Source organism: Schistocerca cancellata, chromosome 3 (genome assembly GCF_023864275.1).
Source record: "Schistocerca cancellata isolate TAMUIC-IGC-003103 chromosome 3, iqSchCanc2.1, whole genome shotgun sequence".
Taxonomy (NCBI): Eukaryota; Metazoa; Arthropoda; class Insecta; order Orthoptera; family Acrididae; genus Schistocerca; species Schistocerca cancellata.
Window position 1 is genome coordinate 210,863,116 of NC_064628.1, and position 233,447 is coordinate 211,096,562.

Consider the following 233,447-nt stretch of genomic DNA (forward strand, 5'->3'; position numbering starts at 1 on the left):
TAAGTTTTCAAGGAACTTTATTAAATAGACTAAAGTCAGAGAACTCTGGTCAGATTAAAAACTTTCTTAGAATGTCATATGCAAGTTTTGAACGACTTTTGTCTGTTGTAGAATCAAATATTTGGAAACAGGATACAAAAAATGCAGCAAACGATTTCACCCAAAGATTGCCTTTTTATCACCCTTCAATTTTTAGTAATAGGTAAGAGAAAAAGCACTTAACTATAAAACATTTGTTTATGGTTACTACACAGCCTACTCATTTATTTATTTTGTATATTTTCAGGAGATTCGTTTCACCCCATCACATATCTTTTTCATGTGCCTTGTGCCTGTGTATACAATGTCACACACTGATCGCAACTGCTGTCAGGCTTTGTATGAATGTTTGAAAAGAGAATATTTAAAAGTTGGTATTTTGCTATTTCATAAGCTCATTCAAATAATTCACTTAAGCAGAACATTTGAAAAATAATCACCTTGTGAATGATCCACTTTGATTAATTCAGATAAAATAACTACTACATTTGATGGAGTGTCCATTGTGGAAACAAAGTTGTATCATCTGATATCTAAACATTATATCAAGCATCATTCTCTGCCAAAATTTTTCAAAATTGCTTTTTGAATTCTGCCTTGTAATTTTTTGTGCTTTCTGCTTGCAACAAAGCTTTAACAAATAAGTTCTGAAGCGACACAACCACCAAACACTTGAATTTCATCGGTGGGTTTCTGCATCATTCCCACATTCCCAAGGCATAATAACATCAGAATCTGACAATGACAATTTCTTCCTTTTGCTAGGAGTCCTTGCGATTTCTGTTTCTGCACAATGTTTCTACAAAATAGTAGGCCTATTTGCGACAAATTAGTTTTCTTTGTTATCTTAGTCTCTTAAGTGAAACAAATACCATAATGTAGTATGTTTCTTACTATTCACTTTCGTAAATTTCAGATATAATTATAGTTATCTATATGTTTAGGTACCATCAAACTTAGAAGAATGGTTACAGATAGCCAGTGTTTTCGAAACAGATGGGACCTTTCAAATTGTTGGTGCTATGGGTGGAAAACTTGTAGTCATAAGGGTTCCCAAGGAAGATAGCGATGTTGTACTTCAATTATAAAGGCATACAACGTATTGTGCTATTAGCACTGGTTGTATGTGTCTGTACAGTTCATTTCTTTGAAATGGGAAGTAATGATGGAATATCTGATGGTGGAATTTTTGATAAGAATGAACTGTCAGACTGTATTGAGCCTAATAATGTGAATTTATTCGTTCCTCGAATTTTTTCCGGGAGAACTGTTCAGACATCATATGTTATTGTTGTTGATAATATAATTGCTTGAAAAAATTATTATTATTTAGTGTTATATTGTATTATTTTAAGGGTCAGTCATAGCAAAAATCGAGTGTTTGATTATTGGCTGTCTAGAGAAAGAAATATGTCTCAAAACTTTTTTCTTATTTATCTCCAAACACCTTTGATTATTACAAACTTCAGTTCTTCTGAACTCAGAAAAATAAAGGAAAATTGTCAAGGCAGTTTGTATTCTCCACGACTTTTAAATGATAAGTAAGAGTAGCAATTCCCTTTATTCAGCACATTTGATGTTCAAGATTCACAAATTCAAGGATAATGGCGTGAAGACAGGTAGATGGAAGCAAATGTACTACTGGATCCCTAAACATGCATAACTGGGCACTGCCAGTCAAGGAAGTGCGAAATGAATTTACAGATTACTTTGTTTCACCAGAAAGGAAGTTGACTGGCAATAAGGACGTCTTTAAATTTTCACTGTGTTTTTCATCTTAGCATATACATGCATTTGTAATGAATGTGGTAAATACTATTTGTAAAATGTAAAATTTGTTTCAGTTACCAAATTGTCCTGTGTATTCTTTGGTGTGTAGGGTTGAAACAAAAATTTTAATGAATCAAAGTGTTCCGACTTGCTTGTGTACAAATAATCTGGACTCTGTCCACTTTTTCATTTGCTCATTTTGATCACTTCTTGACTATATTCCGCATGCTCATTATGAACTTTTATCCTGTTTTGTCGTCTGTTGTACCAAAATCTGTCGCAGTATTTCGAGATCTGGTTTTTCATTCTATTTTTGAAGCCCATGTGATTTGTGTCCCACAGTTTTGGGATGCACTCCGTTTTTGTACTAGTAACTACGGTTTTTCGCAATTCCACACGAATTTTGTCACCGACACTGTTTCCACGTCAAATAGCCTGGATGTAGCTTTTGCAAGCTACTTGCGGAAGTTTACTTACCAGCAGGCACGCATTTTTTGCGGTCAGGCCGTCATGCTTGTTGGACGTAAATGAAAATGAATGCCCATAGCCCATAGTTTTACCTGTCAGGTGTACATGTAGGCTGTCTGGACGCTCTGTCTGTCATACATGTATGCTCCTAGCCGCGAAATGGTTAACGTACTTTTTTCAGATGCTTTGAATGGGCAGAAAAATTTCACGACACACCATAAAGTGTGACATTTAGACGCTCGCTGGTTCTTTGTCCTCAGGGTGTTCATTCACAGAGCTCTCCGATCTTCCTCTTTTGGAAATCTGAAATCGTACAGGAAAAAATATGTACAGTACAGTAATGAAGTAGCGAAGTTTTGTTCACAATACAAATGGCAAGATAACAAGTTAGTGAGACTACTTATACTTTAAATGTTTTTCATTTAGTTTTCGCATCACAATCGGTACTATTTGTGCATCCAAAGACTACGCGTGTCACCATTATAGCACTAAACCTTACCAAAAACTAGAGATAACCCTATGTACACAAGCTTAGAACAACAGTATTTTGGTCAGATCAAGATGGCTCACGACTGAATTTCTTGGCTTCACAGTTCTGACGTCAGGGCCTCACCTTTTATTTTATACCTCCTGAAACTTTTCTCAATAATTTATTTAGTTAAGTCGGTCTTGTTATTTGTAAGACCTCTTAGTCTCATCCATCATCCAGTACTACATGGCAAGAGCAGATAATCGGTGACAGCCACGGTTTCTTGCAAGGGAGGCCGTGCCACAGCGCTATATTTGAAAAGACATATCGATTTGCATCGATAGAGCCAGAGGCGACAAAGAACATCAAGCGACGAAACAGAGCTGCCAATAAAACGAAGGGCTTTTGACAAACAGCTGAAACATGAAATTGCTGTGTAGTGCTTGAAGATAACCATTGTTCATATGGTGTTTTGCTGACAGTTGTATTTAATTTAACATACTATTTATTTTCATACGTTTTTGTCATGTCAGTGAACAGAGAAGAAGTTCTAGCCGATTTTCAGGTTAGTTCCGAACAAAATTTGAGTGTCTTACAAATAATACAGTGCCTCTGTTAGTTTACTTTGGCTGCGCGTATCTGGATAACAATGAATATGTGTTTAATATGCAATTTTTGTGTTGCAGGCGTGTACAGGAATAGATGACGTTGCAGAAGCAATTCTGCATTTGGAAGAAACTAACTGGGATCTTTTGGTAGAGTTCTTTACAGGTTAATTGATACGTCTTTAGGTATTTTTACTTCATTTGTAATTAATCATTACTGAAATGTGTTTCAGGGTGCTATTAATCGTGTGATGCCCCAAGACACACAGACACTGCCGTCAGAAGTGGATCCTGATGTTCAAATGGTGGAAGAAGTGAAACGTCCACGTTCTGTGTCTACAAGAGTTACTCGCGCTAGCAGTTCTAAACTATCGAGTGGTGCTAACAGTTCTCACCGTTTTCGTATGCCAACGAGTATCAGCGCCGATGTCATCTCTCTTCCTTCAACGTCTCATGGTCGTGAAGCCAGATCACTGAATTTTCATGTGTACTTCAGAGAGAGGGATGCTAAACTCACAGTTTCAGATACAGATACTGTTGGTTAGTATGTGACATACACAAAGAGTATGTCAAATGTTGTTTTATGTGTCATATTATTTATTGGGTGTGTTCTGTGTTCTTAATTAATGTTTGTGCTCATCTGTTCACATAATGTGGATAATGTCTCAGGTGTGTAGATTCATGGGTTTATTTTTCCTAATCTAATTAAGTGTTGGAAACATCAAATGCCTGCTTGTTGCTTGGTTGCTTCAGGATTTTAATGCACCTTTATCTTTCTTGTCTTTCATGGTGTGTATTGTTACCATTCTATTAAGGTTTGTATTATCAGAATATTTGTTGTTCAGAAAGAATTGCAGGCGTGCCTGTATCTCAAGCTTCAGTTTTTTTATATCTGTTGAGGCATGGAATCATGTTACCAAAATGATTAGATATTACAATGCCCTCCATCTTAAATACACAGTGACCTTTTTTTCATATTCGATTTCAGTTCATGATTATGTGTGAACTTCCTTGTTTCATTGCTATGAAATGTTTAAGTATGCCTGTTACATACCTCTGCCAATAAGTGGATGTTGTAAACTAGTACACTGTTGTAGAGATGATGCAACATGTTCAATTTGTGTTTGTCTACAATCTCTCTAAACACAAAACCATCTATGAATATAGATGTTCTCTCTTTCTCTGTAGGGAAGGAACAGTACTTCATTATGTCAGGGTCAAAAAGATGGCAGACTTGCCCATTTAGGATTCATTGGTGCAGCAAAGCATCTATGACTTACTGAAGAAAATGTCTATTTGTTCATGGCTTATTTAGAAAAAACTGAATCATAATTTGAACACTGGTCTTGTGAATGTCATATTAAAGACAGGCATTCATGATGAACATTTCAGCCCATTGCCACTGAGTTACAATGATTGTAGATACACAATATGACCAATTTCACACTTATCCTACAAACACATCTATAAGTATGTCTGTGGAATTCATTGTGCCTCTTGGGAATTTCCATTTAACAACACTAACCCTACTGTGTTCCATCCTCATGGGATGTGTGTGGTTAACAACACATTTTGACTGTGCTACACAAATGCATTCAAACAGAACTTAGTCTGCCATCTGAGTAACACGACATATATAAGTTTTTGTACACATAGCGAGATGTGTCGTTATACTAAATGAAAATTGCTAGTTTGCTTTTGTACTACAGTATTATTTTTATTGTTAGCTGGTTTTCAGCTTACAAGGCCTTGTAAGCTGAAAATCGTTTAACACAATAAAAGTAATGCTGTAGAACAAAAGCAAACTAGCACTTTTCATTTATAGCCTAATAATGTTGTTCTACCTAGAACCGACTTAAGACTCAGTTGACATGTATCATTACATTGATTGTTGGTGAGAAATATTAGCATTTTGGGTATATTCACTCCTTGTTGTCTTACACAAAGCTTAATTAGGGAAAAAGTGGCATTGGTCAGTGAAACACGTGCAACAAGCTGCCACCAACTGAACATTGCTGTGGTGTATACAAGAATTTTTAAGTTCTTTTACATCTGTACAGTTGTTTACTGTTTTAACATTACTAATGCCCAACAATAATTACAGCTTCTTTCAAATGATAGAGGCAAATAAAATACAAAAATAATATTTTTTTACACTTCATATTTTTGTAGTGAAAGTAGTCATGCCAGTAATAGTGTATGGGCAGTAGCATTGCTAGTTGGGTAAGAAGTAAGAGGTAGGTGTGGTGGTGGTGGCAAAGCTAATAAGACTTAAATTAAGAAAGAATGAATAACCTACTGTCTGGGCTTCACATCGAGCAAGTTGACGGAATGTTTAAGACACCACATAGAAGAATTTAAATTTGAGCATTCTGATTAAGGTTTCACTTCAAAATCATTTGGGGCATATGCTAGTTTGATCCTTAAAACAATGCCAAGGCAAGAGTCCTTGTTCTGTACATTTCAAATTGAGCGTGTATAGGCCTACAATCTGTGAAGATGTTGAACTACAGGAAGTGCACCAAAAACCAATCCTGACCAAGCGACTGCTCATATCGCCAGTCTATTGTCACCTACTATTTTGAAGCTGTTGCGATTATGTTTTGCGTTGTCAGGATGGTGTGAGAAATCACACCTCATGTGAGTAAATCTCATGAATTTGCCAAACCTAACCACTTGTGTCTTTTGTCTGTGGGACAGTCTAAAAGGGAAAAGTGTATGAAAATAACCAAATAACGTTACAGGACTTGAAAGAAATTCGTTGTAATGAAATCTTGGGAATTGATGCATCAGCATTGTGCAGAATGTATATTAATGTGTTTGGATGCATGAAAAAGCGTGTTGAAGTACAAGGACCTGATGTGTTGTACTCTGGTTTCTTTGTCAGTTGAAGCAAATGCTGGCATGATTGTTTTATGAAAGCCGTAGCTTATTTTGTTCTTAATTCCTGTCCAGTTAAGAAATAGTCTAAAAATCTAATTTTGAGGAATCATTGAATGTGATTTGGAAACTTGTGTGGAGAAATGTTAGAGGTACTCTGAAATTGCACGTCCTGCTGTAATAAAGAACAATAAATCTTATTAGCAGATGTCAGAATGAAGATAATTTTTAGTTAAAATTTGTTACTGAAAGAACATGGTAGCTGGCAGGGTAACAGTTTCTGAGTAATGTGTTCGCTGTGGGTGATAAGGTGAATTACAGAAATAGCTTCTGCCTTTCAAGGCAAAACTGATACTCCAACAGTATTGTAGGTTAACTTTTTTCAAATTCCTTGCATCATTTGCACAATAAATTGTAACTGTGGTATGAGGCATTTTACATTCAAATCACAATTAATTTGTAAATATGATTACTGTACATGCTCAACATGTATAAGGTTTTATTATTATTATTATTGAATATAAGGATGTGAGTTAGTAATTCTGAAACACCATGTTTTGCACATTAAATTAATAAAAATTATTCTGTGGAAAAGGGGCAGTTCACCGAGCGAGGTGGCGCAGTGGTTAGCACACTGGACTCACATTCGGGAGGACGGCGGTTCAATCCCATCTCCAGCCATCCTGATTTAGGTTTTCCATGATTTCCCTAAATCGTTTCAGGCAAATGCCGGGATGGTTCCTTTGAAAGGGCACGGCCGATTTCCTTCCCAATCCCACCCTAACCCGAGCTTGCACTCCGTCTCTAATGACCTCGTCGACGGGACGTTAAACACTAACCACCACCACCAAATGGGGCAGTTCTCAAGGAGAATTTTTTAGTTTTCAGATTTTACTTTATTGTCTTCAGATATTTTATATCACTGATAAGTTATCAGAAATTTTACTTGCATCATTGTGCACCCCTTTTTGTATTAACCCTTAACTACTATCGACCGTTTCTCAGACCGCTACTAATTTTTCTGTCGAGATATTTCTCACACCCCTGCAAAGCCAAATGGACTTTTCCATGTACCTTCCTATTGGATGTCAAGCTACACGTGCCAGCATTTTTGCATTGTTGCTGCTCTTTGTTTCGTAATTATTAGCCTTGAGAGGTCTCACAGACGTACCATAGTGTTTGCGTGCCGCGTTTTTATTTCATGCTACTGTTTCTCCATGGCGGGGAAAGCTGGGCCTTATGTGCAACAAGTGTTATGTGAGACATATGTCTTCACTTGCAAGATGAGCCTCAGACACCGAAAGAAGAATTCGAAAAACGTGCACCTTTTGCCCTCCTCATCTGAAGAGGAAAACAAGGTATCCATGTCAACAGCGTGGTGTTCCGATTTGTTTGGAGTGTTCCAGGAAGGTCTGCGTGAAGTGTTTGCAAGTGGAAATTGACTAAAGTATGATTCAGTGGCACATAAGAAATAGTATTTAGTTTTTACTTGTAATTTTAGAAGTAAAATGGTGGCAAAGTTTCTCCATCCATAGACTTATGGACTGAAATATTCGCTCTACATTGCAAAGTGAGTCGTAAAATGAAAGCTGACTTCACACAATTTATCGTAAGTCATGTCAGATTTTTCCACCTAGTTATATTGCCAATTTGTAATATAATCCGTCTGATGAAAATCTGTGTGTGAGTAGAGAGCTAACTATTTGTTGTTATTTTCCTAACTCATAAAATAAAAATATACTCCAGATTTCGCTTTGTTTTGTCAAAGTGTTTAAAATACGGCAGTGTTTTAAAAAATCAAATTTCTACAAAAAGCCACCTCCAAGATGTGTAATAAATGACTGGAAGTCAAGAAACTATATATATTCAGCAAAATTTTGGTTTGATATATAAAATAGAAAAATGTGGTCTGTGAGACCCCTCCATTAGTAAGTGTTCCTGTGAATAACCATAGTAGTTAAGGGTTAAAGTCAACCTTAGTATGTAGTAATGAATGTCATTTTTCATTCTGGTATTGTAATTGTGTACAGCATGTAATGCAATGGGTCATGTGGGAATAAATACTGTGAAGCAGTGGTCAGAATGTCCAGCTCTTTAAAAAGATGCCTACAAGATGATCATGGATGACCACCACATATTATTCTTACAGCACATTTTTGACAATGAAGACTTCCTTTCTTATAGATGAGCTACCCCCGAACATTATGCCATATGACACTATTGAATGAAAATGTGCAAAATATGTCAACTTACTGATTTGTGTCTTCTCAAGATGAGCAATGATTCTAAATGCAAATGAGGCTGAAATAAGTTGTTTTAGGAGTTCCAAAATGTACTTTTTCTGGTTTAAATTCTCGTCCCTATGGACACCTAAGAATTTTGGTTTCTATCCTATTTGTTATTTTGTCACCATGTCATACACCTATCATTGGTGTAGTACCTGTAGATGTAGAGAACTGAATCTGTTGTGTCTTTCTAAAATTGGTGATGAGACCACTCTCAGAAAACCAATTCATGATGCCTTTAAGGACCTTGTTTACTATATTGCTATACATATGCTTGGATTGATTTAAGAGTGTCATCTGGGGGGGGGGGGGGGGGGGAAGTAATTCTCCTTGTTGTATATTAGATGGACGGTAAGAACAATAGCAGCCTAAGATTGAGGATTGAGCCTTGGGGAACTCCATACATGACATCTCCCAGTCAGGATGTTGTGAAGTAATGCATTGTATCAAACTTTCAGCAATTGCTACCACCAGAATGTATATAAAGTAATAAAAATTGGCAGAAGTTCATGATATTAGGTACAAAAGCAGTACACAAAATCTCAGTTCACAACTAGACAATGGGTGTCATGGCCTGGATGACTTGACATGGAATGACCTGTAAGGAGAGCCACTTTTGAAGTTAAAACAAACTGTGAAGAAAAATCAGTTTTTGATACAAACCATTTTGTTCACCCTCAATATTTATACAATTTTGCACGCATCCAACAAATACTATTGCAAATGAAACTTCCGGGCAGATTAAAACTGTGTGCTGGGCCGAGACTCGTACTTGGAACCAGTGCCATTCGTGGGCTACCCAAGCACAACTTATGACCTGTCCTCACAGCTTCAATTCTGCCAGTACCTTGTCCCCGACCTTCCAAATTTCACAGAAGCTCTTCTGTGAACCTTTCTTCCAGGAGTGTTAGTTCTGCAAGATTTGCAGAAGAGCTTCTGTGAAGTTTGGAAGGTAGGTGATGAGGTTCTAGCAGAATTGAAGCTCTGAGGATGGGTGATAAGTTGTGCTTGGGTAGCTCAGTCAGTAGAGGACTTGCCCGCAAAAGGCACAAATTTGAGTCTTGGTCTGACACACAATTTTAATCTGCCAGGAAGTTTCATATCAGTGCACACACCTGCTGCAGAGTGAAAATTTCATTCTATTCTACTTCTGCAAATATTTTTTCACTCTGATGTTAGACCTTAAATATGTGGTTTAGGCGGCTTCTTAAAGCGATGGATGTCGCTCGCCATACAATATTTGCTTGACATTGGAGAACAGAAAGAAGTCTTCCGACCATAAATTGAGTGCTGTGTGACCATTGTCACGGTGACGAATGATACAGTATCTTCGTTTCTTGACACGATTTCATTGATGAATTGTCGCAAACAAATTTTGTGCCATTCACCATTAACTATTCTGTGATCCTCTAAAACGGTGGGACAGTGTAAGCAACAAAACAAGCAATCGTTTCTTTGGAAGTGCTTCACAGACGAGCCACTTTCACTGGTTTTCAGTTAATTTTTTTACTCTTAATGTCGAAATATCATCTCCTGTTACAGTGTTGTATACAGATTTTGCATTTCCTTATCTGAATTTTTTTTTTAGCACGTCCTTACACAAAAAGACCCACATGTTTTTGAGTTTGTCAAATTGTTCAGAACCTAGTAGGTACATATTTTTTTGTCAGCTAAATGTTCATATAAAATCAAGTGTGCTGCATTGTTAGATTCGTCTGATGATGCTTCCGTCTCATGCTGTCATATGGCAATCCTGATCAATCATCTTGCGCACAGCACAGAATCCATCCATCAATCTCTCTCTCTCTCTCTCTCTCTCTCTCTCTCTCTCTCTCTCTCTCTCTCTCTCTCTCTCTCTCTCTCTAAAAAACAGCCTTTGTTTATAAATGTTCATCTCACATTATTGGTTTCGGCATACTGCTATCATCAGACCTATGTGAAATAGAAAATAGAAAAAAATGGAAAAAATCAGTAATGTGACAGTAACCTAGGAATACATATAAAGATAATGTAATTAGCAGCCATATACACCAGCCAAATGTGCCTTTAAAAGTATTCAGATTCAAATACCATCATCGAATAATGTTACACGTGCGAACATAAAGTGCTGATAATGGTCTGGGGGCATGTTATACTTCTCAAACACAGCTAAGTCAGTAGAGGTCACTAGTGGTGTGTTACATGAGTAAATCAGTATCATAAATTTTGAGTTTAAAATAGAATATGCTTGGTAATTAATTAAAATGATTTCATGTTAAAAACTGTGTGTTGAACAATGAAATACAAAATGTAGAAATAAAATGTGTAGTAAAAATATGAATGAAACATGTAAAAAGTGAGACTATTAATAGAAACTTATTGGCATGACATTGTGAACAACACAAGATTGTTTGAAAGTTATAATAAAAGGTGTGAAAAGTATTACACAGTAGAACTTTTCAACAGAAAACCTGTCAGGATGACAAGGTGAATAAAACACAACTTTATGTGAAGATGAAGATGATCAATGAAACAATAATTGTTTAAAAAGTGCTAATAGTTGATATTATATTTGGAGTAGAATCTAGCTAGCACTGCTCATGGTCTCTCTGCGAGATGTTTTGTTTTCTTGTGGAGTCTGGGGCTTCCTTCTGCAAGCAACTTCATAGGGAAACAGAACAGCTTACAGAAAGGCTGTGAGCAGTGCTAGTAGGATTTTACTCTGAATATACTATCTTGACATTTATTAAATAATTTTTGTTTCATTGACCATCTTCATGTAAGGCTGTGTTTTATTCAACTTGCCATCCTGAAAGCTTTTCTGTTGTGTAATACTTTTCACACCTTTTATTTTAACTTTCCAACAATTTTGTACTTTTTATATTGTCCTACTAGTAGGTTTCTGATAACTGCCCTTCACTATCAAGTTTCGTTCAAATTTTAAGTATGGATTTTATTTTTATATTTTATGTTTCATTGTTAGAAAGAAATCTTGCTGTGTTAAATCATTTTAATTAATGACCTTGCATTTTCTATTTTAAATTACTAAATTTATGATAATGACCACTTGTGTTCCGCAGTGCTAGTGCATCATACTGGCTTAGTTACGTTTGTTAATGATGCCATCAAACAATTGCCAGCATATATACCCATGTGTACAGATGATTTGACAATGATATTTGTGTGTGAACATTTTCATGGGATGTATAACATGTATATGTGACTGCTAGCTATGTTACTTTTCATGTATTCCCAGGTTTTCTGTCACATTACTGTTTTTTCCAGTTGTATTTGGAACAGATCTGATGATTGCAGTAAGCCAAAACTGATGATTGCAGTAAGCCAAAACTGATAATGTGAGCTATAGAAAATATGAGATAAAGATGGACATTTATAAATAAAGTGTCAATCACAATCACAACATAACTTAAATGTCTTAAGCATGTGACAACCTATTTCAGCTGATCTTCACAAAATTGATAGCTGGCATGAGCATGATGAAATTCTACAAACAAGTTGTAAACAGTCCTTTCTGAAGGTGGTTGATTACCAAAAGGTGAATGGAGACATTTGAGGTATTGTTGACGAGTAAGATCTTTATGGAAATTGTAAAGGTGTCTTACAGCAACCTTTGCATGAAATTCAATTTTTTTGTGACAGCCTTTCTTTAAATGCTCCCTGTAAACAAATTACTTAGACAATTTCTGAGCTGTCATTGTTTTAACAGTAACAAATGGAAAAATTTTTAAAACAGTAATTATGTCACACCCTGGTGGTGTCATCTACTCGTGATTTATAAAGTTTTAAGCTTGCTGTTGTAGAATTTCAGTTTGTTTCTGTTTGTGTCTCATGATACTGTTTTGTTACAGGTGAACTAAAAAGCACTATATTTGCACGTTTGGGAGTGCCAGTGTGTCAGCAGACTCTTCAAGGGTGGAAGAATAATCCAAAGTCTGATTCAGTAACATTATCTAGCCTGAATCTTCCAAAAGAAAACACACTTTATGTTATTGTTCCAGACCTTGAAGACGGGTGTACTGCTGCAGAAGAGTAAGTGGTGGTCTTTTGATTGTAGTTAGCCGTTAGAACTTTGCTTGTTTTATGTTTAATCTTGTAATAATTCACGCATGGGACTTATTTTATGGCTGTTTAACATTGCTCAGTGCTTCATGTTGAGCTCAATAAACTGCAGTATTTGGCTAGTTTTCATTGCATTAAATATAGTTTTATTGGTCGCATACAATTGTAGCTATTGTTTATAGCTAAACTTTTAAACTTATCAAGAAAAACATTGAGATGTTTTGTTGCACATTTCTTGAGGACTTAAACATGTGCGTTATGTATCTTCATATCTGAGTCTTCTGTAGCGCAGTTTGTTAACACCCTTTCCAGAGATGAGAGAGATAGGTGTGGATATGCATAAAGAATGAATGGTTTGCTGACTTTATGACAAGCTATGCTGTACAACACCTATTCAATTTGTGATCAGCACTTGCTCTGTAACATGTGTTCAGACTCTTAAACATTGTTCTGTAGCTCCATATTTCAGATATTTCAAGCCTGTTCCATTCAGGTTTTCCCATTGTACAGTTTACTTCAGTGCAATGACATGTCAAAAGTTACAATTACATGATCATTGTTCCCTGAAACTCCAGAGAGATTCATGATGTAACCTCTGTAATGCGTCTCCAAGGGATGGACAGTCGACATAGGAAAGGTTTCAGGGCTTTTTTCGGCGATTTATTTGATAAGATGTTAATGTGAAGGCCGCACAGACAGTCAGTTATGATTCATTCCAATACAGTCCCTGCAAGTTCAGCAATTTTCTCCTATATCTATCAGTGGCATGGGTAAGACAGAAGTTGGTAAAGTCTGTCGAAAGTGATACATTGTTTTTGCTTGTCTTAAGAATTCTCATACCATATTAATTTTCATTATTTTGTATAGATTTATGTTCAATTCTGATGATATTACTGCCATCGGGGCTTGGCTGAGTGGTAAATACATTCATCTACTCAAGTATCTACAAGGATCCTTCTATGACTATTCCTAAGAATGTATCCCCAGAATAGAGAGACATGAAAAAATAGTAGTTACATTAATGATCTGCAGAAGTTCTATCGTGGGCAGGGCAAAGCATGTCATTTCTGCATTACCAGTTCTTTTCATCTGAACCCAAAGGGATATTTTAGCTCAGAAGTGAGAAGAATGCTCTTGAAGAAAACACACTGAAGCATAGTCTGCAATTCGTTTTTTATGGCATGTAATTTTAGGGATGTTATGATAAAAAGTAGTTTGAACTGAGTTAAAGTAAGCTTTTTCCAGTTGGTCATTCACTTAATTTTTTTGACCCATGTTCTGGTGGAATCAGTTGACCTTCAGATATATGCTTCTATGAATGAATATGTGGTATACCAATTTTTATGACTTGCATTTTGTATATTTGCAACGGGATGCTCTTCAGTGCAATGGGAACTTCTGTAGTAGGGACAATTTAATATTAAAAAGGGGACACTTCCCGATATTCTGCAAATATCATCTACTTGGTCACAAATTGGCTTTTTGCTTGTTAGACCACTGTCAGGTTGTAAATGAATGTCAAAACCAGATATGAAATGTCATGCGGGTTACACAAATGTACATTACTATGCTTGTGTCTTGAAACCCAGTACCACCTGCAGGTTGTCTGTGTGACAGCTTCCAAGGGCAACAAAATTTTGATTTTCATTATTTCATTTAATTGTTAACTGAATTTAAAAATCTAAAATGCTATCATAATCTAGTCATTAAGAGGTATAATTTTATATCGAAAGTTTACAGTATGACAGTTAGAAGCTGTATGTTTGTCTTGGTGGCCCACAAATACCTCGAGTTTATTCATCCAGTGTTAGAGAATGAGGGCCCCCGGCAACTTCCAACAAGTTTTAAGCACAATTTCAAACACTTTTTAAATTTTTCTCACTTACACACTTAATGGAAAATATTTAACATGTTAACTCGTTTGTAAAATAATCAGACATATGAAGCTATTTTATGCATGAATGTCTGATTTTTTTTAAAGAATCGAGGATTTACTGGTAGTTACTAATAAGAGATACAGAGTATGAGAAATACCATATGTTTACAAAAGGAAGAATTACCTTTATTGTTACACAGAATTCATTACGTTTTACAAAAAAAAAAATTAAATAAATATATTTTTGACTATAATATTGTAATGGCATTGTTGCTTTGAGTGCCAGAGTTGATAACAATTAAGTGATGAACGATGAGAAACTGAAAATACCAAATTGGTAGTTGGTTGTCGGTAGCCAGTTAGAATTTTACCACATTGTTGAAATTTTTGGCAGAATCATAAATAATGCATGAAGTAGGTTATTGCGATGAAAAGCATGTCTCAAACTATGCTACACATCTGTCTATTACGATCGTAATTTCGTGTTGAGATTTGAATTGACTTCACTATCAACCAAACTCACAATTTCCAACCAGACATAACCCTTGGGCTGTGCTACAGGTCTGTCTATTAGCACATTGGTTATTCTTCCTTTGAAATCGAAGACAAATTTAATCAGTTCACATCTTCAACTGAAAGAAGTCATTAGATTCAACAATTCTCATTGGCTGCCATATACCACTACACAATTGTCTATGACCAGTGTCTGTGAACTGCCAACTTCAGCACACTACACAAGAGCTGCAGACACCTTAAGTGCATTGTAATCCAATGTTTTCTTAACTGATGTTTGGTAACCCATTATGTTCGTGAGAATCAGTGTTACATGCTATGTAATATCTTGATCTTTTGTGCACTTAAGTTTCCATTAATTTAACGAGTGATATATTTTGTATTACTTTCCTTTTTTCACAGTGCTTCGCCTTTGTACAAACTGTTTCAGTTGGACTGAATAAACGTATCTGACATTTCATTGTGTAGTTGTAGAATTAGTTACCCTAATGGGTGTATGTAGATAGTGATGTCATGTTTGTTTTCTTTTTGGTGGTGTGTGGGAAACTTCAGTTTTCATGTTGTTATTCTGCATGTTTGGTGTTTCTTTGCGTCTGCAATAGGCTATAGTTCGGCAGCTTCATTAGGCGCTACTCTCCTGTGTTTAAGTTTGAACACACACTTTGAAACCAGCAAACTTGGTTCAGTTTACAATTGTCCAGACTTCCGTCGGCTGCATTCAGCTCATACTAATTAAAGGTGAACATGGGCAATGTGGTTAACTGTTGTAGATTTCGTAAATCTGAGAACGACAGAACTCTCATTACATGCAAAGGTAAAGCACAGAAGTTCTGATGATGTAAAATTCTGTTGTGATACTTGGAGCTTCAATAGTAACTCCATATTTTTTACAACATGAACTGTGAAACAGAATAGGTGATATCAAGTGCCCATTTTGTGTGGAAAACATACTTACCGTACTCCCATAAATATGTTGGTCGAAGGAAACCACTCACTGGAAAGCAGAAGCATTGAACTATTGATAGGCATACACAAAAAAAGGAAGAATACTTGCTACCTTCAGAGTACTCTTTTTCACGAGCTAGAGTCACCCCCCCCCCCCCCCACACACACACAGACCTGGCTATGAGTGGTCTCCTTTAATCCCAAAGTATTAATTCTACCAGAACTCTCTTGCAACATTTGTACTTTAATATTAATAAATAAAGAAATGAAGTCACAACTGTTGTGACAGAAACTCAGTTTGGACTAGAATAGTGAAATGGATAATAGAAAGATTTGAATTCATGTGGTGATGCTCAAGGTAATGAGATTGAAAATAAATATCAACACAGAAATGATAATTGGGACCCTCGGAACAAAAGTTTCAAATTGAACTTCAAGACAGTTCATCATACAGAAATGTTGGGTAGTGATAAGATGGACATTTGAGGCTCTAATAAAAAGAAAAGTAAAGAAGGATATACTACCTGAGAAAGTAAAGAATCCCACTGAAGAAATATAGAGTAATGTCATTCGTGGGCTCTGAGTGAGTTCAACTGTACAGTTTAAAATAACTTGCTGTGTGATGTAGTTATGAATGTACAGTTATTTTCATGGAGAAAGATGGAGTCAACTGATGATTTAGGTATCTGTGAAGCAAAAGAGATTTCTGCTGTAATCTACAAAATTAAGTTTGTGTTCATCATCATGAATGAAGGACAGTGAGAAATGCTTAGGCAGTAGACGGTAAATACTGCTCAGCATCTTCTACACACATATGGTTTTCGTGGGTAAATCTACATGGGAGACAAAAAACTGGAGAGTAGATGTAGTTATTGATGCAATTGTGACATTTGTGATCAATTTGTATGTATGCCTGAATGTAATATTTTGTAAGGGTATGAAATGGAGCAATCACTCGGACTCTGTCATAGGTAAGGCATGGGGTAGGCTTTAGTTCAGGGCTTAACAACTGGCCGGTTTTGAGCGCGAGTACTCGCGTCTGCTCAGGCACGTGCTCGCGAGCAGGTGCAAGGTCGCGGAGTAGGGAGGGAGGGGAAATGCGCGCGCACGTTTGATGTGATCTCGTGTTCTTACAAGGGAACCTTCCCATCGCACCCCCCTCAGATTTAGTTATAAGTTGGCACAGTGGATAGGCCTTGAAAAACTGAACACAGATCAATCGAGAAATCAGGAAGAAGTTGTGTGGAACTATGAAAAAATAAGCAAAATATACAAACTGAGTAGTCCATGCGCAGGATAAGCAACATCAAGGTTAGTATGAGCTCAGGAGTGCCGTGGTTAGCATAAGCAGCTGTGGAACAAGAGGGCCTTGGTTCAAGGCTTCCCTCCAGTAAAAAGTTTTAATTTTTATTTTCAGACAATTATTAGAGTTCAGGCACTCACATATAATAAATTTCGCTCTCCAGAATTCCAGGACGTGTTCAGATTTGCTTGGGCATATGCAGGATTTGACGGTCTACACAGGGAAAAATTTGAAAACGTTAAAAACATATGTTTTGACAGAGCACAGAGAAAACTGTGCGACTGTGAAACTGTTGCATTCATTTGTTGCAGTTTATGTGATACACTCTTATGTTTTCATCACTTTTTTGGGAGTAATTATCACATCCACAAGAAAACCTAAATCGGGCAAGGTAGAAGAATCTTTTTACCCATTCGCCAAGTGTGCAACTTAGGTGGGTCGACCATATATTCCTGTCATGTGATGCACATGCCGCCGCCAGTGTTATATAAAATATATCAGACGTGTTTTCCTGGATAAAATGTTTCTGGTTCCCATTGGAGAGGCACGTCCTTTCGTCTATTAATCGCACAGTTTTGCGGTGCGGTCGCAAAACACAGGCCTTAAACTTATTACAGTGAATAGAGACGTCAATGAACGAATGGACAGATCATAACTTGCAAAAACAAAGTAAGTAAACTTTTCGCTCAAGGGTAGACTTGAACCAAGGACCTTTCACTCCGCAGCTGCTCACGCTAACCGTGGGACCACGGCGCTCGTGTGCCCAGATATGCCTTGATGTTGCATATGCTGCCCATAGACTACTCAGTTTGTATATTTTGCTTATTTTTTCATAGTTCCACACAACTACTTCCTGTTTTCTCAGCTGATCTGTGTACAGTTTTTCAAGGCCTATACACTGTGCCAAATCATAACTAAATCTGAGGGGGGTGCGATGGGGAGGTTCCCTTGTTAGCAGATTTAACTAGCCATCTGAATGCTTTGAACATTTTACTACAAGGTAAAGATCTGCTAATTACTCATTTCATAGATCGAATACGAGCTTTTAAAATGAAACTGACACTTTGGGTGAGTCAGCTGGAAACAGGAAACCTAGATCATTTTCCTAAATTATCATCCATGCAAGCTGTTCACAAAGACTGTGAACGTTATTCACATAGTTTAGTTCATCAGCACTTTCAAGATCTGACAGCACTAGACAGTGATTTTGATCTGTTCTCTCCATATTCAGCGAATATATAAGAGATTCGTCCTTAGCTGCAGCAAGAAATTATTGACCTGCAGTGTTACAGAGAATACAGAGACCAATTTCAGAACAAGAAAAACATTTTGGAATTCTACAGACACTTCCCTCAGGATAGATTTCCTCGTTTGCACAAACTGGCGGCTACAATAATATCAATGTTCGGTTCCACGTATGTTTGTGAACAACTGTTCTCTGCAATGAAATGTAACAAGACGCGCCTGAGAAACGCATTGTCTGATCGAAATTTAAAGTGCACGCTGCGCCTAAAATGCGCAAGAATAATTACTCTGAACATAGACGCAATTGTAAAGGGCAAAAACTACAAGATAACCGAGAATCCCACACTTCAGTGACACCTTTTATTGTGTAACAGTTCACAAATTAATGCGAATGTAGAGGCATACACTAAGCTAATAAAATTATGTGGCATGTGTACATTTTCCTTTGTTTCATTTGTCGCAGTAATAATTCGTGAGTGATATCCCTGCAGGTGGCCGCGGATTTACATTGACTGGCGGCAGCTGTTGTGTGCCCCACGTGACTTTCCCCACTCTCCGCTCTGGTCCGGTAGTGGGGGTAGCGTGCTCGCGCTGCTCTGTGCTCGCGCCTTGCTGCTCACAGCTTGCTCCGCGAGCACGTATGTTGTGAAGCCCTGCTTTAGTTCATTGGTGGGATATTGGGAAAATGCTGTCATTCTACAAGGGAGACAGCTTATAAAATACTCATGCATCACATCCTTGAGAATTGCTCAATTGTGTGGAACACAAACCAATTAGAACAAACAGGCAGTATTGAATATATGCAAAGAGCACCAGGACAAGTGGTCACAAATTTGTTAAACTCGCTGGAGAGAGTCATGGAATAACTTTAACTGGCTGATGTGTGAAGACTGAAGTCAGCTATCCCCCAAAAGCCTACTTTCACAGTTTCAACGACTAATCTAGAAATATACAGTACCTGGCAACATTATTAGGTGCAGCTTCATTTTTTAACAGAATACAAATTTAGTGGGTGTAGAAAGCTGCAAAGATCATTTTGATCAGTGTAAATGAAATGATATAACTTCTTTAAACATTACATGTTATTAATAATAGACAAATCATGCAGTTTTGATATTAACTGTTGTTAAAAGAAAGTTCCAGTAAGCAGAACTAGACCTAACTTCTTAATACATCATCGTGCTACATTCAGCAGCTATTATTGTTTTGTTTTACCTTGACATACTGTGAATATAGGCTTCTACAGTGTCTTGCATCTGTGGGTGATGATACCAGATTTGAATAATCTTTTCAGTGAGACGAATTTTTGTGATGCTTGTTTCCCTTGCCACTTCCCTTGTCACCAGCTCCGAGACATTTTTATTGGGTTCATGTCTGGCTAATTTCCTGGCCACAGTAACAAATTGCTAGAAAAATGTTTTTATTGATAATGCTGTGTGGTATCTAGCTCTTTCCTGTAGAAACATAAATGGTTCTCCTTTAGTAGGTAGTTGCCTCTTCCTTGAAACTTCCTTGTACTGATCTTGCCTCATTGTTTCTTCAACAGAGTACAGACGTCCAGTGCCCTTGCCACTGATGACAGACCTATCTTGACTTTGCACAATACAGTCGGGATGGTACTTTTCACCATGGTGCCTTTGTACAAACAGAGATTTATTTTTGTACAAATGGAGATTTATTTACCAAAATTTCAAATGTGGCTTCATCACTAAAGCTAACTTGAAACAAAATGAAAAAGCCATTAAGATTTGCTTGGTTTGGTCTAAAACGTTTTCCACTACTGTATGAAGGGAAATACTGTCTTAATTTTATGATACCTGCCAATTTCCAGAAGTCTTAAATTTTGATGCTTGTGCTCCTGTGCCCAAGGAAGAACATATTGACAGAATGGCAGCAGTTAATTTTAGCTTTTGGGCAGGCCTACAAGTAGTGAAGTTCATTTGTGAAAATCTTTATTTTTAACAGATTAACTATAGGGTAAAATAATGGTTATGTGGTAAACACCACTATCTTTTACTTATGGTTTGCTAAGTTATTAAATTTGGGAGTGGACTTCATTATTTACCTTATCATTTGTGAAGAGTGTGTGTTAATGGTATGAAATGATTCTGTTGCAGGTCGAAATTTGTTGAGAGACTGATTCAGACGTACACTCTTAACATTCATGATCAAACAAATAATAAAACTTACAAGCTAAAGTTCTTGGGCTCTAAAACTATTCTTGAAGTGAAGACCGATGTGTATACTCTCACAGATATACCAGTGAGGCATCAGGTGTGGAAAGGTTGGCCACCAAATGTTGTAAATGACAAAACGACATTAGCATGTTCTGGCATAAATTATCCATCCCATGATTTTGTTTTGGAGCGAGCAGCCTCTACAGCCAACAGTGATAAGAGAGTAAGTCACCTTATTCTTGAAAATTGAATATTATTTTCTCTGTTTTAGTTTAAGTGTTTATTCTAGTTGCAGGGGCAGCAGTCTGGACTATTGACAGATCTGGCCTTAAAATATTATCCATCATGGCCGTGCAGTGTTGATACTGTGGCACAGCTGTATGATTTAATGATGATCTATCCTCTTGGCTAAAATATTCCAGAGGTAAAAATAGACCCTCATTCAAATCTTCAGGTGGCGACTAAGCAGAAGAGTGTTGCCATCAGGAAAAAAAAAAAAAAAAAAAAAATTTTGACATTGTACATGTTGGGAATTGGATAGAAGAATTGGATAGCAGAATCCATTAATCAGTTAGTGAAGCTAGGGAATATAAAAAGGAAAATGGGTGGTTGATGTTAGATATAGTGGAAATTATTGACGTATGTTGACAAGGAAAACCAGTATTTTTGGTCGGGTGAGTAGAGGGTTATTAACACACAACATGTAGACCTAATGCAGGAGGAGGACAAATAATGTGTAAGAAAATGAATTGTTGGTGAACAGCACTGTGAGCACATTATCACGTGAAGTGAGACATTACATTTTTAGGATGGCATGTCCCACTTCCAAGCTTCCACGACAATGAAAGATGTTCATGACATTTAGTAGTAAGTGTCAGACATTCCACTGTGGGAGTTGTTATTACGGTATATGCAGATGGATGAACTGCCTGAACACATCACTTCTGCAATGTGAGATGGTGAGTGGAATGTCTCCACCTGCTGTGTGGGGTCATGTGTTCCTTGGTGGCAAGCTTTTGAGGGTGAGGGTGCTTAGAAGACAAGGAGGAAAAAGAGAGAAGGTCATGGCTACAATGAACACCGTGACAGAGACTGTTGAATTGGCTTATATAAAAATATACTTCTCGGCTTGGTCTTATACAGGTTACATATGTCAACCCCCCTTAGTATAAGAGATTCTGTTGTAAAAGACAATGATGATGTAAAAAAAGTGGAATACAGAACATTTAAACTTCAATTATTTACATCATTCCAGCAGCTTGGAAGACAATTAATGCTTTCTTACAGCACCCATCCATGCATAAGGGGAGGAGGGGGGGGGGGGGGGGGGGGACTCTGCGAGGCTGATGGAGCGTGGTTAGGGGGGACTGACTGAAAGAAATTTCATTAAGTAAATCTACTTATATCAAACATAAGTAGGTTGCACACAGGTAATGTAACCCAGTGCCATACTGAAAACCATAATGATTCCATTTCAAACCAAAGTAGATACAAAGCCACACAAAGCCTACTTATTCGTTGCACTCGTATAAAAACGTTTATGGTTCGTGTATTGACAAAAAGAAAGGCACTACAATGAGATATTTTGTAATTTATATTAATATTTGCATGCAAAATACTTCAAAATAATGCTCGAATAAGTTTTCCATTCACATTCAAGAACGGTATTTTTTTGTCCACTGACAGTATGTTCCGTCTGTTAGTCAAGATTTGACCAGTTTTCAACTGCACACGTTTGACCAGAACAAATATTGCTACAGAACACAACTGCCAGAGAACTAAATAGTAAAGGTTGGGATACTGACACTTTCTTTCGAACCACCATTTTAATGGAAGTTAATGTTCATGTCACAGATCTTTCTATTGTTGCAAACATTTCACAAATTTATTTTAATAGCAGTGTCATGGCACTGGTTCATTTTAAAACGTGTCACCTTGCTGTCTCTGTTACCAGTGTGAAAAGCACGGTGCCAGTGCCTTCTTTACAGTGCTACTCCACATGTGATGATGAAAAGAGTGAACAAATATATGACGGAATAAAACAACTTGTTGAATTTATTAAAAGGGATAAAAATTTAATTGTGATGAATAACTGGGTAGACTTTTGCGTAGAGTATAACATAATCTTTGCAGTCATTTGGTTTAAGAATGAATGTTGTATATGTGAGTGATACCAAGATACACCAGAAGGTTTCATACAGACTGTGTGATAGTAAAATCACAATATAGACACCAGATTTCAAACTGCAAAAAATTACCAAGAACAGATGTTAACTCTGACCATAAATTATTGTTTATGAACTGCAGATTAAAACAGAGAAAATTACAAAAGGTAGAAAATTAAGGAGATGAGACTTGCATACGTTTAATGAACCAGATGTTGAGAATTTCAGTGGGGGTATTAGGGAATTGCTGATTGCAATAGGAGTAAGAGGTACAGCAGAAGATGAATGGATAGCTTTGAGAAATGAAATAGGGAAGATAACAAAGGACCAAATGAGCAAAAGGAGAAAGCTCAGTAGAAATCCTTGGATGATACATTAGTATTGAATTTAATTGATCAAAGAAGAAAATATAAAAATGTAGAAAAATGAATTGGGCAAAATAGTTTACTGATGTCTAAAAATGAGATACAGAGGAGATGGAAATGACAAAATCAGGAGTGGCTAAAGAATAAATACAGAAATGTGGAACCATGCATGACTAAGGGAAATATAGATGTCATTTATAGAAAAATTTGAGAAACCGAAGCGGAAAATGAGAATCATCTGTGTTAACATTAATAGCTCAAATGGCAAGTCAGTACCAAGCAAAGAAGGGATGGCTGAAAGATGGAAAAAAAAATATATATAAAGGGAAGAGGAAGTGGGTGAAGATGATATGGGGAAAACAACACTGTGAGAATATTTTGACAGAACACTGAAAGACTGAAAGTACCTAGTTAAAATACAGGCACTTGGAGTAAATGATATCCCCTCAAACTTATTGCGATTCTTGGGAGAGCCATCCATCACAGAACTATTTCACCTCATACACAAAATAAAAGATCCGCTGGATGCTCACAACTCATGAGTGCATGCATGGCAAGCATGCCCCCCCCCCTCCCTCCCTCCAAGCCATTGCAGTACTTCTTCTTTCACTGCGGTTTTATTCTCTCACTATAACTTTTCTCTGACTTATTCCCTAGGATGGATTTCTTACTGACAACTTGTCACTTTATGGAGTTGATTCTGCCTTCTCCAGCTTTGTTCCTTTAATTTACACATAATTCTGTTAATATACGTTCTGTTCCCACATCTGGTTGTGACAACCTTTTTCAAAAAAATTTATGAATTTTGTTCAGGGAAGATCACCCACTACCCAGCATGGTAGCCAGTCCTGTATGATGTTCCCTCATCATGTAGGCATCATACTGTCGATGCCTGAGCTGTCACCTGTCGGTGCATTCCAAGGAGTAGGTTCCCATCTGTGTGAAAACTTTGGGCACTGTCCATCGCACCAGGTGACCTTTGCTCTGGCTGGTACAGTCCATGGTGAGAATCCTCATTCACAGGAGGCACCATCATGACAGATATTTGGCATCATGAAACAACCAAAGTTATCAGTGAGTGACAACGATGTTCCTGTGTCTTTGCAGACAACCACAATTTAGTGCTGATAGCTAGAACATGAAGAACTTTTCCTCCTTGGTTAATCATGGGAGGAAAACAAAACCAAGTGACTTGCAGACAGTTATTCCCCCCAGTTCTCGGTTTGCACCAGAGTAGATTGCAGGTTCTTTCTCTCTAAGCTAGTGTTTCTTGTGAAGAATGTTGAAAATGTGTTTGAACTCTCTACTCTTAGCAAATTGCAAAGTGGTTCAAGATTAATTAAGGTGGCAAATCCTATCCAGTCGCAGTTGTTACTCCCTTGCAAACAACTTGGTGATAAACCCAAAAGAATCTCAACATAGTGTAGGAATTCAATTTTCAGCTGGATCTTTTGTAGTAGACAAAGGACTATATGAATACTTGGAGAGATGGGGGACTCGCTGTGTACATTCTGATAGCCTGACAGGAGATGGGAGATTCACTCGGTACGTTGATGCAGCCCAACAGCAAGATAAGACACTGGTGCATCCATCCTTGCTTTTGAGGGGAATTTGCTTCCAGATAAGATCAAAATCATGTGTTACTGCTGCAAAGTGAGCTGTATTTCCCACCACTGATGTGGTGTTTTAAATGCCAGTGCTTTGAGCATGTCTTCCCAGTGTACACACAACCAAATTTGTGGAGACTGTGGCTGGCTACTTCACAAAAATTCACCTTGTGTGCTACCTCCTGTATGTGTCAGTTGCTGGAAAACCCAATTTCCCTGATCCCCAATGTTTACTACCTTACTCAAGGAATGCAAAATCCAGGAAATGAAGGTCACAGATCGTGTCCCATATTCTTAAGCTCAGAAAAAATATGATTGTTCATATCCAGTCTCGTGTCATACACACCTTTGTCATTGCTGTGGCCAGGTTATCAGCAGTACCCAACATATTTACTCACTTGACAGTGACATCCAGTAGTTGCGTAAACAAGCTTGACCATGGGGGTGATGGACTTCTCCTCTCATGGTTCCTGTGGTGTCATCTGTGGAACCACTACATGCATCTGGCCAGAGAACCAGTGTACTTCTCTGATGTTTAGCAGTGTCAGGGCTTCCTCTTGGCAACTTTTCCCTCAAGAAATCCACAGACAATTGGCCCAACATCAGCCACTGAAGGAACTACAGACTGTTGGTCCCAGGCTGCCCACTCTTCTTCTGTTCGTACACCCACAGTGGATAAGCCCTCATAGGGATCTCAAGTTCAAAAATTTGTGAAGAAGAAGAAATAATCTCAGCAGAAGGTGACTCCAGTGGCACCAGAGATGCCAGATTGCCTCCCCCCCCCCCCCCCCTCAAGACATTGGAGTCAAAACCAATGTTTGTTGATATTCCATCCCACCAGTGACACTGTGATCCTGGGGCATGACCTGTCCTCCTGGAATCTTCGCACCTAACCAGGACATCCTCCACTTGATAATCCATTGAAATTGCAGTGGCTATTACTGCCGCCTGCTGTAACTACAACAAATAATGTCTTCGTGTTCTGCAGTCTGTTGCTCTCCAAGGAATGCATTTCAGTGATGACATCCCCTAACTCCTTGAGGTTAACATACTTTCTGTTTAAATGGTCCCGAGAAAGCATTTGAATGGGTCTGTTCATTGGTTCGTACAGGTGCTGTCAGTGATTGAATTCCCCACCATACTGTGTTGGTAACAATAGCAGTGTGAATGCAAACTACCCCCAGAAATTACCATTTCTAATGTTTGTCTCTCTCCAAGCAGGCTGCGTACTTATCTTGAAATGACCACCTTAAACTAAAAACTCTCCCCCCTTTTTCTCCTATTAGGGGATTTCATTGCACACTATCCCTTGTGGGGAGAACACCTTTGGTAGAGGCCTTCTGATTGACCAGCTTCTTTCCAATCTCAGTGAGTGTCTCGTCAATGACAGTACTCGATTCACTTCAGTGTTGCCCATGGCACCTTTTCAGCTATTAACCTTACAATCTGTTCTACCAGTCATGCGTCTTTGCTACAGCGGTTATTACGTAACGATCTTTGTGGCAGTGACCACTGTCTGGTCATCCTGTCACTTTCTAGCCAGCACCCAATGTATCAATTACCACATTGGACTCTTCAAACAGCCATCTGGCAGTTATATACCTCTGCTGTCATTTCTGTTCTTTCTGTATCAAATTGCATTCATGAAGTTGTGAGAGACGTCTCCCACAGAATCACCTGCTTCATTGGAACTGCTCCTCCCTTTTCTACAGGCCTCTTCCCCGCTGGTTAGTGCCATGGTGGACCAAAGTGATTGCAACAACTATTCATGATCCTCAAAGCACCCTACAGTGTCTCAAATGACACTCTTCACGGATCACCCTCCCCCCCCCCCCCTGCTTTTAAGTGGTTTTGCACTGAGACTCACTACCTAATTAAACACAATAAGAATGAAAGCTGGAAGTACTGGGTCTCCTCCTTGGGAATTTGTGCCCTTTCTTCCCATGTGTGAGCTAAGCTCCTTAGTCTTCTGGTCCACAAAAGCTCAACTGTTACAGGTCACCTCCTTCAGGCTGGTATTTGTACTGATGTGCTGGTTCTTCCTAAATGTCTTAAAACCCACTATGTGACTGTGTTGATGTTCTATTCTTACCAGCTACCTTTTGAGTGTATAAACGACAAATTGTAGTCTCATCCTATCTACCCACCCCCTGACATGACAAATTATGTAATGATCCTTTCACTGACTGGGAACTGCTTCAGGCTGTTTGACTCATCACACGATATGACCCCAGGCCTTGATTCGATTTGTAATCGGTTGATCTATGATCTGAATGTTAATCGAAAACTCCATCTACTCGGATTTTTCAATTGTATTCGGCTAGAAGATGTTTTCCCTTCACAGTGGTAACTGGTATCATTGTCTCAATCCTTATCCAAGCAAAAGCCTAGTGTCCATCGAAAGCTACTGTCAGATTAGCCTCACCAATGTGCTCTTGAAAGGGTGGTAGCCTGATGATTATGTGTGGTTTCCGGGTGAGACAATTTGTGTGGGTAGGTTCTTTTGGTCAACAATTCATTGCAGTCTTCTTCTTCTTCTTCTTCCTCTTCCTTTTTTTTCCCCCTACACAAGGCATACAACATTGCTTGTTGCCATTCAGTTATATTCAGCCTTCATGACTGGGGCTTTCTAGGCTCCCTACTAATTTTTATTCATCAGTTCTTATTGTACAAGGTGTTTCGGGTTGGAGTTGATACATCACTCAGCTTCCCATGGGTCTAAGAGAACGGCTTCCTGCAGGACTCTGTGGTAAATTTTACACCCCTTCTCATTGCCATCAGTGGGCTACTTGTCTTCTTGTCAGGCCAGTGAATACCTCATTGCAGTGGTTATCTCCCGGTCTGTAGCTCCAAGGAGCCATTCAATTGACCACCACCCATGGCTTCCAGTTCTCTTACGTAAAAACACGAGTCATACATTTTTGTGGTTGCACTATGGTCCATTCTGATGCAGAACTCTACTTGGGTACCCAGTGTGTGGACATTTTTGCACAGTACTGAATTTTGGGCCTCTTGTTTGATAAAAAGCAGCCACAACAGCCACATATTCATCAATTAATGACTAGCTGAGTGCAAAAGCTTAACTCTCTCTGCTTCCTTGCCCATACCTCGTAGTGTGCAGATGGCTCTATTCTCCACCATATTTACTATGCCCTGGTTTTATCCCAAGTGGACTGAGGTTGGCTAGTTAATGGCTCAGCAGTACCTTAAGCTTCGAAATTGTTGGATCCTTTCCATCATCACAATGTAAGACTGGCCTCTAGCATCTTCCAGGTGAATCCCTATCAATTTTTATTCATCAGTTCTTATCCCACCTTTTTCAGTTCATGTGCTTGTGTTGAGCAGGCATGTTCCCTCTTCAGTTCTGGTGGCACCAACTCTTGCTCACTTTTGTAGTCACAATTTGTCAGTTTCGTAATCATCCAACTTATCAAATTCATTCTGCATACAAGCGTCATTGACCCCCTGATACCTGCCCTTGGGTGGAATTACCACTTGAATGTGCCTCAAGGTTCTCTGCTGGGACCTCCGCCTAACTTTGTTATAATATATCTAAAAACAAAGATGATGTAACTTACCAAACAAAAGTGTTGGTACGTTGATAGAGACAATAACAAACACAAACACACACACAAAATTCCAGCTTTCGCAACCCACGGTTGCTTCATCAGGGAAGAGGGAAGGAGTGCAAAAGGCGAAAGGATGTGGGTTGTAAGGGAGAGAGTAAGGAGTTATTCCGATCCCAGGAGCGGAAAGACTTACCTTAGGGGGAAAAAAGGACAGGTATACACTCGCACACTCGTTATAAGGTGTTTTCATGCACACCTCCCTTTAGTTAGTGCCTGGACATGAATTAGGACCAAAATATTTTGAGCCCATAAAGTGGTTTGGGTTCGGGACAAATGTAGGCACATGCGAGGCTATACTGACCTTATGACTCACTTAGGAGCAGAAGCATTGAGTTGTTGTTAGGTAGATGTAAAAGAAAGAAAATGTGATGGCTTTCAGAGTTATCCTTTTATGAGATAGAGTAAAACACACACACACACACACACACACACACACACACACACACACACACACACACACAATCTATGCTCCTACATTTTGCCAGCTGTTAGTCCCAGCTTGCAACTTGGAGAGGCAGAGGTGGGAGGGGGGGGGGGGGGGTTATTTTACTCAGTTCATTTAAGGATAACTCTGAAAGCTAGCAACTTTTCTTTCTTTTGTTTGTGACTATCAACAACTCAATTCTTCTGCTTTTCTGTGAGTGGTCTCCTTTAATACAAAAGAATTTACTTAGACTGAAGAAGCAAACTTAAATTTATGGCATTCGCGTATTTGCAGAAAGCTTCCGACAATGCCAATTAGAATACTCTCTTTGGAATTTTAGAGGTATCAGGGATATAATACTGAGAGTGAAGGTAATCTACTACTTGCACAAAAACAGGCTGCAGCTATAAGAGTAAAAGAGCGTGGAAGGGAAGCAGTAGTTAAGAAGGGAGTGAGACATGGTTGCAGCCAATCCCTGGTGTTATACTATACGTACATTGTGCATACAGTAAAGAAAACAAAAAATAAATTTGGAAATAGAATTAAACTTCAGGATTAAGAAATAAAAACTTTTTTCAATTACTTTGTAACTCTATTGTGGTGCCAAAAGAGTTGGCAAAAGATCGTTTCTATGGAATGGATATTGTCTTGGTTAGGCAGTTAAATTAGATAATGAGAGGAACTTTTCTAAAAAGAAGCAAAATGTCAACAAGAAACAGTAAAGACAAGTAGATAATAGAAGTGTTTGCGGAGTGGTGCTACAGGAGAATGCTAAAGGGTAGCTTGTGTAACTAGCAGAGAGACACTGAAGTTAAGTGTGAAGAATAGAGCATTACTGATAGAATAAGTCATAAGTAGCTTACTTTTATGCTGAAATGGATATCAGTGTATCAACAATGATTACTAAAGTATAAAAGACAGAGAAAACAATTAGGGAAATTTAAAGTTCAGTAAGGTAGATAAAGAAGCAATCATGTTGTTTCTTCAAAGGGAACTCGAAATATTTACATGTGGGTAGAAGCATGTTGAAGAACTGTGGCAATAGTTCAGAAAAATAGCGCACAATGTACTGGATAGATAGATACATAGTAGAACAGTTTGTGATGGGAGGGACATGACATCGAAACCAAAGCCCAATCATCCCAATGGAAGCATCCCGGAGAGCCAAGACCAAAAAAAGCGTGCCAAGTTCGATCAAATGTCAAAGTTTTGCTCACTGTTTTCTTTTTCCCAATTACAATGGCGTAGTGCATCATGAATTTTTGCCTCAAGGTTGTACAGTCAGTAAGGAGTATTACCTTTCGTTATGTGTCGTTTGCGAGAAGCAATATGCAAAAAGCATCTGGAATTGTGGAAAAACAATTCATGGCTTTTGCATCACGAGAGTGCACCTGCTCATTCATCGTTGCTTGTGAGGGATTTTTTGGCCAAAAACAACACGACAATCATGCCTCAGCCACCATGTTCACTAGATTTGGCCTTCTGCTACATTTTCCTGTTTCCAAAACTGAAGAGACCTATAAAAGGACGAAGATTTTCAATGATTGAGGAAATAAAAACTGGAAGTACTCAAGACTGTACCAAAAAGTGCTTATGAGAAGTGCTTCGAGGATTGGAAAAAGCGTTGGCACAAGTGTATTGTATCTGACACCTGTCTACAAAAAGAGTAGCATAAACGAGCCTCAAAACTACTATTCAATCACATTGACATCCATATGTTGTAGAATCCTAGAATGTATTATTAGCTAAAACATAGTGAGGTCTCTCAGACAGAATGATCTCCATGGCAAGCAGCATTTATTCGAAAAACATCAGTCATGGTAAACCTAATTGCGTTTTTATCGCATAACATCTTCAAAGCAATGGATTGAAGCAGTCATGTTGCTACAGTATTTGACTTACGAAAAGCATTTGATTTGCTACCACACTGATTATTAACAGTTATACTGTTGCACTGATATTAAATAAAATTTTGACTGAACTGATGGTTTTTTGGTAGGAATGGAGAGTCATTGACAGAAGTAGAAGAAACCTTGGATGTGCCCCAAAAAAGTGTTTTGGGATCCTTGTTGTTGTATGTTAGTGAGCACATAGACTTTTTGCAGATGATACAGTTATCTATGACACAAATAGATATCCAGTCAGGTTATGGTAAGATTTCAAAATAGTGTACCCACAAAACACAGAAAAATAGTATCCTATGACTACGTCATACATAACGTGGTTTTTATTAAGATGTTTGTACAGCTTTAATTTTGTGTAATGTAAGTTTTTTTCTATTTAATCTTTATTTAAGTATATCAGCTGGCTATGATGATATTTTCAGATTGTTGTTGATCTGGTGGAGAGTGACAATAGCTCAGCAGAAGAGTTTGAAGATGCATCAGAAACATTTGCTGTTGAAGACGATATCTTCGTTGATGTTGAAACTAAAAGAATGCAGCCCTTAAGTATGTCACCAATATTTATTAAGTATTTGTAATCTTTACCTGTTTCATTACTTTCACAGCCAGATTATTCTTTTTTCTTCAGTTCCAGATAACGTAGAGGATGAAACTGCTGCCTGCATTCACTTTTGTGACCAGTTTACAAGTCGTTATGGTTCGTCACATCCAGATTTTTTCCCAGGATCTTTGGAAGATGCAATTAAAGAGGCTTGTATGAAACCTGCAAAAGATGTGAGCATTTTACTCCACACTGCAGCACTGGTTTTGTTTGTTTTTTGATTACTGATATTTAGGAAAATAGTTATTTTTCTTTTTTCTTGTCATAATGGCTTTCTTTCGTAGTGTCATAAGACCGCTGGTCCCAGTGTATGATCATGTTGTGTACTCTTGGAACATTTTTTTTCCATCACTGGAGAGCCCACAAACCATTTTTTCTCCAATTGTTTTTATGTGGAACCAAGTTACAAGGTTTGTTACGAATCTCACCACTAGATTTTACAAGCTGCAGCAAAATGAATGTGAATGTTTGAACACTTTGGAACTGCTTGTCATTGTTCAGAGATTTGGGCTCTGCATATTCTATCCTCTCATACATTGAGAGTTGCTCATAAATTATAAGCCCAACACTTTGTCTCAATATCTGCACTGTCACTGGGTAGTAAAATTTTAATCATGTTTAGACCAGTTTCAATAGTGGTTGTTGTTGTTGTTGTGGTGAAACACCTGTCAGGCATTGGTGGATCTTCAGACCCAGTTCTCAACACCAATAATTGTTATACAATTTCTTTGTGTTGTATGGCAGACTTTTGTAGTGTATGCTGTACACTGATAAGTTTTCTGCAGCAACACAGAAAGTTCCTGACATAGTCAATGTTTTTCGTGGATATAGTGTTTCCAAAATCTTCAAATACTCAAATTAGTACTAGAAATAGCACTTCAGTTACATAAAGGACTGTCCTACTAATTATAGAGAATAACATTTTAAAACTATTTTTATCTTAACATTTGCATATAATTCCAGACATACTCCTATCTGTTCCGAAAATTAACGTGTTTTGGGTAAGTCAGCATAAAGAATGTGTGTTTTTTATGTACACACACTGGAACTTGGTAGTGTGTATGGATTACAGAGAGTGGATGTAAGTGATCCTGCCTTGCCTGTAGACTACTTACAGGTCACGCAGTGTACAATACACATATGGCTACATTAATAGCGTTGGGAGCAATCGAATGAAAACAATCGACTCATTCAGTTGTAGCTTTTCGTATCAATTGAACTATCCATTCTTTTGAGTGAAACTGTCTATGGGAGTAAGCGAATGGAAACAAATGAATTAGTTGGTTGTAGCTTTATGTCTCAGGTGGATTATTATACATTCATTTCTTTAGAGTGAAACCAGTCCATGGGAGCAACTGAATGCAAACAGTCAACACAATCTGATGGTGTTTTGCGTACCGACTGAGTTATTCATTCTTTATTTTCAGGTGAAACCAGTCTGTAGTTTTTCTTTTGGTTGAAGCATGTATTCAGTTGTTTGTTCAACTGAATCCACTGTTTAGCGGTTTAGTAGACTGAATTATCCAGTTACTGTTCTGAGTGAGACTAGTCTGTAGTGCTTTCATTAGGTGAAGTAAAGCAGTGATGTACAATACAATCTGGGATACATCTACACCCAGACGGTAGTCCCACTCTAGGTTTATTTGAAGACACCTCAATGGGTACGCCAAAGTTAAAATGTGCGATATGAATACTCTTTTAATTATGTACTACACAAATTATTCTTTTCACTATTTAAAACTGATATATACACTGCTGTGCGTTAAATTGTTCCAGGTGCAGTTAACGCCATGTAAAAATAAAGCTTCGTTGGGAGTAAAAAGTTGAGAAAGCGTAAAAGTTCTTGTAGGGGTATGTGAAGGAGAAAGAATACGTGACAGATTTTTGTGACTGTTTCCATTCCGTTTTGCTGAAAAGATGTGATGATGTCTATGTATTACAAAAAATATAGCCTCCAAGACTCCTGCAGGCTCCATGTCAGGGCAGCAGACAGCAAGAGGAGGACATGACCAGTAGGCACTAACGCAGGTCCTGACAGTACTGCTCTCATGCTGGCCACTGCGCTACCTCTTCGCACTGCATCCCTGGTGCTGGCGGCAGCGGCAGCAGCAGCAGCAGCAGGAGGAGGAGGAGGTTACAGCAGTGGGCGCAGTGCACCTGCCATAATATAATGACCGTCACCACCACCCCCCCTCCCCCCCCCCCCCCCACCCCAATGGAAAAGGGTGAAAAAGTATGGGAGTGAAATTACTCAAACCCAGACACTGAGTGAAAACATTCATATAACTGGTGTCACTAACAGTTAATTGTGTCAGTCATGTGTCTCACATTGAATGAAACCACTCAAACCAGGAAAGTGTGTGAAAACATATGTATAGTGGCCACAGTCGACAGAGACTACTTTCAGTTGATTGTCTCACATTGAGTGAGTCTATTAGCAGGACGGGCTTCACTAGACATGGCCTGCACCTCAACAGGTATGGGAAGGGGAGGTTGGCAAAGCTTATAGGTGACAGTATGGGTGGGGGTGGTGGGATCACTCACGGGAAAATTCCTGCAGTAGTGGGTGTTAGAGCTGCACCTTTTTTAGATTGAAGTCAGCTGATAGGTATTCCTGCTTAAGGGAAGTCTCTCTAACAAAGGAACTGCTTTTGACAAAGCTTAGGTATCCAAGTAATGAGGGAATTAGTATATTTCATCAAAATATACAAGGTATTAGAGATAAAGTTAGTGAACTGCTTATAGGTGTTGACTCTGAAATTATTGGTATATCTGAACACTTCTTAAATAAGGAGATAATTCAGAGGCTTCCTTTACCAGGATACAGGTTGGCTGGCAGCTTTTGTAGGAGCTCTTTGCAGTGTGGGGGAGTAGCTATGTATGTGAAAAATGGCATCCCATTTGAGTCAATTGATGTTTCAAAGTACTGCACTGAAAAGTTGTTTGAATGTTGTGCAGGCGTGGTTAAATTTAGTGGAGCTAAACTTCTAACTGTTGTTGTTTATAGATCCCCAGACTCCGATTTCTCAACATTTTTGCTAAAGCTAGAGAAGGTTCTTGGTTCACTTTATAGGAAATACAAAAAGTTAGTTATATGTGGTGACTTCAATATTAATTGTATAAGTGATTGTGCAAGGAAAAGGATGCTGGTAGACCTCCTTAATTCATATAATCTTATGCAAACCGTATTCTTTCCAACGAGAGTGCAAGGGAACAGTAGAACAACCATAGACAACAATTTTGTTCATTCCTCATTACTAGAAGGGCATTCTGTTAGCAAAAAGGTGAATGGCCTTTCAGATGCACAAATTTTAACTGTAAAAGATTTTTGTGCTGTGACACATGTTAAATATAGTTATCAATTGTTTAGGAAAGCTGATCCAGTTGCTGTAGAGACCTTTGTAAACCTTATCAAGGAACAAGAGTGGCAAGATGTTTATAGTGCTGATACAGTAGACGATAAATATAATGCTTTTCTCAGAATTTTCTCGTGCTCTTTGAAAGTTGCTTTCCGTTAGAACATTCAAAACAGGGTACTAGCACAAACAGGCAGCCTGGGTGGCTGACTAGAGGGATAAGAATATCTTGTAGAACAAAGTGGCAATTATATCAAAACATTAGAAACAGTCAAAATCTAAAGGCAGCAACCCATTACAAACAGTATTGTAAGGTGCCTAAAAATGTTATTAGGAAGGCAAAAAGTATGTGGTATGCAGATAGAATAATATCTCAGGATAAAATGAAAACCATATGGTCAGTCGTAAAGGAAGTGGCTGGTCTGCAGAGACAGGTCGAGGATATAGAATCAGTGCGTAGTGGGAATGTCCGTGTTACTGATAAGTCGCATATATGTACAGTATTTAATAATCACTTTCTGAATATAGCAGGTGAACTAAATAGAAACCTAGTCCCAACAGGGAATCATATAGCGCTCTTAGAAAAAAGTGTTTTGAGACTGTTACCTGGAATGCTCCTCCATGATACTGACAAGAGGGAGATTGAGTTAATAATTAAATCACTAAAGACCAAGAACTCTCATGGATATAATGGGGTATCTAGCAGAATACTGAAGTATTGTTCTATGTATGTTAGCCCAGTACTTAGCCATAACTGTAACTTTTCGTTTAGGAGTGGTCAGTTCCTGACCGATTAAAGTACTTGTTAGTGAAGCTACTTTATAAAAAGGGAGACAGGGATAATGTTGACAATCTTAGACCTATTTCTATGCCATCGGTGTTTGCAAGGTAACGTTGACCACATCACTGTATGGAGAGTGCTACGGGAGAACCAGTTGTTTCTGTACCATGTACAGCGTGTGCCGGCACTATCAGCAGCTGATTGGCCTCCACGGGTACACTTTTGCGAATGGTTCATCCAACAATGTGTCAATTCTCATTTCAGTGCAAATGTTCTCTTTACGGATGAGGATTCATCCCAACGTGATCAAATTGCAAATTTTCACAATCAACATGTGTGGGCTGACGAGAATCTGCACGCAATTGTGGAATCACGTCATCAACACAGATTTTCTGTGAACGTTTGGGCAGGCATTGTGGTGATGCCTTGATTGGGCCCCATGTTCTTCCACCTACGCTCAATGCAGCACGTTATCATGATTTCATACAGGATACTCTACCTGTGCTGCTAGAACATGTGCCTTTACAAGTATGATACAACATGTGGTTCATGCACGATGGAGCTCCTGCACATTTCAGTCGAAGTGTTTGTACGCTTCTCAGCAACAGATTTGGTGACCGATGGATTGGTAGAGGCAGACCAATTCCTTGGCCTCCACGCTCTCCTGACCTCAACCATCTTGACTTTCATTTATGGGGGCATTTGAAAGCTCTTGTCTACGCAACCCCGGTACCAAATGTAGAGACTCTTCATGCTCGTAATGTTTATGGCTGTGATAAAATATGCCATTCTCCAGGGCTGCATCAGGGATTCCATGCGATGGAGGGTGGATGCATGTATCCTCGGTAACGGAGGACATTTTGAACATTTCCTGTAACAAAGTGTTTGAAGTCACGCTGGTACGTTCTGTTGCTGTATGTTTCCATTCCATGATTGAAGAGCAGTAATAAAATGAGCTCTAACATGTAAAGTAAGCATTTCCGAACACATGTCCACATAACATATTTTCTTTCTTTGTGTGTGAGGAATGTTTCCTGAAAGTTTGGCCGTACCTTTTTGTAACACCCTGTATAAATGATATGCCTTTTAGTATTACAGGTGATTCAAAAATATTTCTGTTTGCTGATGACACCAGCTTGGTAGTGAGGGATCTTGTGTGTAATGTTGAAACAGTATCAAGTAATGTAGTTCATGAAATAAGTTCGTGGCTTGTGGAAAATAATTTGATGCTAAATCACAGTAAGACTCAGTTTTTACAGTTTCTAACTCATAATTCAACAAGAACCAATATTTTGATCAGACAGAATGGGTATATTATAAGCGAGACGGAACAGTTCAAGTTCCTAGGCATTTGAATAGATAGTAAGCTGTCGTGGAAAGCCCATGTTCAGGATCTTATTCAGAAACTGAATGTTGCTTTATTTACCATTAGAACAGTATCTGAAATAAGTGACAGTTCAACATGAAAAGTAGTCTACTTCGCATATTTTCATACGCTTATGTCGTGTGGTATTATCTTTTGGGGTAATTCTTCTGATTCAAAAAGGGTATTTTTGGCTCGAATATGGGCTGTTCAAGCTATATGTGGTGTAAGTTCGAGGACCTCTTGTCGACCCCTGTTCAATAGTCTGGGAATTCTGACATTGCCCTCACAGTATATATTTTCTTCAATGTCGTTTGTTGTTAGCAATATTAGCTTATTCCCAAGAGTTAGCAGCTTTCACTCAGTTAATACTAGGCAGAAATCAAATCTGCATGTGGAATGCACTTCCTTGACTCTTGTGCAGAAAGGAGTGCAGTATTCTGCTGCATCCATTTTCAATAAGCTACCACAAGAACTCAAAAATCTTAGCAGTAGCCCAAACCCTTTTAAGTCTAAACTGAAGAGTTTCCTCATGGCTCACTCCTTCTATTCTGCCGAGGAGCTCCTGGAAGAGCTAAAAAATTAAGCAAATTCCAGTGTTACATTGTTGATTTTCTTTATTTAAACTTACAACTTGTCGCCTGAATATGTTTCTTATATTTCATTTTATCTGTTTCTACTATCATGTTATAATTTCATGTATTGACTCGTTCCATGACCATGGAGACTTCTCCTTAATTTGGTCCCACGGAACAATAAATATGTAAATAAAAAACCACTTAAAACTGGCGAGTGAGTGATAACATCCATATAGCTGACGTGACCACAGAGACTAGTTTCATTCAGTTTTTGTTTGACTGAAAAAAACAACTAAAGGAAAAAACAATTGACTGGTCAGTTTATTGTTGAAAAGCAGTTGTCTGACTCATCACTATATTTAAATATTTATATGCAAGTAGAGTTAATGATCACTTAAATTATTTTGTATAATTGAAACTGACCTAGTTTCCTAAAAATACAAAATAATACTATAAATATACTACAGAAAGTTCTGGCAGAATTAAATAATTTAGGAGTAAATGTAAAACCTCACCAAACATTAAAGCTGTTGAGTCATTGACAGGCACATAAAAAAAGGCTGAAAACTTCTCTGCCTTTCAGACGAATTCTTCTTCCAATGTGCCCCTCCCCTCCTCTCTCTCTCTCTCAAAGACACACACACACACACACACACACACACACACACACACACACACACCCTGCGGGTCCGGGGATTAGAATAGGCCCGAGGTATTCCTGCCTGTCGTAAGAGGCGACTAAAAGGAGTCCATCCCCCTCACGGGGGTAGTTAGCGCCTGCGTCCGGAGACGGACGGTTTCACGACCTCTAATCGTGGTCTTTTTGGTTTTTCCCTTCTCGTTTCTTCCTTCCTTTTGTTGGTTCCTTTCTTTGCTCTTCTCCACCTCACTGTCTTCCTTACTCTTTCCTATGACTTCTCCTTGCCTTCTCATTGCCTTTTTCTCCTTGCCTTCTCATTGCCTTTTTCTCCTTGCCTTCTCATTGCCTTTTTCTCCTTGCCTTCTCATTGCCTTTTTCTCCGTGCCTTCTCATTGCCTTTTTCTCCTTGCCTTCTCATTGCCTTTTTCTCCTTGCCTTCTCATTGCCTTCTTCTCCTTGCTTTCTCATTGCCTTCTTCTCCTTGCCTTCTCTGGTCTCCGCCTCGGCGTTTGAGACAGTCTGTCCTCTTTCTCCCTCTCTCTCTTCTTTTTCCTCTTCTTCCTTCCTTCCTGTGCGTGTCTGAAGGCCGACCCACGCGTTCGCACGCGTAGCCGGTGACGGGGTAACGCGTAAGTCCCCGCCCTGGGTAGACATGTAAGGCACGTTCGTACCCCCTGGTAAAGGCCAGGCCCGGGGAGGGGTGATTGCCTGAGCTGATACCTTCTGACCATGCCGATTGGTCCCTCCGTCTGTTTCTCGGGAGGTGTGACCTGAGGTGTAAACATTCACCTAAGGCGGGAGTGCCCTCTGAGAGGGTCCCCACAAGGAAGGAGCGCGCCATCGGAGACGCTGGCAATCATGGGGGATTCCTCCGCAATGGATTCTACTCCATCGCTTTCGACTTCGACCCAAAAACGGAAACGTGACCAGCCAACAGTGACAAAAGTACTACCGCCTGCCCCACAGTTCCTCGTAGTTTCTCGATCTGAGGACGGAAAGGATTTTTCCTCTGTCAACCCTTTCGTTATTCAGAAGGGCGTAGACGCCATAGCCGGATCTGTCAAATCTTGTACCAGGTTGCGTAACGGTACCTTATTACTCGAAACTGAGAGTGCCTTTCAGGCACAAAAACTGCTTCGGGCCACACTCTTGTACACGTTCCCTGTCCGGGTGGAGGCCCACCGAACTTTGAATTCGTCTCGGTGTGTAGTCTATAGTAGCTCCCTCGACGGATTGACTGACGAGGAGCTTCAATCTTTCCTCGCTGAGCAGGGCGTGACGGCTGTCCATAGGGTCATGAAAAAGGTCAACAATGACCTTGTACCGACCCGGACACTTTTCTTGACCTTCGATAGTGTTAAGCTGCCATCGCGCATCAAGGCGGGCTACGAGGTTATTTCTGTTCGCCCCTATGTCCCGACACCTACGCGCTGCTACCAGTGTCAGCGTTTCAATCACACTCGACAGTCTTGCTCCAATGCGGCTAAATGTGTCACTTGTGGCAGGGATGCCCATGAGGGTGACTGTCCACCTCCGTCTCCTCGTTGTGTGAACTGTCAGGGTGACCATGCCGCATCCTCCCGCGACTGTCCTGTCTATAAGGAAGAGCGCTGTATCCAGGAAATACGGGTCAAAGAGAAAGTGTCCACCTCGGCTGCTCGCAAGCTATTGGCTAGTAGGAAGCCCATGCTGCTCCCAGCGGGGAAATACAGCACTGTCCTCGCCTCTCCTCGGACTACCCGGGAGGTAGCAACCCAGACATGCGATCTGACCTTCAGCACCACGGTCGTCCGTTCGGCCAGTGCTAAGATCGCGCGGTCGACGTCTCCTCTTCCTCCCATCACCCTACAGACACCAGCCACTTCCTCAGCTTCTGCTAAGTCGAAGACCCCGAAGTCAGATGCACGGGCCTTCAAGATGGAACCATCCCGTGCAGACTTCCTCCGTCCCTCGACCTCCCAGCCTTCGACCGGTACTTCCACCAAACGTCCTTCTAAAAAGGCGCATAGGAAGCACAGTTCTCCTTCTCCGCCACGGCGCCTTTCTTCTCCTGCGCCACCCAGCGGTTGCCGCCCCAGGCCGTCATCCGTTTCGCCTGGCCGCACCGCTGGTAGCCGAACACCTGGCCGTTCACCGGCGGAGGAAGCTCCCCCTCCCGGCCATCCTCCCGAGATGGCCGATGACCCTATAGACCCCATGGACGATGACTGTCTGCCTACTGATAGCGGCGGCGGTGCTCGCTCGAAGCCAGGCCCTAAGCGGCCTTCGAGGTGACCCCTTCTCTCATCTTCCTTTTCTTACGATGGCACTTATTAACTGGAATATTCGCAGCATTCGCTCCAACCGAGAGGACTTGAAGTTGCTGCTCCGCTTGCACCGTCCGCTCGTCGTAGCCCTCCAGGAAACGAAGCTACGCCCATGCGATCAAATTGCCTTGGCACACTACACCTCTGTGCGTTTTGACCTACCCCCTGTGGTAGGTATCCCAGCTCATGGAGGGGTTATGTTGCTGGTCCGGGATGATATTTACTACGATCCCATCACGTTGCACACCGGCCTGCAGGCAGTTGCCATCCGCATTACTCTCCCCACTTTTACGTTTTCCTTTTGTACCGTTTACACTCCATCGTCATCTGCCGTTACCAGGGCAGACATGATGCAACTTATTGCTCAGCTACCTGCACCATTTTTGTTAACTGGAGACTTCAATGCCCACCATCCCCTTTGGGGCTCTCCAGCATCCTGCCCGAGGGGCTCCTTGTTAGCAGACCTCTTCAACCAGCTCAATCTTGTCTGCCTCAATACTGGCGCCCCTACTTTTCTTTCGGACACATCTCATACCTATTCCCATTTAGACCTCTCTATATGTACTCCCCAACTTGCACGCCGGTTTGAGTGGTATGCACTTGCTGATACATATTCGAGCGACCACTTCCCGTGTGTTATCCATCTCCTGCAGCATACCCCCTCTCCGTGCTCCTCTAGTTGGACCATCTCCAAGGCAGACTGGGGGCTCTTCTCTTCCAGGGCGACCTTTCAGGATCAAACCTTCACAAGCTGCGATCGTCAGGTCGCACACCTCACGGAAGTCATTCTCGCCGCTGCTGAATATTCCATCCCTCACCCTACTTCGTCTCCACGTCGCGTACCGGTCCCCTGGTGGACCGCAGCATGTAGAGACGCTTTACGTGCTCGTCGACGTGCTTTACGCACATTTAAACGCCACCCTACAGTGGCGAATTGTATTAATTATAAACGGTTACGTGCTCAGTGTCGTCGTATTATTAAAGAAAGCAAGAAAGCCAGCTGGGCTGCTTTCACAAGCACCTTCAACAGTTTTACTCCTTCTTCTGTTGTCTGGGGCAGCCTGCGCCGGCTATCTGGCACTAAGGTCCACTCCCCAGTTTCTGGCTTGAAGGTCGCGAATGAAGTCCTTGTGGCCCCTGAGGCTGTCTCCAATGCCTTCGGCCGCTTTTTCGCAGAGGTTTCGAGCTCCGCTCATTACCACCCTGCCTTCCTCCCCCGCAAACAGGCAGAGGAGGCTAGGCCACCTGACTTCCGCTCCTCGAATTGTGAAAGTTATAATGCCCCATTCACCATGCGGGAACTCGAAACCGCACTTGGCCGATCACGGTCCTCCGCTCCAGGGCCTGATTCTATTCATATTCAGATGCTGAAGAACCTTTCTCCTGCGGGTAAAGGTTTTCTTCTTCGTACATACAATCGCATCTGGATTGAGGGACATGTTCCCGCATGCTGGCGCGAGTCTCTTGTTGTCCCGATTCCTAAGCCGGGGAAGGACAAGCACTTGCCTTCCAGTTATCGACCTATCTCGCTTACCAGCTGTGTCTGTAAAGTGATGGAGCGAATGGTTAACTCTCGATTGGTTTGGCTGCTCGAGTCTCGACGCCTACTTACCAATGTACAATGTGGATTTCGAAGGCGCCGCTCTGCTGTTGACCATCTGGTTACCTTATCGACCTTCATTATGAATAACTTCTTGCGGAAGCGCCCGACCGCGGCTGTGTTCTTTGATTTGGAGAAGGCTTACGACACCTGTTGGAGGGCGGGCATTCTCCGCACCATGCATACATGGGGCTTTCGCGGTCGCCTCCCTCTTTTTATTCGTTCCTTTTTAATGGATCGACAGTTCAGGGTACGTGTGGGTTCTGTCCTGTCCGACACCTTTCGCCAGGAGAATGGGGTGCCACAGGGCTCAGTTTTGAGCGTCGCTCTCTTCGCCATCGCAATCAATCCAATAATGGATTGCCTCCCAGCTGATGTATCAGGCTCCCTTTTCGTGGACGATTTTACCATCTATTGCAGCGCGCAGTGTACACGTGTCCTGGAGCGCTGTCTTCAGCGTTCTCTTGACCGTCTTTACTCCTGGAGTGTCGCCAATGGCTTCCGTTTTTCTGCCGAGAAGACGGTCTGTATTAACTTCTGGCGCTACAAAGAGTTTCTCCCACCGTCCTGACGACTCGGTCCCGTTGCTCTCCCAATCGTGGAGACAACCAAATTTTTAGGCCTTACCTTTGACAGGAAACTTAGCTGGTCTCCACATTTGTCATATTTGGCCGTCCGTTGTACCCGTTCTTTAAATGTCCTCCGTGTTCTCAGTGGTATGTCGTGGGGAGCGGATCGAACCGTCCTACTTCGTCTATATCGGTCGATCGTCTGCTCCAAGCTGGATTATGGGAGCTTTGTATACTCCTCTGCACGGCCATCCATCTTACGCCGCCTCAACTCCATACAACATCGGGGTTTACGACTTGCGATCGGAGCATTTTATACCAGTCCCGTAGAGAGTCTTCATGCTGACGCTGGCGAATTGCCACTCACCTACCGGCGCGATATACTGCTTTGTCGGTATGCCTGTCGGCTACTGTCAATGCCCGACCATCCGTCTTATCGTTCCTTTTTTGACGACTCTCTTGACCTTCAATACGGGTTGTATGTCTCTGCCTTGCTACCCCCTGGAGTTCGCTTTCGTCGCCTCCTTCAACACCTTCATTTTTCACTCCCTGCAACCTTTCGAGTGGGCGAGAGCCGCACGCCACCTTGGCTCCAGGCTCAGGTCCGCGTTCACCTTGACCTCAGCACGCTCCCAAAAGAGGTCACCCCAGGTTCGGTCTACCACTCCCGTTTTTTGGAACTTCGTTCGAAGTTCATCAACATGACTTTCATTTATACAGATGGCTCTAAGACCAATGACGGGGTCGGGTGTTCCTTTATTGGCGGGGCACAAAGTTTCCAATACCGGCTCCATGGCCATTGTTCGGTCTTCACAGCTGAGCTCTTTGCCCTCTACCAGGCTGTTCTTTACATCTGCCGCCACCGACATTCTGCATATGTCATCTGCTCAGATTCCCTGAGCGCCATCCAGAGCCTCAGTGATCCGTACCCGGTTCACCCTTTCGTACACCGGATCCAACGCTCTCTTCAGCAGCTGGTGGACGTCGGTACGCCGGTTAGCTTTATGTGGGTTCCTGGCCATGTCGGTATCCCTGGGAACGAAGCTGCAGATGCCGCGGCCAAGGCTGCGGTCCTCCAGCCTCGGACAGCTTCTTGTTGTGTCCCTTCGTCCGATTTTAGCAGGGTCATTTGTCGGCGTGTTGTGTCGCTGTGGCATGCCGATTGGGCTGCACTTACCGACAACAAGCTTCAGGCCTTAAAACCTCTTCCCGTGGCTTGGACGTCCTCCTCACGCCCTTCTCGGCGGGAGGAGGTCGTTTTAGCAAGGTTAAGAATTGGACACTGCCGGTTCAGCCATCGCCATCTGCTGACGGCTGCGCCGGCGCTGTTCTGCCCATGTGGGCACTTGCTGACGGTTAGACACATTTTAATGTCCTGTCCAGATCTTAACACACTGCGCCTCAATCTTAACCTGCCTAATACTTTCGATGCCATTTTAGCGGATGACCCACGAGCAGCTGCTCGTGTTCTTTGTTTTATCAATTTGACAAACCTCGCTAAGAACATTTGATGATGTTTTTTAATCCTATGACTGTCAGTCTGTGTTTTATTGTGTTTTCCCTTTTAGTTGTTGTTGTCAACTTGTGCCTCGCGGTGCATTCTTAGAGTAGTCAGGGCGCTAATGACCATTGAAGTTGTGCGCCCTAAAACCACAAAAAAAAACAAAAAAAAAAAAAAAAACACACACACACACACACACACACACACACACACACACACACACACTTACACCCGCCTTTGAGTTGTTACCTTTACTCTTAAATTATTTACAAAATACTAATTACTGTGTTACCATGAATAGTATTGTGTACTAAGAGTAGTTAGCGCTGACCAGTAACAAGTCAGTCACAGAATTCTGAAGTGCCAAGTTACAGTATGTTGATGTTAAGTTTGTAGTCATAAAAGTATTTGTTTGTCATCTTCTGTGTACTTGTACACTAGTTAAATCATAAAAGGACATGTTAAGGGAAAAGTCCGATGTAAAAGCAATGCAGATGGACATATTTGATAAAAACAGAACAGTGAAACTAATCATTGGGGTGATGTACTTACCATACATGAAAGGCCATTGTCCATCACATCATCTCCCATTAGTTGTCATTCATTAAGGTGAAAGTGTCATGTGGAGTTTGAAAGAGTCAGAGATACTTCGGGAGAATTGCCTGCAGAAGACACAAGTCATAATTATAGAACAAGTCATAATTATAGATCTGTCTCAACACAGTTTTAATCTTTTGAAACTTCATTCATAATGATAGTACATATTTAACGTTAAATTTACATAGTTTCAAACTAAAATAAAATATTATTCTCTTTTCAGCGGCGGCTGTTGGCTATTTATCTCCATCACGATGCAAGTGTCTTGACAAATGTGTTCTGCACACAGCTTCTAGGATATGAATCAGTTCTGCAGTGCCTGAGTAATCACTTTGTTGTGTGGGGCTGGGATCTCACGCACGAATCCAACAAACAAAAGTAAGTGCAAATTTGCTCCATTATTTTACTTGTGTAATTAACAGGTGGAAAAGTCTGAAGGAAGCCTTTGTCCAATGGTGGATGTGGATGTGGATGTGGATGTGTTGGTGATGGTGACGGTGATGGTGACGATGACGATGACATCCTTGCTGTTCATATCACAATTAAAATGCTGTCATCGTATGACAAAACTTTGAAGAATGTTTTTTTGGTGAGGATACTTTAGAAGACTCCTGGAGTGCATTGTCTGTGAAAACTGTCGTAGTGTTAACAATGTACTACTTTCTAAAAATTAAATAAAATCATTCTGATTCGTTGTGGATGGGCATGGGCTTAGCACTCTATGTCTCAATCATTGTTGGCTCTCCCGACCTTGTAGATGTTGTTTCTCATTCAAGTAGCTCCTCAGTTGGGATCATGAGGCTGAGTGGACTCCATTCAAGTCCTCCCACCAAGGGAAAATCACTGTCAGTACTGGGAATAGAACCTGGGTCATCAGCACAACAGCCAGATGTGCTGACCACGCAGCTACAGAGCTGGGCTAATAATTTGCTACTAGCTGAAATTTTGTTTCTCATTATGGAAATTGTCAACATTTATGTTGCACTGTATTTCTGAGAGGTTAGAAAATTTTGTAAACATATGTCTCTGAAAAACATTCTCAAACTTAAAATAACAGATTTACATTAGTGATTCAGCACAGAGAAAGTGTCACACTTATAAATACCAAATGAAGTAGGCCGTCTTGACATTTCCTAAAAGAAGACATTTTCCTGTGTACTGTTCTTTTAGCACTTTGAATCATTGTTAGCAATTAGCTGATTTTGTCCCATGTGGCATTATGAAGCTATATTGTCAGAACAGTAACAAAAGTTAAGAGCAGCTTCAAGTATATAGTGAAGGCGAGTCACACACAAAGCTTCTGTGGCTCACCCCTATTTATTTGGCAAAACGAGACCTGTTACAGAACGCTCCAGGAGTCAATGCAAGCTGTTTTGAGTAAATATTTCAATCAAAGTCCATTTCAAACAGTATCAGATTTCTGCCAATGACAGCTGAGTTGGGATTGTAAACACCATAAACCAAACTAATATGCCATTCAGCATGCACCTCACTGATCACATTATAACTGACACAGATTAAGCGTGGGCCATCTTATATGTAGGATTTGTAGAGGACACTTCTGGTGACTTAAAAGCCATCTTGGTAATGACTCCAAAGTGGTTGAAGAAATTTTACACCAAGTAATCAGTGTCCATAGTGATGTCAGGTGGTATCACTATATCCTCTCCCCCATTTTAGTGGCTGCTGAGGAGAGGGGGCAGGGGGAAGCAGGTGTTGTGTGGCCTGGCTTAGACAGGATGACAAAATGATGTCCGCAGGTGTCACTGCGGAAGGCTGGGGCAGAATGAGGCTCAATGGAAGTTGCACGAACCGCTATGGGATCAGGAGGACCTACTGCCGGATGGGGAAGAATGTGGCTACTGACCAAGATGGCAGAGACGAAGTTGATTTGTATAACATCTCAGAGAGGTGTAGATTGACAACATAGTATACATCATGGATCTATGGTGGTCAGAGGTCATCCCACAGATCTATGTTGGTGTTGTCTGAACCTGCAGGCCCACAATGGAGTGTCCACCCAGAAGGGAGATACATCAGCAGTGATTTTTACCAGTGGTGGAGGCATCATGTCCAAGAGGGTGCAGTGAGGGGAGTCAAGAAGCCACTCTGCTAGGTTGTGGTATTCAATCAGGGTAGCCCTCTGAGTTGTTGAAAACTACAGAGGGCAGCAGATGCTGTGTTGGACATCATTTTCATACAGAGTTGAATCTTGAATGTGCAGATGAAGTGTTTCCCACAATTGTTGGAGAACAGGTGAAAGGGTGTGATATGTGGGTGTTCAGATCTGTTAAAGACACGAAATAGTTCAAAGTCATTGGAGGTGAAAGCCATCTTCCCCAATGCCACAGTAGTATTGACAGAAGTGACCTGGGATATGCAGATCATTAAAGCAGTGCCAAACTTTTCATCTGGGAGATGTGGGCAGCATGCAAGAGATGCAGCACCCATGACTGAAGAGAGGCAGGCTCAGGACATGACAGTGGTCATTCTCAGAGTCCAGCAACAAAACCTCTTGGTTTAGGTGGAGGTGGTTTCACAGTGATCAGTGCAGGCAGAAATCTACCTCGGGAACTGCATCAGGCCATCCGTGTTGCACAAAGTGAGTGAGTCAGTGTAATTTATGATCCTTGTAGATTGTTGCCACAAAGTCATTTGATGATAAAGGGAAAGCTGGAATATCCTAATCAAGGCAGAAATGCATAATTTAGTGTTTGCTAAAAGCTGGATTGGGTCCCACGTGAAATCGGGACGCATTGTCCCAGGAACACGAGAGCTTTATGGACCATGGCCTTGTACCCTGAAAAGTTTACCAATACCAATGTCATCCAGTCATGAAAACCTTCATTCGACTGTAATAAATGGTCTTAACCAGAAACACTTGTAAGTATTTTGTGTTTGCGGGTGGCTGCATGTTGTTGACCAATACACCATTATTTGCTGCTGTTTGTTCAAATTCATTGAACAAGAGTTGAAACCACAAATATATAAGGATGGTTTCATAAAGGAAAAGTTGGCCCAGATTGTATTTTAGTCCTTTTGTTGCGAGCTTAAACAGAAGCCATATTGCATATTTACAGGTAAGCTTGTGTTACTGCATCCAAAAGGGTTTGAAAATATGCCGCTACGAGGTCAGTTTTACTCAGTAAGATGCGGTCATCTAATTTTGTAAATAGTTCATTTGGGATCGGTAGGAGATAATTTTCTTCTGTGTTTATTGATACTTTAAAATCACCACAAAGCCTTAAAGTGGTGGTAGCTGGAATATTATTACCATTGCCCATTGACTATGAGGAATAGGTGTTAACATAGCTTCATGAGTGATTAAGTCTAATTCTGTTTTGTGGACATCCTTTAGAGCCAGGAACACTGAACAATTGCACATTGCCTTAAAAGTGACATGCACTTCGAAATCAGTTGCCTTCCATAACCCAGGTTAGAAAATTCTAGTGTATCTATCACAGAGACTCTTTTATGTCAATGTAAGGCCCTTTGCATTGAATTGCATTGAATGTGCTGTTTCATGAACCATAAATCCAAAAGCATGCAGTCTATCCTAAATACATTTTCTGCTTTGCGGTCAGCTACCATGAGAAAATTTACTTGATAAGCGACTTGGTTGTGAGTGAGTAAAACTGAAAATGTCCGTAAGTCCAAAGATTTGTCTCAGCTCCCTGTGAAAGTAGTGACCCTAAACTTAAGATTGGTTTAGTATGGACACAGAAGCACCAGTGTCCAGGAGTAACGTTACTGTGTTTAGCCTAAGAAAGCATCTAAGAACATTTTCTGGGTTACATTCTGAGAATTCTGCGCTTCGGTACATTATTCAGTCGCTCAGCTCTCTTCTGCAGATTGAGGTGTATTTGCAGCAGAACTGCTGAAACGTGTTTCTGCAAGTGTATCTGTTCGCAGCTCCTGTGCTCCAATGAGGGCATACCCTGCGTGTATGATGATGTAAGAAATGTTATGCCTGGGCGACAATGTTGCCACTAATGTGGCCTGTCGCCATTGGTGTAGTTTATGGGGTTGTCTAAGCCCTGCTGAAGTGGGCATAACGTCTGGCCCCACTGGTGCCGAAGAGCTGACCGTTGCAACATCTTCTGTCATAAGGAAACTTTGGCTTGTGTGGACACATGGGCTGGAGTTATTCACATTTACTTCCATCAGAAAAAAAGATTGAGTTTCTTCAATGTGTGGTTTCTCACTCCTGACTCTGGGATAAGATGTACGGTATTTCTCCTGATTAGAGAATCTGCCCACACAAAAATTTTAAGTTGAAATTTCTTCTTAATTCCTGTAGGTGGGCAGCCCAGTCTGCAGAAGATTGAGTGGTGGCAATAACGTGTTTCTTATTGAAAAATGTTGTTGCAGCAAAGAAAAAATTCTAGAACTCAAATTCTGCCAAATTCATTAATAGCTTTAGTTTCTGGAGTGGATGATACAGTTATGAATTTTGTGACAAGAACATGACCTTCTGTCTTTCTGTGTCAGAGTTTTGGCAAGCCTTAAAATATAACCTCAGTTGTTGATGGTAAGAGTCCCACTTCTCATTTTGTTCGTTAAACAGTGGGCAAGGAAGATTAACCTGTTACACTCACTAACAACTACAGTGTGTGTAATGTTGCTGCTGTTAGCTCGTGATAACCCTCCGTGGCTTGTGTTAGTAGTTGTTTAGTTCCTCCACGGTTGGAAAAACTACACTCCCACCTAATTACAAAAATGTTACAATGTCCAGTTTGCATGCATCACAGGTTACGAGTCATAGCCACAGACATAAAGACAACTTGCACACAATTCTATCAAGGACTTGCCCCAGTTTATTTCCCAAAATGATATTTGTTTCAGAACACTTCTGGAGCAATGCAAACCATTTAATTAAGCATTTCAATCAAGGTCCAGACCTCACAGTATCAGAGTTCCACCAATAGCAACCAGACCAGTAACAAACTGAGTATCCAAAGTAAACACCATAAACCAAACCAGTATGCCAATTAGGACACACTTTACTGATCATATTACAACTAATTCAGATTGGCCCTGAGCCATCATACATGCAGGATTTGTAAAGGACACCGCTTGTGACAAGAACCACTTGGGTAGCAGCATCTCGGCAGTTGACAGAAATGTTGTACTAGCTGATTGGTGTTGACAGTGACATCAGTTGGTGCCACTACAGATTAAAAAAAGAATATATAAAATTAAGGAATTACAGAAAAACATAAACACATTTCCTATTTACTTACACGACACCAATGATCATATTATGCTTTCAATGTGTCATCCAAGCCGCACCGTGACAAGAGTAACATGCAGTGGTGCACCCAATTAAGAATTCAGCATAGCTATAGTAACTAAGGGCTAGGCCTGTAAGTATGTCCACATTTAATATAATTTGCACAAAAAGGAAAAAAGGGAAAAGCTATAAATGTCATTTGGTAATGGATTACTATCAAAAATGTGTCCTATGTGCAGACTGAAAAAATTGCAACGTGTATGCAAAAAATGCAACAAATATACATTGTATCATCTTACCAGCGTACATAACACTGAAATAGCATGGCATAAAAAGACTATGGTTTTAACAGTCAGGAGATGCTCTGTACGAACCACAACTGAATTCTTGCAGTTGCATATGAGGACCTTCTTTTAATAGTGGTACCATTCCAATTTTTAAAAATTAGCGATAATTAGGCTTAAACATAATTGTGTGATAACAATTATCTGGGTGAGATACCCAATATATTGCACTACATCACATGTTCTGAAGGTTTGCTGTTTCAGTAATGGTGGAATAATTGCTAGATAATGGTTTGTTTTGGCAAATACTGGAGAAACACAAAGTGCATTACCATATTTTGCACATTTTTGTGTTACAAGAAGTCATTGCCCTCTAACAGCTCCACTTTCTTAACTACTATCAGTAAAAGACTTAACAGAATATAAAGACATTTCCCTATGACTTAAAACAAGAACCAGTACTGAGCTTCAAAAATATAAAAATTATGTACAAATGGTAGTTCTTGTGTGACACACTTGTGTTTCCATTTCTCCACTGCATCTTTTGATCTTCTCTACACCACATAGCCCTTTGGTTCAACTCCTTCCTTGGGGCCCAAAGAGTTTTTACTATCCTCAATGTGGACAACTATGTTTGTACATCATTCCCCATCATTAGATCTGCTTCCAGGACTTTTTCTTCCTGTCAGTCCCTGACAAAGAGTTCGGTTTCCCTTGTGAAACCAGTCCATTCGTTCTCTAATATTCTTCTTCATGAGATTTATTAAGGATATGGCCTTGTAACAATAACCAAAACGGCCTTGCTGTGCTGGTACTGCGAACGGCTGAAAGCAAGGGGAAACTACGGCCGTTATTTTTCCCGAGGGCATGCAGCTTTACTGTATGACTAAATGATGATGGCGTCCTCTTGGGTAAAATATTCCGGAGGTAAAATAGTCCCCCATTCGGATCTCCGGGCGGGGACTACTCAAGACGATGTCGTTATCAGGAGAAAGAAAACTGGCATTCTACGGATCGGAGCGTGGAATGTCAGATCCCTTAATCGGGCAGGTAGGTTAGAAAATTTAAAAAGGGAAATGGATAGGTTAAAGTTAGATATAGTGGGAATTAGTGAAGTTCGGTGGCAGGAGGAACAAGACTTCTGGTCAGGTGACTACAGGGTTATAAGCACAAAGTCAAATAGGGGTAATGCAGGAGTAGGTTTAATAATGAATAGTAAAATAGGAATGCGGGTAAGCTACTACAAACAGCATAGTGAACGCATTATTGTGGCCAAGATAGATACGAAGCCCACACCTACTACAGTAGTACAAGTTTATATGCCAACTAGCTCTGCAGATGACGAAGAAATTGAAGAAATGTATGATGAAATAAAAGATATTATTCAGATAGTGAAGGGAGACGAAAATTTAATAGTCATGGGTGACTGGAATTCGAGTGTAGGAAAAGGGAGAGAAGGAAACGTAGTAGGTGAATATGGATTAGGGCTAAGAAATGAAAGAGGAAGCCGCGTGGTAGAATTTTGCACAGAGCACAACTTAATCATAGCTAACACTTGGTTTAAGAATCATGATAGAAGGTTGTATACATGGAAGAACCCTGGAGATACTAAAAGGTATCAGATAGATTATATAATGGTAAGACAGAGATTTAGGAACCAGGTTTTAAATTGTAAGACATTTCCAGGGGCAGATGTGGACTCTGACCACAATCTATTGGTTATGACCTGTAGATTAAAACTGAAGAAACTGCAAAAAGGTGGTAATTTAAGCAGATGGGACCTGGATAAACTGAAAGAACCAGAGGTTGTACAGAGTTTCAGGGAGAGCATAAGGGAACAATTGACAGGAATGGGGGAAAGAAATGCAGTAGAAGAAGAATGGGTAGCTTTGAGGGATGAAGTAGTGAAGGCAGCAGAGGATCAAGTAGGTAAAAAGACGAGGGCTAGTAGAAATCCTTGGGTAACAGAAGAAATATTGAATTTAATTGATGAAAGGAGAAAATATAAAAATGCAGTAAATGAAGCAGCCAAAAAAGAATACAAACGTCTCAAAAATGAGATCGACAGGAAGTGCAAAATGGCTAAGCAGGGATGGCTAGAGGACAAATGTAAGGATGTAGAGGCTTATCTCACTAGGGGTAAGATAGATACTGCCTACAGGAAAATTAAAGAGACCTTTGGAGATAAGAGAACCACTTGTATGAACATCAAGAGCTCAGATGGAAACCCAGTTCTAAGCAAAGAAGGGAAAGCAGAAAGGTGGAAGGAGTATATAGAGGGTCTATACAAGGGTGATGCACTTGAGGACAATATTATGGAAATGGAAGAGGATGTAGATGAAGATGAAATGGGAGATACGATACTGCGTGAAGAGTTTGACAGAGCACTGAAAGACCTGAGTCGAAACAAGGCCCCCGGAGTAGACAACATTCCATTGGAACTACTGACGGCCTTGGGAGAGCCAGTCCTGACAAAACTCTACCATCTGGTGAGCAAGATGTATGAAACAGGCGAAATACCCTCAGACTTCAAGAAGAATATAATAATTCCAATCCCAAAGAAAGCAGGTGTTGACAGATGTGAAAATTACCGGACAATCAGCTTAATAAGCCACAGCTGCAAAGTACTAACACGAATTCTTTACAGACAAATGGAAAAACTAGTAGAAGCCAACCTCGGGGAAGATCAGTTTGGATTCCGTAGAAATACTGGAACACGTGAGGCAATACTGACCTTACGACTAATCTTAGAAGAAAGATTAAGGAAAGGCAAACCTACGTTTCTAGCATTTGTAGACTTAGAGAAAGCTTTTGACAATGTTAACTGGAATACTCTCTTTCAAATTCTAAAGGTGGCAGGGGTAAAATACAGGGAGCGAAAGGCTATATACAATTTGTACAGAAACCAGATGGCAGTTATTAGAGTCGAGGGGCATGAAAGGGAAGCAGTGGTTGGGAAGGGAGTAAGACAGGGTTTTAGCCTCTCCCCGATGTTATTCAATCTGTGTATTGAGCAAGCAGTAAAGGAAACAAAAGAAAAATTTGGAGTAGGTATTAAAATCCATGGAGAAGAAATAAAAACTTTGAGGTTTGCCGATGACATTGTAATTCTGTCAGAGACAGCAAAGGACTTGGAAGAGCAGTTGAACGGAATGGATGGTGTCTTGAAGGGAGGATATAAGATGAACATCAACAAAAGCAAAACGAGGATAATGGAATGTAGTCGAATTAAGTCGGGTGATGCTGAGGGAATTAGATTAGAAAATGAGACACTTAAAGTAGTAAAGGAGTTTTGCTGTTTGGGGAGCAAAATAACTGATGATGGTCGAAGTAGAGAGGATATTAAATGTAGACTGGCAATGGCAAGGAAAGCGTTTCTGAAGAAGAGAAATTTGTTAACATCGAGTATAGATTTAAGTGTCAGGAAGTCATTTCTGAAAGTATTTGTATGGAGTGTAGCCATGTATGGAAGTGAAACATGGACGGTAAATAGTTTGGACAAGAAGAGAATAGAAGCTTTTGAAATGTGGTGCTACAGAAGAATGCTGAAGATTAGATGGGTATATCACGTAACTAATGAGGAAGTATTGAATAGGATTGGGGAGAAGAGAAGTTTGTGGCACAACTTGACCAGAAGAAGGGATTGGTTGGTAGGACATGTTCTGAGGCATCAAGGGATCACCAATTTAGTATTGGAGGGCAGCGTGGAGGGTAAAAATCGTAGGGGGAGACCAAGAGATGAATACACTAAGCAGATTCAGAAGGATGTAGGTTGCAGTAGGTACTGGGAGATGAAGAAGCTTGCACAGGATAGAGTAGCATGGAGAGCTGCATCAAACCAGTCTCAGGACTGAAGACCACAACAACAACAACAAATTGCTTCTCAAAATCTTTCTAGTTCCGGAATTCCTTCACATTAAGGACTTCCATTCTCCAGCTTTGGCCTCTTAGATATCCTGTTCCAAATATGATTTACTTTTTGTCATTCCACTGCTGGTGGGAAAGCATCTTCAGATGTTCATGAAAAGACTGTAGGATGTATTTCCCTTTCAGGCTTGAAATGTGGAAACTTAATTGATAGATTACTTCCACTTTCTAGATGAAGCTCTTCCCACCGTTCATTCATATTTCATTTTAATTGTGCTCTGTTTTCAGATTCCTCAAATTTCTCCTTCAGATCAATATTGTGAGTCCTAGAGTCTCCGCCCCCACTATCTTTACTAGCAGTCTATTCAGTACATTTAATATGTGTGTGGTTAGCAATCTCTGCCATGTGCCTAGTAATTTCCTGTAACTTGCTCTCAGTATGTGGCCTTCTGTGTACAAAATATGCTGGTGCTGAATGTAATATCCCATTTCCAGCTGCATTTTGTTGGAATTTTTCTTCCAATTCAGTAATCAGGTTGCTGAAACAGTTCATGTGTTTCTTTAGAGGTCTGAATTCTTGTTAGTTTCCCATAACCCAGTTGCTGCATCAAAGAAACCCTCTTACTGTAATTTTCTGTGCTCGTATATGTTAGCTGACACCTCTGCACAATTTTGACAACCGATACTTCAAAATTGTTGCTGAGCTCCAATTTCAAAATCTGTTGTCTTTAATCAGGTCATTTTCTGATGTTAGTTTTAAAATGTTGAACTGACCATTGATTATATTAATATCTGATTTTATCTGTGTCTTTTTTATTCTCGACTCTGCAATATGACCTTCCAGTCGTTTGTCGTGTTTCATCGTATAACATTAAATTCAGCAAATCTGTTCAATGTACATTGGTTAGAAGCTTCAGAGGCAGCTAACACATTTCACCAAAAAACACCTAATTTTTTTCTCATCTTGCTATTCCTTTCACTGATTAGGTTATTCACCAGTGGTTCAGTTGACCTCCTTCACCCTTACAGCTTATCTTCGTTCAGCAGCTACTTTATTGATGGCATTGATTGCAGCTGTCCACTACTGTACATCGAAAAATTGCTTTCAATTTCACAACAGTATTAGGCAGCAGTGGGACTTCATAACTGCAGCATCAGTGATAGCATCATCCAGTGACTGCCAAGTGGTTGTTGATCATAAAGCTTAGACAAATACAGTGCTATAAATATCAGTCCCCAAAATAAATCAGCTCCAATCATTCCTCTTTAGCGTATTAAGTGGTAATTAGGGGCTATTATTTCCAAAACATTACTTTTCTTGGTTCTGTTTCTGTTCAGTTAAAGTTGGAAACCATTTTTTCCATTTCTGGGAAAAACCATTAAAAATTAAGACCACTCAACAGATTGTCCCAGTCATCACACAGTCTGTGTGATTTGCTGCTCCTATCCAACATTCCCAATCTATCCCTATTTCCTCTTTGTGGGAGGAACTACTAGTTCCGAATCCTAGGATTAGTTTCTTCTCTTCTTAAATGTGCCAGTTGGCAGTACTGAAATTGCACCTCAAAAATGATGGAACTGCCCAGCCATTCTGTCTGTAATTTTGTTCTTCATTAACAAGTAGAGTCAGTGTCGTCGTAACTGACGTCTGCTTCACGTCTACTGTGCAGCGAGCTACCTTAATTTAAGTATTAACTGTATTTTTCTTACTTGTCACTTCTTCTTCCGTGTGTATTTGCTTTTAGGAAGCTTTAATTGTCGGGTGCTATTAATAGTGTTCCATAGATTTCGTGTTTGTTTTGAATACAGTCAGAGAGAGTCCCTTTAGTCAACCATAGTGCCAGTAGTGCTAGTGTTTGTTTTCAATACAGTCCAGAGACAGGTAGTGCTATTTTCATTGTTTTCTACAAGAAGTGGCTAGCAACCACAGTTTAGTGAATAAACAGCCGCCTTTAGTGAATTAGCAGTCTAGTTAAAGGTTGATTAACTCTCTTCAGTAAATTGATTCCTTAGGATGGATAGGATGTGTGACTGCTGTGTACGGACGCAGGAGGAGCTGGCCACTGTTCGCCAACAGCTGAGCGTGTTGATGGCCGCGGTCAGCCGTCTTCAGGCTGCTGCCTCGGAGTGTAGTGGCAGTGGGGAGTCTGGTGCGTCGCAAAGTACACCCCTGGTGTTACATGCTTCACCCACTGTCCCTGCTGTCGAGACATCTTCGCGGGTACTGGGCGCGGTTGGGCCACCCTCTCCCCAAGGGGAGTGGCGGGTTCAGCGGCGTTCGCGGCGCACGAGGCGGAGGGTCAATGTGGAGGCTGGCTGTGTGGCATCGCCCACTCTGCCTGTGGGTGGACAAGTGGCTGCTCCTTCAGCAAGGTCCGAGCAGGCACATGGGGGGAGGGGTTTATTAGTTATTGGGAGCTCCAACATTAGGCGGGTGATGGAGCCCCTTAGGGAAATAGCGGGAAGGTCGGGGAAGAAGGCCAGTGTTCACTCTGTCTGCTTGCCGGGGGGTCTCATCCGAGATGTGGAGGAGGCCCTACCGGCGGCGATAGAGAGCACTGGGTGCACCCGACTGCAAATTGTTGCCCACGTCGGCACCAATGACTCCTGCCATCTGGGTTCAGAGGTCATCCTCAGTTCGTACAGGCGGTTGGCGGAATTGGTGAAGGCGGAAAGCCTCGCTCGCGGGGTGAAATCAGAGCTAACTATTTGTAGTATCGTTCCCAGAACCGATCGCGGTCCTCTGGTTTGGAGCCGAGTGGAAGGCTTAAACCAGAGGCTCAGACGATTCTGCGGAGATCTGGGGTGCAAATTTCTCAACCTCCGCTATCGGGTGGAGAAATGTAGGGTCCCCCTGAATAGGTCAGGCGTGCACTACACGCCGGAAGCGGCTACAAGGGTAGCGGAGTGCGTGTGGAGTGCACATGTGGGTTTTTTAGGTTAGAGAATCCCCTCCCTAGGCCCAACAAGACGCCTCCTGAGACGCGGCAAGGTAGGAGTAGGCAAAATGCAACAGGGAATAACAATATTAATGTGCTAATAGTAAACTGCAGGAGTGTCTATAGAAAGGTCCCGGAACTGCTCTCATTAATAAACGGTCACAATACCCACATAGTAGTAGGGACAGAAAGTTGGCGGAAACCAGACGTAAACAGTAATGAAATCCTAAACTCAGATTGGAATGTATACCACAGAGACAGGCTGGACAGTGAAGGGGGAGTCGTGTCTATAGCAATAAGAAGTTCAATAGTATCGAAGGAAATTGACGGAGATCTGAAATGTGAAATGATTTGGGTGAAGGTCACGGTTAAAGCAGGCTCAGACATGGTAATTGGATGTCTCTATAGGACCCCTGGCTCAGCAGCTGTTGTGGCTGAGCACCTGAAGGATAATTTGGAAAATATTTCGAGTAGATTTCCACACCATGTTATAGTTCTGGGTGGAGATTTTAATTTGCCGGATATAGACTGGGAGACTCAGACGTTCATAACGGGTGGCAGGGACAAAGAATCCAGTGAAATTTTTTTAAGTGCTTTATCTGAAAACTACTTTGAGCAGTTAAACAGAGAACCGACTCGTGGCGATAACATATTAGACCTTCTGGTGACAAACAGACCCGAACTATTTGAAAAAGTTAACGCAGAACAGGGAATCAGCGATCATAAAGCGGTTACGGCATTGATGATTTCAGCCGTAAATAGGAATATTAAAAAGGGTAGGAAGATTTTTCTGTTTAGAAAAAGTGACAAAAAGCAGATTTCAGAGTACCTGTTGGCTCAACACAAAAGTTTTGTCTCAAGCACAGGTAGTGTTGAGGATCAGTGGACAAAGTTCAAAACCGTCGTACATAATGCGTTAGATGAGTATGTGCCAAGCAAGATCGTAAGAGATGGAAAAGAGCCACCGTGGTACAACAACCGAGTTAGAAAACTGCCGCGGAAGCAAAGGCGAACTTCACAGCAAACATAAAGATAGCCAAAGCCTTGCAGACAAACAAAAATTACACGAAGCGAAATGTAGTGTGAGGAGGGCTATGCGAGAGGCGTTCAATGAATTCAAAAGTAAAGTTCTATGTACTGACTTGGCAGAAAATCCTAAGAAATTTTGGTCTTATGTCAAAGCGGTAGGTGGATCAAAACAAAATGTCCAGACACTCTGTGACCAAAATGGTACTGAAACAGAGGATGACAGACTAAGGCCGAAATACTAAATGTCTTTTTCCAAAGTTGTTTCACAGAGGAAGATTGCACTGTAGTTCCTTCTCTAGATTGTCGCACAGATGACAAAATGGTAGATATCGAAATAGACGACAGAGGGATAGAGAAACAATTAAAATCGCTCAAAAGAGGAAAGGCCTCTGGACCTGATGGGATACCAGTTCAATTTTACACAGAGTACGCGAAGGAACTTGCCCCCCTTCTTGCAGCGGTGTACCGTAGGTCTCTAGAAGAGCGTAGCGTTCCAAAGGATTGGAAAAGGGCACAGGTCATCCCCGTTTTCAAGAAGAGACATCGAACAGATGTGCAGAACTGTAGACCTATATCTCTAACGTCGATCAGTTGTAGAATTTTGGAACACGTATTGTGTTGGAGTATAATGACTTTTCTGGAGACTAGAAATTTACTGTGTAGGAATCAGCATGGGTTTCAAAAAAGACGGTCATGTGAAACCCAGCTCGCGCTATTTATCCACGAGACTCAGAGGGCCATAGGCACGGGTTCACAGGTAGATGCCGTGTTTCTTGACTTCCGCAAGGCGTTCGATACAGTTCCCCACAGTCGTTTAAAGAACAAAGTAAGAGCATATGGACTATCAGACCAATTGTGTGATTGGATTGAGGAGTTCCTAGATAACAGGACGCAGCATGTCATTCTCAATGGAGAGAAGTCTTCCGAAGTAAGAGTGATTTCAGGTGTGCCGCAGGGGAGTGTCATAGGACCGTTGCTATTCACAATATACATAAATGACCTGGTGGATGACATCGGAAGTTCACTGAGGCTTTTTGCGGATGATGCTGTGGTGTATCGAGAGGTTGTAACAATGGAAAATTGTACTGGAATGCAGGAGGATCTGCAGCGAATTGACGCATGGTGCAGGGAATGGCAATTGAATCTCAATGTAGACAAGTGTAATGTGCTACGAATACATAGAAAGAAAGATCCTTTATCATTTAGCTACAATATAGCAGGTCAGCAACCGGAAGCAGTTAATACCATAAATTATCTGGGAGTACGCATTAGGAGTGATTTAAAATGGAATGATCATATAGTGTTGATCGTCGGTAAAGCTGATGGCAGACTGAGATTCATTGGAAGAATCCTAAGGAAATACAATCCGAAAACAAAGGAAGTAGGTTACAGTACGCTTGTTCGCCCACTGCTTGAATACTGCTCAGCTGTGTGGGATCTGTACCAGATAGGGTTGATAGAAGATATAGAGAAGATCCAACGGAGAGCAGCGCGCTTCGTTACAGGATAATTTAGTAATCGCGAAAGCGTTACGGAGATGATAGATAAACTCCAGTGGAAGACTCTGCAGGAGAGACGCTCAGTAGCTCGGTACGGGCTTTTGTTAAAGTTTTGAGAACATACCTTCACCGAAGAGTCAAGCAGTATATTGCTCCCTCCTACGTATATCTCGCAAAGAGACCATGAGGATAAAATCAGAGAGATTAGAGCCCACACAGAGGCATACCGACAATCCTTCTTTCCCGAACAATACGAGACTGGAATAGAAGGGAGAACCGATAGAGGTACTACAGGTACCCTACGCCACACACCGTCAGGTGGCTTGCGGAGTATGGATGTAGATGTAGATGTAGATGTAGAAGATTAAAATGTGTACCATATTTTACAGACTATAAGATTCACTTTTTTCATCAAAAAAATTGCTTCCAAAGTTCAGGTGTGTTTTACGCACGAAATTAATATAAAGATGCCCAGTGTTCCATTTAAAATTCCCACCAGTCTTAAAAATGGCCTATATTAGATGCCGCAATAAAGCTCTCTCTATGTAGCAACATCGGATTCAGCTGGTGGCAGTGGCAGTGCATTAATGGGATGAACGTGAGTTGTAGGGATTCACAAGCTTGCTAACACTGTCTTCCTCCCACCCCGTCATCACAAACCCAAATCACTATCTAGCTTATGATGCATCATTGCAGTCTACGGTGACAGTGAACTTCAGTTGAAAGTGATTTGTGTTACGAGTAACAGTACAATATTTTTGTTAGTAGATAGTTTTGTTATGGAAATAAAGGTAATCATATGATGCAAACTATTAATTGAAGGTAAAAGTATATGCAGAACAACATGGAAACAGAGCACCTGAGCAGTATTTTGGCCCTTCACCAAGAGGGGGGGGGGGGGGGGCTTGTAAAAAAAAAAAAAAAAAAAAAAAAAAAAAAAAAAAAAAAAAAAAAAAAAAAAAAAACACACAACCACGAGGAAGACTAAACATGGCCAAGACTAGAATGTGACATTCTGAAATGGATTCAAGGACACCATCAAAATATCAAAATGGCATTGGAATTAATACAAAAACAATTCAAATACATGCTCATAAGCTAGCGCTACCCTGGAACTTAACAGACTTTAAGGGTGGAGTTGGTTCGTGCTACAGGTTTTTGAAGCGTCATGGCCTTAGCATGCAAACCAAAACCGGAATATCGCAGAAAGTGCACAAGAGCATGATGAGAAAATATTATCTTTCCATCACTTTATTATTTTACATCAAAAGAAAACCAAATATCGAGCATGGATGAAACTCCTCTGACATTTGATGTGTATAGTAACAAACTATTGCTATAAAAGGTGCTAAAACTGTAACTATAAAGACAAGTGGACTTGAAAAAATGCACTACACTGTTGTCCTTTCATGTTGTGCTGACAGTGATCAATTTCAAGTGCAAAACAATGCCAAAATCTTCTGAAATACTGCCAGGTGGTGTTTCTCACATATATGACAAGGGTTGGATGAACGAGGCTGGTATGACATTACGCTTTTAACAGTGTGTGGAGAGAAGGAAAGATGATTTATTGAAAAAGAGTTCTCTCCTTATGTTTGATCAGTTTAATAGTCATTTGAAAAATTCTGTGAAAGAGAAATTGAGACAGGGAAATACAGAGCTTGCTGGGTCATTCCATGTCAGTTCAACCAGGAGCTCCAGCTCATAGTCTCAGATTTGACTGAAATTCAGTACACTAATTCTACCATGCGTGGAACACTCGTGTACATAGTATTAGTTTCCCCTGCCAATTAGTTCCAGAATTATGACTTGCGAAAGAAGGTGGCGTGACCCGGAAATTGCACCTTGCATCTGGCAATCTATCTTCAGACCCAACTTCAGGTCTTAATAACTTTGGAACTATTCCACACAGTCCAGTGAAATTTTTACAACCCAGTAACATCCATTTAGAGAACACACTCCATGGATCAAAACACCAACAACATATTTCTGAGGGAAAATAAAAAATTCCAAAATATGATTTAAAAAATGTAATATCTTTAAAGGTACATATTGTAGTTGCCATCTATGCCAAATATAAATCACTCAAAAAGGGTATAATTTTTTTGTGGTAAGCTTAATGTGGCCTAAACACACACATAACTAATCTTGCCCATATCAGTCACACAAAAAGGTTACATGCACACGAAAATACAAAAATTTGAAAAATTACCTGAAAAATGTGGATTTTTGAAGTGTGGTAGCACAAAAGGGACAAGTGATATCTAAGCCAAATTTCAAACACTGCGAAAGTAGACCATAATGATATATATCTCCAAATTTCAGCATGTTATTGCAAGACAATTGTGTACAATGGAAGTTGACAGATGCATTTGGTGATGTGGCCATTGTTCCACAACACAATTTTGTAAAAACATATCGTAAACTGTTCTGCCTCTTCTTATCCTCTCCCACAACTGTTTAATCACTAAGCAACAACATATAGACAGATTAACACAACCTATCATTAATGTTTACTGCATCTTAACTGCTAAAAACCAGTTGATTGTGCTTCGAACAGACGTTCTCCCATACTTTAGCTACTGTACTCCGTACATTGAGTGGCAAATTGTAGTGTCTTCCTGACACTTCGGTAGGAACTGGAACTGTCATAAGAATATGTTCAAAAGGAATCTAACACCTGTCTGCCAAACATGACCAATGAAATGATCTTGCTGGTCCTGCTGGTGCCATGAAGTTCACAAATACACCTTTTGCTTCACAGCACTCTGCAACACCTCCTAAGTACCATTTGTCATCATAAACAGCAATAACGTAGCAACCTGGTTGTATGTTGCTGCTTTCGCTTCTGAATCCTGAGTTAGACACACTGTGGAGAGAGATGTCGTGCATGAACCTATAGTTATAACCGGACAGTCTGCTCATCTGCACATTGTCAGTGTCCGCTGGAGGGAAGTGATGATGGCTCCTTGTGCCTGCAACAGTTTTAACATGTTCTAGTCTGCTTTTTAGCAACTCTTCGACTGATTTCACCTCATCTTTCGAAACATAGAATGATTGTATGCCAGAGATATTTTTCTGTACCCAGGTAAATAATTGAAGAGGTGTTAGAATGTGACCTTCTGTAGGGTGCTGTAGACTAGCTCGTGATGCCATGCACTTAATGTTAGTACCAATACCATCACATACATTTTTACCATGACTTGTAGTGAAAAAATTCCATTCTGCGTGAATCTGAAAATCGTGGTAGGGAATGCATAAATTTTTGAGATTTTTACAGTTATTGTACTGCCCCATCACTGAAGTATTTCACAAAATGTATGTGAGGTAGCTTGTTTTTCACATATGCCATGACAGTGCGAATGTGGGCATGAACTGCAGTGGTATCATGAATTAAACAGTCACTAAAAACGCACAGGTTCATGACACACACATCACCTGATTCACCTCTATAGTAAATCACAAATGGCTGGAGAGTTGCTTGAGTGTTGTCCCAATGATATCCTTGGATGGCATCTGTAAATGCATAATTTTCAGAAAAGTCTGGTGTTAGTATAATTTCATCATGTTTCAAATTATCCTTACAAAGTTGGAGACAAGCCGATTGTGCTGTTGCTGTGAAGCTGTGTGTGGTCAGTTTGTCCATTTTTTGACAACACATTTCAACAAAATCTTCCACTCTACTTTGCTTTGTTTCAAGACGTGTGCGATCCATGTGTGTCCTTTTTTTCTAAGAAACAAGTTCATCGTCATCCATAAGGAGTTCACCATACAGTTTGTTATTCATATGTTCTGCAAGATTTGCCTTACCAGGACACTTTTCATACCTGTGTATCATGCACTGGTAGGAACTGATGTCACACACTAGCAGCTTCATTGCACCTTTGTAATCAAGACCAGAATCCTTAATAGCAGCAAACATCAGCTTAGCATTTTGATGGGTCTCACGTGCACAAACATTGTGTGTGCCCTTTGCACTTAACAGGCACAACCCATTTTGGCCGAAGATTGAAAAAAGATGATAAACCTACTTTGGTATTGGGATACTTTTCCTTGAATTCTACATATAGTTCTGATATGTTGCATAGCAACAGTCTTTTTTGCATCTGTACATGTACATTTCCCGTTTTCACCGTTACATAGTCTTTTTTTTTTCCAGGCATTATTCAGCTGTAGTCATTATTTTCATAAAACTCCGACACTAGCACTTTTATTTCTGAACTCAGTTGCTGACCCTGGGCCTGCTGAAGTTGTGGAAGCACTCCTTGGGTTGCTTTTATTTTCCTAGCTTGCTTTACCATATATGTAGAAACATTGAATTCCTTTGCAGTGTAGTCAATAGACCAGCTGGAAGGTGAAAGGATAAGAATGGCTACTTTTTTCTGGCGTGTGGATATGGCACATTTTTCTTTCAAATCATGCACAATTTTGTCCAAATGAGAGCATTTCTGGCATGATTTCTGTTCCTTTGGAGCATATAGTTCTTCCTCTTCCACCATTAGTGTGTCAGCTATTTTGTGTTTTAATTCCATTTGAGCTTTTTGTAGTTTCCTTCTGCCATAGCTGGGCCTGTCTCTTTTCCCAACTTTGTGTTTCTTCATGGGAGACAAACCAAGAGCAGTCACTGAAGTATTTAATTGCTCATCCGCTGTGGTTGTAGGTGGCTGATACTCTTCATCACTGTCATGTAAATTATCAGAATATTCTTCATTTTTAGCAGTGTTACACACCTGGAACATAACTTTTGTCCTGGTTTCATGTTAAGTCCCATGCACTGATTCACTTTAAATACTGATTTTATATCAATTTCTCCGAGGCTACACTTCACTGTCTTCTTATGAATCCAAAATGGATCAAAACAACTTCTTTGTAGGAAAGAATACTTATCCAGAAACACTTTCATATGATGATAACAAACACTAAAGTTTCATGGAACTGTACTTCTTGTGCCCACAGGGTGTATCCCAGATCTCCATAGCAACAAATCTTGGTCCGATTCATCCAGATCATACAGTACAAAGCGAATGCGACATTTTGTTCCATATGACATTAAGATGCTTGTGCTCTACCAATACTGCAACTTGTTTGAACAAAAGCACCACTCGTACACTCTTCTGCCTCCATACTGACTTTCCACAACAGTACTGACCAGTCTGAACTAGATTCTTAAAAACATGAGTAACCTGTAATTGTTGTTTCTTTCCTTTGTTGTTCCTGCCTAACAATGACTCATTCTGTCCCTGAAAACTACCATTGTTTAACTTTCTGTTGCTTAGTGGTTCCCAACAATTGCTGCAGCTTTATCTGAAACAAGCTTTCTGCATCATCACTATTACTTGATAAATCGTGTTAAAAGAAATGTAACCAAATACATCTGTCATTTTTAATTGTACACAAATGCCTTGCAATAAGTTGAAATTTTGCCACATATTATATTATGGTCTACTTATGCAGTGTTCGAAATTTGGCTTGGATATCACTTGTCCCTTTTGTGCTACCACACTTCGAAAATCCAAGTTTTTCAGGTAATTTTTCAAATTTTTTTATTTTCGTGTGCCTGTAACCTTTTTGCGTGACTGATATGGGCAAGATTAGATATGTGTGTGTTTAGGCCACATTAAGCTTACCACAAAAATATTATACCCTTTTTGAGTGAATTATATTTGGCATAGAGGGCACCTACAGTATGTACCTTTGAACATATTACATTTTTTAATCACATTTTAGAATTTTTTATTTTCCCTCAGAAATATGTTGTTGGTGTTTCGATTCATTGAGTGTGTTCTCTAAGTGGATGTTACTGGGTTGTAAAAATTTCACTGGACTGTGCGGAATAGTTCCAAAGTTATTAAGACCTGAAGTTGGGTCTGAAGATAGATTGCCAGATGCGGGTTGCAATTTCCGGATCACGCCACCTTCTTTCACAAGCCATAATTCTGGAACTAATTGGCAGGGGAACTTAAAATTTTGTACATGAGTGTTCCAGACTTGGTAGCATTGGTGTGCTAAATTTCATCCAAATCTGAGAGTATCAGCTGGAACATTTTCTCAAATTGGTTGAATTGACATGGAATGACTCTGCTGTTATTGCGGGAGAAATTACTTCAAAGTTGCAACCTCTTGATGTCTCGATAAATAAACCATTTAAAGTGTGTATGAGAGAGAGAGATGGAACAAGTGGATAATGGATGAAACCCAATATGAATTTATGTCGAAGGGAGCTTTAAAAGTACTTACAATCAAACAAGTGTGCCAGTGGAAAGAGAGAGGGAGAACATTATTGTTAAATCTTTTCAAGAAGTGCAGCCTAAGTGATGTCCTTGATGGCAGTAAGACCATCTTGTATATAAAGAGGACGATAGCGACGAAGAGGAAGAAGCAGGAGGAGGAGGAGGAGGTTCATATGATGATTTTCAGGGATTTGAAACGTCGGTTCAATTTTGTAAATTAAGAAATTTTTTTGTCTGGCTTTGCAATCTAATAATAACAATGGTAAAAATGTTATTCGTTTTTTAGAAAAAATGTTTAAAAATTAAGGTGTGTCTAGTAGTCTGTAACATCTTATAGTCCATAAAATATGGTATTGTGTAGGTATGCCAATTTTTCAAGTAATATTGGTTATATACTGTCTTTGCCCCCCCATGAACCATGGACCTTGCGTCCATGGGGAGGCTTGCGTGCCTCAGCAATACAGATAGCTGTACCGTAGGTGCAACCACAACGGAGGGGTATCTGTTGAGAGATCAGACAAACGTGTGGTTCCTGAAGAGGGGCAGCAGCCTTTTCAGTAGTTGCAGGCGCAACAGTCTGGATGATTGACTGATCTGGCCTTGTAACACTAACCAAAACGGCCATGCTGGGCTGTTACTGCGAATGCCTGAAAGCAAGGGGAAACTACAGCCATAATTTTTCCCGAGGGCATTCAGCTTTACTGTATCGTTAAATGATGATGGCGTCCTCTTGGGTAAAATATTCTGGATGTAAAATAGACCCCCGTTCGGATCTCTGGGCGGGGAATACTCAGGAGAACGTTGTTATCACGAGAAAGAAAACTGTCGTTTTACGGATCGGAGCGTGGAATGTCAGATCCCGTAATTGGACAGGTGGGTTAGAAAATTTAGAAAGGGAAATGGATAGGCTAAAGTTAGATATAGTGGGAATTTGTGAAGTTCGGTGGCAGGAGGAACAAGACCTCTGGTCAGGTGAATACAGGGTTATTAGTACAAAATCAAATATGGGTAATGCAGGAGTAGGTTTAATAGTGAATAGGAAAGTAGGAATGCAGATAAGCTACTACAAACAGCATAGTGAATGCATTATTCTGGCCAAGATAGATACGAAGCCCACGCCTACTACAGTAGTAAAAGTTTATATGCCAACTAGCTCCGCAGATGACGAAGAGATTGATGAAATGTATGATGAGATAAAAGAAATTATTCAGATAGTAAAGGGAGACGAAAATTTAATAGTCATGGGTGACTGGAACTCGATAGTAGGAAAAAGAAGAGGAGGAAATGTAGTGGGTGAATATGAAACGGGAGTAAGGAATGAAAGAGGAAGCCGCCTGGTAGAATTTTGCACAGAGCATAACTTAATCATAGCTAACACTTGGTTCAAGAATCATAAAAGAAGGTTGTATGCATGGAAGAAGCCTGGAGATACTAGAAGGTATCAGATAGATTATATAATGGCAAGACAGAGATTCAGAAATCGGGTTTTGAATTGTAAGACATTTCCAATCTACCACAATCTATTGGTTATAAACTGTAAATTAAAACTGAAGAAACTGCTAAAAGGTGGGAATTTGAGGAGATGGGACTTGGATAAACTGAAACAACCAGAGGTTGTAGAGAGCTTCAGGGAGAGCATTAGGGAACGACTGACAAGAATGGGGGAAAGAAATACAGTGGAAGAGGAATGGGTAGCTTTGAGAGATGAAACAGTGAAGGCAGCAGTGGATCAAGTAGGTAAAAAGACGAGGGCTAATAGAAATCCTTGGGTAACAGAAGAGATATTGAATTTAATTGATGAAAGGAGAAAATATAAAAATGCAGTAAATGAAGCAGGCAAAAAGGAATACAAGCGTCTCAAAAATGAGATTGTCAGGAAGTGCAAAATGGCTAAGCGGGGATGGCTAGAGGACAAATATAAGGATGTAGAGGCGCACATCACTAGGGGTAAGATAGAAACTGCCTACAGGAAAATTCAAGAGACCTTTGGAGAAAAGAAAACCACTTGTATGAATATCAAGAGCTCATATGCAAATCCAGTTCTAAGCAAAGAAGGGAGAGCAGAAAGGTGGAAGGAGTATATAGAGGGTCTATACAAGGGTGATGTACTTGAGGACAATATTATGGAAATGGAAGAGGATGTAGATGAAGATGAAATGGGAGATATGATACTACATGAAGTGTATGACAGAGCACTGAAAGACCTAAGTCGAAACAAGACCACCAGGAGTAGACAACATTCCATTAGAACTACTGACAGCCTTGGGAGAGCCAGGCCTAACGAAACTCTACCATCTAGTGAGCAAGATGTATGAGACAGGCTAAATACCCTCACACTTCGAGAAGAATATAATAATTCCAATCCCAAAGAAAGCAGGTGTTGACAGATGTGAAAATTACCAAACTATCAGTTTAATAAGTTACGGCTGCAAAATACTAACACGAATTCTTTACAGAGGAATGGAAAAACTGGTAGAAGCCGACCTCGGGGAAGATCAGTTTGGATTCCGTAGAAATGTTTGAACACTTGAGGCAATACTGACCTTATGACTTATCTTAGAAAATAGATTAAGAAAAAGCAAACCTGTGATCCTAGCATTTGTAGACTTAGAGAAAACTTTTGACAATGTTGACTAGAAAACTCTTTTTCAAATTCTGAAGGTGGCAGGGGTAAAATACAGGGAGCGAAAGGCTATTTACAATTTGTACAGAAACCAGATGACAGTTGTAAGAGTCAAGGGTCATGAAAGGGAAGCAGTGATTGGGAAGGGAGTAAGACAGGGTTATAGCCTATCCCCGATGTAATTCAATCTGTGTATTGAGCAAGCAGTAAAGGAAACAAAAGAAAATTCATGGAGAAGAAATAAAAACTTCGAGCTTCACCGATGACATTGTAATTCTGTTAGAGACAGCGAAGGACCTGTAAGAGCAGTTGAATGCAATGGACAGTGTTTTGAAAGGAGGATAAGATGAACATCAACAAAAGCAAAATGAGGATAATGGAATGTAGTCGAATTAAGTCGGGTGATGTTGAGGGTATTAGATTAGGAAATGAGACACTTAAAGTAGTAAATGAGTTTTGGTATTTGGGGAGCAAAACAACTGATGATGGTTGAAGTAGAGAGGATATAAAATGTAGACTGGCAACGACAAGGAAAGCATTTCTGAAGAAGAGAAATTTGTTAACACAGAGTATAGATTTAAATGTCAGGAAGTTGTTTCTGAAAGTATTTGTATGGAGTGTAGCCATGTATTGAAGTGAAACATGGATGATAAATAGTTTAGATAAGAAGAGAATAGAAGCTTTCGAAATGTGGTGAAACAGAAGAATGCTGAAGATTAGATGGGTAGACCACATAACTAATGAGGAATTATTGAATAGAATTGGGGAGAAGAGGAGTTTGTGGCACAACTTGACTAGAAGAAGGGATCAGTTGGTAGGACATGTTCTGAGGCATTAAAGGATCATCAATTTAGTATTGGAGAGCAGCAGGGTAAAAATCATAGAGGTAGACGAAGAGATGAATGCACTAAGCAAATTCAGAAGGATGTAGGCTGCAGTAGGTACTGGGAGATGAAGAAGCTTGCACAGGAGAGAGTAGCATGGGAGCTGCATGAAACCAGTCTCTGGACTGAAGACCACAACAACAACAATTCCATAAGTCGTGAAGGAGCTTCACAACCTTTTTGTGGATGAACTTCTTACTTCACAGCCTTTTCAGGCATGCGTCGTTACCCACATCGCTGCTTCAGTCTGTCAGTACCTATCTCAACTTTCCAAATTCAGTTGGAGTTTTGTGCAAGGTCTTGTGTCCTAACCCAACAGACACTTCTAATCTGTCAGGAGGGCGTGTGACAACTGATAATACTCTGTGGAAAGAAATATGTGTTATGAAGAATAGTTTTTGATGTTATCTCGGCTGCAATATTTGTCTTCAGCCCATCATTTGAATAATGATTTACGTGGTTTGAGACAAAACTTAAAAATGAGATGATAGGAAGTCAATATTGTTAATGCGCAGGTGAAATGCCATTTCCAGCAATGTGTTAAAATGATATGTACTGTAGTTATGGTTTGAATTATTGTCAAAAATTCTTATTTTCTTCTGTACCAACTTTTCAGGTTCGTTGTGTATGATGTTGATTGGGTAAACGTTTGGTATTTGCCAAAAGTTAACTTCAAGTACAAATTTTAAATTTCCTATTCCTGCATCTAATAAAATAAGTGATGACCCTTACATACTAAAGATGAAGTAACATGTTGTTGTTGTTGTTGTTGTGGTCTTCAGTCCTGAGACTGGTTTGATGCAGCTCTCCATGCTACTCTATCCTGTGCAAGCTGCTTCATCTCCCAGTACCTACTGCAACCTACATCCTTCTGAATCTGCTTAGTGTATTCATCTCTTGGTCTCCCTCTACGATTTGTACCCTCCACGCTGCCCTCCAGTGCTAAATTGGTGATCCCTTGATGCCTCAGAACATGTCCTACCAACCGATCCCTTCTTCTTGTCAAGTTGTGCCACAAACTTCTCTTCTCCCCAATCCTATTCAATACCTCCTCATTAGTTATGTGATCTACCCATCTAATCTTCAGCATTCTTCTGTAGCACCACATTTTGAAAGCTTCTATTCTCTTCTTGTCCAAACTATTTATCGTCCATGTTTCACTTCTGTACAAATACTTTCAGAAACGACTTCCTGACACTCAACTCTATACTCGATGTTAACAAATTTCTCTTCTTTAGAAACGCTTTCCTTGCCATTGCCAGTCTACATTTTATATCCTCTCTACTTCGACCATCATCAGTTATTTTGCTCCCCAAATAGCAAAACTCCTTTACTACTTTAAGTGTCTCATTTCCTAATTTAATTTCCTCAGCATCACCCAACTTAATTCGACTACATTCCATTATCCTCATTTTGCTTTTGTTGATGTTCATCTTATATCCTCCCTTCAAGACACCATCCATTCCATTCAACTGCTCTTCCAAGTCCTTTGCTGTCTCTGACAGAATTACAATGTCATCGGTGAACCTCAAAGTTTTTATTTCTTCTCCATGGATTTTAATACCTACTCCGAATTTTTCTTTTGTTTCCTTTACTGCTTGCTCAGTATACAGATTGAATAACATCGGGGAGAGGCTACAACCCTGTCTCACTCCCTTCCCAACCACTGCTTCCCTTTCATGTCCCTCAACTCTTATAACTGCCATCTGGCTTCTGTACAAATTGTAAATAGCCTTTCGCTCCCTGTACCCCTGCCACCTTTAGAATTTGAAAGAGAGTATTCCAGTCAACATTGTCAAAAGCTTTCTCTAAGTCTACAAATGTTAGAAATGTAGGTTTGCCTTTCCTTAATCTTTCTTCTAAGGTAAGTCGTAAGGTCAGCATTGCCTCACGTGTTCCAGTATTTCTACGGAATCCAAACTGATCTTCCCCGAGGTCGGCTTCTACTAGTTTTTCCATTCGTCTGTAAAGAATTCGTGTTAGTACTTTGCAGCTGTGGCTTATTAAGCTGATTGTCCGGTAATTTTCACATCTGTCAACACCTGCTTTCTGTGGGATTGGAATTATTATATTCTTCTTGAAGTCTGAGGGCATTTCGCCTGTTTCATACATCTTGCTCACCAGATGGTAGAGTTTTGTCAGGACTGGCTCTCCCAAGACTGTCAGTAGTTCCAATGGAATGTTGTCTACTCCGGGGGCCTCGTTTTGACTAAGGTCTTTCAGTGCTCTGTCAAACTCTTCACGCAGTATCGTATCTCCCATTTCATCTTCATCTACATCCTCTTCCATTTCCATAATATTGTCCTCAAGTGCATCACCCTTGTATAGACCCTCTATATACTCCTTCCACCTTTCTGCTTTCTCTTCTTTGCTTAGAACTGGGTTTCCATCTGAGCTCTTGATATTCATACAAGTGGCTCTCTTTTCTCCAAAGGTCTCTTTAATTTTCCTGTAGGCAGTATCTGTCTTACCCTTGTGAGATATACCTCTACATCTTTACATTTGTTCTCTAGCCATCCTGCTAAGCCATTTTGCACTTCTTGTTGATCTCATTCTTGAGACATTTGTATTCCTTTTTGCCCGTTTCATTTACTGCATTTTTATATTTTCTCCTTTCATCAATTAAATTCAATATTTCTTCTGTTACCCAAGGATTTCTACTAGCCCTCGTCTTTTTACCTACTTGATCCTCTGCTGCCTTCACTACTTCATCCCTCAAAGCTACCCATTCTTCTTCTACTGTATTTCTTTCCCCCATTCCTGTCAATTGTTCCCTTATGCTCTCCCTGAAACTCTGTACAACCTCTGGTTTAGTCAGTTTATCCAGGTCCCATCTCCTTAAATTCCCACCTTTTTGCAGTTTCTTCAGTTTTAATCTATCTGATACCTTTTAGTATCTCCAGGGTTCTTCCATGTATACAACCTTCTTTCATGATTCTTAAACCAAGTGTTAGCTATGATTAAGTTGTGCTCTGTGCAAAATTCTACGAGGCAGCTTCCTCTTTCATTTCTTACCCCCAATCCTTATTCACCTACTACGTTTCCTTCTCTCCCTTTTCCTACACTCGAATTCCAGTCACCCATGACTATTAAATTTTCGTCTCCCTTCACTATCTGAATAATTTCTTTTATTTCATCATACATTTCTTCAATTTCTTCATCTGCAGAGCTAGTTGGCATATAAACTTGTACTACTGTAGTAGGCGTGGGCTTCGTGTGTATCTTGGCCACAATAATGCGTTCACTATGCTGTTTGTAGTAGCTTACACGCATTCCTATTTTCCTATTCATTATTAAACCTACTCCTGCATTACCCCTACTTGATTTTGTGTTTATAACCCTGTAGTCAACTGACCAGAAGTCTTGTTCCTCCTGCCACCGAACTTCACTAATTCCCACTATATCTAACTTTAACCTATCCAACTCCTTTTTTAAATTTTCTAACCTACCTGCCCGATTAAGGGATCTGACATTCCACGCTCCGATCCGTAGAATGCCAGTTTTCTTTCTCCTGATAACAACATCCTCTTGAGTAGTCCCTGCCCGGAGATCCGAATGGGGGACTATTTTACCTCCGGAATATTTTACCCAAGAGGACGCCATCATCATTTAATCATACAGTAAAGCTGCATGCCCTTGGGAAAAATTACGGCCGTAGTTTCCCCTTGCTTTCAGCCGTTCGCAGTACCAGCACAGCAAGGCCGTTTTGGTTATTGTTACAAGGCCAGATCAGTCAATCATCCAGACTGTTGCCCTTGCAACTACTGAAAAGGCTGCTGCCCCTCTTCAGGAACCACACATTTGTCTGGCCTCTCAACAGATACTCCTCCGTTGTGGTTGTACCTAAGGTACGGCTATCTGTATCGCTGAGGCACACAAGCCTCCCCACCAACGGCTAGGTCCATGGTTCATGGGGGGGGGGGGGGGGGGGGGGGGGGGGGGGGGGGGGGGGGGGGGGGGGGATGAAGTAACATAATGTTACTATTTTTATATGTATGACTTGTCATATTACTTTAGCACTTACATGTAGATGTTCCGCTTGCGTAGTCCTCCAGTCCCAGATGGTAATTTTTGGGACTGCAGCTGAATATAATGCCCGAATCCTTTGACTGCTCATTTTATTCAACAATGTCGTTGTTGTGTTTTTTTTCTCTCAGCTTAAAATTTGTTTGAATTTTACATGAAACGGCTGAAAGTGTCACATAATTTGCTGAAAATTACTGATTTTTCACATATTGTAAAACCTAATGAAAAAGCAGTAATTCTGTTTCGTTTTCATTTAATCGTAAGATTGTCAGCACTTTAGATATAAAAGCAGTTTTGACAAACATCAAATTTGTTATTAATTTTAATCTGATGAATAGTTTTCTGTTCATATTAAATTCTTGCACTGTGACTCAATTTGTATGATGATTTGATGCCATCACGTATGTTTAAAAGGTGTGATTGCATAGAAAATACAAGGTGTACAACTTCTCTTTCCGCTGTTTGCTGACAGGTGGCAACAACGGTAAGTAGCGATCAAAAGAAGCAGATCGCAGGTGTCAGGCAGTTAGCTTGGACCTGGGTCAACATAACCTCATTCAAACATTAGTTGATTTGTGCCTGCATCATAAAGTTGCTCTTGATTGAAAATGTCAGTTTACGAGTGTAATTCTTCGTCATTTGCGGGAGATGTTACTGTTTTGTTTCAATATGAAGAAAACAGCGGCTATGTCTCATCAAATGCTCTCAGGTATGTATGGTAAGGATGCTATTAGTAAAAGTATGTGTCGTGAGTGGTTTCAACGCTTCAAGAATGGTGATTTTAACGTCATAGACCGGCATAGTGGTGGAAGAGAGAATGTTTTTGAAGATTCAGAATTGGTGACATTGCTGAGTGAAGACTCGCGTCAAACTCAAGAAGAATTGGCATGATTAGTGGGAGTGACACAGCAAGCCATTTCAAAATGTGTCAAGGCTATGGGAATGATTCAGAAAGAAGGAACTTGGGTCCCGCGTGAGCTGAAACCAAGAGACGTTGAACGGCGTTTGTGTGTTTGTGAACAGTTGCTTCAGAGGCAAAAACAGAAGGTATTTCTGCATCCCATTGTGACCAGGGACGAAAAATAGGTTCATTACGATAACCCTAAACGCAAAAAATCATGGGGATATCGCGGCCACGATTCCATGTCGACGGCCAAACCCAATATTAACGGCTCCAATGTCATGCTCTGCATTTGGTGGGACCAGCTTGGCATCCTGTACTATGAGGTGTTCAACCAAGTGAAACCACCACAGGTGCTCGTTATCGAATGCAATTAATGTGTTTGAACAGAGCATTAAAAGACAAACGGCCGCAATACAGCGAGAAACACGATAAAGTGATTTTGCAGCATGACAGCGCTTGACCCTACGTTGCAAAAGAGGTCAAAACGTACTCGGAAATGTTAAAATGGGAAGTTCTACCCCACCCGTCATATTCTCCAGATATTGCTCCCTCTGACTATCACCTATTTAGATCAGTGGCGCATGGCCTGGCTGACCAACACTTCTGATTTCGTGAAGAAGCCACAAATTGGATCGATTCGTGGATTGCTTCAAAAGATGAACAATTTTTTTGACACGGGATTCGTACACTGCTCGAAAGATGGGAGAAAGTAGTGTCCAGCGATGGAAAATACTTTGAATGGTAAATGTGTAACCAATTTGTTTCATTAAAGCCTCAAATGTTGTGGAAAAAACGGCAGAAGCAAAGTTGTACACCTTGTATGTTTTATCTTTAAAAGCATTGATGGAAGCTATCGCGTGTTCTTAATATAAACACCTTAAAACTGAAGTGTTCAACATGATGTATGAAGCTTTGGAGTGATAAATTGTAATTACAGGGTGTAGACACTCCAGGACAGCTGGGAAATCCGGGAAAACCCTGGGCATTTTTTTATCTGGGAGAAAACCAGGGAAAACCCGGGAATTTTTAATTGTTTAAGTGTTCAGTTAAATGTTTGTAGTTTGGACTGGTAAGAACTGGTAGAATTTAGCCCACTACTGCAAAATAATACTGCAGCAATAAATCATAAACGAGGAAAAAAAAAACCTCAAGTTGCAAAGGAACCATTTACTACAATAAAACACAGTGCACACACAAACATCTACCAACAGCAAAATGTGTCAAGGGTTTAAGAATGAAGACTATGCAATACTTCATATCAATGAACTGCTGCCGATGGACGTGATGTCCCAACAGTTTATATTAGCTTCATTTGAGTAGTTTCCAGCAGGCTTATGCACATTTGCAGTGGAGTCGTGTATGAGCCGTAGCTTCTAGCGCTTCTGGCTGCTTGAAGTGTGGCTGTTAGCTCTGTCAGCAGTAGCAACAAGCAACCCAAGCTGCCAGATTTGTGCATGCACAGAGCAGTCAGAGTTGTAGTGGGATTAGGGGCAGTCTGCATGAGAACCGCATCTATGTTTAGCGATTTTGCTGTTTCCTCTTGGTTTACAGCTCTCACGTCAAATAAAAATGAAGCGGATTTCTGTGGCTGGGAGCTACAAAGTGAATTAAAATACATTCACATAATTATGGAAGGCTAAATTATGTTATTAGTTTCAGTTTTCTGATTTGATTTTATTTCCAGGTTTGTGGCAGTCGCGCATTAATTGCCTTGCAGAACAATGAATTTATTTTTGTCAATTTGCTAAGAAAATTTAATTAATATTTTCCACAGAGGTAGTCAATTTATTTGAAACACTATTACTAGTGCCAACTGTCTGCGGAATTTCAAGTGCATTTTGTTATCTTGTGGTACGTATGGCATTATGCCATAATAAAGAACTGAACATGAGATAATACAGTACAGGTACTCCAAGAAAATTTGCATCCCGAAAACCACACTGAAAAGTTTCATATCGGGATGGGGCCCACTTCTGTGTGAATCCGGAAATATGAATGTGCCCATTAAGTCAAATTATGCCTTTTCGTATGGTTTATGGAATTCCGATGCTCTTGGAGTATTCTCTGATGTCCTGTTTCATTTGTGACTTAATGTATGGTCTCTGAATGCTATATATGTACGAATATATGGCTACCTATGTCATCGTAGCTGCACAGGCACAGTAACGCCATTTTCTTGCTCTCTGACAACTGGTGAAACGAATTGTAACAGGTCACGGGAAAATATTGCGATTGGTGGTTTGAAAAGCATTATTGGTGGTTTGGAAAGAATTACTTTCAAAGTACATTTCATTTTAGGCAATACATGTTATGTTACATGTGTGAATGTGCTTTGAATTTCTTAAATCAAAGAGTGTTTGATTCTCATTTGAAGCTTAACAGTTTGAGGGCCAGTCACTTAGAAGAATTTCGAGCCCAGAAGACAAGACATTTACGACATTACTTAAAATTTTACTGGCACATTTGTGTAACATATCGAAATGCAACACACAAAAAATGATATATGAAAGCTTAGCTTTTCTTGTAGCTACACTATGTACATTAATTTAAATCATTAACTTTTCCTATTTGTGTGTTTGCACTACTTAACAGTGAAGTTGCTATAGGCTGACTAGGCCTACATCACATGTCCTACGCTCTGAATCACTACATTTACATGCGACACGTCTTCTGAAAGATGAAAACTAAATTTCGGAAACCGTTTTTTGCCGTCGTGTTCACATGTTATTAAAGTCTAAAGCAGGTTTGCTAATCCAGTTAACTACGGTGCCTGGAAAACAGCTGATATAGTTTATGATTTAGCCAGCACAATCACTATTTATCTTCAATTAGATAAGGTGTAAACAGCTTCAGTCTAATATTTCTACTTACCATTCACTGTACAAATAGCCACTCCATTAATAGTAGCCAAAATTTTTAGAAAGCAAGAGGAAACCTGACAGCCCAAGCATGTTTTTATACTGGCTCTGTTTACATGAGAGCAGAAATTGATTGCGGAATTGGAAAACTGGCAACCAGAAATGACCACCCAGAAGTGGTATTGGGAGATCGGTTTATGAAATCCACTTTTGGGAGCCCCATGTAAACGCAGTGAGATCACATGATTTGAGCTATGATTGGCTTACAAAAGCGCATCGCAATCTCGATTTCAATGCTTCGTAAGCTAACGTTCTGTGTTTGGTGGAATTCGACTATGTGCTTTCATAATATGAAAATACGCAGAGTCCATATTGCTGCAAATCAAAGATCTTTCGAAAATGCATTTTTTTCTGGGGTTCACTTCCTAAAGTGGTTTATAAAACCTTAACCGTTCGAAGGATTGATAAATTTTACGATTCCGAGGGAAAGTATACTGGCACTTAACATGGAAAAAGTGTATTTTCATTCAGAAGAAAGTGTATTTTCATCCGAGAGAATGTGTATTTTTTAACCGGGAAATCTGGGAATTTTGCTTCCTTGTCCACGTATACCCTGAATTAAATATTGGTTTTGCCATAAAAACTTCTTTTGAATTATGATTTCATAATATGTCACTGTCATAGCTATTAGATGGAAAAAACTTTTCCACAAGTAAAATTTTCTGTACACACTTTAATTCTTTGCTTTGGTAAGTTTGTGTTCTTAAGGCGACATCATAGACATGCAGATGTGTGTCAACATTTGTTCGGCATTTGAAAGAGCACTGATATTTTTGTAGCATTTTAACTTGAATGTTTAACAATGTAATGTTTGCCCTATGTATTTAAACATTGAATAAAGCAACTAAAAAAGTAAGCTACCAGTAACAAAGAAAAGTTCTTGAACAAAATGTTTGTGTCACAGTTTTTCTGATTTAGTGTCAGCAGTTATGGGATTGCTGATAATTTGAAGTTAATTAACTCATTAATAAAAACAGAAATTTTTCATCTAAAATGGCTTTCATTTACACATCACGCCTGTTTACTTACCATTCAGATCATAAATCCTGTAAAGGAGACAACTTGGTGTTCATTCAAAACTGGAGGGTAGTAACATGTCTAGAAATGCAGAAGTCCTAACATTTTTTGTCAACTTATGTTTTTTCACTTGGGAAAACTTCTAAAATGTCACCTCTTGTTGGAGTTGAAACTGTGTTGCAACCACCAGTTGTCATACACTCTACTCCTGCATACCGCTTCTGTTGTTCCACTTGTTATTATGCCTTCGGTGATTCTGTGGCTTGCCACCATTTCCCCTATATCTTACTGTATCTTTATTGGTGTCTAGTTCTGTCTTCGTGCCTTAGTCCTCATCCTTCAGTCTATAGTGATATTCTGTACACCTGGTCTGCCAGTTTGATGACTGTTATCTGTTAATCAGCTTAAGTTTTGAAAAGGAAGTATCTGCACTACCTTTTCTTTCTTTGAATGGATTTTCTAATTACTGGTTTAGCTTCCTTTTCTTGAAAATGTATGAAAGCACCATTTTCCTGGTGAGTAATATTGTGTCTTCCTGTTTGCTCTGCAACCATTTTGTAAGAAAAGTGCCTTCAAATGCCTACCAAGTGAGGTGGCACATTGTTGGCACGCTAATTTCATGTTCAGGTGGAGCAAGATTCAAATCCATGTCTGGCCATCGAGATTGAGGTTTTTCTGTGAATTCCCTGTATCACTCCAGGCAAATGCTGGGATAGTTCCTGTGAAAGGACACAGTTGATTTCCTTCCCCATCCTCAAAACATTCTGAGCTCGTGCACCACCTCTGATGACCTCAATGTTAACGGGATATTAAACTCTTAACATTTCTTCCTTCTTTCCTTTTTTCCAAACTCCTCATAACGCATCTTGTCCTTTCGTAGCCCTTTCAACAGCTCATGATTTCCTTTTCTAGTTATTAGATAATGGAGCATGTCTTGTGCACTTCAGGCCACAAATCATGCTTGATATTTTTGAAGCTTCTAAAAAATACAACTAGGTGTAGCTGACCCATTGGATTTTATTTATTAAATGAAATGTGTTTTATAAATCCACTTGGAGATTTTATGTCTTTACAAACCATGAACCGTGGACCTTGCTGTTGGTGGGGAGGCCTGCATACCGTAGGTGCAACCACAACAGAGCGGTATCTGTTGAGAGGTCAGACAAATGTGTGGTTCCTGAAGACATGCAGCAGCCTTTTCAGTAGTTGCATTGGCTACAGTCTGGATGATTGACTGATATGGCCTCGTAACATTAACCAAAACGGCATTACTATGCCGGTACTGTGAACAGCAGTAATTTTTCCCGAGGGCGTGCAGCTTTACTGTATGGTTAAATGATGATGGCGTCCTCTTGGAATTCCCGATTCAGATCTCTGAGCGGGGCTACTTAGGAGGATGTCATTATCAGGAGAAAGAAAACTGGCATTCTATGGATCAGAGCATGGAATAACCGGGCATGTAGGTTAGAAAATTTAAAAAGGGAAAGGAATAGGTTAAAGTTAGATAGTGGGAATTAGTGAAGTTTGGTGGCAGGAGGAACAGGACTTCTGGTCAGATGAATACAGGGTTATAAATACAAAATCAAATAGGGGTAATGCAGGAGTAGGTTTAATAAGGAATGAAAAAATAGGAGTGTGAGTAAGCTGCTACGAACAGCACGTTACTGTAGCCAAGATAGACACTAAGTCCATGCCTGTCACAGTAATACAAGTTTATATGGTACCTAGCTCCGCAGCTGATGAAGATATTGAAGAAATCTATGGTGCAATAAAAGAAATTATTCAGGTAGTGAAGAGAGACGAAAACTTAATAGTGATGGAGGACTGGAATTTAACAGTAGGAAAAGGAAGAGAAGTAAAAGTAGTAGGTGAATATGGGATGGGGGTAAGGAGTGAAAGAGGAAGCCACCAGATAGAATTTTGCACAGAGCATAACTTAATCATAGCTAAAACTTAGTTTAAGAATCATGATACAAGGTTGTATACATGGAAGTGGCCTGGAGATACTTGAAGTTTTCAGATAGACAGAGATTTAGGAACCAGGTTTTAAATTATAAGACTTTTCAGGGGCAGACATGGACTCTAACCACAATTTATTGGTTATGAACTGTAGATTAAAACTGAAGAAACTGCAAAAAGGTGGGAATGTGAGGAGATGGGACCTGGATAAGGTGAAAGAACCAGAGGTTGTAGCGAGTTTCAGGGAGAGCATTAAGGATCAATTGACAGGAATGGGGGAAAGAAATACAGTAGAAGAAGAATGGATAGCTTTGAGGGATGAAATATTAAAGGCAGCAGAAGATCAAGTAGGTAAAAAGACGAGGGCTAGTCGAAATCCTTGTGTAACAGAAGATACATTGAATTTAATTGATGAAAGGAGAAAATATAAAAATGCATTAGATGAAGATGGCAAAAAGGAATACAAACGTCTAAAAAATGAGATTGACAGGAAGTGGAAAATGGATGGCTAGAGGACAAATGTAAGTATGTAGAGGCATATCTCACTAGGGGTAAGATAGAAACTGCATACAGGAAAATTCAAGAGACCTTTGGAAACAAAAGAATCACCTCTATGAATATCAAGAAGTCAAATGGAAAACCAGTTCTAAGCAAACAAGGGAAAGCAGAAAGGTGGAAGGACTACACAGAGGGTCTGTACAATGATGGTGTTCTTGAGGGCAGTATTACGGAAATGGAAGAGGACGTAGATGAAGATGAAATAGGAGATATGATACTGCATGAAGAATTGGATAGAGCACTGAAAGACCTAAGTCGAAACAAGGCCCCAGGAGTAGACAACATTCCATTGGAACTACTGATAGACTTGGGAGAGTCAGCCATCTCAAAACTCTACATCTACATCCATACTCCACAAGCCATATGACGGTGTGTGGTGGAGGGTACCTTGAGTACCTCTATGGTTCTCCCTTCTATTCCAGTCTCGTATTGTTCGTGGAAGGGAGGATTGTAGGTATGCTTCTGTGTAGGCTCTAATCTCTCTGATTTTATCCTCATGGTCTCTTTGCGAGATATACGTAGGAGGGAGCAATATACTGCTTGACTGTTCGGTGAAGGTATGTTCTCAAAACTTCAACAAAAGCCCGTACCGAGCTACTGAGCGTCTCTCCTGCAGAGTCTTCCACTGGAGTTTATCTATCATCTCCGTAACGCTTTCGCGATTACTAAATTATCCTGTAACGAAGCGCGCTGCTCTCCATTGGATCTTCTCTATATCTTCTATCAACCCTATCTGGTACGGATCCCACACTGCTGAGCAGTATTCAAGCAGTGGGCGAACAAGCGTACTGTAACGTACTTCCTTTGTTTTAGGATTGTATTTCCTTAGGATTCTTCCAATGAATCTCAGTCTGCCATCTGCTTTACCAACGATCAACTTTATATGATCATTCTATTTTAAATCACCCCTAATGCTTACTCCTAGATAATTTATGGAATTAACTGCTTCCAGTTGCTGACCTGCTATATTGTAGCTAAATGATAAGGGATCTATCTTTCTATGTATTCGTAGCACATTACACTTGGCTACATTGAGATTCAGTTGCCATTCCCTGCACCATGCGTCAATTCGCTGCAGGTCCTCCTGCATTCCAGTACAATTTTCCATTGTTACAACCTCTCGATACACCACAGCATCATCCGCAAAAAGCCTCAGTGAACTTCCGATGTCATCCACCAGGTCATTTATGTATATTGTGAATAGCAACGGTCCTATGACACTCCCCTGCGGCACACCTGAAATCACTCTTACTTCGGAAGACTTCTCTCCATTGAGAATGACATGCTGCGTCCTGTTATCTAGGAACTCCTCAATCCAATCACACAATTGGTCTGATAGTCCATATGCTCTTACTTTGTTCTTTAAACGACTGTGGGGAACTGTATCGAACGCCTTGCGGAAGTCAAGAAACACGGCATCTACCTGTGAACCCGTGTCTATGGCCCTCTGAGTCTCGTGGACAAATAGCGCGAGCTGGGTTTCACATGACCGTCTTTTTTGAAACCCATGCTGATTCCTACACAGTAAATTTCTAGTCTCCAGAAAAGTCATTATACTCCAACACAATACGTGTTCCAAAATTCTACAACTGATCGATGTTAGAGATATTGGTCTATAGTTCTGCACATCTGTTCGACGTCCCTTCTTGAAAACGGGGATGACCTGTGCCCTTTTCCAATCCTTTGGAACGCTACGCTCTTCTAGAGACCTACGGTACACCGCTGCAAGAAGGGGGGCAAGTTCCTTCACGTACTCTGTGTAAAATCGAACTGATACCGCATTAGGTCCAGCGGCCTTCCCTCTTTTGAGCGATTTTAATTGTTTCTCTATCCCTCTGTCGTCTATTTCGATATCTACCATTTTGTCATCTGTGCGACAATCTAGAGAAGGAACTACAGTTCAGTCTTCCTCTGTGAAACAGCTTTGGAAAAAGACATTTAGTATTTCGGCCTTTATTCTGTCATCCTCTGTTTCAGTACCATTATGGTCACAGAGTGTCTGGACATTTTGTTTTGATCCACCTACCGCTTTGACATAAGACCAAAATTTCTTAGGATTTTCTGCCAAGTCAGTACATAGAACTTTACTTTTGAATTCATTGAACGCCTCTCGCATAGCCCTCCTCACACTACATTTCGCTTTGTGTAATTTTTGTTTGTCTGCAAGGCTTTGGCTATGTTTATGTTTGCTGTGAAGTTCGCCTTTGCTTCCGCGGCAGTTTTCTAACTCGGTTGTTGTACCACGGTGGCTCTTTTCCATCTCTTACGATCTTGCTTGGCACATACTCATCAAACGCATTATGTACGACGGTTTTGAACTTTGTCCACTGATCCTCAACACTATCTGTACTTGAGACAAAACTTTTGTGTTGAGCCATCAGGTACTCTGTAATCTGCTTTTTGTCACTTTTGCTCAACAGAAAAATCTTCCTACCTTTCTTAATATCTCTATTTATGACTGAAATCATCGATGCAGTAACCGCTTTATGATCGCTGATTCCCTGTTCTGTGTTAACTGTTTCAAATAGTTCGGTTCTGTTTGTCACCAGGAGGTCTAATATGTTATCACCACGAGTCGGTTCTCTGTTTAACTGCTCAAGGTAGTTTTCAGATAAAGCACTTAAAAAAATTTCACTGGATTCTTTGTCCCTGCCACCCGTTATGAATGTTTGAGTCTCCCAGTCTATATCTGGAAAATTAAAATCTCCACGTAGGACTCTAACATGGTTGGGAAATCTACTCGAAATATTTTCCAAATTATCCGTCAGGTGCTCAGCCACAACAGCTGCTGAGCCAGGGGGCCTACAGAGACATCCAATTATCATGTCTGAGCCTGCTTTAACCGTGACCTTCACCCAAATTATTTCACATTTCGGACCTCCATCAATTTCGTTCGATACTGTTGCACTTCTTATCGCTATAAATACGCCTCCCCCTTCACTGTCCAGCCTGTCTCTTCGGTATACATTCCAATCTGAGTTCAGGATTTCATTACTGTTTACGTCTGGTTTCAGCCAACTTTCTGCCCCTAGTAGCAGTTCTGGGACCTTTCTCTAGACGCCCCTGCAGTTTACTATTAGCACATTAATATTGTTATTCCCTGTTGCATTTTGCCTTCTCCTACCTTGCCGCATCTCAGGAGGCGTCTTGTCGAGCCTAGGGAGGGAATTCTCTAACCTAAAAAACCCACATGTGCACTCCACACGTACTCCGCTACCCTTGTAGCCACTTCCGGCATGTAGTGCACGCCTGACCTATTCAGGGGGACCCTACATTTCTCCACCCGATAGCAGAGGTCGAGAAATTTGTACCCCAGATCTCCGCAGAATCGTCAGAGCCTCTGGTTTAAGCCTTCTACTCGGCTCCAAACCAGATGACCGCGATCGGTTCTGGGAACGATACTACAAATAATTAGCTCAGATTCCACCCCGCGAGCGAGGCTTTCCGCCTTCACCAGTTCCGCTAACCGCCTGTATGAACTGAGGATGACCTCTGAACCCAGACGGCAGGAGTCATTGGTGCCAACGTGAGCAACAATTTGCAGTTGGGTGCACCCAGTGCTCTCTATCGCCGCCGGCAGGGCCTCCTCCACATCTCAGATGAGGCCCCCCGGCAAGCAGACAGAGTGAACACTGGCCTTCTCCCCCGACCTTTCCGCTACTTCCCTAAGGGGCTCCATCACCCGTCTAACGTTGGAGCTCCCAATAACTAATAAACCCTTCCCCCCGTGTGCCTGCTCGGACCTTGCTGAAAGAGCGGCCACGTGTCCACTCACAGGCAGAGCAGGCAACGCCATACGGCCAGCGTCCAGATTGACCCTCCGCCTTGTGTGCCGCGAACGCCGCTGAACCTGCCACTCCCCTTGGGGAGAGGGTTGCCCAACCTCACCCAGTACCCGCAAAGATGTCTTGACAGCAGGGACAGTGGGTGAAGCATGTAACACCAGGGGTGTATCATGCGACTCACCAGACTCCTCACAGCCGCTACACTCCGAGGCAGCAGCCTGAAGACGGCTGACCGCGGCCATCAACACGTTCAGCTGTTCGTGAGCAGTGGCCAGCTCTTTCTGCATCCATACACAGCAGTCACACATCCTATCCATCCTAAGAAATCAATTTACTGTAGAGAGTTAATCAACTCTACCATCCAGGTGTTGACAGATGTGAAAATTACTAAACTATCAATTTAGTAAGTCGCGGCTGCAAAATACCAAAATGGATTCTTTACAGACGAATGGTAAAACTGGTAGAAGCTGACCTTGGGGAAGATCAGTTTGGATTCCGCTGAAATGTTGGAACACATGAGGCAATACTGACCCTACGACTTCTTTTAGAAGAAAGATTAAGGAAAGGCAAACCTACGTTTCTATTATTTGTAGACTTAGAGAAAGATTTTGACAATGTTGACTGGAATACTCTCTTTCAAATCCTGAAAAAAGGTGGCGCAGTGGTTAGCACACTGGACTCGCATTCGGGAGGACGACGGTTCAATCCTGTCTTCGGCCGTCCTGATTTAGGTTTTCCGTGATTTCCCTAAATCGCTTCAGGCAAATGCCGGGATGGTTCCTTTGAAAGTGCAGAAAGTGCACGGCTGATTTCCTTCCCCATCCTTTCCTCACCCGAGCTTGCGCTCCGTCTCTAATGACCTCGTTGTCGACGGGACGTTAAACACTAATCTCCTCCTCCTCCTCCTCAAATTCTGAAGGTGGCAGGGGTAAAGTACAGGGAGCGAAAGGCTATTTACAATTTGTACAGAAACCAGGTGGCAGTTGTAAGAGGCAAGGGGCATGAGAGGGAAGCAGTGGTTGGGAAGGGAGTGAGACAGGGTTGTAGCCTATCCCCAGTGTTTTTCGGTTTGTATATTGATGCAAGCAGTAAAGGAAACAAAAGAAAAATTCGGAGTAGGAATTGAAATCCATGTAGAAGAAATAAAAACTTTGAGGTTTGCTGATGACATTGTAATTCTGGCAGAGACAGCAAAGGACCTGTAAGAGCAGTTGAATGGAATGGACAGTGTCTTGAAAGGAGGATATAAGGTGAACAGCAACAAAAGCAAAATGAAGTAGATGATATTGAGGGAATTAGATTAGGAAATGGGACACTTAAAGTAGTAGATGAGTTTTGCTATTTAGGGAACAAAATAACTGATGATGGTAGAAGTAGAGAGGATATAAAATGTAGACTGGCAATGCCAAGAAAATGATTTCTGAAGAAGAGAAATTTGATAACATCGAGTATTAAGTGTCAGGAGGTCTTTTCTGTGAAAGTATTTGTTTGGATTGTAGCTATGTACGGAAGTGAAACATGGACAATAAACAGTGTAGACAAGAAGAGAATAGAAGCTTTCAAAATGTGGTGCTAGAGAAAAATGCTGAAGATTAGATGGCTAGATCATGTAACTAATAAGGAGGTACTGAATAGAATTGGGGAGAAGAGGAAATTGTGACACAATCTGAGTAGAAGAAGGGACAGGTTAGTAGGACACATTTTTTTAGGCACCAAGCGATCACCAATTTAGTATTGGAGGGAATCAAGGATGGTAAAAATTATAGAGGTAGACCAAGAGATGAATACACTAAGCAAATTCAAAAGGATGTAGGTTGCAGTAGTTACTCAGAGATGAAACAGCTTGCACATGATAGAGGAGCATGGAGAGCTTCATCAAGCCAGTCTCTGGACTGAAGACCACAGCAACAACACAACCCATGTTACTTAGTTCAGGCTTCTCTTTATGGATACCTTCACACACAGTGACTACAATTTTTTCTTCAGTCTTGCTCTGTATAGTTTCAAGTGAAATTACCTGCACAGATGACCCATTTCTATTGTCATAAATTTGATTTCATTCTCCCTTCTAATCTCAGTTCTGTTACCACAACCTGTTTTCCCACGTTGTTTATATAGGCAGTTAATTTTGCTTGCTCCGTACGTCCGCTGTTACCGACATATCCACTTGTGAAATAGTTTGTCTTGCTTTTGAACTTAATCTGCCTTATTCTTCTATAAGGTTTCTTCCTACCAATCCCTCGAACACAATATCTAAATTTTTTGTTAATGTATTTGCCATATCATCTTGAGATAAAGTTAATTTTTCTAGAATTCACATATCTTCTTATCTTGTCCCTTTGATTTTAGTGCATCTTAAACAACACTGCAAGTATCATTTCTGATCCTAATGACATTCTTTTGTTAGTGCTTTCTGTTCCTTTACTTGTCCACTTCCTTCTGTACTTATCCGTGTTCTCAAATGTGTCGTCCCCTGTTTGACTGACGTTTGACACCCAGAGCCTTTAGATTTCGTTTTCATTCCTGCATCCATCTTATATGACTAATTGTCTTCATCATGAAGAGCTGTGCCCTTTAGCTCTGCATTGTCAGCCATATTATTGTTTCACAAAAAAGAAAAAAATGACATGCTTAATACACACCCAAAAGTTAAAGACACTGAAGCACATAAACTAGATGTTCTTAAACTGGTTGCCATCAAAATGGGTTATTTGTAATGCAAGTGTGCCAGACATTCTTCGTTTTAGTGACACAAATTAGAAGGTAGCTTATTGCTCTGTCTCCTTCATTTTGAGCTTCTTTGTTGCTGTACTAAGACGTTTTTTAGCTATACCGTATGCTTCCTGCTGTGCATTTTTTCACAATTTGCTTATTAACTTCACAAGGAGTGTTCTCTATTCCATGACCATTCACCTTTGTTCATGTAACAGTTACACATTGTGGCCTGACATCTGCCACAAACTGTTTTTGGCTAAATGATTTGAGTCAGATACACAATTTATTTCTATTTTTACTGTTCTTCACCAAAGTACTGATTCTTAGTCACAGTAAGCTATGAATAAACTACCAACCCCAGTATGCTCTATATGTCATGGACATTAGCAGACACAAATTTAATTAAAGTTACCCAGAATGACTTATTTGGGGATAAACTTACATATACTAAAGGAAAAGGAAAGTCAAAGTGCTGTGATAGCATGTCTAGTATCCATCCCATGTCCCTGTTTTTGTTAAAGAAGGTTGATTATTATTAATTTCAATTAAAACAGATAATATACCTAAAAACAAAGATGATGTGACTTACGAAATGAAAGTGCTGGCAGGTCGACAGACACACAAACATACACACAAAATTCAAGCTTTCGCAACAAACTGTTGCCTCATCAGGAAAGAGGGAAGGAGAGGGAAAGACGAAAGGATGTGGGTTTTAAGGGAGAGGGTAAGGAGTCATTCCAATCCCGGGAGCGGAAAGACTTACCTTAGGGGGAAAAAAGGACGGGTATACACTCGCACACACACACACATATCCATCCACACGTATACAGACACAAGCAGACATACAAGGTTGTAAAATAGTTCCTGTTTGTTTGACGCACATTTCAAACCTAACCGTTCCAGTTTGCATTTGCTATGCTCTGTGTCATTCTGGATGTGCCTCATGAAAATAACAAAAATTTGATAGAAACATGACTATTATGTATGCGATTGCAGTCTTTCTCGGCGTATTCCACTGATGAATTCTTCTCTGGTTATCAGCCGAGTGGTGGCGTTGTCTTGTCGCAACATTTCGATGAGTTTTGTGCCTATCTTCTGGCGAAGTGACGCCACCACTCGGCTGATAACATGAGAAGAACTCATCAATGACTATTATGGTTTCTTATCTCTCATATGCATTTGTTAACTTTAACCACATGAGCCCTTTAAAATTTAAACACCACTTCTTTAAAAACTCGTATCACCATCTTCTTCTCGGCATTATTAATTAGTATTATTATTATTATCATCATGCTTCCCTCCTTTGCGAATTGTCTACATTAATGCCACATTTTTATATTCATCACTATTCCTCTTAACACTGTCCCTCAAACTTCTGACTGCCTCACTTTAACTCAAACAAGTCACTATTTGTGTATGAAAATGTGTGCTCTAATCAGAAACCTCTTATTGTGAGCACTAAGGAACCCCACTGATTGTCTTCCAAGGTACCAAAGACTTTGTCTCAGTAGATATGCTACAGTTACTGTGTGTGTGTGTGTGTGTGTGTGTGTGTGTGTGTGTGTGGTGTTATGGACTCTGTCTGAAAGCTTAGCAACATTTTCAGTGTGCTTCTTCAGTCTTGTTTATGTGCTTATAAATCACTCATTGTCTCAATGACAAATTATTATGTTTATGCCTTCCATTGTTTATATTCCTTGCACCAAGAACTATCCCTAACTTTCCTCATGATCTGATGAACAACTTTTCCCACTCTATCTACAGCAAGTCCTTTTTGCAGAAACCAACTTAATTTTTATGATCTCACTATTATAGCTGTTGGTTTGTTGAACAGCAAATACTAACAATAGGGAGAATTTTATGCCAATTTTTCCATTTTGGCTTTTCTGTTGTCTTCATGGGTACCTATTATTGCTGTTTTCCCTCTCTTTTTATCTGTAGTTCCTTTACACTTATGAATTTTTCATCCTGTCCTCCATTCTTAATGTCTCTTACCACTTTCAGTGGTGTGCTGTTGTGGTCTCCAGTTCACAGACTGATTTGATGCAACTCTCCACAGTAATCTGTTCTGTGCAAAATACTTCATCTTTGCATATCTATTGCAATCTGCGACCATTGAAACCTGTTCACAGTACTCTCACCATGGTCTCCAGCTACAATTGTTATGCCTCCTCACTTAACGTTTATTACTAAAGTGACATTTCCTAGATATCTAAGGACATGTCTTGTTAATCTATCTTTCTTTTAGGCAAAATATTTCATAGATTTGTTTTCTTTGCAGTTCATTATTTATTCAATCCTTTGTTTTAGTCAATAATCCCTTCTTTTAGTTAGATTTTGCCACAAGATCTTTTTTCCCTAGATCATTTCATTACCTCTCCATCAGTCATTTGGTGTACCCGTCTAATCTTCAGCATTCTGCTGTAGCACCACATTTCAGAAGCTTCTATTCTCTTCTTGTCTGTATTGTTTATTTTCACACATTTCACTCCCATGCAAAGCGACTCCAAACAAATACTTCAGATGATGCTTCTTAAGCCGTACATTTATATGTTTTCAGAAATGCTTTTCTTACTGTAGCCAGCCTACACTTTGCATTCTCTCTGCTTTGGCTGCCTTCATTTTATTGTGCTGCCCACATAGCAAAATTTGTGTACTATTAGGTGCTTATTTCCTAGTCTGAATCCATCAATATTACTTGGTTTAATTTAAATTCATTCCACCATACACTTGTTTTGCATTTGATGGTCTTTATCTTATAACTTCATTTTAAGAAACTATCGATCTGCTCATTTCTTTCATCTGATCTTCCAAGTCCTTTGCTGTCCCCGGCAGAATCACAATGTAACTGTCAGAATTTTTAATTCTTCTCACTCCCCAAATGTGCTCTTGGTATCTATGACTGCTCTATGTGCAAGTTGAATAACATAGGGGATAGGCTAAATCCCTGTGTCACTCTCTCCTCGATTACTGCCTCCCTTTTGTGTCATTTGACCCTGTAACTGCAGTTTTGCTTTTGTGCAAGTTGTTGATAACCTGTCTGTTGCTGTTTTTATCCCTGATAATTTCTGAATTTGAAGGACTATATTGCAGTCAGTGCATGCAAAAGGCATTTATTAAATTTAAAAAAAAATGCTTTAAATGTTGGTTTGCCTTTTTACATACTGTCTTGTTAAGTATGTCGTAGGGTTAGTAATGTCTTATAAGTTCTTCTATTCTAAACCCAAATGTATCATGTCCCAGTCTGGCTTCTATCAGTCTTTCCGTTTTTCTGTTATTTCATTATTTGTTACTTGTATCGCTTGATTGGTAGTGTTAACTTTATTTTCTGTCATTGGTGGTATGTCTTAAGGCTTGCAATAGTTGCAGTCTGCTTTCAACAACTTCACTGGTCGCCCCCCCCCCCCCCCCCCCCCCTCCCCACGCCTCCTCTGTTGTATTCAGTTTTGCAACAGGGTAAAACTAAATTTTGGTCTCTGAAATTTAGTGACGCTTTAGGTTTTTGTAAATTCCAGTACCAAGAAGAATATTTTCACTATTTGACCAAAAGTATCCTGACATCCCCAAACAAACGTTTTTCATATTAGGTGCATTGTGCTGCCACCTACTGCCAGGTGCTCCATATCTGCGACCTCAGTAGTCATTAGACATCATGAGAAAGCAGAATGGGGCACTCCGCGGAACTCACGGACTTCGAACGTGGTCAGGTGATTGGGTGTCACTTGTGTCATAAATCTGCACGAGAGATTTCCACACTCCTAAACATCCCTAGGTCCACTGTTTCCGATGTGATACTGAAGTGGAACACATAAGCGTACAGGCCAACCTCATGTGTTGACTGACAGAGACCACCAACACTTGAAGAAGGACGTAATGTGTAACAGGCAGATGTCTGTCCAGACCATCGCACAGGAATTCCAAATTGCATCACGATCCACTGCAAGAACTATGACAGTTAGGCAGGATGTGAGAAAACTTAGATTTCATGGTCAAGCAACTGCTCATAAGCCACACATCACGCAGGTAAATGCCAAATGATGCCTCACTTGATGTAAGAATTGTGAACATCGGACGACTGAACAGTGGAAAAAGGTTGTGTGGAGTGACGAATCACGGTACACAATGTAGCAGTCCGATGGCAGGATGGTGGGTAAGGCGAATGCCCAGTAAACGTCATCTGTCAGTGTGTACAGTGCCAACAGTAAAATTTGGAGGCGGTGGCGTTACGGTGTGGTCGTGTTTTTCATGGAGGGGTCTTGCACCCTTTGTTGTTTTGCATGGCACTATCACAGCACAGGCCTACATTGATGTTTTAAGCATCTTCTTGCTTCCCACTGTTGAAGAACAATTTGGGGATGGTGATTGCACCTTTCAACATGATCAAGCACCTGTTCATAATGTATGGCCTGTGGTGGAGTGGTTACTCGACAATAACATCCCTGTAATGGACTGGCCTGCACAGAGTCCTGACCTGAATCCTATAGAACGCCTTTGGGGTGTTTTGGAATGCTGACTTCATGTCAGGCCTCACAGACCTACATTCTTACCTCTCCTCAGTGCAGCACTCTTTGAAGAATGGGCTACCATTCCCCAAGGAACCTTCCAGTACCTGATTGAACGTATGCCTGCGAGAGTGGAAGCTGTCATCTAGGCTAAGGGTGGACCAACACCATACTGAATTCCAGCATTACCGATGGAGGGTGCCATGAACTTGTAAGTCATTTTTACTTTCGATCACATAGTTTATGACTTAAAAGGAACACTATACCACAGATTAGATTCAGGAAGAAAGAAGTAAGTGGAATCAGGAATAGATGTTCAAGTCCCCAGCAGTTAGAGCCATTAAATGTCATACATTCAAAGAAATCCTTTATATGCTCTCTGGGAATCTCCCTCCATCCTTTATGAATCTGTAAGGCCTCAAGATAAAGTTCTTGATGAACTACATCTAAGATATTATTGTATTGTGTCTTCAAATATACACAGAAGAGCCAAAGAAACTGGTACACCTGCCTAATATCGTGTAGGCCCCCCTTCGAGCAAGTAGAAGTGCCGTAACACGACGTGGCATGGACGTGACTAATGTGTGAAATAGTGCTGGAGGGAACTGCCACCAGGAATCCTGCAGAGCTATCCATAACAGTACGAGGGGGTGGAGATCTCTTCTGAACTGCAGTTGCAAGGCATCCCAGATATGCTCTGTAATGTTTATGTCTGAGGAGTTTGGTGGTCAGTGGAAGTGTTTAAACTAAGAACAGTGTTCCTGGAGCCACTCTGTAGCAATTCTGGATGTTTGGGATGTCGCATTGTCCTGCTGAAATTGCCCACGTCTGTCGAAATGCCCAATGGACATGAATGGGTGCAGGTGATCAGACAGGATGCTTAAGTAAGTGTCACCTTTCAGAGTCACATGTAGACGTATCAAGGATCCCATATAACTTCAGCTGCACACGCCCCACACCATTACAGAGCCTCCACCAGCTTGAACAGTCGCCTGCTGACATGCAGGGACCATGGATTGGACCATGGATTCACAAGGTTGTCTTCATACCCGTACACATCCATCCGCTTGATTCAATTTGAAACGAGACTCATTTGACCAGGCAACACGTTTACAGTCATCAACAGTCCAATGTTGGTGTTGATGGGCCCAGGCGAGGTATAAAGCTCTGTGTTGTGCAGTCGTGAAGCGTACACGAGTGGGCCTTCGGCTCCGAAAGCCCATATTGATGATGATGCATGGAATGGTTCACACGCTGATACTTGTTGATGGCCCAGCATTGAAATCTGCAGCAATTTGCAGAAGGGTTGCACTTCAGTCATTGAATGGTTCTCTTCAGTCGTCGTTGGTGCCATTCTTGCAGGATCTTTTTCTGGCTGCAGCAATGTCGGAGATTTGATGTTTCATCAGATTCCTGATATTCACAGTACACTTGTGGAATGGTGGTACAGGAAAATCACCACTTCATTGGAGATGATGTGTCCCATCGCTCGTGCATCGACTATAACTCCACGTTCAAACTCATTTAAATCTTGATAACCTGCTGTTGTAGCAGCAGTAACCAATCTAACAAACTGTGCCAGACACTTGTTGTCTTCTATAGGTGTTGCCAACTGCAGCACCGTATCCTGTCTTTTTACATATATCTGTATAGTAGTGCACTTAAAATTATGTACTGTTCATTCACTTTAACATCATAAATTATTTCTAATCATTATCACACCTGTTAGTTTTACTGTATTGTACTTCCATCCTGTGAAAGCTACTTTGTTTCCTTTAACTCTTTTTCCCAGTTTAAGTTTTGCTATTCACTTGCCATACTAATTTTAATTAGTAATTCTTACATTATCGCTTCCTGTTTGAACAGTCCTTCACACACTTCCATCTGTCTGTCTTTATAGTGAACATTTGAGACTTAGAACGAAGCTGGGATCTTCAGTTAGTCATGCCAATCCACATTACAAGAACAAATACTAAATTGCTGATTTCAAAACTTTTTTTTCCCTTCCAGATCTGCCATATAACAGGAAGTTCCTCTATGAAATTCCAAAAGAGGAAGAAAATACGTGACAGTACTATCTACAAAAACATGCACAGCAAAACAAACAAATTGTCATATATTGCAATATTTAAGCCAATTTAGTTTTAAGCTGTCTCCTGTTTTAGGAGGAACTTGATAAATCTGATCTCCTCAGTGTTACAATATTTGTTTATGTTCAATATTTCAGGTTTTTGGCATCAGTTTCTAAGGCACTTGGGTCAGTTGCCGCAATGACAATCCGCAGCATTGATGTGGACACACTTCCTGTTTTGATAATTATAATGCGGATGAGATCTACAACAGACATATATACAGTAGTGCATGGTATGTTGAAGGTTTTATACTTTTATGTATTATAATTTCATTATACTTAGTTTTTTGGAATTCATTTTGGAAGTTGGTTTAAAGTTTAGAATTGGTCAAATTTAATAAGTAAATAAAAGAAAATAAATTAATGACTCTAAAGCATAGAAAAGAGTGAAATTTGTTTTAATGTTGCATAGATCTTAACACACCTCACAAATACCTTGTTAAGATTCCATCTGCCACTTATAACATAGTTAATTTTTTTGTAGCAAATGGTAATTCAATTGATTTATCTTACAAGAAATCTTCCTTAATTAGGAACCATTCCACCAGTGCTGGTTTTGGCATTCAGATAGATGGTCAGGAATATACATCATATGTAAAATGTAAAACCGTTAAGTTCTAGTGAATTCATCGTTTCGATTGTTCTAAAACCACATTAAAGTTGTATTTTTCTTTTAAAATAATAAAAAAAACCTATGCTGTAATTTTTGAGGTTTTTTGTCATTATTGATGTAGGTGTCTTTTGGGTGCCATGGCAGTTGCTTTTTTTTAATTACAACAGGATCCATAGCAGAGAGAAATTTTCTGAATGACAATAATCTCTCATCCTGATTGACCTAAATTACATTAGAATATCCTTTTGTGTTCTGTTTTTCACTGCTGCACAGTTTTGGCTATCTAAGCATTTTTAAGTGTCTGAAATACATGCCAGATTTAACATTGTTAAAATATCAATATAAAACAACCATAAATTGTTTGGTTGGTGGTATAAAAACTACAATAAGATAAAAGAAAACAGAACTTACACTGTATGCATATACACTATGTGATCAAAAGTATCCAGAGGCCCCCAAAAACATACATTTTCAATATTAGGTGCATTGTGCTGTCAGGTACTCCATATCAGCGACAACAGTGGTCATTAGACATTGTGAGAGAGCAGAATGGGGCACTCTGTGAAATTCACGGACTTAGAACGTGGTCAGGTGATTGGGTGTCACTTGTGTCGTATGTCTATACATGAGATTTCCACACCTCTAAACATCCCTAGGTCCACTGTTTCCGATGTGATACTGAAGTGGAACACATAAGAGTACAGGCCAACCTCATGTGTTGACTGACAGAGACCACCAACACTTGAAGAAGGACGTAATGTGTAACAGGCAGATGTCTGTCCAGACCATCGCACAGGAATTCCAAATTGCATCACGATCCACTGCAAGAACTATGACAGTTAGGCAGGATGTGAGAAAACTTAGATTTCATGGTCGAGCAACTGCTCATAAGCCACACATCACGCAGGTAAATGCCAAATGATGCCTCACTTGATGTAAGAATTGTGAACATCGGACGACTGAACAGTGGAAAAAGGTTGTGTGGAGTGACGAATCATGGTACACAATGTAGCAATCCGATGGCAGGATGGTTGGTAAGGCGAATGCCCGGTGAACGTCATCTGTCAGTGTGTACAGTGCCAACAGTAAAATTTGGAGGCAGTGGCGTTACGGTGTGGTCGTGTTTTTCATGGAGGGGTCTTGCACCCTTTGTTGTTTTGCATGGCACTATCACAGCACAGGCCTACATTGATGTTTTAAGCATCTTCTTGCTTCCCACTGTTGAAGAACAATTTGGGGATGGTGATTGCACCTTTCAACTTGATCAAGCACCTGTTCATAATGCATGGCCTGTGGCAGAGTGGTTACTCGACAATAACATCCCTGTAATGGACTGGCCTGCACAGAGTCCTGACCTGAATCCTATAGAACACCTTTGGGATGTTTTGGAACGCCGACTTCATGCCAGGCCTCACCGACTGACATCGACACTTCTCCTCAGTGCAGCAGTCCATGAAGAATGGGCTGCCATTCCCCCAGAAACCTTCCAGTACCTGATTGAACGTATACCTGCAAGAGTGGAAGCTGTCGTCAAGACTAAGGATTGGCCAACACCATACTGAATTCCAGCATTACTGATGAAGGGCTCCACGAACTTGTAAGTCATTTTCAGCCAAATGTCTGGATACTTTTGATCACATAGTATAGCTTATCAAAAGGACGTATTTGCATTTCATTCGAAAACTAGATTGGCCATGCATTGTTAAAATGCAGTTAAGTGGCATGGTATGTGATAAAATGAAAGTAGAAAGAGTGATGATATAATAATGGATAACATTGTATACTAATATATTTTAGTATTTTGCCTGACTTTAAAATAACAGTGTGTCACCAAATGTTCCTTGAATATAACATTTGATTAGATTTTAATTAACAAAGGAGGTGAGACAACAGTGGACTTCAACCCTGATTGCCTCAACAAAACTCAGTTTATTGTGTGGTATCCCTCCCTTCCATTGTAGTAAAGGCAGTCATTACCGTTGAAAAGTAGTAGGGAGAGAAGAACCCTTTACAAGGTCTTTGTTAGATACAATTTGTTCAGGAATTAGTGACACTAACATTTTGTATCTTTTGGCCTCCAACTCTTCACATTGGAAAGTTAAATGAAGTCTACCTTTAGGGGTTTCTTTCTTTATTCCCATCGTGTATAGATGTTTCTTGAAGTTCCTACAATCAGTCATTGAACTTACCATGTGTTTAATCTGACTCCTGTTCAAGCCGAGGATTGCAGAATTCTGCTTTCAACATTGTTTTGGCATCATTAACTTGCCATCTTTCTATTTTGGGTATTAGTCCAAAGTCCTGATCCAGACATGTAGTTTAGATTTTATCATCACAGAAGTGATAGGACAAGTTGTGGTCCGACAAATGGCATAATAGCCCTTGTCCTCGGTAGCCTATCAGCTCCTTTGTTCCTTTACTACCTGAGTTATCAGGGATCCACAGTAGGCTTATCCTATTGCTGTCCCATAGCATCACAAGGAATTCATGGCATTCTTTGATGATCTTTGATCTTTTTTGCAGGAGCTGACAGATTTCAAAGCAGGTTGACTGTGTGAATGAATGTAGATCCTATGATCCTTATAGCATCTGCATAGCTTCTATTCCACACATACCCTGATCTTTGGCTGAAATACCATAGCCCAATTCCTAGTCTAAGCTGTACCCTGTATACCATGGCCCCAGCACCTTTGTCTGATTTCAGCCTCTCAAGAAACCTGTCACCTGAACAGTACCATGGTTCATTCTTGCACTGCTACCTGCTTTCAGTTGTTACATTGAAAGGTGTATTGAAGCAATTGGAAGCAACTGCATAGTCAACCTGCAATTCCAGGACCATTCCTATGTTAACTAGGCAAATGCCGGGATGGTTCCTTTGAAAGGGCACGGCCGATTTCCTTCCCCATCCTTCCCTCACCCGAGCTTGCGCTCCGTCTCTAATGACCTCGTTGTCGACGGGACGTTAAACACTGATCTCCTCCTCCTCCTCCTATGTTAACTCAACATTAATTAACTTTCTGTAATTAACACATTCATTATATTTATGCAGGATTCTAGGATTCTGATTGTTCCAAGGATTCCAGTTCTTCTCCTCCTCCTCCTCCTCTCTCTCTCTCTCTCTCTCTCTCTCTCTCTCTCTCTCTCTCATGACCCTGCCACTGCCTCTATTGTAACTGAAACATGTAATGAGGGCATACCCAGCAGTGTGTGTGCTGCAAGTTCTTGGCTAAGCAGGTCCTTCTGGAATTCCTTAGCAGCCACCTTCCATTCTACTTTATTCCACCACACTGTAGCCACACGAGTTCAAGTTAACGTAGGTCTAATTACAGAGGTGTATATGAAGTACATGCGCAGACTTCAATCCCAGTTTTTTCCACAAACCCTTCTAGAACACATGAAAATATCTTTTACCCTGCAACTTATATTTTTTATATGATGGATCCGTGTTAGTTTTACATCCAGGGTTATCCATAGACACTTCAATATTCCCTCTATTGGCTGAATTTCATTAGAAATTTTATGCTTCCTGTCCATGTCCTGGATATGCTTCCTCATGAGTAGTACAACAACAGCTTTTTTTGCACTGACCGTTCTTACTTTTCCTTAACCAGTTTTGCACATTGTTAAGAATGTATTGTGCTGTTGTTCGAATAGTATTTGCTAATTTTCCAAATATTACTATGACTAAATCGTCTGTTTATTCTTGGCAAAAGTAACTCTAGCATTTAACTTTTTAATGTGTTCATTCAACACTAGTTTCCACAATAGTGGGCACAAAACCCCATCTTGGGAACTCTCTCTCTTGTGATATTGATTACTATTTTTACATCCATTATGGTGCTTCTACCGTTTGCGTACTCGGCATAATCTTAATGCACCTATGTATAGTGATCTTATTGCCATGCTCTTATGCAGCTCTAACCATGGTCTTGAAGGTCTTATTGCTGAAGGCCCCTTTCCTGGAAGTATACAGCTTTTTCTACCTTCCCAACAAGTTCGTAAAGTGCTGTTTTCCATGATGCATCTGGTTGATATGCTTGTTGGTTTTCATGTAGAGGTACCTCAGCTAATATTTTCTCCATAACATACACATTAACCAGTTTTTGTACGGTCTTTAAAAGAAAGGACAGAGGCATATGTGTAATGTCCTTCACCGTGGTGTGATCAGTTCTCTCTTGCTTCAGAATGAAAACAACCCTCACTGTCTGTCAAGCACCAGGAATAATCCTGCTGCTAGACTAACTCCAAACAGTCTGCATAGGAATCTTGTTAATCTCTCTCTTGTTTTTTGCAGTAGCCAGAAAAAATTCCATTTGGGCCCAGTGACTTGAAAGGTGAAATGTTCCTGCTGCCTAATGGATTTTCTTGAAGTCGGCACATTCTTTTCCAGGTTCCCAGTTCTTCCATTGGTTATCTGTAAACCATTATCTCACTGGGATTGGGTCATTGACTGTCTTATCTGCCAGGAAGCGAGTCTAAAGAGGCATATTTAGTGTCTTATATGCTGTCCTCATATACCCGCCATCTTTTCCCTCCTTTGTGTCACTCCTGGATCTTGTCATTCATCACATCAGGATTTTGTGAAGTATGGCACTGACAGCTTTACCTTCCACCTCCTTGCAGAATACCTCTCAGAATGATTTGTTTTTCCTGTTTAATAGCAAGATTGTATTTGGTAAGGGCCTTTGTATATTTTACTCGTTGCCCTCACCTTCATGCAAAATTAAACACTGTTTTTACGTTTATTGCTATGAAGTTTTTCGTGACAGAATCTTCATGTAAAAAGTTCTCAGTTTAGTGGCCAAGTCAAATTTTGATAAATTTCCAGGCTTTCGATAACTTCCTCCATCATCATCATCATCATCATCATCATCATCACCACCACACCATCACCATCATCATTCGCTAAAGGCTGATTGTAGTGAACTGGCAAGGCTCCCACTTTTATACCCACAGGACAGTATCTGGTTGACTATATAATGTCATGATGACAACATGGAAGTGGCATGTATCGAGGTGGTGCCCTCTATGTCCATAGATATTGTTTCGCGTTCGCTATCCTCCACTGCTTGCAGCGCCTTCTCTCACAAGCAGTAAACTGCGAGAAGTCTTCCTCCACACCTTTTCTTTATCAAGTGCACGCTTGCATGCAGTGCTAAGTGCATAGCCTGTGTGTCTGTTAAAATTCATGTTTGTGAATTTCATGGTGAGTGCACAGCTTTCTAAGTCCAAGGTAATGATGACAGACATTACTTCATCTGCCATTTCCTCCAAATCTACTAGGTTTATTAATAAAGTTTTAACTTCAGATGAGTATGAGTTTAGGTATTTCCTATATGTGTCACATCAGTTTTACTAGGGTCCCTGTAGGCCACAGTCTAACACCCATTTCAACACCAAGCTTTATATACACGTGGTCAGATAAGGCTGGCTCCATCAGCACATACTAACAATATGTGTGTTAGTCACACAGACTAACTGTCCATTGAGATGGACCAGATGTTAATTCAGTTACTTCTTCCCTTCTCGTATTCCTGAAGTTGTCCCACTTATCCTTACTCAAGATCTCTAGACTGCTCTTGAAATATGCTCACTATTTTTATATACTGTATTTAGCATATTTCGTGACAGTACCTTTTCCGTAAAATGTTTACAAGACAAATATCGTCTTGGCTTCAGTCGTCTAGTGGAAGTATGATTCCACAATGCAGTTTCGTCGGCTGCAGAAATGACCTGGTTCAATGCGTTTGCCTCATTTTTGGTGCTTCAAATACCATTTCTTCGAATGTGGCTTTTTCTTAAAGTTTATATAAAAAAAGTAGTAACATAATTCATTTTTCCTGTTCACTAGCAAATTATTATGACGGCAACCTGCACATTGTTCCACTGTTAACACACACCAAGAGTTCACTGCGGACTGACTACGGTCAAAGACGACTCCAGCATCAAAGACATTTTACACAACACACAACCTTCCACTTGTAACCAGTCTCTTTGATATTCTTCGTCACATCTACTAATAGTAATCAATATGCTGTCACTCTCAAAAATATAAGTAAATTAACATAAACTAAGGCAAATTACAATTCACAAAATATATATATATATATATATATACTGACAAAAATATAGGAAAACATTTACAACTTCCCTCATTAGATTTGGGATCGACAAATCCAGTAGAAAACAGCACATCTCCCAGATCCATTACAACTGCTCCCCAGGGCTTTTGTTGTTATGAACATATACAACAAAATCCTGACCACACTCAGTAATGGATCTGTATTACACAATTTGTATGTAAATGGTGCAGTCTGATAACCTCTTCCAAATTTGGACTCTTTGAATCTGTGGACTTGTTACTGGCTGTTGTTGCAATGATCCTTCCCCATCAATCTCATACACAAAAAATTCATGTAAAGAAATTATTTAACATGACAAATATACATGGCATAAAACATACATGAGAAATATTCTAAAATACAGCATACAGATTGAAAATAATAGTAAGGTAAAACTCATTTGCTAGAATAAGATATCTACAACCACTTCTTTGGTCACACTGTGCCAACTGATTCTCATAATTAAATTGTTTGTTCCCCATATTAATGTTAATTTCATTTTGCTTACATATTGTACAATAAAAAATGATACTGGAAATATATAGTGTAGTTATTTTTATATATTTGCCTTTTTTTTAAATTTATATTTTCACTTCTGATTTTCTTTTTGAATTTTATATATATATATATATATATATATATATATATATATATATATATATATATATATATATATATATATATATAAAATAGAGGGAAACATTCCACGTGGGAAAAATATATCTAAAAAGAAAGATGATGAGACTTACCAAACAAAAGCGCTGGCAGGTCGATAGACACACAAACAAACACAAACATACACACAAAATTCTAGCTTTCGCAACCAACGGTTGCCTCGTCAGGAAAGAGGGAAGGAGAGGGAAAGACAAAAGGATTTGGGTTTTAAGGGAGAGTGTAAGGAGTCATTCCAATCCCGGGAGCGGAAAGACTTACTTACCTTAGGGGGAAAAAAGGACAGGTATACACTCGCGCACACACACACATATCCATCCGCATATACACAGACACAAGCAGACATTTGTAAAGGCAAAGAGTTTGGGCAGAGATGTCAGTCGGGGCGGAAGTGTAGAGGCAAAGATGATGTTGAAAGACAGGTGAGGTATGAGCGGCGGCAAATTGAAATTAGAAATTAGCGGAGATTGAGGCCTGGCGGATAGCGAGAAGAGAGGATATGCTGAAGGGCAAGTTCCCATCTCTGGAGTTCTGACAGGTTGGTGTTAGTGGGAAGTATCCAGATAGCCCGGACGGTGTAACACTGTGCCAAGATGTGCTGGCCGTGCACCAAGGCATGTTTAGCCACAGGGTGATCCTCATTACCAACAAACACTGTCTGCCTGTGTCCATTCATGCGAATGGACAGTTTGTTGCTGGTCATTCCCACATAGAAAGCTTCACAGTGTAGGCAGGTCAGTTGGTAAATCACGTGGGTGCTTTCACACGTGGCTCTACCTTTGATCATGTACACCCTCCGGGTTACAGGACTGGATTAGGTGGTGGTGGGAGGGTGCATGGGACGGGTTTTACACCGGGGGCGGTTACAGGGGTAGGAGCCGGAGGGTAGGGAAGGTGGTTTGGGGATTTCATAGGGATGAACTAAGAGGTTACGAAGGTTAGGTGGACGGTGGAAAGACACTCTTGGTGGATTGGTCATAATGGAGGTACTGTTGCTTGTTGCTGGGTTTGATGTGGACGGACGTGTGAAGCAGGCCATTGGACAGATGGAGGTCAACGTCAAGGAAAGTGGCATGGGATTTGGAGTAGGACCAGGTGAATCTGATGGAACCAAAGGAGTTGAGGTTGGAGAGGAAATTCTGGAGATCTTCTTCACTGAGAGTCCAGATCATTAAGGTGTCATCAATAAATCTGTACCAAACTTGGGGTTGGCAGGCCTGGGTAACCAAGAAGACTTCCTCTAAGCGACCCATAAATAGGTTGGCGTACGAGGGGGCCATCCTGGTACCCATGGCTGTTCCCTTTAATTGTTGGTATGTCTGGCCTTCGAAAGTGAAGAAGTTGTGAATCAGGATGAAGCTGGCTAAGGTAATGAGGAAAGAGGTTTTAGGTAAGGTGGCAGGTGATCGGTGTGAAAGGAAGTGCTCCATCGCAGTGAGGCCCTGGACGTGCGGAATATTTGTGTATAAGGAAGTTGCATCAATGGTTACAAGGATGGTTTCTGAGGGTAACAGACTGGGTAAGGATTCCAGGCGTTCGAGAAAGTGGTGCTTTGCGCTACATATATTCGACTGCAGAAGTTAGTTGTGGCAGCACCTACCAACATTTTTCAGAACTTCTGCTTACTTTGCACTCGATTCTAAGCTGCAGAAAAGTGCGGCTTAGTAAATACGGTATTTGGATACTTCCCACTAACACCAACCTGTCAGAACTCCGGAGATGGGAACTTGCACTTCAGTATATCCTATCTTCTCGTTACCCACCAGGCCTCAACCTTCGCTAATTTCAAGTTGCCGCCGCTCATACCTCACCTGTCATTCAACATCTTTGCCTCGACTGACATCTCTGCCCAAACTCTTTGCCTTTACAAATGTTTGCTTGTGTGTGTGTGTGTGTGTGTGTGTGTGTGTGTGTGTGTGTGTGCGCGCGCGTGCGCGCGAGTGTATACCTGTCCTTTTTTCCCCCTAAGGTAAGTCTTTCTGCTCCCGGGATTGGAATGACTCCTTACCCTCTCCCTTAAAACCCACATCCTTTCGTCTTTCCCTCTCCTTCCCTCTTACCTGATGAAGCAACCGTTGGTTGCGAAACCTTGAATTTTGTGTGTATGTTTGTGTTTCTTTGTGTGTCTATCGACATGCCAGCGCTTTCGTTTGGTAAGTCACATCATCTTTGTTTTTAGATGTATTTTTCCCACGTGGTATGTTTCCCTCTGCTCCAATTATTTATGTACACTTGCCTCTCTACTACAATATTACTACAAGTCACATTCTTGCGAAGAGAACTTTCGCTCCCCACAACATCAGTATAAAGAACAATAAATTGCTCATATATCATGAGGCTTTATCTAAAATTGGTTTTGAAACTTATACCTTTGCATGTATGTCCTCTCATGCATGCCTTCACCCACAGGGAAGACATAGCTTCCAAAAAATTGAAAAATTCATAAATGAAAATAGGTTACTTAAATTTTGAAATTATGATTTCTGTTTATATAGTTTCAAAGAGACAACATTCCTGAGACCAAATAATTTCTTTGACTTAGGGTATACCAAGCGATAAGCATTAGGGTGTGGATTGTCTATGACTTCAAAAGGCCCAATATAGATACCAAAGAATTTTTTAATTTGTGAAGTTAACATTTTTGATTTTTCTTGAGATTTGACCAGAACAAGATCCCCAATTTTGAAAGTGGTTAATTTTACCCTGTTGTTATGTCTTTTATTCCTCTTTTCCCCTTCTTTCCTCATAGTTTCTCTGTCAATATCTTCTCTCTCTTGCATAGTTAAAGGTGCACAATTAGGAAATTCAGTAAGTTCTGATATAAGATTTGGAGGTCTGATATTAAACATAATCTCATACGGTGAAAATCCTGTGGAACCTTGTTGTAGGCTATTCATAATATCTTCAAAATTTCGAATGTGCTCAAACCAGGTTGGGGCTACAATAGGTTCTACAAAATCTCCCAATTTCCCTCATATATCCTTTTGCAGGATTGGTGGATGGACAATAAACAGATATAAGTATATGCTTCAATTTTGATCTTTCAATAAACTTTTTCCAAATTTTAGAGGTGAACTGTGAACCATTATCTGATAATATAGCTTTTGGTTTACCCACCTGTGCGAAATAATCTCTTTCAATTTTTATTATAATTTCATGGCTAGTAGCTTTTTTCACTGGATATAGTTGAATTAATTTTGAAAATACATCTACCATAACAAATATGTAACAGTGACCACCTTTACTCTTTGGTAACATTCCATATAAGTCAGCAGCGATAAGATCTAAAGGTTTTTCTGGAATAATGTTTTGCATCTCTCCAACACATCTTTGATTGCTCACTTTAACTCTCTGACATTTGTTGCAGGTTGCCAATTCTTTTCTTACCTTCTTTCCAATATTGTAAAAATAAACGTTTTCTTGTTTCTTTTGAATGCACTTCTGTATCCCACAATGACCAAAACTTTCATGTAAGTAAATGATCGGCTTTTCAGCATCTGCCTCTGGCCAACACAGTTTACAACTATCAGAATCTACATCTCATCTCCAAAATAAAATCCCCTTATGTAATTTGTAAAATTTATCAAGTTTCTCATATCCCTTTTGCATAAACATTCTTTGATTAATTTCCAACTTTGATCTAAATTTTGATTTTTTCTAATTTTTTTTACACACAGCTCTAATTGTATTTTTCATCTCCCACCCCTTTCAGGTATCTAATTTCAAATTGCTTTTCCTCTTCTTTTTCAAAAATCTCCCTTTCTCCCCCAATTGGTAACCTTCAAAGTGAATCAGCTACTACATTCTCAGAACCTTTTATGTGTTTGATTTCAAAGTCAAACTGTTGCAGAAATATTGCCCATCTGGTCAATCTACTGTGATATAATTTGCACTCTTGTAAGTAACTCAAAGCTTTGTGATCTGAAAATGCTATGGTTTTATGTCCAATAAGGTAAATTCTAAATTTTGTAAAAGCCCAATGAATTGCCAAAAGTTCCTTCTCTGTGACTGTATAATTTTATTCTTGCTTGAGCAACATTCTGCTTTCAAATGCTATGGTACAATGTATCATAACTCCATTCTCTACTCTTTCTAGAAATAACTCTGCTCCAAGCCCGTAATTACTGCTATCAGTGTTCAAACAAAATGGCAAATTAAAATCAGGTCTGTGTAATAAGTGTTGCTTCCTTAAATCTTGCTTAATTTTATCAAACTCTTCCTGACAACTTTTATCCCAAACTCAAACAGTGTTTTTCTTAAGTAATTGACTTAAACATGGTGCATTCAGACTCTGATCACTTATGTGTTTTCGGTAATAACCGCATAACCCAAAGAACGACTTTAATTGGTTTTTTTTTTTTTTTTTTTTTTTTTTTTTTTTTTTTTTTTTTTTTTTAGGAATTTCTGAAATTGCTTGAATTTTTTCTGGATCTGCCAAAATTCCCTTGTCTGTGACAACATGTCCCAAAAATTTCAATTCAGAAACTGCAAACTTACATTTCTCTAATTTCAATGTCATCCCCCCTTTTCTAAGTTTTTCACAAACTGACTTCAAAATCGAAAAATGTTGCTCCCAATTTTGCCCTGTAACCAAAATGTCATCTACATAAATTACCAGTTTAGATGCAAGTTCTTGCCCCAGTACATGATCCAAAGCTCTTATAAATTTGGAAACAGAAGAATTCAACCCAAATGGCACAACAAAATATTGGTAACTCTTACCATTGTACAAGAAAGCAGTATATTTTCTAGAATTAACCGAAAGTGGTACCTGATGAAAACCCGAAGTTAAATCCAAACTTGACTTATATTTTATATCTGTAAATTTATAGAGTAACTCATCAATATTTTCGGGATGGTCTGTCTGTCTGAACAAAATTTTGTTTAAGTGTCTAGAGTCCAAACCAATCTTACTCCACCATCTTTTTTCGAAACAACTTCTAAAGGATTATTATATGCACTGATACTCCTTTCTATTATATTACATCCTTCCATCTTTTTCAGCTCTTTCTCAACAGCAAGTCTTTTTGATATTGCAATACTGTATGGTTTTATGGAAAATGGTTCATGAGGTTTTACCTGAAGCTCGCACTGATTACCGTTTACCCTACCAGGTATGTCACTGAAAACATCACTGTATTCCCACAGCAGATTTTCTAACTGTTGTTTTTGCTCCCCAGATAAATTTTGTGTTTCTGAAATTTTCAAATTTACTAAATTCCTAAATTCAACTTCATCAGTATCAAATCTATGAATTTCAATATTCTCCAATCTATTTTCTTTTAGTAAATTGATACTGTCAAAATTTCCATTACTCTGATCCCCAAGTGTCTTCACAAATTTTGTCTGAATGTATTCCCTTTCACTAGTTTCTATCAAAAGTTTTCTTCCACCCCAATCAAATGCTGTATTTACTTTTACTATCCAATTCATACCCAAAAGAAAATCCTCATTAAATTCGTGAATTACAAAACATCCATGTGTGAACAACTTGCCTTCAATTAAAAATGTTACTAAAGCCTGGCTTTTTACCAATTTACTGCTCTTCCCAGTAGCACCTTCTATCTTTACCCCAACAACTAGCATTTCAACATAATCTTTCCCCACTTTCAATTTCTTGCTTAACCTTTCAGATATTCCTGAGATCTCACTTCCTGTATCAATTAAACATTTACCAATCCATGACCCAATTTGAACTTTTACATAAGGATTGCAAAATTGATCGCTTTTCTCAAAACCTGTATCCTCATGTAATAAATCACTTTAAATTTCCCCAAACCTATACTTATCAGAATCATATGGTATACCATTATATGTATTATTTGTCACAGTTATAAAATTTGCACAAGATACAAAATTGTCATTAGTACTCTCTATTATCTCAAATAGCCAAGAATTTTCATCCAAATCACACTGTGTACTATTGAAGTACTTATCCTTCAGTTTTTCAAAAATAAAATATCTCATCTTTTTCCACCACTCAGGACATATAGTTTCACGTACATTAATAAGTTTCTTTCTAAAGTTCTTGTCAAAATAAATAGTTTCACTGTTCAGCCATAGATTCATAAGAAATGTGTGTGTGTCATTAGTATCTGTAAAACTTTCACTTAGGCTAGAGGTTATACATATGTCATCATTATTTGTGTAGTCAGATTCTTTACCAACAACATCAAAATTCACACTTTCACATACACCCTGCTTGCGAGCCTTATTCATCCTGGTAACATCCCTGGGAATTTCTATAATATTCTCACTATTTAATCCATTTTCAACCATGTGTATACCCAACTCCCTATTTAAATTAATGAAACACCTTTCCTCAACATAATCATCAATACCATTACCATCATTATCAACTTTATCATCAACATCATTATCATTATACATATTTAGGTCATACACATTCAAATTATCCCCGAAAATATTATTTCCCCTTTCTGAAGTTACCAGATCCCTTTCACCAATACATTCATTCTCACAGCATGCATTCTCTCTTTCATTCACACATGTCTCTGAACTACTACAAATCTGACTACAAATTACATCATCTGACAAAGTGTTGTTCTTTTCTGCCCAATTGTAAAACTCTGTTAAATTAAATGAATCACAATTACTTTTATCTACTGTATGTTCTTGTGTACTGAAAATTTTATCTTTATCAATATCATCATTCTTTTCCTCCTGAAATTTCTCAATAAGTAACAACTAATAACCTCATGTGATAGCTTAGGTTTGGATCTGACATGTTTGGGTTTATGATAATCACATCCATTGGTCCTTTCATCATGCTCAACTTCTACGTCAACCTTGCGGACCTTCAAGGGGGCATCTACTCGTTTTTTAGTTCCTGGATCACAACTGGTTCCTGTTTAAATTGCTGATTGTGGTTTTGCCCATGTCTCTGTTCAACATTTCTGTTCCCATTCCTATGCCAAACATTACCTGGTTGTTGGTAGTTTCTATTGTACTGATCTCTAGCAAAATTTCTGTGATTTTGATTCCTAAAGTGTTCTCTATTTTGTTGATTATTTCCGTGAAAATGTTGTTCTTGTTTTGGATGAAAATTATGGTCCTTCTTTTGAAAATTATTGTTATATCCCCCTGAATTTTGACTGACACCATGATAATTGTTTTGTTCCCTTTTTTGAAAGTTATCGTTTCCCTAATTTTGACGACCGATGACCTCTGCAGTTTGGTCCCTTTAATCCTTCTTCAACCTAATTTTGACCACTACCTTTCTGAGTAAACCCACTGTGTGTTCTTGTTGTTACCCTATCCAACTTTTCAATATAATTGAGAAACTGCTCAACATTACTATCAGGACAATGAACTAAACTCAACTGCATTGCTGATGGCAATCTTCTCTTTAAGGTATCAATTTTGATCAAGTCATCCAAAGGTTTTGTTAAATGAATAAGTGTTTGAAGTTCACTTTTGCAAAAATTGTTTCATGCTCCCATCTGATTCTCTATAGTTTCTCCCATTCAAAAATTCACTTTTGATTCTAGTTTGTTTAAGATCATCCCAAAAATTTTCCAGAATTTTGATTCAAATTCTGAAAAGGTCATCCCCACAGTTACAATCTGGTTTGCCCAAGTCAAAGCTTCCCCTTCCAAGAATTTTTTCACAAATTTAATTTTCATATCATCTGGTGAGTGAGGTTAAAAACAATCCTTACAGTACTGTATAGAATCAACAGGGTGTAAGGGTCCATCTACCGAAAAGTGCTTCACTGGAATATTAGATACAAGATTGCATGTGTTGACATTGTGATTTTTGCTTTGAAATTCAATGTCAAAACTTTCAATTTTTTCGCTAAGTTCTTTGACAGATTTTTTGTTTTCTAAATCATTGCATTCTACTTTTTTTTCTAGAGTAATCAAACAATTGTCAGTTTTTTGTTCTACATTTTTTACTAAAACTTTTGTGTTCTCATCCAAATTTTTAATTTCCCCTTTTATCTCATTAAAATCAATTAAATTTCTTTCCCTATCTGCCAGTAACTCATTTTTTACAGTATTAATTTCATCGCTCAATTTAGCATCAATTTCATTTACTTTTGCTTCCACAGACTCAATTTTTTCCTCAACACTGCCAACTCTGTTCAAAAGATCACCCACTTGGATATTGACTGCTTGAACTTGCAACAAAATGTTATCAATTTTTTCATCCCAGTAAGTCTTATTTTCGTCAACTGATTGTTTAATTTCTTTTGTGAAATTTACAAGAAAACTTTTTAAATCAAATTGATCGGTTCTTTCTGTTTTGTTTGACCTGTCCTGATTTTCGAAGTCTATTAAATTACTATTTTCTACTTTAGGCACAATACTCTCAAAAATCTCATAAGTCATTGTGAAAAAAAAAATTTATACACAACAATGCAAAACAAGATAAAAATATTGTTTTAACTAAATACGAGGGTTTCGTGACTTATCTGGAACTCTCTTCCACTGTTGCAAATCCACGTTTTCCATCCATGTGATTGTCGACCAAAATTCTTGAAATTCTTTCATCTGTCGAAAATTATATTTTTTGCCGAAACATTTCTTTTCCAAAACTTTTACTTCCCGATGAACACTAATACTGTAACACACATTCTGAAAAACTGGTATTAACACACAAAAATTTTCTTCTTCGTAGCACTGTTGAAGATCACGTGAACGCAATATCCCGGCTACAGTCCCCAGTTGAAATATGCTCACTATTTTTATATACTGTATTTAGCATATTTCGTGATAGTACCTTTTCCGTAAAATGTTTACAAGACTAATATCGTCTTAGCTTCAGTCGTCTAGTGGAAGTATGATTCCACAATGCAGTTTCGTCGGCTGCAGAAATGACCTGATTCAATGCGTTTGCCTCATTTTTGGTGCTTCAAATACCATTTCTTCGAATGTGGTTTCTTCTTAAAGCTTATATAAAAAAAGTAGTAACATAATTCATTTTTCCTGTTCACTAGCAAATTATTATGACGGCAACCTGCACATTGTTCCTCTGTCAACACACACCAAGAGTTCACTGCGGACTGACTACGGTCAAAGACGGCTCCAGCGTCAAAGACATTTTACACAACACACAACCTTCCACTTGTAACCAGTCTCTTTGATATTCTTCGTCACATCTACCAATAGTAATCAATATGCTGTCACTCTAAAAAATATAAGTAAATTAGCATAAAATAAGGCAAATTACAATTCACAAAAAAAATATTCTGACAAAAATATAGGAAAACATTTACAACTTCCCTCATTAGATTTGGGATCGACAAATCAAGTAGAAAATAACACATCTCCCAGATCCATTACACTCTCCAATAGGCTTTAAAGTAGGTACGCACCTCTGTGTGGGTGCTGCTGGTTGCTCACACCAGGGTGTGTGCATTGGCAACAGTTGTTCGTTCAGCTGCACGCAGGTGTCGATCAGTCTTCTTACTTCCTGTGAAAGACGGTCTTCATAAAACCGAGGGCATTAAAAATTACCTCATGCTCTCTTTCTCACACTGTTTCATCCTGATGATCATAAAGTCATTGGAACAGAAGTCTGCCATCAGCATGAGTGAAATTCTATTTTTAACATTAATACATATTCTGATGGTTTTTAGATTTCTAGGTAAATCAGGGCTATGTTCACCTGCTGTCTTCCCAGAAAGTGACTCAGGTTTCAGTTTCCTCGTACTGTGTTGCAGATTTATCTGAAACAATTCCAGCCACTAGCTTGCCATCATTGTCACTTCTGATATCCTTATTCTCCCTGACAATAATCCGTAAGAGCCCTAAATACAGGCATTGCCCTCAGGGATTTGTCACAGACTTCCACTACAAGGGTTTGGCCATCAGATGCAACCTCCTAGTTAATTATCTTTACGTCATCTTCAAGAATTTCTAAATTTGCACCCATACCTTCTTGAACAGGGTTTTTGCAGTAACATCCTTAAGTAGCGTAGGTTCTCAGTTTTATATCTTGACCTTGTAGAGTCTCTCTTATGTTGTGACCAGAAACTTCACATTCCCAAATGGAGATGTCATGAGCACCATCTCCCTCAGCCAATCTATTGTTCCCATCCCCACACAGGCAAAGATTAGAGCACTTTGTCCAGACAGACCTCTTAAATTTATGGCTTTGACATACATCTCCCCCAATCTTTACAAAGAGAGCCAGCTGAACTAACTCTTCCTGTTGCTAGATGATGATAACAAGTGGATAATCTTGTTGGATTACTGCCATTGTAAAAACAAAGACTGAAGTATTATAAATCTGTTGCCCTGTTGTCCAGCTATCACAGGAAGAAGTATTAACCCTTTGACTGCTGTTGGTGCTCCCCAGGTGCTGTGGACACATTCAAACATGGCCTCTGCTTTTTCCTTAAGCGCTGTTGATGAGTTTATTCGCCCCATTCCGCCGGCCCTCTCACTGCTGTGGACAAATTTAAGCACACTGATCGTCAGATGCCTGTGTGTTCCAGACATGTCAACCTGCAGAGCTGAATTTCAGCACTGTTCTTCCAGAGATTTTCAGAGGTCCAGCTGCATAGTTTGAGTGTGCCTCTATGTTTGCTGCTTTGATCCTTCACTACAGAGTTTGACTTCGCTTTGCATGTTTTTTTTTAAGTAGTAACATCATGTTCTTATTTTCTACAAGAGAAATATAATGTCTCCATGGTTGCACGGATAGAGCGATCCTGGAGGAGTGACAGTGAGTGAATTCTTTAATGCCAGTACTAGTGAGGAGTCCTCGAAGTAGTAGTCCTTGTCCTTGTACTTCAGCTGGTACACTAGTTTGATGTTTTTGCAAGACATACAGTTGGCAGATATTCAGAATCCAAATAATCAGAAAATTGTAGTGAAATATATCAGAAACGTGCATGCCTTAGTGACACTTTTAATTGGGGGGGCGGGGGGGGATTTCCAGCCATTAGAAGCATACCACTTCAGGGCACAAATGTTAGTTGGTTTCACGACATTCCTGTCAGAAGACCTGTTGCATTTTATAGCAGAGGAAGCTAATTGATTTTATGAGGATATGCTGAAAAATAATGCCTCCAAATTTTATGTGTGAAAACTCTTTAAAGATTTTTGAATAACAGCAAATGTTACTAACATTCTACATCTTCATTTTTCTTGTGTATATGCTATTTCTCAACAATGTAGGAAAAGACATTGCAAACAGCTGCTTACCGTAAAGAAGACACGTTGAGTTGCAGACAGGCACAATTAAAATACACTTACATAAAGGTTTCATCAATAAAAAGGTTTCATCAATAAAAGAAAAACTCGCACACCATTCATACACACAAGCAAGTACACCTCACTCACACATGACTGCCACCCCTAGCATCTAGGGCTGGACTGCAACTATCACATGGCATGCAAGCAGCAATCTGGTGTGGGCGGGGAAGTGTACAGGTGGGGAGAGAGATGAACACTGTGTGGTGGGAGTGTGGAGTGGCTAGAATGCCAATAAGCGCAACATCAGGAGGTTGTGGGGCAGGAAGGTGGGGGAAAAGGAGCAAAACGAGAGAGGAGCAAGGAAAGATAGGCACATGCATTGGCAGAGGGCAGCAAATAAACTGGGTGAGAGATGAGAATGGGGAGGAGATGGTAGGATTGTGGGCGGGGGGGGGGGGGGGTGGAAACTATTGGGTGATTGGGTGGAGGGTGTGGGTACAGTAACTTACTTTAGGTTGAGACGACCAGGATAATTACAGGAGCAGAGAATGTGTTGTGTTGTAAGAATAACTCCCATCTACACAGTTCAGAAAGGGTGGTGGTGGAGGGAAAGCTCCCGATGGCTCGGGTAATGAAGCAACTATTTAAATCAAGTGTGTTATGTTCGGCTGCATTTTGTGCCACGAGGTGCTCTACTTTTCTCTTGGTCACAGACTGGCAATGGCCATTCATCTTGGTGGGCAGCTGTTTGGTTGCACCTGGGTCTTCCACAGGGAAATGATCTTTGTGGCAAGGGGTTGGGTTGGGAGTGACATGGGGATGGATGAGGATGTTGTGAAGATTGAGCGGGCGACGGAACACCACTTTAGGAGGTGTGGGAAGTTTCTTGGGTAGGATGACCTTCATTTCAGAGCATGATGACAGGTAATCAAACCCCTGGCAAAGGGTGTAGTTCAGTTGTTCCAGTCTGGGGTGGTACTGGGTTGAAGGGAGCAGTCCTTATGGCTGGGTCTTGGGATGGAGGGCTGGGGGGGATTGGGAGTTTGAGTGGGAAAAGGCACGGGAGCTCAGTTTGTGTACTGTATCTGGGGGTAGTGCCTGTTTATGAAGGCCTCTGTGAGACCCTCAGCTTGCTGAGCATGGGAGTTCTTGTCACTGCAGTACACCACCCCTGGGCAGCCATGCTGTATGGGAGGGATTTTTTGGTGCAAAAGGGATGACATCTGTCGAATGTTGCTACTGTTGGTGTTTGGTGGGTTTTATGTGGACAGAGGTGTGGATGGAGTCATTAGGGAGGAGGTGGTCAACATGTAGGAAGGTGACATAACGGGTTGAGGTGGACCACCTGAAGCAGGTGGGAGAGGAGGTTTTGAGGGTGTGAAGGAACAAAGATAAGGTATCTTGGCCCTGATTCCAAATTATGAAGATATCATCAGTGAAACTGAACCAGACTGGGGGGTTTGGCTTGGAAGGTGTCCTCTAGATGAACCATAAAAAGGTTTGTGTAGGAAGGACCCATGTGGATACCCATGGCTGTGCTGTATATTTGTTTTTATACCTTCCCTTCAAAGGAGAAGTAGTAGTGGGTTAGTATGAAGTTAGTAATGTGTGTGAGGAATGAGGTTGTGAGTTTGGAGCTGAAGGACAAGGGAAAGGTAGTGTTCAATATAGGTAAGCGGACATGAGGGATGTTGGTGTATTGGGAGGTGGCGTCAACAGTGACGTGCAGGAATCCAGGGGACAAAGGGTTGGGGATTGTGGAGAGTTGATGAAGGAAGTGGTGGGTGTCTTTGATGTGGGAGACTAGATTACGGGCAGTTGGTTCGAGGTGTTGTTCAATGAGGGACAAAATTCTTTCACTGGGGTCACAATAACCATCCACAATGGGGCGTCCAGGATTGTTGGGTTTGTGAATGTTGGGAAGCATGTAGAAGGTGGGTGTGCCGGGTGTCACAGGAGTAAGGAGGGAAATGGATTCAGGGGAGGGGTTCTGGGAAGGGCCCTATTTCTCAACATAGTCACCCTGGCAGAGAGAGACCAGATTGTTGAGAAAATTCTTGTTGAATGTTTGACTTTGTTGACGGAGCCACAACCTCACTCTGCTTACACCGCTTCATCATTATCAAAGAGAAGTCCTCGGAGATGTTGAAGTTTTGGAAACAGATAAAAATCGACCAAGTTGGGACTGTGTGAGGGGATGAGTGATGGCAGCGAACCCGAGGTGTCTGTTTGGTTTGTTGAAGATATTGCAGCACTCATATGGTCCAGGTCCAGCACTGTCGTGCTGAAGGAGAGAGTGTTCCATGTGTGGATGAACTCTTTTATAATTTGAAATTCAATTACAGCACAGTGTTTCTCACATATTGGCATAGTTACATTACACACCACCAGGTTACACCGCACAATTTTGAAGCCTCTCGAGGCAGAGGGCTGGAAATATGTAGATGTGAAAAATAAAGATATAGATGTTAATAACTTTTATTTTACTTAAAATTTTTTTAGAGTTTTCACATAAAACATTCAGAGGAATTACTTTTCAGTGGGCTCTCATATGTATATACCAAGCCAAATCCTCCAGAATCTGTGCATTCTTGACTGTCAAAATGGAATGATAGTGGATTCACAATTTGGGGAAAAGTCGTCTAATAGTGTTAACACTTGAGAGACCATGTTTGGAAGAGGGGCATACTCTGTGTGTCGACAACTGCTATTTCAGCACAGACCTGTTCCCCTGGATTCACAACCATGAAACAACTGCACGTGGCACATGCCAAAACTACAAAAAAAAATTTAAAACTGACTTTAAATCAACTGACAAGAGGCTTGCTATCAAGTGGTGTGGTAAAAGAGGAGTGTGTATGTTAACCACATGTAACACAACATAAATGATTGAAACAGAGAAGACTGACAGAAACACAGGTGAAAAACATCAAGAAACCCCAATGTATTGTAGATTACAATTAGAGTGTGAGTGAGCACCATCTCCTTAAGCCAATCTATTGTTCCTGTACCCTCACAGGCAACAATTAGATCACCTTGTCCAGACAGACCCTCTTAAATTTATGGCCTTGACTTACAGCTTACCCAATCTTTTCAAAAACTGTTGATATGCTGCTGAGTTCAGTAGGATTAATGTGTAAGACCGAAATGGTACAAGAAAATTTTTTACGTTCTGGATTTGTTAATTTTAATTGCTCGTGATATCCACAGGTCAGTTACAGGGGGAAAATAGCACTTAGAAAGTTTCACCTATATCTTATTAGCGAATTGTAGAAAGACTTGCAAGAGAAGGGAAATGAGCTGGGAGGGAAAGGCAATATAATGACAAGAATCGTGTAAGATTTACGGGAAGGCATTTACCGGATGTTACTGTGAGCATTCAAAAATAAGTACACTCATGCACAGATGTGCAACTGGCATGAAACAGAAAGTGCACCAAGAAACCAGATACCAACGCAAAACTAGCAGCATACTATTGTGTGTTGTACCATTTTTATAAACTTGTTACACAAAGAACTGTTACTAATCTTCAGGAACTAAACCTGATAGCTTAAATTGACACATATAAGTACATTAATAATTAAAACAGGAAAAGGAGGAGTATAAAACAATGTAAAAAAACTAGAAAATTTATATTTAACTTTACAAGTGCTGGTCCAAAGTTTGGATCAAGACTGTGGATGGAAAATAGAGGCGGAGGGTGTAAAAAGTATCCAAACAGTTCCTGACTTCATTTTTTGTTGTTGTTGTTGTTGTTGTTGTTGTTGTGGTCTTCAGTCCTGAGACTGGTTTGATGCAGCTCTCCATGCTACTCTATCCTGTGCAAGCTTCTTCATCTCTCAGTACCTACTGCAGCCTACATCCTTCTGAATCTGCTTAGCGTATTCATCTCTTGGTCTCCCTCTACGATTTTTACCCTCCACGCTTCCCTCCAGTACTAAATTGGTGATCCCTTGATGCCTGAGAACATGTCCTACCAACCGATCCCTTCTTCTAGTCAAGTTGTGCCACAAACTCCTCTTCTCCCCTATTCTATTCAATACCTTCTCATTAGTTATGTGATCTACCCATCTAATGTTCAGCATTCTTCTGTACCACCACATTTCGAAAGCTTCTATTCTCTTCTTGTCTAAACTATTTATCGTCCATGTTTCACTTCCATCCATGGCTACACTCTATACGAATACCTTCATAAATGACATCCTGACACTTAAATCTATATTCGATGTTAACAAATTTCTCTTCTTCAGAAACGCTTTCCTTGCCATTGCCAGTCTACATTTTATATCCTCTCTACTTCGACCATCATCAGTTATTTTGCTCTCCAAATAGCAAAACTCCTTTACTACTTTAAGTGTCTCATTTCCTAATCTAATACCCTCAACATCACCCGACTTAATTCAACTACATTCCATTATCCTCATTTTGCTTTTGTTGATGTTCATCTTACATCCTCCCTTCAAGACACCATCCATTCCGTTCAACTGCTCTTCCAAGTCCTTTGCTGTCTCTCACAGAATTACAATGATATTGTGACTTCATTTGTTCACCTGAAATAGTTTGCTGGCAAACGAACAAAGTTGGTGTTTTAGAGGTTACAATATCTATTCTGTACGTAATGTAATTGCAAAGCATACACTGTGCCAATAAAGCACAACTGTTATCTTCATCTGCTTAGTATACACCAAAATTATCCACAGGTAATGTAGACAATTTTATTCGTGTATCATGACTTTTGGCTGTTAATGTCATGTAGGAATGTGCAAAGGATTAGAAAATACATACTGTAATTTGTAAAAAGTATTCAGTTGCATAAAAGACTCGAAGACTGAAGCATCTTCCTAGATGCTGGCAACAGACTGACCTGATTCTTCACATGAATCAAATAAATACACAACCTACATAGTGTCAGTCTGTTAATAAAAAAAAGTACAGATTCATATATGGGTGCAGTGATCAAATGGCACAATGTACATTGATTTCTGGCTTTGGAGTTTGCCTCAAAATAATTTTCTTGTTATACTCCCGAGGTATTTGGATGGTAAACAGGCCCCTCCCAGTTCCAAAGCAGGGAATAAGAGAACATGGGAGGAGTCCTTTAACCCTTTTGCTGTTACAGATATGCTTGTCGCAGGCCGTGCCGAGCGCAGTATCACTTCATTTCCTTTGTGAATTCTCTAAAAATGGCTGACTGTGCTAGCATGCAGCAAGAGCACAAACTGGAGAGAGTGGGTGTGCAGGTTGTACTGTGGTTAGCTCACTTGATATGGCTAAAATATTCAGCACAAGGCCAGGAGACTGGCACAAGCTATTCAGCAGGCAGGGAGCAGTCCCCCAAAAAATGGGGTAATTTGTCTTAAGCCAAGAGTGATTCTGCACTCGGCACGGCCTGTGACAAGCATATCTGTAACAGCAAAAGGGTTAAAGGACTCCTCCCTTGTTCTCTTGTTTCCTGCTTTGGAAGCGGGAGGGGCCTGTTTACCATTTTCACTCTGGCACACTCTTTTTCTTGGAGGTCATAGGTTCAAGACCTCATAATTCCATCCATTAGTTCCTAAGAAGCCATTCTTTGCCTTACTTTTCTCTTTGTTATCTTAGCAGTTTCCTCCTCATGTACCCCAGCTAAGGCTTTTATCTTGATCTGTTCCAACTTCTCAGTGACATTTTCCACTTTTCGGACTGCTCTGACCCCCAATCCAGTTGCAGAAACAACTTCCTTCAGCCCATCACCAGATTTGTGTGTATTTGTGATATCTTCAAGTATCTCAGTTTTCATATTAGTTTCTGTATTCTCTATTCTGGTTCCATGGAATTGGGGATGTATCAAGTTGACAACAGCATAACCGTACTCTGGTGTAAGGCTAATTACTCGGAGAGGTTGACCAGTGTCCATGAGGATCCATTTGTGACACTTCTTCCCAAGTGCCACATACTTCTTGACACAGATTGCATCACACCTTGGATTTAGCAAATGCTTTGGTTTCATCCTGCTTGTTCCATCCGACACACATTTTCATGTGAATCGGTTGGCTTAAGAATGGATATGATGATTAACCCCTCCTCTAAAAGAATCAACTTTAACATGGTGTCAGACTCCTCAGAAATACACACATGAATATAACATACTAGTTGCAAGTACAGTAGCATACTGTGCTAAGCAACACCCCATGACCAGCAAGTCGGAGACAAAATTGAGTGACAAGATATACTCTGTGTTGTACAAATTTACATAATTTTTCTTCATCTAAAAAAACTGATAAAGTACATGAATGAACAACAAGAGGGGAAAGGATTAATATTTCTTTATTCTGTGTACAGGGTTAATAGGGAAATCATAATTATATTTATATTACTGGCATAGTAATGTCTGTCTTGTTTTACAATTTGATATAATAGCAATGAAATGTGACAATATTGTTTCACCAAATAACCTATGAGACAAGCCCCTGCACATTTTTCTATCTTCCATATTAAGATTGATCACAGTGAATATGTATATTAAATGGTGTATGATAATAATTAGATGAAACATTTTTCATAATGCATTATTGTTTTGTGTGTTATACTGTGATAGATACAAGGCAAGTTGACATGCAGGGTTCTGTATGAAGCCAAATTGAAGCTCTCTCATGACTGGTTTCGAATATGAAGTTCTCCTGCATATAAAGCGTATTTCTGTTCAGAATGAGAGTTGTGTGCCAGTAGAAGGTTTTGTTAGTATGAAGTAGGTTACATTGAGGGATGGTGTGTAGGTAGTTGTCATTTGCACACATTACATTTTGTTAGGCCAGAAGTGTCTACCAAACACTTTGGAGTCTGATAATGCTTTCTTCTTTGTAATTTGGGTACATGCTTTATGCATTGCTAATAGATCAGACAAGCAAGCTGTTAGACTTCATTTTTCTTTAAATATGTCTGTCAGTATAGATGACGATATTTCAGTGTTCAATAAATTGAACATTACAGCTCAGTTCCTTTTCGGAGCACTTAAGTGTAATGTAACCAACATCACATCCTCCCACATGGGCATATGCGTGCGTGAGCGCGCGCGCGCGTTCGCGCACTCACACACACACACACACACACACACACACGCACGCACGCACGCACACAGATAGATAGATAAAGAGAGAGAGAGAGAGAGAGAGAGAGAGAGAGAGAGTTGACTCTCCAATACTGATTTCTACTGCAAGTGTGTGTTTTATTTGTAACATTGTGTGACTTTTTTTAATGAATATTGAACATATGAGTTTCATGTAGTAATATCTGCAATATGTGAACTAAGCTTTTGTTGTTCATTTCCCCACACTCATCATATCTGCAGCTAGTAGCATGGGTATAATTGCTATGACATGCTTGCCGTCTCTCACAGAATGCTAATAGCACAGTGTCCCCTATACCATGACAGCCAGAGATCGGTGGCCCTTGAATTTTTTTCTCAGTCACTATATGTCATAGATTCAGTTCGGTGAATTTTTGTGTGCGCGCCAGTATCCATTGCTTGCTTGTGAAGGTTTAGTGACTAAAATATATAAAAATAAGTAGCGCTTCGACATCTTCATTTCTCTTGAACTTTGAAGCAAATAGAAATTTTTAAGGAGTCAGTGCAATATGTATATAACAAGAATGTAGAAAAAAATTCCTTTGCTCCAGGAAAAGGCTTCGGTGCATTTTTTCCCATTTTTGCGACTGCATCCTTCTTTTCTTTTGCCCCTTAATAGATTTTTTTTTTTTTTTTTTTTTTTTTTAAGTAAACACATCAGCAGTGAAGGGTCAGTGATCTGTTGACTTAAACAGTTTCTGTTGCTTGAAAGCACATCTTGCACTTCCAGTCCCATGCTTTTCCTGTATTTCACCTTCCAATACTTAGTTCAATTCTCTGTATGCATATAATAAAGTGCCATGTTTAGTGTTTTGTGGTGAAGGGATACATAATATATCCTGAGAAATATTTTCCTGAACTTCACTTCTTTGTGGCATTACTTGGTACACAGTAATCTTGTTCTCAAGCAGGTTATAAATGATGTTTTTTGGGTAATGTGGCATAAACATAAATTGCCTAAACCCATTTGATATAACCACAGAGTATAGTAGTGGTTCATTGCCTGGCATCTTTTCCTGTTTATGTACAAGGTGTGTTCAGAAAGTATCTGTTGGCCTACAATAGTTTTCATGAGAACATCCAGTTGTTTTGATCACTATATATGAACTGCCTGTAGTGAGGGAGTTTCCCTTGCCAAAAATAGCAGTATACTAAATATTTGCCCAATAATATTTTTACTTCACCACTCACACAGAAGGGTGCACAAAATTGTACAAAAGCTCACAGAATCTAAAATTAAATCAGCCACAATATCTGTTGAGAATTTTAAATGCAGAAATGACTGGCAATTAGAAGACAATACTTGTCTAGACTCATAGCATTTTTTGAATACTATCACCATTGATCATGAGTACTTGGAAGTACAAGAGAGAAATCCATAAACAGTCATCTCAGTTAAAGCCTGTCAAGAACAACAAAGAATTAGTTGCAAAGATTGGCAGCCTAAATTTCTGGTATGTAATCGCTCTGAAGGGTGCTTTGTTACTCATAATTACCCAAAGAGAGAGAGAGAGAGAGAGAGAGAGAGAGAGAGAGAGAGAGAGTGTGTGTGTGTGTGTGTGTGTGTGTGTGTGTGTGTGTAGTATTTATGTCCCGATATGCCAAATTATCACTGTGTCAACAGTTCCTCAGCTAAGTTTTCGACATGATCCACGACTGTATCCAGGACAAGCAGCACAAATGGAAAGGGTGCCAGAGGCACCTAAGTACAAAAAATTTGTTTGGAGGTGTTTCGCAATTAATAGTGAAAACTAAAGGGAGTGGAGATATGTGTGAGAGGGGGAGGACACCAAATGAAACACTTGTGTGGAGACATGTTCTTGAGCCAGCCCTGGCTGTATCAAGTGTGATTTTCATTCATCAAATACGACTAATTTACTTCTGATTTTCAGTAGGTTGTAGAATTTAACATCATATCAAAGCTTTTCTCTGAATGGCGAATGACAGATTCAAACCATTCTGAAAATATTTCTTGAGCCATTCTGTGACTGTTAAATTAGTTTTGTCATTGAGACTGTGGTAATGCTTTATCAGGAACTGGATAAAGTATGCATGGGAAATAACCTTTTTATGCTAGCCTGTGTGTTGATACTTTTCGAATGCACTTTGTACACTTTGCATTCCTCGTAGTGCTTGTGTTAGAGTAGTCTGGAACTTTGATTACTCTTGTAGATGGAGCTAGTCCTATAATCTTGGTCATGCAGAATGTTTTTTCTCTTTTCAATGAGCTGCATCGATGCTTTCACCAGTTGCCTACGTTGGTAAGTAATAGCTTCTTTAAACATTTTCTGATTTGTTACACATTTCCTTAGTTTGCAAAAATAAGCTTATTGTTTCAAGTATTGGCATATATCTACATAAGCTCATAGACAAGTTATCTCCATTTTATATTTTAATTCTGTATAGTCCCTTGACTAAAAATAAATATTTGCAAGTAAAAGCAGTTGAGAAATAAATTCAATGACATTGTAGTTGTATAATTAAAGGGAATGTATAATATAGTTTACCAATAATCTGAATAAGTATCGAATGACAAATATCACTAAACTGTCCATATCTTGTGAAAAATGACATATTTTCCAAACTGGTAACATCTGTATGTATTGATATACGTATGTGTGTATATGTATATATATTGAATGCTCTACTTACAGGCAATATTGGAGTAAATGAACTACTTACAAGTTTAGTTCAAGCTGTAGAGGTATTTACGGAGCAACAGCGAATAGATGTGAAGGAGGAAGAAGACCGAGCAGCTAGGGAACGTGTTAAAATGGAGCAGGATGCAGCTTACCAAGAATCATTAGCAGCTGATAGGTAAGTACCTAATTCTTAGTTGGTGCAGTAAACTACACACCAACGGATTTTTGTTGTTATACAAGTGACATGAACCTCTTTTGACATCTTAATATAAAAGAAAGAAGGGTTATTTTACCAAAATACATATGGTTGGTAATGTATTTCACGTGGTTTTTCATAAGACCTGCAATATGCTTTGTATCACTATAATTTATTTCTCTCTTAACAGAAACAATTTAGAAAGATGAGGAGTATAGTTTTCATAGCAATGCACAAAAAAGACTGGCATGGTCTTAATACTTGTTTTCTTATTCATTGATGGTAGACCTCTGGCAGTATTAAAAGTGGTGTTTAAGCACTTTTGGAAGCTGTTAAAAAATAAAAATAATTATGAATGACGGTTAGATACTCTTTAACAAAATAGGTACACTCTAGATTTAATGAAAGTGTAAATTCACTTAGATATAGAACACCACCAAATTATGGAGAGTTGAAGTGTCATCTGTCATTAACAAAGTAACTACCCAGGAAGAACATTTTATCAGTGTCTTAAGACTTGTTTGATTCAGCTCTCCACACTAATCTATCCCATGCAAGCCTTACCATCTCTGTGTAACTACTGCAACGTACAGCCACTTGACGCTTCATATGATAGACAGGCCTAGATATCTCTTAACAGTTCACCTGCACCCTTTCCGGCATCATCAAGCTCAGCATTCCTTGATGTTTCAGGATGTGTCGTATCAACCTGTACCACCTCCTATTCAAATTGTGCCATAAACATTTCTCCCTTATTTGATTCAGAATCTCATCATTAGTTATTCAGTGTACCTGTATAATCTTCAGCATTCTTCAGTATCACCGCCTTTCAAAAGCTATTCTCTTCTTGTCGGTACTCTTCATTGTCCATGTTTCATTTCTGTATAAGACTGCACATGAGACACATAGTTCAAAAATGATTTCTTAACACAATTTTTTACACGATGTTAACAAATGTCCCTTTTTCAAAAATGTTGGTCTGCACCTTACATCGTCTTTACTTGGGCCATTATTAGCTAATTTGCTGCTCTAATAGCAAAACTCATATACTACAATTAGTAACTCATTTGTATGTGGATGTACACGTACATTCTCCGATAGCCGCTGTACACTGCATAGCGGCGGCCACCACTCATTTCCTTTCCTGTTCCTTTTTCAAATAGAGAGAGGGAGAAATGACTGTCTGAATGCCTTCATATGAGCCCTAATTTCACTTGTTTTGTCTTCGTGGCCCTTAGAGAAATGTAAATTGATGGCAATAGAATCGTTCTGCAGTCAGCTTCAAATGTCAGTTCACCAAATTTTCTCAGTAGTATTCCTCAAAAAGAATCTCACCTTCCCACCAGTGATTCCCATTTTAGTTCCTGAAGCATCTCTGTAATACTTGTGTGTTGCTCGAGCCTGTCGGTAACAAAACTTGCATGCTGCCTCCGAATTGCTTCGAAGGCTCCTTCAGTCTGACCTGGTGGGAACCGAAACACTTGAGCAGGTGGAAAATGCTTTCCTAAAATTCTCCCAATAAACCTTCCCTACTATAATCTTTACTCGCTTGTTCAATTTCATATCACTTTGCATACTGGATATTTAACTTTCATGACTCTGTCGAGCATCATGCTACTAATGCTGTATTCAAACATTACAGGTTTGTTTTTCTACTCATTCGCATTAAAGTGCATTTTTATACATTTTCATCATACCAACAAGAAATTTTGTCTAAGTCATCTTGTTTCTCCCTACAGTCACTCAATGACACCACTTTCCTATATTCTGCAGCATTGCCAGGAAACAGCTGAAGACTGCTGCTCACCATGTCCTTTAGGTCATTTATGTATATAGAGAATAACAATGGTCCTATCACACTTCCCTGGGACACTCTTGATGATACCCTTGTCTCTGATGAACACTCACCGTTGAGGACAATATACTGGGTTCTAGCCACTCTCATATCTCAGAACCTATTATGTATGCTTGTACCTTGGTTAAGTCTTCAGTGGGGCACTGCATCAAATGCTTTTCGGAAATCTAGGAGTATGGAATTTGCCTGTTGCCCTTATGAGTGGTCCACAGGTTATCACGTGAGAAACGGGCAAGCAGAGTTTCACACGAGTGTCCTTTCTGAAACCATGCCGATTTGCAGACAGAAGCTTTTCTCTCTCAAGGAAATTTATTGTATTTGAACGGAGAATATGTCAGTGAATTCAGCAGATTGATGTTAAGGATTTTTGTCTGTAATTTTGCAGATCCATTCTTTTACCTTCCTCATAAACAGGAGTCACCAGCACTTTTTTACAGTCACTTGGTACTTGGCAATGGCTGAGAGATTCACGATAAATGCAAGCTAAGTAAGGGATCCATGCTGTAGAGTACTCGTTTGAAAACCGAATTGGGATTCCATTCTGTCCTGGAGACTTACCTGCTTTCAGCTCTTTCAGTTGTTTCTCTGCAGCAGGGTGCTTATTACTGTGTTCTCCGTATATGAGTATATGCGATGGTCAAACGATGGTATTTTAGTATGATTTCCTAATTAAATTCCCTCAGAATACCCAGATTTAAGTTTTATTTCACTGTAATTGATGTTATTCACACAACTTCTTTTTAAGACAGTACTCATCCAATTCAGCTGATAGTAAATCTCATAATAGTCTGGCAGAATTAGTGTGTCATTATCAAAACATAAAGCTTTATTTCTTCTCTTGACTTTAATTCCTTTTTAGTCTTCCGTGCCTCAGTCTGTAAAAACGGAAACCTTATAAGATTGCTTTGTTGACCGTCCTTCTATCTATCTGTCTGTCTGTCTGTCCATCCAACTGTTAAGAACCCTTCTTCTGAGTCATGGGTTGATATATTAAATTCAAATTTATGTCATGTATTAAGGTCTGTGGTCCCTTGACAGTATAAAATTTTTACTACTAAGTCAATTCAGTCAAAAGATATAGCCATTTATGTCACATATTTTAATAATCAAAAACTCAGCAAAACTTATAGGGTACTTTCCATTGATATAGAATTATTAAATTTGGCGAGAAGCAAGGTTTTGTGTAGAAGTAAAGGGAAAATTCCGAAATTGTCAATTTGTAATTACTTCACACGAAAAAATATTTCTTTTGTCATTTATTATCTGACTTCTAACGTGAAATTAAAAATTTTTTGAAAGTCTTGGAATCCCTAGGACCAATATCTTGACAGTATCAGTGTCGATAATGATCAATATCCTTGATTTGCGGAATGGATGAATCGTCTGTATACATAGTTAAGTGTGTATGAAGTACTTGGTGCATGAGTCCTACTCACACTTGGTCAGTCTTTTATTCCCAGATTACTTCTTGATTTTCTTTACTGCTTGCTCTAAGCACACATTAAATTAAAGAGTGGTGGTGGGGATGGGGGCACTGGACTACAAGCCTGTCTCACTCCCTTCTCAACTACAGCCTCCCTTTTGTGTCCTTCAACTGTTAAGACTACAACCTTCAGCTATTATGATTGTACTCTGGTTTCTGTACAAGTTGTAGATAATCTTTTGCTCTGCATATTTTATATCTGATAATTCTGAATTTCCAAATGTGTATTCCAGTCAACACAATCAAAAGGTTTTTCTAGGCCAGCAGATGCCATAAGCTTAGGTTTTTCTTTCTTCAATCTGTCTTCTAAGACAAGTCATATAGTAAGTACTACTCCACACATTTTTACATTCATCCGTAATTTTCACTCATTTTGGCTTCTTTCGGTCGTTCCATTCTTATGTAGATAATTCATGTTTGTAATTTGCAACCATTTACATGCTAAACTGATTACTGTGTAGTATCCATACCTTTCAGCACTTGCCTTCTTCGGTACTTGCCCCCTTTGGTACTGGGATTATTACTTTCTTCTTGAAATCTGAGTGTGTTTCACCTGTCTCATGCAATATAATACGTACCAGGTGTAGTAGTTTTGCCGTGAGTAGCTCTCCAAAGGATTATAATTATTCTGAAGAAATGTCCTCTTAATTCAGGAGCCTTGTTTTGACTAAGGTCTTTCTATGTTCTGTCACACTGTCTGCTGCTGCTTTCTTTAGATATGTATGTTCCCTTTTGCCTGCTTCGTTTTCTGCATGTTGATATTTACTCCTTTCATTAGTTAAACGTAATATCTCTGGTTATGGGAAGCCACAGTGCAATAAACACAATTGAAGGATAAAAGTAACAATTCACTGGGTAGATGAGGTACTGAGTAGTCAAAAGGCACCTACCGGTAACAAATCTAGCAGCCTGCCTCTGAATTGCTTCAGTATCTTCCTTTGATCCGACCTGGTACAGATCCCAAACACTCTAGCAGTACTCAATAAAAGGTCGCACCAGAGTCCTATATGCAGTCTCCTTTACAGGTGAACCACTCTTTCCTAAAATTCTCCCAATAAACTGAAGTCTACCTTTCCTATCACAGTTCTAACATGCTTGTTCCATTTCACAACACTTAGCAACATTAGCCCAGATATTTCAATGGCTTAACTGTGTCAAGCATGACACTAGTAATACTGTATCCGAACATAACAGGTTTGTTCTTCATACTTGTACGCATTAACTTAAATTTTGCATATTTAGTGCTGGCTGCTATTCATCGTATGTACTGGAAATTTTGCCTAAGTCATCTTGTATCTTCCTACCGTCACTCAACATCGACATCTTACCATACACGACAACATGATCAGCAGACAACTGCAGATTACTGCCCATCCTGTCTGCCAAATCATGTATGTACATAGTGAATATCAGCAGTTCGTTCATGCTTCCTGATGATACCCTTGTCTTTGATGAACATTCGCCGTCGAAGACAATATACTGGGTTCTATTACTTAAGAAGTCTTCGATCCACTTGCGTATCTGTGAACTTATTCCGTATGCTCATATCTTTGTTAACAGCCTGCAATGGGGCACCGTGTCAAATGCTTTCCAGAAATCTGGAAATGTGGAATCTGACGCTTGCCCATTATCCATCGTTCACAGTACGTCATGCGAGAAAAGGGCAAGCTGAGTTTCATTCGAGCAATGCTTTCTAAAACCATGCTGATTTGTGGACATAAGCTTCTCAGTCTCATGAAAGTTTATTATATTCCAACTGAGAATATGTTCAAGGATCCTGCAGGAAACCGAACTTAGGGAATTTTACGGGTCTGTTCTTTTGCCCTTCTTATATACTGGAGTCACCTGTGGTTGCTGTATTTCCCCCCCCACCCCCCACCCCCCCCCCCACCCTCCCACCCCCAGTCACTTGGAAACTTTGTGCTGGGCAAGAGATTCATGATAAATGCTGGCTAGATAATGGGCCAATGCCATAGGGTACTCTTTGTAAAACCAAATTGGGCATCCATATGGACCTGGTGATTTACTTGTTTTCAAATCTTCCAGCTGTGTGTCTACACCAGGTATGCTTATTACTATGTCATTCATACGAGAGTGTCTTTGATGATGAAATGACAGTATGTTTGTGTGGTTCTGTTTTAACAATTTCTTGAACATATGATTTAAAACTTCCGTCTTTTGCTCTTGTCAACTGCGACACCAGACTACAATCTGCTTACACTTTGCCCATAATTCCTCTACATCCATCTTACTGGGAAAAAGTGATGTCAGTTCACTGCCTTAAGTGTGATGCTAAGAGCTGCTTATCTGTTGTATCTGGCAGCAACACTCTCCTAACCTTCTTGCCTGATTTATTAACTTTCATAACCATGGTTGCTATAATGACGACCTTTTCGCTAATCCTTGTTTTCAGAGAATGTGTTGAAAGCTATTTCATATTTTGTGTGACTGTTTATCTGTAACGCCCCCCCCCCCCCCTTCCACAATGAATCCATAGACATCCCAGTGTGCATACCGAGTAGGTTAAAGTCACCTCCAGCTAGTAGTACATGATCTGGATTTTTACGTGCTACTACTGACCAGAGGCTTCCTTTGAATGATTCTAGAACTGTCACAGCAGACTCTGGTAGCCAGTAAAAAGTCCGACAATTAACTTGGTTTCACCTACAGCTGTTATATGCAACCATGTAACTTTACCGTCACACTCAACTTAGACCTCAATAGAGACAATATTTTTGTCAACTGCAATGAACACTTCCCATCCTATGACCTCTAATCTCTCTTTCTGATATAAATTATAAACGACCTGCTAAATGTCTCAGAGCTTTCCAATTTGGATTTCAGAGAGCTCTTGGTCCCAAGGATAATCTGAGCTGAGAACTTTCCTGGAGGGCAGTAAATTCTTAAACTTTATTACAAATACTTCAAAATTTTACTGATAAATTATGACAATCAAAGTGTCTTTATTCTGAATGCCATTTGATGTCCCTTGCTGCTTATCAACTAGTGAGTGTTTATGAGAGCACCTCAAACTACCTCCTAGCTTTTTTTTTTTAAAAAAAAAACCTTGTGTGCACTCCACAAGTACTCTGCTACCTGAGCAGCTGCTTCCTTTGTGTAGTACACCCCTGACCTATCAAGGGGAGTTCTGTAAATCCCCACCTGATAATGCAGGTTGACGAAGCATTTGGTTGAGACCATCTACTTGGCTCCAAATCAAAGTACCCCAATAAACTCGGGAAACAATGCTGCAAATTGCGAACTCTGCTTGCACCCTGTGCATTAAGGCAGCAGTCTTCACCACCTTCACCAGCCACCCATATGAACTGAGGATGGCCTCAGAACCTGTGTGTCAGGTGCTGTTGGTGCTGACGTGAGCTACAACTGCACCCTGCATGCTTGATAGCAGCAAGCAAGGTTGCCTCCACATTTCGGATGAGGCCCCCCTGGCAGAAATACAAAGTACACATTGGCCTTCTTTCCAGCCCTGAATGCTGTCTGCTTAAGAGGCTCCATAATGTGCCTAACATTGGAGCTGCCAATAACTAGTAAACCTCGCTCGTCCCCACTCCACTCCAACCCACCCCACCCCACCCCACCCCACCCTACTCCACCACGCCCTGTGTGCCTGCTCAGACCCAGATGAAGGAGTGGCCATCCTGGACAAGGCCAGGTGGCTAGTCTCCATATTGGCCCTCCTCTTAAAGTGATGCAAACGCGTTGCCACTCGTCATGACCATGCTTTGAGGACAGACCAATTGGATCGAGGGCACTAGGAGGTGCCATGGAAGTAGATACCATTGGCGAAACAAGCGACACCTGATGTCTATGTGGCTCGCCAGATTCTCCATCTACGGTACACCCTGAGGCAGCAGCTTGAAGGTGACTTATGATATCTAGAAGTGCATTCAGCTGTTCGCAGTGAGGCTACAATGTCCTGGTGGACTTCAATGTACTGGCACTTTAGGTTGTTCAGGGTGAGGAGTTTTGTCAGTCATAGTGGGAGAATGGTGACGATAGGAAAGGAGGATTGAGGAAACTCTGGGTGACAGTGTGGAGGAAGAGGCAGAAAGGTTGCAAGACAGAAGTGAGGTGCAGTCCACAGAAATATTCATTAATCACCTTTAGAATAAACTTCTGAACAACAAAGACAACACCCAGAAAATTGTGCACTACAGCATACAGCATGTAGATGGCTCATTTGTGGTAGATAATGGAACTGAAAAGGAAATACAAACTTCGTTAAGTAGCTCCAATAACTTACATAAAACACCAACTCCACCATAGAATATCACAAGGTTAACAAAATAAATTTCTTAGACATGACAATAACTAATAGAAACCAGACCCTTAACATCAATGTGCACAGAAAACCAGCAGACACTGACACTCATTAATAAATCCTCCACACATCCCAACTCACATGAACAAACTACATTCAGACCCTTCGTAAGCAGAGCACAGAAATTTGTGCTTAATGCTGCTGCCTGAGACAGAAATAACACACAGAAAATACACATAACAATGTCTGTCATGAACATGAAGTAGAGGTGCTTCCACAATAAATAACAAAAAACAAAATCAAACAAACTGGCATGACCATCAGCCATAACATACTAAAACCCAAGTATATAACTACACCCTATTTAGGACATGACCACCAGACACAACATGCTAAAACCAGAGTATATAAGTACACTGTATTTACAAGTTTATTTCAGACATAATAGCCGAGCTGTTTAAAAATACAGGTATCAGAATCACTTTTGCCACCAAAAACCACTTGAAGAAGAGAAAGGTTCATGACATCTCACAAAAAAAAAAGAAAAAAGACTGAGCAAACATAAATCTTTTATTACATGAGGTCATTGCAAAAAATACTACATTGGCCAAATGGGAAGAAACTTTAAAACCTGGTTCATAGAACATATTGACTGTCTCAGACTTGAAAAAGTTAACTAGTCAGCCATAATGAAACTTACAGGTAGCACAGGACACAGTGTTTATAGTGACTGGAACCGGACAAAACTGGGAATGACTATAGAACCAGCAGAGGCTGGCTGACTGGCTCAGGGCTTTGACAGTGAGATGCAAAAGAGTTGCAGGTGGGTAGCACGAGAGAGAGAGAGAGAGAGAGAGAGAGAGCAGAAACGGACAGAACAAGAAGTTCAGTGAGTGACCCAAGATCGAAAACTAAGATGTAGCAAATTCAGAACCACGACAACAATGTGTAGCAAGGTCAATACTGTAGCATAGAAAAATCTCAACCGTTGTGGAGCTGCTGCATTGCTTACTTTAAAGGGAAGCCACAGACACTGATAGGTCTGCTTAGTGGGTGTGTCTAGGCAGCAGTGACAGGAGCACCTGTGGACGCAGCCACACTGCCTAGCGGCTGTCTTTGATTTCCATAGCGTCTGGCAGGCCTTCAAACATGCCTGACCAGGATACCATATCCCTCCCTCATGAAATGGGCACATGGGGCCAGGAGTGACCCCAACAGTGCTGGGGAAGGTCGAGAGGTGGCACAGATTGAGGTCTGGCATAGAAGGCCACCAGCAGGGGGAAAAAAATGGGGCACCTGGCAATGTGCTGGGATGCAGTAGCATAGGCAGTGATGTCTTGGGCGACAAAGGCCAAGAGGGTGGAGGTTGCACTCGGACCTCTGCTTCCGTGCTCACATACTTGGGAACTACTGCAGGGGCCCGATAATGGAAATTGTTCCTTTCTGGGCAAGGGAGCAACAAGGGCAGACGTCCCGGAACCAATTAAGTTATTGTTAGTGGAACTGTCGACAGAAGTGGATGGAGCTGTTTGGTATTGTCGTACTCCAAACCTCTCAAAGTGTCCACTATCATAAGACATTGCCCGTGGATGACAACAACTGAAACCAGCATTCATAAGGGTTTCTACCCCCCTAACGAGCTTGCTTACAAAGCTGAGCCCAGAAGGCGGAGCCCAGCATGCTGGATTCATGTTTCCATAGGCTGTGGGGCCAGGAGACGGAGGACAATTTGTGGCTGCTGCCTGTGGATGAGCTCCACCTGGCTGCCACCATGGACAGGGGTGGCCCTTTAGGTGCTCAGAAACAGTCTGAGTGCAGCTGTGGTGATGAAAGTATCCACTGCTTCCAACAGTCGTTGCTCAAATATATGCTACAGACACTCCGCTTCACCATTAGCAAATGGGTGAAACGGCTTGCTGCCATTGAAGGCAGAATTGTTCAAAAGTTGCTGCCATATATTACAGTCCATTGTTCTGACATGATAGTGTGAGGAAGCTACTTGATGGCTAGAATCTGGATGAGAGCAGTGTGGGTGGTGATGATGGTGGTTGCCATGCTGACCACATTTGGGTTGTTAGAATAAGTATCCATGACAATGATCCATATAGATCCCAAAAACGGCCAGGAAATTCCAGATGAATGTGGTCCCAGTGATCACAGTGGTTGGGCCAGGGGGCAAAAGTCTGGGGTGGAGCAGCCTCGTCCCGGGCACAAGCAGAACTGCTGCACATCATGCCACTACACTTTTTTTCAGTCCCGGCCAGTACACACATCACCTTGAAAGGGCTTTTATCCACGACATATCCAATGCCTACAATTTACCTCCATGTCAAGGAGGAATGACTGACAAACAGTGGGAGAGGCAAGCTCCATCCCGGAACTGTGAATCGACAGACTTGGAATGAGAAGTGGCCCACCCGCGGAGCACATAGTGTTTGACACGCCACAAGATGGGGGTCACGACCTGTCTGTAGCTATGTGAGTAGTTTAATGGGAAGCTCATGTAAGGCATGCCCTTGTTCATAATCAATGTGGAAACAGATTATTTCCTACTGGGCAAGTGCCAGGTCAGGCACTAAGGGTAAATGAGAAAGGGCATCCACATTTGTGTTTTGTGCCTTGGGCTTGTATTTAATGTCATAAATGTAGGATATGAGGAAGAGTACCCAATGCCGTAGTTCTCATGCAGTCTAGTCTGGAAGCCAAGAGCAGAGCCTAAAGAAAGCTGGTAGTGGCTTGTGGTCCAATAGGAGGGCAAACTGGGTTCCGAATAGATAAAAGTGGAATTTCTTAATCGCAAAGATGATCATCAAAGCTTCTTTTTCTGTCTGCAAATAGTTTCTCTGAGCTGGTGTCAGTGCCTTTGATGCATAGGCAATCGGTTGCTCTGTTGCATCATTGTTCCTAAGCACCAGTACTGCGCCAGTACCATAGGGAGAAACATCCGCGACCAAAACCAGTGGATGTGATGGAGTAAAGGGGCATAAAGCAGGGTGCTGTGTGCAACAGACACTTCAGATGCGTGAAAGCTTGCTCACAGGCAACTGTCCACCTGTAATGAGTGCCCTTCTTTTGCAACTGGTTGAGCAGATGCATGATGTGGGCTACTTGTTGTAGGAACTTGGAATAAAGAGTTACCTTTCCCAAAAAAGCCTACAGCTCCCTATAAGTTTTGGGGATGGTGTGGAGAGTTCATGGTAGAGATGTTGTGGTCAGTGGGGTGGATCCCATCGTTGTTGAACAACTGCCCAAGGTATTCCACTTGCTCCTGAAAAAACCTGACATTTATGTAAATGGCACTTGAGCCCTGAATCTTGTAACTTAGTAGAGAGTGTGTGAAGTTTGCTCTGTTGTTCCTGACGTGAAGTGCTCACGACAATTAAGTTGTCAATTGTACAAGCAGGAATGGACATGGTCAACTGTTCAAGGTACCTCTGAAAAATCGCTGGAGCGGAAGAGAGCCCAAAATGGCAAACACCTGTAAAATGAACCAAAGGTGTTGTTGATGGCCATAATGTATTGTGATTCCTCATCCAGGGCAATCTTCAAATACATGTCGGCAAGATCTATTTTGGAAATATTTACCTCCATCAAGCTTTGTGAGCTGGTCCTCAGACTGCAGGTTAGGGTAGATTTCCACTTGTACTTGGTACTCGGGCATTGGCTGGTGCTTCAAAATCTACACAGCTGGAGAGACCCATTGTTTCTTGACTATCAGGGGTGTGGCCCAAGCACTAGTTTTGACAGATTCAATTATCCCAGCTTCGTGGAGACAATAGAGATCTTGCCAACAGCAGCCCATAAAGAGACAGAAAGAGGCCGTCCTTGGCAGAAATGGGGTACAGCACATGTACGTAATGAGATGTATAGTGCTCTCCAGGCCTGATTCAAATAGAGGCATGACGGTAGTACAGAGGTCGCCAAGCTCCTGGTAGGAAACCATGCCTGAGACTACCAAAACCTCGTCAGTGATGGAGAATCCAAACAGTGAGAAGGTATCATAAGACAAAAAGTGTCGCCTGCTGATTGACTGTTGACAATAGAGTTACCACCTGTATGATGTGCTTGTATGTAGCATTGACTGCGAATTGACCCCAGGGAGGAATAGAACTGTCACCATAGGTGGCTTTCATATGGGAGGAGGGCCAAGTCAGGGGAATGAAGACAAGCATATGTTTGGAGGTTAATCAAAGAAACAGTAGCTCCTGTGTCCACCTGGAAGCAGACGCTCTTGTTTTGAATTATGTGGTCGATAAACAACTTAGTGGTGTAAGGATCACCCTGAGGAACAACTGCCTGGGGTTCATGGTCCGATCTGTGATGCATGTTGGGGGTGATATCTGACTGTCCCAACAGTTGATGACAGACAGTGCAAAGATGGCCACCTTTCCCATAGTGGATGCAGTGCACCCAATGATCCAGGCAGTCAGCCTGCAGGTGCACTGTGAAGCAGTCAGACCCGGTGGGAAACCCCATTGCTTATTTCAACGGCATTTGATAGGCTGGTCAGAGGCCGTGGAGACATCCAAAATCGATGAATCACGGCGACACCAACGGGAGAAAGACTTGGGAGAATTCCACCCCAAGGTGGCAGCTGGAGCACCACTACCTGGGATCAAGCCATGAGACATTAGTTTGCTGCCTGGTCAATCTCAGAAGAGTGCACGATTTTCAAAATATCATCTAGGTGAGGATTGTCCAGTTTGAGGGCTGCATTGTGAATTTTCGGGTTGAAAGCCAATTGAACCATGAAACCTCGGATCAGAGGATGTGCATATGAATTTTTATAAGCTGGGTTTGTACAAGTGAAATCGCAGTGTCGACTCAACCCATGCAAATCCATCTCCCACGGTCAATATGACTGACCTGGCAGCTTGTGGTACTGATAGAACTAAAGGCATGATGTGATCGCATGGAATTATTCTGAATAATAATTGGACAGCAATGAACACACCTACCCAAATGTGAGCTCAACCAGATTTGAGAGTGGAGACAATTTCTTGAGCAAGAAGAATGTTTCCGGGGAAGCCCAAGAAACAGAGCAACTAATGGAGAACGTCTTCCAAAAGCTGAAAAGTTGCGAAGTGCTGTTTCAGCCACTGCAAATACATGTACCAAATACTGTCTGCGTTGTTAAATGGTGGAAATGCGGAGAAGTGACCACAGCCTGCAATGGTCGAGAACTGCAAACCTATAAGTGATATGACAACAGTTGAAATTGCTGTTGGAACTGCTGTAGCATTTGCTGATGCAGGAGCAGTTGTTGCAGTTGCCGTTCTACAAGTTGCACGAACATGGCATCCATGAAACACCACTGACCTTTTTACCTTGACACCAGTTACAGTGACTGGAATCAGACAAAACGAGGAATAAATCGAGAGCCAGCAGGGACTGACCAAGAAAGTAGACAGTGAGCTCCAAAGAGTTACAGGTGGACAGCATGAGAGAAAGCCTTACAACGAAGACGGCATGACAGAATAACAAGTCCAGTGAGTGAGCCAAGATTGGAAACTAAGAGGTAGCAAATTCAGAACCAAGACAACAATGTGTAGTGAGATCAGTACAGTAGCACAGAAACACAACTGATTGCAGAGCCGTGTGCTGCTGGCTTTAAAGGGAAGCCACAAAAGATAATAGGCTGGTGGAGTGAATGTGTCTAGGTGGTAGCGACAGCTGTGCCCACAGATGTAGCTCCGCTGCCTAGCGGCTGTCATCAATTTCCATACCATCTGGTGGGCCTTCAAACATGCTAGGCTGGAATACCGGAGTGTTGGTGTAGACAGCAATCTTAAAATACTGCACACTTTATAAAAGAGCTGAGGGGCGTGTACTTTGCTGTTTGATCGGAGGATAGAGGTGACCGTTAGCCCAACAAAACGGAAACCATCAGCTTCATATGCACAGACCTGTAAAATTGTCCTCAAGAGTTGTCTTTCAACATTTATGTTAACATCAGCATATGTCCCAAGTCTCGTCATTCGCTGCTATCTGTTATGATGCTACAATTACATCAAGTTTGAAGTTAAACAAAGAATGTCACATTCAAACACAGTGTGCTTTGTTAATAAAAAAAAATTCATTTGATGATATCATACTAAGAGAATGAGGTAGCATGTGGGATATCAAATAACCATCTTAAGTTATAACAACTATATAAAATCACGGAAGACAAAATACAGTTCAGAGTGCCGAAGTAGATGTACCTATACTCTTCTGAGTCATTGAAGGGCCAGTTTAAGGGCCATTATGTTTGACGAACTGCACAATGATCTCCCCAGGTGTGATGTGTACATGACTAATTTTGAAAGATTTTTGCTAATGTCCAGCGAACTTGGTAAAAGGAACAGTAACTATGGAGGAACCTGGAAACTCTCAAGTAGTCTGGGAACTTTTAAGAAGTATCCCAATTTGGTTGTTACTTGAACAGGCCACTAATTATTTGCAAAACTGATAAAAAGAGTAGCAATCACAATCAAGTAATCTGGAAACACTCAGTCACCATGTAAAGAGTCTCTCAGTTGGGTTGATACTATAACACACCACTGTCATGGAACATAGTAATTCCTAGAGCAACAAGTAACATATGATGAAGTACAGGTTGTGCCTAGCACGGAACACATTGACTGAACGACAGTAATACAGGTTACAGAATAGACTGAGTACTCTTTTGTGATCATTTAAGTAATACCATTTCTTTGGCAGTTCACCAGAGCATGCCAGGGTGCTGATAGAGGTGGACGTAGCCACTATAAGTGTGCCTGTGAACTGTATGGACACAAGATCTTTGAAATCGCATGAATGAGTGAAGATACGTCAGTCTGTGAGAACAGTTGATAGAGTAATGATCACAAGAGACTTGTCAGCAATCAAGGAGGATCCCAATCGGGTTGCTACTAGAACAACATACTAATGACCTGCAAAACCGAAGAATGAAAAATGATCACAATAAAGTAATACGGAAACACTCGGTGAATGTGTAAACATGAAGGAAGATCCCAGTTTGGTTGTTACTGGAACAATCCACCAATAATGTGTGTAAATATAGATAGAAAGGAAGGAAGATTAGGGCTATTAGATAGACACAGATAGTGAAAGAAATTACTAATGGATGTAACAAACAGTAAGATGGTGGGATTGTTTGCTAAGCAAAATACAATGACCAACTCAGTTTCTTGTAAGTGTCTACTACAAATTCACAAAGAATGTGGACTCCCTGAGGGTTCTTTGTCAGATATTTTATTTTTATTATGTCAGTGTTATACAGTCCTTTATCTTTCCTAGTTGACGTATCTATTAGAAATACTGCCCTTTGGTGTGGAATGTTTGCCAGACTTTCATACCTATTAAAGAATTGCTGGTTTCTTGGGTGCTAAGTCTTAATCAACACCTGTGGGATGCCTTTTTACTTAGTTCGTCTTCTATACGTTCATGGGTATTACCTATTTGATGAATTACAATATCTCGCTATTTGAACATTTTTAATAAAAGTTTTCCTATAAAGTTCCTTTTAATGCTTCTACTGATGAAAGACCAATAGTTAAATGAAGTAATTCATTTAAAATAACTTGGGATTCAGTTGTGCTCAGGTAATTTGCCTACTTTTGCAAAAGTGTGTGACAAATGCATTCGATTTCCTTTATAACTTTTTCAGAAGGATGTAATGGCAGTTAGCATTTAGATATAGTAATGTGATGTACCCCTTCCAAAACTAAAAATTCCTTTAAACTGTTGCTTACAAATTGCACACCATTACAAGCAAGTAATCTTCTAAGTTTACCAACATCTGCAAATAATATTTTAAAGAATTAATTATTATGGCAGTATTTGCTGACTTACAAGTATATAATTTTATGTGTTTAGACCATCATTCAATAGCTACTAAAATGCACACAACTTCTCTTCTACCTTTTGACAAAGGCCCAAATAGATCTTATGCTGTCATCATGTACTCCAGTAGGTAATATTGGATAAATCTTGTAACTCAAATTTTTATTCCCTTCATTTACGTCATGACATAATTTACAGGTACGTAAAATCTCTTTCACTTTTCTTCTAAAAATTTTAAAATAATAGAACTTAATTATATGTCTAATACATTTCCTTATTCCAAAATGCCCAATACCTGTGTGTAAATACCATACAAGGTCATTAACAGCTATTGTAGATATACAGAGACTACTCCTTTTGTAATGAAATGTTTTGTCGTTCTGGAATATGTTCCCTATTCCCCAGATATAATTATAGTGCCATAATGTTAATATGAGGATCCTTCTTTTATTTTCATAGCTAACAACCTTACCTCATAATAACAACTACTTATTGATCTAAAAGTAACTCTAAATATTGCTCCAGGTCCCTTGGTTCTACATTCATTAGTCATACCTAACAGTAATGATTTTTCATAGAGCACTACATCTTGTGAGGCTTCGGTATAAATAATCTCTTTAATTTAAATTCTTGTAAAAATTATATCCATCTCATTAATTAACTTTGTAATAATCTATAACTTCCATCAAGAATGCCAAACTGTGAAGTGTATATTATTATTTTAGTGACCTATACAAAAGATTTAAAGTTTTGCCATCACCACATAATGAATAGAAGTTTGGCTGAAATCGATCCAGATGCTAAAGAGGAGTTTTCTGTCTGCGGCCTTGTCCACATGTGCATGTCACTTGTATTTAACATTAGTGAAATTCATCCTGCATTTTCGCTTTCGCTCAGATCAGTGTTTGACATCATATCTCCTGAACTATGTATCGTACAATGATAGAATTTTGCGGATACATTCAGCGGCATATGTGGATAGTGTCTGCAAAATGCATTGTTAATACAGTTACTAGTAAATAAGTAATAAATTCAAACATCACCAATGATGCGGCAGTTTTACTGCATGAACACAGAGAATATAGTAAGCAGTAAAATTTTTTCATTTCATCATTTTGTGGGGTTTGTCAACGAGAAAAAGTTTCCTAAAGGTTTGAAATGAAGTATAAAGTTGCAAGTCACTACATGTCCTCTTTCTCAAATGTTGGATGAATAAAGTCTGAGTATTCACACATCATGGGGTACATTTCTTTTTCATCCTCCTCCCATTGATATAATGGGTCTTACTCCCACAATGATTCTTTTCAGACAGTAAGGGACTTATGTACAAAGTTTGGTTGAAATTGGTCCAGTGGTTTAGAAGAGATGTAGAACATACATACATACATACATACATACATTGCTTAAATGTAAATGGATAAGATCTTGTTGAAAAGATGTTAGTTGAACCTTTTGCTCTTCAGTCAAAATATTTTATTCTCATGATATCAGTTTGTTAGTTTTCATTAATTTTTGTTCAACCTGTTTTCGCTTCCAGAATGAGATTTTCCCTCTGCAGCGGAGTGTGCGCTGATATGAAACTTCCTGGCAAATGAAAACTGTGTGCCAGACCGAGACTCGAACTCGGGACCTTTGCCTTTCGCGGGCAAGTGGTAGAGCACTTGCCCGCAAAAGGCAAAGGTCCCGAGTTTGAGTCTCGGTCCGGCACACAGTTTTAATCTGCCAGGAAGTTTTATGTTTTCGCTTACGTACTACAACATCCTCATCAAATGTTGCCAGATGAACATACTTCACTACTTGTGCTTCCTTAAACTCGAATAGATTGTTGTGGAACAGTATACTTTCACACTCCTCTATGAACTTCCCATGTGAACCATCTTTTTAATTAAAATTTATTCTACTTTAATCAGTCTAAGCCCAATACTGTGTCAAAGTTTAAATTAGGAACTACATGCATTGTTTGGTAGAAAGTCTTGTGGTGTTCCACTGCTTCTTTACTAGGATATTGGGTGGCAAAGTGAAGTCTGATCAAGAGCTAAGGGTTCCTATTATTCAGTCTTGCTCACCGTTATTTGAGTACACTCACGAAGCCCTTCTGATTGAACTTAGTTTCTCAAAGCGGTGCAGCTACTGCTGGAAGTAAAGAAGTTCAAATCCAACATCCAGTTCTCCAAATTAATATGATGCTTCTCATAAACAATATACCATATATTGCACTCTTATTTACAATGACCATGAATTACAACATTGTGTTGTTGCTCGGAAAGTTACAGGTACATTGATAAAGACTATGTCCAAAAAATAGTCTGTTTTAACAGGTTCCGATTAAGTATGCAACAAGTTTTCTCTCGTCCTCGTGATGTCATAGGCATTGTCATGAATGCTCTTCCTCCGTGCCTCACACTATATGTGCAAGGCAGAACCTGAAAGTGCAGTATGAACTGCCAAACCAGTGGGTACTGTGAATCCGGTAATATATTTGTCATCCCAGCTAGCAGTTACATTGTGTCCATCCATTTCATATCCCATACACTAAATAAAATGTGCATCCGAACAGTAGGTGGTGATCATGATTTGTTGGTTCGGAAAATGCTTGTGCAACACATCACTTCACCAAAGTGATATGTTACACTACAGATTCTTCCCTTTAGGCAAATGATGTCAGTACTACTGTGAGACCCCAATCAAACAGTAAATATTCCAAATTCCAAGTTCAAAACTACTTTTAACCGTCTCAACTTCAACTGTCTCAATGTAATAAATATACTTACTCATATTTATTGTGTGTGGAATGCCTCATAACCATCAGTCATAGGCATGTATTTGCCTCAACTCCAGTTTAAGTTTCTTGGTATTTCTACTGGATAGTCATTCTTTTGTTGTGGATATAGGACCTTGAATGACAAATATTTATTCCAATATGGATCTTTATACTGTTTTACACTGTTCTTTTGTCTCGTGAACTGTTCATCAACACAACCTACAGACCAGTACCCATTTAATCTAATTGTCTGTATTTCACCTAATCAAATATCTTTCTTCCAGAACTAAGGCTTTTCCAGCCATGCTCATTGCATTTTTCGAAACCATTATACTTAATGCTTCATCTTGGGTAAGACAACTTTTAGCAAACTTAATTCACACTATGTTTTGGGAAGAGCAGTACTGTGATATTGCTGTGTATAGTTGTTACAGAGAACACAGTGTTCGTTGTTACCAGGCCAGTTTCCTCATTAGACACTTCCAGCATTCACAAAACTGTCATGAACCAGAGGAGTTATGTGCTTTGAAAGTTAACAAACACTTGTTGTCGGGCATTCTATAGTCAGTGACCTACTTTCCAAAGCTGAAGAATAGCACACAAAACAAAAAATTGCTTCATTATTTTCTCTTTAAATTAGCATATGGAATGGATTAACAAACTCGGGTAAATTAGTCTACTTTGCTACTTTGGAGGAACCTTAACTAATGGCATCGGCTTATGGAGTAACTGTCAAGTTGCATGTCTTTCCACAGAAAGATTATATCTACACAGTCATTTAATTATTCACAGCGATATTGTCCCCATTTATGTATCCTCTCCACCTACCCTTTCCGTCACACCATATAGACATACAGATTAGGGTACAATATCCAGTTAACACTAGAATGGTGGAAGTGATCAAAATGACCCCTCTCATACTTTGCCTTCATTGTCATAACCAATTTATTTACATTGTTAATGAAGTCATATGACTTTTCCTATAATTTTTTCTCTTGTTTACAGTGTGTATTAGGATTTACAGAACATTTTATATTTTCTTCGGCATTTCATTTGACATACTTAGAACTGTGGAAATGGTCAGTTTGACCCCACTGTAATTTCTTTTCTGAATATATGTAAATTATCCAACAATGAAGGGGCAATGGTCAGCAGTCAGGCAAGGCAGTTGCTGCTCATTGTTGCAACTGGGCTTGTGTAAATTTCAATCTACCACAGTTGATATTGTGTCATTCTGGTAATTGTCTTTGTCTGCAAAACTGGATTTTGTACATGTATCATCAGTGTGGACTTTCTGATGAAGAAGTGTTAAACCTCTTAGAGAATTCTGAAATTGAATTGGAAATTGACTTCACCGATGAAGACGTTGTGAACGAGGAGTGGTTTGTGGAAGAGAATTCGTAGGCTGATATACATCAGTCATCACCTCTTTCAACACGACAGGCACAGTTGGAATCATCTACAATGATGGTTTCTACGGATAGAATCTTATGGGAGATAGCCAATTTTTCATCTTCTGGAAGGAGGTCAGCTGTGAAGTGTAGGAGGTCTCACTGCTTATGCTTGCCAACAGGTAGATGATTCTGTCACCAGTGCCTTCCGACTTATTTTTGATGAAGTTATACTACATCACAGGAAGAAATACACAGTCAGATACTCGAAAAATACTAACAAACAATGACTGAACCGTGCCACTGGAGGAACTGGAGAAACGTGATAGCCATCATGTATGCTCGGTGTGTCATTTGTACAAAAGGTGGTCTGTGAATGATCTCTGATTGCACTTTTGGGGGTCTACTTTCATCAAGGACATTATGCCAAGGTACAGATTTCAGGAGCTTCTCAAATTTCTCTATTTCAATGAAAAGTCAATCTGAATGCCTGGCAGCCAACAAATTCACTCTTGTATCAGAAATTTGGGGAAAGTTAATTGAAAACAGTATTCATTCTTACTACCCTGGAGAAAATATATCCACTGATGAGCAACTATGTATTACCAAGCAAAAAAAGATGCAGGATCACTCAATTTATGTCCAACAAACCATCCAATTATGGTATCAAATTCTGGTTGGCTGTTGATGCAATGGCAAACTATCTATGTAATGCTTCACCATACCACAACAAAGAGGACATGGGTAGAGAGAAGCAATCACTTGGAGAGTACATCATTCTGCATTTCATGGAGCCATTTGTAAATCAAGGAAGAAATGTAATGACAGAAAGCTTCTTTACATCTCTTCAGCTTGCTAAGAAACTCAAAGAAAACAAAACTTCATTAGTTCGTACAATGAGGGAGATCCATTCTGAAATCCCCAATAAACTAAAGAAGCCCAGTACTGAAATATGCTGCACCCCCGTCCTGCACCATAGTGGCAACACAGACTGCACCATGACTGTATACCAAGGAAATAATAATAAAATGTCATTCTTGTGAGTACACTGCATGCTGAAGTAGCAATAAGCAAGGAAGGAAAGAAGAAACCTGAAAGTGTAACATTTGACAATGCAACAAAGTATGGGGTGGACATGGTTGATCGAATGACCCATAAATATACTCCTGTGTGCTGGTAAATGAGCTTAACGAAATAAGAGTGCGAGAAATCAGGCAAAGGTAGAGGATAGCGGCTGAAATCACCTAGAAAGTTGAGGGAGTGCCAAATCAGACTTTTCAAAGGCAACAAGACACAGCAAACACTGTGTAAAGTGCCACAAAGCTCTGTACGGAAAATGTTTGTGTAAAACAGAAATCACAATGATTTGCATCTAGCAGATTTCAATGGCTTGACTGCAAAGTAATACAAAGCTGTGTGTAAAACACATGCAAAAGCAATATGGAACGAATATACTATACTGTATCTAGAAGGTTGTACAAATAGTTCTTAAATGAAAATCTACACTTTAGGAAACTTAGCATTAGCAACAATAAATGTTTAATATATTTTGTTGTTGAAATAAATAAGTAATTATTAATTTTCCTGTTAAATAATTATTGTGATTACTAGAAAAAAGGTACGGATTAACAAGCACTAAACTAAAGTATTTAAGTCAAATATGAAAATATTTTATGTGGGGTCAAAATTACCCTTTTGTGCCATGTTAGGAATGTCAGAAACTCAGCCATTCTTGTATTAATAGCATTTGTTACAACTCTACCTTCTCCTTTCACATAATAGCGAACCTTGAAATAATGCTTTGCAATTGCTAAATATGTATGGGAATTGGCTATACATCTTGATCTCCTTTCTCCTCTCTCTTTGTCCATCTCGTTCTCTCTCTCTCTCTGTCTGTCTGTCTGTGTGTGTGTGTGTGTGTGTGTGTGTGTGTGTGTGTGTGTGTGTGTGTGTGGGCGCGGGCGCGCACGGTCAATCCACTAAATTCACGCAAAATGTGATTGTATCTGAGGCATGTTTTTAGGACACACATCTCTTGACCATATCTATGTTTGTTCCAGTGTCATGTCCTGGACCCTGGTCCCGATTCCAGAATATCCATGGTTTACTCTGTCAGAAATGTAATTCAGACTTTCGTGAACTATCACTATAATATCGTTGGTCAAGAATGTCAAGTATCGACTTTCTTGAGTACTAGGAGACCAGTGCTGAGTAATTATGCAAAATCAATCCTCTTCATATCCTGCCTTTGCTTGGGTAAAAATTTTGTAAAAACTCTTTTAAAAAAATACAGTGGCGAACCGCCTCATCTGGCTTAAACTTAAAGAATTGTTTAGATATACAGCTTCCATTTCCCAGCTACAATTCTTCTGTTAGCTCGGTTCATAGTCCACTATTTCCACTAAACTGTCTTTTATTTAATTCCATCTTAGTTAATTTGCCCCTATTTTCTGTAGTTCATTCTCCATTCTATATATGATATGATCGTATGGCATTGTTGGCCGGGAGGCCCCAGTCGGGAGAGTTTGACCGCCGTATTGCAAGTCCTTTTTAGTTGACGCCACTTCGGCGACTTGCGAGTCAATGATGATGAAAATGATGAAGAACACACAACACCCAATCCCCTGCCGGGAATCGAACCCAGGCCCCCTGTGTGACAGGCGGTAACGTTACCGCTATGCTACGGAGGCAGACACTCCATTCTATCTGTTTCTGTATGAGAATGAAATGTATCTACAAATGTTTCAGTCTCTCACACTTTTTTATCGACTAAATCGACTGCACGCTCTTCTGTTAATGTGGAAAGTAGTCTGCAATTGTGATATACATGTCTTTGTTTTTATTTCAATTTTTAAATTTTGATTTAGTATCCACTGTACTAACATTTAACTTCCTTATGTCATCATTTAACTGCGCACTCATTGTAACCATACTGGCATAACTACATCGGTTCTTTTCACATACTTTGTCTGCAAAACACGTGTTCAATCTATCTCAGCTGAATATTTTAACAAGGCTAGCTACACCTCTGTAGTAAACCCACATACTCTGGTTCCTAACCACTTGCCGTTTACCCCACAAAAACACCAAAACTAGTCATCTCGGATTTTATGCAGCTCACCAAAATCTTGCCATGACTAGATGGTTACGGGAAGCTCAATTGGTGTGTAGGTCATGCTGTGTTACCAAAAATGAGTGCATTGTTGACACTGCTGCCACGATAGGTTGACATTCTGCAGCTGTGATCCACAATGGCTGTTCTGCAGCAGTGATCCACAATGGCTGTTGTAGACTAGTTGTGGGATTAATGCTGTTGAAGACTTCTTAATGCAACTGCATGAATAAAACATACATCCAAACAATAGGTTATACTAATTCATTAAAAAAATAATCTCATTGTGGTGGCGATCATTATTTGTCAGTTCAGAAAATGCTTGTGCAACACAGCACTTTACCAAAGGTTACACTACTGCGTGTGTGTAAATGATGAAAGCTATTTGTGTTCCTCTTTAATTTGTTTTCCCTTGTTTCGAGTAATTCCAGTAACATACATCACTGTTACTGGTAGTGTAGGACATGAAAATGTTTTGCTTGCTTCTACTATGAATTCTTGCTATGGCAAAAAATATTTCACTTCCACAATTAAATGAATGTCCACTTTTATTCCAAACTTTTCACTCTCAATACTAGATCTTATTGTTATGTTTCTAGTTCCATCTTCTCTTCTTCAAGTAACTGCGCAAGTAGCGTTTTGGACATTTGAGTGCTACTACTTTTTCTGTGCACGGGCCTGCATTTCCTTTGACACGTCCTGGATTGTGGCCCTGGGTGCAGAATGTTCGTTGCTTTCTATGACTTGTTCGGAAAGGCCCTGTAGTTAATTGATTTGCATTTTCATTAGTTAATTTGCTGAATTAAGTGTTTGATTCCTGTTATTACATTGTTTATTTACTTTATTATTAGTATCATTGTGTTTGTTAATATTAATATTTAGTCTCACTTGTGGAAGATGCCTACTGCAATTATTAATATCTGATCTGTGGTTTCTTGTAATATTTAGTAATATTTGTAATATTTAAGTTAGCAATTCATTAACATTTGTCCTTCCATGATTCCTTATTGTCTTCTGTGCCTGGTAAGGTAAATGACCAAGTAATCCTTTCACAAATTGGCCTTCCTATATGGGGTCATCATAAATACACTGATCTTGTCAAATGCATTTCTATGTATTTATTATAATTACCACAACTATTACAGAAATATTGATGATTTAACAAATTAATTGCTAACTTTTATTTGCAAGATGACCAGTACTTCTTTTTAAACTTTTCTTGAAAATCATTCCTTGAAGTTAACTCACCTCACTCATTAATGTCTCCTTGTAAATAACTGAGAACAAAATCTACCTCTCTCATGTCACGCAAACATTTTAATAGTGATTTTAAAAGTGTTCTTACAATAATAGGTATCCACTTCACTAATAATTCCGCTGGAAGCCTACAATCTTCATTATATTTCTTTGTCTTAACCTTTTCCTGAGTCTTTGCTAGTTCCTCCCAAAGTTTTTGAAATTCTGCTTCTGCTTTCTCCAGTTCAACTGGGCACCGCAAATGAGATGTAATGTTACTATAATGTAGCTGTTCTTTACCTTTTATTCTTGCCTATTGTGCCTTCTTGTCCTTGCCACACTTCTGTTCTTGCATTGCTATTAAGAACGGTTACACCACACTTCTAAATCTTTACCATATAACTCGAGAACCCAATAACATTAATAATGCGTGTATCCTCTTCACAAAACATTTATTAACTCATTTACATTTACACCTTCTTGGTTTTATATGTCATGCCAAACTGAGAATCAGAATCAGAATGAATAACAAAGATTATTTTAATATCTCTTTTCTTACCTAGGTTCAGTTGTTTATCTCTATGCTACTGAACTAAGCACATCTCCAAGGCACGCCAGCGATCCATAGAACTTCTGTTCTTGCATCCGAGCAAGTGTTGCCACTCACAAAGTTGCCACTGTCACCATCTTGTGTTGAAGATGCATGTCATCTTCAGATAGAGTATGCCAAATACTGTTATAAATAAGTCCCACACAGCGTCTGCACTTCCACACTAAACAATTCATTTTATAACTTTTGGTTATGAGTGTCATTCATTGGTAAGAAGACATAAGGATACAGATCACAACTTTGGAGTGGTGTGTATCATAACATTGCATTGCAAATAAGCCATGTATTTTCATTGTTAGATCACTTTCAATTTCAAGGATGCCCTATTGTATTCATTTTGCAGGTTTGATCATTATAACACATTTTCCCATTTCTGGTTATTTTTGAAACACACTGTATTTTCCACATCTCAAAGTAACATATATCTTTCCCATGGCTGGCCACATTTGATGTGGATTTTCTGTAATGTTTAATGAGTAAAGCTTGATTATTAAGTGAACTACCTGAAAAGTACTATGTTGGGGGCACCAGACAGAAGCTGCCTAATTAGCTCATTTACATTTACACCTTCTTGGTTTTATATGTCATGCCAAACTGAGAGTCAGAAGCAGAATGAATAACAAAGATTATTTTAATGTCTCTTTCCTTACCTCTTCATTGGTAAGAAGACATAGGGATACAGATCACAACTTTGGAGTGGTATGCATAACAACATTGCATTGCAAGTAAGCCATGTATTGTCTTTGTTAGATCACTTTCAATTACAAGGATGCCATATTGTATTTATTTTGCAGGTTTACCCATTATAACACATTTTCCCGTTCTGGTTATTTCTAAGTCACAACGTATTTGCTACATTTCAAAGTAACATAAAACAGTCACATAAAAAAGAGTTTTCAGGATACAGTTACCATACAGCACACAGTACGCAGATTTTTATGTTGTAAAGTAGTTTCTCATACTTATTTTGATTTTGCATCATCATCATCCTCGATGAATTGTCACAGATAAAAATTGTGTGAATACCTCTCTGTTTCAGCTAAACACATTTGTGTATTAGACAAACTTGGGCACACTTATTGTCAGTTGGCTTTAATTTTATGGTCATTTCTCTACAATTTTGCCTTTCCAACCTATCTGGAAAGTTTTTCTTGATTTGACGTCCTGTTGACTCCCCAACTTACCTTATTTTCAAGTTGTTTCTCTCCATTTTGTATTTAGTTATTACATTGAGAAAGAAGTAGATAATGATTTCAGATGTAACTTTTTTACTGTAGAAAATATGTGAGTGTTTCTTGCATAAATAAATTTGTCCTCTATTGGAGGTATACTTGATGTAAAATAGTTGTCAGTTTCAGTGTGTGAGATTTTGCATCATCATCATTATTATACTTGATAAAACAGTCGCATAAAATAAAAAGTTTTCAGGATACAGTTACCAAACAGCACACAGCACGCAGATTTTTATGTTGTAAAGTAGTTTCTCATACTTATTTTGATTTTGCATCACCATTCTCCTCAATGAATTGTCGCAGATAAAAATTGTATGAATACCTATCTGGTGAATTGGGAAGTCACTTAATGTGATTTCAGCAGAACAGCAAAGCATTTAAAACATGCTGAAACACACTTTTGTCTTTACAGTCACATGAAAAAGTTTTCAGGTTACAGTTACCAAACAGCACACAATACCCAGATTTTTATATTGTAAAATAGTTTATCATACTTTTTTTGGCTTACCTGTGGGTCCATATCCCACTTTTAGTGAACTGATTTTCATTCACAAATGAAATCGGACAATGTCTCTTGTAAAAGAAAAATTTTGGCTTAGTTGTTAAGTTTTAAACATAATCTGTTGTGTAAATGCTTCAGTATTGTTTAGGTGTTACGTGATAATGTCTTATTTCATAAATGATATATCTTTCACCACATTTTATATCTACAACTAATTTATCCACTCTTAAGATTTCAGCAACAACTTCTGGAGTTCTCTTGGTTGATAGCCTTTTGAACTTTACATTTAACACAGACCATATAGAACTCCATTTTCTAACTTAAGTTATGAATTCTGCAGTTTTAGAAATACCTGCCAGAATTTCTCAGCAAATGCTTATGTTACTCCTGTGAATGATACTGTGTATGAACAAAAAGTCTGCAATCCCTACTTCAGACATGATGACATTCTGAAATATAACTTTGTTGCACAACTTACACATTATTTAAGCACTACCATTAATAACAGGAAAGTTTAATTTACTGGCAAGCACCTAGAACAAATACATACAAAGTTCAATGGACCTGCACACACTAAATACCCTGGAATTATTGTTGGCTAGTTTTAAGGGCTCAGTCAGTGTAATATTATTGCAGTGTTTGGGATAAATTAATGTGTTAATAAATATTATTCAGTGTGAGTCTTCCTGTTTATTTACTGATGAAAATTTAAGATAGGAGAAGTAAAAGTATATGAAATATATTTATTCATTAACGGTGTATGAAAAATTTGATAGAAATTATAGTATTGCTAAAAGCTGCAGCAAAACATGACTGATATAATGAAAGTCAGCTTTTAATTTCTTGTTTTTATCTATAACAGAGCAAAAGAAGAAGCAAAACGCCGCCAGGAATTAATGGAGTCGAAAGAGAAAGAGAGAAAACAGATATTACGGCAAGAGATAGAACTTATTCGAGAAGTAAGTGTCCTAATTACTATTGAAAAATTGTACAGGACAAAATAATTCAAATGACTCCCATACTATGTACTGAAACTACTTCATCACTCTGTCTTCTGTGCACTGTTCTAGCTCTTGAGAACTTCTTTTAATTTTGCACCAGCTGTTTCAGCCTCTAATCATAAAGTCTTTCTGGCACCATGGAATATTGAGTGTTTGTCTATAACAATCCTGTTGTGGCTTTAGGTATCCACATTTGGACAAAATTTTGACTGAGACTGAAAAAATTGGAGTAACACAAGAGTTTCTTCTGTGACATTTCTCTTGTTTATAGGGTGCAGTGGTATCTTTCATGTTGATGAACTTTTTTTTTTCTATAGGGTCACACAATTACTTGTTAGTTTACACTTAATGCCTTGTAACAGATATCCTCCAATTAAGGCTCCCAAAAACTGTCTGCCATTTCTAATGTGCCACAGCGAAGAATCGTGAAGTATGTTCTGTTTACACCAGGCCACTCTCATTCCCTGGTAGTCCAGACAACAGAGGAAAATTCATGTCGCCACATTTTTGCACAGGATAGGGCAGAGTGTAGTGACCAACATACTAAAACTTGTGGCCAGTGGGTTGTGAGCATGGGGCTTGGGTGCGTTTATTTTTAGTGTGTGTGTGTGTGTGTGTGTGTGTGTGTGTGTGTGTGTGTGTGTGTGTGTTTTAACTCAAATTTTAACTTCTAGCAAAAATGTTTCCCAGTACAAAGTTAAACTACACTCAATTTCCAACAAAAAAAAAAGGCCCCATTCATTTTTTCTCTAGTAATAGCTTTCACGTTTCAGGGATTGGAAAAATTGCAGATTATTAAAAATATTGTTTAAGTAATGTGAAATTATTGTTAAATGAGGTGAGATGAAAACAATTAGCAAGTGTGTGTACCACATCTAGGTGCAATACACCCATATTAAGGGATAAATTGTGTTCTGGGGTTATAACAGGGTGGAGGAATTGGGGAAGATAGGTCACTGGATTTGGGTCATATAGTCCCTCCTACATAGGTATGTAAACTGAAGAGTCCCTACTCACTATGTCACAAAAAAGCAATGACGGGATGTTTCACTAAGCTTTAATTACCCCTGAGTAGCTTACTTTATGAATCACCGACAATGAAATGGACAGACACGCCTGGGGGAAGGGGGGGGGGGGGGGGTGTTCCATGAAGTACACAAACACTACATAGAATACAAGAAACATGTATAGTCAGAATCTGTGTGAAAAACTGTGCACTTCTCTACATTGCAAGAGATATAATTGATTGTTAGTCATCCTATATTACAGCTGTAGCATTCTTCCGGAAAAGGCGACTGCCCACTTCACGAGTGCTGCTTGTTTTTCAGTTTACATACAGACTGTGTGTCCCCAGTACTTACTGTCCAGTTTACAGAGTTCGTGTTTATATAGTGGATTTAGATGTCCTTGTCTCCACTGTCAGTTCCTGGAATATTTTTCACAAGAGGGGCATCAAGTGCATCACCTCAGTCTCAGCTCTACCACCATCTGAAGTGGCTCAGAGGCTTAAATAGTCTCTCTCTGCAACAATAGTTAAGCAATTCATTGCAGCGGACTACTATTGTTGAACAAAATCCTAAGCCCTTTCCATCTCTCACATTCATACCCACCTAGGAAGACATAGTGTGCATGTGTGGTATGTGACTCCACTCAGAGGAGCACGCTCTATAAGTGCCAAAAATTCCTGAATGGAATAAATATATGCAGTCTCTTAATAACACAATTAATGGTGAGAGAAGTGCAGTAACTTTCTGGTCAATTATTATTCAACACCAAGTGATTACATCACTATCACATGGCTTTACTGTACACTATCAATGATGAACAGTAACAAAATGCCACATTTACCAGTCCAGTCCCTTTCCCACCAATGCTACATAGGTCACTGGCAACATACGACATACAAGCTAAAGACTTCTCAGCCACTATTTATGGGAAAGTATTTGATGTGGCTTACTTCCAACAACTGCAAATAAATACTCACTTAATGAACTGAAAAGAACTTCACTATATAAACATTAGCTCAGTGAAGTTATAAGGAGTTTTCAAATGGAACTGTATGAAATGTTGTACCAACCGAACCAATTGAAGTTTGCATATGCTGCTTAGGTATAATATAGTGAGACATCTAGGCAATGGAAGCATTCTGTGTTATCACCTCCCCCAAAGAATTCAAATCTATGCCCTCAGCAGGCAAGGTGATGCACACTGCATTTTTCGACGTCCAAGGTCTTACACTAATTGAATTCCTCAAGCATGGAAAATCCGTTAAATGACATCTACTGTCAGACACTCCACAGCCTACACAAGTCCATAAGGAGCAAATGACCTGGATTGCTCTCAGAAGTAGTGATTCTGTTCCATAATAATGCACATCTCCAAGGTCACAAATGAAAATGAAATGATCATATGGCATATGTTGGTTGGGGTAGACTCTTCAGGGTTCGGCCACCATATTGAAAATCTTTTTAGTTGATGCCACTTCAGCGACGTGTGTGTCAATGATGATGAATCACACACCACACCCAGTCCCCTGCCAGGAATCGAACCTGGACCCCCTTGTGTGGTAGCTGGTAACGCTACTGCTGCGCTACAGAGGCGGACTCCAAGGTCACACACAAAGTGTAATGGCCAAGGTCAAGCGGGAGAATGCATTGTCCCTATATCCCGGACAAGTCGCCCTGCGACTTCATGGGTTTGGCCCACTAAAAGGTGGGGGGATCTCAAAGGGAAAGGGAATTGCTTCAGCATGGACGATGAACTGAAGGACACAATGGAGGACTGGTTTCAGTCACATCCACAGGAATTCTGGGAACAAGGAACCTTCAGATTGTGAAACCGTGGGATAGTTGTGCTCAAGTCTCTGGTGATCACTTTTTTTGTTTCGTACCTTTTCTTTTGAACACTTTTCGGATTTGTTTACTAATGTAAGAGAACTAGATTGGAAATGCTGGGGAGGTGTAGTCTGTAAACTGGAAAACAATCAGCACTCATGATGGGGGAAGTCACTTTTCCCGGAAGAACAATTCAGTTGCCTTGCAGGATGATTATGAATCAATTTTTCCTCTAGCAGTGTAGAACAGTGTGCAGAGATTTACATAGAATTCGTGCACAGGAGTTTCTTGCATTCATTTTATAAGTAACTCTCACATACATTCCATTTAGTGTTAAGACATTTTGTGGAAAATAAACATCCCCTAGGAGTGTCTGCACACTGTGTCGCTGGTGATTCATAAGGCACGTTATGGAAGAGTCGGTATAATTTTGTGAAACATCCTGCTGTTACTTCTTGTGATGTAATGGGGTAGAGAGAAGCGGGTATCACGCATTCGCTCTTCTGTTTATAAACGTATATAGGAAGGAACTGCATGACCACAATCCAGTGACCTACCCATCCATCCTGTTACACTGACCAGAACACCTACACATGGTACACTTAATATATTATTTTTATGTTTATTTTAATATTTGTTTTTAACTCACTTCAGTTAACCATAAACATTAATTTTATACCATTGAAACACTATTTTTAATAATCTGGAATTTTTCCAATCTCTGAAACATGGGGACTGTTAGTCCTAGAGGAAAAAAAAATGAATAGGAACTATTTTGTAGGAAATTTTGATGTAATTTAATTTGGTAAAGCGAAACAGTTTTGAGCTATTTAAGAAAAACATAAAAAGTGCTCTTTAACGCTGACACCTCACTGGTCAGGATTTTTAGTATGTTGGTCATTGCATTCCCTCCTACCACTGTACAAAATTTTGTGACTACGCAAATTTTTGCCCCAGTCAACCTCTTCTGTTCTTCATGGACTGGGCTATGTTGGGATTTTAATTGAAGCAACTGACAATTATTGTAGCAAACCTGTAAGGGCTCATGACCAACCAGAGTCAAATAGTTTTAAATAAATGGAAGGAGTAAAAGTAATAATTCACTTTATAGCCCAGGCATTAAGTGGTTTACAGGTAAACAAAAGCTGAAAATATTGCTAAGTTTTTGGACAACGTCCTCCTTCAGAGCTGACTACTACAGAATACATACACATTGACCTGAACAGCTATGTTGTTTCAGCTGACATCATTCCTCCAGAGTTGTAGCTTGATTGGGATAGTACAGTGTAGTTGGGTGGGGCAGTGTAGCCATACAGGTTATCTGAGTGTATTGTATACTGGTTATGACTTGTTTATGTGCATATCAACCACTCAGCTCCTCAGCTGTAATGTGTGTTGTTATCTTCACTCCCCTCCTTATTTATATTCCACCCTGGACTTTATATTATTATCTTTTATATCACAGTACATAAAGTTAGTGGTGACAGAATATCAGGATGAGTGCAGGAAACTGATAATATTTCAAGAAGACAGTGTACTGGCGAAGCAGCCACTTACCTTGAGGACGAAGATTAGAGAGGTGACATGCCAACATGAATAGAGGGGTGGGTAGAGACTTCCAGCATCTTGGCTGCCAACAGTAACAGCACAAAGGGGTGACAGGTTTCACGGAACAACCCACCCAGATGCACGGGAGACCGCACCTGCCTTAAGTACACAGAGTACTAGCTTATTTCCACCATTGACAGGAAATAACGCAAACACCAATGAAGGATGTCTAGCACCCGTTCTCATACTCAGTATCCTATCAGACCATGAACACAGTTTTATTCCCCTGATATATAAGAACTTAAGTTTTTCCCATTTAGCAGTTGGCACAACACACAAAGGAAAGCCATTTGCAACATTGGGCATAGCATTGGAGAATTTATGTATTGACAGTGCTGTCCCATACACTGAAGAATTTGACTGACAAGACATGTTGGTCGAAATAAGCCTTTTATTACAAAACGCAAAGGATCTTATGTTAATTGTAGGCATATTTGTTTTGATAGTTGCAGTTTCGTTTTTGCAATATGTAGTTGGATTCAGCTCAGACAAATACTGCTTATCACATCTTCCTTGTAATGCCCAGTGCAGATGGAAAGTGTCAGTTTGTTTCCTGTTATGAACAGATTTTTTTTTTAAGGTGGAATTTTACATGCCCATTTGGTGTAGCAGTCCCTATTAGTCTCATCATTTTATCAGTATGTATTTACAGGAACATTAATACACGAAGAATAACCAGTACTCCAATAGTGACTGACAAAGAGATATCCCCAGTGATTATGGGATTTACTTTCTTAAACCATCTACACAGTGATGTAGGTTAAGATCCCTGGTAACACGTCCTGCAACCGTTCGCCTTGGTGGACCCTCATTTGTGAGTAATCGATGAAAGAAAAATTATGTGTTTCACATGATGCTCTTCAACTTTAATAAAAGAATGTTATTTAGGCTGGTTGCATAGCATAATGGTTAAGGTAGGGTTCTCACATGCAGAAGGTTGTGGTTTCCAGTCTCCTCAGTTGCTTTGAATTTTTTTTATTTTTAAATGATTTTATCATTATTTTTATTCAGTTTATTTGGTTTAAATCAATTTTTTTTTATCCTTATTCCTTCGTCTCATTATTTTAATCGTCGCACTAACTTTTCAATTGCTCTCACTTTTTCTTCCTATCATTCTTCTTGAATCTTTGGGCCTGTGAATTTAACTGTTTTTATTTATCTGTCATAATATTTAAATTTTTCAAAATGCTGATCTGTTGGTTAAGGTGACAAAAGATGAGATAACCTATTTATATTGACTGTGCAGTGGTGTCAAAAATGTATGTGTCATTACAAGATGTACATTTGTTTGGGTGGTAATTGTTACACAAACATTTGCAGCATAAACTGACATAGCACTATGACCAAAATAATGCAGATGAAGATTTAAATGAAAGAAGGGATTACAAGTATAATGAAATTCAAGCGAAATTAGGAATAGAGATAATGAACACAACAAAAAACTCTGTCTGAACAGACCTTGAGGGCCCAGCAGTACTGACCAACTGCTGTGTCATTCTCATAAAAATAAATAAAATCACATGAACAAAGATTCCAAGTGAAAGTAGGATGATAGGGGGAAAAAATGAGAGCAAATGGAAAAGGTACTTCGATGATTAAAATGATTTGACAGAGGAACAGAAATAAAAAAGTTATATTCAGACCAATTAATTGAATAAAATTTAAAAGCTAGAGTCATTTAGATACATAATTAAAAATTGAACCCACAAACTTTTGAATCCGAGAACTTAACCGTTACACTACACAATCAGTGTATGCAACCTTCCTCTTTTAAAGTTGTAGAGCATCATGCAAAATATTGATTTTTTTTCCTGGTGGTTACTTACAAAGGAGGGTCCCCCAAGTAAATGCCTGCAAGATGTGTATCTGGAACATTAACCTAAATCACCACATAGACTATTCCAAAAAGTTAATCCCACCACATAGGACCTCTCCTCATCAGTTGCTACTGGAATACTGGTTATTCTTTGTGTTTAACTGTGTGTTAATGCATATCGATAAAAAAATGTCGCACCAGATTAATTTGTGATTGCTCTATCGAATGAGCACGTAAAATTCACTGGAAAAAAAAAAAATCATTTTGCTCATAATGGAAAACAAACTGACACTTTGTCAACACTGGCTGTCACATGGAAGACGTGATAAGCAGTTTTTGATTGGGGAGACTCCAGCTACACACTGCACAAACGAAACTGCATTTTGCTGAACACCAAAGAAAATGTGCCCGATGATTCTTAGGAGGGAGAAATTGTGTGCATGTATATGAGTGAGAGGATGGTCCTTATATTGGGGTTACATAAAAATATCAAGGGATTTGAGCACACACAGGTCCTTGCTCCCCCATTTTTTGGCGTGTTTTTATAATGTAACAAATTTCATTATAATTAGTTAATACTAGCCCTTGCTGCAACTGATTTGAATGCCTAAATAAAACTTAAATACTGAAAAAGGTGTGGTATTTTTCTATTGGCATAAACCATTGAAATCAACCTATATATGTTTGGCAAAGATGATTAAATGTATTTAAATTGTAGAAATTTAAGTATTACTATGCAGCAGAACATACTGAATGTCTGAATGCAGGATGAATCGATACTAGTTTTAGCACAGTTTTCTTTTCAGTTTCTTCTTCTCCTCCTCCTCCTCCTCCTCCTCCTCCTCTCTCTCCTTTAAAAAAAAAATCAGGATGCTTCAGTGATCTCACACATCTTGCAAAATGAGTTCTGTTTGTTCTTAATCAGCCACTAGTACTCCATTGAAATTGTACATTAACTTCACTCCTCTCACCATAAGATTTTTCATAGTCTCTTTGGAAATAAAACAGGAACTCTTTGAATCCCAAGAAGTACGACCTTCGTTTAAGAAATCTAAATCTATGCTTAATTACATCAACATGTCCAAACTCGTCAGTTTCCTCATCCAAAATATAAGAGGTGATCAAAAAGCCATCCCACAGATACACCAGGTTGAAGGTACCCATTTGATAAAACAGGGACGAATCAGAACTACGGGCTGGGTGCTCGTGTGTCTCTCCCTTTAGTTGGAATAGCTTCTGTGTTGTGAAATTTTCAATATGGTGATGTGTGTTGTCATGAAGCAGGAGCACAGAACTCCACAGTGGTGGTTCTCAACACACAAGCTGCCCCATACACATTCTCCATTCTACGATGGATGTCTACCAGTGTTTGTTCTTCAGCAGCCAAGAAAGGAATAACAGAAAGTTAATAGTGCTTGGATACATGTGGTAATAACAGTGCCATAGTTCGTATTTATACTTTTACCACACAAACATCAGAAAGAAGCAAATGTGACACTGACCTCTTGCCTACATGACAGTAATTATTTACCCACATCAGAATCGTGCTACGTTGCATATACGCTGCAGCAATGCCCGTAAATGGAAACTTTCATTGCCTCATATAATAGGGAGAGAAAAAACACAAGTTAATACATATTTTTAAAACATGTGAATAGCCTATGCAAAAGTTCTAAAATTAAATTTATAAAATTACATTTGGTCAGAAAGCGAATTTAATTCAAAGTTTCGTAACTGCAGCATGTGGCACTGTGTACCTACTTTCAATCCTCAAAGTTTTGCACAGCAGTTTTCTATACAAGGTTTATTCTTGTTGCTAACCTAGTCATCAAATAGTGATAACACACAAATCTCTTCTCTTAAATATCATAAGTGCTGACAACCTGTTTAGAGCACTCAAAGAAACCCAACCATTTGCTTTTTCATACTGGTTCAACTATTTTAAAAAGCAAATGTCATTGTAAGATGCACTGATTGTTGATGAACTCAGAAACAAACATTTTGTGTATAATTTTATCACAAACAAAACAAGTGTTTCCTGAGGCCACCCATTCCAGTAGCACTCAGGGTTAGTTGAGAGCGAAAAAGGAACATCTTCAACGAAAATATTCCTTTGGCCATCTACATGCATAGTACAAAGCTCCAGGTGGTCTTGTATATTCAAGTCCACAGTTGTCCCCAGAAACATGGTGCACAATTTATTTAGTTTACAGTAATGATTCTCAAGTTTTCTTCTTTTAGTACTTTTCAGAAGAAGGTAAGTGCCTTGTCAGTTTCGATATCATTCACAATGTGCTTTTTCCATGCCATTCCACTTTTTTCTGAGTTTTTCAAAAAAATTTACTTCAAAGCTAACTGACACTAGGAGTAACTCATTTTCTAACACACTACATAACAATAGCTGGTTCGTGTGATGACACCAAGAGAAGAACAACGGCTCTCTTTCCTGCTAACTATTCCAGCAATGTAGCAGCACCACAGTGTTGGATATGGTGGTTTCAGAACAGTTTGAACTATCTCAACCAGTCTGCAAACTTTTATGGCATTTTCAAACTGTCCCTGATCGTTCTTTCCCAATAGAATTCAGTAGTGCAAGCACGCCAGTTAATTGTTCCTGATTTCCATAAGTTACAGCTGGACTCCCTCTTATGTAATAAAGAGAGTTTATCCTCCTCTGTTTTTATCATATCCATTGCAGTGGCAAGTGCAACATTGAAGAGATTATTTAGATCTGCAGAACACTTAAGCTCTCATTCTTTGTGAGTGAGTGTCTTTCTGTCAGCACTTCTTTGCAGATTGTGCCGTCCAGGTCTGTAAGTTTCTTTGTACAATGAGGTAGAGCTGTTGCAGGAATCCTAGCCTTTCCCCAAAATATTAACACATCCGTGCGTGACTAAATTAGCTGTTCTCACTGAGGGTCGGTTTCACTTTCCATATATTGTAAAACAAGACTGACAAAACATGTCAATTAGACATGTCACTGATCTGACTACAAAAATAACTTCTTAAATTTTAGTGACATGACAACTTTTTGGCTGATATGACATGGGTTCCCCATGTTCTGTTTCAACAAAATATGTCTCAAAATTCTTCTTAAAACAAAAGGAAAAAGCAGGGAGGTTTGCACAAAGTAATGTATTTTTAATTGTGGAATACTGTAGTCTGTGTATGGATTAAAGACTACAATATTCTAAGGCACATCTTAACCAGAATTATGCATTTCCAATGTCAGAAAAGTATTCCCCTTACAAGTGCTAGTAATTTGAATTGGAATCTGCTGTGCCAAGTATAACTTCAGCAAATAAACAATTTTTTCGGCCTTCAGTTGCAAGGTAATTTTACTCGTTTACCTAGGTTTCGATTCCAGTAATGGAATCTTCTTCAGAACCTATAAATTAAACCACATACGGACATATATTACTCACTAAAATGCATTATCAGTCTAATGATTGAATAATAAAGAAATTGTGATACTTACAAAAAATTAAATTATTTTGTGAGCCAAACACTGGCCATGTCACAGATTAAAAATTATAACAATAAAGATGCATAATCATAAGATTATGTCAGTCAAAATTAAAACCATTAAGGCGAACGTAGATGGAGCTACGCCGGCCAGAAATCAGGACCACACGTAAGCGGCTCGAAAACTAGGCGTTGTGAGCGGTTACGCAGCGAGGCTCGGCCGCGGCCAAGCGCATATTCTAGCTTTCGCAACCAATGGTTGTCTCATCAGGAAAGAGGGAAGGAGAAGGAAAGACAAAAGGATATGGGTTTTAAGGGAGAGGGTAAGGCGTCATTCCAATCCCGGGAGCGGAAAGACTTACCTTAGGGGGAAAAAAGGACAGGTATACACTCGCGCACACACACACATATCCATCCACACATACACAGACACAAGCAGACCAATATTTAATATAATACTAAGAGGGCGTAGCCCCGCTACAGTAACTAAAAATTAGTGTCAAAACCATGCGTGCTAAGCATAAAATGTCTTTAACATAAAAACGCCTTAGCAACTATGTGTCATTACCAAGCATATAACGAAATACAAAGACACACATGTACAATCGCATTATAATAAAGGGACAAAGTAGATAGGGAAACAGCATTGGCCATTCGAGGCGGACTGTGGGTCAACTCCACTGAAGTAAAGGTTGAAATCCTTCGAAATAACTTCTATTTTTTAATTGCAGCTGATCATTAAGTAAGTTGTCTCTATCAATACTAAGATGTTTAAAAATTTGCAATTCTTCGAGGGTGTCTAGCCTACATCCCTTTACTTCATTATGCAAAAGCTCTGCATCTTTTAGAGGCTTGGGAGCATGCGCCTTTTGGACCAGATGTTCAGCAAATGTAGATCCTCGAGTTCCATCACCGCTTTTTGTCGGCAGATGCTCTTTAAACCTAACAGACAGGGCCCTTCCTGTCTGGCCAATGTAATAAGAAGGACATTCAGCACATGTGATTTTATACACACCTGACAGCGATGATTTATCATTACCTTTATCCAGAGAATGAACTAAGTTATTTTTGAGGTTGTTGGTGGTAGAGTATGAAACTTTACACCCTAGATTTTTTAATAAACGACCTACCTTATAGGATATGTTACCTATAAAGGGAAGTGATATGTATTTCGTTGCCTGGTGTTGATTGTGAGTATCTGAACTGGAAAGGGTGGTAGTCTTCTTTCGTGTTTTTTTATTGAACAACTGTCTCACTATACTGGGATTATATCCATTATTCTGAGCGATGTTTTCGAGGACTTTTAATTTGTTCTGTAAGTTGACTGGCGAAAGCGGAATGGAAAGAGTTCGATGGATACTCGAGTGAAAAAAGGCCATTTTTTGGGCCTGAGGATGGGTGGAATCAGCTGGGATGATGATGTCAGAATAGGTTGCTTTCCGAAAAATTTTGAAATCTATTTTGTTGCCAATAATGGATAGAGTCAGATCGAGATAGTCTAAGGTCCTATCAGCTGTCTGATTTTCTTGCGTGAAACTGATTTTTTCATGTAGGTTATTGAAAGTGGTAAATAACAGTTCTAGCTCTTCATGGGAACCTTCAAACACAAACAGCAAGTCATCTACATATCTCGCATAGAATATTATATTATTTGCCAAATCTGGATAATTCCGAAAAAACATCTGCTCCATTGAGTTTATAAAAATATCTGACATGATACCAGCTAACGGGCTGCCCATAGCTAGACCACAGGGTTGCGAATATATTTTATTATTGAAAGAGAAATAATTGTACTTGAGGGTGGTGCGTAACAGAACCATTAGTTCATCGATCTCAGGGGCCGATAATTTTTTATGGTATCACAAATTGGTTTCTATAATGTCCATCGTCTGTTCAACAGGTACATTAGTGTATAAATTTTTAATATCAAATGATACGAGTTTTGTGATGTCAGAACAGGCTAAAGTTTTAAGTTTGTTGGCCACGTCTACCGAATTTTTGACGGAGAAATTTTTTTCAAACACAAAATTCTCTTTCAATTTACGGTGTAGGAACCTAGCTAGTTTGTGGTATGCACTTTTGGTACTGTCAACGATCGGACGGATAGGATGGGAAATTTTATGAACCTTAAACTGGCTTCTCAAAATAGGTGGTTTCGGATTCATGTTTTTTAGTTACTGTAGTTACTGTAACGGGGCTACGCCCTCTTACTATAATATTTAAATGAAAAAAAAAAAAAAATTATACCTTGGCTTTGTAGTTTGTCCTCAGGTAAATTGTTTAATGTTGCTATACCAATAGATAGGTTTGTCCAATTGTAGGACAGCTTTCAGTCACATTTTGTTTATATATATATTTGCTCTAAGTAATTTTGAGACAGTTTGTCTCTCGCCCCTGCGCTTGCGCATGCGCTTGGCCACGGCCGAGTTTCGCCGCATAACTGCTCACAATGCCTAGTTTTCGAGCCGCTTACGTGTGGTCCTGATTTCTGGCCAGTGTAGCTCCGTCTACATTCGCCTTAATGGTTTTAATTTTGACTGACATAATCTTATGATTATGCGTCTTTATTGTTTTAATTTTTAATCTGTGACATGGCCAGTGTTTGGCTCACAAAATAATTTAATTTTTTGTAAGTATCACAATTTCTTTATTATTCAAACATTAGACTGATAATGCATTTTAGTGAGTAATATATGTCCATATGTGGTTTAATTTGTAGATTCTGAAGAAGATTCCATTACTGGAATCGAAACCTAGGTAAACGAGTAAAATTACCTTGCAACTGAAGGCTGAAAAAATTGTTTATTTGCTGTACATTTCACAGTTGCTGACACGCTGCAATATGTTAAAGATTTGTAAAAAATAAAAAAAGTATAACTTCCTCAAGGCATGTATTAGAAGACTGTGACTACAAAAAATTTTATCTCACGCTCATTCCAACAACACTGTTATCCACTGATGATCAAAGATATATTTTTTTAAGCTCTTAAACTCTCGATCATTCAGTGGTAAAGTATCCGTCTATAGATACCCTATTAGTCCTGGGATTTTTATCTGTCACTTGTCACTTCTTTAACCTCTGACAATGTTTGTTTCTATGGAAAATGCAGAGTTAGCTCTGTGATCCAGAATTCACGGTAAACTCTAGGCCCCTTATAACTGGCTGGGAAAGTCAATTCAAAGGTCTGAGGAAGGCAACAGTATACCTCCTCATACAGGACTGTGCCTAGTAATACACTGTGGTATTCAGACAACCTTAGAGGAGATGATGGCTTTACCTTCTTTCCTTGTAACCTGTGAGGAAAATATATATATATATATATATATATATATATATATATATATTTATATGAGTACTTGTGCCCTAGTGGGCTTCAGTGTATTTCCTTTGCTAATGCATGTGAACGTGTTGTTGTTGATACAGGCCTACCGTCTTGAAATAGAATCTCAGCTGCCGGAGGAACCAGAGGAAGATTCTGGGGAAGATATAACAAAAATAAGATTCAGATTGCCTAAAGGAGAGACTGCTGTTCGTCGATTTCGGGCACGAGCACCTTTAAAGGTAAGTATTATGAAGCATATCATGTTTTATAATTTTCAGCTTCCAATCCCATTGATTTACAAGGTTACACCCAGAAACAACTTTCAAGTGTAAGGTGTGTTCAAAAAACTCTGGAACATTTGTAATTTCACGCCAGTTGTGCGTTGGAGCGAAATGCTGTTGGCATCCCTGTGTGTCTAATGTGTAACTGTCAGAAGTTTCGTTGTTGTATCTCTGTTAGTTATTGTTCAGTGCTTTGTTGAGTAGAACATTGTGTCACACAGTTTGCGAGTTTTGAGATGGGGAAGTTAGAGGAGCAATGTATCAGCTTTAAATGTTGGTGAAATTCAAGAAAACCTTTACTGAGGCACACCAAATGATTCAGGAAGCCTACAGTGATGAGTGCTTAAGCCATACTTGGTGTTATGAATGGTTCACATGGTTTAAAAATAGCCAGATGGAAGTTAAAAATACCCTTTGTTCCGGATGCCCTTAGACGTCTACCGACGACGCTCACATGAGGATTGTCAACAAAACTGTGCTTGCCAATCAAAGACTGACTGTCCAAGAGATTGCAGAAGACTGTGACATTTCAGTTGGATCTTGTCGTGAAATCCTGTCACAGCATCTTGGAATGCATTGTGTTACTGCCAAGTTCGTCCCATGGCTCATGAATCAAGTCAAGAAGACCTCTGCCTCACAATCTGTGAAGAGCTTTGGATCGCGCAAATGACAACGAGATGTTCCTTAAGAGAATCATAAATGATGATGAGGCTGGGTCTATGATTATTATGGTTATGACGAGACCAAGGTTCAATCTTCACAATGGGTCTGGAAAGGTTCTACAAGAGCAGAAAAAGCTCGTCAGGTCGGGTCAAATGTCAAAGCCGTGTTTATAGTTTTCTTTGACTTTGAACGGTTAGGTCATCATGAATTCGTGCCATAAGGATAAGCTGTAAATCGATGGTGCTATTGGGATGTATTGGGACGTCTGTGAGAAAACGTGAGAAGGAAACCGCCTGAAATGTTGTGAGACAATTCATGGGTCTTGCATCATGATAATGCATCCACACATTCATCCCTGTTGGTGTTTGACTATTGCACAACAAACAAAATCAATGTGCTGCCTCATCCCTTGTACTCTCCAGACCTGATCCCAGCAGTCTTTTTTTATTTCCAGTGTTGAAAACCCCTTTATAAAGACAAATATTTGCAATGAGAGACAGTATAAAAGAAAATTCGCAGATGGCGCTTTATGCGATCCAGCAAGAGGTGTATCAGAATGCTACCAGAAGCGGAAGCGGCATATCAATTGTGGAGGAGAATATTTTGAAGGAGACCATGTACAATAAGTAAAACATAAAAATTTTGTGGACAAAGTTCAGGAATCTTTTGAACAGACCTCGTAGTTAACATTTCTAATCATGTAATCCTTTTTCCACCTTCAAAAATTTTAAATACGACTGACTATACATTGAATTATTCAGCTGCATCAAGTTGTACTGTGGTTTCATTGTATGCAGTGAACAAATATCTAGCTTTGTATTTGTGCCTTTGGCTATAACATGTCCCTACTGCAGGAAGTTGATAGGCACTTCCACTGTATTCCACTCTCTCCTCATGATTACACATTCTTACAGTCTGTTACTCATGCATTAAATATTTATCCATTTGTTGTGTGTGCATTGTCTTTTGTTAACTGTTCACAAGTACCGAGTCAAACATTTTTTATTATTTACAGCTTCCCTTTCACTGCCACACGAGTCTTCTTTTTATCAAATGAAATAACATTTTCATTCTTGCCTATTCCACTTCACCAGTTTCCTGTGATGTTCACAAAGCATGTACACCACCTCTCTCCACATCAATATGTATGAGCTTTTCTGCATCTGTCACTGTTTCTTGTTGCTCTATGAAAGATGCTGCATGTCTGTAATGTAATTTTGTAGGACTAGAGAAGAAAGGCACAAGCAAGGAAAAGAATTGCAGAACAGGAGGAGGAATAGTAAAAGGAAATTTAAGAAGCGAGTACATCTCGGTATTCTTTCATCAAGATTTTCTTCAGTGCAGCATGATAGAATTACTCCTCACTTGGTCCATGTACATCACAATCAGCAATCTAAAAATTGTTACCAAAAGTTTTAAACATTTTAATTCACTGTCTCCTTTTACCTTTTGTTCTTTTTCCATTTTCTTTCTTTCTCTCTGTCTGCCTTTCTTCTTTTCCCCCTTTTCCTCTTTGCCATAAATTTTGATTGTGTATCACAGTTATTGTAGTAAAAATTAAATACGTCGTATCATCTATTGCTGTTAATTTTTATGCAGAAATATGTCTGCCTTGTAAAATATAAAATCTTAGTCAAAAATAGTTTATTCTGTCAGAATTAATTGTAATGTATGACAGCTAAGATTAAAATGAAATGTCAAACACCATACTCTTAGGAATACTTCTGAATAGAACAGAAAACACTAGGCGGAGCAGCAGTTGCTATAATGTCTTTCCACTTTAAGATAAAGAACTCAAAAATTCACCATATTTTTATATGTGAACATGTGTTAGGTTAGATTCAAGGGGAGCACAGAATGAAAGAATGAGCCTCGAAAGTAAAAAGATAAATTCATTGTGAAATAGGTACAAAACAATTATCAAAATGAATGCAGTCTGTTCAAAAGAGCACGTCTGAGGCTGTGTACATTCAGTACGGTGTTTTCATCCTATGTGCTAAAACATGCTGGATCCACCTTAGCATGTTGTCAACAAAGTGGGTAATATGATACACCACTATCCTGTCCCACTTTTCAATGGCAGCCCACATGATGTTGTCCAGGATGTGAGGAAGATTTTCCTGCTATGTCATCCAGAATGTGAGGAAGGTTCTTCCTGTTATGATGTTTTAACTGATTCTAAACATGCTCAATTGAGTTCATATCAACAGATACCTAGTGCCATACCATTTGGTTGACTCCTGCATCATGGAGGGAGCTGTTCTTGTGGTGCTGTGGCATGCTTGTGTGTCATTGTCTTGAAAGATAACCCATCACCAAAATATTGGCTGTAGGGCTGCACAATAAGTTGAAGGATTCTTTCTTGACACTGTATAGATCTCAGATTACCATAAAAAATGAACAGACGTTTCAGACATCCAGCCCAAGACATGACAAACCCTTCTTCCTGCTGAAACCATGGGTCAGCCTGCCGAGAAATTCGCTGGACCTGTTTTCTTCCACACTTTTCTACAACATTTGTCTTCTACACAATCATCAAGCTTCAGATAAAGCCTGCATTTGTTAGTGAAGAGAATTCAATGCCATTGATCCAGGTTTCTTTCCAAATGTTCCCTTTCCCCACCACTTTTGCACAGGTGAGTGGTGAAAGGTTTGTACTGCTGTGCATAGTGGACACCAAGGGGCCATATTAATCATATGCAGATGGTTATGTACTATCTGGGCCAACACTACCTTCCCAGTTACTTCAAATAAGATAATTTGCAGCAACGTTTCTTTCTCCTTGAGATATCTGTGAACCATCTTCTTACATCTTATGATAGCATATGTTTGAATGCCATCACTGTGGTGCACACCAAATGCAACCCTCTCCAGCTTCAAGTGACAAAGGATGCATGATCTAAACTTGAAAATGACTCAACAAAGCATGTTAACACATTGAACAGTGTTCACAAACAATTTTTATATAAGATGACAAAGTGTGTTGTGTATAGCAAGTGCCAGAGTTTCTCAAATCATAGTCTGGTGTTTTATTTGTTATGTAGTACACTGAGGAGCCATGCTGGAGAATGTAATGGAAGGACCACTGATGATGCTTCTTCCACTGTAACTACTTAGTGCCCCAGAATATTAAAGGTGGAATTTTCTATAAAACACTTTTTCCCTCATTGACTACATTAATCCAACCTAGCTAATCTCCTTATTGCATACAAATAAGCATAATTTTTCTCTTCCATATCTTCAGCTCTTTTTATCCGCCTCATTATTCTGTCAACACTGTTTTTACCCCATTCCTTTCCCATTTCACTCTTGTCCTCCACAACCACATAAAACTAACTTTATTTTCCTCCTCCAGTAAACACTGCCCCTGGTTTTACGTTTGTGCTGGCTGGTGCCTTCTTTGACCACCTATAGCTCTGACTTTCTCTTGATTTACCTTTCATATTTTCTCTTCTGTAGAAGCTTCTTATCCTCACCGTCATTTTATTTATCTTTCTTCAATTATCAACTTATTTAGCACTTTTTTTTCCTATTATTTTCCTCCCACTCAGTTACCTTGATTTCCCCCCCCCCCCCCCCCCCCCAGTTTAACACCTTTCTTGTCACGTTAGTCAGTCTAGTATCAATCATATTACATTTATCATTTTTATTTTTGTTTTGATCAATTTTTATTTCTGATCATGCATAATTGACATCCACAATAATGATGATTTAGTAATCAATATGACTGGAACACATTCTAAAAGTGTTCAAATTTGAATCCAATAATGCTCTCCGTATGTTCTTTTATGCTTGGACGAAGCTATAAGCTATGATTAGATTAGATTAATTATTCATTCCATAGACCCATAAAAGAAGGAATCCTCCTGGGTGTGGAACATGAGTTTCATTAATTTTAATTATCTTCAGTCAGAAGTTTAATTCATGTATATAATTTTACTGTTTACTAATATTTACAGGTTTAATACGTACATCTGCTTTCATTAAATCCATCATTCAGACATTTGCTAGTTTCTTGACTATTACAACCAAGTATTGTCAAAAATTAAAGTAAATTATTCATTTTAGCGATCCTCAGTTAAGAACAGTCAGATTATGTACAAGATTTAAAATTAAACTTCCACTATTTACAGGCTATTGATTAATTCTTCAACTACTGCATGGTGGAATGATTTCTATTTGTCAGTAATACTGTTACAAAATATTGTAAGGGATCCAGTGTTTGAATTTTCATTGGTTATTTTTAATCTCAGATATTTATTTATTTATTTCAGTTTTTGGAGTTGTCTGCTGAAACATGCGGAACTAATTTATATTTATTTTCTGCATTGTCTTGTTTGTTAAATGGGCTTGATCTTTTACTATACACACTGTTGACCTTACTGTGCTGGAACGTGCATTTTGCTGAGTTGTGAACCAACAACGTAACAAAAAAACACCCCGCAATTCTATTAATGTGGTTAGATATTTTTGATCAGAAACAGGACAGTATCAGAGAAGATACAATTTGCTGTTTGAAAGGGGGGCATTAATTGTAATGGGGCTTCAACATATTGCATTGAGTCTATGATGATAATGGAATAATATGAGGATATTTTTGTTTTTCCACTTACTTATGAGCAGTGTATGATACTTAAAGATTTTATTTGGCTGTCTTTCAGGTGTTACTCGATTATTTAGTGGTGCTAGGTTACCCTCCAGATGAATACAAAGTATTATCCAGCTGGCCACGAAGGGATGTAAGTTTTATTAAATACTTTCTGTCATTATGTTTCAGAAGTTTTATGCTGGTAAATTGTAAACATGATTTTTTTTTTTACCTTCCAGCTTACTGCATTGGATCCAAAAAATACATTACAAGAACTAAAACTTTATCCACAAGAAACTGTGATTTTAGAAGAACGATGAAATTTTTCACGAATATGCCTTACAATCTTTTTTTGTGAAGAATTTTAAGTGGCTGAAAGGAAAGTATCACGAATACTTGTTATGAGGCCAAATGTCAATACTGTACATATTTAAGCTGGGAACACTCTGTTGCCCAATAATTTTTTTGTTTGGGCTAACTTTCATAAGTACATAAAATTATACTTAGCTATAAAATCATGTATATCTGCTCCACCACTTTTTTATGTAATGTTATTTATGAAACAATTAGTTATTTTTTGCCAAGAAATTTTTGCCATTTGAATTTTCTATAATTTCAAAAGAACCAACCCCGTAAACTACACAGATTGGTTATATTTATTCTTGGTATACATTGATTGAAATGCAGAATACTGCATATGAAAATAATAGAAAACTTGACTAAAATTTCTGTGTCTGTCCGTAACTGTGACAGGATTCTCTTCTTTGTTCTGTACTGGTGTGCTGCCACCTCCCACTCCCACCTCTCCCACTCCCACCTCTCCCACTCCCACCTCTCCCACTCCCACCTCTCCCACTCCCACCTCTCCCACTCCCTCGTGCACACGCGCACACCCACACTCGCACACAAAATTGCCACTTGAGAACAGCTTACATGGCATTTCCAACAATAAGCACAGTATTGACAGAATGACTACTTTGATTGTATCAATCATTTTTGTATGCAAACTTGATAATTCTGATGTAAGTTTTTCTGCTAATGTGTGGTGAAACTACATGTAAAGTAATTCCCATGTATGCTTGAGAGAGTTTGTGTTCAGATTGTGGAGATTTTGTTTCACACACGTTCATCACTGAAAACGAATGTAATGTTATGCAACATATTTTATCACCTTTGTGCCTAGCATTATGCAAGAAAAACAACATAAGGTTGGGACATTTCTTTAGCATTACTGAAGAACTTAATTTATGAGGTAAAAGTGTGCAAGAATGAAACTACACCTAAATGAAATCAGAATAAAACTTCTGCATGTGAACTTCTCTGCTATTAGAGGAGGACTTTTGTTTATGAGAGAAAAAAGTGCAAGAATGAAACAACTACTAGATAAAAACAGGAAAGACATACAAAATGTCAGAAAAGCAACACAGACAAATAGTTGTTGGTGGAAACACTAGCTATCAGGAGAAGAGCTTCCATCTTCCAGCAAAAAGAGGCAAAGCATTTGCATCTATACCATAGATTTAAAAATGAAGTTGCCCAGGAATTTCATAGTTTCATTAACAAATATTTCATTTACATGTAGGAAACCTTGTACTTGTACTTTTGCTTTGCTTAAACTATGCGTAAAAAAGTACAAGAGTAGTTTAATTATGAAGGGAAAACTTGTTTCATGAAGTCAGTATAAGTCCAGTCTTTACTAGCAGAAAAGAAACTAGGAGGTTTGAAGTATAAGATAATGGATTGTTTAGACCAGTCAGCAGGTAATGGGGTCTTCAAACTGTTATCCGTTCCAATTTGGTGATAGAACTTTTTTTTTCCACCATATTTCTGAAGTGATAATAAGTGTGACCAGCTGCATGGACATCCCTCCCAGAAAGCCATTGTACTTATGGCATGATGTCGTTGGTGTGTCACAAGATTAAATTATAGAAATTAGACTTCTGTGCTGGAAAGTTAAGACTTCACTTAATTTTAAAAATAAAATCTTTAATTTTTTAGCACAGTGTGGTCTTTACTGGTCTTGAGCACCTGTTGTTAACTGTTATGGAATGTATGTTATTAACATATCTGAAATAAGTAAGAATTGTGGGTAAATTGTGAGAAAAAAAAATAGCACACGTAAGCTACTCGCATGTCAGTTGTGTTCTAAAATGTACAATAGAATGAAATAATTGAAATATTATAGCAGGTATTTGTGGCTGACTGATCACTTAACCAAAAGTACTGGAGACCACCACTCTACAAAACACTGAAACTGACACAAATAAACATGTTAAAAATAAATCACTCAGTCTTAATGTGGGACAGTATCCTATAGATGAAAAATAAATAACACTCCATTAAAACATACTGAAATCCTGATGCCAGACCACTTTAAATTATGCAGTCCACTGGCTGTTTTAAACAACCATGTGTGAGGCAACAGTGCACATACATGGCAACAGGTTGAGGACTGGAAGAAGATATGCCACAGTCAGATAGTTGCTTTCACCAACAACAACTTGCTGGTCCTCAAATTCAGCCACTTTTCTTTCAATTGGTGTATAAACTTTTGGTTAGACAGGAGGTTGCAAAGGAATGGCATATTTCAATACTGCTCCCCTTGCAGCCATCTTACGCTGTTGTAATTTTTACCTCTGCTACCCAGCATGATGACACATCATGTTGCTGCTACTGTTTCTGTAGCAAAAGAAGGGGGTCCTGTGTCTTTCACGCAGTTTGGTTTGAGGTCACTAAGGGTAATTCTGAGGAAAACGACCAATAATGTTTGATCCAACAGTGTGTACTGTAATAAAAACATGATAGTTAGCTAATGTATTATAACACAAAATTAGAGACTATGGTAATGGAAAGTCCTTAGTGGAGAACAAGTAATGGAAGGAGCAAAGTTAACAACTCATTGTATACTTCAGTTAAAACTCAGCTTGAAAGGCCATGGTGTTGATGTATAAAACTATTTCCTTACTTTTGTCTCCCAACTGCAGAAGGCATCTTCAGAGTTAAAGTGGCAACTGCACCGAGGGCTTAGTGGGCCCTAGAATTTATTTCTGTTGGCACAATGTCAACATCCTTATTTAAATCTTGGCATCATCTTCTTTTCTCTTATAATTATTATGGTGCTTGTAAATCTTAAATGGCCTCTCTATGCCTGCATGCATGATAATATGTTGTCTTTGCTAAAATGCTTATCTCACTGAACTTTGGTTTACATCTCCAAAAACATGTTCTACTATGGCCAATTTGTCAGTGAGATTAGGTGGCAGATTCTTTTGTATTCAGCTAAGCAAGTGCTGACATTTAATTTCATGGTTCTAATGTATTAGAACTATATGGAATATGGCAATGTCATATGGGATTAGTGTGAAACAGTAGCTTATAGGCTAAGATGTACTTGGCATAAGTGTCCTATCTCAGGGTTACAGTAAACTCCTCACCAATTATTACAAAGACCCCGTATATTTTTAAATTTATTGGAGCACAGGAAGTCTCATACTTCAAATCACGTATTTAGAACAAAATTTTATGAGATTCAAAATGAAAACAATGATTTTTAAGTTACCTTCTACCGGGCTTAAGTAGGGTGGTAACCTAGGCTGTTCAGTCATTTCTTGGAGACAGTGGAGCAGGTGGAACTTGAAAAAGGTGTGAAGGTCTTCATATGCTAGAAATCTTTAAGTGCTGTACAATCCATTCAACACTTGTCTTCATATATAAAGCTGTCTAATCCAGGATGTTTACCAGTTACAGCAGCAAGGTAAGTTAGTTGTGTTCTTGTGGATACACTATGTGATCAAAAGTATCCGGACATTTGGCTGAAAATGACTTACAAATTCATGGTGCCCTCCATCGCTAACGCTGGAATTCAATGTGGTGTTGCCCATCCTTAGCCTTGATGACAGCTTCCACTCCCGCAGGTATACATCCAATTGTTCAGTCACGTGCTGGAAGGTTTCTTGGGGAATGGCAGCCCGTTCTTCACCAAATGCTGCACTGAGGAGAGAGATCGATGTCAGTCAGTGAGGTCTGGCATGAAGTCGGCATTCCAAAATGTCCTAAAGGTGTTCTGTAGTATTCAGGTCATTATAAGGATGTTATTGTCATATAACCGCTCTGCCGCAGGCCATGCATTATGAACAGGTGCTCGATCATGTTGGAAGGTGCAATCGCCATCCCCAAATTGCTTTTTAACAGTGGGAAGCAAGACGGTGCTTAAAACATCAATTTAGGCCTTTGCTGTGATAGTGCCACGCAAAACAAGGGGTGCAAGACCCCTCCATGAAAAACATGACCACACCATAACGCCACCACCTCCGAATTTTACTGTTGGCACTGTACACGCTGGCAGATGACGTTAACTGGGCATTCGCCATACCCACACCCTGCCATCGGATCGCCACATTGTGTACCATGATTCTTCACTCTACACAATGCTTTTCTACTGTTCAATTGTCCAATGTTTACACTTCTTACACCAAACAAGGTATCATTTGGCATTTACTGGCGTGATGTGTGGCTTATGAGCAGCCGCTCAACCATGAAATCTAAGTTTTCTCACCTCCTGCCTAACTGTCATAGTACTTGCAGTGTATTCTGATGCAGTTTGGAATTCTTGTGTGATGGATTGGGTAGATGTCTGCCTGTTACACATTATGACCCTCTTCAACTGTCAGCGGTCTCTGTCAGTCACCAGATGAGGTCAGCCTGTATTTCGTGCTGTACGTGTCCCTTCACATTTCCACTTCATGATCACATCAAAAACAGTGGACCTAGGGATGTTTAGGAGTGTGGAAACCTCCCATACAGATGTATGACACAAGTGACACCCAATGACCTGACCACGTTCGAAGTCAGAGAGTTCCGTGGAGTGCCCCATTCTGCTCTCTCATGATGTCTAATGACTACTGAGGTCACTGATATGGAGTACCTGGCAGCACAGTGCACCTAATATGAAAAATGTATGGTTTTTTTTGAGGGGGGGGGGTCTGGATACTTTTGATCATATAGTGTACCTGACCACATGGGAATTCATGGAAATAAAATTCTTAATAGAGTGTCAGAGGAGACCAATGAGGAGCCAACCACAGAGCAATGTGCCGACAAGACCCTGTATGTCATTATCACATTGTTGAACCATAAAGTGACTTGCCAGAGGAAGTATACATGGTTATGTGAGGAGTTACAATAAGCTGCAACATATCCACACAAGGCTATAGGCTACCCCCATTCAGCAGTGGAAGAAGAGATGTTCTTACATGCTTGCATAGTGGCCATACTATTTCTCATAGCTTCCTGCTTCAACACAAGGCCCTGCCTGTTTATGATGCTTGTAACTTACTGCTTTCAGTGAAACATATTTTGACGGATTGAATTTTATAAGCTGCAGAAGGGCAGCCATTGATTTAAATGAGGACTTGCCTTCAATAATGGGTAATGGTAGAATGAGTGTAGTGAGTATTTTAACTTTTGTGGATTGTCAGAACCCATCTCTAAAATGTTAGGTAGATCTGGAGGTGGCTGCCGCTACTTCATCCAGAGGCCTCCGCCGCACCTGACTCTCGGACCCTAATCTGCTGGTTGTTGGCTGTGCACGTGCTTTCCCCTGAGTTAAGCATAAGGAACAGTGTTGCATCTGATTAACTTAAGCTTATCTTTATTTACGGTAGGTGCTCAAAATAGTTTCCCTCAGTGGTAAGAGCAGCCTGACATCTCCTGAACATATTAGCAGACAAGCAACAAACTTCAGTTGTCAAAATCTCGGAAATGACTAGCCGAACCGTGTCTTCCAGCTCTTCGAGCTTGTGGGAATTGGTTGCATACACCGTATCTTTTAACAGTCCCCAAAGATAAAAATCAGAAGATTTAGATGTGGGAAACCAGGAGGCCAGTCAGCTATCCTATCGTCAAAAACACTTTATATTACTGTGATTGTTAATTGGACTGTCCTGCATTGGACTGTCCTGCATGAAATAACTGTACATCTTTTTGTTAGGTGTTGCATCTTGAAAAAAAGTGTGCAGTATATTATTCACATATGTGTCAGAACGTATTGTTTCATGGAAAATGATTGGTCCAATAATTTGCCTTGCACTAATTGCAGACCACACTTCTGTTTTCACAACATGCAGATATTGTCAATGTAATTTGTGAGGATTTTCAGAGCTCCAACGTCAGTTGTTCTGAGAATTTACACATGCTGACAAATGCAGCCATGAATCATCAAAGAAAGAGACATTGCAGGATCAACTTCCCCATCATACACAACTGTAACAGCCAGTTGCAATAACAGCGTCAAGCAACATCATCAGAGTTCCCCAGTTGATGCATTACTGTTATTTTGTATAGTTTCAATTTCACTTTGTGCACAGCTCTGTGAGCAGATGCTCTTGACACACCAGTCTGAAGTGCCAAATAGTGCAGAGATTTTCTTGGACTTCTTTCCAAGGCCTCCCCTATCTCGTCTAATTAATATTTGGTTAAAATACTAGGTTATCTTGACCTCTGTTTCTGTGCCACAGATCCAATCTCTTGAAATTTCTTCACTAATCTGCATATCGTCAAATCGCTAGGAACATGCGCACTGGGAAATTTTTGTATGAATTCAGGCCAATATTCCACATACAATTCTGTTTTTGCATAGTTCAACACAAGAAACATTCATTGATCCTTCATGTATACCATACCGAATGGAAACTTGACAGGAAACTCAAAACAGAACACCTGAACACTCAGTCGCACAGTATAGAAGACACATGCACAGTGTTTCTGTCAGAACTGGGCCCAGCAACATACGGCAGGGAAAGCCCCGGGCTAGGTGCAGTTGCAATAATGACATATAGTAACGATATTTGAAGCGATTAACTAAAAAAAAAAACACACACACACTAGTACTCAGTCACACAGTATATGCGGCACACACAAAGTATTGGTGTCCAAGAATTATGCACAGCGACAACCGGCAGACGCAGCGGCAACAGCTGACAAATGTGCCGCATGACTTGCGAACCCCTCCCAGGCACCTTTCTTGAGACACTCTGTACTTAGGACTTGGTGAAGAATTTTTTAAATGGAACAGCACTACTGCATATTGTTATTCTTCAAAACATTGAAGAAAAATAAAATAAATGCTGGTGATGCAACTTAGTGGAAAATCAAGTGGAAACTTAACAATTCGGTTACAACATGTGAATGCAAATTCAACTCCTACCTTCTCAACAACTGTTGTAACCAACACTTATTTCAGGTAGGTAGTAATGTCATGTAACTTTGTTTACATTTTTTGCATGAGTTCATCAAATGGATGAGGTATTACTGTATCTTAACAGTGTGAATGATTGCAGCAAAAAGGGAAATTTGAGCAGATCTTGTGTCGTGCAAGAAATTAAGAAATCACCAAAAATTTTGATCTAAATTGTCTGCAAGCATTGACAAAGCAACCAAAAATGGCTTTACTAGTATTTTCAGACAACTATCGTGACCGTCATTTTGCCTTATTTAGGACGAAAAACCCGGGACAGCCAAACCATTGTCTAATGTGAAATGCCACTTCTCATGGAATGAACTGATTCAAATTCTGATAGTGAAAAATTTTCTTTGTCAGTATTTGGCTGGCAAGGGAGGAGAAGAGGTGGTATAAAATTCTGATTAGCAAAATTTTTGCAAGTATACTGAGTTGAATTTCAAGTCCCCCTGCTGTCTCTCATGTAATGAAACCATGTGACGTTGTTAATAGTGATTGGATGCTCAGCAGCCCTCTAGGTGCTGTTCAAGAAAAGTAGACTTTGTGCTAGGATTCACCTTTTATCTCTGTCATTAACAACACCAGTAGTATCAATGAAAATGTGACATTGCACTATGCACAAACTTATTGCAGTCGTATGTACACCACCTTTACAGTTAAAACTTCTGATATGAAAGCCACCTACGTGATGTCAGCTAGAAAGGTTTGTATCCTGCTGTGGGCCACAACAGAAAACTATTTAAATACCTGAAGCAGCCTACCCTCTTTCAGCCTGAGCAGCACAGAATGTTTTATACAGTGTTATTTTTGGTCTTTCTCTGTGGTTATGGAGTGTTTGTCATAGGCTGTACCAGGTTGCCAGAAATTGAGATATCTACAAGAAGGCAACTACTGGAAAAGGGATCGTCTTAAGTTTTATACCTTGCCTGAAAAATGTCTTTATCAGTAAAGAATTTGGGCACCTAAGTTCAGTGCCAGATTTCCAATATAGTGTCCTACCTGCTTAAGGGTGCATACTTGTCCATTCACAGTTGAATCACCATTATCAACATGTTTCTGGAGGAGGAGGAGAAAGTTAAAGTTCTCATCTTAAAGCTGAAAAAAGCTTCAATAGTAATTATTTTCATTTAGATTTGGTTTTGTGGCTTACAATCTGTTGTGTGATCTGATGGTGATTTAACAATGAACCTAGGCAAAAATAATAAAAATTAATAATATAAACACCTTTTGACAGTTTTAATAGGTCTTTTCTTAATTAAGAACTGAATAGCAGCCTACAGAATGTATTTCATATCACAATCTGTTCTCATAAGCCCAGTTTCTGTCTCTCTCAACACATTAATGATGATGAGATACTAGTTGAATGACAAGTTTGCTATTTAGGTCAAATATAATTATTGTGAGTGTCCAGAACACAGTATTTATGCTGGACATATTGCTGCTTGCCAAAGGCAAGGATCTCCAACATCATGTGATCTTCCAGCCATGTGTCTAGCCCAGACCAGCCTAAGGCACATTTGCAACAAGCAAATCCTATTAATGAATTTCATCAAATTTAAAGTACCCATGAAGAGTTGCCAATGAGATCTCCTGGTTTGAAAAGTGTTTTTAAGGGAATGGAACAACTAGTTATAAAACTCTGGTAACATTTTATAGAGAGCATTGTACATTGCCATTGGGGTGCAGCTGTAAATCACATTAACTACCTAGTTTTGTCGAGAATTTTTACACAATTTCAGAACATATGTCTGATGTACAGGAGACATGTCAAGGTTACAATTTCCTTATTTGAAATTTTGTCAGACTTAAAATAATACTGTGTGAAGAATTTACTTATTTAAAATTTGTCTAACTTACAGTATTTACATCTACTATATCATAAATTTTTATTCCCTTTTAGGAATCCCCAGCTCAAAGTATCACTTCATCCTTCATGAAATCTTCCAGAGTAGTAGCATCCGTTCAATTAGAAAATCACATAACTCACGTTTTAAAATATTTATCTTCATATTCATTATGTCACACCGGTTTATTTTGTTGTGAAGTTTCATGGCTATGTACTAAGGAGTCTGGGCAGGCAGTTTTTAGCGATGTGAGATGAGCATAAAGTTTTCTTTATGTCTTGTGTTGTACGAGTGTTCAAAATGATTTTTTTTAACAGATCATCTCTGCTGCATAGGAAAACAACCACCTCAAAGATATATAAAGAGGGGACAGTTAATATTTTCTAGGTCTTGAAATAATGGTCAACACGATGCCCTCAGCTGTGCAGTGCACATCTTTAAAATTTGTGTAATGTTTCCCGAGTTTCCCCAAAAAATTATGCCTTATTGAATAACAGTTTGGAGGTAGCTATAGTATGCTATTTTCATGGTGCCCATATCGGTGGCACAGGCTAAAATTTCCTTTGCAAATGCAAGGCTGTTTAATTTATTTGCTAGATATTCGATATGAGAATTCTAATTCAAAGTTCTGTTTAAGTTTATGCCCAGGAATCTGATTGAGCGAAGTTCTTCCATTTTTAGATTGTTGTGAATGATACAGATTTCTTCAGTATTGGACTGTTTGGTTTGAAAACTCATCATGTGGGATTTTTTAAATTTTTATCCTCAAGCCATTAAATCGAACCATGTTTCCAAGTTACTTAACGTATTCGTGACACACTGTGGTATATTGTCAGAATTTTCATTTTCAATTAGGGCAGAAGTATCATCTGCAAACAGTGTTAAATAAGTATTCATTTACATAGAACAGGAATAAAATTGGTCTAAGAATTGAGCCCTGAGGAACACCTTGCGACAGGGTTTTTTTTCCATTCTAAGAAGTAATCTGCTCCATTTAATGTGATTACTACGCATTGTTTCCTGCCCATGAGCCAATGATTCAAACCATTTCAAAGCCATATCCCTTATTCCGTACCAGTTAAGTCTGAAAAGCATTATGACATGGTTTAGAGGCCGCTGCTTTTGTAAGATCATAGGATATTTTTGTCACATTAGCTTTCCTATCTAATGAAGAAGTAATTTTTTCAGTAAATTCATTTATCACATCTACTGTGTTTTTGCCGTGTTGGAAGCCAAATTGGTTGTGTGAAACGATATCACTCTGTGTGATGAAGCTTTGTATCTGTAAAGCAGCAATTTTTTCAAATATTTTTTATATGACATGGAGTATAGAAATGGGGTGATAATTTCCCATATCTTTTGAATCTTTTTTTAAACAATGGTTTTACTTCCAATATTTCAAGAGATCAGGGACGTAACCTGCCTCAAAGGATTTGTTTATTGAGAGAGGGGGGGGGGGGGGGTGGGGGAGCTATTATGTTATAAACTTTAATTACTTCGGAGGGTATCCCATCGCAGCCTGCAGAGTTGTTGTCTTCTAAAGAGAGTATGACATTTTCGACAAATTTTGTTGAGACTGTGTTGAATTTTTTAAGACATTCGCTGTTATTGCCTTTTAACCCAAAACTGTTTACTTTCTGCTCATAATTTGCTACATCTAAATCAGATTTTTCTGCATTTATGAAGTACTTGTTGAAGCACTCAGATGTTTGAGCTGGATTTACAAGAGATTTTTCTTTGAGTTGGATTTTTGAAATGTCTTGTTTGTTATTTCGGACACCTAATTCAGACTTAACTACAAACTAAACTGCCCTTGTTTTATTTTTCTGCCCTAGGATGAATTTGTTATTTGTGTTGAAGCTTTCACAACTTTTTTAAAAATAGTTTTATAGTTCCTAACATATTTTACAAAATCAGGATCTTTTTGTACTTCAGCTGATTTCAATATTTGTTTTATTGAAACTTCTTTTGATATAAGTTTTTCTTATATTATGTTTATCAATTTTTGGCAGGGCGACATTATGCTCAGATGTCGTGTCATAATTACATGTGGCATTTGGTTACTAATGTTATTGCTGTTGACCAGGGATGTGGCACGTGTCTAATCATAGAATAAATCAAATCCTGATCATAATTAGTTGATACCAATACAGGAATTCATCAAGTTACCTTCCACTAGGAAAGTGGGTGCACTCAGCGACTGTGATATAATTTATAAAGCTTTTTAGCAAATCCAGATTTCAGCTAGTGCCTAGCCATTATCAATGCGCTATTTTCTAGTCTCAATGCATGTCAGTTCCCTGTTGCTCGGGCCTCAGTCACAGTTCTTTGAATACTGATGCCCAAACAACAGGAAACTGTCATGCATTGAGATTAGAAAATAGCGCATTGATAATGGCTAGGCTCTAGTCGAAATCTGTATTTGCCAAATAAAACCTGAAATAAAAATACAGAAACTACTTTGTAAGATGCAGAACAAAAAATGGAGTACTAAGTAATTAGTACCATTAACGTAGTCACCACTGGTCAAACAACATACAAGAACATTTTTGTGACCCACTGATTGAACATGGGCCATTGTAGTTACAGCTTACCTTTTGATGTTGTATACAGCTTTGCTACAAGTTAAAAGAAAGATAATGGTTTATCGTCCAGGAAAGTCTTTGTAATCCTATATTCTGAGTTCTGTATAATCTCAACATATGGCACTAAGGACCAGTTGTCAACTGCACAAAGCCCATCCTGTCATTGCGTATCAATGTATCTGATCACTATCAGTCTCTGCCAATTTACATTGATCAATGAAACTAATCTGTATGTCACTTCTTTTCACCTCTGGCAGAGGACCAGAGTAAGATATTTATTTCTCCATATTGTAGTGTCATCATTAACTAGTTGCACATTGGTGGTGCGATCATGTGGCAAAATTTATGCTAAACTTCCTTCATATGACTGTATCTTCACTGCATTCAACTGGTAAAGATTTATGTGACACTTCGAATGCTTTTAAGTAGTACAGGCATTGCTGCAGACACTGACCTGGTCCTTTAAGGGGCTCCGGAACGCCCTATACTTGCAATGTTAAAATAACGCTTATAAATTACATCTTTCCTCACAAAGTATTTGAGGTAGGAAGTTGAACTTTTTACAGATTATTTATTGGAATATGGGCTACAACTTAACACAGGGATTTTACAAAATTTTAGTTCAGTTATTAAAGATGATTTTTTTCAATTGTAATGAAAATTCACAACATTGTTTTGCAATTTTTTTATTTATATATTCAAAAATATACAGTTTTTTGGAAAAAGGCTGTGTTAAAATTATGCAGAAGGTACTGTGTAACATTTACTGAAAGTTTGAAACAAATATGTTTGGAAGATCCTTAGAAAACATGTAATTAGTATGAGAAAATAAAAGTTTTGGGAATCGAGCGACAAAGATTGGATTAACTTTTTAGTGCATTCCAGGTCCATAGGATGGATTATCTTCATCCTCTGCAAACTCCTCCTCCAGCTTCCTCTTGTTCCTCCTCCTGTTTACTCTTGCTTGTATTTCTAGACTCTTTACAGCCCTGTCTGCAGCCCGAAGGCGTTCCTTGTCTAAAGCAAGCATCGCTCGTACCATGTTAGAACCTATCTTCGTGCCCATATTTCTAAATACCTTGCACCTTACAATGTTGCCATCATTGAAAGTCGCAACAGCATCTTTACTTTTACTCATTATTGTACTTCAACAAAACAGAGACTCAAGAAACAGAATTAATTACGAATATTTTCGAGATAACGACAGAGTAAATAAACATGAAACAATCGACAATCACATCAGCGATATATATTGAACCATCACAGGTTAGCCACAACACATACTTTATCTCACATCACTAAAATGTACCTGATGAACACGGACATTAGTAATAACACCATTTGACAGCAGTTTAACAGCACCACAGTGGGTCATGCCCATGTAGAACACATTTCAAAAAAAAATTTAAAAATAGTTGTAGTCTTCGGAATTGAATAAATTATATATCTATTAAAAGGTAATAGTCTGCAGATTCAGAAAACGCAAAAAAGTAAAAAATTGAACTTTTCATGATTTTGAGCCTTTCCGGAGCCCCTTAAAGGGGCGAGGCAACAGATGTGTAAAGTGACTGATGCTGAATGTAATAAAGATAATGATCTAACTTTTATTTGTGATTAAATTTACTAAATCTGTCCCCAGTATGAAGATTTGATTGAACACCCTTATGCCGTACTACTTGTATTGGAGACAGTATGCCCTTGCCATCCTATGTCCATTGAACTGACTTATCAGCCTACAGTTTAATGTGGAATTGAAACCACAGTGGAGGTTTTCATAAATACAAATGGTTGCCAGAGGTGAAAGAAGCAAAATCTCAGATAAAGCTCTTGGGGCAACTGTGGCTTGAACTCTGAATATTTGCAGACCTTTAGAGGAGGGCTTTGTAGTCAGCAAGTTCAGACCAGTGAGCACTGTACCCCTTCCCTCCATTATCACACCGCAGGGTAGGGAGAGAAACTAAGCTTTACAGTGCCACATAATTTGACTGTCACGTAAGTTCATGTTCATTATTTTACTTTCACATTACACATGTAATGATTTTTAATCAATTCTCTCATTCTTTATCTTCTCGCTCTTTACTCCTCTTTTACAAGAACATCTGTATTTGGTGGAATCATTGTTGTGCATTTTAGATGTACTGTGCAGTTTAGATTATGACCTGAAAATTTCTCAAAGGTACTTTATTGTTTCTCATTATTGCAAACACTTGGTCACAGACATACGTGGAACTGAACATTGATATTATGTCTGCAGCCATCTTGTGTAAACAAGGAAATCGATCTTGTGGGAAATGCTTATGTTTCTCTTATTAAATTTGACACTACAGGCCAATTACTTTGAAGCTGCTTACCAGCTCAAATGTCATAAGTATTCACTAAATATGGAGATGAGAATCACACTCAAGTACTGTAGCATCCTTAGAGTAAAAAATGGAATTCTTCCTTGACGTAAAATAGAATGAGTGGATAGTTCATGGCCTATATTAATATCAGAGCCCTTCAGTGAAGGTAATTTTCAAAAATGAACTGCATTTCCCATGTCCAAGTGATTCTTCCAAAATGGCAATGTCATTTTGAATTCCTATATACAATGGATGAAATGCGTTATCAGCTGATCCTTGCCCAGAAGTGAAGTGTTCAAGTAGTTTAAATTTTATTGGCAAGAAAAGCATTGTCACTTTTGTACTAGTGGTGTTTCAGTTCAGAAACTCACATTAGTCCTTTCCACAAACATTTAATTTTCATCAAAAAAAATCAGTTTAACAAATCTACATCTACATTTATACTCCGCAAGCCACCCAACAGTGTGTGGCGGAGGGCACCTTACGTGCCACTGTCATTACCTCCCTTTCCTGTTCCAGTCGCGTATGGTTCGCGGGAAGAACGACTGTCTGAAAGCCTCTGTGCGCGCTCTAATCTCTCTAATTTTACATTCGTGATCTCCTCGGGAGGTATAAGTAGGGGGAAGCAATATATTCGATACCTCATCCAGAAACGCACCCTCTCGAAACCTGGACAGCAAGCTACACCGCGATGCAGAGCGCCTCTCTTGCAGAGTCAATCACTTGAGTTTGTTAAACATCTCCGTAACGCTATCACGGTTACCAAATAACCCTGTGATGAAACGTGCCGCTCTTCTTTGGATCTTCTCTATCTCCTCCGTCAACCCGATCTGGTATGGATCCCACACTGATGAGCAATACTCAAGTATAGGTCGAACGAGTGTTTTGTAAGCCACCTCCTTTGTTGATGGACTACATTTTCTAAGGACTCTCCCAATGAATCTCAACCTGGTACCCGCCTTACCAACAATTAATTTTATATGATCATTCCACTTCAAATCGTTCCGCACGCATACTCCCAGATATTTTACAGAAGTAACTGCTACCAGTGTTTGTTCCGCTATCATATAATCATACAATAAAGGATCCTTCTTTCTATGTATTCGCAATACATTACATTTGTCTATGTTAAGGGTTAGTTGCCACTCCCTGCACCAAGTGCCTATCCGCTGCAGATCTTCCTGCATTTCACTACAATTTTCTAATGCTGCAACTTCTCTGTATATTACAGCATCATCCGCGAAAAGCCGCATGGAACTTCCGACACTATCTACTAGGTCATTTATATATATATTGTGAAAAACAATGGTCCCATAACACTCCCCTGTAGCACGCCAGAGGTTACTTTTAATGTCTATAGACGTCTCTCCGTTGATAACAACATGCTGTGTTCTGTTTGCTAAAAACTCTTCAACCCAGCCACACAGCTGGTCTGATATTCCGTAGGCTCTTACTTTGTTTATCAGGCGACAGTGCGGAACTGTATCGAACGCCTTCCGGAAGTCAAGAAAAATAGCATCTACCTGGGAGCCTGTATCTACGAGGGTCAGTCAAAAAGTAATGCCTCCTATTTTTTTTTCTACGTTTAATTGTCAGGAAATTTAAATGCAATTACATAGGTTGAAAACCACAACATTGAGGATCATTTTGTCATTTTTCAATGTAATCTCCGCCCATCTCTACAGTTTTGGTCCATCTTTGAACAAGGGCATGTATCCCAGCACGGTAAAAATCACAGCTCTGCTTCCTAAGCCATTGACGCACGGATGTTTTGACGGCCTCCTCATCTTCAAAATGAATCCCACGATGAGCTTCTTTTAGTGGCCCGAACAGATGGAAGTCTGATGGTGCCAGGTCAGGGCTGTATGGGGGATGAGGCAAAACTTCCCATCCAATTTTGACAATCTCGTCAGAGGTGTGACGACTGGTGTGTGGTCTTGCATTGTCATGCAAAAGAAGAACATCTGCCATTGATTTTGTTGGGCGAACTCGCTGAAGACGTGCTTTAAGTTTGTTGAGGGTTGTGACGTATTGAACAGAATTTATTGTGCATCCCTGCTCCAAAAAATCAACCAGAATCACACCCTCTGTATCCCAGAAAACTGTTGCCATAACTTTCCCTGCCGATCGCACAGTTTTGAATTTTTTCTTCCTCGGCGAGCTTGTGTGACGCCACTCCATTGACTGCCTCTTTGATTCGGGTTCAAAAAAATGCACCTATGTTTCGTCCCCGGTCACAATTTTTTTCAGAAACTCATCTCCCTCCAAACGGAAGCGCTGCAAGTGTTGGGAGGCTATTGTTTTCCTTGCCTCTTTACGAGTATTCTGATCGGTTAACATTCTTGGAACCCACCGTGCACAAACTTTTGAGTACCCCAATTGTTTAATAATCGTGATCACACTGCCTTTACTAAGAGAAATAATGCGACACACTTCATCTGCAGTCACCCGACGGTCACCACGAATGATGTCATCAACTTGCTGAATGTTGTGTGGAGTCACTGCACTCACCGGCCTGCCGCTCCGCTTTTCGTCAGTCAACGGTGTTTGCCCTTCAGCTTCCTTACAACGACGAACCCATCGTCTAACAGTGCTGACATCCACTGTCACAACACCATACACCTTCTTCAGTCTTTCATGAATGCGTATGGGCGTTTCACCTTCTCAGGGTGTATACGGCCCGGGACAACCGGGAGATCCGGGAAAAACCCGGGAATTTTTTAGAATTCCGGGAATTTTTCGTTGTTTTAGTTTTCAGTTAAATTTTTGTAATTTTGACTGGTAAGAACCGATACTCTAACAAAGGATATTACTGTATCCCGCTACTGCAGAATAATACTACAGCATTAAAACATGAACGAGAGAAAAAAACGAAAATAAAACTTAAATTGCAAAGGAAAGGCGCCATATAAAAGAAGACAGTGCACGTACAAGCGTCTGCCAACAGCAAAATATGTCATAGGCTTTAGGAAGACTATGCAATGCTTCATAACAACAATTGCCTCCGATGAGCGTGAAGTCACAACTGTTTACATTAGATTCTTCTCCCGCTGCTGGCTACAGAAATGTGGCTGTTGGCTGTGTACGCGGCAGTAGCAGCAACCAGCCACATGGGGTACCCGGAAAAATATTACTGGCGCGTCCAAGCTGCTATATTCACGCGTGCGCTGCAGGCCCGGATCTGGGAGGGGCAAACCGGGGTATCTGAACCGGTCGGAAATTTCGGAGGCACGTGGCAAATTCATATTCTTGAGGAAAAAAAACCTTGTTTCACAAAGCGCCTAGCATCCAGTGCACATCGGTCTATCAATTATTCATCTAATTTTGAAACGCACCCCTGCTGGGTTTTGGACATTTTTGAACACCTTCTAAGTTGATTTCTGAATGAATTACAAGTTGATTTTGGAATGCGTGCATAGTGTACGTGATGTCTCTGCCAGGGGAATCCTCGTCGAATCTAGAGATGAACTTTACTGCAGACAAAACGGGACGGGGCGATAGAGCTGAGCGGAATAAAGCCGAACCGGTGAATGCCAGCTGCTGCTTGTTTATGTGGTTGATTCGGTTTGCAAATGTTTAGCGTAGTTATAATTACTATCGAAATCCATACATTCAGACTACCAGAGTGGAAATAAACGACTAACAGGTAAGAAAGATCATGTATTATCTTCTTGGTGTATCCAAGAAAGTGAAATTCTGACAGAAAATAGTTGGCCAGATCGCTACATTAGACAGGGCCAGTTGTAGTCTCCAGCTAGCAGCTGCTTAAGTTCCATTCTGGGAGTTGCGCGGAAAACGCGTTGTACGATCACGCCTGACCAGAGAATAATCGCTGGATAATTAAACCGGTGATTGTGGCAGGGTTAGTAAAGTTAACCGGAGAATGAATTTTGACAGTGATAGGAATAGTTACAGAATTAGTGATAAGATTGTTTATTAGAACGAGGAAGGAGAAGAAACGGGGACATCACACAAATTATGGAAGAATATGATGATTCCAAATTTGTACTACTTTTCGGTCTAGTGCATAACAAACTATTTCCTAACATGAGGCTTTTTGACTGTAGTAGACCAAATAGTATTTCGTATTGGTACTTCGTGAATTATATTGTCGTACTATAAAAATTATCATTATTGCCAAAACAGTCTAGCTTATTTGGTGTGTGTTACAATTGCTGTAATATTTGAAAGGCCTATTTTGTTTTATCCAGCATACAGTGACAAAATAGACGTAATCAGATCGAGAAACCACACCAGTGGGTACTATTTGTATTAACAGCTTTTTCAGTATTAGACGACGACATTTCGATTTTTCGTGTAGCAAAACGTTTGACGAACTTTGATAAGGTAATAGTTCTTTCACAGAAAGGAAAGCTGTAGCAAGTTTAGAGAGAAAAATCGCTAGGACCTAAGGATTGAAGAAATGTGTACTGTCTTGCCTGTCTCTTGTCTTTACTGGTTTTAGGTATCCTATATTTAATTTTATGTCACACAGAAAAGCAGGTTATTAGCTAATAGGCAATAGAGAGTCCAGATTTTCTGAAGAGTTCTTGTTCTGCCGGTTACAAATAATCCCATCCAGTATTAATTACGATTCTTTTTTTTTTAAAAAAAAAAAAAAGAAAAGAAAAGAAAAAGAGGGGCAGGATGTCATACCGGCCGACTGGGAGCAGGAGAGGCACTACAGGACATTTTAATTTCCACTGTCCTTAAATAGTTTTATGGCGTCCATTACAAAATATACACGTTTCAATTCCACAGAGCGAAATACAGTGACGTGCGATAGAAGAATGCTGTGTGAAGAGCGTGGCACTGCACTTCGGCACACGTAAGACCAAATAACATGTCTTACATTTCCTCGATAATTATTGTTTTATGCATCAGACTATTCAGAAAGATGTGCGCTAAAAAATGAACTTATTTTTGAAAAGTCTTTTTTTTTTAATTTTTAACGTTCTGATGTACAGAACAGTCTGAGTTATAATTGGGGGGGAGGGGGGGGTTAGTCTCCACGTGACCCGTGTTTACATTTAGTGATTTTTCTGTTTCCTCTTCGTTTATTACTCTCACGTCCAATGAAAACAAGGCGGATTTCTGTGGCTGTGCGCTATCAAGTGAATTAAAATACATTCACATAATTACGGAAGGCTAAAATATGTTACTAGTTTCGGATTTTATTTTATTTCTACCTTTCTGACAGTCAAGCATTAATCGCCTTGAAGAACAATGAAGTCATTTTTCTCGGTTTGCTAAAGAAATTTGGCTTTTTATTAACCTTTCCTGCTGAGGCAGTAAATTTATTTGAAACGAAGTGTTTAATTCCACACTATTGGCTAGTTTCAACTGTTCGCTGCATTTAAAGTGCACTTTTCATCTTCTAGCACGTATGACATTATTCCATAATAAAGAACCAAACATGAGATAATACAGTACTGGCACTCCAAGAAAATTTACGTCCCGAAAACCATACCGAAAAGCTTAATATCAGATCGAGGCCTACATCGTTGGAAATCTGGAGATAAGAATGTGCGCTTTAAGGCGAACTATGAATTTTAGTATGGTTCACGAAATTCCGACGCTCTTGGAGTATCCTCTGATGTCTTGGTTCTTTTATGACATAATGTAAGAGCTTTTAAAGTTTTACACGTACGAACATACGGGGTGACGCCTCCTATCTAGCGCTGTCTGGCAACTGCTGAGATGAATCTATTTCTAACAGGTCGCGGGAAAATATTGCGAACTGTTGTTCGAAAAGTGTTATTATCAAAGTAAATTTGTCTTTTACGCAAGATGAACTATGTGCGAGAATGTACGATGAATTTCTTGAATCATAGAGCGTTTGCTCTTTTTTAAAAATCAACTCTTTGATGACGAGCCATTTAGAAGAATTTCGAGCCCAGAAGATAAGAGATTTATGTCGGTATTAAAAATTTTACTGGCGTATTTGTGTGATGTATGTTAAAGTGTAACATGCGCTAAACAGATTAACATTATATGTGAAAACTTAGTTTCTCTTGTAGCTTTTAATCTTAGCGACAAATACTGTGTGCGAAAGCTTTTCTTTTCTTGTAGCAACACTACTTATATTAATTTAAACCATTCTCTTTTCCTGTTGGTGGAATTCGAATATATACTTTCGTAATACGAAAATATGCAGCGTACATGTTGGTGCGCGTCAAAGATCTTTCCGAGACGCATTTTTTCCCCTGAGTTTCTTTTTCTAAAGTGCCAAGAATTTCTACGCTGCTGTATAAAACTATATCCATTCAAAGGGTTGATAAGTATAACAGTTCAGACGGAAAGTATACTGTTACTTAACACGGAAAAACTGTATTTTCACCCGGGAGAAAATGTATTTTTAACCGGGAGATCCGGGAAAAATCCGGGAATTTTTTTTCCTTGTCCATGTATACACCCTGCTTCTGCATTCAAGAATTCAATCACATGAAGAGGCAAAGTTAGTTCTCTTTGCTGATGATACAAGTATAGTAATCACACCTGAGAAACAAGAATTATCTGATGAAATTGTCAATACTGTCTTTCAGAAAATTACTAAGTGGTTCCTTGTAAACGGACTCTCACTGAATTTTGATAAGACACAGTACATACAGTTCCGTACAGTGAATGGTATGACGCCATTAATAAATATAGACCTTAATCAGAAGCATATAGCTAAGGTAGAATATTCCAAATTTTTAGGTATGTCCATTGATGAGAGATTAAATTGGAAGAAACACATTGATGATCTGCTGAAACGTTTGAGTTCAGCTACTTATGCAATAAGGGTCATTGCAAATTTTGGTGATAAACATCTTAGTAAATTAGCTTACTACGCCTATTTTCACTCATTGCTTTCATATGGCATCATATTTTGGGGTAATTCATCACTGAGGAATAAAGTATTTATTGCACAAAAGCGTGTAATCAGAATAATAGCTGGAGTCCACCCAAGATCATCCTGCAGACATTTATTTAAGGATCTAGGGATATTCACAGTAGCTTCTCAGTATATATACTCTCTTATGAAATTTGTTATCAACAACCAAACCCAATTCAAAAGTAATAGCAGTGTGCATAACTACAATACTAGGAGAAAGGACGATCTTCACTATTCAAGATTAAATCTAACTTTGGCACAGAAAGGGGTGAATTATACTGGCACTAAAGTCTTTGGTCACTTACCAAATAGTATCAAAAGTCTGACAGATAACCAACAAGTATTTAAGAAGAAATTAAAAGAATTTCTGAATGACAACTCCTTCTACTCCATAGAGGAATTTCTAGATATAAATTAAGAAAAAAAATTATTAAAAAAATAAAAAAAATAATAAAAAAAATAAATAAAAATAAAAAACACACAAAAAAAATAAAGTTGTTATATTAACTTAAGTATGTTGTTAAATTAACCTAATTATGTCATGTATTGGAAAATTCGACTCGTTCCACATCATTACGAAATATCGTATTCATGATCCATGGAACTAGTATTAATCTAATCTAATCTAATCTAACAACGCTGTCTCAAACGAACATCGATGTCGGCCATCTTACAAACTTCTGCTGTGCTGCCACCTGTTGACACAGAAAGTTACTACTGCAGTGGATTGCAGAAGAAGGTTTGAGGAATGGCGCCAAATTCAAATTTTTCACTTAACTTAATTTCTTTAAGTAGAAAAAAAATGAGAGGCATTACTTTTTGACCGACCATCGTAATATTTTCTGCGTCTCATGAACAAATAAAGCGAGTTGGGCCTCACACGATCGCTGTTTCCGGAATCCATGTTGATTCCTACATAGTAGATTCTGAGTTTCCAAAAACGACATGATACTCGAGCAAAAAACATGTTCTAAAATTCTACAACAGATCGACGTTAGAGATATAGGTCTATAGTTTTGCGCATCTGCTCGATGACCCTTCTTGAAGACTGGGGCTACCTGTGCTCTTTTCCGATCATTTGGAACCTTCCGTTCCTCTAGAGACTTGCGGTACACGGCTGTTAGAAGGGGGGCAAGTTCTTTCGCGTACTCTGTGTAGAATCGAATTGGTATCCCGTCAGGTCCAGTGGACTTTCCTCTGTTGAGTGATTCCAGTTGCTTTTCTATTCCTTGGACACTTATTTCGATGTCAGCCATTTTTTCGTTTGTGCGAGGATTTAGAGAAGGAACTGCAGTGCGGTCTTCCTCTGTGAAACAGCTTTGGAAAAAGGTGTTTAGTATTTCAGCTTTACGCGTGTCATCCTCTGTTTCAATGCCATCATCATCCAGGAGTGTCTGGACATGCTGTTTCGAGCCACTTACTGATTTAACGTAAGACCAGAACTTCCTAGGATTTTCTGTCAAGTCGGTACCTAGTATTTTACTTTCAAATTCACTGAATGCTTCATGCATAGCCCTCCTTACGCTAACTTTGACATCGTTTAGCTTCTGTTTGTCTGAGAGGTTTTGGCTGTGTTTAAACTTGGAGTGAAGCTCTCTTTGCTTTCGCAGTAGTTTCCTAACTTTGTTGTTGTACCACGGTGGGTTTTTCCCGTCCCTCACAGTTTTACTCGTCACGTACCTGTCTAAAACGCATTTTACGATTGCCTTGAACTTTTTCCACGAACACTCAACATTGTCAGTGTCGGAACAGAAATTTTCGTTTTGATCTGTTAGGTAGTCTGAAATCTGCCTTCTATTACTCTTGCTAAACAGATAAACCTTCCTCCCTTTTTTTATATTCCTATTAACTTCCATATTCAGGGATGCTGCAACGGCCTTATGATCACTGATTCCCTGTTCTGCGCTTACAGAGTCGAAAAGTTCGGGTCTGTTTGTTATCAGTAGGTCCAAGATGTTATCTCCACGAGTCGGTTCTCTGTTTAATTGCTCGAGGTAATTTTCGGATAGTGCACTCAGTATAATGTCATTCGATGCTCTGTCCCTACCACCCGTCCTAAACATCTGAGTGTCCCAGTCTATATCTGGTAAATTGAAATCTCCACCTAAGACTATAACATGCTGAGAAAATTTATGTGAAATGTATTCCAAATTTTCTCTCAGTTGTTCTGCCACTAATGCTGCTGAGCCGGGGGGGTCGGTAAAAGGAGCCAATTATTAACTTAGCTCGGTTGTTGAGTGTAACCTCCACCCATAATAATTCACAGGAACTATCCACTTCTACTTCACTACAGGATAAACTACTACTAACAGCGACGAACACTCCACCACCGGTTGCATGCAATCTATCCTTTCTAAACACCGTCTGTACCTTTGTAAAAATTTCGGCAGAATTTATCTCTGGCTTCAGCCAGCTTTCTGTACCTATAACGATTTCAGCTTCAGTGCTTTCTATCAGCGCTTGAAGTTCCGGTACTTTACCAACGCAGCTTTGACAGTTTACAATTACAATACTGATTGCTGCTTGGTCCCCGCATGTCCTGACTTTGCCCCGCACCCGTTGAGGCTGTTGCCCTTTCTGTACTTGCCCGAGGCCATCTAACCTAAAAAACCGCCCAGCCTATGCCACACAACCCCTGCTACCTGTGTAGCCGCTTGTTGCGCGTAGTGGACTCCTGACCTACCCAGCGGAACCCGAAACCCCACCACCCTATGGCGCAAGTCGAGGAATCTGCAGCCCACACGGTCGCAGAACCGTCTCAGCCTCTGATTCAGACCCTCCACTCGGCTCTGTACCAAAGGTCCGCAGTCAGTCCTGTCGACGATGGTGCAGATGGTGAGCTCTGCTTTCATCCTGCTAGCGAGACTGGCAGTCTTCACCAAATCAGATAGCCGCCGGAAGCCAGAGAGGATTTCCTCCGATCCATAGCGACACACATCATTGGTGCCGACATGAGCGACCACCTGCAGATGGGTGCACCCTGTACACTTCATGGCATCCGGAGGGACCCTTTCCACATCTGGAATGACTCCCCCCGGTATGCACACGGAGTGCACTTTGGTTTTCTTCCCCTCCCTTGCTGCCATATCCCTAAGGGACCCCATTACGTGCCTGACGTTGGAGCTCCCAACTACCTATAAGCCCACCCTCTGCGACCGCCCGGATCTTGCAGACTGAGGGGCAACCTCTGGAACAGGACAAGCAGCCATGTCAGGCCGAAGATCAGTATCAGCCTGAGACAGAGCCTGAAACCGGTTTGTCAGACAAACTGGAGAGGCCTTCCGTTCAGCCCTCCGGAATGTCTTTCGCCCCCTGCCACACCTTGAGACGACCTCCCACTCTACCACAGGTGAGGGATCAGCCTCAATGCAGGCAGTATCCCGGGCAACCACAGTCGTAGTCCGATCTGGGGATGCGTGGGACAAGCTGGCCGTCCCCGACAAACCCCCATCCGGACCCCCACAGTGATGCCCATTGGCAACAGCCTCAAGCTGTGTGACCGAAGCCAACACTGCCTGAAGCTGGGAGCGAAGGGATGCCAACTCAGCCAGCATCCGAACACAGCAGTTGCAGTCCCTATCCATGCTAAAAACTGTTGTGCAAAGAACGTCTGAACTAATCTACAGAGAGCGCAAACAAATCGACACAAAATTTAAACGGTTATTAAAATACAAGATTGCCTAGTAAATGCAGTAATGCTGCCACTTGTGCACTGCTGACACACTGCTCAGCGGCGGAAGGAGACTACGCGATTTTACACTATTCAGGTACTAAAGCGCGATGCTACAACTCTCAAATACTATAATACGTCCGAAATTTATGAATTAAACAATGCAAGTACCAAAAACACGCAAAGAAATTAAGAATTAAACTATGTAACAAATGAGTGAGCTAGGAGTATACGACTTGCTGCTGCAGCTGATTATCCAACGGCGGCAGGGAGCCCTGACTAAGACAGTGCATCTCATTATGATATGACATAGTTCATTGCTGGCTCTCAATATCTTCAAGAAAGTTCCGAAATTGGCACTGTTGAAGTCCATCCTTCCGTATATTATCAGTCACTACAACATTCATTACGGTTATCAATGTGACAAATTCTCCTGGAGAGTCGGCACATCGATTTTACTGGGTACTGAATTTTTCATTTTCACATTCATTTGCATTTTTTCCGACATGGCTGTTTCTGTTGACACAGAAACTAATACCTTCCATGATAAACCTGTACATTCTACACTTTATTCAGCACTGCTAAGAAATCGCTTCCAAGTCCAGGAACATTTCTCTGACAAATTCTTAGATCTCTGATACAAGTGCTACTCTGATATGAAAAGGTTGGCACAATATAGATCAATTCATGGGGGTTACATCAATCCAATCAGAAGACTAATGACTCTGATGACAGCACCATCCTGTGTTGTCACAACCTTACCGTGCGTGTGAATTTCCCCTATTCTCCATCAGGCCGCAGCTGCTGTGTTCACAACCAGAAGCCTGAGTGGGTGCTAGAGCTCACGTTCAAAATTGGCAAGTTTTTACATCCTGCTATAGAACCACACTGTGACACAGTTAGAAGAGATTAAAAAAACTATCAAGGTGTGCAGTATTCTGCTGTTTTGAATGGGTGTTGCATCAAACTTCTCGTTAGTTTCGAGGTTTTCAGGTACCTGCAGAATTTCCATTGTATTAGAATTATATAAACATATGCTTCTCCGGCTATGCATGGGATCAAATTATTTATCAATACAAAAAAAAATGTTGTAGATCTTCATCAAAATACGCAAGTTTGTGCAAGGAAACAAAAGATCAGCCAAGAAACCAGTAAATAGCCAGAATACTTTCACAATATTGCGATATGAAAAGAGGACATAATGAGTCTGGTTGTTTTTCATCTAAGGAACATGTGGAGAGACTTAGAAATTGATTTATCATTTAAACAACATTGGGAAAAGGAGAGATAGCTACTCACTGTGAAGATGACAAATTGAGCTGCAACTCAGTGGGTTATCTTTGCAGTGAGTAGCAATCTTCCTTTTCCTAATATTGTTGATACGCCATTCTGGAGTTTCTGCCATTTAAAGACTAACTTCCCAGCAAAAAGGTAAAAACGAAAAAGTGTGGTGAATGCCTCCTTACGGTTGGACTGAACAATATTATGTAATATGGTAAGTAAGTTGTTGCTTACAGAAGTATAATGAATATAGGAACTGTGGGATTAAAGCTGAAGAAGGAAAATGAAAGCACTGGTAAGGTGGTATAAGCAACAGTTGCTTTACATAATTATTTAATGACTACTGTGAATCAAACTTATGCCCACGTGATTCTCTTGATTTTGAGGACATATAACATGCCTTGTTCCATAACGGCTTAACAACAGATGATTCTAATATGCTACCATTGCAAAGGTCTACTGCAGGAAACATTCCACTTGATGCCAAACGTGAGAGAGGAATTTATGAACTACTTTGTTAATGAAGGACAAGTTCCTTGGCAACATAATTTTGTGCATTAGCAGTAAAGAAAAATGTAAAAGAAAACAATGTGTATTGCAGTATAGTATAAACAAATAAAAGTGTAGGCATATATCTTAATTGTAACAGTGCTACTGTAACTAAATACCACTACCAACTTATCTCACTTACCCCTATTCCTTGTAAATTACTCGAAGAGCATCTTGGTGTCTCCTGTTCATTTAAAAAGCTGAAAAGATCAAAGTACCACAGAATAGGTCTGTAAACTTCGTTTGCTGCAGCCCCTGAGTTGTAAGTGCTGTCACATTTCCTTTTTTCTCGTCTGTAATTCGTTCGTAATGTATTAATTTTCTTAAAAAGAGTATCTTCAGTGCCTGATGGCTCTATTTCTTTGTACTTTATGAGAAGCACCTCTTTTCTTTTCATCGTGATATTCTTTACTTTTAATATTCCATAAACATGAGTGTCTTTCGTAGCACCTAATAAATTCCTCCATCACTTCCCGGTCCGACGTCAGAACGAAGAAGGAAAAGACACAAAATCTAAATAAACATGCACTCTTCACAGTCCGCGTCCAAATGACAGACGTGTGCTTGTTCAAGCCTCCCTACTCTAGGCAGACACGAGCAAGCATGGACGCGCTTGGAGGATTGCAGAAGCACACATAATCGAAATTCGGTCAAGCGTCAAGCTGCTGGTGCAAGCCTGATGCTTGCGCTAATTTACCCTACACACGGTCAAGCAAGCTTGCACAAGCACCCTTGTGAAAGCGTGACTGTCAAGCATGCGGTAGCGTGTGTGTGGGCCTATACTGGGACCAAACCAGAGGTAAGCTCGGCCCATGGAAGAGCGCCGCGGACGTCAATGTGCGGCCGGCTCCTGCTCTGTACAGAGATACGAAATGGTTTTGATGCTGACCCTGGGTGACGATCTGTCAGGTAAAGAACATTGTCTGCTCTACCAGATGGAACACTAATCTGGTGTTCTGAAAAATGTTAATTTGAAATGTTGTTTATGATACTGAAGAATATATAAGTTAAACTGTCGTCCAAGTACGAATGCTGTTCAATAAAGAATCTCATAACTTTTTTGGTAATAATTTCTGGCGCTAAAATTTAATCTTATGATATTCTGTTAGCTTAATGTGCACCAAACACGCCGTAGTAGTTTCATTGTTGGGACTACTGGTTCCCGCCTGTGAGAGCCAAGGAAGGTCAGACATGTTCAGTATCGCCTACCGCTGCAATGGAGGTAACACGCGAGGAACAATATGCGGTTTTGAAATTCTGCTTTCGTCTCAACAAATCTTCAGCTGAGGCCTACTCAATGTTACACGAGGCCTATGGAGAGTCTGTTCTGCCCTACAGCATAGCTCGAAGGAGATTTAAAATGTTTCAAGAGAGGAGACAATCAATTTCACAGGAAGGTATACCCGGTGCTCCAGTTACTGCTGTTACGGAAGAGAACATCAACACTGCTGCTGTCATTGTGAGAAAGGACCGACGAATTACCTTAAGATCACTTTCAGAAATACTAAACATTTTATTGGATGCCAGCCACACGCTGGTGACAGAAAAATTACGTATGACTCGTGTTTCTGCGCGATGGGTTCAAGACTGTTGATTCCCGAGCAAAAGGACATTCGCGTGCAGGTCTGCATGTAGTTAAAGTTGATGTTAGAGGAAGATCCGGAGTTTCTTCCAAATGTAATCACTGCTGATGAAACTTAGCTATATCATTTTGATCCTGAGAGCAAACAGCTAAGCTCAGTGTGGAACTCTCCTTCATCACCAACCCCCAAAAAAGCATAAGTGGTTGCTTCTGCTGGGAAAGTGATGGTCCTCTCATTGTTTGATATTCATGGAATGGTTTACCAGCATGTTGTACCCGCACACACATCAGTAACTGGACGATACTACAGGGATGTCCTGAAAACATTGCAAGTCCATATCAGGTGCAAAAGATCATATTTCCGTGAAGCAGGCTGGATGGTGCACCCGATAGCGCGCAGCCGCATATTGCTAATGTTGTTGCTGAATAAGTGCATCCCTCATCCTCCCTATAGTCCAGATTTAGCCCCAAGTGACTTTTTTAAAATCCCTTAACATGAAGAAACCCGTTCGTGGGGGACATTATCAATCATCAGAAGCAGTCGTGAAAGCTGCGGTGGTGATTTTGAAGAACCTCTCAAAAAATGGTTTCCAGCGTGTATTTGAAGACTGGCAGAAACGCTGGGACGAGTGCATCGCATTTATGGGAGGCTACTTTGAGAAGAACCATATAAATTATGAGGAAGAGTAAAGGTATGTTGTCAAAAACAAGATCATTCTTTATTGAACAGCCCTCGTATTTGTTGATTTGATGACATTTAGTTCAGTAACGGCGTCACAAAAGAGGCCCTTTGCTAGAAAAAAATTAGGTAGAAGATTTTATTTTTTATCTTATGTACCGGTATATAGCTGAGAGTATGTAGAATCCAAGTTTTCGACCTTCAAAACCCTGCTGATAACTTTTTGTGACCATAAAATTAAGATATTTTCGCACTTTTTAAGGTTTTTGCCTGTTACTCGGAAACTATGCATCCTACTGAAAAGATTACCGGTACTGTATGAAAGAGCATTAAATTTTGCGTCGAATGATTTACTTAAATGTCAAAATCGGTTCAACAGCCTGGCCACAATTACTTGTCAAAGTTCTATCATTTTTACCAACTTGGCTAAACAGTCGGATCCAACGCCTGTAACTCAAAAGTGGCTGCTAAAAATAAAAAAATGTCAAATTATCAAAGTTGCAGAGCATGAAATTTCTTGTTGATAAAGCTTGTAGTTTTTTTCATTTTTAGGCACTATTATGCCTTCATATACTCGAAAGCCAAAATAGTTGCATCTTGTTGTTTTTTGTAAGTCAAAGTTCTTCAGTGAAATGAAATTTCCATTAGGAAGATGTAAATCTGTACAATCTTCAGATGTAGATATCTATAGATCTCTCTCGATTGATAAGTCGTAAGTAGTCGAGGCTGCCATCCCCTCCGTTTCTTTTTCGTTGTTTCCGTTGGTAGCCGCTCCCAGTCTTACTGCATTGTGCGAGGGACGCGTTACACGCTCCTTGTGTCTTGCAAAGTTCTCCTTTCCTCGTTTGAATTTACATTCGTTGTGCGCTCAGTGCATTTAAAATCAGTACACAGATCGTACGGAGGTGAGTTCTACATGAGACGGCAATTTAGCAAGTGGTGAAGTGGTTAAAGTGAAACAGAAGGACTAGAAAAGCTGCTACAGTCCAGTGAGGATAGGTAAATCGCAGCACACCGTAAATTATTAACTGGTCTGACTTAAGTTGAAGTGCACAGTACATATCAGAAGAAGTATAATAACTGAAAATTGATTAGATCGTCTTTGACAAAGGGCCCTGCAGCGTCAATGTCGAATCTTCGATCATTTTAATAAACTTTTAGCAGACTTCCTTACGCAAAGCAAAATGTTGTTCCGTGAAGTGATGAAATTTGAATTAAGAGACACTGTTTCGGGGTAACTGGAATGCGATTTGATAACTGGGCTCGCAAAGTATTGGACAGTATATTGGAACATATGTTATAACCTTGGTTAACCTCACTATGGCTCTCAAGATATGGAAGAAGAGGATTCCTACCATAAACCCATTAACATTGTTTCACAAACAGTGTGTTATCAAGCACTCTGATGAAGACTTTAAGTTTTGTTTCTCATTTGGACTTTCCCCATACCCTCTGTCGTTTTTCACAAAAGACGGTATCAATAAGGGTACAAAATTATCTCACTGTGGTGCATTCACACCTCTCCAACAGAATGAAGCACCCAAAATAAAAATCTCTGTGGTGGATAGATGGTGGTCATCTGCTCCAGAAGATTGTTTGGCACATCAGAGAAAAGTTTTGAGCCATCTGTATGAAATATGAAACCTATTTATTAGTTATATTCTATGGCTAACCAAGTGATGCTTCACAAATGGGAACGAAGTCTTCTGAAAGATCTCGTCGTTTAAGGACACCAGGTTCTTCATCAGACATCATTTTCGATTAAGATACAAATGCTGCAGCCGCACAAGTGAAGTCTCTCTCAAATGAGAGCAACAATAACCACTTGATTTTGATGCTCATGCAGGAATTTGGAGGTTTAGGTATTTAAAGGCTATAGGCAGAAGAACAAGCGGATTCATTGATTGTGGAAACAGCTATTTCCCAGGCTGCTGAGTCTGACAGCATAACAATCGGGAGTGAGGACACTGGCATGCTTGTTCTCGTAACGGGTCGAGGAAACAACTTCAACATCTTATACTTCCACAAACCGGAACAGGAAAATCAGCAGGAGAGTGATATACTAGTAATTCTTTCAACCATGCCTTCACGGGATATGATACCCATCCTTTTTTTTGGGGGGGCAAGGAAAAGTCAAATTACTAAACATTATGGAGCAAGCTGTTTAATAAGTTAAACCCTGAATTTGTTAAACCCTCAGTCGCTCAATGCTTAATAAGACAGGCAGGGGAATAGCTGATGTTAGCACTATATGGGAATTTCAGCTGCGCGTTTGACGAGCCCAGGTACGAGCTTTTTGTAAAGTCTGCCCTGAGAATCTCTTTCAAACTTGAAAGCCTACCGCCAACATCGGACGCAACAAGGTGGCACTCACTGCAATCCTACAATCAAGTGCAATGTTGGATGGGGAAGAAAACTGATCCATGCCAGTCGGTATGGAAGAATAACTTATCAGATTTGTTTCCCATGACTATGACGAAAGATGCAGCACCACACACGCTACTGAAGATGGTTCCCTATGCGAACAAAACAGTAGGCACAGCAATGCGTGGATACTGCAAACACTGTTGTCGCTTACCTTGCGAGAATGCCCCAGAAATTGAGCTCGAAGAGGATGAGGCAGAGATCGAAGATATGTTCCCAGACAGGTTGTTGGTGAAGGTGCTTCAATGGATTCGGAATATTGGATGCTGGACCAGGACCTGCTGCAGTATCCCAAACGCCCTCAATGTAATTGAAATTTGATAAAATGTGGATCTCTAATATTTAAATTGTGATTTTTAAATACTGTCTTGCCCTTTTATTTCTTCATTTGCACATATTTTTATATTACTCACACATAAATATATATTGGTCATTACTCCGTACTTGGTTTTCGTTTTAGCAACCCACTCTTACCAATGAAGGCATGAATAAAAATGCACATGAATGAAGAAAGTTAAAAATTTCATTTCATTGAATAACTTTTACTTTAAAAAAGTGCAATTACTTTGGCTTTCAAATGAGTGAATGCTTAATAGGGCCTAAACCGAAAAACTGGACGCTTTCGTAACATGGAATTTCGTGCTCTACAACTCTGATAACTTGACATTTTTATTTGGAGTAGCCGCTTCTGAGTTATGTGTGCTGGATACGACTTTTTAGTCAGGTTGATAAGAATGACCCAACTTTGACCACTGATTGAGGCCAAACGGCTGCACCTATTTTGACATTTAAGTAGATCATTTGACACAAAATATAATACTCTTTCATTTTGATGATGGTAAAATTTTGAGAAGGATGCATAACCCCCGAGTAATAGGCGAAAACCTGAAAAAATGCCAAAATGTCTTGGTTTTTTGATCACAAAAAGTTGTCCACAGATTTTGGAGGTCGAAAAATCTTGGACTGAACATAATCTCAGCATTAGGATGGGAGTCTGGAATTGAGTAGCGGGTCCGGTCCACTATCGCAAACGGTGATCTGCTTGTTTAAGAAAATTGTGACTATTCAGAACATCAGATGAGATGGTATACGCACTTGTACGTACCACATAAATGAGTACAACCATTGATCAAGCCCCCGCGACTGTAAAAACATGATACGGAACACGTCAGAATTGAAGTACAGTACTTTACTTGTGTAAGGGTCTATGGATTGCGCGCAGCTGTGCGGTACGTTAACACGCGCTCGCCAGCCGACCTGTCTGGATTCGCTTGGTCAGTAGACGAGCGTCCGGCCGCACTGCGACGGATACTACGCGACTAGCCGCCATCCGCAGCCGGCAGTATTAACTAGCGCGGCCTCAGGCGCGAATATGTCTCTTTTCTTAGCTCACCATGGAGCCTTTCGATACGACCGTAATTAGCCGGTGTTAGGATGTCAGACACCGTGATAATGGGTGCGCGTAGCAAGCGTGTTTTATTATCCGCCTTTGTTAATAAAAGTGTTTAAACTTACTTCTCGTGTTTGCATATTGCCGTACCTCAAGGACCCACCGCTTATGACTCCTGATAAAATATTCGTGTAATCATCATCCGGGGCAACAACACAAACAACCCCCCTTATAAATGTTGTGTCAGGAGTGGGATAGTTATGGAAAATCTACAGTCCTGAAGAGGCGCAGTACAACGTTAACTCCGAGCAGCAGCAGCGTGAACATCTTCCGACTACGTGGGGACTTCCAACACTGGAATTCAGGTTGGTCTTCTCCAGTTTGACTAGAATACGAAAGGCAGTGATGGATTTTTATTTTACATTTCAGGGACTTATTGGCGATAAGTTAGACGAAATGTCGCAATCCAGTTAGAGTAACATTGTCGATCTACAAACTGTTATTAATGACTGCAGGGAGAGATTCGGCAGTTAAAGCAGAAAGAAGCGAGCGTAACATTCCGAGAGACTTGTCAAATGATAGTTCATGCCGTACAAGGACAACTTCAATAAAGAATTTTTTATTATTGCCATCAGTACCAGCGTTTAGCGGGAAACCCGAAGATGATGTGAAAGTGTTTTTTTGTAAACTTGAAGGTTCCGCCCTGTTAGGACCATGGACAGATTCCAATAAGCTAGTGGTTGCCAAATTAAGAATTCTGGGAGCAGCACAAGATTTCATTAGCGCGGAGCCTACTTGCGTGAAAACAGAAGATTACAGTGAGTTTAGAACGACTGTTTTTCAGAGATTTAAACGTAAAAAGGCGATCAGATTTTACAGAGAGCAGCTTCACAATTTGCGAATGCGACGAGACGAATCTATCGAGCAGCTTTCCGACAGAATTCGAAACATCAACGCTCAAACGTACGAGTTAGTAGAAGATGAAAATGAAAATCGAATTCAGTTGTTCGAAGCTGCCACAGAGCCTTGGACATATTCATTCATGGGCTGCACGGAGAGAAAGTAAGCAAAGCTGTTAGATTGGCGCGATGTAAAACGTTTCAGGAAGCAGTAGAATCAGCTGTTTCGTTGAAGCACTAAGACGACCGAATGAGATGCAGAAACAAGAGCATAGAGTTTTCAACACAACAGTACAATGCTACAGAAGCAATAAGCTGGGTCACAGGCGTAAGGATTGTAAAGACAATCGAATCTGCTGTCATTGCGGGATGCAGGGTCATGTTACGAGAGATTGTTGCAACAAGAAGAAAGGTAATGCGAACAACAGACAATCTGTCAGATCTTTAAACAAGTATGGGGACGTACGGGCCACCACTCCGTCCGCCCCTTGCCAGAGACAGTGACTCCAGTTAGTTCCAGCAACAATCAGACCGAAAATGACTTCGTGATAGGTGCTGTATATCGTGGGAGAAACATCAAGCTACTTATTGACACAGGAGCACAGACCTCATTAATGTGGTGTTGCATAGATAAACGGGATAAATTGAAACCGCTGCTGTTAAAAGTGTGAGGGTTAAACGGAGGAAAGCTACACAACTATGGAGACGTTGAAGTAGAATTAATTCTTGGCCAAGGCCAAGATGAAGGTGAAAATAAAGATAAAGATAAATACACAGCAAGGGTGCGAGTAGTTTCAAATAACGAAACGCGTTACAACAGTGTACTTGGATTTGATTTCTTGTCCGCTAACGAGGCAGAGATATTTGTCGCAGAAAGAAAGAACAGACTAGGCCGTAGTAACTACACCCTAGGAAATCGTTCTTCAGATCGTACTCAAAGGAGCAGCAGCACTGACGTCGTAGGAATGGACCGTCCAAACGATGCATCAGTTCAAACTGTCCGAGTCGATGTTCAAATTGATCAGACTCAGCAAATTCCCAAGCGAGCAGGAAAGACAATCTACGTTGAAGTTAAGTCACCCCTATGCAAGGAAGGAACTTTGTTATTAATTGAGCAATCCGAGAAAAGTGAATTATTGGATACAATGCATTGTTATGTTGCTGGAAGTGTAGGTGTCGCTACAATGGTGAGACAGAATGTTGCAAAAGTCCCGGTTACAATAACGAATTTGAGCAATGAGGATGTTGTTTTGCCACGAGGAACGAAAGCTGCTGAAGTGTCGAGCGTAAGTAAATATGACTTAATACAGATTCCAGATGAAGTAACAAATGCTGCAGTTATAAAGACAAATTTTTGTAACATTACCGCAAAATTGCAACGATGAGACGTAGTTAATAATGAACTGAAGCGTAAGATTTGGGAAAAAGTAGAACATTTGATAGTTGATGAACAGAAGATTTTAGCGCCTGCTTTCTGGAGTATGCAGATTTATTCCGAGAACGTGCAAATTTACCTGTCACGTGTTTAGTTCAGCATCGTATTCACACAGGGAACACTGCCCCAATCACACAGAAACCTTACCGAGTATCATTTAGTCAAGGTGGGTTGGTAGAAGACAAGGTTAGGGAACAATTAGAAGCTGGAATTATAAAACCAAGAGATCCTTCAGACCCACCATGGTGTTCACCTGTTGTAATTGTAAAGAAGAAATCAATTTCAGGAGAACCACAGTTCTGTTTTTGTGTTGATTAGCTATCTTTGAGTGCTGTGATCACACCCGACATTTATCCCTTACCAAATTTACTGTAAACCTTAGATTACTTGGGCAGGTGTCTCATTTTTTCAGTATGTGATCTAACAAGTGGTTATCACCAGTTAACAGTGCATCCAGATGATCAAGCTAAAACTTCGTTTGTAATGCAACAGGAGTATACAAGTATTTTCATATGCCGTTTGGACTTTGTAATGCTCCAGCTACATTTCAGCGCCTGATGGATTCAGTTTTATGAGGGCTCACCTCAACACAAGCACTTGTTTACCTTGATGATGTAATAATTTTTGGCGAAAGTATGAAGCAGCATACTGAGCGTATAGGAAGTGCAAACCATTCTTTATCAATAGATAAATGTCATTTTGCACAAAGTAAAGTTAACTACGCTGGGCATGTTATAACCAGTGAATATTCGACCTGATCCAAAATTATTTGAAGATGTAAAAAATTTTCCTGAACCACAGAATTTGAAATAACTACAATCATTCTTGGGCTTGTCAAATTTCTGCAGACGATTCATAGCCAGTTATGCGAATAAGGCACATCCAATGACACAGCTACAGAAGAAAGGACACACATTTAATTGTTCAACAGAATGCAAAAAGGCAATGGAAGAGCTTAAAACTGCTCTAACTGCAACCCCAGTGTTAGCCTATCAAGATTTCAGTAAACCTTTTATTCTTTCAACCGATGCATCCAATTTTGCCATAGGTGCAATCTTGTCTCAAGAAGTTAATGGCCATGGACATCCAATCTCATCTGCTTCCAGACAATTAAACAAAGCAGCATGTAATTATACTACTACTGAGAAGGAGCTTTGTGCTTTGGTTTTTGGTATATCACATAACAGGTGTTTCTTAACAGGAAGAGAATTTACAGTTATTACAGTTCATGCACTTAAATTGTTATTGAGCTTAAAGGATCCAAGTTCCAGATTAACAAGATGGGCATTTAGACTGGGTGAGTACCAATTTAAGGTTATTCTCCCACCTGGTAAACAACATGTGAACGCTGATGCAGTGAGTCGAAAAGTCAATGTTTGTGTTACAGTAAGTTGAGAAGAAGTGTTAAAGACAACTCAAGAAGAAGATTCACAATGCAAATTATGGAAAAATGATCAACGTTTTGTCGAAATAGATGGATTATTGTACAAAATCACTAGTAAAGGAAACCACCTAGTTATTCCAGAAAGCATGAAAGAGCAAATCACGAGAGAGCAACACGATTCTTTATTATCAGGACATTGCAGTAAAAAAGCAACAAACATTAAAATATCTCAAAAGTTTTGGTGGCCGATGGCCGACTCGAAAAGCTGACGTTTTCGAGTTTGTTTCACAATGTGATTCTTGTAACAGACAGAACAATGTAGGAAAATGTAGAGCGCCATTGCAAGAACTGCCAGAAACAAGTGAACCATTTGAACGAGTAGGACTAGATATCGTAGGACCATTGCCTAAGACTAAAGAAGGAAACAAATACTTATTGACAATGTTAGATCATTTCTCTAGATACCTCTTCATGATACCAATACCTGATCAGAGCGCTGAGACTATAGCTTAAGTTTTTGTAAAAGAATGGATTCTTAAGTTTGGATCACCATTAAGTATAATTAGTGACCAAGGAACGAATTTTATGAGTGAATTACTTAAACAGACTTGTAATCTCATGCAAATAACTCAGTTAAGGACTATACCAGCACACCCTGAAGAAAATGGAAGAGTCGAGTGAGTCCACAGGACAATTATTAAAATGGTTAGCCATTAAGTGAGCAGCAAACATGACACTTTTGATGTCTGTTTACCATACTGGGTAAGTTCTTACAATGCCAAAATGCACAGCTCAACTGGCCTAAGTCCATATGAGATTGTCTATGGAAGAAGAATGCATTCACCCTTGGACTTTACACGATTGACTGCCAGAATCAGCAATGAACATGTAAGGGATCTACACTCCTGGAAATTGAAATAAGAACACCGTGAATTCATTGTCCCAGGAAGGGGAAACTTTATTGACACATTCCTGGGGTCAGATACATCACATTGTAGTGTTACCTATTTATTTTATCTTCTCCTCATTAACTATTGAAACAACATCGCTTTGTAATGTAAATTTTAATTTTCACCAAAAGCACATTCAACGTCGCCGAAAAATACACGTCTTTCGTATCAAGACAAGAGAGAGAGAGTCCTCCTTTAGTTCTTAAAAACAAAAAACTACGCAAAAGTAAAAAAAAAAGAACAAAATTATTTATAAAATCGGTCGCTGGCGCACCGCTCTTCGGCGTGCGCGATCGTAAATTATAACTTTGCGGAAGTCAAAGTACCATTACAATGCCTCCTCTACTGACACGCTCCGCAAGCGAGCGTGGCAGTATAGAAAATTTACATAGATACATACATATATGAGAAAATAAGAAATTTACATATTACAAAATATATTTCTGAGCACAATGCGCTTTGCATATCAGTCTTTGTATACAGTCTTTTTGGTGTGTATCTTCTTTAGGAGTCGTAACATTAATGTCTTTGAATTGCAGCGTAGTATCGTTGCTTAGCACAGCGTTTGAATTCAGTCCACATGATTCATGTTTACAATGGAATTAATTCGAACAATAAATGTTTCTATTATATTGCTCCAATGTCTTTAAACGTAGTATCGGATTCTGAGTGTGTGTGTACTGCCTGGATCTCTTACGTGTGACTTGAAGAAAATCCAAAGTTTGTTCAATGTCTCTACACGAAATTGGGGACTAGTGCAGCAGGGTATACAACCCGTCGGCTTTGAACAATGACGTCACAAGTCGCCAGAGAGCATGTATTACAGAGTTGAAAGAGCTGAGGAGAATGTTGAGAAACAAAGGAATGCGAGAGAGATAAACAATGATCTTGTCAAAAGCATAAGTGTTTTTTGACATTTAAAAAAAAAATCTCACGAGATAGAATAAACTGATCCTACTTTATTAAGCAATATCTTGTCAAAAGCCGAGAAGCGATTCTTCTTAATGTTCTAGCTCCCTTCAGTACGTAATAAGTGTTTTTTGACTTTAAAAAAAAATCTCACGAGATAGAATAAACTGATCCTACTTTATTAAGCAGCTCCCTTCAGTACCTAATAATTGTTTTTTTGGCTTTTTAAAAAAAATCTCATGAGATAGAATAAACTGATCCTACTTTATTAAGCAATATCTTGTCAAAAGCCGAGAAGCGGTTCTTCATAGTGTTGCAGCTCCCTTCAGTACGTAATAAGAGTTTTTTCGCTTTAAAAAAAAAAATCTCACGAGGTAGAATAAACTGATCCTACTTCATTAAGCAATCAGTAAAGAAACGAAAATGAAACATAGCTGATTGCTTAATGAAGTAGGATCAGTTTATTCTATCTCGTGAGATTTTTTTTAAAAAAAGCGTAAAAACTCTTATTAGGTACTGACGCATGTGTATATTCTAATGGGTGCGCGAGTTCCGACTCCTGGGGAGGTGGGTGGGTGTTATGCATGGCTAATCTATTCTATTTGCGGTTTACCATTTTCGCTTTTGCTGCTACGTTTCAGTTTCGTTTTTTTTATTGATTGCTTAATAAAGTAGGATCAGTTCATTCTATCTCGTGAGATTTTTTTTTAAAAAGCCAAAAAACTCTTATCAGCTACTGTGGCTTGGACGCTAATAGTATCCCATTCGTTACTTCGCAACACGGAAATACACATATCGGTACGAAAAATATTAAGTACCGGCCGAATAAAAAACAAATAATTAAGTTAATTAAGTCACACGTTTAACGATGCACCCAATATCAAGCGATCGCTTTTAGATTTACATTCAATTATTTTAATGATAGTGCTTATTAGAACACAGAACTGCTTTATTTTCTATGCCTCGAAGTGAAGACATTACGATCTATGACTAAGGAATGACGTCATTGTTCAAAGCCGACGGGTTGTATCCCCTGCTGCACTAGACCCCGAAATTGTGATCTCCAGCAGTCGAATTTTGGTGGCGTCTACCGGGGTATAAATGGTCAATGAGGGCACAGGAAACACCTCACTACCTACGACAGGTGATGAGCTTGTCTTTTACACCAACCTGAAGACCTGCCGGCTTCCACAACACCATACACTTCAAAGCATATTGACACTACGTAAATATTTCTTGACCAGTGTTCCATCACGTTGGTTTCTTCTTTGCATTTTCAGTTCCATTTATATGAATCATGTGCTACAGTCCTTTGCAGTTCATTAACATCTCCTTAAAATACATTTCTCGATACAATAAGTACATGAATATACAAATATATACAATTAATCATTACATGAGATACATTGTTGTCATATAGTACATATACAGAATTAAATGGAAAAATATAGTCAATTTTTTTTTTTACGTTACATTCAAGATCATTGTGCTGACATGTGAATTACATTACATTTAGATTGAAATATACATTTTATTTGTTAGCTCATTCTTTTTTTTTATTTTATTTATTTATTTATTTTTTTTTTTTTCGTTACACTTGCAACATTTGAAGATAATTGTGGCAACTCGCTAGAATATTCAACTTAAAATTCATCTTGCCTCCTGGAATGAAATTTACACATATTTCAAGCTTCAAGACAGCCCTCTGTAGGAGGATAGGTTCATGGGATGGTTGCTAAATATTTCATAAATACTAGTAAAGTCATCTCCTACAGTGGACTACACAAAATAAAATACATGTTAACTTGATATAATGTAAAAGTTCCTATACCTAATACCGTTTCTAAGTGTGGTGTCCCCACAGTTCATCTCCTTCCTTTCATGAGTATTAAGCAATATAAATAAATGTTTTACTTAATAAATAAATAAATCTTCTTAGATAATTGCTGCTGCGTTCCATGCTGTATATCCATTCTGTATTTACCTTGTGGTACCTGTAAAATTCTATTCGTAAATAAATATTTGTGTATGTCTCTCCATACTGTCAGATAATCACGAATTATATAATGTCAAATATTTCATCAACATGTATAAATTTTTCTAAGGAAGGGATGAGAGTATGAGCTGCAACAGAGGACTGACGTTTTGTTTTCTCCTTATTCTCCTTTCTATTTAACGGTACATCAGTTCAGTTCAGTAGATGAGCCTTAATTATGTCATTAGATGACTGCTAAATATGTTCTCTTAAATAATTCTTCCAATCTGAAGTGTCAAGCCTACATAACTCCAAAAATTTCATTACAAGTTCCCATTAGATTAGTGTTAAAGTGTTATAGATTTAAATCTTCTGGTATATTTCCAACAGTGGCTTCTGTAAATAATTCTTTCCATATAAATCTATACTTTCACCTTTAGTTGTAAGAATATATAAGACACCACATAAGTTATTATCTCAGGCATACCAATCTTTCAATAAATAATATTCTTTCCACTACTTTCATTCTGTATTCCATGAGTACATGTGATATAGCGTTCAAATTTAGTTTCTCTCCTCTCAACATATTCTCAATTACTCATAACATTCTCACCTACCCATTATTCATTCTTCACAAAATAACAATACTTATTCCTCAGCATTATATATATATATATATTTATTTTCCTCTTATTCATCACCACTTACTTTTTACTTCAACAACAACAACAACAATAATAATACCCTTTTCTCATCTTATATTCCATTTACCTCTCTCCATATTACTATTTATCCTCTTATTAAACTAAAATTACATTCACTCATCTCATTCAGTCACTCACATCACTCATATCAACATTACTATTATCACATGCCTCCTAAAGAAAATAATTCTGTTCAGTTCTCTGCCTCCTCTAATGTGTATATGCCTCCTCTAATGTGTATATGCCTCAATAGCAACTCCTCTTATAACCAAATATCTTATTAGCTTTTGGATGATTCACATTGCTTTCTAGACTTGCCTGCATTCATTAGATTGTAAGTATCTGTATAACTTAAATGTAGGCTCATCATAACTGTATATCATATTAATTATCTTCTCCTCAGTAGCTAACATTTTACTGTATGTATTTTTTCAAATGTCTGTGTGGATGTAGACCTCTGGGTTTATGTGTTAATGGATATTCTAATGAATAACAGCCAGGGTGTGGAATATTTGCAATTCGGTATGGTCCAGAGTATAAGATCTGCCATTTCCTGTTTAAATGTTTCAGTTTTGTGGGTTTAGGATGTGTTCTTAGTAAAACTAACTCATCAACTTGAAATGTTTGTGCTTTCCTGACACCTCTGTCATATTTCTGCTTTCTTTCCTTAGCTTTGTCACATAATGTTGTGTAAGCTTGTCTTACCTTTTCTTCTAAACTAACTGTTGCTGTAAATTTAGGTAGAGGGTCTGTCCATTCATTTCTTTCTGTTTTACCCATAATTAATTCAGTTGGTGTGTCTCCAGTAGAAATGTGAGTTAAATTGTTCACTATTTGTTCAAATGGTGCTAGGTATTCTATCCATTTTGTGTGCTTCTCTGGTGTGTGTGTTCTCATAAACTGTCCAAATTCTCGAAATGTTCTTTCTACTGGGTTTCCTGCTGCATGAAATCTTGAAATTAAAATATGTTTAACATTCTGTTCTTCAATAAATGTCTTCCATTTTAAACTGGTAAAATATGCTGCATTATCCGTGATCATAACTTCAGGTTTTCCTATTCTTACAAAATAATCTGTTAATAGACATCTGGTAATAGCAGTGGTAGAAACTGAATGTAAAGCATATAATTTTAAATACTTTGTGAAAACATCTAACACAGCAAGTATGTATTTCATTCCTCCACGTGCTTGTGGATAGGGTCCTGCAATATCTAAAGAAATTAGCTGTAATGGCCTCTTAGGTATGATTGGGTGCAATTCATTCATGCTTGTGCGATTAGAATATTTGGCTTTCTGACATATGATGCATTTCCTAATATTACTCAATACTCTTCGCCTTAAATTTGGAAAGTAGCAATATTGTATAATCTTATCTGTACATTTGGTTACACCATAGTGTCCCCAAGTTCTGTGTGTAAATACAATAAAATCATCAACATGAGCTTCAGGTAAGCAAACACACCAATGCTGTGATTCAGGGTTTCATCGGTGAAATAATACTTCTTTGTGTAACGTGTAATATTTTTCAAGATGTGGGTCTGTTCCTGCACGTAATTTATTCTTTATCTGGATCCACCTGGGATCATTGTCCTGCAATATGGCTAACTTCCTGCACATGTTTTTGTAGTAAGGTGCAAATGTACCATCATACATGAGTAAAATTTTGAAATCTGATGTTTGTTCTGTCACATCTGAAAATTCTTGTAGGCCTTGTGGCAAACGAGATAGAGCATCGGCTATAATGTTGGATTCTCCTTTTATATATATAATATCAAAATCATATTCTTGTAGTGATGCACACCAGCGTGCAAGACGTGGATGTAATAACTTGCATGATAGCAGGAAAGAAAGAGCTTGATGATCGGTATAAAGCTTAGTACGTTTTCCCCATAGAAAGTAGCGAAACTTGCGAAACGCCCATACTATGGCAAGTGTTTCGCGCTCGGTCACTGAATATGACTTTTCGCATTCAGTGAGCGTGCGGCTAGCAAAACTTATAGGTTTGATGACTGTTTGTTCATCTTCTACATGAATTTGGAATAAAAATGCTCCGAGCCCATAGGAACTTGCAACTGTTACTAGGCAAAAGTCTGACGTCATGTCAGGATGACATAACAACGGTGCATTAACTAAAGCATTCTTAATCGCTTCAAAATCTGTCTGACAGAACTCTGTCCATTTCCAAATATTATTTCTTTTGAGTAAAGATAGAAGATGTGGACTGTTAAGAAGGTGGTAGGGTACAAATTTCCTGAAGAATGAAGATAGACCAAGAAAGGCTTTGAGTAGTTTACGATTCTGTGGGGATGGAAAATTCTTTATTGCATCAATTTTTCTTGAGTCTGGATAAATGCCTTCAGTTGATATGATGTGACCAAGGAATTTGATTTCTCTCCTCCCTAATTTCGTCTTTGATAAATTGATAGTGACACCTGCGTCAGAAAATTTAGTCAGAAGTTGCTTCAAAAGATTTACATGTTCTTCCCAAGTAGTGGTGGCAATGACAATGTCGTCAACATAAACTGTGATTTGCGATAACAATTGTGGTCCAAGAACAGCATCTAAGGCTTCAATAAATACTCCAGCACTCACTCGTAGACCAAAGGGTAGAACACAAAATTGATAACTACGTCCCTCACATAGAAATGCAGTGTATTTACGACTGTTTTTATGGAGGTTCACCTGCCAAAATGATGAGCGGAGGCCGATATTGGTTAAATACTGTATATTATGAAATTTTAAAAGTTGTTCTTCCAAATTAATAGGTCGTGTGTTGATTGGGATTATAACTTTGTTAATTTCTCGTGCATCCAGCACTAACCTTACACTACCATCCTCTTTATTAACTGCTAGGATCGGACTGCAATATGGTGAATGTGACCTTTCAATGATACCCCAAGCTTGCATTTTTTCAATCTCTTTCAAAACTGCGGGTTTCTTTGACCAAGGAATATTATAATATGTTCTACAGTATGTTTTGTGTGGTTTAACATCCATCTCATAAGTATAGCCTCTAATAATTCCAGGTTTCTCCACAAATACCTCAGCAAATTGCTGCAAAACTTCAAGTAATTCAAGTTGTTGTTCCTTTGTCTTATCTAAAATGATCTGTGTCATTGTCTCAAACTTCTCATCTAAATAATCATCACATAATTTGCATTCATGTACAAGTTTTTCTGCTAGGGTTGGGTCATTCTTTAAAGATGCTACATCTGCTCTGTCTTCAAGCTTTTCTAACTTTTCCTGTAAGGATTTCTGCTCCAATGTTACATCATTTAATCTGTCTGAAAGGTCTGTAATCGTCAGGTCTAAGTGTTCTTGGTTTGATTTTACGGAATTGTGTGACTGTCGTAATTCGTCAACTTGGGTACTGGTTTTCTGTTGTTCAAAAACTACTGTTAACAATTTCTCATTACATCGTTGTAAGTCAGTTTTTGTCTCGTCACTGAATTCCACAAATACCTTTTCTTGTCTCGTAACCTTGTCTGACAAGTCAGTAAATTTCCTTCCAAGACTACTGGTGGTTTCTGTCAAGTCGGCAATTTGTCTCGATTGTTTTTCAAAATTTTGTTTTATGTCCCGTGTCAGTTCATCGAATTTAGTGTCAAATTTCCCAATGTCACGTTTTAAATTGTCGTCTAAAGCGTCAAATCTTTTGTCTAAAGTGTCAAATTTTCTGTTTTGGTCACCAAGTAACTTCAGAATCTGGTTGAGCATGTCAGAGTCCTGTGTCTTAGTTTCGTCATTTTTTCGTGTCTGATTGATGTCTGGTTCTGAAGTTGACGTTGTCAATGTCACGTTTTGTCGCGTAGTACTCACTCTCCATTCGCCTGTATATCTGTTTAAATATAGGGGTTGTTGTCTTAATCGAACCGGTAAAATTATGTCTTGAACATCCTCCCTATTAAGTTCAATATTCATTTGACTGTCGGACATGCTTTGCAATGTGTCACTTTCACTAAGCTCGTCCGCGGAAACAATTTCTACGCGTCTAGCGTCCATCTTGCGATTTTCATAATTAATTGCAAATAAAATTTTCCAATGGTAAAAAAAATTATTTTTTTTAATATGATATATTGAAATCTGAAATTTCTCTTGTGGAAATGGATATTTCTAAATGATTTCTAATTAGAAATTGAATTATTAAATTGGCACTGAAATTTCCCTCTCACAAATAAATGACTGTGAATATGCGCTTCACTTATCATTTGCAATAATAGTAGTAAATCAATTTTAACTACAATTTGAAAAAATAATTTCGAAATAAATGGATCGGAATAAAGGAAGTACAGATGGCTGCTTGAAACTGGAAAAAATGTAAATTGCTGTACTCACCATTTTTTTTCAGTCTTATGTTGCAAATGTAGCGTCAAATATATAGTTTTCAATCCCAAATTTTTCTTTCGCGTCCATGCAAATTATTTTATGGAACGTTATCCTTTTCCCTCTTTTTTTTTAACCAAATTAATTTCCTCAACATGAAAATGAAAATTAACACACATTAATAACAGGGAAAACAATATTGTTGTAAATTTCATGCACATAACATTACAATTGAAATGAATGAGACTTAGTCCAAATTCATCTTCTGATGCTATTAAGTGGTTAAAATTAGATAAAATGTCCAAAATTTATAATAACTGCACTTGTATCAAATCCAAACTGCACTTGTATCAAATCCAAACTGCACTTGTATTAAATCCGAAGATTGCACGTCCTGTCACCAGGACGCCAATTGTAGTGTTACCTATTTATTTTATCTTCTCCTCATTAACTATTGAAACAACATCGCTTTGTAATGTAAATTTTAATTTTCACCAAAAGCACATTCAACGTCGCCGAAAAATACACGTCTTTCGTATCAAGACAAGAGAGAGAGAGTCCTCCTTTAGTTCTTAAAAACAAAAAACTACGCAAAAGTAAAAAAAAAAGAACAAAATTATTTATAAAATCGGTCACTGGCGCAGCGCTCTTCGGCGTGCGCGATCGTAAATTATAACTTTGCGGAAGTCAAAGTACCATTACAACATGATCACACTGACAGAACCACAGGCACATAGACACAGGCAACAGAGCATGCACAATGTCGGCACTAGTACAGTGTATATCCACCTTTCGCAGCAATGCAGGCTGCTATTCTCCCATGGAGACGATCGTAGAGATGCTGGATGTAGTCCTGTGGAACGGCTTGCCATGCCATTTCCACCTGGCGCCTCAGTTGGACCAGCGTTCGTGCTGGACGTGCAGACCGCGTGAGACGACGCTTCATCCAGTCCCAAACATGCTCAATGGGGGACAGATCCGGAGATCTTGCTGGCCAGGGTAGTTGACTTACACCTTCTAGAGCACGTTGGGTGGCACGGGATACATGCGGACGTGCATTGTCCTGTTGGAACAGCAAGTTCCCTTGCCGGTCTAGGAATGGTAGAACGATGGGTTCGATGACGGTTTGGATGTACCGTGCACTATTCAGTGTCCCCTCGACGATCACCAGTGGTGTACGGCCAGTGTAGGAGATCGCTCCCCACACCATGATGCCGGGTGTTGGCCCTGTGTGCCTCGGTCGTATGCAGTCCTGATTGTGGCGCTCACCTGCACGGCGCCAAACAAGCATACGACCATCATTGGCACCAAGGCAGAAGCGACTCTCATCGCTGAAGACGACACGTCTCCATTCGTCCCTCCATTCACGCCTGTCGCGACACCACTGGAGGCGGGTTGCACGATGTTGGGGCGTGAGCGGAAGACGGCCTAACGGTGTGCGGGACCATAGCCCAGCTTCATGGAGACGGTTGCGAATGGTCCTCGCCGATACCCCAGGAGCAACAGTGTCCCTAATTTGCTGGGAAGTGGCGGTGCGGTCCACTACGGCACTGCGTAGGATCCTACGGTCTTGGCGTGCATCCGTGCGTCGCTGCGGTCCGGTCCCAGGTCGACGGGCACGTGCACCTTCCGCCGACCACTGGCGACAACATCGATGTACTGTGGAGACCTCACGCCCCACGTGTTGAGCAATTCGGCGGTACGTCCACCCGGCCCCCCGCATGCCCACCATATGCCCTCGCTCAAAGTCCGTCAACTGCACATACGGTTCACGTCCACGCTGTCGCGGCATGCTACCAGTGTTAAAGACTGCGATGGAGCTCCGTATGCCACGGCAAACTGGCTGACACTGACGGCGGCGGTGCACAAATGCTCCGCAGCTAGCGCCATTCGACGGCCAACACCGCGGTTCCTGGTGTGTCCGCTGTGCCGTGCGTGTGATCATTGCTTGTACAGCCCTCTCGCAGTGTCCGGAGTAAGTATGGTGGGTCTGACACACCGGTGTCAATGTGTTCTTTTTTCCATTTCCAGGAGTGTAGCTCGCAAGCTAAAGGAAGCATGGAGGGGAGTAAAACAGCAAAATCATCAATCCTTTCTACAGCAAGCAAGACAATACGACCACCAAGTAGCAGTGCCATAGTATCAAGGAGGAGGAGATTAGTGTTTAACGTCCCGTCGACAACGAGGTCATTAGAGACGGAGCACAAGCTCGGGTGAGGGAAGGATGGGGAAGGAAATCGGCCGTGCCCTTTCAAAGGAACCATCCCGGCATTTGCCTGAAGCGATTTAGGGAAATCACGGAAAACCTAAATCAGGATGGCCGGAGACGGGATTGAACCGTCGTCCTCCCGAATGCGAGTCCAGTGTGCTAACCACTGCGCCACCTCGCTCGGTGCCATAGTATCAAGTTGGAGATCTTGTGTATCTGAGCAACGTGGTGTTAAAGAAGAGTCAAGTCAAAACGTTTAACAAGTTTTGGAAGGGACCATATCCAGTCTTGGAAGTGTTGTCGCCAGTCAATCTTAAGTTCCAACTGCCCTTTTGTTCGATTGTCGTTCATGTCAATTGTGTAAAGCCATTTCTGGGTAGATTTCCTGTAGTATCGCAAGACGACAAGGACCGACTGAGAGGCAGACCTGCTGTTCTCAAACCCAGGAAGCGAGAATCGCGAGGTCGCAGTCCAGACTTCGAGGCCAAGGCATTGCCACATTCCAAGCGATACTGTTCCAGGCACCCCTACAATCTGCGTAAACGTGTTTAGTGTGTGAGAGTGCAATGTGTGTGTATTTCAGCCATGTGCTTATGTGAGTTTGTTGTGAAAATTTAGTATTGAAGCTATTGCACGAGTGCACAAATGAAACTAAACCTTTTGTTCCACAGGTTACCCCAAGAAACTAATTTATTTTATGTTAATTGTTAACTCTAGTATCTAAAACTAATTAACCATGTTCATTTTTATTCTAATGCTTGCTATGATAGCGTATTCTACTAATGCTGTAGTAATAGTACCACAGAGTACAAGTGTTTTGATTGAACCACCATCAGACATGGTAGTTTTAACAAGTAATACAGAACTTGTCCTCAAGTACAATCTGAGTGAAATCCAGCAACTGTTCAATTCCGTAGAGAAGCAAATTGACCTAATTCGTTCTGTTAAGGGTAATGATACAATATTGGAAATTGGTACATCTTAGTATAATAACTGGATCACAGCCAAAAGGTAGGGTCTACATTTGCTAATTATGAACAAGCGATTTACTGTTTTTTTATAGCTTTTGCCACACATTGTGATTTATCATGTGAACTATTTCATATGCCTAGTGTGTTGCCAACCACATTTCATACAACTGGACATTTGCCATTAACTAGAATGTTATCTGTTTATTACAATGATTCATACATATTAACATATGGGAAGCATTCCTTATCAAGTATTTCCGAAGACAATAATTTGATTGACATCCAGCAAAATGTAATCTCTTCAGATAATGGGTTAAATTTCATTGAAGCAGCAAATAGAATTAAGTCCTTCGATTCCTCCAGTAATATTAATGCTTACTTGATTGTCAGTATTGTGTTTTTATTGCTTTTATTAATTTGTCTTTTATCAACAGCATTTGCCATGTATGAAATTGTCATCTTGAAGGCATGCTTCTCTGTACCGAACGCTACTGTGTCTGCAAATGAAATACATGTTGCAATTCCTTCTGATGCCACAAATGGCGAAATAGATTCATAACGCCCAGGAGGATGTTTTGAGCCAACTCTGGTTGCTCTTTTTCTCTGGGGAGAGTGATGTAAGGGTCTACGGTAGGGTGTCCATTTCATTTTCATTGAAAAAGGGGACATTTAAAATACTCGTAAATTAGAGAAAAACCTGGGACAACGAAGAAAAAAACGGGACATAAATATTGTATTGACTAAATTTAATACACATACAAGTTTACCTTTACAATGTGCACTCAGATGATCCCAAATCACCCTTTACAGTTATTCTGGCACACTATCACCGTACCTTTCACTTTTACCTACTTTATCAAGAAGTGAATTTTCGTTTGAAATTGTATCATAAAAGTCAGTACACGATACACCATTAAAGGGTGTTTTGACAATGAGCAAGGCCCCCACTGTTTCAACTTTCATTCTGTTTTTCTTCATCTGACCACAAAGAGTTCACTAACGAAAACACATGTTCCACAGCAGCATTTGACCCAGACAAAACTGCACCAAATGGATCATGTTTTTCATGTTAGTGTTTTTACTTTTGAAATAAGCAACTAACACTTTCTTTGTCTCCTTCTTCCCTTTTTATGAAGTTCTGTGCACATGAAAATTCATCCAACAGTTCGTCTTCATCAACAGGAAAATTTGGTACAATACTTTTAACAGAAATACAACAGTTCTGAATATCCTTCCACTGTTTTAACCCAGTCAAATGCTTTAAAAGGTGTGAGAAATGGTGAACACCATTCTTTAATATACTCAATGCAAGAGTCATGGAAGACGTCAGCATAAACATGAAATTGTTCTACAGTAATTTCACCCTCTTCTTCCAGCTTTCTTAGAGTCTCATGTACAAAGGATGTGAGAAATCTTTCTGATTTTCTACATCGAAATTTGCCTAATAATTTGTTTATTTCTTGATAAACTTCCATTATTGTGATTTCTTGTTTGTCAATACATTTAATTGTTGTGGAGAAAGGCTTTAGCTGGCTAACAAGAAAATGTGGAAGAACAATAGACTCAGGATTATCAAAGAATTGTTTAAGGATAATAGGACACTTATCAAGGGAAATGAAATATGATTTCAAAGCAGGAAATATCTCTACAATTCCCTACCATTGATGGTAGCAGAGATAGCCACCTTGTCTTGCTGTGCCCACGCACAGTTTTGTATTAAGTTTTAGTAAACTTACAGAATGACTTCAGAGATTCAACCCTTACTGTATATCTATGTGTAAATGCTGGTAGATTTTGTTTACCATTAATTGGCAGTCAATGGGTAGGCAATCTGAGCCAGTTTGTAAGGAATTATGCACCACATGTGCTGGACAGCCAACACCTACTATATTATTCACTGTGTTCTGTTGCAGTTTATAGAACAAATTGTTTTTTCTTTTCCTCTGCTTACCACCAAAATTGGTGTTAGTGTTGTCTGCAGAAACTGCAATCACCTTTCCCTCAAGATCATATTTCTTTAAAACCTCCAGCACATAATTCTGAAGTAAATCTGAAGTTTCTCCAGCTAAATTAACCAATTCGAGCACTTTCACCGTGATGTCATTTTCAGGGTGAAAATACCCGATAAGGACAGGAACCAACTTCAAATCCAGATGACTCGATGTATCAATCATTACAGAAATGAATCGAGCACTTTTCAGTTCATTTAAAACCTGCTGAGCTGCATACGGTGCAATAACATTTGAAATGATTGCATTACATTTTGTGTGTCCACATATGAATTTAGGAATGAAAAGTTTTTAACAACTGCTGTAATACAGTCCATTGACTTAAAGCTACAGTTATGCATTGCACTGTGGTATGCAAACGTAGCTTCTTGTGCTGTCAACTGCCTATCCATTTCTGTTACTGATTTTATGTTTACATAGTAGTCACTCATGCATTTATTTGCTCTTTTCGTTTGATCACTCATGCGATGTTTCATCGTCTTAACGTGATTCACAATGTCAGACCTTCCACCATGACCAATAGCAAATTTTGATCTGCACAACGTACATTCTGCAGTTTCTTCACTACCAGTGATAAAAGGAAACACGCTTTTTATATTTCTGTTAAAATTACACTTTCGTTTTGGCATAATGAAACAGTGATTGCACAGCGTAAAACATTAACAGTGTGGTGACGAAAGCCAGAGAGGAAGTATCAGTGGTGTAGAGTATCTCTGGACCGAAAGGACGGATTCAGTGGATTGATTTAGAAGAGAAGAATCTTCGTTGTTATTCGGCACCTATAGTGCGTTTAAAATTACTTGTGGCTTTTGACAGTTCGGTACATGTTTGGGGTATGTTGAAAGTCATCACACGCTTTCTAGCGTAAATAATTGCGCAGTTAACAGCAAGTCAAACAACCAGTAGCGTAAAATACTCTAGCCAAGCGGAAGCATAAAAAACGGGACATTTGAGCGTCCCCAAAAAAACTTTCGGGACAGCGGGACACACCCTAGTCTACGGATTGGACGCAGCTCTGCGGTACATTAACACGCGCTCGCCAGCAGACCTCTCTGGAATGCTGACGATTCGCTTGGTCAGTAGATGAACGTCTGGCCGCACTACGATGGAGAGTATGCTACTGGCCACCGTCTGCAGTGGGCAGTATTAACTAGCGTGGCCTTGGGCTCGAATATGTCTCTTTTCTTAGCTCACCATGGAGCCTTTCAATACGATTGTAATTAGCCAGTGTTAGGATGTCACACACAGTGATGATGGGTGCGCGTAGCGTGCATGTTTTATAATCCTCCTTTGTTAATAAAACTGTTTAAACTTACTTCTCGTGTTCGCGTATTGCCGTACCACAAGGACCCACTGCTTATGACTCCTCATAAAATATTCGTGTAATCATCATCCAGGGCAACAACACAGACTAACCCCCTTACACTTGCCTTCATGGAATCATCCTTCACATTTACGTAAATAGCTCACTTATGTGGGGTATGATTTCAATCAATGCTTGTTCTGAAATTGCAGTAGCATATTCCAGATCCTTGTAGCTCCTATTGCCAGGAATGTTAAGGTGAGTCAACTGCTCATGTGGAGCGAAAGCTCTTCTGATAAGAACTTTTTTTCCATATTATACTAGGAGCCATGAGCGTCAAAAGATAAATTATAGGTTTCTAGATCGATCCTCAAATAATTACGCTAACTATTGAGGTCACCCTGCAACTCGTGAAGTAAATTTATGTGCGAAAACTGCCTTTGCTTAAGCAGCCATGGTGTAGACCATTTTGATCTGTTTTTCTATTTCTGGCATTTTTTCGCTTTTTGATATTTGAAACACAAGTTGCAAACCAAAATCGAATTTATTTTAATCATTCACTTAAACTTATACCAGTAAAATGCAGATTGTAACATTGTCAGCAGTCAATCGTTTACAGAAAATAAGTATTTGTATGATATACAGGATGATTTTTTTCCATCGTGTACAAACCCTAGAGATTGATCAATGAGAGGATATAGACAAAAAAATCTAATCAACTTAAGTCCGGAAATGCATGGTTTCCAGGCTAGAGACCATTTATTCAGTCATACTTCATTACAGAGACTGCGGTATAATTCACACTGCATCATGCAGCCAGAGTTACAGTACTCATAGTTCCCTGCTACAGCATGGTACTGTTTTTCATACATCATGCCTCAGTGCCCTCTCCTGCCATAGTAATTGGTAATGATGTGTCCAGTTCACTTCTCTTTATGACTCACCTTGTAGTGGAGATGATACAACGTTGTACACAATGGTTCTGTATTCAAATCGAGAATTTGCTGGCATGGTGTTTACTTACAGAAAGGCAAATGGCAACAGGCGGCTGGCAGCAAGGTTGTGTCAGGAACTCTATCCCCACCAACAACAACCACAGCATTGAATATTTGCAACAGTGTTTCTCTGTTTGTCTGAGAGAGGGTCGTTTCAAGAAGCATCGAATCATGAGGGACTTGGATGAAAATGTGAATAACACTGTGGAAGTCGACCACCAGGCAGCTGGCCCACCAGTACAGGGCAAGCCAGAGGACTGTGTGGAACATTCTCCATGACAACTGTTGTTACCCTTATCACTTACAGTGTGTGCAGGGCTTACTAGCGATAGTCTTTCCACATTGGGAGTAGTTTTATCACTGTTTTTTTCACCAGACAATCACAATTCCGAAATCTGTGTCATCCGCCCTATTCACAGATAAGCCCACTTTAAGTGGAGTGGTATCTTAATCTTTAACAACTGTCATCAGTGGGATAGTATGCAGAACCCCATGGTATGGTGATAACGAATCATCAGAATTTGTGCAGCTGGAATGTTTGGGCCGGGATAATTGATGGCTGTATTTTGGGACCAGTATTCCTTCCACATCTCCTAACTGGCTGGAACTATCTGTGTTTCTTGCACATGACTTTGACTCCCCTGCTGGAAGAAGTACCATTAATGATTCGAAGGTTTATGTGGCTGCTACATGATGGTGGTCCACCCCACTTCACTATTAACATCCAGATGCATCTCAGTCATGTTTTCCTTGGTGGGTGGATCAGGCAAGGGAGACCAGTTGCATGGCCTGCTCGTTCACTAGATCTCAATCCATGTGCTTTCTGGTTATGGGGCCATCTCAGAAATACCGTGTATGTAGGGCCCACTCTAGGTGTAGAGACACTGAAGCAACATATTCATGCTGCATTTGACACTGTTCAGATGCAGCCTGGCCAATGTGAATGTATGATACAGAACATGCTAGGGCACAAACACGCATGCATTGAGGCACAAGGAAACCATTTTCAGCACATGCTGTAACTGTGGCTGCATGGAGCCATGTATATTAGACTGCAGTCTCTGTAACAATGTATGATTGAATAAATGGTCTTTAGTGTGGAAACCATGCATTTCTAAACGTAAGTTCATTAGGCCTTTTTCGTCCTGTATCCTCTCATCGATCAATCCCTAAAGTTTGTACATGATGGAAAAAATCACCCTCTATAAAATGCTAACATAATTATGTATTAATACACTTGACTTGCCCTACATTACTAGTATGCCCTTTGTACAATATGTAATCAGAAAGACCAAATAAAAAATAATGATGCTATGAAATTGTTACAGTAATTGTTTTCAATTATTCTTTTTTACCCTTCAGTTTACAGACTAGTAAAAATTATAACAATTTGGGCCATCTCACCTGAAAAATAAAACCATACACTACACACAAAAAAATTAACAAAATCAAGATCAGTGCTTGGTGTAATAAAAGAAGTGACAGCCAACAATACTTCTTTTAGGTTTTCTACTGCACTGATTAATATTGTCAAATCCATCCAAAGTAATTATTCTGCAATGACACTATATAGGAAACTGTCTCCTGCAGAAATACTTAGATACACACAAGGGTTTAAGGAACTGCATAAATTGGAGGAAATTAATCAGACTGTCATGTCTAAATTTTACCCGCATATGAACGTAAAACCAATATATACATATTGGTATGACTGGCAGTTTACTCACACTTGCCAATTCGTACCAGGGACGGGCTCGTCAACCGAGATTGCGGCTACAACCTTAGCGGGGCATGGGAAACAGCACTGAGACTAATTAAAAAGACGCTCAACAAAGGAAACGAACGGGCGACTAGGGCGGACGAGGCAGTTACACCGACGCCACCACAGGCGCCGATGCCAGCGTCTCAGCCACCGCAGACGCGCGGGCGCGGACCACAGAGAGGACGCCTCGCTAGGGGAGGGGATTTAAGACGGTCACCCGCTCTCAGGAGCTCAGTTCGTCAGCGCCCCTGGCAATGGCGACATGTCTGATCGCCGAATATTGTGCCCGTTGGAGACTATGGACCGGCAATACAGCCTGTGGACTCTTCGAGCAAGAAATACGCCGGGAGAAACTGAAGAATCACATTATATACCTCTATGGGCAGGAGATGTATCGCAACATGCAGAAATTCGACAAGCTGCGCCACCGAAGGAGCCGTTAGCTGAATGATCTTGCTTTTCTGAAGAGATGTCGGTGCCGATCAGGTTGATCTAAACTTTGCTAAGGTCACGGATCACATCGATTCTGCAGCAGCTAAGAGAATTATGAAGTGTGCTAGCCTAGCCTTGATTCGTGAGAGTATGCACTTTACCAGATGCAGCCTTGAGTACAACTCCCAGGAACTACTTAAACTACATCTACAACTAGCCAACCACTATAATTCCAGGACCTGGAATTGGATTGATGGTGTTACCTGGGTGACCGTCGATTCTGCACATAAGAAGACCTCTGGACGTCAGATATCTAAATTCTACATCTATATCCATACTCCGCAAGCCACCCCGATGGTGTGTGGCGGAGGGTACTTTGAGTACCTCTATCGGTTCTCCCTTCTATTCCAGTCTCGTATTGTTCGTGGAAAGAAAGATTGTCGGTATGCCTCTGTGTGGGCTCTAATCTCTCTGATTTTATCCTCATGGTCTCTTCGCGAGATATACGTAGGAGGGATCAATATACTGCTTGACTCCTCGGTGAAGGTATGTTCTCGAAACTTCAACAAAAGCCCATACCGAGCTACTGAGCATCTCTCCTGCAAAGTCTTCCACTGGAGTTTATCTATCATCTCCGTACCACTTTCGTGATTACTAAATGATCCTGTAACGAAGCACGCTGCTCTCCATTGGATCTTCTCTATCTCTTCTATCAACCCTATCTGGTATGGATCCCACAATGGTGAGCAATATTCAAGCAGTGGCCGAACAAGTGTACTGTAACCTACTTCCTTTGTTTTCGGATTGCATTTCCATAGGATTCTTCCAATGAATCTCAGTCTGGCATCGGCTTTATCGACGATCAAATTTATATGATCATTCCATTTTAAATCACTCCTAATGCCTACTCCCAGATAATTTATGGAATTAACTGCTTCCAGTTGTTGACCTGCTATATTGTAGCTAAATGATAAAGGATCTTTCTTTCTATGTATTCGCAGCACATTACACTTGTCTACATTGACATTCAATTGCCATTCCATGCACCATGCGTCAATTCACTGCAGATCCTCCTGCATTTCAGTAGAATTTTCCATTGTTACAACCTTTCGATACACCACAGCATCATCCGCAAAAAGCCTCAGTGAACTTCCGATGTCATCCACAAGGTCATTTACACATAATGCGAATAGCAACGGACCTACCACACTCCCCTGCGGCACACCTGAAATCACTCTTACTTCGGAAGACTTCTCTCCATTGAGAATGACATGCTGCGTTCTGTTATCTAGGAGCTCTTCAATCCAATCACACAATTGGTCTGATAGTCCATATGCTCTTACTTTGTTCATTAGACGACTGTGGGGTACTGTATCGAACGCCATGCAGAAGTCAAGAAACACGGCATCTACTTGGGAACTCGTGTCTATGGCCCTCTGAGTCTCGTGGACGAATAGCGCGAGCTGGGTTTCACACGATCGTCTTTTTAGAAACCCATGCTGATTCCTACAGAGTAGATTTCTAGTCTCCAGAAAAGTCATTGTACTCGAACATAATACGTGTTTCAAAATTCTACAACTGGTCGACGTTAGAGATATAGGTCTATAGTTCTGCGCATCTGTTCGACGTCCCTTCCTAAAAACGGGGATGACCTGTGCCCTTTTCCAATCTTTTGGAATGCTACAGTCTTCTAGAGACCCACGGTACACCGCTGCAAGAAGGGGGGCAAGCTCCTTCGCGTACTCTGTGTAAAATCGAACTGGTACCCCATCAGGTCCAGCGGCCTTTCCTCTTTTGAGCGATTTTAATTGTTTCTCTATCCCTCTGTCGTCTATTTCGATATCTACCATTTTGTCATCTGTGCAACAATCTAGAGAAGGAACTACAGTGCAGTCTTCCTCTGTGAAACAGCTTTGGAAAAAGACATTTAGTATATCGGCCTTTAGTCTGTCATCCTCTGTTTCAGTACCATTTTAGTCACAGGGTGTCTGGACATTTTGTTTTGATCCACCTACCACTTTGACATAAGATCAAAATTTCTTAGGATTTTTTGCCAAGTCAGTACACAGAACTTTACTTTCCAATTCATTGAACGCCTCTCGCATAACCCTCCTCACATTACATTTCGCTTCGCGTAATTTTTGTTTGTCTGCAGGGCTTTGGCTATGTTTATGTTTGCTGTGAAATTCCCTTTGCTTCCGCAGCAGTTTTCTAACTCGGTTGTTGTAACAGGGGGCTTTTACCTTCTCTTACGATCTTCCTTGGCACATACTCATCTAACGCACATTGTACAAAGAGGTTTTGAACTTTGTCCACTGATTCTCAACACTATCTGTACTTGAGACAAAACTGTTGCGTTTAGCCGTCAAGTACTCTGAAATCTGCTTTTTGTCACTTTTGCTAAACAGAAAAATCTTCCTGCCTTTTTTAATATTTTTATTTACGGCTGAAATCATCGACGCAGTAACCGCCTTATGATCGCTAATTCCCTGTTCTGCGTTAACTGTTTCAAATAGTTCGGGTCTGTAAGTCACCAGAAGGTCTAATATGTTACCGCCACGAGTCGGTTCTGTGTTTAACTGCTCAAGGTAGTTTTCAGATAATGCACTTAAAAACATTTCACTGGATTCTTTGTCCCTGCCACCCGTTATAAACGTTTGCGTCTCCCAGTCTATATCCGGCAAATTAAAATCTCCACCCAGAACTATAACATGGTCGGGAAATCTACTCGTAATATTTTCCAAATTTTCCTTCAGGTGATCTGCCACAACAGCTGCTGAGTCAGGGGGCCTATAGAGACATCCAATTACCATGTTTGAGTCTGTTTTAACCGTGACCTTCACCCAAATTATTTCACATTTCGGAACTCCGTCAATTTCCTTCGATACTACTGTACTTTTTATTGGTATAAACTCCCCCTTCAGTGTCCAGCCTGTCTCTGCGGTATACATTCCAATCTGAGTTTACAATTTCATTACTGTTTACATCTGGTTTCAGCCAACTTTCTGTCCCTAGTACTATGTGGGCGTTGTGACCGTTTATTAATGAGAGCAGTTCTGGGACCTTTCTATAGACGCTCCTGCAGGTTTACTATTAGCACATTAATATTGTTATTCCCTGTTGCGTTTTGCCTAGTACTACCTTGTCGCGTCTCAGAAGGCGTCTTGTCGGGCCTAGGGAGGGAATTCCCTAACCTAAAAAACCCACATGTGCAATCCACACGTACTCCGCTACCCTTGTAGCCGCTTCCTGCGTGTAGTGCACGCCTGACCTATACAGGGGAACCCTACATTTCTCCATCCGATACCGGAGGTCGAGAAATTTGCACCCCAGATCTCTGCAGAATCGTCTGAGCCTCTGGTTTAAGCCTTCCACTCTGCTCCAAACCGGAAGACCGCGATCGGTTCTGGGAACGATACTGCAAACAGTTAGCTCAGATTCCATCCCGCGAGCGAGGCTTTCCGCCTTCACCAACTCCGCCAACTGCCTGTATGAACTGAGGATGACCTCTAAACCCAGATGGTGGGAGTCATTGGTGCCGACATGAGCAACAATTTGCAGTCAGGTGCACCAAGTGCTCTCTATCGCTGCAGGCAGGGCCTCCTCCACATCTCGGATGAGACCCCCCCGGCAAGCAGACAGAGTGAACACTGGTCTTCTTCCCCAACCTTACCGCTATCTCCCTAAGGGGCTTCATCACCCGCCTAACTTCGGAGCTCCCAATCACTAATAAATCCCTCCTCACCCGTGTGCTTGCTCGGACCTTGCTGAAGGAGCGGCCACATGTCCAGAACAATCGGTTCTGGGAACGATACTGCAAATAGTTAGCTCAAATTCCACCCCACGAGCGAGGCTTTCCGCCTTCACCAACTCCGCCAACCGCCTGTATGAACTGAGGATGACCTCTAAACCCAGATGGTGGGAGTCATTGGTGCCGACATGAGCAACTATTTGCAGTCGGGTGCACCCAGTGCTCTCTATTGCCACTGGCAGGGCCTCCTCCACATCTCGGATGAGACCCCCCCGGCAAGCAGACAGAGTGAACACTGGCCTTCTTCCCCAACCTTGCCGCTATCTGCCTAAGAAGCTCCATCACCCGCCTAACTTTGGAGCTCCCAATCACTAATAAACCCCTCCTCCCGTGTGCTTGCTCGGACCTTGCTGACGGAGCGGCCACATATCCACTCACAGGCAGAGTGGGCGACACCACACGGCCAGCCTCCACATTCACCCTCCGCCTCGTGCGCCGCGAACGCCGCTGAACCCGCAACTCCCCTTGGGGAGAGGGTGGCCCAACCGCGCCCGGTACTTGCGAAGATGTCTCGACAGCAGGGACCGTGGGTGAAACATGTAACACCTAGGGTGTACCATGCGACACACCAGACTCCCCACTGCCGCTACACTCCGAGGCAGCTGCCTGAAGATGGCTGACTGCGACCATCAACACGTTCAGCTGTTCGCGAACAGTGGCCAGCTCCTCCTGCGTCCGTACACAGCAGTCACACATCCTATCCATCCTAAGAAATGAATTTACTGTAGAGAGTTAATCAACTTTTAACTAGACTGCTAATTCACTAAAGACGGCTGATAGCTGACTAAACTGTGATTACTAGACACTTCTTGTTGAAAACAGTGAAAATAAGCACTACCTGTCTCTGAACTGTATTCAAAACAAACACTAGCACTACTGGCACTGTGGCTGACTAAAGGGTCTCTCTGACTGTATTCAAAACAAACACGAAATCTATGGAACACTGTTACTAGTACTCGAAAACTAAAGCTTCCTAAAAGCAAAGACACACGGAAGAAGAAGTGACAAGTAAGAAAAATACAGCTGGGGATGCAGTTTCTGTTCTGGAGAAGGGACTTAATTTTGCTCCCACACCTAGGTCTACGCTGGTAGCAGACATGTCACTGCAGTTGAACAGGTTGCTGCGTGACTACCACCTGAAGCGGCTGAGGAAGTACACCGGGAAACCTGCCGTGCTCTGACAAGAACTAAATCGATCAAGTCGAATATTACCAGCAGGGAGAGGGCAGCCATTCGAGACCTGAGACAGAGCCCTGAGATTGTTGTCTTACCGGCTGACAAAGGCAATGCTACGCTTGTTCTTTCCCATAAGGACTACATTGAGAAGATGCAGAGCCTGATAAATGACGAATCTTACAGGAAGATCAACGCTGGCCCCACAAAAAAGGTGGAGAACAAGACTAGAGTTCTTCTCAAGGACGCAGATTTAGCAGAGGGTGTCGCGAAGAAATTGACACCTCAAGGACCTGAACCGCCAAGACTATATGGACTCCCTCAAGTCCACAAAGAGTGGGGGTCGTTGCTCCCAATTGTCAGCAACGTTAGGGCACCTACATATTTGCTAAATACCTGACAGAGTTACTAAGTCTTTATGTGGGTAAATGCCCTCATCACATTCGTAAGTCTGTGGATTTCGTGAAACGTCTCGACAACTTCAAGCATAAAGACTCAGATATCCTGGTGAGTTATGACGTTGTTTCATTATTCACCAGGGTGTCTCTTCGAGAGTCAGTTGAGTTGATTGCACAGAAATTTGACAAGAATACGACCGACCTTTTCAAGCACGCTCTGACCTCAACGTATTTTCTCTTTAATGGAGATTACTATGAACAAACAGAAGGAGTCGCAATGGGGAGCCCACTCTCGCTTGTGGTCGCGAATTTCTATATGGAGTACTTCGAGGAGGAAGCTTTGACGTCATCCAAATGGAAACCTACTTGTTTTCTACGTTATGTGGATGACATTTTCGTGATCTGGCCTCATGGAAGGGACAAGCTCCTAGACTTCCTTACACACCTGAACTCCATACATCCGCACATCAAATTCACTATGGAGACCAAAGCAGAAGGAAGATTACCATTCCTGGACGTCATGGTCAAAACAAGAGCGGATGGCACACTGGGCCACGGGGTATACAGGAAGAAAACGCACACCGACCTGTATTTGCATGCGGATAGCTGCCACCACCCTGCGCAAAGGAATGGGCTGCTAAAACACTGGTGCACAGGGCTCGCACTATGACGCAGAGAGGCTGCCCCAAGAGCTGGAACACCTCAGAACTGTATTCCGGAAAAACGGGTACTCGGAATGGCAGATGAGACGCGCTCTCCGCCCCACCTCCACAGTACAGCGTGTGGAGATGGAAGAAGTCACGGAGAAAGAGATAGCCACTGTCTATATCCGTATACTGGCGCACTATCGGGGAAAATAGGACGAATATTGAGGAAACGCCGAGTAGGAACTGTCTTTTACCCACCAAATAAGACACGAGCATTATTGGGAAGTGTCAAAGACGATCTCGGTTTGTGGAAGGCCGGCATATACCAGATTCCATGTCAATGTGGGAAGACATGTATTGGACAGGCAGTGCGCACCATCGGAGATCTTTGCCGAGAACATCAGAGGCACACTCGACTTGGGTACCCCAACAAGTCGGCGGTCGTAGAGCACAGTTTGTCCGAAAATCACGAAATGGACTACCCACATACCAGGGTCCTGGCACAGACATCCAAATGCTGGGGCAGCGTCGTTAGAGAGGCTATCGAAATTCGTACCAGGCACGGACACATCAACCGATATTGTGGCTACAACTTCAGCAGGGCATGGGAACCAGCACTGAGTCTAATTAAAAGACGCTCAGTAAAGGGAACGAACAGGCGACTAGGGTGGACGAGGCAATTACACCGACGCCACCACAGACGCCGACGCCAGCGTCTCTGCGACTGTTGACGCGCCGGCGCCGACCGCGGAGCGAACGCCTCACGAGGGGAGGGGATTTAAGACGGCCGCCCGCTCTCAGGAGCTCAAGAGGTACAGCCATCCACAGGACCGGTAACTGTGGTGTCAGCATATCGACAACCCAAAAACCACAGGTTAGTTGAAGACGAAATCGTCAAATTAGGACAAATTGGAGGCAAGCTGATACTTGGAGGAGACCTAAACTCCAAGCACTCCGACTGGAATTCCAGGAGGACGAACCAAGCCGGCCGACAATTAAAAATCATCGCGCGCATCCACCACATGCACTTTCCCAGAAACGGAAACAACCCGGATGTAATCGACGTAGCAATCACCAAAGGTCTCGCAGGGTTTGTGACGGCGCATTCACTGAATAGAATGTCGTCCGATCACAACCCTGTCACTTTCGAGATTGACATGGGCGGCTGGCTACCGCGCAACCAGCATTCAACCTCGTACAAACGCATCGACTGGGAAAGATTCAAAACACAAGTCATGGAAGAACTTACCAACACCCCGCTCCCGACAGAGGACACAGAACAAACGCTGAGTACCTTCACAGACGCGGTCCTGCAAGCAGCACAGGGCGCAACACCCGAACTACCTCCGCCCCCTCCCCACACACAGCGACTGCCACCCCAGCTGCTTGCCCAGATTAGGCACAAAAACAGGACCGCGAAGGAATGGAAACTTACGCGAAATCCGGACACCAGGAAGCTGCTCAATAGGCTACAGAGAGAACTTAAGGTGGCGCTCACTGAGCACAGAAACCAGCAATGGTCAAACCGCCTTACAGCTCTCAAAGTGCAGGATAACAGCCTCTGGCAAGCCACCAAGCAGTTCACTAAAAGACGCGCAAGAATGCCGCCTCTGCACGGCGAGAGAGGACTAGTGTTCAGCGCCCAAGATAAAGCCAACGCACTCGCCGACGTCTTTGAGAAACAGTTCACACCAGCAGAGGCGCAGGATCACGAACATGAAAGAATGGTCCGCAGACAACTAACCGCATTTCTGGCAGCGGACGACGACGTCGATGACGATCCACCCGCCTTCTCCACGGAGGAGGTAGCGAAAGCCATCAAAACGCTGCCCAACAAGAAAGCCCCAGGACACGATCTCCTCACCAATGAACTGCTTAAGCACCTGCCCCAGCTAGCGATAGAAAAATTGACAGAAACGTTCAACGAAATCACGCGATCACAAAAATTCCCTAAACAGTGGAAACACGCGGAAGTGGTCGCGATCGCTAAGCCTGGAAAAGATCCCATCTTTCCCCAGCACCATCGCCCCATAAGCCTACTCCCAACACTGAGTAAGCTGTACGAGCGCCTCCTCCTAGTGCACATAGACAGGCACATAAGAAGAGAGAACATGCTCCCCAAATTCCAGTTCGGATTTCGCAACCAACATTCAGCACCCCAACAACTCATGCGAGTGGTCGAAGCCGCAACAGAAGCCTTTAACCGGAAAGGCTACTGTGGACTAGTGCTGCTAGACGTAGCCAAGGCTTTCGACAGTGTGTGGCACACTGGACTATTGTACAAATTGTACACGTTAGGATTCCCTGGCCATGTCGTTAAGCTCCTGAAGAGCTACCTAGCCAACCGCACATTTTGCGTCAAAGTGGACACTGCGAGGTCCTCAAAGCGCACCATCAAAGCTGGAGTTCCACAGGGATCGGTGTTAGGCCCAATACTGTACAACCTGTACACGGCCGACACACCGTCTGCCCCACAGACCCAGACAGCCCAATACGCCGACGACACGGCATTCTTCGCCGTTAGTACAAATAGGGGGATAGTGACGACAAGACTCCAAAACCTACTACACCAGACGGAAGCCTGGGCCAGGAAATGGCGGATTACAATAAATGGGGAGAAAACACAAGCGATAATGCTCACCCAAAGGAGAGGCAAACGCAACCCTGCCCACCGCCCACGACATAACAGACAACTACGACTACACAGACGCGACATCCCATGGAGGGCCACGGCCAAATACCTGGGTGTCACCCTTGACAAAAGACTGACATGGCGCGCACATATCGACGACATCAGAAGGAAGGCCAGCGCCAGACTAAACGACATCTACCCCATACTAAATACCGAAAGCAGCTTGGCGGCAACTACAGGAGTGAGGCTGTACTGTACGCTTGTCCGCCCTATCATCGAATATGCCTGCCCGGTCTGGGGCTATGCAGCCAAAACGCACCTGCAAAGGCTGCAGAGAGTCCAAAATCGGGCACTCAGACGGGCAATTCACGTCAGGACGCGCTTCCCCACTGCCGACACCCACGAGGCAACGGAAGTAAAGATGCTCAAAGATAGGTTCAGAGAACTCGCGGTAGCATTCTACCAAACCGCGAGCCGCTCTGAAAACCAACTCATAAACAACTTAGGCAACTACAACACCGACAACCTAAAATACAGGAGGCCAAAATGTATCCTAAATTTAAAAAAAAATACCATAAAAACACTAAATAGCGGTTCACAAAAACTAGCATAAAAAGCAAGGACTACACTAAATGTAAGGTGCATGTTACATGCAAAATTTAACGTACAGGCTTGGAGGAAATGTCAAAGGACAAAGAACCTCCACCACAAGACTACTCAACGTCCGAGTACGTCAAATATGCGAAACGCGCGTCAGGAGCTCAGTTCGTCAGCGCACCTGACGACGGCGACATGTCTGATCGCCGAAATATTGTGCCCGTTGGACACTGTCGACCGGCAGCACACCCGTGGTCTGTTTGAACAAAGCTTTACACTAATTGTGCTGAAAAGAAAAACTCCGCCTCCCGCACTTGTATTTACAAAGTACGCCGCAGCGTTCTAAGAGCCCGCAGCTGTTCAGTCCCGACATGGCATTGTTGCGTGTGCCCCAGCACCACGCCTGATCTTTCTGTTTGTGCTGTGGCATTCCAGAACGTCCACCTGCCTTTCAGTCTTTGAAAACTCACTCCTGAGTAATATCAAGGAGTCCTTATATTTCTATCACAGTGGATAACTCAGCCTGGCGATATTCTCAAGCATACACATTTCTTGTGGTAGGTCACCATAAGAAACGTTACACTGTCTGCGGAGCTATGAACATAGTTTATTGTGTTATTATCCAAAAAGTTACAGCAAAAAGATACAATTTTTTAAATGGAACAATAGTTGTTTCGATCATGCACTGGAATCAGTAACACCACCCATGTATACATCAGTTTAAATTACATTCCAATCACTTTTAGTTTGGGAGCTACAGCCCTTCAAAGTTTCAGGAGCAGATACCACACACGCTGACACACGATGTGCATAACGCAATGCGCCTTCTAAATGTGGTGCGGCCGAGTTGTAACGTCGCCGGTGTCAGGGAGCGAGAAGCTTCCTCGATGCCGTTTGTCGCCGCACACAGCCGTATCCCCGACAGTTCGAGTCACAAAAACAAATGGGGCTCAATATACCATAGTTACTGACATCGAATGCAGATGGCAGACATGAACAACGAGTACATTGACATGTTGCTAATGCTCGGCGAGTGCTGACACGATGCCACTGAAGCAGCCATGGCGTACGCCTTGAGATATCCTAGGCGAAACGCCCCAGCAGCCATTACGTTCTTATGTGCCGAACAACGACTTTGGGAAACAGGCAGCTTTGTAATGCGCCGCAGTAACAGATGAAGAACTGCAAGAAGTGGGGAGACGGAGGTGTTTGTTTAACTGCAGTACACCACGATCCTCATGTCAGCTTATGAGCTATTGCTGCAGTCGCTGGTGTGTCTCACATCTGTGTGGTGTATAGCACACGACCACTGGTTTCACCCGTACCACCTGTCACTGACCAACGAGTTGCATGGGAACGAT

At 39.9% G+C, this 233,447-nt stretch overlaps 1 protein-coding gene and 1 long non-coding RNA gene across 2 annotated transcripts; one reads left to right on the forward strand and one right to left on the reverse strand.

Annotated features, from left to right (window-relative positions):
• The first annotated feature begins 3,097 nt into the window (after positions 1-3,097).
• LOC126174833 (FAS-associated factor 1) lies at positions 3,098-168,711 on the forward strand. The gene is made up of 14 exons (XM_049921213.1): positions 3,098-3,311; positions 3,433-3,501; positions 3,585-3,891; positions 12,365-12,545; positions 20,575-20,857; positions 31,151-31,274; positions 31,357-31,502; positions 44,844-44,998; positions 93,820-93,956; positions 122,055-122,217; positions 149,392-149,488; positions 162,678-162,815; positions 168,182-168,259; positions 168,348-168,711. Exons 1-14 carry the CDS (start codon positions 3,273-3,275, stop codon positions 168,426-168,428), a joined length of 1,998 nt encoding a protein of 665 aa, XP_049777170.1. The 5' UTR covers positions 3,098-3,272; the 3' UTR covers positions 168,429-168,711.
• On the reverse strand, positions 168,471-170,416 carry LOC126174835 (uncharacterized). Its single transcript, XR_007535489.1, has 2 exons — positions 168,941-170,416; positions 168,471-168,910 (listed from the first exon to the last, which is right to left on the reverse strand). It is a non-coding gene; the product is annotated as an uncharacterized LOC126174835 (long non-coding RNA).
• Positions 170,417-233,447: the final 63,031 nt, after the last annotated feature.

Excerpts from the sequence above, each read along its gene's own strand:
- LOC126174833 (XM_049921213.1), top strand. The coding sequence starts at position 3,273 with ATGTCAGTGAACAGAGAAGAAGTTCTAGCCGATTTTCAG. Across the intron at positions 3,312-3,432 it reads AAGTTCTAGCCGATTTTCAG|GCGTGTACAGGAATAGATGA; the intron begins GTTAGTTCCGAA and ends TTTGTGTTGCAG. Across the intron at positions 122,218-149,391 it reads GAATCATTAGCAGCTGATAG|AGCAAAAGAAGAAGCAAAAC; the intron begins GTAAGTACCTAA and ends TATCTATAACAG.